The 243,793-nt window shown below is 45.2% G+C and overlaps 1 protein-coding gene across 3 annotated transcripts; it reads right to left on the bottom strand.

Moving 5' to 3' along the window:
* Positions 1 to 539: 539 nt before the first annotated feature.
* Positions 540 to 236,395, bottom strand: SHISA6 (shisa family member 6). Of its 3 annotated transcripts, none has more exons than XM_069872335.1 (6): positions 235,737 to 236,395; positions 220,952 to 221,112; positions 178,676 to 178,771; positions 23,777 to 23,839; positions 11,172 to 11,297; positions 540 to 2,739 (listed from the first exon to the last, which is right to left on the bottom strand). In XM_069872335.1, exons 1-6 carry the CDS (start codon positions 236,366 to 236,368, stop codon positions 2,189 to 2,191), a joined length of 1,629 nt encoding a protein of 542 aa, XP_069728436.1. In that variant the 5' UTR covers positions 236,369 to 236,395; the 3' UTR covers positions 540 to 2,188. The 3 variants fall into 3 exon arrangements, with proteins under 3 accessions (XP_069728436.1, XP_069728435.1, XP_069728437.1); XM_069872334.1 differs by having other exon boundaries at positions 11,145 to 11,297; positions 235,737 to 236,394; XM_069872336.1 differs by lacking the exon at positions 23,777 to 23,839 and having other exon boundaries at positions 11,145 to 11,297; positions 235,737 to 236,394.
* Positions 236,396 to 243,793: the final 7,398 nt, after the last annotated feature.

Below are 243,793 nucleotides of genomic sequence, written 5' to 3'. Positions count from 1 at the left end.
AACCATGGAAACTCTTTATTTATCCTTCCCAGCTCAGTTTCCGTCAAACAAAGCCGTAGTACTTCTCACAGATGGAGTCCTTTCTGAACACAGTCTCCATCAGATGGGGAAGAAGAAAGCTCATGAGTTAGGACCAGCAGCCCCAGGACAGTCTGGGAAAGAGAAAGGCCACATGGCCACCCTACTGGGGCCTAGCTCTAAATCCCACTGTGGGAAGGCAGAATGTTCCTCCTGGGTACTCTGCACCAGAAAACCCTAGTATTGCACTGTAAGCCTTCACACAAGACTCAAGCTTGCAACGAGCCTACAATCATTGTGTGCTACAGGACTGACGCGTTGAGCTGGGAACACCCTTAAGGCCAGGAGGTGGGAGGTATTTGAGGGCAGTAAGAAGGGCAGAGCTAATTCAAATGTGTTTTAATGAAGAGCCATGAAGGAAAATAGTGCAGGAATGCAAGACAGGGAGAGAGGGGCACTGTATGAGAATGTCTGCAACCTGAATTCAGGTATCACGAAGGAGGAGGGAGCATGCCTGCCATTCGGATTAGTGTGGGAATGTGGAGGGGCTTGGAGTGCACACCATGGAGGGTGAGTGGTGGAGAGTGTCCAGTAGTAACTGTTACAGCACTGGGTCTGGCTGGCCTTCAAAACCTTCTGAGACCCCTTCTTGGCCACAGAAGGATGTTCTAGTGTGAGTTAGTTCTACAGAATTTGATAAGAACACAAATGCAAGCTAAAAAATATCCTAAACAAAACCAAAACAAACAAAAAATAAAGCAAAGCACACTCTGGCTACAAAGCCAAAGATAAAACCCTCACAAATTCTGGACCCATGAGTCTACATTTCAAAGATTTTACAAATATACAGTATCTAATTAGCATTATATCAGATATACAACATGCCCATTTAGTATAATTATGCTGGATATATAATTTATATGCATGAAATGTAACTGTCTTCATGGTTAGGATTGGTACTCAATGGAGCTGGAATTTGGAAGGTTTTCCTGGGGGGGCCACTACATGGAGAGAGAATCATGGAAAATTACCGACCTGCTTTTCGGCAGACAGACACCCTCAGCTCTGCTCTTCTGCTGAGGGCTAGAAAAAGATTTGCTACATACAGAGTTCTCTCATAGGTTGTAACTGAGAGGAGGAAATATGTTCAGAAATGGGGGAACTGGGCCAGTGGAAAATGCTGTCAGGAAAATAAACTTCTGGGGAGAAATACAGGCTTGGTGAGATGTGTTGTAGCCTTGCCTTGCCTTGCAGGGGTCTCAGTGGAGTTAGGACTTCCCCCAGCACAGGTCAGCAGTGTAAAGCTGAACGCATTGTGGTGCTTGAGGTTCAGCAGTGGCAAGAAGCTGGAGGAAGAAAAACCCTATTCCTCCTTCCTATTTACAGACACCAAGATACTAGAATGAGTGGAGAAAAGGGTCTAACAAGCATTTCAGTATATTTGTGCTTATTGAACACATCAACCCCACTACTTCCTACACTGAGAGAGCAGGCGATTTGTAGGCACTAGTATATTTTTATCTTATGAGTATATTTAATATAAACTAAAACTTGATTTCTCAGCGAGGCTATTCCTGTCCCTAGATCTGCCAGTCCCCTAGGAAAGTCTGCCCCTGAATTTGCTCCAAGGGTGAGGAAGAACAGGTAGATGGGTGCTGGCTGATATCAAGCAGTCTGGAGGTGACCCCCAGCAGCCAGAAGCTTACCTACTTGCTACAGAGAGACCAAACATAAGAGCTGGCATGAGGACCAAGAACAGGGCCCCTTCCTACCAGGACGGGGTGCCGCATTTCCTCCTCCCTGTCTTGGCCTGCATGAGAACGCTTCTACTTGTAGCAACTGAAAAGTCCTAAACTCATAAAAACAATGAGACAATGTTGATGAGCCCTTGGAAGGAGCCATCTACTACTATGGCTTTCTTTGACAGAAACTGATGCACATCAGGAAATTTCCTCTATTATCCCTCACTATCAGCTGTTTGCTTGCTTGGGTTCTTCTTATGTCACCAATGAAGGGGTGGATTTAAAAACAACAACATGGATGGGACTGTCAGAGAAGTCTTTTCAGACACTGAGTTATTAGAGGTTACCTTGGCCGATAAGGCCACTGCAGTATGGGGTGCTGCGGCCACCCCAGTCCTCAATGAGTATCTACAATGCACGAGGTCATATCAAACAGTCACCTCTGTTTTGCTCGCTGTGCGGTAGTGATGGTGGTGTCCTGGAATATAATGCAGTTGTTCTACCGTGTTGTGCCGTCGGGAGGCGAACGCTTGGCGCTTGGCGGAGGTTGGGTTCATACCTAAGGTATTGTACAAGTTATTTGAGGCACTAGGATGGGAGTGCATTTTTGTCATCCTGTAGCGATCCAAGACGGGTGTCGATACAAAGACATCTGTGTGTGACAATGCCCGTGACATAGACTGCTCGGGGTACCCCGACCGCTCCGGGGAGAGCAGGGGGTCTTGGGAGTGGAGGCGCTCTGCGGACAGAAGCTGCTCGTCTGAGAGGATCCGTTCATAGGACATGCTAAACTCCTCGGGCATGATCCTCTCAGGAGACAGCACTCTGTCCTGGGACATGGCCCTGATGGGACGGCGGGGCCTGTCCCTGTGGTTGGTTTGTTGAGACATTTTGATGACGTTGATAGGGAGTGTGCCCCGGGCTGCCAGGTCAGGCAGGTGCCTCCTCCTCATGTAGTATTCATCAGCCTCTTTGTCAGCTGTGGGAAAGGAAAGGGAGCAGTTAGAAACGTCAGAGAATTGTCCCATGGGGTGAAAAGAGGCTGTGTAGGGCGCAGAGCCTTGGAGCAGCCTCCTTGTGGGACCATCTCCTAGCAGCTTGACCTGGGCATGGACATCCATCTCAGGGTGCTGTCCACCAGAGACACCAGCCCTGTGTGGGTTGCGGCACCGTGGGCTAACAGCAGACAAAGAGATTTCTAATTGCATGCAGACAGGTCTAAGTCCCTGTGCGATGCATCACACCTTCTCACACCAGACACAACAGACTCCATACACGGTCGAGTCCAGACTGTGGCATTGCATGATTTACACAAATGACAAGAGAAATTATCAAATGTCACCCTCACAGCACACAGAACAGGGGAGGTGAGCCGAGGCAGGCAAGCTCCTCACTTGAGGAAACTCATACTGTGTTTCTGGCCTTAGACGTGGATGTGCTCTGAAATCCACCATTGACCATATCACGTTTTTAATTACTATTTCTGAATATTTCTTGAGACGATCACAAAGCAGGTTTAGTGAGCATGGGATGCTCTCTCTGAGACACTGAACCATCTGCCTAACATATCATTTTGCATTTTTTTTGGACACTTTGGTTAATATAATAGAATTTATCCCATGGAATTTTCTTGCTCGATTTGTTTCTTCTGTGTCTTAACTCATCCCCTTTTCACTCAAAACTCAGTGCACACACATGCACACACACACACACCCCCCACCCCTCTTTCGGCTTTCAGACAAATGCCTCAGACTCAGAGAAGATGTTGGCTATTGCAAATGTATCCTGATAGATCACCAGAACTCTCCAGCAGCTGGAATAACCAGATTCAACCAACTTGTAATTTGAAGAAATAGTTCCACAATTATTTCTGATTTAAAAAAAAAAAAAAACAACAGAAACACCAAAAGTTTCTGATAAACCCATTTGATATTCATATGCCTTAAACTGGAAGTACTGGGATTACCTACCTGTAAGGAGGATTAGCAGTCCTTGAGCTTCAAGCCCCATGCAATTTGTGAACTATCATAGACTGTCTGTGGCTGCGGAGGTATATAGTGTGGTGTATTGGTCCCTTACCAGAAGTTTACTGTCATAAGTGGAAGAACACAACACTGGCCTCTGTGGGTCAGCGGGTGGAGGCATGTTTGATGCTTAACACTGCTCATCTGTAGGAGCTTTCTTCCTCACTTATTTCCCTGATGTGTTTTCTTGACGCGTCTGAAAGCATCTCCCATCCTTTCTGTCTCATCAGTGACTGCAGAATGTTGAGTGAGACTCAACCCAGACACCTGGCAAGCAGCTATCCTCTCCTTGGAGAAGACACTACAATACCCACTGGTGTGCAGGAAGATGATTCCTCATGCAAAGGTAGAGCGAATTTCTCTACTTTACAGAAAAAACAGGTTTCTTGCAAAGAAACCTTATGGAAGCGACCTGGCATAGACACTACAGAGCTGAGAAGATGCACTTTCCCTACCAGTCTTGAGCAAAGTGTTGATGAGCAAAGACATCATCTCTATACGTCCTGGCTAGAACCTGGGACCCATCAAAAAATTTCTTTGGAAAGCCTTTTGCTTATAAGACAAGTATGTTAGAGATTTATGATAATGATAACCAAGAGGAACCACATTGATGTTCTCAGCTCCCGTATTTCATTCAGTAGTAGATGATGTAAGATGGGAAAGTACCAGGTGGTGGAAGAGGAAAATTTCACATGCCTGGAGTTTCTGAGGATGTTTGAGTGATAAAAAGAGCAAAGATCTGCTGCGGGACAGTCTGGATAATCATGAGGCAGGTGAGGTAGATGATCTCACTTCCAGTGCTCTGAGTCCCTTTAGGCTTTCAACAGACCTAGTAGTTAGATATGGTGTAGAAACTACCTATTTGCCCTGACATAGCCATAAATCTACAGATTTTATGCACCACATTGGCTGAGAAATGAAGACAATTGGCTGGCTGTGTCATGAGGCAAAGTGCTTTTGCAGGAAATGTCAATGCCTTATGATGTGTGATTGGTGCTGACAATACCCCAGAAGCTTACTCACAAGAAAACAGTTACACATCGGTGCCTTCAGGTCTTCAGCCAAACCCCAGAGTGCCGTAAGCATCCTGTGCTGGATCATCTCACTAACAGATTTCCTTATCTCCTCTCCCACACATTCAGCACTCTCCTAAACACACCTGGACCCTGTTCCTCATGGTTCTACAAACAGTCCACAAAACCCAGAGGATCTGTGAGGAGGATGATTGATCCCTCATCTCAGCATCCAGGAGTACAAGCTGAGAACGTGTGTGCTGATGTGTATGGCCTGTTGGCACTGCCGTTGCTGCCTCTTCTTTACAGCCTACACACCACCAAGGTGTGAGGATCACCCAGAGCTCTCCTGTACTGGTGTGCTTGCTGCTGATGGAATTTCCCAACTATATATTGGAGGAGCGAGTCTTATTTTGCAGTCAGAAACTTCTTGGAAGAATATCTCATTGAAAATGTCAGACAGCAGCTCCCTTGGCCTCAAGCTCTTGTGTCTAAAATCACCTTCTAGGGAGCCTGAGAAGGACTGGGGAAATTCCATATGGCCACAGTAATTTTAGACATTTTTATTCTATAATGTGGCCATAGATAGACTTACAGAGGCTCAGCATGCACAGACTCAATAATGATGCTTGAGGCTGAGTGCAGAGCAGGAGCTAAGCAATTAGCACTCAGGCACTTGGCCTCTGCTCTGGATGAGAGAAGTTCCACTGGATTTGCCCAAGTGACTCTAAATAGATGTAATTAAAGCAGAAAACATCCCAAATGGAGATGTGCTTGGATGCTCACACCTGGCTGTGGTAATTGCCAGCAGGAGCTAAACCAGCTTATGTGAGTTTTCAGTGGTCTGAATTTGTTAGTGAGGCAGCAGAATCAGCTGATTAGAAGTGGTTTGAAGTTGTCCCTTGCTAATTTAGATAAAAAATGCAGCATGTTCTACCCTTTAAAACGTTTTGTCAATTTGGATCATTAAAATTATCCTTTCCTTCCCTCTTCCTTCCCTGTAAACAGCATCAAATTCTGCATGGCCTTTTGATGGCCATGGCTAAACCATTCAGGGAACAAATTTAATTTTGAAGGTATTTCTAAGCTCATACAAGCTTTTGTGCTTCCGTGATGCTGAGGGACACGTAATGTTGGCACAGCTCTTCTAGGAACATTTTCAGGTGTAAACAAACTTCACATCTCTGTCTCAAAGGAATCAAAGCTGCAACTGCAGTTTTGCATGAACAACAAGCTGGTTTAAGCAGGCACCAGACAGACATTTAACAGGCTGTTGCCTCTGAAAGGCGGTGACAGTTCACGAGTGTTGCTGAACTACTCATGGAGAATGTAGCTCGACAAGAAGGTATCACACGTGGCCCTTTGTGCTGAGGGAGAAGCTCAGCACAGCTCTGTAACCACAGCGTTTCTGCACCCAAAGAAGGCAATGAAACAAATACAGCTCCAGGCTTTGGAGATCGGAGGCACCAGGTGCTTTCCAGTTGCATAATTTGCTAAAAGCAAAGCACCTCCAGGACCTGAAACCATCCAATCTAATTCATTGCACCAGTCAGCGCACTGGGATAGTGGGGCTCTAATGCCTCTGCTCCTTGTCTTCCCATTGAGGCTCATATGAAAAGTGACATTTGTCATTTTAGCCAAAATAAAACTGCAATCAAATAGGTTTCTCCCTCATGGATGTGCTTAAAAATGAAAACTGTGTCCTAAGTGGATTCCAAAAGACCGTAACTGAAGAGCAGACAGAAAGAAATCACTGGTCTATTGATTGGCAGAAATGTCTCTTTATTTTTAAGCCAGTCTCATACTTCTGGGACTTCCCTAACCTTTTTCAAGCATATGGAAGTGGAATTCCTGGAAACCACATCTTCTGCATTTTACTCTGCTGTTTTTATGTTTATTTTCCCCTTCTTTTTCCTCCTTTGGCAGTTTCTGGTCAGGGCTGATCTCATCAAACTTCAGCACATCTTTCATCTGTCCTGGCTTTAGGACAAGCTGACAAGTTTAGGATAAGTCCTCCAGCAGCATTATTCCCCTTCTCATTTGAAGGGAGAACCCCAAATGAGACTCACACTCATCACCTCAACATGTCTAAGATGCCACCTCAGAAAGGCTGAGTGTGGCTCTTCTGACACTGAAATTAAATAAACAAGGTACATTCGTGCCATTCTCGGAAGAGAGTGTAGAAAAGCCAAGAGTATTTTTTCTTCCCATGATTGTATGTTAACATGGTCAAAATATATGCATATGTGTATGTATGTAAGGCCACCACAGTAGTGTCTTTGCTTTTCTTAAAGGTTTGCAGTACCAATGTATTTCCTCTTTGGGCTTGTCTCTCCTGTTTTAATTGTCTTTAACATTTTCAAGTTGCCTACTCATTTGTGATGATTCTTTAGCCCACACCAAGTGGTTTAATATGCCTGAAAATATTAGCTTCCTTCCTGACTGACCTTTCTCACTTTGCTGCAGACAGCAATTCCCTGGAGCTCTGGGCAGGACAGAATTAATACACCTGCTCTTGCTCAGCCACATGTTCCCACATCCACCCACTCTTCCCCCACGCCAGCCTGAGAGGGCTGCCAGGGCAAAGCTGGCATAGGGCTTCTCACCGTGGTGATACCCTGCCCCTCAGAGATCTTCCTACCTGCCCTCACAAGCAGCAACCCCAGATGGGTTTCCTGGGGAGGTAAGCAGCCATGGAAGAAGAAAGCTCACTGCTTGCGTGGGACCTCATTCTGGTTGGCTTCTATGCAGCCAGTAACCTGTTACCTGATGCTCCATAAAAGTCCTGGACATCTTCAAGCCCTCACTCCAGAAGGAGAAGAAGCCATGGCGATGCTTTCTCAGTCAAATGCCATGAAAGGTGAGTGCCTACTCTGCAAAGCCCACAGTGAGGATCTCCCCTCCCCAAGCCAGGCACATACCCCAGGGATGTAAAAGTGCAGGCAGTAAGTATAGCTCATCTCTTCCTTGTTGCATGAATCACTTAAGCGAGTCTCCTAAAGCAAGATGTAGTTCTTTAAGCTCTAGGCATCAAAAATTAGGCTTGTTATCCAGCAAAGAGCTAGGTAACTTGCCAGAACAACTCTGGTGTCAATGAGAGACTGGGACCTTCAGAGGGCTTCTCATAATACGGAAATGACTGCCCTTCTTCACTAATCGTAGAGGTGTCTGCATCAGTCAAAGAGACAAGAAGCCTGATTGCTGGGTGACTAAAGCAGGGCGAGGTGGATCTGACCATACCCTTGCTGAGCTCTGTCTCCTCATCTCTGGCAAAAAGATGCTAAATATTCTTTCTTCCCAGATGTGCCTTGATTATTCAATTTAGATGTTCCTGGGCAGAAGCTGTCTTTCACTATTGGTCTCTGCTAACTGTGAAAATAAGTGACCTTTAGCTGTCTGGCAACCCTGGAGAAACCCAGACAAATAGCTGAAATGCAGATTAAAAAACTAACTAATGCCTTTTGTTTTACCCACATAGAAATATTATGTTTGCTAATGAGCTCTTCACAACGTTCTTTTTTTTTTTTTTAATCATGGCAGGGAGTTCATGGGAAACAAGTGGTTTTAAATATGAAAAATAAATGCCCAATAATTCATTTGCAAAGCCTAGCATTTAGATATTACTCTTTTCCAGATTTTGTGTTGCCTTTAGCTCCTTCCTATGTCATAAGAAAATGATATTGCTGGCATTTTACAAGGGAAGGTCTGGGAGCTGTGTGCCTATTTTCCTTTGGCTGTGGAAAAGACCAGACCTAAGAAAGTGATTCAGTGATTCTAGAGGTGCTGAGCATAGGCAAGCCCAGTGGGAGCATGAATTTCTTAGCACTTTTAGAGCTGAAGCTGTCTGTTTAGTTACTCAAACAGATAGTGAGGCAGTTGGCTTGGCATTTGTCAGGTGCTTTGCAAAAGGATGGGTTGGTGCTTTGCAAAAATGACTGAACTCTATCTGGATCCACCATTGATGGGTAAATTACATGTATTCCCATTGCAATGTGCAGGGATTCCCTTCTGGGGCTGTTGTAGCAGAAAAGTTAAGGGGGTGAACGAACCCCACTGTAGCCAGGGGTCTAAGATTAACTCTCATGTTCTTAGATGCAGGTTAACCACCAGGTATCCTCTGAATGCAAACAGGGACAGTAACTGTCCAGATGGTCAGGAAAACCTCAAGAGAGGAAGACTGACGATGCTTAGCACATTCTTGAGGATATTGAAGCTTGGGACCTTAACACAAGCCTATCTTTTTTTAGGCAAGTATCTAGGAAATGCAGTGCTAGAGTTCAATCCTTACTCCCTCCTGCTGCCATCAGCTGAGGGGCAGGCTGCACAGAGAGGAGCCTGCCCTTTCGTCAACTGCTGAGCCAAATTTTCTGCACCCAATGGGTCAGACTGCTAAGCCACACTTAGTAAGGTTTGGCTCAATGCATGGATGGCATTGCTTGGCGTGAGTGAATTTATCCTCAGTGTGAATCAGGTATGCATTGTAGGAGTAGGTAGAGGATGGTGTTCACATCTGAGATACTGTGGCTGTGGAAAGGGTAGGAGTTTTGGTTAGTATTCCTTTTATGGTTTTATAATGTTTCAGTGAGAAACATCAATAACTTTAACACAGAGCTTAAGCAGATTTCACTGAGCATCTATGCACAATGTTGTAAAGCAATAAATGAACCAACAGGCTAGAAGAGATCTTGGCCGTTCCCTGCATCATGACAGGAGCAACCATTGCTGCTGTTCCTGGTGAACAATTCGCTAACCTCTTCTCAATGAGGCCAGGACAGACATCTCTCAGACTGAATAGGAAGAATAATGTGTATCCCAGGTAATCCCAGGCATTGTAAAGCAACTACATATGAAATACCAGTTTGGCGGGGGGGGGGGCGTTTGTGCTGAGAATTTTTCATTTCAGCTGAATTTTGAAAACAAAACATCACCTCAAAATAGGGATGTTTTAAAGCAGTGAAGCACAATACCGTGAGTTCAAGGGTTTTCCAGTATCAGATAGAACCATCAAAGCTGCTCAAGAACATAGACATCTCATTAGTGGAATGGAGCGAGGGAAAAATACTTCTGGTTAGGAGAATGAGATCCAAATGTTACCAGGGAACAAAGCTCGTGGCAGAAGCAGAGCTCTGTGTGTGGCACAGCAAATAGGGAAAACAGCAGGCTCCAGTCACAAAATACCTCAGCTCTGTTCTCCAATGCAGTTAAGTGCATTCTTGCTTTTAAGCACATCAAATACCTTTGCCTTAATGTTAAGCATGTACACAAGTCCCACATGGAAGCGCCAAGGAGTTGGCTGAGATTTTATGTGCTAAATTTCCATTCCATTTTCTCTGCTCGAAAATCTTCTACACAGAGATTTGCTACAGACAGTTCAAAGGCTTTCCTGCCACTTAATTTAGTGTGTCTCACTGAGCTGGCTAAAGTGGGAATGTTGATGAATGATGACTAAGGAAGCAGGAGCTGCTCCTCATCCTCACCTACCTCCAATGAAGCTATTGCAAGTATAAACACCTAAGTTATTTTTCTAAGTTAGGCAGTGAGACTTCATAGCTGCCTCCAGCAAAGGTTCATGGAAACATACTACAAACCTGGTGTCTGAGTCTGGAGAGAGCATTTACCTGCACAAATATCAGTGATTTCATAATCCCACCAAGGCTGAAGAGTTTGCCATCAGTAAAGGCTAGAGCACTACAGGAAAGTCAGCAGAACAATGCAATACATTGAACAGCAAGAAAGAACAGATAATAACTGGTGTGAACAGGGCAGAGACACATGCTGTAATATCAGAGATGCACCATGATAGGTGTACAGCACAGATCAGGACCAAATCCAGACACACACATCATGAAACACGGCAGATCACAGCACTGCTCAAGGCAGGCAGATGGTCTCCTACTGAAATAGATGCTCCCAACCATTTCAGCAGCTTTCTGTTGGCCTGAGTTTGTCATGTGGCTCCAACTACCCCCACAGAGGGTGAGATATCTGCCCTGGGTACACCGAGGTGAGTTCAGCTGATCTGTGGCAGCCAGCTTTGCTCATCTCGACTCCAGCAGGAGGAAAAATAATTCTCAGATGACTCTATAAGGAGCAGATATGAGGCAGAGTAGTGGGAGACCGCACAGCAAGGAGGTCAGTAAGCAAATAACCACTTGTGCTCTCACAGTAATGAAGTGACTCTTTCTCTGTGCCCTTCCTTGATGGGAAGCGACAGCCAAAAGAATCATTACTGAAGATGCCAACTTGGGCAGTACAATGACAGAGGGAAGATTATTGCCTTAGCGTTGTGCTCACTCTGGCTTGTAACCCAATGAGATACAAAGGAAATGAAATGAGCTGACACCTACTTAGTCTCTTCAGAGAAGAATATTTACTTGGGTTTGTCTTGACGGCAGACTCGTAGGATGGTGGGAGATGAGAGAGGTTCTGGAATGACCGGGAGAAGGACAGATCATAGGGTTCGGTGGCAGAAGTAAGGATGTTGTTCATTCGTGGCTTGTCTGTAAAAAAATAAACAATAGAGAAAGGCATGTCCACAGTGAGAACCAAACCAAGTCGAGGGAGGCAAGCCATTCCTACAAACTCTGGCAAGGATGAGAGCTGTATCTGAGCCAGCCTCAGTGACCGGCTGTTGGACATAATTCAAACTGGCACCAGCAGACGGGTGAAAAACGGATCCCGTGGTGTTGTTTTCTTGCCCACAGCGATTAGGGAGAGAAGCAAACTGCTGCTGCCTCAAAAGCATGTGGACCGACCCACCCTTCTCACAGAGGGACAGAGGGTCTGGTGAACTGTGAGTCACCTCACTTACCGTGAAGGGCTGTGTCATGGTGCTGTGGACTGACCCCACTGTAGCCTGCAGGAGTTCAGGCAGCATCACCTACCTTGACCCCAGTAAGGTGCTTTCCCCACCCTCAGAGCCATGGGAACGTGTCTGCAGGGCTGAGAATTGAATTCTTTTCACATAGTGCCAGACTTCTGATTAAAGCTCTGAAACTGGAAGGTCCTCAGAAAAGCTGTTCCATGCCCCCAGGAGTTCTGGTGGGCTCTAGAGACAATCATGCTTCCCCTAAACACAAGAAAGTGTGAAGAAGAGCTGTGTAGGGCAATTGGGGTGCAGAGAGAAGATAAGGCAAGGTTTGGAGAGGTTCCTGAAGCAGGAAAGGAGGTGCCATCCCTGATGAATGGAGGATGCTCTTCTACTTATTTTCATGTTGTTGGTCACTGAGGGAGTCCCTAGCCAGTATCAAAATGCCCACTGTCAGGATGCTAATGATAGGGGCACCATCAATAAAATATTAGCACTGAGCCCAAAAGTTAAAAGTGAAGTCAAACAATATGCAGAGTTTGTCTAGTATTAAAATCACAGCTCTTTGCTACAAGCTGGATTGAAAATGGTCTTTCAGCAGCTCAGCCAAGGGAAGGGGACCCATTGAACTGTATATATAACTTCTGGGCATTCAGACATTAAAATAGACAGATCTAAGGGTACTAAACATAGCAGAAGCTTCAATTATTGGAAGCAAAGCTAGAACAGACTACAGTGGGTTCTGTAGGAGCTCTCAGTGATTATGGGATTGTATTAGCTGGGTCAAAAGGCCAGGTAGCCAATCCAAGTATGGTTTGAAAATTAAATATGAGAGCTAAGTTCTCTGATACAGCTGAGGAGCAGCACAATGCCCAAGTCTTGGGTTCACCCATTCCTGTTGTGCACCCCTCTAAAGTATTCTCGTGAAGAGCAATGCAACACGTGCTCAATATGCACTCACATGCCTCAAGACCCACCTGCCTCCTGTGGACCATGAACTGGTTGAGATTAAAGCACAGCTTCTGCCCAGAATAAACTTTATAGCAGCCTTCCAGTGCTTAAATGGGCCTACAGGAAAGCTGGGGAGGGGTTCTTGATCAGGGAGTGCAGGGATAGGACAAGGGGGAATGGTTTTAAGCTGAAGGAGGGGAGACTGAGATGAGATCTTAGGAAGAAATATTTTCATGTGAGGGTGGGGAGGCCCTGGCCCAGGTTGGGAAGTCATGGCTGCCCCATCCCTGGAGGTGTTCAAGGCCAGGTTGGTTGGGGCTTGGAGCCCCTGATCCAGTGGGAGGTGTCCCTGCCCATGGCAGGGGGTTGGGACTGGATGATCTTTAAGGTCTCTTCTGACCTATTCTATAATTCTACAAAAAGTACCCAAGTGGCAGGGGAACATCACCTTGATAAATGTGTTGGCTTTGTGCAGTATCCACATATTTGCTGACTTGCCTTATCTCCTATAAAAATCTTAACCATAATCCACCTAAGTAAAGCACAAACATCTCAGAAGACGTTTCTAGAGTAACAAATTAAACTGTTTCCTGAAAAAAAAAAAAATTGCAGGAGTCAGCCCATCTCCTCCACTGCTGCTTTTCTCCAGCATGGAGTGAGACAGCAGCACACCTTCCTCCTTTCTGAGTGCTCACAATTCACTGCATCCTTGGTGTTCTCTGTTGCCTAGAAATGAACTCAGCAGTTCCCACACATGTCTGCACGTGGGGATGCAGAGCTGCCTCCACAGCTTTTCTCCCACTGTGACTTCCCCTAGATATTTTAAACATTCTGTCACCTACCCTTCACGCTGCACACATGCTTCTCAGACAAAGACAGGTTGAGACGGTCTTGTCTTCCACCACAAACCTGCTCGTGATTTCCCAAACTCAGTGTGACCAGAGCACTCCTCTTCAGCTCTCAGGAGAGTTATGTGCCCAGTGCTCAATTAAGAGACACCAGAACCATTTGGGGTATCTTAGGTTATGTTAGAGACCCACAAAGGGCTGAAAAGATTGATGTGGGACCTATCAGAGATTCAATGCTACCCATGTTCAGGGACTTGAATTACAACTACCATGTCAACAAACTCCATGAGTTTCCTTACAATGAACGTTCCTGCAGAACAGATCACAACAGCGCACTTTTTCCTAGCTACGTCCAGGATATGACCATGAGTGGAGGAATAGCTTTTCCTCTCCTTGAATGCTAGTCTGGCATCAGTATGGGATATCCCATTGTGTGCAATCCCTACTTGCTGCTAGCACGGCAAGGTAAGAGGGAAGAAAACTGCACTGTCACAGGGGCTTGGCAGGTTTCAGCAAGCACCTGCACACTGTCCTCTGGGCTCAAAACCTGACAGCCAGTGTCAGTCACCCCACAGAAAAGGAACAGCCCAACTCTCTGCCAGAGCATCATTTTGTTCCCAGCTCTGAGAAATTACGAGGCAGTTTCTTAAGGAATTTAGTAATGGAGAAAATTCCCTCTTAGCAATGCAATAACCATCTTGGTTAATAAAGTCCTTTTGCCTATTGCTTATGTATGGCTCTACACTTCTGGAATAGGGTTATTGTCTGGCAAAAAGAACATAGCCTGAAGTGAGCATATAGCTAATGTGTCATCTCTTTGAGAACATTATTTTCTTGATGATGACTCCAATCCATGTCTAATAGACTGACTGCAGGATTAGGAAGTGCATCATATTCATCAGGGGACTGGAAACAATTGATTAGATATTACCCAGTAAACAGAGACTATATCAGCACTGAAACTATGTCCCTGCTCCTATTTGTGCTTGTGTTGCAAGGACCCGGGGGTGACATCTCTTTGCAAATTTCTCAGCCAGAACCTGTATCGAATCACCATTTTGCATGGAGGTTTGGACATGCTGAAATAAGCCCAGTTAGATGTATGGAATTTGTGTTCAGTGCCAAAGCAGGATTATTAATTGACTGCTTGCATGAGGTGTGTGAAATTAAGTGCCACACATTTATCTGAAGGGCTTGTGCAGAATCAGTACATCTTCTTACTGCTTTTTCCATCCAGTCAGTCAGGAACAGACTGTAATGATTTTGGCAAATGAGAAGTCACCTTGTAATCCACTACCTATCATTCAGCAAAATAAGGGATAAACTGAAATGACCAAAGATAATTTCAGACGTCTTTTGCATAATGTAATTTGAGGGCAAGATCAGAGAACTGAGAGACTCTAGTAAGGAGAAATATCTTCTGTAATTTATATTCTGGGACCAGTTCAGCACAAGTTTCTTAATAGTTGTTTCGCTAGTCTCTCTCCTTTTTTTTGGTTTTGGTGTTTGTTGGCTCCTGTGGAAGATGCAGGACAGAATGAATTAACAGCTTGTAAATAAAAAGGTCTCCCCGTTTCCTGCAAAGCAGCTGAGATTGTACACTGTCCTGTTTCCCAGCATTCCCACTCATTCCAGTCCAGCTCTACATCCTGGGGAATGGGAGATGACCACTGAAAAATGGACAATGTCCCATCGGTACTGGGATTGACTTTGAAAGTCAGTATTAGTTCACATTTTCCTCTCTACCATCCTGTAGCCACATGCCATTTTATGCCTCTCTGATACATCACGGGCACAATTTGCGATGTTGTTTGGAGAGGAAGAGGGAAGAAATGAAGCCCAGACAGGGTGTAGCACATAAACCAGAGATAGGTCCAGAGGAGGCCACGAAACTGATCCAAGAGCAAGAACACCTCTGCGACAAGGATAGGCTGAGAGAGCTGGGGTTGTTCAGCCTGGAGAAGAGAAGGCTCTGGGGAGACCTCATAGCGCCCTTCCAGTACCTGAATAGGAAAGCTGGGGAGGGAATTTCTACAAGGGCTTGTAGAGATACGATGAGAAGGAATGGCTTTAAATTGGATGGAGGAAGACCTAGACATTAGGAAGAAATGCTTCATGATGAAAGAGGCAAGACACTGGCCCAGGTTGGATGGGGCTTGGAGCAACCGGATCCAGTGGGAGGTGTCCCTGCCCAGGGCCAGGGGGTCAGAACTGTCACTTCCAACCCAAACCAATCTATGGTTCTATGATCATCCAGCAGTGTCATTCCTCTTGAATTCTAATTTCTCTTTACTACAGCCTCAAAGCAACCATACCTTTTTACAGCCAATGCAATAGCTTAAAATTCTGCTAGTGACTCTCTGATTAATTCAACAGAAGAGGGCTCAGCTCTGCAGCATTTCCTCACCAACTGAGCACTGGTGGTCTCACAGCGCTCTGAGCAGAGTGCTGGGCTGCTGGCAGGGCTGATAGCACGGCCACAGTGCTGCCAAAAACTCACTCACAATGTGGCATGATAAGCTGAGGAAGGGAGAAGATATCTCTGCGGTGAAAGACTCTTCCTTTACAGGTCTAATCTCTCTTCTTGGGCACCTACTGTACAAGACTGTTGATTTGTTCTGCTTCATGAGCCAGTCCAAACCCCACTGTATTTCCATCAGAACAAGTGGACTCATGGGCCAGGCTCAGAAAGGCTCTCCTGCTCCAATCAGACCAGCTTCTTGTGTAAAAACTTGAGGTGCTGCCCTGGAGCAGACTGGCAGAGAGCTTCGCCCCTGTGGAACCAGGAGCACTGCCTGCACCAATGGAACAAGTTTCCTGCTACGTCCTGTATCCAGAAAAGGATATACAGCCTGCGTTTGGCAAGTCACCCCCATGGGTGCTGAGAGGCTGCAGTGCCTACTCTGCACCGTGCTCTGCAATGACAGCTGGCCTCTGGTTGGATATATGGATTCACTCTACTGCTTTGTAATCTAAGAAGGAAAGAAAGTCACTCAAAGCTGAGGAAGAGACTAATTTCACCGCCAGTGCTTCACAAACCTTCTGCAAGCACAAGCGCTCAGAAGCAGTTTTAGGATTTCTAAAGCTGGAGATTTATGGAGATGAGACCTGAAGCCTTGAAGTGTCTTGCTCTGTCCTTGTTCTTGGAAGACTCTGTTTCAAAGTGTGTTTACAATGAGGTACAGAAACTTTCATGTACAAGGACAGGAGCAGACGATACCCAAGACAAAAAAAGGGGATTTATGGCAAAGTTTTAAACAAAGCTCAAGTGGCAAAAGGGTTGTGCTCCATATTTGCATATGAGTCTGCACATATGTTGTGTGAATTCTGCAAGACATTTCAACAGATGCCTTTTAAAACATTCACCCAGAGAAAGCAAACAATGTCACCTAGGAGAAGCTGATACAACCAAGCCTTCTGCTGCTCAGCTGCAGCCCAGCATAGCTTCAGTCCTCTGTCAAATCACACACTGCTCCCCAGAACTGCCTTCTGCTCAGCCATTTGAAGGCTCAGACACAAAGTCTTCTCCTATTTTGACGCAAGCTCCTACAAAGGAGCTCAAGAAAATCTGGTAGGAGCTCATGACGTTCGGTAGCCTTCTGTGCCAAGACTTAGCACCTTCTGAGCCATCCTGGAAGTGCCATACTGTTGGAGCAGGGAAAGAAATGACGTTCACAGACTCAAATTAAAATTTATAACATATATATCTTCAATGTTTGTGAGGGGAACTATCTGTGTTTTCACACGTCTTTTTGTGTGTGTGTGTGTGTATTACAAACACTGTTATTAATAGTATATTGCAACTCTCACAAAGAATCTCAAAGAGGCATATACATTTCCAGGTCAGATCCTTCGTGGTGTAAATTAGCAGCTCTCCAGTGAATAGCTGTCCTCATTTATATGAGCTGGAGACGTGGGCTTTTAAATTCAGTAAGTGATAAAAAAATCTCAGGATGGTGCTAGGATGAAGTCTATCAGGGCTCATGGCTGAGAGCTGAGCAGCATTCAGAAGGGGTAGGATGCAAAGAGGATGAGGAACACCAGCACATTGCAAGATCATGCCCTTAAACGCTACATTATATACATGCAGCATAACAATATACCTGAATCATATCACCCAGGGGCTATAAACGTGAAGATCCTTCACAAAGTGCTTAACTGAACAGAGCCTAGTTTCATACTACAACGCTGGGTGAGAGGAATAATGTTGCCTATTAAAATGGAAGGAAAAGCTACAGAAAGTAGAATTGCACTTAGCAATCCCAGAAAAAGATACACTCACTTCACCTTGAGCTCCCTGCCTTTTCATGGGGATGCAGAAAACAACACATGGCTTTGGCACCAGAGAAGCCAGCGTGCAGAACTGCATAGAACTGGGACTAGGACTGATTCTTGATTAATTTGAGACTGTGCAATTGAAAAATGTCAGCCTGTTAACTTCCAACCCGAACTACTCTGTGATCCTATAGTCTGTTCTCAACCCCAGGGCTGTTCCCTGCCCTCTACCTACCTCGCTGACTGAAGGAAGGTCAGCACATATGTCCTCAGAGGCTGGTCACAATCCTCAAGTTCAACCATGGCCCCAACAAACAGGTACCCCCCCTGCGGAGAGATTGGCTCTGCACTGTAGGACATCGTTAGCAGATTCTCGGGTCAACGGAGGTAAATGGTGATCCTGATTCACTACCAACTTTGCTCCAATCTGCTTTCTAATTGAGTAACTGGAACTGTATCGCAACACAATAATCTGTGTACTTTGCTTTGTACAGTCATTGGGCAAAGCAGCCGAACCGTCAGCTGTGTCCCCACCACAAACTCGTATGCATCAAAATGCTGGCACTGTGCTGTCTGGTCCTGTCATTACCTGGTTCATCTCTCTTCCCACTTCCGTTAAAGCCCGGCTGCTTTGGAGAAAGAGCAGTGTACATAATGTGACTATTTGTTCTGTAGCTTGTATTCCAGAGATCTGATTATCTTCTAATTTCCTCACATATATTTCTACTGGGGATAAATCTAATTTAAACAGTCCTTAATTGTTATGATTTTGTAAACAGTGTCTTAAACACAATAGACACAAAATTCTTAACAAATTGCTGGAGGAGATGTGACAGTATAGGGAATCATTTTCATGTCTTCTGGGATTGTCCCAAATTGAAGCTTCTGGTCTGATGTTAGAAAATTGATGCAAGAATTATTTCTGCAATATATCCCCTAAAGCCCTATTACTGTGTGGGAAGGGAGATGCCCTGGATTTTTGAAACGAAGAAAAGAGAAAGAAGAAAAGAAGGAAAGAAAAGAGAGAAAATGGAAAGAAAGGAGGAAGGAAGGTAAGGAAGAAGGCAGGGAGAGAATATAAAAAAGACACAGGCATGCCTGTGTATGTATATAAGAATTTGTTTCATGTTCACATGCGTACAGCTGTAAAAGGAAATTTGCCTCCATCAGAGCAAGCCCAGATATCATCTGTGGAAAAATACTCGGCCAAATTAAAAACTTGAAGTGGAGCCATTTGTTGCTTATGGTGGTTTACCAAGTCTTTTTCGAGGTGATTATCAAATGTGATGAACTGACATAAAAATTATATGAACTTCCTCCTAACCATAATATTCAGCAATGTGCTTGTTATTTATATAGATGTAAAAAATGTTTATACAAGACTCTCTTGGTTAGCGTAATTAAATACACACTAAATATGATGAAATTAAACTTCAGTAGCTGTAAAAAATAAAGTAATAAACTACAGAAACTGAGCTCAGACAGTCAACATCTATTTCTGCTACACCGACTCAGTTCTGTTTTGTGCCCCTAGCTTCTTTTTTTCCCCATATTTTAATCCTTTTATAGGAAAATAACTTTATGTGCTTCTTTTGCATAAAGATCGAATAGCTAAGCAAGATAAAATAATCTCTCAAAAGATCTACCTGCACTTCTTATGAAAAACTTAGCTGTGCTTAGAACCAATATTTGAGCACTAACATTCACCTTTTACATATAAAATCACTACATTTCCAAAACCTGCTGTAGAGCTCTTCATTTGCAGGTCAAATCTGCAGTGATGTAAAACTAAAGCCTAGAGATAAGGAAACCCACAACAAACTTCTGATTCCAGTTGAATTTGGGTCTGATGTCCATACAGAATGCAGAATATAGGCTGAGATTTCTAAGGACTGGAGGTTCCTCTGCAATTCAGTGTCCTAGAAGTGAATTAGGTGCATGAATAGAGCGACACTAGGAGAAAATCAACAGGGATTCCCAGTCACACTGGCTAATTCGAAGCCCTTAACAACAGCAGAAAATAGATCCTGGTACTGCAGACCACAGGCTGACAGACTTACTTGCCTGTGGTCATTTCTCTTGATCTCCACTGGGATTTGCCTTCCCCAACATATCACATTTTCCAAAACCAAGACAGACTTGTGCTTAACCCCTCTGCGAACCCACTGTGCCAGCCGGGCAGGGATAAAAGGGAGACTTGCTTCTCGCCCTGTATTAACTGTGCTGCAAACAGCACTGTGTTAATTAAATGATAGCAGCCTGACAGAACAGATTAGATGCAATCCCACCATTAATTAGTGGTTATTCCTCCCTGCACTGTAAGAGTTCAGTGCAATCACATCAGTGACCTCAGGGCCACACAACCCACTGGGATGGGTGATACTTTTTGTGTTGAGAAGCTGTGTGCCAAGAGCGGCAACACCCCAAACCAGCTTAAAACAGAGGCAACTTGGGATTTTAACCCTGGGAACTTGAAGTTGAAGCTAAACCCCTCAGAGAGCTAAGGTCAAACCTGCTTTTCTCCTTTTTTCTGGTTCCTTATGAGCATAGGTTGTCCTTTTCCCGTTTAATTTGTTTATTTTGCAGGTAAAAACTGCCACAGTACTACAAGGGTGTGTTTGCACAAGGTGCTGAGAGATGCTGACGTGCATTCATAGAGGTCCAACCCCAATGGCACCTGCAGGGAGCAGGACATGGGCCTCTGGGTAGCATGAGCCCATGGAAACAGATGTTTAACATCCTCTGCCTTTCTCAGCTGAACAAAGACAGTATTGCTGACAGCGTTGCTCCCAGAATGCTGTTTGGTGGAATGGCTGACCCACTGCACATCTGGATCATTCCAACACACTACGATCCTGTTACGATTCCCAAGACCTTTGGAGAAATGAATGGGTTGGTGCCATTTGCTCTATTTTTGCAAAGGACTGGCCAGTACGGGAAGGAGATAGGGGAGCATAGGGAACTTGGCTTTCATCCCTCTTCCATGAGGAGGTCTCCTGCAGAGCCCTGGGACCCATGTCTGCCACCACTGCCTGTGGAAAGCCTCCACTGCTCGGTCCCAGGGCTGTATGAGTTTGAAGACTCATTGTAATAGGAATTAGAGATGAAAGAAAGAAACCTGTGAACTTCTTAAGATGGTAGGAGATGGGAGAGAGATCGCCAGCCCACAGCAGCTGAGTTCTCGTCCTGGCAGATACTCTAGTTTGCAACAAATCATGCTTCCCTTCACATACACCAGGTGCACCATTGCTGGGTAAGGCAGCCCTTGGGGAGGCTGTGGGGACCTCCTCCAGGCAAGGGATTAAGCTGTTCAGGCTGAAGTGTTGTTTGTTTGGTGACACCGCTGCCCTGCTTGCTTTATGCTGGCAGCCCAAGAAACTTTCTCTGCGTGTTTTACTTCAGTTAAGAGCGGCATGCGTGGTAGGCGCAAGAGCCAGGCTAAGGGACAGACCTCATGAACACAATGCTCAGAAGGTCAGCTCACATTCACCTACAAGTCTGCATAATCCCACAGAAAATGTAGATGATGTCCTACCCAGGAAAGGAATTAAATTAAACCTGCAGCTTTGCTGAGCTATCTCAGAATTTCAGCAGGAATTATGAATACTGCAAGCTCTTTTGATGCCTTAAAGGTCAAAATATGTTTCTAGACTCACCAAGCAACACCAGCAACAACACACATGAATATCATGAAGACAGCATCTGTCATCGTAAAGATAATTTAGGAACAAAATACAACTTTGAATGGTACAGGTATTTGTAGTTGGATCATTTAAGTCGCTTTGTAAAACCAAACTATTAAGATATGGCAAAGAGATGAAATGAGTAAAGGAAAAAAGTGAAACTTTGTAATCCAAGATCACGAGCACACCTGCTTTGACTTTTGTCTCTCAAGCACATAAAAAAGAAAAGCATCTGTTAGGTCCAGGGGGAAGTTTAACTGTTTTTCCACATGTTGTTACCTTATTGAATGCAACAGGGACCTGACGATGGAGATACATTAAAACTTCTGAGCAGAGACACAGACAATAAAAAGGACTCATCTGACTCTGCTGGGGCTGATCTCGAAACCCAGCATGTGCTAGATTTGAAGAACAAGCAGTAGGACCAGATCTTTTCTTCTTCTCAGCAACATAAAATGAAAGCAGAATAAGTAGTCTGAAGAGTGCTTGAGGCTGTCAATTCCAGTTCAATAAATGCTCCTGCGCGACTGGTGGGTTTAAAGGACTTGGAGACTGAGGAGGTGCCTGACCCACCCTCATAGGAAAGAAAAACAGCAAAGGTTTGAGGCGACCTTTTCAAGGACAAATGTTATCCCACACTTTTTTCCCAGCACAGCAGCAAGGAAATTTCTATACAAGAACACACAACTGCCACAATAAATTAATTCTACAATAGTTATCAAGGTGAAATTTCAGAATTAAAAACAAATGTCAGGAAAAAAAAAGAGTAATAAACACAGAGATTCAGAGCTGCAAGAAGAGAAAACCGGTGTATATTAAGATGAGACTTACCCATCATTTATTGGTTCCCCAGTAGAAGGAATGTTCCAGCTGTGAATGCTGGAGGGATCTCTCACATTCAAAGGGTAAAGGATGCAGGGAAAAACAAGGACAAGACCAAGACAAAACAGCAGCAGAAGAGGGAATAAAGCAGAGAGGATCTGAGGGTTCATTCAGAGGTTGGACAGATTGCACAGAGACAGGAGGAACCACTGATTTGGGTGGTGGTGATTGGCCTGGATTTGGATGGAGCCAGGAAACTGCAGGTGATTTGACTGGGTGGTCTATGATTGCTACGATGCAGGGAGGGACGTGCTGCTCACACTCAACTGCTAATCACAGGCCAAGGAAATCAAAATGAGGAGGGAGCCAAGGCAGAGGAGGCAGAAGGGCTGGAGGAACAGGGCTGAGCAGAGAGGGGTAAAGTTTCTGGCATTGGAGGACACAAAGACACATCTCCAGGCTGGGATGAGATGGTGGAAACAAAGGGGAAAACAAGGAGTATCTCGAAATAGCAGCTGAACTCTTGAAACTCATTAAAGACATGGAGCACCCCCAAGTTTAGCAGGTCAAGAGGGCTGGATAGAGATAAATGTGCTGAACCATGTGCAGAGGTAAGACAAAACTGTGGTCTTTTGGAGCTCAGCAAGAGCACTGTCAGAAGGGGTATTAACATCTGTGATGATGTATGAAGACCAGACTGAGGGAATCTTTGGCTGCTCTCACCCTTTAGAAGGATGACCAGAGAGGTTCTATGGGTGTGATAGGCTGTCCCAAACACCTCCTGAGGTGTCAATTCTGAGGTTACAGGCACAGGTCAGTGCTGGTCCACATTGTGGTACGTATAGGGACATGAAAGGTGCTCTGGGTTTCATAAGTTCCTAGGATCAGAGAAATGTCATGTTTCCACAATAAAATAAAGAGGATTTGGAAGGGTGTGAGAGCAACCATGGGAACTGGTTTAGAAGGAGGCAGTACTGTTTATGAAAGTGGGCAGTCCTGAAACTCTTCATGGGCTTTACCTATCTTACATACTAGAAACTAGAGAGACATTGTGCAGTGAATCAGGGGTTCAGTAGGTTATTCCAACTGGGCCCACGCAAATACGGGCTGGACAGCTTGGATTCAGCTATGAACCCAAACTCTGCCCACATACTGTGATACCAACATTACGTCAGCTTTGGAGCCCTTGCCCTTGTTCGCTATCCTTCTAATCTACCTTGGAAACACGCACAAGCAGCACTGTAAGTTGAGTGCCTTGGCTGACAAGATGCACTGTTCTTTGATTATCATTTTTCCTGCTTTGGCAGGTTAAATCTGACAGCACCTTGCTGATGTGGAAGGGAGCAAGCAGCAACCAGACATAGGGAAACACAAATTTGATAGGTAAAGTTATAAGAGACTGGGCCATATCTCATTGTAAGCACTGTTTAAAAATATGATCCAATGTTTAATGTTAATGGAAATCATCATTCATGCATCGTTGCCATACGAACCTTTCTATTAACATTAAACATACTTTGGTACCAGTAAATGTTATTGGCTGGCAGAGGAAAGTTACAACATGTGTAATTTTGCTCTTTGTTTTCTCTTACCATGTGTAGGTGTCTGGGTGGCACTGTTTAGTATCAGGTGATTATAATTTTGTTCTTGGTCATCTGAAATTCACAGAAAAAAAGAAATCCCTTTAAGAAACAGCTTAGCAAACCCACTGATCTGCAGATGATAATTACAGCTCACAGTATTCACAGGAAATCTCAGCATGATTAAAGAAAGGAGAAGAAACTGCTTAAGGAAGCAGAAGATTCTTTATGTAGTTCACTTAAAATTCCAGATGCAAGAAGAACATCATAATGGGAAGCTGCCCCCCCTTCTGCTGAGCCTGCGATCTAGAGTTATCTGCAAAGGTAAGGAGCACGTCCAGACAGAAACAAACCACAACTGCTGTACCACACCAATAGTGCATTCCTGGGAACTGCTGGAACCTCGCAGCCCCTCCTCTACTGCTCCACCTCCATCCAGTCTGGGAGTTTCAGGACATTAACCCCAACTACCTGAAAGAGAGACTCTTCCTCTGTGACCACAATCACAGCAGCAACATCATGCGTGAGTACAGGGAAGGATCAAAGAAGTGGCCTCATAAATGCAGGAGGTCGAGTCAAACAGCTGCAGGTGGACTGTAGATCTCCCTCCCCTGAGAAGTGATAATCCTGTAAGACCTGGTGCATTCAGTGTTAAATGCACTGTGCTGCAAAGTAGGAGGATGCTCAATGGCAGAAAGACTGCTACCATTGTGCTTAGTAATCACCGTTCGGGTTGGAAAACAACTTTCTCCATTTTTCACTGTAATAAAAGCCATTAGATAAGTGACTGCTGACAAACTTCTATCATCTTTAGTTTCCAGACGAGCCTTCAATAGGGAATGAACTCTTTGTCTGGATCTTTATGACCCTTCATGGAACTGTGGTAAAGCGAGAAGAGATTTCAAGAAATCTTCTGGCATCTCACGTTCTCTCAATGCAGGATGGGCTAGTCTGATGTCCAGTCTGCTGTTCTTAAAACCTTCTCACTGATATTTCACTTTCTCCCCAGTCTGTTTCATCAGGTTTTTCTTACTGCTTTTAAGCCAATTGCTTCTTTCTTTCTACCAGGGACATGGAGAAAACCCTCCTTATTTTTGCAGTAGTTCTTGAAGACAAAGCTGTGACTACATGCTCCCTTAACTTTATTCTTCAAGCTAAACAATGCCGTTTCCTTTATGTTTCCCTATATAACGTGCCTTGCCTTTGATTATTCTCATTCTATCACTCTGTGCTCTCCCCAGTTGATCTAGATTGTTCCTAACTCTGGAATACATCCCGAGACATGTTTCTGAGCAGAGACCTTACCAGTAAAGTGGGGTGGCTGGATTTCTCTGTCATCGACTCCTGCTCACACAAACTGACATGATATATTTCTTTTCGTGGTTCGCGTAAACTTTGTGATCCTTTATGATCTCTTATTGCTTTTCTGAAGAACTGCCACCCGTTCAATTGTTCTTCAACATATACAATGCTTTTTAGTATTCCCGTTTCAGTCCAATATGTAGTGTTTTTCTCCATTTAATCAATTTATTTTCAGTTTATTTCTCCAATTTGTCAAGAACACTTTAAATTCTAATCTCATCCTTTAATAGATTTATGGTCATCCAAGCTTCGTACCATCTGCAAATTTAATAAGCAAATTCTTTTTCCACCAGCAACAAAAATCTAAGCCTGGAAACGTATCACTTTACCTGCAGATATTTACTCACCTTTTATGGTTAACCAGCTATTAGGGAATCTACTTTATAGAAGTTCATTAAGAACATGCTTCTCAAATTAGTATTGTATTACTTCCTCGGAAACTGCTGAAAACCTTATGGAATCACAGAACATCCTGAGTTGAAAGGGACCCACAAGGATCATTGAGTCCAACTCTTTCCCTGCATAGGACAACTCCAGCATTCATACCATGAGTCTGAGGGTGTTGTCTAAATGCTTCTGGAACACTTTTTCTAATTTTTAAGTGGAATTTTCTGTACAACATTTGTGCTCATTGCCTCTTGTCCTGTCTATCATTGGGTAGTACTGGAAAGAGACTGGAAAGAGCCTAAAGAGTTCTTTATTTGCATACACTGATGAGATAACCCTAAGCTGTCTCTTCCTCTGGCTGAAAAGACCCAGCTCTCAGCCTCTCCCATTACAGTAGATGTTTCATTCCCTTAAACATCTCCTTGACCTGTCTCTGGACCCACTGTAGCTGGTCCATGCCTTTCCTATACTGGAGAGCCCTTGACTGGTCCCAGCACCCCAGATGTTTCTCACCAGTGCTGAGCAGAGGGGAAGAATCATCTCCCTTGATCTGCTGGCAACACTCCTCCAAATGCAGTCCAGGATGCTGCTGGCCTTCTCTGCCACAAGGGTGCATTGCTAGCTCATGTTCAACTTGGTATCCATCAAGTATTTTATAGGCTATTTTACCCGCCATTTATTACCTCATTTATAAGTTGTTAGATCTATTTTTGAAAGTTGTAGGCTAGGTAGTGAGTAACGAGCCTGCTTTAATTTTTGATGACCTCTTCTTGACATTTGCAGCTGATAAGTTCATTGAGCATGACTGAATGCTACACAACAGCTTCTGTCCTGAAAGCCTTAGATTATTTCCCCAGGAGGTCTCCATCCTTCCCCACGCTTTGTGTAGAAGCTAGTGGTTCCTACACTGATACCTCTGGGTTTCAGCCCGATGTAGGGCTGCAATCATGCAGGATAGCAAAGGACAGCAAGGACTTCCAGCCTGGCTACAGCAAAGCTAATTCACAAATCAAATCATAGAAAACATCCAAACACTTTATCCTCTTCTCTACTGGTGTTGCTTACACACTACAGAAGCCGACAGATACAAGATTGCACAGAGACAGACTCACGTGTGTGAAATGCAAGTGTTTAAAATGGCAGGAGACATAACTTTAACACATTGATTGTTCCAGAAGGGAAACAACAAAGGTTTCTCTCTCCTGAAAACACAGAGTACTACAACATAGTCACTCTCACAACCTCACTTCTTGGTTGAAATTGTGTCTTCACTGAGGACAATTACACTTGCATGAACTCTTGTCTTCTGATTCGGATCAGCTTTACTTTTTCACCCCAAATACATGCTCCTTCTCCTCCCCTCTCCTTTTCTCCCTTTCCTTCCCTTTCCTCTAAAAAACTCATGTAGTGCTTAAGAAATGGCATCCAAAATAGCCAGCCCCTGAATTATTGGCATTTTCATGTGGGGGAGCTAATCAGGCATCTGAATGCAGCACTGGGCTTCATTTAACACTTCTGTAGCCTATTGTAAACACTTTCTAAGCAATAAAATGCTTTAAAAATGACAGCTGAGCCTTCCTGCACCTCTCCAGGTTTAACAAGATAATGCTGTTAATTGTGAAGCGTCAGTTAGGTGGAAGCATTGTAGCATCTATTGTACAGACAAGGATCTGAGTTCAAAGCTATTTACTAGGAAATTCCATTAGGGAAATAAAGGATTCACAATGCTCTGAATTGCCAGACCATAATGCAAAATTTCTGAGCACAACTGGAGGAGTGATCAGATACAATAACCACCAGAAAGAATGAGAGATTTTACTGGCAGAAGGGAAAACAGTGCTCCCAGCCCCTTTGCAATCCAGGAGAATACACGTGGACAGGCTTTAAGGACTTCAGGGTTCTTTCCAAAGGAAATAGGTTCATACAGTAAGAACAGAAGCAAATGCTGCATCTCATACGATCACATCTATTGTTTATGCGTGAATCCAGTAACGGCTGCTCTGGGAAATGCAACTTTTCACCTGTGCCAGGAAGGCGAGTCTGGGATGGGATGCATTTATGAAAGGACAAGGGAAGATGCTGTTAGGGAGGAGGAGACACTGCAAGGAGAGAGAGAAGCCTGTAGATACTAGGAAACAATAAGAGACAAGTTTCTGCCTGGAGAGACTTGCTGCTGGGCTGAGGTGACCCTTCTGCTGCAGCTACCAACCCATCTAACCACTTCAGAAGCTCTCAGTGTTACTGAGTAGGCTCAACCAGCATTAGCTTACAGTGAAACCAGCCCAAACGTAGACACCGCTGACAGAAGCTTGGCAGCTCCATCACCTGCCCTGATCAAGAAAGCTTGTACAGCAGCCTTGCAAGCCCTGGGGAACGTGGCACAGCTGAATATCCAACACACATAGCACATTCAGCCAGAGCAATCCCCAGTCAGGCTCCTCACCCTGAACCCCACTGCCAGCACCCATGGGCTCTAGCACCCTCCTGCTGCTGGTAGCAGTGATAGCTTGGACCCCGAAAAGGAGGAATCTTCTTCAAGTTCAGCATTTAGGGAAGCGAAAGCTTTTGCAACACACCTGAGTCCTCACTGTCTCTCTTCTCCCTGTTGTTTCCTCACATCTCTCCATGTCTCTCCACGGAGGTGATGCTCGGATGGGCCAGCAGCCCAACATGGCCAGAGCATGCGTCTCCTGCAGGAAACGGTGGTTCCCACTGTGCCTGGAGCCAGGGCTCAGGCAGCTGTGTGAGGGGGGATCAGGTGGTCTCCCATGCTTCCCCAAGAGCCTGTGTTTGAAGATGGAGAGGAAGGATCCCTCTAGTAATTCCTGAAGTTTTGCTGAGAGCGCAGTGCATTTTTGGAAAGGCTGAGTCTAGTGTCAGCTGTGGCATCTAATGATTGATTTCAAGATGCCTAAGCATCTTTTCCACAGAGGAGGATAAAACATGAAGCTATAATTTTCCCAGTGAACACAGAGAATGCTTATGGATCTGCAGGAGGTGAGTGACTGGCGTTGGGGCAACATGAACTCCCTTGGACATCTCTGGGCAATGGACACTACGAGTGTCCAGAGCAGGTCAGGATCTGGCCCTGGGAACCTGAGAGCACCCAAGAGCTTCAAAAGAAGCATGGCTAAGAGCTTGAGGGAGGTGATTCTGCCCCTCTATTCCTCTCTTGTGAGACCTCATCTGGAGTATTATGTCCAGTTCTGGAATCCTCAACAAAAGAAAGAGATGGAGCTGTTGGAACGGGTCCAGAGGAGGCTACAAGGATAATCTGAGGGCTGGAGCACCTTCCATATGAGGACAGGCTGAGAGAGTTGGGGTTGTTCAGCCTGAAGAAGAGAAGGCTCCAAGGAGCTCTTATTGCAACCTTCCAGTACCTGAAGGGGCTACAAGAAAGCTGGGGAGGGCCTGTTCACAAAGGCTTGGAGTGATAAGATGAGGGACAATGGGTATAAACTGGAGAGGGGCATATTTAGACTAGACATAAGGAGGAACTTCTTCACTGTGAGGGTGGGGAGGCCCTGGCTCAGGTTGCCCAGAGCAGTGGTGGCTGCCCCATCCCTGGAGATGTTCAAGGCCACGTTGGATGGGGCTTGGAGTGACCTGATCTAGTGGGAGGTGTCCCTGCCCATGGCAGAGGTTTTGGAACTAGATGACCTCTAAGGTCCCTACCAACCCAAACTATTCTATGATTCTATGATAATGAGCAACTGAAATTAAAGCACTGGGTGAGCTCCAGGATGAGTGCTGGACAGCCCTTCATTCCCTTCTTGGCAGAAGCAGGCCTCCTCATCTGCCAAGGTATCGATCTCAGCACTGAAAGAAGCTCTTCTTCCTGCGGTCAGGACTGACAGCTCTGATTTGCAGCAGAAATCACTAACTAAACTGTCTGCCTCAAGGTGTGAAACCCCACGTAACTGATGAAGAAAGCTTTAAATAGTCCCCAAAAAAGCTCCCTTGTACTTCTTATCCAGCAGATTCTCTTAAGAAACAATCTTTTTGCATAAGGATTTAACTCTTCCTAAGGTATCTGGGTTTAGTCTTCTCTAGGGTACATTTTCTCAGTCTCAGGGATTTCATATGTGTTTATTTTTAATAAAAACTAGATTTATTGTGTTCCATAATGAAAAAAGTAGCAACTGTCAGAATATGAAAAGAAAACACTGTATTTTCCAGCCTGCCTTTCCAAATAATGTTCCTTATAAAAGCTGCAAAGCAAGGATATTTTTAATATATGCCAACTACATTATAGATATATGATATTTCCAACTGCCATGAAATATCTTGCATTAGTTTTACAGTGTTTATTAAAGCCCTGGGAACTGCTCTGAAATCTACAGTTGACAAGGCAAAAGAAACGGACTAAACAGGAGCAATCAGCCTATGAAATACAATTCCTTGCCTTCTGCCCCTCTGGTCTTTCCAGCAACCTCAGCATTTGCTTACCTTCAATCTTATTCCCCAGCTGAGATATGTAGAGAAGGATGTAACAAGCATTTATTTTTGTGATGCCAAGATAACTGTTTGGCACCTGCACTAATGAAGAAAAAACACTTTTCAAGGGCTGATCTTCCAGAGTACTTAAATACGACAAAAGCTTTTAGGATTCAGGAACTTGAAGAAATGCAGACCCCACAGGCAAGGAGAAAAGCAGACCAAAAAGTGATGGTGAGAATCTAAATACTTACAGAATAAAGCTACCCGTTTATCATCTGTCAGCCCCTCACTAGCATTTTCTATCCACAATTTGTCGACCAGAGGGGAACCCCTTGAGCAAACTTCCTTTAACTGCTGCTGTGCTGGTCAGGCAAAGCTGAGCAGGGTGTCTGGGCAAATGGAACAGCCTTTTACCCCTCAGTTTAGATTAGACAGATGGGACAGACAGCTTCTCCCAGTACTAGGGACCACCCCAGAGAACTTGGGAATGGTTTCCTCCTCAGGGAGATCTGCCCAGCCAGCCAAGACTCTGCTGGGCCATATCAAAGGTGATGAGCATGTGAATACTTATCTAATAGATCATTAAATCCCAGCTGTCTTTCATGTACATTAGCCAATAACTAATTATTTATACTTTTAGGCTGTGAATATCCTGCTTGTGGAGTGGTTCTGCATCTGGCAAACGATACCCAAAGAACCTGACCTAAAAAAAAAATTGTAGCAAGGGGCACGCAAGACCACAACCCACAAAATAAGCTACTAGTAAAGTCAGCATGTCAGTCATTAAAAGGGTTGGAAATGCCAGATTAAAGGCTGTCCCCAAACCCTCAATTTGATATTCATTATGTCAGGTTTTTGTTCTACCATTTCAGCCTATTTTTTAACTGTAATCCTGTGAGTCATTCATTGAACAGGATGCTCAGGGAATAAGGCAGCTATTCAAGAGTTATTTTAATCCTCATTAAGCGGTGAATGGCCCTGTTCTTTAGTATCCCACGCCATCCAAATCCTGCACTGATTATGAAACTGTTATTTTCCATGCAGGCTTTCCTCTAGCACTCCTCTAAGCATTACAGCTTCCAGACTCCCATCACAGGTAGGGTGGGGTCTGTCAGCCCCAGATTCCAGCTGAGCCAGAGAGCAATTGTACTTGCAGCTGCAAGGTTTTATTACTTTTGAGGAACAGCTGGGGAACACTCAGGTCCAGTTCCTTCAGATAACACATGGGATTTTTAATAGGATTGTGCAAGCATAAATTAGATGATAATTAATCATCCCACACTTGTGGGGAAAATGATGAAAACAGGCAGAATCTCTTCCCTATGTCCACAGAGTAAGTTGAGGAGGACTGGAAATCCTCCCCCAGCCCAGTTCAACCCCAGGCTCAGTACTCTCCATCCTAATGGTCGAGCCACAGCAGTGAGAGCACACCCTGCCTGACCATGGCTGTGGCAGCTTGCTGCAGCTCAACAATTCTGAACATCATGTTGCATGTGTTTGAAAGTTAAGGAACAAGACACCAAAGTGGCTTTGAACGGCTCTCATTAACCAAGCAGCTTAGCTACCTCCAAGCTTTACCCATGAGACAGATCCTGCTGTTCTGCCCACATCAGCAGAGCCTCCCAGGAGCACCCCAGTACCCTCAGATAGAAGCTCCCCTCCTGACCATCCCATTGCGTGCCCTCCTGAGCAGGATCACTGAGGGCAGCCTAAGCTGTTGCTTGGATGCTCCGTGCTTTGCAGGCAGGAGGCAAGTATTTCTCACCCCTGGAGCTGCTGCAGACTTGCCAGCAGGATTTTCACTGTGGACTTGGCTGCAGGAACTCCCTGGCATTAGCAAGAGAGAATCCTGGTTCAGCTGGACACCAGTCAAGTGCTTACCCTGCCCGCCTCCAGGAGCTGGCATTGGTGCCTCATGCTTCTCACATCTTGGGACTGCTACAAGCCTCCTTCACTGTACACCAGTGACTCCTGTTCAGAGCAACTCTGTCCAGGTAGTGCTCAAGGCAGATATTTTATTTGGAAAATATTCATCAATTAACTAAAAACTGTATGACTGAACATTCCAAAGGAAACTTCAACTCAGTCATCTGCTACTTTTTGATCTCTTGTTTTTACAGTGTAAACAGAAGTCCTTCAAAGTACTTTGGGGAGGGACTGTTCACAAAGGCTTGGAGTGATAAATTGAGGACCAGTGGGTATAAACTGGAGAGGGGCAGATTTAGACTAGACATAAGGAAAAATTTCTTCACTATGAGAGTGGGGAGGCCCTGGCCCAGGTTGCCCAGGGAGGTTGTGGCTGCCCCATCCCTGGAGGTGTTCAAGGCCAGGTTGAATGGGGCTTGGGCAGCCTGGTCCGGTGGGAGGTTTCCCTGCCCATGGCAGGGGGGTTGGAACTGGATGGGCTTTAAGGTCCCAAACCAAACAATTCTATGATTCTATGATACTTATGCATAGTTAAAGGCAGAGTTAATTCTACCCAGAAAAGGAAGGAAATAAGAGAACCATTGCTCTGGTTCAAGTACTTGCTCTACCTGAGCAAGTTCCTGATTGAAAGCTATGATTTTGCTGTTGAGCTTGCTACAAAGTGTTTCTTATCAGTAGGCTTTTCCATGTAAGTGTACACATTTATCCACAGGCAGTATTGTAGGAGCACATGTGCTATATGCACGTAGATGCTGACACATATGTGTATGTACCACCTGGTCCTCATGACAGAAAAGCAGAGCACATGGAGGGACAGGGGTCATTGTTTTAAGACTATAGGAGATGGAGGCTTAAATGAATTGTGAGCAATGATGGAAGAGGTGAATGCACAGGCGCAGGTGGAAAATACTCTGCTGCAACAGGCACTCAAGAGGTTATGCCTGACCACTCCCAAACACCAACACAGCCCACTGAGCTATGCCAGAAAACAGGAGAAAATAATCCTTCTGCCTAAACATCCAAGTAAAAATGGGTAGCATGAGGACTATCTTGTACAATAGGGCGTCAAGTTCACCCACAAAACCATGTCTCCTCTGTTGAAAGCTTGCACAAACTCAGACGCTCGTTCACAGAGGGGTATCTTCCTCCCACACAAACCTTACATCCAGTGATGGAAGAAATACGATGGAAACTGTGCCCACTCACAGACTCCCTGCACACAGGCGTGTTTCTCCTTCACAGTGCATTGATGTAGACATTCACTGACTCTCAAAAACATTGAAGTGCCAAACTGCAGGAGCAAGCTGTCTGGAAGAGCTTGGTATGATGAAAAGACAGCTCTTGGTTTTGAGCAACTACAGCTAAAAAGTCCACCTACAGAATAACAAAACCACCAGAAGAATATATGCTAGTATTGGCTAAAATATTATAGTAAAAAACAGCAACGCCACGGTGAAGAAAAAGGTTACACAAAGGTCTCTCTCCAAGGAAACTGATACCTTTTGAAGCATGTTTGGAAAGTCTGTTTTCTTGATGAAGAAATGTTTTTTTCCTCCATGTAGACAACAGAGAATGAGGTCTATCAAAAAAAGCAGCTTTTTCCATTACCAACGGAGCCTTCTGAGAACAACCAGGGGTGGCTCTGGAAAAGCAACCTATCCTGCATGGGAATTTCTCAACGGCAATGCCTCTGCTTTTAGAGAGCAATAACCACAATGATTCCCACCCCTGCAAATGGGAATGTTTGAACATTAAGGGTGGTGAAACCCTGGCCCAGGTTGCCTAGAGAGGTGGTGGATGCTTTATCCCTGGGAACACTCAAGGCCAAGCTGGATGGGGCTCTGAGCAACCCGATTGAGTCGAAGATGTCCCTGCTCACTGCAGGAGGGTTGGAATGGATGGTCTTCATGGTCCCTTCCAACCCAACCCATTCTATGATTCTATGAACTCATTTTTGACCTGGAGTTTAAAATCTCTTTATAGCATTTCATATTTTATTTGCTCTGGTTTTCTTTGGTTTTAATTTACTTAGCGCTGCCCTCCCTCGCATGTTCCAGCATGAATCAGGAAAAAGAAGTGGTGAAATGAATAGAAGAAATCCAGATGAAAACTACTTGCTTTCTGAGAGAGAAAGCTCCGCATGACTGGTGGCAAACCCCACAGGACAAACTTAGCTGGTGTTGACAGTCAGTGGCTGGAATCCCCTCTGTGTTTGAGAACTTCATGCTGACTTTCCAAACACAAAGTAATTAGATAAATACGGACTGGTTTTCTCAAAAATCAAACAGCTGAGTAGGCTGCATGACTAACGTTAGACAGTGATGCACAAGCAGCATCTGGAGGAGCAGTCCTGGATGCTAACCTTTGGAAACACATTGAAAATGCGCAGATTACAGGGAACACATATGGTCAGAATAGAATAAAATGTGTCCTTTAAAGGGCATTTCTGAAGATGAAGTTGATTTTAGAAGATATAAATAGTGTGGATTTCTAAAGCAGGATTAGTTAAATACAATCTTTGGTGGAACCCAGCCAAGTATTGCACATTCAGAGGGGAGAGATAATTATGCTAATACCTTGGGAAGAAGCATATGGTTGGTTTTAACCCCATGGTATTGGCAGGAAGGAGAAGGAAATGTAACACAAAGTCCATCCCGTTGTTTTTCCTCTTTTGTGAAGTATAAAGAGAAACAAAAAGTGAGGATGAGATCGCCACAGGAAAGGCTCTCCAGTGAGTTCTGTGGGGCTAAACTGCGTTTCCACTTCAAGAGCATAAGTCAGAGACTCTGTTCACTGCTGTCCCTTACGAAACAGCCAGGGGTACCTGCCTGTCCCATCTACTCTCTCTTTATGCTGAGAAGACACAGGACTTCACAGACAGCTACAAGCAAAAGCCTTCTTGCTTGTTACACTCCAAACATGATTCAGAGGAAAAAGAAAAGGTCTTATTAGATTCCCATGAAACCAAATGGCTCAGAACAGGTGCTTCTCCTGTCACCCAGGGCAGTACAAGAGGATGCTCAGAGACCACAGAGAGGAGGGTGGGCAGCCACCTTCCATGAAGCAAACCAGAGTCTAGGGGGGCTTTTCAAGCCTCTGTTCTGGCTTGGGATTGATAAATGTATCACCTTAGAACCAACAGGATGATCAAGATAAGCAGACTCTTAACTGTCAGCTGATTTTAGCTCATGCTGAAGGCACTCACTCGATCTGCCAGCAGGACACAGCTGGCCTCAAGGTGTCTGGGTAGAGAAACAGGGGCTTTCTCTTTATTACACAGAGCTCTGCTAGGGGCCAGCAACAAGAACCCCCGTGCCACAATTGTTAGTAGCTTATTTCATCCCTTTGCTTATTTCTGTCATTTTCTATTCCTAGATGCAGACCTTGTTTGCATGCTTTTTAACTGCTAAACATGGCTTTGGGCCAGTACTTTATAGACAATTAAGATCTAGATACAACCTAACACTGATCATATTCTTAACTTTAAGCATATAAGTGAAGTCACTAGCACTAAACAAGTGCTTAAAATGAACCATGAGCAAAAGTGCTTTATTAAGGCAAAAAGAAAGTGGCACTATTTTAAGAAAGACCTAAAAGCTCTATTTAAATCCATCCCTAAACCAAGCAGCAGTTAAGCAGATGGTTAACTTCAAGCATCTGCTTAAGTCTAAGCGAAGTCACATTAAGCAGTGGATGTAAAAATGGCTCTTCTGTAGAAATATCTGTATACGACAGTGTCAAAATCTAGCTTTTTACTATTAATTACCTTTTGTGTCCTTTCGGTGTTTCATTCCATCAGAGTTGATGTGGGAGAAGGTGACTCATTCTCTTTGAAGGAGCTGAGGACAGATGTGCTAAGTGACCAGCAGCAGTACTTTGATCCTCATATGAAACACAGATCCTTGCTTATTTTATGCACACTTATTATTGCAATTTTTTAAAAAATAAATATTTAATGAAAAAGCCCTTCTCCGTATGTTGCAATAAGAAATTTTCTGCTTGGTCAATTCAAAAACAGCTGAACTGGCAAACTCTTATTTTTTAAAGAATATTCTTTATATATGTTTGTAAGTCTCAGAGCAACTTAGATGTCAGAGAAATGGGATTACTCTTAATGTGGGGGCGGGGAAGTAATTTTAAATGAGAAAACTTGGATGTGCTTAGCAGAACTTTCTTTTTTGGAAAACAGGGTGGAGGTCTGAGTGGTATGGTTTAGTGATTGATAGGAATGGTTGGACTCAATGATCCAGTGGGTTCTTTCCAACCTAGTGATTCTATGATTCTATGGTTCAAGCAAGAGCTGAGTACCATCTCCCTCTATGTCTGGTATCAGCCTTACACAGACTTTAAAGTGCAGCTGGTCCAGGAAACCTGCCTTAATTTCAGTGTACCAAATTACCTGGCACGTTGAATGGTCACTAAATACTTAAACTGTCTACACTGACAATGAGTGACAGTATTTATCGTATATTTAGGTTGGCTCAAACGGGTCTTATTTTGGGAAAACCTATGACAACTACTGATGTAGCAGCTTTAAAATGAGCGCTGAGAGTTGTGGTATCTTGGTACCTCTTTCTGTAAAAATTGAGAATCAGTGAAACAACTGCTTGTGTGTCCAAGCATTCCAGCGTTATAGAACCATGGAATGTTTTGGGTTGGAAGGGCCCTCAAGGCTCACCCAGCTCCACCCCCTGCCATGGACAGGGACACGTCCCAGGTTGCTCCAAGCCCCATCCAACCTGGCCTTGAACACCTCCAGGGATGGAGCAGCCACCACTGCTCAGAGCAACCTGGGCCAGGGCCTCCCCACCCTCACATTTCTTCCCAAGATCTCATCTCAATCTCCCCTCTTTCAGCTCAAAAACATTCCCCCTCATCCTGTTAGCAGAAGTGTAGCATTTTATCATAAATCTTTAAAGCCCCATTTTTTAAAATCATTTGATTAGGCAGGATTTTCATCTGTCTTTTCATTAGAGGGAGATCACTGCCTCCTTTCTTGTAAAGAAGAGGCAGCACTTTGCACCTTGAAGGCCCTGAAGGCAAAAGGCAAACAAAAGACGTCCATGTGTATTTATTTTGAACCTGTGCTTTTAAATTCAACCTCAGATTTGTTTTCAGATCTCATCTGTGGTTTCTTTAACATGTGTGATTGGCAATGCTGAAACTCCCCTGATAATTTATGCAATATTTACTAGCTTTCTGTATTGAAACCTGGCAATACGGCAAAGTATAATATTTATAGCAGGATGAACTGCTCTCCTGTAGGTAAAGCAATATCTATTTGTTTACCTACTCACTGCCTTCCATGGGAATACTTATGTTAGCAAATTGATGCTCAGCTATGCTAGCTGCAATGTAGCATTCTTATTGGGTTCTCTATTTTATCTCTGCACCAAGCTCAACAGGGCCAAGCAAAGCACTTCTGTGATCATAATAATTGGATGTAAGTGAGTGATGCTACTGAAGGAGGTGGTCTTGCTCCCTAATCAGCCGTCAGCCATGACTCTCCTGTCTCTCTCGTGCCTGTGTTAGTTATACATGATCTTGCAGAAAATTATCTCTAGTAATTTTTTTTTTAGTTGGTTGGTTTTTTTTCTCATCCAGGTTAGTTTTCAGCCAGATCATTTTCCCAATCCCACTTTCTGTACAAAGGTGGGAGACAGGATGAGCAGATGGAGATGGAAGTGAGGATGCAGCTGCCCCTTTCAGAGGTGAATGGTGCTTGCATTCAATTGAAGGGATTGGGGTGATAAGCTGAGTGACTTCAGGAACTCTGGTCCACATATGAAGCTGCTACAGGAACAAATCTTCCATAAGCACATGGCCTGTATCTTCAGAGTAAAGATTACAACTACATTTCAAGAAGAAAAATGATGTTTGTCCAAGCCAAACAGTTCTCTCAAGCCTTACAACCGTATTCTCTGAAAGTCTGCAAACCCCTTTAGTTTAATAAACCCTCAAGGATCACCCTGTATCTGGAGGAAAATCCAAGCCCAGCTGGAACAAAGCATTTCAGATGAAGCAAAGGATTCTAACTGCATCCTTGAAGATGGCAAGTAGTCCCGTCTACAGCCTGTGAGTCAAATATCCCCAATACAGCTTCCCTAACAACTATATTGGTTATTGCAAGGGCTGTCCCTAGAGAGGGAAACAGTAAAGATAGGAAACAGAAAACAAAGCAATGTGAACTACAGATGAAGGCAAGCAAGGTGTGCTGGGATGGTAGGACTTCAAAAGGCTGATTGCAAAACCACACTGATCGCTGTCTCCATCTTGTGCGGTGCCTTTCTTTATAGCACTCACCTAAAAACTGAGCATGCAGCAAGGGTTGAATTTAAGTGAAAGCACATTTGTCTGGTGTAATCTCATGGGCAGACATCTGGAGTAGTATTTACACAACAGATGTGGCTGTCTCCCCTGTCCTGGTTTGGACTCATTTCAAGGTCCACAGAGACCCTTTGAGACCATCTGAGATCCAAAAGAGATCACGAAGCCAAGATGTAGATACATGGATATTCCTATTTCTCCCTGTTGACTCTAAAAGAGCTTGGGGAAAATCCCTTACCTGATTTTTAGGATGGAGAAACTGGGAGAAGGAAGGAGAGAAGTCTCTTGAACAGCAAAGTGGTTCTTGAAGGATACAATAATAGGGTGCAGGACATTTTCCCAATGCAGAGAAGGCTTTTTGACTCTCCCTGTTCCCTGTTTTATTCTCCATCTGCTTCCCCCCTTCAATGCTGTGTGAAGTTGTTGTCCAGATGGTGCTGACACACTGCAGTGTATGTAGACCAGATGTAATGCAAGTCCCTTGAGGAAGGTGACTCCCTCCGCACTGAAAGATGAGCTCTGCAAAACTTACTGGGAAGGCACTTCTAAAAGAGGAGACCTGGCTCCTGGGCAGCCAAGAAGGAGCAGCCTGAGCTGCTGAAGTTATCCAAACCTGGTGAAGTTATCCAAAATCCCTGTGCAGAACCTACAATCACTCAAAGAACCTGGAACCCAATACCTCGTGGTCACTCCACCTCTTTGTCAAAGACCAAACAACTGCAGGTCATGAAAGCCATACGTGTGCAACCTATTCCTGGTGGAAAACATGAGGTGCCCAGTGTAAGCAGTATGAGGAGAGGGACATCTCTTTGGCACTGATCACACTCAACATGCCATATAAAACTTGTGGATGTGCTCCAGTACAGCCAGGATGACTCTATCCTCTCCTTAGCACTGCTGTCCAGAATATGCGCACTATCCTCTTAATGAGGCAGATCTCACCAATGTACTGATGTACAACTGATAACAGAACCACAGGTCCACCAAACCTAGTGTCCAGTCACTTTGAAACCCCCCACCCATCCCCTAGTTCACATGGTCCACCACTATCTCAGAGCTTCAAAAGCTCGTGCTCTCTGAGTCAGTAATTCCAGCTGCTTTCCTAGTGCATAACTTTTGAAAATCAGGGCGCTGCTGTCCACTATCACTTCACCTGGCACCTTCAGGAGACACCTGACTTGACCTCGTGTTTTATGACACCAATTTGATGCTGTCAAAAAGTGTTTTGTGCGTGAAGCTAGCAATGTGCTGAGTGCCTGCCAGCCAAGCCCTCTTAACAGCTCTGTTAGACACAACTTCCTTCTTTGCAGTTTCCTTTCCCAGGCCATCTTCTGGAGAATTTCCCTTTGAAGGAAGAGATACATTTCTCCAAAATCAGGCTGGGAAAGTTCTATCAAATACAAGGACAGCCTCATTTCACGTGACCATTCACAATGGGCTCTCCTCCCTTGAACACTACTTTTGTTTAGCACCAAAAATATTTACGCTGGTTTCTTTTATCTACATCACCTCTAGTGCAGGTTTAGATGTAGGAAAACCAATTCCACTGGAGAAATGCAGTTCCTTGGAAAAATACATATAAAATGTGTGCTTGCAGCCCAGAAAGCCAACCGTATCCTGGGCTGCATCAGAAGAAATGTAACCAGCAGGTCAGGGAAGGTGGTTCTGTCCATCTACTCTGCTCCTGTGAGACCTCACCTGGAGTCTTGCAAGTCTTGCATTCAGTCTGGGAGTCCTCAGCACAGCACAGGAAGGACATGGATCTGTTAGAGTCAGTCCAGAGGAGACTATGAAGATGATATGAGGGCTGGAGAACCTTCCACATGAGGACAGACTGAGAGAGTTGCATTTGTTCAGCCTGGAGAAGAGAAGGCTCCAGGGAGACATTAAAGCAGCTTCCAGTACTGAAAGGGGCTCCAGGAAAGCAGGGGAGGGGCTCTTGATCAGGGAGTGCGGGGTAGGATGAGGGACAACAGTTTTCAGTTGGAAGAGAGAGATTGAGATGAGAACTTAGGGAGAAATGTTTTGCCATGAGGGTGGGGAGACACTGGCCCAGGTTGCCCAGAGAAGTTGTGGCTGCCCCATCCCTGGAGGTGTTCAAGGCCAGGCTGGATGTGGTTTGAGCAACCTGATCCAGTGGGAAGTGTCCCTGCCCATGGCAGGGGGCTTCAAAGTAGATGATATTTAAGGTTCCTTTCAATCCAAACTGTTCTATGATCCTATGTGTTATTTCCACAAAGTGCTCCTGGGTCCCCTTGACTTGCTCTACCAAGGTGCAGGTTAACCCTGGGGACCTGCACACTCCACAAACTGGCTGTGCTACTCAGGCTGGAAAAAAACACTTGTCTAAGAGTACCTGGGATCGCAGCCCACCCTCTGCATCCACAGACTTCGCAGCTTCTAGCTCTTCTTGCTTAAAATGTCCTGGAGTTTTCTTGCAGCTTAATATTTTGATTAGGCTTGTTTCCTCTGAAAGACTGTGACAGTGATTCATTGTGATTTGGGAATCTCTTTTGCCAGTCCCCACCTGCACACCCGCAGTTAATAAGGTTCACTATTTTCATTACACTCTGCTCTTTCTGCTGTTCTCAGCTTTGCCAGCAGCCTGACAGCTGCCAGTGTTTCCCTTCAGAGACACCTGATCCCTGCCCAGCACCGGTGGCAGAAGCGAGAAGGTAAGGACAGGGGGAACTTTCCTCTGCAAACTTCCTCTTGGTCAGGCAGAACAACCATTATCAGAAAGTCAGTTCTGGTGGCAATTATGAATTTTTTAATTTAGTGAGTTATTACCACATATTAATGGCAACACCTCGTGATTCTTGTTGTTGGTATAATTTTATTTTATTTGTTTTTAAACTCACCTAACTTTTGGCCTCAAAATTTCTGGATTTTATATGGGCTTGGGTCCAAAGAACTAAAGATTTAATCTTTTCCCTTTTAATGCTAATCAAAGCCTTTTGTGCTAAGGAATAATGAGGGTGGAGCAGATGGAAGATCAATGGAACTGATCTGCTCATAGAATCACGGACTGGTTTGGATTGGAAGGGACCTTAAAGCCCATCCAATTCCACCCCCTGCCATGGGCAGGGACACCTCCCACTGGATCAGGGGCTCCAAGCCCCATCCAACCTGGCCTTGAACCCCTCCAGGGATGGGGCAGCCACCAGTGCTCTGGGCAACCTGTGCCACGGCCTCCCCACTCTCACAGGAAAATATTTCTCCCTCAGATCTCATCTCAGTCTCCCCTCTTTCAGCTGAAAACCATTCCCCCTTGTCTTATCCCTGCAATCCCTGACCAAGAGCCCCTCCCCAGCTTTGTTGTAGGCAATAAATATATTTGGGCTGGAAATTAGGAGAAAGACTTGAACAAGCCACTGAGTGAGGTTCTGAAATCCACAAGGTAAGAGCAAAAGAGCTGAGAATATTGATGCTTTTAAAGTGGGAGACGGCAGGAAGATGAGAAACAGTCACCTGTGATGGCAGCCTGGAATGGCCCCAGTGACCACAGCCCCCAACAATCCTTTTAAGCCTGAGGACCCTGGGACAGAGAAGTGACAGAGAGGAATCATCCCACGGCTCATAACTTGGTTACAGCGTGAACACTGTCCCCTCTCGGTGTTGGAGGCAGGCTGAGAACAGACCCTTGAGCAAGGCTTGGATTTTTCCTCTTTCTTCTCTCCTGGATATTTTGCATTCTGCAAGTGAAGCAATGAATCGTGATTCGTTAGCTCCTGACCAGAATGCAAAGGCTGGGTCTGGCCATAATAAAAACTAGTGATGAAAGCACCATAATTCCACTGAGAGCCTCCCTCCCTCCCGTACTGTAGCTGAGCAGTGCTGGGGCCACGACATCGCACTGCTTCCCAGGAGCACAGCGCGGCTCAGCAGGGCGCCACGGCCAGCGGTTTAGACACGTTAGCATGGTGGGAGCTGACAAACGGTGAACGAACATGGCACCTTACAAAGAATTTTTGCACACATGAAAAAAATATTGCTTTAAATCTTTAACACCCATCACTGAAACCCAGCTGTTCTGGGGTGAAACACTGCAGCCCTTCAACAATTCATGACAGTGCTAAAAAGGGATGAGTGAGATCACAGTAACGTGAGTACGATTTGCTCCAGGACACAACTGCTGAGGTGTCTATGTAGGCAGCAACTCCTGAGAGACTCTTGAGAGATGGGAGCATGATATGGATTAAGAGTATCGTTTGCAAGTCATGCTATGGATGACGCTTGAGATACGACTTATGCAGGGACATAACCTGGGTGCATAAGAAGGTCTAGAAGATTTCATCTAGCCTTCCTCTCTTCTCTCTCCCCTCCCCCTGCTCTCATCTCTCTCCCATTTTGCAAAAGACCTATTTCTCCAGCAGAACATGGATTGCATGCAATGGGGAGAAAAGCAGAGAAGCAAGGCTGCAGGGTAATGAGGACCATTTGGGCTGAGATAGGATGTTGCCCGTGGCAGTAGCTGTCAGGACTAGTCCTCTCCTCCCCATCATCTCCACATCCCTGTGCAATAAGAAGCAGAGAGGCGGCAGGGCAGATTATGATACAGAGCTGCATCAATGCTTAGGGCAAAATCTTCATTTTCTGGCTTGGGCAAGTCTGGTTGGGCTCAGCTGTAAGGAGCTGAGCTGCAGGGTGGAGTAGAGAGAGATGATGCACCCAGGAGGGGGACACAAAGGCTGGGTTACACAGGGAACCCCTGGATACTCATCAGGTGTTGGAGGGGAAAGTGGATTTTTTCTGATAAAGAGGGTATGATAGCTGCTTTAAAGAGGGAACTTGGAGGTAAATATTCTCCTGAGAAGGGGTCTGGGAACTGAAAGTCAAGATGCTGGGAAGATGGGAGAAGAGCCTGTGGAAAAGGTAAGACAAAGTACTCCTCCTTGGACAAGGCTCTGTGGTGCTCAGTTCATCAGAGCCAGCAAGTCTCTAGCTGCCTGGGGAAGCATTGCAGCAACAGCACTTATCTTTGAGGTTGCTTTAGATGGCACAAGTCTAGCCTGCTGCCTTGTAGGCAATGTGCAGTCTATGAACACAGCATAAAGCCAGATCAAGAACTACAAAAAAGTAGTATGCCCTCAACCATCCACCCCAGACCTCTGCCAGAAGCATCTGCCTAGTGGAGAAGCCAGGGTAAAGGGATGTGCAGCCAGGTCATCACAGGAGAACCTCTTGTGCTCAGAAAGCTTTGGGTTTTGCTACCTCTTGACTGCCATGGGTAGCTGCTGAAGCATGCACAGTGCCCAGCTTAAGGCTGCCAGATTAAACTATTCATGTTCACAGATATTCCCTGGGGCTGGGCAGAGAACAACAATATTTGAGTTTTTCAAAACTGGCTTTTGTTCCCTTACAGGGGAAGAAAGTTACCTACTGACAGACCCCTCAACAGATGCCTGCAGTAACTGGATAGGAAACAGGACAGTGGCTGAAAGCAAGCTCTCCTCCAGCTCCCAGCTGTACCCAGCAACCTGTCAAGGCTGTCCCACTTTGCAGTGGGAAATCAGCTGAAATCGTGAGCTTTCCAGCTCACAGCAATGCCAGTGGGTCACATGAGCTGTGCCTCCCTCCTCAAGGATCTCTTTGCTCAGAGCCTCAGTTTCTCTCCATCTGGTGAGGCTGAGACCCCAGGTGGCCTCTCAGTGCCCATGTGTCCTGGTTAGTCCACAGCTGCACATCATGGGGACAGTTAAATGTGGGAAATCCTTGAACCAGCTTCAGCAGTGGAGGGGGAATGAACTGTCGAGAGCACATTGCTCTCCCTTTAACCCAGACCTCCCCTTCCTCACACTACTTAGAATCCCACAGGCTCCCGGCACCCCTGGTACTCCTATTTAGATGTTCTACCATGCTGCCTTCCTGCTCCAGCTCTGCCAACTGCGTGTTGGAGATGGATCAGCCTCTGGGATGATTCATTTCCATGTGCAACCTTGTGGGCTTCCTAGGTATGGCCTCCATCCAGTGCCATCAGCTGTCTCGGAAACATTGACTGCCCTTGGGGCCAGGGACGAGGTAACTGTGCTGCTGTACCGCGATGTCCTCCAAAGAGCTGTTACTCACTTGATGTTGATGGGCCTGAGGACTCTGCAGCTGCCATGTCCCATCTGCCATTCCAGAGATGCCAGCAGGTAGAAAAATGGGTTCTGGGGAGCAGAAAGGCTTTGGCAGTCTCTACTGTTGAGGGCAGATGTGACAATTTGGAGCAGATGGCATCTCTTTGGGGAATCTTGAATGAAGCCTAGTCCTGGGAGCACTCTGGGAGATTCAGTGGAGATGAAGCCACCAGCCCAGGGAAGCTCTGCCACAGACTTGGGCTTCGAGGGTCAAAGCAAGCACTGTGACATCCTGTTCCCCCTGTAGTGTCATGACTACATGACACATGATGACTGAGCTGCACCTCTGCAACATCAGCATTGCTGGGGGAGCAGAGATGAGGAGTCAGCCTGCAAGCTCCATCAACTGCACACTTTATCGACATAAAATGAGTGCAGGTAGTCTCCACTTGCCCAAAGGGAACTGTAAATGTTTTTTTGGCAATGCTTGTTTCCTCCCCATCCTCCTGAAAGATGACTCACCCTCCTGTTAGGAGTACAGGGACTGCCCAGGAAGCTCGGTCGTGGCACTCGGCATGTGGCTGCGCACAGGGGACTTCATTCAGCAATGCCACCTCCGTGGATGGCCTGAGGGCACAGGCGGGGGGCACTGATGGGGCACGGTTATGGAAGAGCCATCTCGAGTGCCAGCAGCTTCCAAAAAAATTAAAATTCCGAACTCACAGGGAGTCCTGAATACTTCCCTGCTTACTCTTTTCCTGCAACAACAGTGCCAGGGAGCTGTGTCTGCTCAAAAGCCTCTGCGGAATCCTTACTCTACAGCAGCAGTTCTGGTTTGCAGACAAGGTCACAATGAATGGCTTTCTGGAGAGCTTCATCAGAGATTGCTCTTGTGAGGACATGGTCCAAAGCCATGAGGGCCCATTGCAGCAAATGCTGAGCATCCAGGCCAGGATCTTTCGACCTGATCCAGAGTCTGAGATGCAGGAGAAAGTTCCCACCACTTCCTGAAGGGGATCATAAAGCAGCGACCCGACTGAGTATCTGCTTTGGTCTGAAGCCTCTGTGATCCTGAGATGACATGCAGTTCCTAACAGAGCTCACTCTCACTCACTTTCTGAACTAGAGCTGGATGAGTGTTTGGAAGACAAAACAGCTGATTGGTGAGGCTGCTTCTTGCATCAAAACAAAGGCAGTTCTGTCCCAAGGGTGTGGATGAAGGCACTATTTCAGAGTATGCCATGCAGTAACAAAGCAGTCCCATGTCTGGCTCTTCTAACATTACATGAATTTCATGGGGCTTAGAACAACCTTTTTGTACCAAGATTAACTCTTAGCAGGCTCAGGGGAGACTTCACCATGGAAGACAGTTTCCATGCATGAGCATCTTCCCAAGGATCACACTCCATTAGAGCTCATACAACTGTCACAGCACAGACCCACACCCCTGCTTGAACGGAGAAGCATCTTTAGGCACCTCTTATCTGTTTTCTCTTGTCATTGTAAACATGAGCTTCTTGCTGCATATGCAAAGCCATGCTGCTTAACCACCAGCCCTGCACAACACACCCCACATGAGCACGTCCCCTCATTGCAGTGACAGGGTAGCTCTGGGAAAACCCAAACCTTGTTCCTATCTGCAGTGCAAAGCAGTGCTGTGCCACCAGGGACTGTGTTGTGTGGCTCAATGTGGGACTCGCTGCCCAGGCCAGCAGCCCCCACCTGAATTGCATGGTCTCTTCTTGCCCTCTTTGTGCTGGTGCTTTCAGCAGACCAGGGTTGGAGAAGCAGGTTCCTGATGAGCTCTGCATTTCAGAGTCCCGTGGCAATTCCCGTCTGTCAGCCACAGCGTTGTCCTGCTTCTGTCTGTCTCTCTCTAGTCACTCATGATTTAAAAGCCCTTTCCACACTTTGCACACTGCAGCCTGGAGAGTTGCTTCTCCTGATTGCCAGTGCTGAGGCGGGTTCTGCTCACAAAGAACTTCCTCCTGGGTCACCCTTCCCTGCTTTGGGAGATGGAGGAGGGACAGTTTACACAGAGCATAGAGACATCAATATTTCAAAGCGCCTAATGCAGTCTCTCCATGAACTCTCTCTGCTGCTCTCCTGTACATCCCTCTTGCTTGATGAATCATTAGCAAGGAAACCAGACAAGACTCTGCAGTGTTCAGGCTGACAGCAGAGACCAGCGGCATTGCTTGGTCCCTATTAGAATGTCAGTATTATTACAAACTGTCATTGTTTAACAAAATCTGCCCTGTGGTGTTTAACAAAATCTGTACTGTGGACTTCCCAGAGCCTTGGAACCAATGTTACCCCTGTTCCCCGGGTACCAGATCCCTTTTAGTGTGCAGCACTGTACCCAAAGCTACGCAGTCCCACAAACACTCTTTGTCATCTGTTCACATAGGTTCCACACTACGGTGTCCAAGATATTCATAGAATCATAGAATCATAGAGTCACTTGGTTGGAAAAGACCTCCAGGATCATTGAGTCCAACCACTCCTATCAACCACTAAGCCATGTCCCTGAACACCTCATCTGCTCATCTTTGAAACACCTCCAGGGATGGGGACTCAACCACCTCCCTGGGCAGCCTCCGCCAATGTCCAGTGACCCTTTCTGTGAAAAATTTTTTCCTGATGTCCAGTCTGAACCTCTCCTGGTGCAGCTTGAGGCCATTCCCCCTTGTCCTATCACCTGTCACTTGGGAGAAGAGGCCAGCACCCACCTCTCTCTTCCTTTCAGGTAGTTGTAGAAAGCAATAAGGTCTCCTCATCATTCATATACCTTCCCGTACAAGACATACAAGGCTGGTGTCCTTGATGCACCTATTGTGCATACATTTGTGACACATAGCTCTTATCACTGTCCACTGTATCTCTTTGGCCTTTGATGCCTCTTTAGACATGTCCTGTTCAGATCCCTATATCACTAGATGTCTTCTTGCTCCCCTTCCACACTATTTTTTCCACTGAATGTGCTTAGGAAGATCTCTCGGCCTTTGAGCAAGTTGAAGATGGTCAAAGCCAAGATATAAAGAACTATGTTTCTAGCCAAGATACCTCCAGGACAAAACACCCTTATGGTTCTGTCACATGTAAATTATAAGTCTGGACCTTCCTAGCTGGCAGCAGATAATAGTGTGGATGACGGGTAACTTGTTCTGTGAGTACTGGAGACAGGGCACTTGAACTGCTCAGCTACGCATGGCCTAAGTCCACCTTCAGGATTTTGAAAGTGACCAAGACCTGCATGTGCAAAAGGTTCTGCCCAGCATAGACAAGGAGGTCCAGGCTGGACCTAACTCCTGGGAACAAACATGCAGGAACCAGGCAGCCCTTCACCGAGTGCTTCCCCTTGTACTCAAGGGGCACAGTTTTGTCCCTATTACAATGTCAACTTTGTCATGCTTTTTGTCATCTTTTTTTTTTTTTCTCCTGGATATCCCATGTTCTAGAAACTAAAGGAAGCCACCAGCTGCATCCCAGGTCTCCGTAGCCCAACCCTGCTTATATTTCTTTAGAGGAATCATTACCTGGAGACTGCTGATTTCCAAGCCACACAGTCAATGTGGCAAACCGCAGCCAGCTATGATTTCTGTGCACAGAACTGAGCTGTTGCTTAGCCTGAGTTGCACTCAGGCCTGAGTACAATGTTCTCCCTCCCTCCTTGCCCTCTTATTTACTTGGACCTCTTGAACATAGCCTTCAAAGAAGAGACCGATTTGCCCCACTAAACCTCCCTGCAGTCTCAATATTGCCTGGGAAACGCAGGGAATGTATTGTGAGGGCAATCCCAGCACTCCTACCAATCTAGTTAGGTTTGTAATCAGCACCAGCGATCAGGGCCCCTTTCCCTGAGGACAACAAGCCTCAGAGACATAATTTCATGCTCTTGCTGGCAGCTGCCTTGCACAATTTATCTTCTCATTACCACTTTAACAGCATTGCTAGTAACTGACTGATCGAGGAAAATAACTCTTGTGATGGAGACATTGGCTTTGGAAATAATGCAGTAAGTAATATTACTTTGAAGCAATATATATGCTAAGCTTCTGTAGCCAGTGCCCAGAAGAGACTGGGAAGGTGAAGGGCAACTGGTTCCCATTGTCCACTGACCTGCTGGTATCTGGTATGGAGGGAGATTGTTGTTTTGCCCTCTCGTAGATTCTGCCACTATCAAAGCCCCTGCTCAGCCTCCTAGTTTCTTCTCTGTGTAAATCCCCAGCTTTCCTGGAACTCACGGGAAGCTCCTGCAAAGTTCAGTACTGAACAGTGTTGTAGCTTGTCAGGGTAGCTGCAGCTTTTCGGCTTGGTCTTCTCCAGCAGTGCACTGCTTTCTCCCTCCTATTGAGCAAGAATGCGTATCACAAGAGTCCACGGCTATGTGATTTGGCAAGGAACCAGAAATGCTTTATTCTGGAGGCACTCTGTTAGTAGAAAAAGCCTCAGCATTTTCCCCAGACAACCTGCACTTTTTAAGGCAAATTTCACTTTGCAGTGAATTCAGCTTCCAGTGAAAATAGTTTTACAAACTATTGGAATGGCTCAGGGCACATCCAACTAAAGGCACAAGGACACACCTGATTCCAGGTGTGGGGAGTAGGCCACCAGCTCACTGGGTTGCTAACTTCCCTCACAATCTCCCTCAGCATATCTTCCCTAAGCTACTTGCAAGGAACAAAACAAAGGAAAATAGCCTGCATCCTATCTTTGAGCTTCCAGCTGAGTAACCGCTGCTTTGTTTAGAATATTTAATGTTGAAATAAAAGTCCTCCCACTTTACTGTCCTGGAAGACTTGTCAGGAACTAGCAGACGTATCTGAGAAACACCTTTGCATTATGCCAATGCAAAGAACAGCCAGCCAGTGAGATCCAGCATGCTAAGGACTGTGCAATAATGACCTTCTGCTCTATAAACAGATGAGACAGATGATGGGTAGTGTAGCAATGAGCATGTGAACAGCCCAGAAATTTTTCATGAGTCCTGTGTCCAGCAGGTGCTTTGCTAGGTCAACTTCTAGGCTACAGCATGGAGAGCTTAAGAAGGGCTCTTGCCAGCAGGGAGAAGCCCAGCTGTTTCATTGCCATGTCTCTGAAAAGGGCATTGTCTCAGTCCCTCCAGCTTCCATTTAGAAGAAAAAAACATACTGACTAAAATACAGACACATCAGCAGAGATGCTGCTGGCATAGGAGTTCCCCTAGCTCTGTTTGGTCCCAGCTCTCTGAGCTTGTTTTGCTGTATTTGCTTCTACATGTTCCCCACACACTGGTGTATTTCACTCCCTGAAGTAAGAGGGGAGCTGTCACAAATCATTACAGCATGCGCATCTCCGTACCTCCCTGCATCCCTCGCGGGGCTGTTGGCACTGCCTGTCACTATGCAGGAGTTTACCCACGCGGACCCTTTGGATTTCCCTGTGCTGTGCTGCTATACAGCTGCTGAAGGCACTGGGTGGTGTGGAGATGTTCACCGCGGATGTTCACTGAAGTGGAAGAGTTTGGTGCAGTGAAAAATGTCTCCAGCTCTTCAGATGGCTATGACAACGGCTAAGGGCTGATCCAAACATATTCGCTGTCCCTGTTGGTTTCACTCTCCCTGTCTAGTCCTTACAGAGCAGCTTGCCACCTTGGCACGGTCTCAGCCTCCGTTAAGACTGAACATGGTCCTGGGCAAAAGCCTCCTCTATCCACTCTGTCAGCTGTTATCTCAAATTTGGTTCCTTTCAAGTGTATCATAGCTGCTTTCACCCCATCTGAGTGGTGAGCTGCACCCAGTAAGGTGGGCAGGTGATGCCCCCACGCACTTCACAGCAAGGGCAGAGCCTCCAGATCTGGCTCAGGAGCAGCCTCTGAAACAAGGAGGCCACGCGTGGTCACCCTCCCCGAGCTGAACTGCTGTTCCTTGAGTTGGAACCGTTGCCACTCTACTCTTTGCTTCAATGATCTTGAAAACAAAGTCTGCAGGGTTCAGATGTAGCTTGTTCTGAAGGGTCTGGGAAGGCCTCCCAAGCCTGGTGACCCAGTTCAGCATGGTGCCAAAGCACTGGTGCAGGCACTAGGTCTGAATCCTCGGCCAGCACCTCCAGCATGATCTTGCCCATTAACTCTGCATAAACAAACAATCACTTATAACATCAAGGAAAATAATCTCACCCATATCACTGATTAGAAATGTTTGCTTATGGCTGGATATTTATAGCCTACAAGAGGTAAATGTCACCCTCATTGCCTGCATTGCATGGGAGATATTGTTTAATTAGCAATCACAGCCTTTGGGCTGCTGCTGTTTGGAATGGGAGATGAACGCTGCTGTGCTTCCTTCTTCTTCTTCTGTTCTTGGTCAGGAGTGGGATGTGGCCTTTCTTATCTCCAGGTGCTCTCAGACCCACAGAGCAAGCTGGGCACTGCTCTGAGATGCCCTCCTCCAGGATCTTTCTCACACATCTTGCCATCTTGCTTAGTCTACAGCTGTGATTTATGCTGCATTTTGTGACCACTGTGCTGAAGCCCTCACGTTGCTCAGTCACGGCACTCAAGCATTGTTGTCCTTTCTAAGGACATCTTGGCAAGAGGGTGGAAGAGATAAGAACAGAAAGTTCTAACAAGAGTTACCTCACATTAGAGGAGCGAGGAGTAAACCAAGGTTCTGGAGGAAGGTTAGAGCTGGCATTGCACTAGTCAGGCAGGAAGTATTTGAATCATAGAATCACAGAATCATCAGGATGGAAAAGACCCATCGGATCATCAAGTCCAACCATTCCTATCAATCACTAAACCATGTCCCTCAGCACCTCGTCCACCCTTGCCTTAAACACCTCCAGGGAAGGTGACTCAACTCCCTCCCTGGGCAGCCTCTGCCAGTGCCCAATGACCCTTTCTGTGAAAAACTTTTTCCTAATGTTCAGCCTAAACCTCCCCTGGCAGAGCTTGAGGCCATTCCCTCTTGTCCTGTCCCCTGTCACTTGGGAGAAAAGCCCAGCTCCCTCCTCTCCACAACCTCCTTTCAGGTAGTTGGAGAGAGCAATGAGGTCTCCCCTCAGCCTCCTCTTCTCCAGGCTAAACACCCCCAGCTCTCTCAGCCGCTCCTCATAAGGTCTGTTCTCCAGCCCCCTCACCAGCTTCGTTGCTCTTCTCTGGACTCGCTCCAGAGCCTCAACATCCTTCTTGTGGTGAGGGGCCCAGAACTGAACACAGGATCCGAGGAGCGGTCTCACCAGTGTCAAGTCCAGAGGGAGAAGAACCTCCCTGGACCTGCTGGTCACGCTGTTTCTGATCCAAGCCAAGATGCCATTGGCCTTCTTGGCCACCTGGGCCACTTCTGGCTCATGTTCAGTCGCTGTCAACCAACACCCCCAGGTCCCTCTCCTCCAGGCAGCTTTCTAGACAGGCTTCTCCTAGTCTGTAGCTGCTCAGGGTTGTTGTGCCCCAAGTGCAGGACCCGGCATTTGGCCTTGTGAAACCTCCTGCCATTGGTCTCAGCCCAGCGGTCATGGGCTTGACAGACCCTAAGCTGGCTTCACTGCTAGTGATTCAACATCTGAGAAGGAAAGAAGCCCACAGAGAGATGAGCTGAGCCACTCAGCAGCAACACTTGGGGAAGGGGTAGCATTCAAGCATCTTATGAGTGGGTCAACAGCAAAGATAAAGACAAACATATATAATCTTCTCCAGGTGGGTTGAGGGCTGTGCTTACCCTGCCAGGCTGTCAGCTGGGAAACGACTCACTTCTTTTTTTGATACAGACAATTAATTACAACCTATCAGAACAATGCAAATCAAGACACCTGCATCCTGCATCAGTGTGTGTCAAACGTGCCTGCTACAGCACAGTGCTGCAGGTGAATTTGGGTGTAACTGGCAGCTGCGTGTCCAGATGTGCTTTCAGTAGACTTCAGGGTAAGAAGCAGCACATAACCTTGCAACAGATGCCCCAAAAGGCGGAGCACCAGAGAGGTTAGAGCTAAAAGCCACGCGGAGCTTTTGAGTGATACAGCCCTGAGCACCAGAATGCCACTTCTATTTACTAATGCATTTGGGTGTCTCTTGGTAGACAACAGTTGCCTTGTGTCTCTTAAACATGCTCTGTTAACTGCCATCACATTTTATCACTCCTCTGGCAATATCCAGCAACACCTCTATAATTTATTGTCATTAGTTTTATTCACGACCATCACAGAGGTCACAGCATGGGGGTAGAAGAGCACTTCATCCATTTCACCACTAAACATGCTGGAATAACAGCTTTTCAAACAGCTGATGTTAAATAGATATGAAAAGATAATGCATAATGAGGAATAAGGGAACTGACCTTTTTTCAAACAAGAGGCACTTTCAGCATCATGAGATTGGAAGACAGGTGAAATGATCCCTGACTTCCAGGGCTGTGCTTTCTGACACCTCTGACGCAGACACCTCCCTCTGAGCTGGTCCACTCAGCCTCCCTTTACAGGCAGGAGGAGAAATGGCAAGCATTGCTTTCATGTGCGTTGGTCGCTATCTTAGAAACTCTTGCTTCTTTCTGGCTACTCTGAAGAGAGCCTGAAGGGATTGTCTTCTATAAAGATATCTCTGTGTGGCCAGATACTTCCTATCCAGACAACCTGTACGTAGTGGCTCATAAGCTGAGATGAATGGAAATGGTCTTTGAGCTCTCTCCCATTTGGTTTGCTGCTCCGGATGACTCTAATCTGCAAATGGGCCCTGCAGAGCTCACTTTCTGACACACAGACTGTGGAGTTTACTGTAGACATCTTTCCTGACCATGGGCTGTATCTTTTTGAACAGAAAACAAAGCACAAGATGGGGATTCATGCTCACATTTAACAGTCAAGCAGCACATTCAGGACCCATCACTGAAATTATTCCCATGTGGCCCAGGTGCTTCATGTGAGAAAAAACCCCTAGAATTTCCATCACATGCAAAATTCCAGATAATGGCTTTCTGTGTTCCCCTCTATAAAGGCCTGTAGAACAGAGGAAGATAGAAGACACTCAGTTGCATAGACTTCAAGAGATATTTAGTATTAAATACTTGAAACAAATATGTGGATTTTTCCATGAGGCACAGTGAAAGGGGGAATGGAGAGGAGGAAAAGCAAGTTGTTCCTGCAGAGAGCAGACAGTATTTGAAGAGAAAAGAAGAACCTCAGATAATTCCTGCTGTGTCTGCCACCCCTAAATCTTTCATATCTGTGGGCCAGGGCAGGAGAGAAGTACGACACAAAGCTTGGCACTTTGGCAAATGAAGAATCTGTTAGTTTGGGTACAGCTTCAGCAATATTATGATTTTTCCTTCCTAAAACTCTGCTTGTCTGTCTCTGTAGGTAGTGAGACAGAAATTATAATGGACTAAAGAGGAGACTGAGGGGAGCCCTCATTGCCCTCTACAGCTCCCTGAAAGGAGGTTGTAGTGAGGTGGGTGTTGGTCTCTTCTCCCAAGTAACAAGTGACAGGATGAGGAAATGGCCTCAGGTTGCACAAGGGGATTTTAAGATTGTATATTAGGAAATACTGCTTCACAGATAGGGTTGTTGAGCATTGGAGGAGGCTGTCCAGAGCAGCGGCAGAGTCACCTTCTCTGGAGGTGTTCAAAAACCATGAGGCCGTAGCACTTTGGGACATGGTTGAGTAGGCATGGTGCTGTTGGGCCGATGGTTGGACTGGATGATCTTTTCCAGCCGTAACGATTCTATGATTCTGAGGTGGTTTGGTTTTGACCAGTTCCAAGAGTTGCAGAAATTTGGACCAATAAGATTTTTTTTCTGTAAAACGTAAGAAAAAGTGAAGAAAGCATTTCTGATACTCTCAATCATGCAATAGATATTTCTGAGGTTTGTACAACTCCATGCAACTTTCTCCTTCCAAAATTTGATGGTGCTTCAGCCAAAGGGCTGTATCAGAGCCATTCAGACCCATGGGCCATAGCCATCCATGGCAAGAAGCTTCAACATCTGCCTTCCCCCTCCACACTTGCATCCCGAGCTTGTTGTGTGTTAAAACTGAGGTCATGCTTGTCAATCCTGAATGAATGTCCAGCAGATTGAGAGTCAAAGTGTTTCCTGCATGGAAATGAAAACTTCAGGGTATCCTGACTTACAAAACTAAAAAACTTGCCTATATCTTTTAAAATATATACAGGAAGCTCATCAAGGGGAAAAAAAAAAACCTCAAGAATGGCATAGTTCACAAAGCTCAACCCCGAGCTGAGAAAGGATGGGTGTTCCAGCAAACCAAACTAAATAATGCAATGGAAAACTCCAAAGCAGTAACAAGCAGTTACATCCAATGAAGGACCTCGACACAGAGAGACTCCAGGGTGACAAAGGCACCTCCACAACCAGATTCTGCTCCAATATTCTTTGGAAGAATGCTTCTTCCAATTTTGATTTCTCTAGTCCTCAAGATTGTCTGATTCTTGCCACAATATCCACATTTTGGCTGTACTTGAAGTGCTCCCCAACCATTTGTTACTGGCACTTCACATATGTTTATTGGGACTTTGAATAAAAGTATCAAATAGCACTGGCCTTAAGCCTAGCCCTGTAGGAGCTCTGGTAACCTCCTTCCTGCCTGGCTCTTCCCTTTAACACAAGCCTTTTGCTGTCTTGTCTTTATGCAGTTCCTCCTTTCCCTTTTAATTCTCCTGTAATCCTCAGTTTTCTCTGGCATCACTAGTCAGTTCTTCATGTGACACCATATCGAATGCTTTCTTAAAATCCACAAAGATGGTATCTAGCATGTTTCCTTTGTCTGAAAACTCCATTACCTTATCAGAGAAAGATATCGGATTAGCCTGCCACAATCTCCTTTGGATAAAGCCATGCTTCATTTCCCACTTGTTTCCATGCCTTTAATTACTTCTGCCTTCAAAATCTATTTCAAAGCTTGCATCAAGCCAAGTTCATCTTTCAGGCTTTGATTCACATTGTTTGCCCTTCCATATCAAGACCCTATGACCACGGTGGCTGGGATCTGTTTTGTCACTGGTACATCCGAGTGTGGTGTGTTCTCCTCTGGGCTGTGGGACTTTGGTTCAGGAGTGGAGACCAAGCCTCCCAGAGGAAAATTGGAGAGCTGAGAGGAGTTGTTGGCAGGCTGGATATCACTGACTGCTGGAAAAAGGCTCACAGAGTGAGCTCAGGTGTGACACCAAGACACAAGCCTCAGAGGTTCCCTTAGAGGGTCCCTAAGAAAGACTGTATAACGTTTGCCACTTCTTCTGGGCAACTGGACTTACACAATGGCCCTTCTTGTCCTATCTACTGCTCAAATAAAACCTAGTTTAGTTGGTTTGAAAGCTGTTTGCTTGATCTGGCCATCATCCTTTAAGGAAAACTAAGGAGATCCATCTCAGAGCTTTGGATGCTAGGAGACCCAACAACAAAATGCCATTGTCTAAGCCTGTAGCAATTGGCTTAACTGCCTGATGTGGGAAATTCATAACCCATGAAATAGGCAGTGCTGCTGCTTGTTTCAGAACCTATGGTGAACTCCCTGGTGCCTGTTGGGGTTGTGCATTAGCTCCTGGAATATCACCTCTGCTTGGTTAATCTTGTTGCGTCCCTGCCCTTGTGCTCCTACTGTCCCTCCTCTTTCTGATACCCTGGCCAACATCCACATTATTAAAAATGGAAGACAAGTCCTCCTTTTATCTTGCAGTCCTACTCTGTATGGTTTTAACTCATCATCCTTCTTATTTTGCAGTGGCCTCACTGATTCTTTCTCATCCTCAGCTCATTTACATAACGAAAGAGGTTTAATGTGTAAGTCGCTGTGACACTTGACAGCTCTTCTTCCATCACTATGCTTCTTGACCTCTAAGATGTACTAGTTTGCTGATCAATCTCTTTTAGCTTGGTTTCCCATGGAAAAAAAAAAAATCATTCCTCCCCCCTCCACTCCCTTCCTCTCCTGCAACAACTTTCAAGCCCAATGGCCAATTCCAACTCCACCTGAAAGGATGGCAGAAGCACCTGTGCTAATTAAGATTCTGTAGGTTTTTTTCAAGAACTGGCAGCCGAGTAGATGAGAGAGATTCAAATTAGTGTCTCCACTGAGGGAAAAGGAAGCATCTCTCAGCCATTATATATTCCGTTTGGCAGCTGCCTTCTTGCCAGTCAGCGTGCGCCTCCCAGCCAGCCTGCGAAAGAGCACACGCGCACCTTCAGGCTGACCCCAGCGTGCGCGGAGTCCTGCTGGGTGGACATGATAGAAGTGGGATGGGAGAGTTTGTTGAAGGCTTGAGGCTGGGGTTTCTGTGACTGTTTTGGTTTCAGGAGAGACATCTGTGTTTTGGGCCACGGTGCAGCCTTTTTCACTGCATTCACTGCAGTGGGTGACCCATCCCTGGAGGTGTTCAAGGCCAGGTTGGATGAGGTTTTCAGCAATGTGACCTAGTAGGAGGTGTCCCTGCCCACAGCAGGGAGGTTGGACCTGCATGAGCTTTAAGGTCTCTTCCAACCCAAACCATTCCATGGTTCTATGATTCTGTACAGACCAAGGTCTATAAATTGAAGGCAATGCATTGATGTGACAACAAAAGGTCTATCTTAACCTTAGCTTTGCCACACACCGCAAGCTACAGAACAAAAAGCTGGAAAAACAGCTTCTAGTAAAAGGTGTTGTCAAACACCACTAGTTGTCAAACTAACCAGATTAGTCTCATTCTGGGAAAGTGATTGGACTTGATTATACTGAATTATTATACTTGTATATTTTATATATATATTATACTGAATTATTATACAATTATACTGAAGTCCATTTCTACACCATATGGCAAATGACTTCGGTCTTTCTTCAGTCAACAGACAAAGACATTTTTCCATTGCTTATAGTTTTATGGAGGACAATTCTCTCCAAACACTGCTCCAGAAATGTAAAGCCTGGACCTAAAAGAGTGTAACTTGTGCATCAGTTAGAAATGGAATTTGTAGTGCAATGTTTCTCCCTTCTGCAGCCATTCTCTATGAATGGCTTTCAGCCTCCCTGGCAATCTAGGCTTGCTAACATAGGGACAGGAATAAGAAAAGCACAGTGCACTCAGGAGAGTTAAAAGCCTCACTGTACAAGCAACTGTCAGATATTTGCACCATTAACTGTGGGCTAATGAAGTCCTTAGCCTGTGAACAGAGAGAAAATCTGAGTCTGGCCTCGCTAATCATTCTATTATCAGTGCACAGATCAGGAGCTGCTCTCTCCACCTCCCTTTTGATATACAGCTATTAGGCAAGCTCTGACACAATGAAATAGGCTCTGTTGTGCTGTGGGATGAGCTGAATGCCCCACAAGAGGTGCCTCAAATGACTGTGGTTCTGCGTGGCTGGAGCATCAGCTGAATGCCCCAGTGCTCACAGCAGCACCACGCAGGCTGGCAGGGAGGCAGCACAGCTTGCACCATTTGCTGCCAGGTTGGGAGGAGAGTGAGGCAAGGAAAAAGAAAAGCAAAGGCCAGTTTTAATATATACTGGCTTTATTTACACCCAGGGACAAGTGGGCTGATGTGCATGGATCTTTCAAACAGAGAATTCGGTGCTGTGATTAGTGTTGTGGAACTCCTGCCTAGGAGGATCTTGTTGCAAGTACCTAATTTCCTTGCTTTATTTTTTTTTTTAATAAATTAATAAATAAAGCTAAAATTCTTCAGAGTGGCAAACAGAAGTTGGGCTTGTACTACCCTGCCTTCCCTCACAGCTACAAATCCTTGCTTAAGGGGCAAGTAACATCAAATGTTTATGAAATGCTTCTGGCTGATACAAGACAAGCCCTCAAAGAATGGTTCTACCTACTCCTTCAACAAACACTTTAGAATCATAGACTAGTTTGGGTTGGAGAGGACCTTAAAGATCATCTAGTTCCAGTCGCCCATCCCACTAGATCAGGCTGATGTTTGGTGCATTTCAGCAACGACAGAAAAAGGGTTAGAGATGTGTCAGCACCGCAGTTCGTGAAGATTTGGGAAGTTATGCAGATTCAAGTGGGAAGCTAAGGCCCTTGTGATGGAGACTTGTCGGCTGTAATTATTTCCCAATTGGTAATTCGGATGTGTTGCCTTGGAAAGCAGCAGATGGTAATTACATTGCATTAGATGTTTGTATTTACTGTGGAGCTGTTTCAATCCTTTCAGGATGGGGTGGAGCTGGAGCCCTGCAGAATGGGCTGGCTGACATGCTCCCCAGACGTCAGAGCCATGCAGCGGCTGGTACTTGTCACAGAAGTGCATGAATGCTTCTACCAAGCAAGACAGGCAAAGATAGGAGCAAAGATAGGAGCTGCCCTGCTGGTCAGGGTTCAGTCTTTGGGAAGAAAAGCAGAAAATTGTAGTCATTGAGTTAAAACTGCTGCAGAGTTTCTGTTATGAAAGCATAAAGGAAGTCCTTAATGCTTATTTTCAGAGGTCTTCTCACAGCCAGAGGTCTAATGTGGCAGAGGAGCTTCTCGGGTATCTTCTCATGCTGCAGAGGCCATCCAAAAAAGCTTTCCTCAGTGTGAAGGTCTCTGCTTCAGACAACCTGTCAAATTCTGAAACTCTGTGAAAGGTTCAGCAGAACTTTCCTACCTTTCACACCCTATCTTCTTGACCTTAGCCAGGGAAATTCACCCAAGATGGTATCACAACTCCTAACTTCTTCTGTAAGATGCACCACATCTCAGAGAGAATACGAAACAGCAAGGGGGAATAAGCTCAGGAAAATACTTCAAGAACTCCAAAGAAAACAGCACAGATCACAAGTAATTGTCATGAAAGAATCACCCTATAGATTTGTAGGTGACAGAGACAGAAGGAGTCCTTCATATCCATGGGAGTGCAGCAGGAGATACGGGTATGTTGCCACCACAAGGTCATTGAGAAAGCAGAGGGCATTCAGAACAGCCACAAAAATGATTGAAGGACAAGCTAAATATGAAAGATTAAAGGAACTAAATTATGTATAGCTTGGCCAAACATTGATTAAATGGCCAGTCAAGGAGCAAAACTGTTTAGCGTAGTCTGATGAGAGACAGCCTGAAGTTAAAAGGTGAGACTGATAGTGGAAAATAGGGACTGCACAACAGGAAAAGTGTTCTAAGGAAAGCTCTAATACCACTTAATACTATATTTCTGAAGAGTCGTGGAAATCCAATTATTTAAAGCTAGTTTTGACAAAATGTTGGAGAAAATGCACAGGGACAAATGTGCTCTGCCCCAGGCACCATACCTATCAGAGCCAGCGGTGCCAATTCCAATGCAGCTCTCTGTGCTCACCCTGTTATTGCTGATCCAGTTAGTAAAGGCATCCTTGTGACAGGCTGTATGCAGCAAAAGGAAGGTCTTAAACATGCACTTCAGACTCGGACTGAAATGTCTTGTTATTATTCAAACACAGAAAAAAACAGCCCTGGTGGAGATCAGGAGAGTTGTGGCTTGGTCTGACCAGATCTTGAACGCCTCCACAGATGGAGAATTCTTTGTGAAATAGATATATATGAGTACAATTTTATGATGACTCACAGTGACAGCTGTGTTCTTAAAAAAATCTTCTAGAATGGCAATAAAAGGTCCTTTTCCTAGGGAGATCTTTTGAGGGTCACTGGTCAGCGGCAAAGTGTCCTAAGGTCCATTATCTCAGACCAACACACATGGACTGAGTCATAGGTCTTTTCAGGACATAATCTAGAAATGAAGAGGATTGGAAGGCCTATGGGATCTTTTAAGAATAAGATTTACTTCTAAGTGTAAAATATTACTCACATCCATGATAATTATTAGAACAATAAAGATCTCATTACAGAAGCAGCATGACTATTCTGAGGTATTACATTGAGTCCTCCTTGGGAAATGCATCAGTATAAGTTATGCTGATGTTGCCTTCTAGCAGATACATTTGAACATCTTGTACTAATTAACATTAATAAATATATACTAAAAGCATAACTGAAAACGAGGCTACAGCACACAATTTTGGCTACTGATTGAAAATTGTACCACCAGGTAAAATGTTCTGCTCATTTTCATAACAGATTTTCAAGGGACTTTCACTATTTATGTCTGCAATCAGCATAAGATTTGGCTTCTGCCATGGGCTATGTCACCAGCAACCAGTTGTTGGTACCCATTAATGCAGTATTAAGATGCCTCACAAGCTGGTGTGTATTTAAGCATATAACAGACCTATGAACTCTTTTCCTGATGGACACAAAAGCCGAAATTTGCCAGTATGTTTAGGTATTCCTTCCTCACTGGAGATAAAGGTTGTATAAGAGAGAGACATTGGTCATACAATACTAATATTGAACATTGTTTGGTTTCTGCCTCTGCTGTTACATTAGATGAGATATTAGGAAGAAATATTTTCCCTCTGAGAGTGGGGAGGCCCTGGCCCAGGTCGCCCAGAGAAGTTGTGGCTGCCCCATCCCTGGAGGTGTTCAAGACCAGGTTGGATGGGCTTGGAGCCCCTGATCCAGTGGGAAGTGTCCCTGCCCATGGCAGGGGTTGGAACTGGATAAGCTTTAGGATCCCTTCTGACCCAAACCGTGTTATGATTCTCTGATTACACATCACAGGTAATGGATGTAGCAGACCTAACCTGTGCCAAAGCCACCCAGGCCTCTTAGCCACTCTTAGCATCTCCCTCCAGGAGAGATTTTCATGGCTAAGGCTCCTGTATGGATCAAAACTCACATCTGTCCCAAGGGGTAGGTGTTCATTTCTAACCAGATGGGTGTGAACATTTCAACAACATCCCCTTCTCAACACTTTCCCTTTGTGTTTCAGCTGAAGATGCCTGCTCAGTTTATGAGGATCAACTCTGTAGCGTCAGTGGGGCACATCTCCTGGGCTGTGGTACTGTCAGACTGGCAATGTCCAAATTGGGGTTGCCCACATGACCTAAGAAATGGGAATAATTGCTTTCCCAGCACCAAAGCAAGGGTATTCTTCTTTACTGAACTTACATAGTCGCTAATGATGGAGAAAAGGCATGACCCACTGTCACACAAATGGGGAGAAAGAGACTGCCTAAGTAAGTCAGTAAACCCAAACCAAGAAAGAGTTAATTTCAAAGACAGGATGCATCTGAAAGCTCTGGTTGTCATAAAAATACTAGTTCTCCACTACAGAGTGATGATCCCCCTTAAGACCAACTACATTTAACAGGCTGAGTGTGAAGGTCACCTTTATCCCAGACTGTGTGCTGCTTCTGAGTGTCAGACCAGCACCAACTGTCCTGCATCAGCTACAGCCCAGCTGCTCCAGCTTGCAGGGTGCTCCTAAACTGCGTGGTGCTGGGCAGGCACAGATCCCCCTTACATCATGAACACAAGGAGTGTGTTTCCTATTTGAGCCAAAAATATCGCATTAGGCTTTTGGGCAGTCTCAGCTCCTCAAGGAAGCGTCAGAATTTCTCTGTACAGCATTTTGCAAAACTACTTTGGGAAATGATATTTTAGTAATTTGAAAAACAACCCAGCTACTCCTCCATGTAGCCCCGTAAATTAGGAATTAAACCATCTTTTTCTCTCTAGCTGCTTCACCTGTTGCTGTGTTTTGGCAAAGGGGCAGGGTGCAGAGCAATAAGCCACCCCTTTTCCACAGACCTCTACATTCCAGCTGACTCCCACCAGCTCTACTGCTCTGGGATGCTTAGCTCTGACATCACACCCACCTTGTGTCCTAACCAGTGGAATGAACATGGACGGACATGACATCATACTCCCATTGTGTCATCTTAGGTGGAATGAACGTGCACAACCTCCGATGTATTTACATCAAACCTTATCCCCCTGCAGTGTGGCTGCCACCCCCATATACAGAGATGGAGGCACAGGGAAAGATGCTGAGGATTGCCTAGAATGAGTGTGCTGAGAGAGAATCCAGCCCTGAGACCAGAGCTGGCACCTGGATCCCCTCCCCAGGACCACTGAGTGATGCTCACCCATACAGCTGTGTGGAAGGGGATTCCTGGCTGAGATGTCCAGCACCAGTAAACCCAGACTGACCAAGCTGTAAGTGAGCCTTGATACTCCCAGTATTTGCTTGGGCCAAGATCAATGGCCATTTGCAGAAGGAATTCATTGTTCTCCTGAAAGCATCAATTTCCTTTCACTGTCTAAAGAGGGAGCCTATGTGCCTTACATACAACATGCTCCTCAAGTGAGGCGAAGAAAAAGCTTGAAATTAGTTTTGGTGAACCTTGGTCTCTCTGTGCGATGTGTTTTGTTGAATAAAGACCCAAATGGTGAAACAGGAGAGGAGAGCATATGCTGGGGGCAATAATAGGTGACAGGCTGAGTGTCAGCACTGTAGAAGAGCACCCAATGACAATATTTAACTGAGAGCCTCTAGCTCAGCCACTTGAAAGGTCAACCAGGCAATGACCAGCGTTCAATTCTGACCAAGCTTTGCTGCTGCTTGTTATAGACCTGATATAATGATGGGGAGGGAGGATATTCAAACTGTCACAGCCCCCAATAAGGTTTCAGTGGTGACTTGCAAGAAAGCAGAAGGTTAGACCCATCTTCCTGCCACAAGAGTGCAACAGGTTATTCTCCGCAGTGCTGCCAAGCCTGCTAGTCAGCTCACTTTTCCTTGTGTCTGCTGAGCAAGGCAAACATCTTCATGCAATGGAGTGCTCAGGATTATCTTAATTCATAAATATCATGACAAATAAATTATAATTCCTGTTAGAATAAAATACATTTTTGATATATTAATACCTTTTGGCATTGATACTAAATGAGATATGCATGCTCAATAACAAACACAACAATAATTTTCTCTGCAACTACTCTTTCTGTCTTATTTTGGTTAAGAAATGAGAGGCAACTGTGTTTGGGGAACAGTATGTCTCCTTCCTGATAGTGCATCTCGCTAAGGAAGCTGCTTTGAAGCAGTTTGGTATCAAACACAGAGAAAGGAAAATGGAAATCTCACTGTGGAAACTAATGATGAACTAATTTAAAGCAAAAGACTGAAAACAATTCTAAGCAGTTTAATGACAAAATAATCTAATCCAATGCTGCTGTTGGAGTTTCATTCATGGCATCTTTTAGTACAGAAAATGTACCCCTGGGAGTATGGATGTGAATAAAACATTTCATTTTATGGCCACAGAAAGAGGGAAAAAAAAAATCTTCGAGGATTTTAAGAGCTTTTTCATCATTATGCAATTTTCTGCAGAGCTTGGGAAATCCTCTAGATTTAGAACAATTTTTGAATCGTATATCATATATATGCAGGTCTCTCTGGAAATGCCAACAAGGAGTGTCAGCGAGGTTTGGTGCAGCAACTCAGCAAGTCATCTTGATTTCAGTGCCCTGGGAAACATCCTGTGGAGAGGAAGCAGCTTCATGCATCCCATACGAGACCAGGCTGAGAGAGCTGGGATTGTTCAACCTGGAGAAGGGAGGGCTCCCTAGAGACCTTAAAGCCACTTCCAGTAGTGCAAGGGGCTCCAGGAAAGCTGGGGAGGGACTCCTGATCAGAGAGTACAGGAACAGGATGAGGGGGAACTGTTTTCAGCTGAAAGAGCTGAAAGATTTATATGAGATCTTAGGAACAAATGCTTTCCTCTGAGGGTAGAGAGGCCCTGCCCAGGTTCTCCAGAGAAGTGGTGGCTGCCCCATCCCTGGAGGTGTTGAAAGCCAGGCTGGATGGGGCCCTGGGCAGCCTGGTCTGGCGGGAGGTCTCCCTGCCCATGGCAAGGGGTGGGAATCAGATGATCTTTAAGGTCCCTTCCAATCCAAACCATTCCATGATTTTATGATCCTATGATCAGGATCCTACAAAATTAAGCTTAGCAATTAATTTTCCGATGAACGTATGAAATAAAACTGTTAAGGAACCTCAGAGTTGTCCTGCAGAGTTACACATCGCCTAAACACCGCTGGCTCTTATTGCCCTCAGGCCTTTCGTGGTTGTGCCCCAACAACTGAGAGCACAGGTACGGGACAGGCAGCTAAAGCCCTCCTTGGATTTGACATCTGCTATGGTAAATGAGCAATGAGTGGTCTCTTGGAAAAAACAAAGCCCATCGACCTATTTGTGATATGTAGCTGACACGTGGTTCTGAATCCAGGGAATTTCACAAGGTAAGCAGATATGGTTACAAGTCAATTGCCTTCCTGAGACAAAAAAGGTGAACAGTAATGAGGAGTCAACACTCCCCAAAACCTTTTAAACATCAAAAGACAATCATCTCAGAAATGCTTATGGGTTCTCCATCTGCAGTCTCAGACACCAAGAATTCACAACAAGCTGAAGTCCAGACAGACTTTTTCAAAGAGAAGAGCAGCAGGGAGGAGAGTGGCAGCTCTTCTGATGCACTTCGAAACTTCATTTACATTCAACAGCAACAACAAAACTGTGCAGGGAAGATACCAGCTTTCAGAGCTGGCCTCATCACCTACAACTCTGATTTGATTTCCCAAAACCCAGGAAGAGCAGAGAGGCAGCTGGGGGGAAGGGAGAAATGCTCTAAGATTGTACTTTCTCATATTACTTTCCTCTTTTGTAACTGTACTTCCAGTTTTGTGCCTGGGAACTTAGCCTACATCCTAAAACAGATAAACACATGCAAGATTTCAGTTGCTTGCTGTTATAAACAAGTACAGCTGGAGGCCAGAGGAAGCACAGAGTGAGGAAGAAGAGGGGCTACAACTTCTCAAACTTCCTCAAACCTTGACTTAAGGAGTTCCTTGGGTGTGAAGGGCTGTGATGAATCCCTGAGATGCCAGGCAGGAAGAACTTTTGGCCCAGGATTAACTTTTTCCCCATTTCCTCTGTTTCAAGAGCAGTTACTGACTTCCCATATTGTAAGATAAACTTGTTTACCAAGGCCTATGCTTCAAACTGCTGTGCCTTTATTTTAGCAGTGCATTGCATGTTCTCTTATGGAGGATTCAGAAGGCAAGGCTGTCTAAACACTGCTCCTGTTTCAACAGCACCATGTGGTGGTATTTTCCATCCATCCATCAGGGTAAAGATTAATGCCTGCCTGCTCCAGTGCCACAGGACTAAGAGCAAAGCTGCACTGATCTGCTCACCGTGGTCCAGCTGTAGCCTCAAGCAGCAAGTCTGGGATCCTCCAATGCATTGTGCCCAAAGGCAGTGGGGGATTCACAATCGTGCAGCTGGAGATGTAAATTGATACCACATGCAGTGTCATCACTGGGTAGATTTTGCTCCACCTGCCTGACACAAAGCCAGCTCTGAGACAGATCTAGAGGATTATTCACATGGCATGGATCTGCTGTGTATTGGTCACATTGATGCGGCCATACCAGTTTGGTCAGTGCAGGATGGAGTCATTATGTGCCAGCTCTGGAATGCTCAGCATAAGAAGGATATTGAACTGCTGGAATGGGTCAGAGGAGGCTACCAGGATGATCAGAGGGCTGGAGCACCTCCCATACGAGGACAGGCTGAGAGAGTTGGGGTTGTTCAGCCTGAAGAAGAGAAGGCTCCAAGGAGATCTTATAGTGACCTTCCAGTACCTGAAGGGGCTGCAAGAAATTTGGGGAGGGACTGTTTACAAAGGCTTGTGGTGATGGGACTGGGGGCAATGGGGATAAACTGGAGAGGGGCAGATTTAGTCTAGACATAAGGAGGAACTTCTTCATGATGAGAGTGGTGAGGCTGTGGCCCAGGTTGCCCAGAGCAGTGGTGGCTGCCCCATCCCTGGAGGTGTTCAAGGCCAGATTGGATGGGGCTTGGAGCTCCTGATCCAGTGGGAGGTGTCCCTGCCCATGGCAGGGGATTGGAACTGGATGATCTTTAAAGTCCCTCCCAACTCAAACTATGATTCTATGATGGAGTTCATTCTATAACAGACCTCCATGAAACTGGTTTAGAACAAGGCAATAATACTGCAGATTCTGCAGGCCCTGTATGCTTTGGTGCTCCCAGAGGGTCACTCTACATTTCACCCCTCATATAATTGGGAGAAGAATGCAGCTGGTTGCTCAGCAGCCTGGAAACATCTGCTTTTAGATCAGGCTTAAACTGCAGCCCGTCTTCTGTGAGCTGGAACATACAAGTGAGCTCAGGTCAGAAAGTGCCCCTGAAGTAGGCATCTCCATGCTGAACCATTCATTTTACTCTGTGGAAGACAGTGGAAGGGCTGTTTGGAAAACTAGCGGGAGGCTAAAAAAAGAGGTTTTCTTTGAAGTTACTCCCCACTGTGCACAAGACTCACTCTGAGTATGAGAAGGCAGTGAGCAGGGACCTTGCTATAGCTGCGAAGAAACAGCTTCCCTGAAGAGAAAAAGAGATTGATGGTAAGTGACTCCATGGAAAGAGATGCTGGGCTGCAAGGCAGGGAGGTACCAAGCCCTCCTTCCTCTAGAGGTGGGCATCAGCCCCATGTGGTCGAGCTCCCTCTCTCCCTGAACACTTGTCCCAGACATACTGTGACATCTCATGCCTTTCAGAGGAAGCACCTGTGAGTTTGACACAGATTTCAGAAAGGCTGGTCAGTCCATTTCCACCTGAAAAATTCAAAGCGAGCATCTTTTCTTTCAGGTACGAGAAAGAAATCTCAGCTCTCGTCTTTTGAGTGAACGGGTATCATTTGAATTGGACAGAGACGGACAGATGCACAGACCAAACTGAGTGCAAAGCACAGAGCTGATGTGCAGAAATTCTTGATCACAACAAAATGTTTAGATATCTGGTCTATAAAATGTTAGGAAGAGCAGCCACAAACCCATGATTTACACTTCATGGGAAGAGCTGGTTTTTGAAATTCAGTTTCTGACTGAATTAACATCTTGCAAACCAGAAATTTCACTTCGGCAACAATCATATGCAGTGCTAACAAAACAGTATCTGTCCCAGTAGCTGCTCAATGTAATTGATAGAAGCTGCAGTGAAGCAGACAGAAATGTCTGTTCTTCCCTTGGACTGCAGTATCTCCAGCTAAATTCAGGCTCTTTTAAGGACTTTCATACCCTTACTTGCACAGGCGATCTTGCAACTCCTACATTGCTGGCTATCCTGAAGACAGGGGCTCAGAGTTACAGTCCTCAGGGAGTCACTACTGCAGAGTTCAATAGACACATAGTGTGAAATAAAGTCTTCCAGCACGGTTTCCTTGTGGGTCTACCCAGACTCATGGCATCTGGGATGATCACTAAGGAAGGAAACATCTGAATTCTCCCTACCAAATACACCCTTCTTTGGTTTTCTTTTAAGTCCCAGGGTTGCTGGTGGGGGGCTACCATTTGACCTCTCTTCCTCCAGGAAACCTGTGCCAGTGGAAAGTATGAATCAGACAAACTTCCTAATACATTACACTGCCAACAGAGACAGCTGGAAGACTTGAGCAATGGAAAATGCCAAGAGTCGATGGCACAATGATGTGCAGCAGATGTGGGATTCCATAGCAGATCTCTTTCGCTGGCAAAGTATTTTGGTATGGGGAGCCTCAGAAGACAATCCTAGAATCATAAAATAGTTTGGGTTGGAAGGGACCTTAAAGGTCACCTGGTTCCAACCCCCTGCCATGAGCAGGGACACCTCCCACTAGATCAGGTTGCTCCAAGCCCCATCCAACCTGGCCTTGAACACCTCCAGGGATGAGGCAGCTACAGCTTCCCTGGGCAACCCACCTCAGCACTCTCATGGTGAAGAAATTCTTCCTTATATCTAGTCTAAATCTGCCCCTCTTCAGTTTATACCCATTCCCCCTCATCCTGTCACTACAAGCTTTCGTAAACAGCCCCTCCTCAGCTTTCTTGTACCTCTTCAGGTACTGGAAGGTCACTATAAGATCTCTTTGGAGCCTTCTCTTCTCTAGGCTGAACAACCCCAACTCTCTCAGCCTGTCAACAACAATGACAGTTTCTGGCACTGGTAAATCACGTCTTCTTTGTGTAGATCTGTATTAAACTGCTTGATAGTGACACAGTGTCCTTGGTACATGGGTGTCTCATATGGGGAAAGCAGTCATGAGTGAAGTGGAAAAGTAGCTGGCTTTTAGAGCAATATCTAAGTTGATCAAGGAGGAGCAAAGTTACTCCACGAACTCTCCTCGTGGACCGGGACAACTTGGTGAAAGAGGGCTTAGGGATACAGCTTTCTCCGATGCTGGAGTTCGCATGCTGAGATCAACATGATCAGACTGGCAAGAATTCAGGGAAGACCAGTCTCTGTGGTGGTTCCTGGGAAGATTGCCCTGAGGGGGACAGCCAGAGGAGTCACTTCTGCTAATGAGACTCCTTGGCAAGGTCAGGAGGCAGCACTGATACTGGAAATAAAGTTAAACACTGCCTTTTGGAGAGGTGTAGGGGCAGGTGCCATGGAAACAATGAAAGAGTTTGGGCCAATCACAGTAACTGTCAGAGCACAGTGTGCCTCAAGAAAAGCATTCAAGTAAAATTGAGGAACAAATGATTATGAATGAATTATGGTTGTAGCATTGCCTACATGATATCTGACCTGGATAGACTCTAGGAGACACTTTCAGTGCCTGGACAGACAGGTCATCAAGCCTGCAAGGGCTGGAGAGGAGGCTGCAGGGTGCTTGTCGATGCCGAGCTGCTGAGCTGCTGTGTCTGGGACAGATGGATGGCTGCAAGGCAGCTTCTGCTATTGTAGCAGGGCATGAAGAGATATCTGATCTACAGAAAGCAGTCTCCAGAGACCCAAAGCATAGCAAACCGTGGATAGTATGGGCGTCTTGAGTGTTTACCATGCATACATGCTGAGGAGTTATTGAGCACTCAGACCTCTCTATTAATAGATCTATTTTGTTCAGTGTTAATGGCATCTTGATGCACCATGCTGTTATACAAATTGAAAGCACTGGAAGGCAACTTATTCATCAGAGGGCTGCTTGGATGCAAGCAGATAAACAATCCTACAATAGCAAACAGCAGTCATCTTCAATGACAGCCATTCTGGGAAAGTGATCCTCAGCTGAGCTTACTTAATAAATGGGGTAAAAGACATTATAGCTCCTCTATACTAAGAAAAAAATAATAATCTACTTAGATTAACAATAAAGGATTTTCCTTAATTCTTGGTAACTGCTAAATAATTTCCCACCATTTTTTGACTTCATTTCAATTCCTGGCGCAAGAAAAAAAAAATCAATTCCAGCTTAAGGCTTATTAAAGTATTATTCTATCTGAAGATGTGATTAGACTGAAATGCACAAGGCTAGGTTTAATGGCCTTGCTCTAGTAATGTCACCAGTTAATTAGAATCCCTCGTGGTGTTGTGGATGTGCTGTCCTTCATTCCCACCAGGAAATACCTCTGCAGCAGGCTCCAGTAAGCAGTCTACCTGTCAGTGATGCTTCACACTTCATACAGACACCTGACTCCACTCATTCATGCATATTCTCCCCTTAGTTTCTTCCAAAAGATGTATTTCAGACTGAACAGCGCAAGAGTTGTCACTCAGAAGCATATTGTTATAAATTTATTTGAGTTTTCAGTGTTACGGTCCTTGTTCTTCACGGGACACAGAACACAGAAAAAAGGTGAGGTGTTCTCAACAGAGTTGTCTTAGAAATCCTGAGCCATCTATTTGTGAGGGAAACAGGAGGCAGGTTGTAGCCTCTGGGTACGATCAGCAGAAGGCAGAGCCTGTGCAGCCACTGATCATTCTGCAGGGAGAGAACAGGTGGGCAGAGCCCTGCAGGATGGTCTCCAGCTTCACCTCTTTGGTGGTTTCTGTCAGGCTCAGCTCTGCTCTCGGTGCAGGACACTGCTAGGATAAACCTACTGGATTCTCCGCTCCGGCTAACTGTGTCTGTACCTGTGCCCTCAGCTCCCCTCCTGAGAGGCTCTGAGGGCATATGCTCTCACTGGTGTTTTCCCACATCCCTTTCGGGAGGAGGGATAGTTCTGTCCTTTCTGCTAAGAGGGGGAAGTGTCAGGAGGGGGTACACAAGATCAGATTTTGGTAGTATCTAAATATATCTTGTGGAGTTCAACTGGATCTTTAAGCACACCTTGCTCGTAGTTACTTGGACTGCTCTTACTAAGGTCTCTCAGGTTATTTTTCCAAGGACCACTCAGATGAAAGCAGTTTCCTTACTTTGCAGGAGAAATAGGCTCACATGCATACTTCAGACTGGTATCTGATACCCTGCCTGCCCAGGGTGAAATGCCAGGCTTTCAGCACAAAATTGAGAAAAAAATCAGCACATCAAGACAAGATGCAGAGAAACCAATGCACAGGGCAGGGACTTCCCCAGGAGAGTCAGTAAGAAATGCTGAAGAGGGAGACCTAAGCCTGGCTTCTCCTTCCACTCAGGTTTCTCTCGTGACATCCTACTTGGTTTTCCTCTGACTTGTTATATATAACACCCTTGTCCTCATCTTGCAGTATGCCATATAGAACACCAGCCCTTCAAGAAATGGTCAGCTGAAAGCTGCTAAGACATTGATAACTGGATGACTGCAACATCATGAGTGGTATGGACAAGCCCTTGGTCAGTGAAAGCAGTTTCCTGAGAGAAAGTTATACCCATAAGACATAGATGATGACTCAACTTAGAATCATAGAATCACAGAATCATAGAATAGTTTGAGTTGGAAGCGACCTTAAAGATCATCCAGTTCCAACCCCCCTGCCATGGGCAGGGACACACCTCCCACTGGATCAGGCTGCCCAAGGCCCATCCAACCTGGCCTTGAACACCTCCAGGGATGGGGCAGCCAAAACTTCCCTGGGCAACCTGGGCCACGATCTCACCACTCTCATAGTGAAGAAATTCTTCCTTATATCTAGATAGTCCAACCACAGCAGCCTAAATCAAGACAAGTGCTCATGCTGGCCTTATTCTACAATGTCAATGTTAAGATGCCTTTTCCCCAATTGACTGCACTCAATATCACACCAAAAAAGAGAAAGGCAAAGGCTGAGGACACCTATGCTACAGAGAAAACATCTCATCATTCTGTAAGCTGGAACATGAGGTTGAAAATCAGGTTGCTCCTTGGGTCTTACCCCTTGTCTGAGTTCAGAAAGCGCCTTTTCTCAATACAGCACTAGCAGCAGCATTTAAAGAGGCCCGACTGCTCACATATCAGGTTTTTTCTGATTTTGGTAAAATTACGTAGTCAAGGGAACTAACACCTCAATCAGTCATATCATTATGGACCAAAATAAGGTTTTACTCAAGTCCTCCTCCTGCTTCTAAACACTATAGTCAAGTTCATCTGAAGTTTCTATGTGTTCCTCATAAGAAATGTTAAGCCGGTTAAACTTCAATAAAATCTACATCTAAATAACAGTCTCCTCTGAAGTAAGAAGACTTATGCTGATGCATGGAACTGCAAAAAGATTGACATTTGGAGGACGTGAAATCTTTTGGGAAGCCCTAAAATATCCCCTAAGTAGGTCAGCTCAGTGACCTGGATCTGTACTTTTAATACAGGAGTAGCCTATATTTTCTCAAACTGTTTGCTGAGGAACAAATGTTTTTTGGGCTATGGAGTTATTTTTAGTAGTTAAATGTGACCTTTGTAAGAGATCCTATAATAAGATCAACAATGAAGCTGGCCAGGGTCAGACGTGTCACATGCTTTGCTTTAGAGATGATGAACACATATCACTTAACCCCTGATCATTTCTGGACAAAAATGTCTTACATGCAATTTTCACTTCAGGAAGCAAGTCAGTACTTCTAAAAAGGAGGAATTTCTTGATGGCACCAAATACTCCCTGTCTTACAGGGTAACTCATAAACATCACTGAAAAAACAGATTTCTTTAGGAATACAAAATGGAAGTGAAAACCTGGGCAAGGCCAGAGGTTCCCCTCTGCCTTGCCAAGTCTAGCTCAGATTTCAACAGCCACCACCTAGGAGTTCTTCGAATCAATCCCAAAATAAGCTCCCATATTTCTTACCTTTCCCTTTTCTAAAATGGAGCCTAGCCACCTAAGTATAGGAAGAGCTGATATTTCCTCCTCCTTTGGGATACTTCTTACCCTGAACTAAAATCCGTGGGTAAGAACTCGGATTCGCACCACCAACTATGGTAGAAGCTGCAGCATAGATTGAAAAGAGAAAGTGCTTAGCCCTGTCTTAACCAAATCAATAGAATATTCACCCAGTCTTCTCTGAGACTAAATCTGGGTTACCATATGCATCACTTTGTTGGTCCAAATTCATACAGGGATCACAGAAAATGAATACACATTTCAACACTCATCAGACAAGGGATGAATTTAGTCACAAGATGCTAAATAAAAGTTTTGTCTAATGATAAACGGAATGGCTTCCCAAAGGATGTGGAGGAGGCTGAGGGGAGACCTCATTGCTCTCTACAACTACCTGAAAGGAGGTTGTGAAGAGGAGGGTGCTGGCCTCTTCTCCCAAGTGACAGGGGACAGGACAAGAGGGAATGGCCTCAAGCTCTGCCAGGGGAGGTTTAGGCTGAACATTAGGAAAAAAATTTTCACAGGAAGGGTCATTGGGCACTGGCAGAGGCTGCCCAGGGACGGGCTTGAGTCCCCTTCCCTGGAGGTGTTTAAGGCACGGGTGGACGAGGTGCTGAGGAACATGGTTTAGTGTTTGATAGGAATGGTTGGACTCGATGATCCGGTGGGTCTCTTCCAACCTGGTGATTCTATGATTCTTTTCCCTTCAGGCCTGACTGTCTCTTATTAAACCAAATGTTCTACCTTCACTAGCACAGACTTGTCTTGGAAGGGCAATTCAGATTTTGGGTGAGATGAGTCTCAACCAAGTGATGGGAGACATGGGTTTGGTAAAAGAGCATCAGACAGAGCAAGCCCTCTTGTGCCTCTGGCTGCATCTTCAGATTGGATCCACAATGCTTATAACCTTGTAGTGTTCCAGCATGGCTCCACTTTGTCATCTTCTTCATAATGACTTTTAAAAGGTCCATCAATTATCTGGAAGATTTCACCCTTTCAAGCTTTAACGTAGAGGAAAAATGCTGATGTGTTAATATTTGTTAATAAAATATAATTATAAAAGTAAATCAGTCTGCAAAAGTGATATTAATGGGAGAATTGTTTCCGTAACATTTCTAATGAACAGAAGATTCTGTGTCTCTTTAAATGTCAATAACATTATGCAACCATCTGTGTAGTTGACTTGAAAAACAAATTTATTTGTGTATTTGATATAAATCCATCTTAAGATAACACAACCAAGAAATGTGATGGCATCTTGGTTCTCTTTTTGATTTATCTATGGGAAGACTGACAAAATAGGACCCAAAAGGGGTGATAAGGAGTTTCTTCTTTCCTCTCCCCGCCATCCTTTTTTTAAGTTTTGCCCTCAGACTGCTTTTATCTTCAAAGTGTTCTAGAAATCCAGTGCAACGTCAGAATACAGACTAGGTCCCAGGTAAACAAATGCAGCCAGAAGCCTGTCTTTCACTTATTTATGGCTAGAAAGTGCAATTCTTGTATTCTTGTTGGCAAGTCCTAACTAGAACGGTCTTTCTGATTCCAATGGCAGTAAGCACTCAGGGAATCTCAGTATAAATTGTACAACTGAAGCTTTAATAATAGCATAAGTTAGTACGTTATATTCATTATCCATTAGCATTAGGCATGTCTCTATGTGTAATTATGCTATTCTATTGTATCTATATGCTTGAATGTGAAAAAATTTGCTCCAACAAACACCTTTTTCCAAGACAGATGGTTACAGGTAGCACATATAAGTAATAGATAATAAGTAACTGAGGGGAGACCTCATCACCCTCTACAGCTCCCTGAAAGGAGGTTGTAGTATGAATCATGTCAGCTTTTCTCTCACAAGTAACAAGAGATTCAAGAGGAAATTACCTCAACTTAAGCCAGGGGAGGTTTAGATTGGATATTAGGGAAAAAATTCTTTACTGAAAGAGTGGTGAAGCATTGGAAGAGATGTGGCAGAGACATCATCCCTGGAGGGGTTCAAAAAACCTGGAAAAGTGGCACATTAGGACATGGTTTATTAGGCCCAACATGGGCTGATAGTTGGGTTGGATGATCTTAGAGGCCTTTTCCAACCTTAATAATACCATGATTCTATAATCTGAAGATGCAACTTAATTTCAGGTCCTTCCTTAATATGTGAATTTTATCCTTTGGTATGCCTCAACGTCTTTATGCATTGAAGAAACACTGAATAACACTGCAGCTTTGAGTTGAGAGCCATGTGAAGCGTGATCTCCAACATGAGAAACAGGCTTTCCCATAGCATGCTTCTCGTTCTCGAGTCTTCCTAAATCGGTCACCTTGTGAGAACAGAGTGCATGCATTGACATATCTGTTGAACACAGCATGAGGTTCATCCCACTGTCTTTAACTGACTAAAAGTTAGATGACTTCAGTTTTCTGGATCCCTCCCACCATACAAAGAGAAAGAAAGGGGTTTCCAGAGGACAGGAGATAAAGCCTTAGGATGCAATATATCACCTTCTGGAGGTGCTCATCTCCTGATTATGGCAGAAGTCAGGAGGTGTCTGAATTCTTGGATCCTGTCTATTGGAAAGATCCTTGGCTTGTGTAGGGGGGTCCCTGAGTTTAAGCCAGTATTTCATTTCTTATGTGGGAAATTCTCTCATTTCTTAGCTAATTTCTTAATGAAATTCTGTCATCACCAGGTAGGTGACATGAAGTCAGTATGGACATTTATTTCATACCGCAGAAGAGGCATAACAGAGTCATGACGGTTGTTAAAGATCTAAATGCAGCAGGTATCCACGTTTCTGGGGCTCATAACGCAAAATTGTGTGTGGAAATTAAGAGACAAATTATGTCTCTCTGCTGAATCACCATAAGCAACAGATTTTATGTACTGATTGCACTTTAAATTAGTTTGAATTCGAGAGTTTCAGGTAAATGGGATATATATGTTTAAGTACATGATAAATCTTTGGGAATGAGCTCAGTTTAAAGGGGTATCTAAATTTAGCTGCAGCAGTAAACAGTTCTGATAATGCCCCAACAGCAATGCTTTTCTTACATATTTCACAAACTCAAGGTTAAATGCTTCAGAAGCTCTTTGGATGGACAATTTCTCCCAAGCTAACATTGTGACTGCCGCATAACTGTATTGATAGTCTTCACAATTCCTTATTAGTCTTGAAAGTGTGAGCAATTCTAGCAGTAAGCAGCAAATCTCTCACAATAATCTGCTGACTATTATCCTGCTGAAAGAGTTGGGCAAGTTCCCTTGAAAACTAATGCTGAATTCCGAAGCCACACTGTTCACTTATGGCAAATGTGACTTTCAGCTGGGTGGACTCAGCCTTTGGAGCTGCTGATAGGGAAGGAATCTAATTAATGGGAAGTTAAAAAGAGAATGATAACGGCTGAAGTGCGAATAGTCATGTGAGCTTTTGCCCTTATTTCTCTATGGTCATCCAAGAGAAATAATCTATTATTGGAGCAAAAAAACATGATACAGGCATTCCAAATATTTCATTTGAACGATATTTGAACCTTCTCCCAAGTGACAGGGGACAGGACAAGAGGGAATGGCCTCAAGCTCCGACAGGGGAGGTTTAGGCTAGACGTTAGGAAAAAATTCTTTACAGAAAGGGTCATTGGGCACTGGAACAGGCTGCCCAGGGAGGTGGTTGAGTCACCTTCCCTGGAGGTGTTTAAGGCACGGGTGGACGAGGTGCTGAGGGATATGGTTTAGTGTTTGGTAGGAACGGTTGGACTCGGTGATCCGGTGGGTCTCTTCCAACCTGGTTATTCTGTGATTCTGTGATTCTGTGATTCTGTGATTCTGTGATATGATTTTGAGTTTGCTACAAGGAAACACCTGATGGAACAGCTGCCAAAAGTGCCTGGGAAATGACTCCCCAATGACTTAAGCATCCCAAGAGCTCTAAGCATTCAGGACATTCACAGCTTCCAAATGGCAAGGTGTTTCCTTCCACAGAGGTGACTGGGAATCTTCTAATTAAAATGAGAAGCAGAGGATTAAAAGCCTTATGGAGTGATAAACCTTGCAGCTACAGATGTAACAGCTGGTACGCAGAGTAGAGAGACACCAGGCACCCAATTTTACATTCCTCAATGTCCTACGGTGTTCAGAACCCGATCAGATGATGAGGGGACATGAGGTATCATCCTGCCAGTTACAGCCCTTGAAAGAAGCCTGCAGTTACAGAGTGCATTTCAACTCCACTCCTGTCCAGGGTGGTCAGACTGATCACTGGTCTGCGTGCTACCATGACTATTTTTACAGGTGCTGCCTTTAGAGAAAGATCTTAAATACTCACCAGCCCTTCAAAACCAAGGTCTTGCCATTCTTGAGCACCTTGATACTAAAATTCCCCCAGAGAACAACAGAAATGGCTGTCCATCCCCCACCTTCTTCTGAAGCACGTCCACTATGTCAAAATATTGTGACCCCCTCTAGCAATCTGGCAATTGGCAGTCCTGACTGTCAGAGCTGTCACCACCTCCAGGGCACAATGAACGAGTTGTTACCATCCTTCACTGTATGCACTGGGGAAAGCAGTGGGACCTGGTCCTGAATTTTGAAAAAGCCAAGCTCACAGGTGTCTCCAGGGCTCTTTCAGAGACTGCAACACGCTGCCTCTCCCAGCGAGCCTGACGAGACACCCTGCCATGACACTTTCTAACCACAGGTTTCAGTTCCTTGTGGAAATGCCCTTTCTCATTTTCCTCAATGTACTTGTTTCCAGTGAACAGCACTGCCAGGAGACCCCTTCTGACCTGCACAGTTGGGGCTATGCTGGGTGTCCAAAGCCCCCTCATGTCCTCTTTCTCTACCTGACATCCAGAAACTCCCCATCACTTTGTCAAATAGCTCTCCCCATTTGCCATTTCTGAGCAAATAGTTCAGGTCTGGGCTCTGAGACACAGGCTTGGCGTTGCCACCCAGATCCTTTTTCAGCTGCAGCATCAATACGCGAAGCTATAGGTGCCCTGATAAATAAATTGCCTGATGCCATTGCCTTCCCTGGCTGGTTTCATATTACTTTTCAAGATTTTGAACATCATGAGTTCATGCTTCTTACCCAAGCAGTGTGAGACACTTTTGCCAAATGCCTGTGAGATAATCTCTTTCTTCCAGATACAACCCTCCAATCTTTCTTGTCCAGCCACAGGAATGACCGGTGAGGTAGATTTTGTTTTCAAACTAGTGCAAATCTCATGGAAATACAATGGAGAAAATGACATTGCGACAGAATTATACCCACTTGCTAGAAATTAAATACTTGCCCAACAGGACGGACACATCACACCACCCAGCAGTATTTGAGGGAGTAACTGCAATTTGCATAACACTATAAACTTACAGCACTATAGAAAATAAATAATAACAACATTCCTTTGCCTGCATTGTTATATCTCAGCTATTATATATATAAATGAGGATTTTCAGTGATATAAATGTAATGTTTTCTACTAAGTATACTCTTTGTAGATTCTCAAATAAATCAATACTTTACGCAAGCAAAAACCTTAAAGTTAGTGTTAGAAAAAAGTGCCTTATCATCCCCAGCAGCTCCCAGAACTCTGCAATGCAGGCTTTTATTATTTCTGTAAAAGAAAACAAGGAAATCAATAGAGATTCCTTGTGTGTAATCCTCAGCAAGATTAGCACTTTGTCAACCTCTGTCATAATCTCATGAAAAGCAAAAAAAAAAGGGGGAGGATGAGAGGTGGAGAAAAAGAACAGAAGTCACAGGGAAGCCAAGAAGTGGGGATTTGTTGGGGTGTTCACTGTGCTTCTGCTGAGGAAAAATATTTCAAAGAAGACTGTGGTCTTCCCAGCTTGATGCTCAGAAATTACAGAGATCTTTCTCCTAGAAGTTGTTGAAATCCCAATATATGTAATTAAAAAAAAAATAAAAAGAAACCTTCCAAAATTACCAACAGTTAAGTTTCCTGTTTTAAAAGGCAATTTGAGGACTAGATCCAAAACTAGTCGAGGCCCCGCAATGCTGAGTGTTGCAGAGGTTGAGCTTGGGGAGTCTTGCCCCAGGGAGCAAGGGTGGGAGGGTCTCAAGGAGCAGGGTGGGAGCCAGACCCACCGTGCTTGGAGAGCCTGGGAATGGACTGGAGCAGCACTGAGGGCGTTCGAGGTAACACCTCAAACATCTGCCACAGAAAAATTCACTAGCAATGTATCAAACTGTGAATAATGGATCAAGGGCTATGAGGGAAGGAAAGGAAGGAACAGTAATGGATAAAACTGTGTGTATGCAAGACAGAATCTGTTATGTCACGTTGTATCTATTATTTCCCATAGCACTGCAATCACCCATTAATTAAATTCACAGATGAGCTGCATGGAGAGGTAATTCCAACATAAGAACGGATGAGAAATAATATTAAAAGATCAAGAGAGGCCAGAAACATAGGCAGAAATTCATCAAAGAAGGCTGGAATCATAACAAACAATTCATTGGGAATAATCACATTTCAGTTCAGGCCAAAATTAAAGTATACTGCAAAATCATAGCAGGACAGAAGGGTGGGTGGCTACACTCCACAGAAAGAGCTGTAATCAGGGAACAGAGTGAGGTACAGCATATACAGAGGGCAGACCGATATAGCCGTTGCATCTTCTACTAGCACATCCCTACTAGCTTCTTGTTTGCAGGCACCCAGAAAGCTGGCTTTGCTGCCAGGGAAGTAATTCCTAGAAAGTAAAGAAAGTGCAATAGGAGACTATGAACCCGGAGTTTAAACAAACAATTCAGCAGCTGCTTTCTATTTAGGCAACTGAGATCCTACTGGGTTGAGACGTGTCATTTCCTTCCAGTCCTGTCTACCTAATGAAATCATCCTTGGCTCTTACTCAGCTCCACTTGACAGCAAAAAGTCCAGTGTTTTAATACAATGACTGATTTTGATGCATAATTTATTGAGAAAAACGGAAATAAATCTTCAGGTTTTCCTTGCAGTCCTGCTCCCTTGAGCTTCCTTTTACTTGCAGCTACAGAATTCGCCTTCCAATAAACCCAAGAAATCTGTGAAAAAGAACTCTACATTTGTAGCAACTTCCAAATCCCTGAAGCTGCGGGAATACACAGTTCCCGTTTCACTTGAAAGATGTAAGGATCAATGAAATGCAGTCAGAGAAAAATGAAGCTACTTCATGAAGAATTTGCATTCTTACGATCTTTATGAGTTGCCCATTAGTTAGAGTTAGCAGGTGACACGTACTTTCAGGTAATCATATATCCAAGCCTACAAATTCCTTCCACGTGTAGCATTATGGGGCTTACAGCTGTTTAATAGTATTTAATAAAAATGACTTTTATTGTTATAGGGAACTAATTTGTTCTATATAATAATGGTATTCTGGAAAAATGTGCATATTGGCTTTTCTTCCAATGCCTGTGCTATAACGATGGAGCTCAAGGCTTAATATACTATAAGAATTGCTGAAGCAGCAGAAAAAAGGCACCATTTAAGATCTGAATTGCCAAAATAATAAAGGAGCTTCTTTCCCTTCACTGGCTGTAAAGAAGAATAAATTCCTGATTATTAGACAGTCCAATGTATGCGTAAATTCTCTTGTAATTTTTGCTCCTCATTTGTAGAATTCTCCAGAACAAACACAGGGATTCTGGACTCCTAACATAAAACTAGCAATAAATCTAAAATCTTCTAAAACGAAAAGATTAGCTTCCTATCGCGAGCAGCTGGGACATCGCAAAGGAGTCTGCTGAGCTCCTAATGTGAGAAGGCAGAGTAAAACCCGGGCAAAACTCTTCTTTCAGCACATTCCTTCAATAAATACTGTACATCTAGGATGGGACTCAGCAGGGATACGTACCACAAAATATTAGCTATCTAAGAACCAGAAGCCTATGTTCTCTCTACAACTCCTGCCAGGGGGCAATTCTGACCTCTGATAAGAGGAATTGGACTTAGAAAGGTCCCGTTTTTATCTGCTGCCTGCAGAAGGCCTCTTGGCTCCTGACTGAGACCAGACTGGGACCCTGGGCACACTGAGCAAATTCCTGAAGTCCAGTTGGGATCGGGCAAATCCTGCTCACGGTTGGTTCCTGCACAGCTGTGGCCACATCAGATGAACTTTGTCTCTGTTCCAGCCTTGTCTTGAAAGCACCCAGGAACGGAGGACCGCCAGGCTTTATTTGCCATATTGCTTTCCTGAGATGAGCTGTCTCTGTCTGCCTGCGATCATCTATTAAAGAAACGATTTATTAGATCTGTCAGCTCACCTCAGTTTACCCGATATGTGTGTGCAGGCTTTATAGTTAGAATATTCAGCACTGTCTGAATCCCTGATTTCTTTGTGGAACACAGGTCGATTTTCTCAAATCAAGAAATTATTCAACTCTAATATTCACAATTTTCACTTGCTTCATGGTTGATTGGTTTAAATTCAGAGGAAGAGCTGTGCTATTTCCTTGTGATTGTTTGCACACATCTCTTGATGCACAGGAACCAAGTTTTTGTAAGTATTGTGGTACCTCAAGTTCAGCAATCACAGAATCATAGAATCACAGAATTGTTTGTTTGGAAAAGACCTTCGAGGTCATCAAGTCCAACGGTACCTGTCCACTACTAAACCATATCCCTGAGCACTTTTTATGCCTTTACAAACACTGGACCTTTCATTGTCTACTTTCCTGTGTCGATACTTAAAAATAAAGTTTTAAAACTATCTTCCTGTAACTTCACCTGATCAAAGGCCGGTGACAAGAACACCCGGAAATCCAAGAAAATGTGTTGTCATAAGTACAACCAAAGAAATTTAATTCAATAGTTCAAATAAATGTCTGCAGGCATTTTCTTGTCATCTGTCATTGCTTCCAGAGCTACGTGGCAGCATGCCCTTCATCTGTTTGAGCTGAAAAGGACTGGACTTCCCCTTGGGAGATGCGGTCACACTTTCCGAACATTTAAAGTTTTCCATCAAGTTAAAGTTAGCTTGGACAGCTTTTGAAGCTTATGTAAGAAAATAAATGTGTTGTGTTTTTCTTACTCTTAGCTATTTCTGTACATATATTGTATTAACAGCAGAATCCCAGCACCATACATAGTATTATCTTCTCCTTGGTAGGATAAACCACTGTATTGCTGTTAAGAAATCTTAGGAGAGACTGAGATTGTTGGGGTTGTTCAGCCTGGAGAAGAGAAGACTCTGGGAAGATGTTACAGCAGCTTCCAGTACTGAAAGGGGCTCCAGGAAAGCTGGGGAAGGGCTCTTGGCCAGGGAGTGTAGGGATAGGAGAGGGGGCAATGGTTTTGAGCTGAAAGAGGGGAGATTGAGATGAGATCTCAGGATGAAATGTTTTGCTGTGAGGATGGTGAGGCGCTGGGCCACCTTAACCCTAACCCCAAACCTAACCCCAGATAAGTCATAGATGCCCCATCCCTGGAGGGGTTCAAGGCCACGTTGGATGAGGCTTTGAGCAACCTGATCCACTGGGAGGTGTCCCTGCCCATGGCAAGGGGTTGAAACTGGATGATCCTTAAGGTCCTGCTAACTCTAACAATTCTATGATAATCCACAAACCCTTCAGATGTTACAACAAGACTCATCCAGATACTAGCATTAGCCATTGCCATATGTCCCATTTTTTGACTGGATCATGACAAAGTTGCTAAGAGTCTTCTCAGTGAGGTTGCAGGAGGACAGGGGAGGAATCAGAGGAACTCCCATGCCAGGCTGCTGCTTCAAGTGGGTTGGAAAGGACCTTAAAGATAATCCAGTTCCAAACCCTCTGCCATGGGCAGGGGCACTTTCCTCTAGAACCTTCAATGATTTTGGATCACATAATCAATTTAACTTGCATTCAGATCTGGGCTAGACCTTGAAAGGTCAAAGAAAGCAGCTACTTAAGTGACTGAACATCTGGCTCAGGTCCCTAATTTTCCAATTAACTCCCTCAGCAAATTCAAAGTTGAGCTGGCAGCATACAAAGACATCTCTTCCCTTACCGTTATCTCCATCGCTATGACCATCAAGGCCAAAGGCACATTTTTTTCCTCCTGAAGCTTGCTATAGTTGGATCCTATGAAGACTCATGAATTGCATCTGCAAATTTCCCCTATCACAGCCTCTGCATGGCCCTTTGGAATGCGGATATACCTGCTGTCACTAACAGTAACATTAGCCGCTAATCTGAGAGGTGTGAGCTGATGAGCCAGGACTCTAAACCAGCAACTATGCTCCCCCAAAGGAAGGAGCTCATCTTTTGCCCTACCACACTTCTGCCCCTTCAAATGAATGACTTAAAGCCCTTTATTCCTGCACACTCAGCAGTGGGCTGATGCCTGCCTAAAGATTCCTGTGATTCTGCAGACTGGCTGATAGAAAATGTCTTGGGAGATAAAGGACCTGCCAGTCGCTGGGAAATGACAGCTACTAGGTTGTTTGCTGTGTTAGAAAAGTAAAGATGAGAGAGCAAAAAGAGAGAAGTGTATGAGACTAGGAGGGGAATAGAGAATTTTAATTATTTTCACGTCCTCATTCTTTGCAGTCTCAATAACATCACCCTCCGTTTCTTTCCCTCTGCAGAAATTCCTTCACTTTCCATCAGTCGCATGCTTTTATGGGCCTCTGTGATGGGGGTGAGCTCTGTGAGACATGGAGAGGTGCAGCATGACATTGTCCTGTAAAGAATTCAGGCAAGTACAAGCAGGCTGGTACAACCTACCCCATGAACTGGTGTGGAAAGGAAAGTGCATGTCCTTCCTCTGGTGGTCCTGGCTCCTTTGGGACATGGTGCGCCTGAGGATTAGCCACCGTGTTCCTGCAGCCCCCAACTTCAGGAGGAAGAGCTCTTTGCATGATGTAGGGAAGTGTGTAGTGGTCATGATTCCCCAGACCGGGCTTTGGGATCATTTTGCTAAATGGTCTAAATTTACTGATCCAGTGTCCATCTATGATCTATTCCACCTCCCACTGCCTTTGTTCTTCTCTCAACCCTTCCAAAGAAAGTTCAGTGTAGTACTTGACCTGCTTCTGCACTTGCCAGTTTGTAACTAGTACCATGGAGCTGTTTTGGTAGCCTCCTCCTGATATGCACAGGTACTGGAACAAGCCAGAAGCAGCAAGAACAGAGTTGGAGGTTTCCTTGATCCTGGCTTTGGAGAAGCTGGGTGGCCAAAAACGAAACTGAGAGAACAGATTTGTCCTGCTAAACTGGTGGAATGTTTTAGTATGAGCAATCTTACACTAAAAAAAAAAAGCTAATTTCATTGATAGCTGCATTTTAAAAAACATCAGAGATTGACTACGAATAAACATCCCTAATGTGGATGAGAGGGATTATTTTGGTGCGTCAAGTTTCTGCGAAAAGGAAAGATTGACCCTTTGTGCAGCCGAAAGATCTACTTCAAACAATCTGGACATAAGGAAGAGGAAACCTATTGCTGATGAGAAGGGGAATACAAACCCCAAAGCAGTGGAAGGGTAAGGCTGAAAGCTGGATTCACTGATCAGCTCAGGAGGGAACAGAGACATGAGAACCAGATATGAGACAAAGTAAAGACAAAGAGAAGACTTTAGGAAATACCAGGCCACTGCTTTTAGTTTGGGAGCTTTGCTACTTGGTGAGAGAAATGAAATCAAGTCCATCACTAACACCTAGAGAAAACAACTTGGTGAACAATAATGTAGGTAACAATTCTGTCAAACATGGAGCAATGTCACTCAAAAACGGTTTCTTGAGGTGGATAATAAGCCAGTGGTACTGTCTGTGTGGGTTTAGTAGGGAGGAACACACTGAATCATTGGTTTAAATGACGCTAGAGAAATGGAAAAACATCTCTCAGAGATGTAAAGGGGCAGTCAGCACAGTAATAACAGCCCTCACTGTCCATGACATCAAAACCTGTTTTGCATCACTCCCTGCTACACCGAGGCAGAACAAATGTCCCCACATAGTCCCATGTTAATGCTTAGATCACCAAATCATCACCGGCTTGACCACATCACACACATGATCCTGCAGAAAAGAGCCCTGCCCAACTCCCACAGCCTGCCAAGGCCTGAGCACCTGGCCAAATTCCTTTCTTTGAAAGGATTACTTTTGGGACGGAGAATCATAACCGGTAACTCAGATTTTGTCCTTGATTCTGGAAGATGTCAAAACCTTCCTGAGTTCATGGAAAATGCCTGTCAGACATATGCAAAATAATCAATTTTAGAGCTTCCAGTAACCTGTTATATTGCTTTCATCCTTGAAAGACAGGGAAGTTGACCTGATAATGCTGCCCTCATGTCTTCCACCAAAGAAAGTCTGAGGGTTCATGGTATCCCGTTGTCACAGCAGTGAATTTTTCCTTGTAACTTGCTACTTCTTGAGCAAGGACATATTCCTCCCCATGCTCAAAACACAAAGGACTTCTCTTTGAGTCTTTTCGTTAGTGGTTCACTACCTACCTCTCGGCTACATTAATTGCAGTGGAAGGGACTTCAAATACAAAAACCTACACTCTGGTGCCTTCTGATGCTCCCTGATGGAGAATCACAGATCCTGTGAACTGCATGAGTTTTTGCCTCTTTCTTTCTCTTCCATATCATAATCACCTTGCACGTTTGGACAGAGCATCTGGCAGTGCTTTTTCCAGCCTTGGTGTAACCTGCCTCTGCATCTCTGAAGAGTTAGGAAGGAAAATGACTTATGCAGAAATCGGCTATCTGAAAACTATTGCTTGACATTGAAATAGCAGGAAATACGTCCTCAAAATGACAGCATTGACTTAAAAATTATGACTAACACTTAGAGTGTTGGTGTATACACTGGCAGGGTGAGGCTGGGCAAATGCCTGTCTGGCAATAGAATCATAGAATCATAGAATAACCAGGTTGGAAGAGACCCACTGGATCATCAAGTCCAACCATTCCTATCAAACACTAAACCATGTCCCTTAGCACCTCGTCCACCTGTGCCTTAAACGCCTCTGTTTCCTCTGAATGAAGTATTCACTGAACCCAGGAAGCCTGGACTCTTAGCTTAGGTGCCTAGACTTTACCAGAAGCATGCTGTGATTTGCCTGCAATCATGAGACAGCAAAACCTGCACAATCTTGATGTCTCCACTACACCAAGAGCCTGGACCATACTGCACCTTGCCAAGTCCTAAAGATGGTTCTCCAGATCAGCCTGAACAAATGAGACTTGAATCAGCCTTAACTTGTTTGAACATGTGAAACACATCTGTTTGAATTAACAACGTTGCAGCACATTGTGGATTAACTTAACTTGCTGCACCTCTGCGGTGTGTTCAGAGCAGAAGTGTGATTTCTTCCTCTCAACCTCTTTCTGCGTTAAGTTATTACATGTTTGAATCTTTCAGCCTGTCCAGCTGAAGCCAGATTGGCTTCTTCTTGGTTCTCACTCTTCCTTTCTGTCCTGCTGGTGGAACTGAAGGAGGGTTTTGCTTCACTGACTGTGCTGCTGAGGAAGGTTGTCTTGTGCAAAGTGCTTAGGGGTCATCTTTTTAAGCTCTTAATAGCAAGATACTGCAAGACTCAAGCAGGGTACAGCCTGTCAGGGGGCAGTTTGGACACTGGCAGAGGGTTTTGGGGTTTTTTTCCTATTCTGGTGTTTGGGGGTTTATTTATTTATTTATTTATTGTGAAGTTTTTAACTGTTTTCTGTCCTATTACAAGAGACAAAAGGTGATCTCCAGTTCTCAGCAACTCTTATCGCCTTCAGACAGTTGTGCTGGGGTTCTAATTGTAACAGCATTTATATTTGCTCTAGGATGTTGAGTTCAAAAACTCATCCCTGTGGAAAAGAAAAGGGAATCTATTTGCATTTTTGCAGATCCCTACAAGTCCTCAGCAGGAATTTGAAGTGAATGTAAAATGATCTCGTAGCCTGTGCAAATGTACCGGACAGATCACAATTCTGTTCTCATTTCCCTAATATAGGCAAATCACATGTTGCCTTATTAATGAATCTATGTACATAGAGAGTTAGCAGTGAGACCGTGGAAGATCAATTAAATAAAAGCCTTGATCCAACAGGGACTGGTCACACGCCACCTTATGTCTTGCTGCATGCCCTGACAAGGGAGCACAACCACTTGCATCACCTCGCAGATGTGGAAAACATCCTCTGGCCAGAGATGGGTGTGGGGACCACGTGTGGAGGAAGAGGTAAGTGGAGGAGAGAACTGGTGCTGACCTAGCGTGTGGGAAGAAATGTCACCCAGATGGCTCACAGAACAGTGCAGGATCACAGCAGGGAAGTGAGCCTTCCCAGAAGCAGCTTTTCCTCAAAAACCGTAGATGTCTTCAAACTAATGCTACTCGTGGGAATGTACCAGTGTCAACACATTCTTAATTAGGAAACATGTCTTGGCACCTAGATGGAGTTTCTAGTCAAAAATCAGAGGGAAGGAGAGAGCTGAGATATGAGCAGAGACCATTTTTCAAGCTTTGTGGTGAAGGCATTCATTTTCAGTAGAGAACATGGAGGTTCAGCTTTGTAGGTTCAAGCACAGCTACTCCAACCAAGGAGGAAGGCTGCTAGTCAGCACTGATGGAAGCATTTAAGATGTTTTTGTACCAGCCGCTTGCTGATGTGTGGCCACATCTCCTAGATACAACAGGAGCCCTGGCTGGTACCAGCCACACCTTTACCATGTTCACCACTTGAAGTTCTTGGTTCTGTCCTGCCACAAAAGTATTTTTGGACCAGTTTAGAGAAGAATAGAATCTAGTCAGACTGGGTCTCATAGAAATGTGCAAAGAAATCCTGGCTCTGCAGGGATGGATAAACTTATTTTATACTAATAATTAGACAAACTGGATGCAGAGGCACCAGTTTATAGCAGGAGCCCTAGCTCCATGGTTTCAGCTAATACCTAAACACTGGTGTCTGTGTGTTCAAGATGATTATTTTGGTTCCTTTATCAATATCCTTAATAAAAAGGAGCCTAATTTCTGAAGCAGAACACAGATTGTTAAAAAAATGTGGGTTTTTTTATTATGTACAAGTTAATGACTTGGCTTTGCTTGGGGCATTTTTAGCTTCAAAGAGGTATTCAAAATAGTATTGTGAAGTGATTTGACAGGTAAATCATCAGTGCTACATCTGGGAATAATAATACAGGATCTTTTTGCTTGTAACCTCCTGCTCAGCTCCATGACTTCTCTATTATCTACTTGAAATATCAATCTAAGAGAGCTCTTGAGTTAATTATTTGCTTTTGAGTCTTGTGGAGACGACACTATTGTTATCTTCTATGGTCAGAAATGGATGTAGAACAGAGTTAGACCATGCTGGTGAGTTCATACCCTTTCTAAAGACCTATGAAGCCCAGCACTGAGGATATAATAGGAAGCTGTTTTTATTGGGCCAGGGTATTTGTCCTTGCATGAGATTAGGTTTATCCTACTGGAAACACAAAGCTTTAGATACAATGAGAACCTTTAACATCAGCCACTGTTCCACAAAACAGCAGTCTAAAGAACAATGTTAGAAGCATCATAGAACCACAGAATCACAGAACTGCTGAGGCTGGAGTCACCTCTGGAGACCTTCCTGTTCCAACCTCCTTCTCAAAGCAGAGTCACCTGGAGCAGGTGACCCAGGACCATGGCATGGCCAGATGTATTTACTGTATCTTCAAGGATGGGGACTCTGTAACATTTCTGGGCAACCTGTTGCTGCCTTTGATCATATTCACAGTAAAAAAAAAAAAAATCTTATTTTTTAAATGGAATTTCCCATATTTCATTTCTTTTGCCCTGCCATTGGATAACAGAGAGAATAATCTGGCTATGTCTTCTTTACACCCTCTCATTGGGCACGGATACACATTAATAAGATGCCCCTGAGACTTCTTCAGGCTGAACACTCCCAGGTCTTTCAGTTTCTCTCCATACCATAGATACTCTAGTCCCTTAATTATCTTTGTTGCCTTGCTCTGGACCCACTCCAGGACATCCCTGTCTATTTTCTACCGGGGAGTCCATCTCTGGTCCTGGCACTGCAGGTGTTTATCACCCATGCTGAGCAGACAGCTCTCTTTACTGCAAGAGCACAGCGTTGCTTCTTGTTCAACTTGCTGCCCACAAGGACCCCCACATCCCTTTCTGCAAATCCACTTTCTGGTCAGTCAGTCTCCAGCTTCAGCAAACACCATTGTCTTGCTGGCAGGAGGAAGCAAAGCTCATCTCAAGCACCTCATGCAGGTCACCAGACCCAGGACCCCTGGCTGCAGCTGAGGGCAGTGTCACACGTGTGTGGTCTTTTAACTCACACAGCATCATAGCACTAACCACTCCTGCCTGGGCTGGCTGCTGGCTTGACCTGCAATCAGGGTCTGTATGTATTTATTTCACCTGCTACAATAAATAGTTTGGAGGATTTAGGATAACAGTTAATGTGCTAAGTGACAAGTCAGCCCCATGGGCTCTGTGCAATGGGGTCGCCTTCTCCACGAGAACATCCAGTGTGTTAATGAATAACTCGGGCTTAGCAGGGGCCAAACAGCAGTCTGGAACCCCAGCAAGCAGGAATCTCGCAGCCCAGCTCTAACACCACCCCACCACTGCCTCTCCTTTGTGTCACAAGTGAGAACAGCCCTTGCCAGCCTGTTCAGGGGCTCAGGTTGGCAAGTGTGAGATGGGTCCATTAGGGGACATTGTTCGATGCTTCTCATTTACATATCCCTCCATTCGCACTGTTGCCTTCGTTTTATTCCACTTTAGCATTCCAGAAATATTATGATTTATGCAACCAAATTTCTTTGATCTTAACCAGCTCACAAAAGCTTTCAAGATGCTTTGCCTTTGCAGTCTGTGAGTGGGAGTTGCAGCAGACAAGTTCAGGGTATGGACGTGCATCTTTTAGCAAGCTGTGACAGCAGGGTTCTTTGCTGCAGTTACTGCTGGGTAGGTTACTTGATTCCTCTGAATAAGAACACTTAAACATAGGGCTTTCTCTCACTGGAAATATGTGGCCCCTGGGAGGGACCATAAACTGCTTAAACAGACCTTCAGCATTTGAGTATTGCTCACCGTAGGAAAAGCAATTTTTCAAGGAGGAGCCATGTGTGTTTAATGAAAGCCCCTGAAGAGATCTGGGGTCATTCCACAGAATAAGTAAGTCCAAATCTGAGAATAAAAGGATTAATTCATTGAGAAGAAAGCCATAACCTTTCACAGCAAGAGAGGAACCCTGCATTTACCCCTAGAATGTTAATTTATCTCTTATAACTAACTTGTCAAAATAGCAGTGTTAGAGACTTTCAAACCCAAGAGTGGGCCAAGGTCAAACATCATAAGCCAGCTATTCTGTACTTTGTTTGCACAGAAGCTACGGTGCAGCAGGACCTGGCCCTGCACTAGTGGTATCACACGTGCCGAGTGGCAGAGCTGGAACGAACCAGGACAATTCTGATGGAAGTAAATGGAAATTCAGCACCAGGTCAATGCATTAATTCCATACATGAAATCTAGTTTGGTGACATTTAAGAAAAAGAGAACTACACAAGGAGGTTCACCTGACTGATTAACACTTCTTTTCTTCGATGGCATGTTCATCTGTCCTCAGTGGTTGTCAGCCAGCACTGAGGTGGGATCACAGACCTAACGGGTTGAGTTTAACATGGTGTTGGAGGAAGATGACAGCTGATGTCTGCTTCCTTCAAGGTGTGTACAGTTCAACAGAAGCTTTAATGCACAACCCGTGTCTCACTTATGCTGCATTACACGGTCCATGGGAGTTATAAATGCACCGGCCTGTGTCTTAGCATCCCAAAATTACAAGACAGGAATCCACTGAACTATCGTAATGTGTTTCCCTTAAATCCTTTCAGTTCAAGGACATATCCTACTGGGTCCTTGCAGTGAACTTAGAGCTATACTTCAGAGTAGCTGCAGGGCAAATGTGAACGTCCAAAAAAATTATAGCAAGAGCAAGGAAAAAAAATGAATATTTTATTACTTTCTGTGAGCTGAACAACTGCAATGGCAAACTGGACCTCTAGACTTCTGGGATGACTAAAGGGCAAAGCAACTTCTGCATGCAAAGTCACCGATGTACTTAGGAAAGGCATGATCTACTGTGATGCAGAGTTTCTATTCTCTAAAAGTTTATTAATATTGGCTAAAGAGGAAATTTCAACAGAAGAGGCCTGAATCTGTCCTGACTACAGGATCCGTCCTAGACATTACATAATTGGTAATGGAAAGTTTTCCTGTCTGACTTGAGAACAAGTGTGGGGAATAGTAATAATTCATGTGGGGAAGGATAACAAAGTAAATAAATAAAATATTGATGTTAATGTTAGTAACAATAGCAATAGCAAAGTACACCAGAAGTCTTGAATCTGAGATTGTCTTTGAGTTCAATATGAGCTGATGTTCAGACCTAGCAGGAAGGAACATTGTGACTCAGGCCCATTTAACTTAATGCTAATGAGGATTTCCTGGTTGCCTCCTTTTGGGGTCCTTTTTCAGCCTGATACTTAAACATGTGCTTAAATAGCATATTTTCCTGACTCAAACCCTACTTTTAAGAGAGAGCTGTTATGCTGTCCTACTAGTCTCCCTAGAATTTTGTGTCAAGCCCAGTTATTTGCAAAATTAGTGTCTGTGGCACCTGAACAGAAAAATAATAATGCAGACAGTGATCAAAACTAAATTCAAAACATTCTAAAACCTAATAATCAAGTAATTCCAGGCAGTACTTCGCTGCAATATAACAGTTTATCTGTGAAGATATGTTTTAGGAATAATGAGATTTTTTTCTGCCACCTCCTATACGAGTCTCATAATTTATTTCAAATTCAGACTACTTACTCTGGACAGCAGAGAGTCAGGATATTACACAGCTCGGTAAGAATTTGAATCCTAGGAATAAGAGATGCTAAATATTCATTCATTTCTATCTAACTACTGCTGACTACGGTCTCTGTTCAAATCCTTGAAGTCTAATTTTAATTAATAGGAGTTATTGCTTAATATTCCACTTGAAATTTCATTGTGTTTCCCTCTTTCCTTTCTGGAGGTTGTTGAATATTCATTGCCCTCCCTGAATCTGCATTAATCCAGGAGAAGTTTTTCTCTTGAAATGAGGATGGATGTATCAGTAAGACAGTGGAGCTGCCTAAGGAAGCCAGGCTTGTAAGTGTCCTCTATCGCCTTCCTTTAGCAGCCCCAGAGCTCCTAGGCCATCTTCTTGATGTATAGGTAAATAGATAGTGACAATCTATAATAGAAGGTGAAGGAAGAAGGCTGGGAGGGCTTCCACAGTGACTAGTCCATCACCAGAGTCCGTGGGTGGAAATGAAATATCTGACATCGTGTGAGTTTCTACCACTAGGAATCTCTACAGTTATGCATGTGTTCAGGTAGCTCCAATATTGCGTGACAGAGGGAAGATCGCTGTGAAAATTACGAGACCTTGTTTGCTGTATCTCCTCATATTTGAGTTCCTTTTCCCCTCTGTAGAAAGAAAAGATTGCCGGTGAAACAAGAAACTCTTAGAAGACTGATAGTTTGATGTGCAGGAAATGCATCTGAATGGATAAGGGATGCGGGAGGCTTTGAGGCACGGTCCGAGATAACTGCCTGTTAGAACAGGAAAAGCCAATTCAGGACTGACTGGAAAGAGTCATGGTGACAACCAAGAACATCTGTTTAAAATCTCCTCAGAAGACGAAAGGCTTCAGGAAAGGTAATCATGCAGACCCTACAATAACTGAAATCACCAGACCTGATCGCAACAGGATTCCCTCCAGCTTGGCTTCTTGTCCAAACAGGGGCCAATAACAGATGCGGAACCCCATGGTGGATAATTATCAAAGGAAGTGCCCGGGGAAAATGTTCTTTTTGAACTGCACCAGTTATTGGTAGTTGGCTCGTGCTCTGAAAGATAACAGATTCTGACCCAGAAATATTTCCCATGCGTATGCACAAGCAAAGTGTGAAGGGGAGCTTACTTAAGCTTCTCGAACAAGTGTATAGGAATGGACACAGAGAATCACAGAATGAGTTGGGTTGAAGGGACCTAAATGATCATCTAGTTCCACCTCCTTGCTATAGGCAGGGCCACCCAGTATAGTTGAAAACCATACGTACATGATGGATATGTATGTAATGGGCTGCTGGGCTAACAAATGTTGCTCAGGTTTTCCTAATTGCCATTTTAATCTTAGCGTGCACATATGCAGGAGTTTGAATGTGCCTGACTTCTCCTTCTTCAGTCCTGAGTCTTTACGGCTCCCTGCACCAGGTGGTTTGCACGGAAATTGCACGGATAAGAATTTCCTTGGAAAGTCTTTTATCTTTGCTATCCTAATAGAAATGCATCATCTGCAAGTGTCATCAGGAGTCAGCAAGGGGGAATGGGCTCAGCCAGGGTCAGGGTAGCTCCACCCAGGAGCGCTCTGTCCCAGAAGGAGGGATGAGCTTTCTCCACCTGAAACCTCAGGGCACACATTTCCAGGTAGGAAAGGTGATAAAGGTCTGTATTGACAGCCTGCCTCGTGAAACATGATTTGCTATTCCTTCTAATTCTGTGAGCCTGCATAGCTACTGTACCTTGGTCAATAAACCTTGATGTTTACCTCAATGATTGTCAATATTTATGCCATTATAGCATGATTCAGAGGTCAATAATCCCAGCTTCTTCTACAGCAGGAAGCTTTAGGTCTAAAATCAAGCAGGCCTTTCATGACAGATTTGTGCTGTGCTATACTCTGCAGGAGTCTCAGTAATGCAATATAGATAACGGCACACTATGGCTTGCAAATTCTCTTTTTTTGCACTGGTTGTGAAAGTATTGTGCTTTGGTTTACTTTATTTTATTGCCTTTAATGCTAAGTTCACATCTTATCTGAACATAGAATTTGTATTCTTTCAGGGAGAGATAGGCACATAATTTTCAAGCATTCTTCTCAGAAGCAAGTAATAAGATTTCTTTGCTTGAAAAATCCTTAAGGGAAACTGTGCATGCATCAGTCCCTTGCACAGTCAGATGAGAGAGATGGACCATCATACCTCCCTCCTAGTTAACTCTGTCTGGCAGTGGCAGCCTGGAGAGAACAACATCCCCATTACCTACAAGCAGGTCCCTGTACTTCCTTTGACCTGGGCAACACAGGGGGAACTGAATAAAGCAGCGAACGGGTAGGTAATGGCACGTCAAATGGTTCCAGTCATCATCCCTTCATTGCTCACGGTGACTGAAGAGACAGAACACCAGACCCTGCTCTCGGCACCCTGCAGGAAGGGTCAGCATGCTGGGACTCAGTCCTTTGGCCCTTGTGAAAAAGTGTAAGCTAAGAAGCAAGTTGGGTCCCTGAACAGGGATTATAAATTTTCCTCTTTGAAGTGTTTTCTTATTGCCAGTTTCAATTTTCTGACAAAAAGGGATATTTACCTTTTTTTTTTTGCTAGAAAATGGCTTTCAAACAAAAGTCTCATTTCTAGCTCTTCAACAGGAATCCACATTACCTAATAGCTGCCTCTCTTGCTTCCCCCATTCCTGAGCAGTTCGGCGTACAGCAGGCCAGCCACAGTGAGCTGGATCCAGTGCAGAGCATACAGACCCACCACCACAGCAGTGACAGGGTATTCTTCTGTGGGCCAGGAGAGGTGGGAGTTCTGCATTGTTCTCGGGACCATTCATGCAGCTACTTGCTGAGGCATGACATCCTACATAGAGATGTGAAGGATCCTTGACATACTGCTTCTTCCTCCTGTCCCTGTGGGTGTGACACAGCGTATCACCTTTAAGATAACTTTTTCCCCTCATCTTTGGAAATAGACTGATTTTAAAAGACAATCAGGAGGGCAATAGAGGCTTTCCTCAGCATGCTTTGGTCTGCTATGCCTTTAGCAGCCCTGAAAATATCATATGATCATAAAATCATGGAGTGATTTGCATTGGAAAGGACCTTAAAGCACATCCAGATCCAACCCCTGCCATGGGCACAGACACCTTCCACTAGATTAGGTTGCTCCAAGCCCCATCGAACCGGGCCTTCAACACCTCCAGGGATGGGGCAGCCACCAGTTCTCTGGGCAATCTGGGCCAGAGCTTCACCACCCTCACAGGAAAACATCTCTTCCTAATACCTCATCTCAATCTCCTCTCTTTCCGCTTAGAACCATTGCCCCTTGTCCTGTCCCTCCACTCCCCGAGCAAGATCCCCTCCTCAGCTTTCTTGGAGCCCCTTCCAGTACTGGAAGCTGCTTTAAGGTCTCCCTGGAGCTTTCTCTTCTCCAGGCTGAACAACCCCAACTGTCAAAACCTGCTGAGAGACCAAAGCCCAATCCTCCCACTATCTGTCCCTTTCTGGTGATCGCTTGAAATTTTTCAGGTTTTTTTTTTCTATATTCTTTTTTTGTTTCTTTGTTTAATGTGTTTTCTTTCATCTCCTGCCTAATGAGACCACGTTAAACAGCAGGTAAGGTCACTCTCACAAGACTTTACAAGGATCTTTAAGCTAACATGCAGGATGCCATTGTAGCTCAGTTTTGCCGTGCAGTCTTCTAGGACACTGCCTAGATGATAAGGTCACATAGCATAAGCCCTGCCCGTGGGTAGCCAAGCATGGAACTTCAGATTTCAGGGATGTAACCTGTTTATTCCCTATCTCTTGTTATTCTCCTCTTGCTTCTTTGTTTTAACCCAAGCAGTCACAGGAAAGAGCTTTAACTAAACTTCAAGTCACTCTTAAATGTGCTTGTCTGAGGCTTTCTTTTTCAGATCTTTGGTTGGGGAGGAGGGGAGAAAAAAAAAGCAGAGAAGCATTTCATTTTTCATTGACCCAAAAACCCTGTTTTTCAGTTCAGCCAGGAAACTAGATCATCAATTATTCAGCCTGTTTCACATCAGCATGAGGGAGCCAGTGCTGTGTTGGCTTTGGGGAGGGATGTGGGAGGCCAGCAAGGTAACTGGGGTGAGAAGATGACACTGAGAGGTGTGAACCTGCCCTGCACTGAAGCCTCGCGCAGCTTTTGCAATGGGACTGTTTTCAACCCCTCCTTTCCAAAGCCGGGCCAGGTAGCAAGTGAATGAGGTGAGGCGGGTGTGAGGTTCACAGTGCTTCTGTTTGCATTGTGACACTGGCTTGTTGCTCAAGGAGAAATTAATCTTACAGCTGGCCTCAATGGAGGAACAGGTTGAATTCTCCATCTGCTATACTGACTAGTGGGTTACAGAGACAGGGAGGCACTTTATATGCTTGGTTGGTGTTGGGTCTCTCACTTTTGGTTCAAGAGGAAATCACTAAGGAGGGGCTCATGAGCAGATGCTTTAGGACAGAAGATGGGGAGTACTGAAGCTAAGAAAAGGTGCTGCACTCATCTATGCTGCTTCTTGGAGGCTGGCCTGGCTCCAGCAAGTCCTCTCCAAGCAGGAGCCTTCAGATCAGCATCTGAGCAGCCTCCAGTCATCAAATCATGAGTTGCAGCTGAAATCCTCTTCATGCCACATGGCTGGCTACTGTTTCTGTGTTACTGTAGACTGTTTATGAAGAGCCCTGTGCCAAATACCCTACTGCTCTCCTAACATGTCCTGGAGTTCCAGAGATGTGGAGCACCCACATTGTCATCTGTTTCCAGGTATGGGAGGAATCAACAGGTATCTCTCCACGGAGTTGATTTGACCCTCTCATTCCACATTTCACACTGTGTAGGCATATCTTAGTTACACTCCCATCTTCACCACATCATCCTGACAGGTCTACAAACTAAAACCAACTCTCTATACCATGACTCCATTGTGGCCAATGAGCCACAATTCCTGAAGTTGCTGCCAAAGAGGCAGAAAGTTGTCCAGGAGGCCACTTGCTCCGTGTGTTGTTGAAGCAGGTTAATCTGCCTGTGATTTCTAAGACTTTCTTGGTTCTCCAAGACCTTCAAGACTGGAAATGTTACCATGAGTGGGAGATACTTCACGTGCCATTTCTGCATCTTGAGCCACTGCGACACTCCTGCACCAAGATATCTCACATCTGGCTCAAATAAAACTGGTAAGATCCAGAACTCACTGGGCACGACGCACAAACATCAAACGTCTCTCAATTCTGCTTCTGCTGAGAAGCAGGATCAAGCAAAACTATAGCCATTATGATCCCTCCTTCCAAAAGATTTTGCCATCCTTTCCCTCTGATTCTACTTTAATTCCCACTAAGTGCTGCAATTTCCTTTGGGAAATGGTAGAATGGGAACAGATTTCATCTGTGCTCAATATTAGCCCTAGAATTAATATAAAGCATCAGACAATCCAGGAACAAGGAGCAGGTTGTTGCCTGTACAGTTAATAATCACAGATCTTAGAATAACAGAACAGTTTGGATTGGAAGGGACCTTAAAGCCCATCCAGTTCCAGCCCCCTTCCAAAGGCAGAGACACCTCCTGCTGGATCAGGTTGCTCAAAGCCTCATCCAAGAAATGAACTTATCTGTCTTTTTGTACTACATCAAATGAACACTTTCTTGAAAATATGAAGTTGGGGGGGGCAAATTTAATGTCAAATTTTAACTTGACAGAATTATCTAGGTGGGATTGGCCAAGGAGTCCAAGCTAGGATACTGTATTACAGTGAAAGCAGGGTAGAAGAGATTGTTTGTTTGTTTAATAATTGCAGAAGCTGAGTTTTCCTTCAAGAAATATCAGGAGGGGAGGGAAGACAAAATCCAAATAATTTTCAATGATATTTTTTCCACTTTCTGAAAACCTGTTGGTTGAAAAATTAAATTTTCCCTCCACATAAAGCTATTCTGGAAATGTATCGATCATCTGCCACTGTGACACCTCTATATGTCACCATCCAGCCTCTACATTTCAGCTCTGCAATCTGGAAATTAAATCAGAGGCTCTGAGCACAACATTCTAATCCCTTCTCACTCCAAACCAATGGGTGCTTTGGGGGTCCACATCCAAACTCAAGAATAATTCATGTGTTTTTCTCAGATGGCTTCAAGTATTCCAGGGGAACAAAAATACAGTTATTGGTAAAAAAAAATGTAGCTATCCTTGACTGAAAAAAATGACAGTTCCAGTCATTACTTGTGGAAGTTTTTACTATTAAGTATGCATCAAGAAGCCAAGGCAGGGGGAGATACTCTACTGTTACTTGTTCAGTGTGTGACACTATAAATCTCATGGCGAGAGCTCCAATAATGGGAGTTGTTGCATTTTTAGAATAGCCTGGCATAGGAATAAAGAAAGCTTCTATGTGCAGAAGAGTCAAAGCTGTTCCAACAAACATATCATTAACAAGCTTGTGGTCTCAGTTCTGGAATTCAGTTCTGGAGTCCTCAACATAAGAAGGAGATGGAACTGTTGGAACGGGTCCAGAGGTGGCTACAAGGATGATCAGAGGGCTGGAGCACCTCACATACGAGGCCAGGCTGAGAGAGTTGGGGTTGTTCAGCCTGCAGAAGGCTCCAAGGAGATCTTATAGTGACCTTCTAGTACGTGAAGGGGCTACAGGAAAGCTGAGGAGGGACTGTTCACAAAGGCTTGTAGTGATAGGACGAGGGGCAATGGGTATAAACTGGAGAGGAGCAGATTTAGACTAGACATAAGGAAGAATTTCTTCACCATGAGAGTGAGATGTGTGCCCTACCTTCACCCAGGTGGTGTGTGCGAAAATTATCAGTTCCAGGACCGTGAATACAACTGTTGTTTTCAGATTTCCAAAAAGAAATGTCTCTTGTCTGGGGCAGTTTTCCTCCGCTGTCACCACTAATCCTGTTAATAGAAATTGCATCAATAAACCCAGCTCCTTTTGATGTCTTCCTCCCTAATCTTCATGGTGGATTACTGCAGTAGGTCACCTTGTATCCTTCCTTATCCCTGTTAGAACATCCTCCTTTGAAATCTGTAATTATCTCTGTAAGATAATTGCCAAAATCATTTGCAGTCCTGGAGACATCTTCAAACCCTTCTTGTTTATGAAAGCAAATAATTCAGGTTAATCAAATATTGTGAGATTTCCACTCTGCCTGTCTAGGTATCAGTACATTTATATCTGCACCTTGGCTGTTACACAACTGATCTTAAAGGCAACTTTCACTGCAAGAATCTTAAAATTATGGAATGGTTTCTGTTGGAAGGGACCTTAAAGCCCATCCAGTTGCACCCCCCACAGCTGCCATAGAAACCTTCCACTAGACTGTGTTGCTCCAAGCCCCATCCAACCTGGCCTTGAACACCTCCAGGGGTGGGGTAGCCACGCGTTCCCTGAACAACCTGTGCCAGGAAGAGAAAGACAGTTGTTTCAGGAGGGCAACTCAACCAGAAAGCAAATTTCAGCTTCAGGAAAAGGGTCTTACCCCTACTGAATGGCTCCCAGTGAATGGAGAGGTGTTGCTAGAAGAGGAATTGAAAGAGACTGGGAAAGGGGCGCAGAGCGTTGCCAGTGCTCATGGAAACCAACAAGTACTGCAGGTGCAGGAGTAGCACTGGGTAGTCTGTGGCTGTTTTCACCATAAATTGACACTGAGAGGCTGAAGGAGTATGTTGGCAATCAGGTCTGCCTCAAATGATAGAGAAGCAGCTGATACGGGGGAAGAAACTACAGACATGTCCAGGCTGCCCCCTTGCAGGGAAACAATTCTCACCCACCAGGAGAAGTCCCTGCTACAGCCTCAGAGCAGCTAAGCTGCAGGTGGGTCAGGGGAAGACAGACTTACAAAAAGGCCACAAGTTCTGCTAGATACCTGTCACAGCACAGCTACGACTAGCACAGGGGTTTAGGAGAGACTTGGGGAAGTGTCTGATCCCAGTGGTGCTCTGTCAGCGATTACAGAGCTGCTGCACACTGCTGGCTTGTCCCAGTCCTTGTCTGGACTACCCTGTTTCTTGTATCCCCTCTCTTAAGCGGTCCAAGCAAGCCATCCTCTCTGAGGCTTCTAAGGACAGCACACTTTGTCTGCAAGGGAATTCTCTTGTAATGGTATCAAAGAGCCACCAATTTGTGCTCAGCATCCGTTGCCCAAGCCTTCAGCATCAGGGCAAGTGAAGAAGTGGGCTGGGACCCCACAAAAGAACTTCTCCGAATAAAATAAAAATTAATTTCATAACAAAATGGGCTGAACTGAGTAAACCTGATCGCTGCCCAGCTCCAAATTCTGGAATAGACTTGACAGTTCTGAGACAATTGGCACACAGAGGAAAGACCAGGACTCTTCACCACCAGATTGTCAGTCCTGCCATATCTTTGATCTATCCTGGATTGTGCCCGTTCACCTGTTTGTCTCCTGGGGAAAAAAAATCCAGTCTGACCTCCGCAAACCAGGAGTAGCAGGTGTGAATTGTTCTGCAAATGCCTGAGCCGGCAGGGGAAGAGAAATTGCTGATGCTCAGGAAAATTACCTAGTTCCCAGAGTTCTCTCCCAATTTCCTTTTCTTTTCAAATTTAGTGAATAATCGTAGCTTGCTGCCTGCAGTTAAAATATTTATTCTGGACAAACATTCAAACTATCTGCCTTCCCTGGGACAGCCAGAAAAGCAACCCCACCACTAAAACAAATGTTTTCTATTAACGTGGCACAGACATCTCCTCATTCTATCCCACACACCACTACCTTCCACTATGACACAACATTATCGATGTGCAGTTGTAGGGCTAGAACTAGAAATACAGAATCACAGAATCGGGGAATAGCTTGGGTTAGAAGGGACTTTAAAGCCCAACCAGTTCCAACCCCTGCCACAGACAGGGTCACCTCCCACTGGATCAGGGGCTCCAAGCCTCATCCAACCTGGCCTTGATCACCTCCAGGGATGGGGCAGCCACCCCTGCTCTGGGCAACCTGGGCCAGGGCCTCCCCACCCTCACAGCAAAACATTTCTTCCTAAGATCTCATCTCAATTTCCCCTCTTCCAGCTGAAAACCACCACACCTCATCCTATCCCTGCATTTCCTGATCAAGAGCCCCTCCTCAGCTTTCCTGGAGCCCCTTTCAGCACTGGAAGCTTTTCTGAGGTCTCTTCTCCAGTCTGCTCTCTCATGGAGGCTCTCCAGCCCTCCAATCTTCTTTGTGGTCTCCTCTCACTTGCTCCAACAGCTCCATGCCCTTCCTGTGCTGAGGACTCCAGAACTGTACGCAGGACGCCAGGTGGGTCTCACAAGAGCAGAGCAGAGGGGCAGAATCCCCTCCCTCCCTGCCGGTCCCACAGCTGTGGATGGATATTGTTTTTTAAGGAAAGTAATTCCTAAAAAAACCCAATTCATTTCCAGCAGACTTTACAGAGTTCTCCAAGAATCTATTAAGTTTTAGTTCCAACCACAGATAAACTATTCCGTATACACTTATTGCATCTTGTTAATTTTTAACACTTTGCTGATTCTGTTCAGTGATCTCCTAATTCCTCTCTCATCATTTGCTAGAGGTGGCAAATGATGGTTTCTATTTGTGACAAAATATAAATTGGACAAATCTGAATCACACATTCAAAGGCAATCATAAATTCTTTAAGTGTCTCTTTAGATTTTGAAAAAGATCTGTGGGGGATTTTTTCATTCTAAATGAGATTTCTTTGAAGTTTTCACTTACAGTCATACTACAAGAGACACAAACATCCTCAAAGATTGAAAGTGAAATAGAAATGTTGCAAGATCTGTCCCGAATCTCTGTTATCAGTTAGAATGAATATTTTAAAATCTCTTTTCTGTTTTCAGGAAGGAAAAAAAAACCACAACAAATAAATCTCAGCATTTCACATCTAATCTTCATTCCCAGCTTCTCCTCCTGTTTTGTCTTCCTCAAAGGAGCCAAAATTGTAAGAAAACAACTCTCTGTAGCTATAGTGAATACCAGTATAAGCAGCGATTGCAGCCTGGTTGTCCCACCTACAGAAACCACCAATTTACATGCATACACAGCAGCGCTGGAAGCAAAGCTCTAACTAAGATGCCATAATATAAACTCTGTTTTTATAGAGCCTATAAAATTCATTCTGGGAGTGGACTTGGCATCAGCATGGGACCAATCTGCTGCCGTTTGTTTAGGTTTTTTATTGATTTGTCAAGAAAGTAATAGCCATCGTGTACTAATTCTGCAATACCAGCGCTGCTTAATTGAAGGAGGCACTTCTGCTCTAAGTCCCTGTTTGCAAGCAATTATATGTTGCTTTAAAAAATATGCCTTGTGAAATTGATTTTTCATGTCTCTCGTGAGTGATGAAATATAAGTTTCAATAAAAAAAAAAAAAAGGGGGTTATGGCCAGTTCTGAGACTACCTAGTAAAAATGTTTTCTTCCTCTTTTAAGTAACACCAGTTTGTCAGTGCCAGGTACGGGGAGGGGGGCACTGCTTATTGCAGTCAAAAAGCTCAGTAGTTCAATATAAAAAAAAATTAATGGTATCGAACCCAATGATTCTACCCAGTGGAATGCAGCAGTATTTCCTGCTGCTTTTTAATACTCTATCGTCTCAACTCTACTACTTGGGTAACCCAGCTTTATTAACAAATAAAAGTTTACAGTTCTGCTGGCTAGAGAGAAGATTAACACACTGTCTGCACAAATTCAGCAGATTTACACAGTAAAAAAAAAAATCTTTTAAAATTTCATGAGTTTTATAGAAGAACTTTTTGATGTTTTAATGCTGAGATAGGCAAAACCAGAAAGATGCAATCCCTTCTTTCCTGCTCTTTGCATATCTCCTGGTCTGGCATTCTACCTTGCACAACCCTACAGACCAGGCTACCTCACCCAGGGAGTTTTAATCACTATCTGCACAGCAGCCTGTTACAGAGGCCAGAATGAATCTTGTCATTACACATTAGAAAAGAAGGAACAGAAATGACCTAACTTTTCCTGTATCAGTCAGGACATCTCGTGGGACAACTGAAACTAAGCCCACCCAGCATTGTGTCCATCCAATACCATTCCATTTGCTGTTGGGGTAAGTCAGGATTATGTTGGAACAGGTCCAGAGGAGGCTACAAACATGATGAGGGGGCTGGAGCACCTCCCATATGAGGACAGGCTGAGAGAGCTGGGGTTGTTCAGCCTGGAGAAGAGAAGGCTCCAAGCAGACCTTATAGTGACCTTCCGGTACCTGAAAGGGCTACAAGAAAACTGGGGAGGGGCTGTTCATGAAGGCTTGGAGTGATAGGACTAGAGGGAATGGGTATAAACTGGAGAGGGGCAGATTTAGACTAGACATAAGGAAGAATTTCTTCACCATGAGAATGGTGAGACACTGGCCCAGGTTGCCCAGGGAGGTTGTGGCTGCCCCATCCCTGGAGGTGTTCAAGGCCAGGTTGGATGGGCCTTGGGCAGCCTGAACTGGTGGGAGGTGTCTCTGCCCATGGCAGGGGGGTTGGAAGCAGATGATCTTTAAGGTTCCTTCCAACCCAAACTATTCCTCCAGGGATGGGGCAGCCACAGCTTCCCTGGGCAGCCTGGGCCAGGGCCTCCCCACCCTCATTGTGAAGAATTTCTTCCTGATGTCTAGTCGAAATCTTCCCCACTCCAATTTATACCCATTCACCCTTGTCCTGTCACTCCATGCCTTTGTAAAAAGTCCCTCCCCAACTTTCTTGTAGACCTCCTTCAGGTACTGGAAGGTTGCTATAACTTAATCACAGAGCCTTCTCTTCTCCAGGCTGAACAACCCCAACTCTCTCAACCTGTCCTCATATGGGAGGTGCTCCAGCCTTATGATCATCTTTGAAGCCTCCTCTGGACCTGTTCTAACAGTTCTATATCCTTTTTATGCTGACTCACACATGTTAGTCTAAATCATAGAATCATAGAATAGTTTGGGTTGGAAGGGGCCTTAAAGATATCCAGTTCCAACCCTGCCATGGGCAGGGACACCTCCCACTGGATCAGGCTGCCCAAGCCCCATCCAACCTGACCTTGAACCCCTCCAGGGATGGGGCAGCCACAACTTCCCTGGGCAACCTGTTCCAGTGCCTCACCACCCTCATACTGAAGAAACTCCTCCTTATGTCAAGCCTAAATCTGCCCCTCTCCAGATTTAAATCCCCCTGCTGTCACTTATGCTCAGCATGTAAGCTGCTCCCAGAAAAGTCCCTTCACCCAAGAAGAGCCCTGAGGAAGCCTGTTCCTACCACCTCTATCTCAATGCCCTGTTGTGTCTCCATGGGTACCAGCACCTAGTGCAATACAGACAATAAATAACATAAGACTCTGCCTTCCTGTTGCTTAGTGCAACTATTCAGCTTCAGACTGTTTTATCTGGTACATAAAGACAGAGCAACACGCAATCTATAAACTCAGAGTCAGAGTGGCTGATGTTTGACATCCCTGGGGGAGAGTTATTTATAAGGGCTCCTCAGCACAGGGCTACCGTATTTGCTTGATATCAATCTCTTCTCTATTGTGCCTTAGCTCTGTGACTTGCTTCCTTCCCCTCAAACTCTGGGGAAGTCAAAAAGCTCAGTAGCTTTCTCCATGAAGCTCTGTTTCATTGCTGCACACACCAACTCTGCAACAGCAAGTATTTGTTCCCAGCTCTAGAAAGCTCTTCTGAGGCATCACGTCTTGAATATACTATATAGATAACAAGAATCAAACCATTGCTAATTCCATCAACCTGACACTTCTTTTTTTACTCACAGTACAGAAGCAGATTTACTTCCAGGTAAAGAATCCAAATGCATCACAGACAACAAGGTCTTAATATTACACAGTCCAGATCCATTTCTGCTGGATATTGCTATAGCCTCTGACAAGATCCTGGCCTTTGTGCCAATGACAGAAAATAGCAAGAAAATGAAAAGGAAGGGTTCTTTTCTGAAATGCATAAAACTAAGCATTCATGGAACATGAAATGACCTGTTCAGCTGCAACATGAAACATTAGCTCCAAAGGGCCTCCAGATTTCTGACTATGCTTTAAAAAACCGAGTACTGAGCCAGAGTTAATCCTGATGTGAATCCAGACCTTCCTTGAAGAAATCGGATTGCTGTCCTTCCTTGGATGCAGAGTTGCAGGAGGCCACTCAGGCACAGACCTCCATCAGCAGGGGCTCACCTGGGACAGCTTGTATCTTTGTAAGAAGATCAGCTCACTTGGATTTTCTTTTTTCCCTGCCCTGTTTGCTTCCTTGGCAGATGTGTACACCCCAATATTTCTCCAATGCTTCAGTGAAAAGGTCCAGAGTAAGCCTTCCCTGTGAAGACACTGGGGTTTTCCACACATGCTACCCCGACACGGTCCCCTCTGCTCACTGCTCCCCATCACACCTATGAAGAGCATTTTTGTGCCATTTTTTACAGACTGGTGGTTTGTATCTCAATCACTGGGCACCTTCAGAGTCCAAGAGGAACACACCCCTTTGCTCAGAGGGAGGTATCTTCCAGGCACTGTAATTTAGTGGATTTTCTGCAATTTTAGCAATATCTCCACAGTTCTATGTAATAGTAGAGCTGCCCTTTCTTCAGACAAGTTTAAGCCAAAGGATTGTTTTCAATCTCAATGAACATGGTTTCCCTTCCTCTCTCCGCAATGCCCTTTACCTTGTGGGTTTCCTGCCCTGTCCCAGTGCTCCCAGCACCACAGATGCCTCCTGCTGCCAGGGGAGGAAAAATTAGAGTTTGGCCTGTCTCATATGTCAGTGATAACTGTCAGGGGAATCCTTGTTCCCATTGCAAGGAAGGCCATATGTTTGGCTCCCAAGCCAGAACAGCAGCAAAATGCTGCTGATAGAAGTAATGTTTGACTGACTGCATTTAATTCCTTAAGCCCTGGGAATAGGTGCCCCTGGATAGTCCTTTGTGGCTGGGCTACGGGCACTCACAGCCCTTACAGTCTTAAAGAACTTCCAGATCAAAGAGGGCAAAGACGGGTTGCGGGGGGAACTGCAAATTAACATTTAGAGAGGAGCAAACTCAGTTGTACGTTAAATACAGGGTGGCCCTGCAGGGCTAAGGCTCAGTGTTTGATTAACAACAGTGAAGAGGCTCCTCAGTGCAGTCGTGAGCAGCGTGAGTGCCGCTCCCAACGAGGTAGCTTAGCTCCCTCTGCACGGAATCGCACCGACCCCTGCTTCCAGTTCAGTATCACATCTGCAGGACTGTCCTACTTGAGATGCATATGCAGTACCACACATCACAATTGTCAACTTTCTCAGTCTTATTTCATTTTATCTTTCCCCTGCTTCCCTTAACCAATCCGCATGTGGGAACCTTTGCCGCTCCCAGAAGCTCTCCTTGACGAACATCATCACGGCCTGGTTTGAATGGCGCAGAGTTAAGACGTTATGGATATATAATTTAAAGGCACAGCATTAGCAAACTGCCCTGCTACTGCCACTGAATGTGCTTTTTGGTTTGTAACAACAGTCAGAAGCAAAATATGAGCTGAATATCTGTAACTGAAGCTGAGTGAACCCATTCCAGGGCAGCAAAGGTGGTTAAAATGAGTAAAGGTCAGTACAGGAGTGCATGATAGAGCACTTCAGAAAGGGAAACAGCCGCTACAGATAGAAGGGAGGATTTGTATAGTAGGATTTAGGTTTAACATCTGCTTTATACAAGTTTTTTACTAACACTAAATCGAGTTAGCAGGATGGCATGTATAATACGACAGAGCATGCAAAATCAGGAGGCTTGCAGCAACCGCATATAAGGAAGCATGTTTTTTTCCCTGTCTCTAATGAAGCGTTAGTCTTGGCACGGCAATGAGCAGTAAATGAATTAGCAATGCTACAATCGTTTGTGAACACGCCTATCAAACTCAGCAAATTGCCTAACATTTGGAGAATTAGATAGATGTGCCTGTTCCACGTTGTGCTAGAGAGATTTGAAGACCTTGGGAACGCCGTGGGGAGAACACCGCAGCTAAGCGGTCCCTACGGGACAGTACAATCCTGCCTGGTTCTTCTTTCAGCTTAGGAGGGAACAGCCTGCACACTGCTAAATGAGCCAGCCCCCCATCTCCTGACTTAAAGGCAAGGGTATCTGACCCTCCAAGAAACCTAAGACTTAAATGTCCACCCACTGAGAGATTTTTTTCCCCTTGATCAGCAGGAGTAGGATTATGCCCTACAGAGTGCTGTACCTGTAGGAACAGCTTAATCAATCATCCCAAGGGCATAAAAGAAGCAACCTTATCCCAGAGGAGTCGAGATGATGGAGCCTTTGAGAGTTTGCTGGGGGTGAGGGAAGATTGGCCAGCAGAGCTCAGTGCCAGTCAGGAGGGTCTGGGCATTTAAAGTGCAGGCAGGAGAGGGAGGGGGGGTTAGGACAGAACTGAAGTGAGTGGTAAGCAAAGAAAAGGAAATAACAGTTTTTGTTAGCCACCGAGGCAAGACCAGACTGACTACATCCATCCTCACAGCGAATTTATTCAGTTTATTCTATATCTGAGATAAATAAAAAATAAAATGCTGTGGGGTTGGGTTTTTTTTCATTTCAGAACAATCAGAGCATTTTCCCTTGACATCCTCAGAATTAAGTGCTTTGATTCTTAACATTTACTTAGTTTGGTTGTTTTGGTGTAAACAAAACTGAAACAAAAATCCATGAAACTAATGCAAGTTATTTTGTTTGTCATCAATTTTACATTCCTTTCCAGTTTGACCAGTGAACTGAAATGACATTTCTCTACCTCATGCCTCAGTTAGGCTGGAAGGACCATGACCGACCACAGCCATTGTATTGTGCCTTAAAGCTGGTACTGCTCACCCTGGCCTTTGCAGAGCTCTTCTACAGCTGTCCTATAGCTTAGAGACAGTCTGAGTATGTCTTTTCTTTTCGTCCTAGTATGGGAGGCAACTAAAAAAAGGCCAGGCTTACCCTCAATTCACGGCTTATTTTCCAGCACCATCTGAGTAGGAAAAATTCTTTCTAAGTCCCTTGCAGAATATCCTATGACCACCAATGCTCCTTTCTTCTTGGTTTCATCCCAAACTGACTTTCTCATAGTTCTGTAACACTTTCAACATTTGGCTCCATTTTTTTTTTTCCTAATGAGGAAATCTACATATCAACTTTTTAGCTCTTTTTAACTGAAAGGCAAGATCAGCAGTAAAAGCTATCATCATTACCTTCTACAAACTGAGATTAAAAGCACACCAGGCATAGGGAGCCCCTCAATCGCATCACAAGAAGGCAGAGAAAGCAGAGGGCAGAGAGCAGGACAGGAAGGGTCTGGGGGGTTTCAGGGCTTTCCCTCACTGCAGTCTGCATCTGCACCTTCTCCTGTCGGCGGGGTGTACGCTGGCTGGGAGCGCTGCCTGTGCCTGTGTGGGAAGGAACTCTACACCCACTGCAGATACTGGGATTCAAGAGCATTGTCGTTAAGGATCAGCATGAAAAAGCTTTAAGTGGCATTCACAGCAGAGAAGTGCAGCTTGCTACACGACTGGTAACCATATGGTGACTTCATAAATCCAGTACAAGTATGTTTGCCTTGTGGAGCAAGGTATGCTTGTCTTTTCTACACAAATGAACCAATTTACTAAGCATTTGCTTGAATTCTGCTGGGCTGGAGTTATTTGCCTCCTAATATGGGATATCTGTGAGTGATGAAAATGGGTATAACCACTCAGATGTCCAGAAGAAGTAAAAAGAAAGGTTCACAGTGGCATTGCTGGACCATTATGGTCTTTGCAATGACAAGAGCTTCCTATAACATGTTGTCTTTCTTAATGTCTCTTTCTTAAATGATTTGACTGTCTAAAAACGTTATGCATCAAATAACAGAGTAATGAAAGAGAAATACCAAGCCCGCCTTTCTTACTGCAAACTCCAGTGGCTTTGAAGCCAGCACTGCTCTCCCTTTGATTTTGTACAAAGTCTCCATATGGCAGTTAACAGCTCTCCCGTGGTGCTAGGCAGCTGGATATACCTGACAGCATCAAAATACCTCAAGACTGCCTTTCTTCATAAGAACACGTCTTGGTTTTCATGTCTAACAAAATGAATGAGTGATGGGATGTGTCCTTCTAAGGGACCAGTGGGGCAGGAATCCATGGAGTGAGTGGCAGCTGCTGGACACAGCTGTTCAGGGCTGAGAAGGATCATCAGTGCCTCCACTGCCATACCATGACAAATGCCTTTGATTTCTTTCTTCAATTTGGAAAGAAGATATTCACTGCAGGACACAGCTGCTGTGTTCACATGTACCTGTGGGGTTTGGTGGGCTCAGTTTCCCTGGTAGCAACAGCAAATGGAACATCTGTCTTTCTCACATGCAAATCAGAATGGGATAGGACAGTATGGCAACAGGACTGCAGCAACTCAGGGAGCAAGAATGAACCCTGATGCCAGCAGCCTTCAGGTCTTTCACATTGCCAAAAGAAGAGTACCTCTGTTCTCCATCCTACATCAAGGTACCTTGTGCTGGCTGCAGCGCAGTCTCTTCTCACGCTGGTACAGTCTATTAGACTACACAAAACAAGGCATCCCAAACCCTCTGTCCTACTTTCGGGACTAAGAGGACTGGGATAAGCAGACCAGAACTGGCACTGGACCAGACAGATTCAGAACAGAGCTGGGATCAGGGCGATCCAGGCCTGCTGGCACAAGGACTGGAGACAAGAGTGAGTAGCAGAGGCAGAGGAGCTATGAAACCTGCAGTTTGTCCATACAAAGAGGTTTGTAACTCTGAGTGTATGTTCTGAAAACAAGAACCTTCCTTCTCTTCCTTCTGACCTGTTCCATGGCAACGTGGACCTTGCAACGGGAAAGCAATCAGCCGAGTAGGTGTGGACCTCATCTTTGCTGTGACACGTTACATGCATGAATGAAATGAGTTCTGGGAGAAAGCTCCTTATTAACAACACAGCAGTAATTTTTCTCTTTCTGCAGTCTCATCCCACCATAAATCTGGTTTCCAGAAAACAGCTGTTACCTAAGAATTCAAATGAGAGATGGTGGTGCTCTCACAACCCTCACACAATCCCCATTTCTAGAGTCACGTCCTCTATAATAATTCCTTCATGTTCCACAGTGCGTCTTTCCAAGACCAAAGTTGTACATATTCTTTATGCAAAAGAGCTGGAAACCTATCAAACACTTGCGGATGCCCCTTTCACTGTATCACCTCATTAACATGCACATCCACATCACAGCAAATCAACAGGATGGTTTCCTGAGTTCTGGAGATTCTGGACCAGACTTTTCCTCAGCAAATGAAGCAAACACTCCTCTGCTCCAAAACGCACTCCAAAAAATCACTGCCTTCCTAATGTTAAATTGTGATGCTCAGGCCACTGTTTATGGCTGGGATTCTTCCTATATATAATCATACTTTATTGTTTCCTAATGAAATGGATGATCTAGTTAAATGAACATGAATGGAAGCAACAGTGCTGTAGACAAGAAAGCAGGAGGAATATATAATTAATGTGATCATCGGAAAAAAGCTGTGTGATATCATTCCATCAATTATCATCCTCTAATAATTCTGTCACCAAGTAAATGGAAGCATTTTATCAATTAGTGCCAATTGTTTCCCCATAGAGAGCACTGAATACAGCTGAAAACCAAATCATAACTGCAGCAATATAGAAAGAAAGGGAGAGAAACACAGGACAAGTCAAGTCTGAAGACAGCTACTCTGTATTGCAATGATAGTCACTCCACTGAAGGCAGTGAAGAGATCTGCAGGATGAAGTCCTCTACCAATAAAGGAATTTTGGGGAAGTAATCCAATGATTTGGGTTCAGGAGACCAAATTTCATTTCCTCACTGGCAGAAGTGAAGAGGTTGGCCATACGCTGGTCTAGCCTGGACCATCCAGCTTCGTTAAGCCTCACTCCTTGGTTGGAGGGGCAGGACATGCAGGACATGGCACTAGACATGCAAGCTATTCTCTGTCTTCGTGAGGCCAGTGACCTCTTTAAAACCAATCACATAAACAGCATTTCAGGTGTGTGAAAACCTACTTATACTGACAGTGAGGGAAGGATTTTTCTCTTTGTAAATGAACGGCACTGGTATTTGACTTCTCCATCCAGGCTTCTCCTGAGCAAGCGGAAACAAACATTTCCCTGAAGCAGATTAGCTGCCCTATAAATAATGGTCTTTGCTTCCTCTCTTGTCCACAAAGAGCTTGGCACAATGTCTGAATTACAAGGTCTGATTTTGAATAGATGTCCACCATGGTGAAATCCACACTTGCAAGGAGAAGTCCTTGGGACCTCTTGCTCCGACTACTCTAGCCCTGCAGCAAGGCTATAGAGGGCAGGGTCAGCTTGGCCACAGAGGGCTGTGCACCTCATGAGAAAAGAAAACTTTCTAGGGGTAGAGAGAGGTACTGACTGGAAGTAAGATTTGGGAATTCTTGATTGCATATCCAATGGATGTCACATCTCAAAGCAGGCACAGAGGGTTTGCAGCTGCTATTCCCTGATATAACCTGGTGTCATGGTTAAAGAAAGCCTGCAGTGATGTCTTAACCTGCTGGTGTGCCTGGTGCTCCTGCAGAGGTTTTAGGCACTTCATGGAGAGGTTTGTGAGCACTCAGCAAGAAGCTGTCTATTCAGAGGGATTTTCTTTCCTCCTCTGAGGATGGGAGGCTGATATTTGACTTCATTATCTCCTAACTTAAAGTTCAGGCCATCTGGCATCCCAGTGTGCAAACAATCTTGTAAATTAAAAGGAAAAATATGGTCATGATTCCCTTATGACTACAGACATGCAAGCTATTAAATAACTGGTGATGTGCAGAATGCACTTGGAAAGAAACAAAGTTCATTCTCAGCATCCTGTCCCCAGCAGGTAAAGCAGCCTGTTATGAACCAAGGTGACTTGAAATACAGCTGACCTTCTTACTTTTTGGTGTGTTTTCCTTCACAGACTTATTGACTGGACTACTAATCCTCCTCCAGCTGGATTCAGCACTGGTGACTCAGAGTCAAACATTGTAGATTTGTAGAACTGTAGGATTTTACACCAGCCTTTTGAAATCATTTCCAACCAGCTCACTCTTCACCTTAGTCCAGGAGATAATTTTGCTCTCTACTGAGCTCAAAAAACTTTTTCCCCTTCATTTTCTTTAACTAATCGGGAAAACTTTCTTCATAAAAGCTTTTAAATTACCACCCTCTTCGTTCCTTTCTTCGAAGCCCTACCTAATACATTTGGTCCCACACTGCATTTTTCACGAGACTCTTATTTTATTTAAGGGCATTAGCAATTTCAAAAGATATATAAAGATGAAAGATCCTTGCATGTTTTAATGAACCTCCAAATGAGCTTTAGAACAATTTGATTAGAAAGCTCTCAAAACCTCAAGCGTTCCCTCGGGAATGAGCCATAATGAAGGTAATAATTAGCGAGATCAAATTTTAAAAATTACTTATTCCATAAATATATATTTTACTCTTGGTACTTGGAGCCAAAGCCAAATAAGTAAAGGTCTAGAAAAGTGGAACAAGGCTAAGAACATACAAAGAAATGAAAGCACAGAAGCCTTGCCTCCACAGGAAAAGTGAAATAAGGTGGTAAGAAAGAAAGGAATAGCTTTGTGCCTGCTAGTAAAATCAAAGCCGAGACTGGGAGAAGTGAAGCATCCCACCCTGACCACATGCTGAGGATACAAACGTAGGTTGTGACTTGGCATCCCTAAGTCTTGGGAGAAGCAGGAGTTTTTTAGTGCTTTCCTTCTCATTCTGACTCATCAGGAAGAAGAGATGCAGCATCCACAACAGTACAATATTCCATGGGTTTGTGCTTTCCTGTTCCATAGCATCTTACTCATTGAATACCATTTACATTATTGTGATCCATCTCACTAGGTGATCACTTAGATAACACAAGTATTTACAGTATGATTCCACTGTGATTCAGCATTAGCTTGCCAACAGAGCATGCTCTGCTGGGGCAAATTACCTGGTGAGGTCCTTTCAGCAAGACTTCGCGAAGCTGGAGCTGGTTGTCCTTAAGGCTGGAGCAGCTCAAAAGTGGATCCAGCGATCCACTGGACCACTCAATAAACTTCCAGCACATGCTTCAGACTTCAGTGTGCCTGGAGGGGCTCCTCTCTCTGCCTCATGGATGGCCTCAGAGCTCTGTACTCAGCCTGGCTATATTCACCTTTTTTACCTGCCCATACCATCCTTTCGCATGCCCAACATCCAGACAATATGGAGATCTGAGGCCTGTCCTACTCAGGAGAACCCTAACACTGCCTGGCTCAAGGACTCTGGAGACTTGTAGGCAGCTAAGATTCAGGCAGAGCCCAGGCTTTGTCCATTAGTGTCCTTAAATGACAGAAGAACATGGATGCTTACAGATAGTGGAAGGAAAGCAGCATGGGAAGAGGTCCTAGAAGCTCTGTTTACACAGCTAGAGCAGGCTGAATGTGGGAATTTCACTCACTTTCCATGAGATTAACTGTTCCTCTAAGTATTAAAATGTTTCTTTCTGCTATGCTATTGAATGTGTCACCAGTGACAGCAGATACCAGGATTCCGATAAAGAGCTGCCTTAGGGGAGCTGCACTTCCCCCTGTGTTTCCCATTGAAACCTCTGGTGCTTTAGAAATTCAGACCTGCAGCCATCAGGCTGAGATGCACTGGCTCTGGCATTGCCAAGCAGCACAAAGCCATCAAAGATCTCCATCCCCTGGGCCTGAGACTGCATCTCCATTCCTGGTCTGCAGTATCACCCTTCCAAAGTGCTTTGCATGGATTGCTAACAGTCCCACTACCCTGACTGCATACAAACCACCCCCCTGATACACAGCATCCAAACCTGACACTTCTGCTGGTTGCTTGGGAGATAAAGCCCACCAGAGTGTGTGTTTCATAGTCTCTTGACGCTTTGATAAAGATTAATCAATCAATCCAACTCTTCGGCTTGCTCTGCAGTTTAACCACTTGCATTGTTCTGTGCTACTGCTATCTGTTTTATGCCTGATTAAATGATCTTCTGCAGTCCAGGTCACCTATAGCTTAATACACTGCCTGAGCTTTGTGGCACCAATTATAAATACTTTTAACTAACTTTTCAATGGTTTCCTGCCTTAGCATCCAGCTGATACCTCTGCACGTCCTTTTAACGACTTGCATGTCTCTATACTGGAATGACCAGTCTGCGTTTCCAGCTCTTCTGCGTAGCTCCAAGCTGGAGCTCCATCCTGTGTCAGCACCAAGGTTGTTCTGATACAGGAGCTCCTGAGTGTTGTGAGCCCTCAGCTATGGGAGGGAGGGAGACAGCAGGATGCACAGAAATCAGTCTCACTCATCAGCTTTGCTCCACAGCAAGTGCAGCTCTGTCCTGCAGTGTAAGCCCTGCTCATAGCCCGGCTGCAAAGCATGCTCCTCTATGGAGCTCCAATGTACACATGAAGCAATTTCCAGCTGAAAGTATTTGTTATTCAGCCCCTAGAGTCAGGTGAACTGATCCCCCTGGATCCTGGATGGGTCCTGAACACAGCTTTCAAGGGAGAGTATACTCCTTGGAGGCAACTATAGAACCGTAGCCCCTTGTTTGATTCTACTTCTACAATTTTCTCTATCTTTGTAAACTCTTAGAATCATAGAATCATTGAGGTTGGAAAAGACCTCTAAGCTCATCCAGTCTAACTGTCAGCCAAACATCATTGTGTCCAGAACTGACTGAAAATATAGGTCTGGCTATCACTGCTCCTAGCACATCACAAATGACCTTCTTAAAGCCTTCCAGCTGGAGCTATGACATTTGCCTCTTCCTAGTGACTGACTTCAACAAAGAATGACTTCTGCTTCCTGGGGCCAATAGGAATTACTTTTTATTAGCACTGGCTTGTGCTTTCTGCACCAAATTCTCTATTTCTTGCCCTGTTGATTACATTGGCACCTGCATGCACATGGCATGGGTTTGTGAGAAACATGTGAAAGAGAACAGTTCAGCTACAGTCCTCCCTCACTGGGACTGCTTCACGTAGACCAAAAAAAAAAGAAAAGGCATCCTTTCAAAAATAGGATGATCAATTTTTTGACATAAAAGGGTACCCAGCTCCATCTTGAGTTGTGCATAAAATTATCTTTTTCTTTTTGTTACCCCTCCTTCTCCTCAGAAAAATCTCACCCCAGGCTATTTTGACGCTCCAATGTGTTACTTTTCATTCATATTTTTCAATGTACTACTGAAACGTGTACGCTTCTGAAATTTCATATCTGAAATGTGTGAACCACTCTCTACTGAGAGAAAAGCCTAAATTTCTGTGGACCATTTCCATTTGTCATGGGCAACTTGTTCCAGTGCCTCGCCACTCTCATCATGAAGAAATTCTTCCTTATGTCCAGCCTAAATCTGCCTCTCTCCAGTGTATACCTGTTCCCCCTCGTCCTATCACTCCAAGGCTTTCTAAACAGTCCCTCCCCAGCTTTCTTGTAGCCCCCTTCAAGTATTGGAAAGTTGCTATAAGATCTCCTCGGTGCCTTCTCTTCTTCAGGCTGAACAACCCCAACTCTCAGCCTGGCCTTGTATGGGAGGTGCTCCAGCACTCGGATCATCCTTGTAGCCTCCTCTGGCCCTACAGCATCTCCAGGCTCAGCATGCTTGGAGGGCACTCACATGGGATTTCTTCTGATCTCCACTTGTTTAATGAGGCAGTCCAGTTTCATAGCTGGTTTTCTTTTGCTGAGGCCACAACAATATGAGGAGGAACACGATGCCTTTGTTAGCAGGGGAGGAAATTCCACCCTGCTGCTCTCCAGGTCTCAGAAACATTTGGTGAACAGCATGCAAAGCAGCCAGGTATGTGCTGGTTCCTGGCACCGATCCATTTCCTTAAATCACATCATTCTCTGCCTAGTGCATTAAAAATACTTTTCTTAGAGATTTCAAAGGAATGGTCTAAAACACAGGGCTCTTTATGTTACAGTAACCATCGTCTAGAACGAGCAGTGTTGCAAAGAGATTGCATAGATTACAAGGCATGTAATCATCTTTAACCTTTCCTGCCTGTTAAATTGGTTCATTTCCTTTCATTCATATATCTGAATTACTTTTATGTAAATATATACTTTTCTCAGCTTCTTTTCATTCTTATTATTTGTTAAAGACAAAAGCAGCAATTAAATAATGATAAAGACATTACTAAGTAGACCATATGATGGTTTCCCTTTAGGAAGGAAAGCGTTATCACTCTGTGATTCAAGGGACTTCAACTACAATATCTCAGAGAGTGAATTAAATGTTTTGTAAGCTACTCGTATTAAATTTCCTGAATCTCCTATTAAATCCCAAACATTTCAGCTTCAGGAATGGGAAGGTTGTGAATATTGCACAAGACAAGAGAAAACAAGTTCACCTCAGGGCTGTGCTATCATACGTGTGTTTGGAGCAGGCAGAGCCCCTGGGAGGGACAAAGCAAGAATGTGGGGACCCTCCAGATTTGCAGTGGCAGCCCTCAGGGGATGGAGCAATTTAAAACATGGTTTTACTCAGGAAGGCTAACCCAGAGCAGGAAAGCATTTGGAAAAGCAGTCCCTCGGTTCAGACAATGGGAGAGTGTGAGGCTGCTAACAATACCTGTTGGCGTGGTCAGAAATAAGCATTGGAGGGGACGTTGTGTCCATATCCAGTACATGGAAATAGTGCAAACAACAGTTTGCACAGAAGGGACAGGAGGGGACAAGGAACTGGGATGCCACCCCCCCTCCTCCCTTGGGATCCCATAATGCTCTTTGGTTGAAGCCAGCTCTTCAAGTTTAACAGTGCTGTTTGAAAAAAAGCCCCAAAATACATTTCCTCAGCTTTCTCACTCTACAAGCAGCCTCCAGGACCTGTTGCCTGGCACCAGCTCTGGCTGTGACCTCTGATGGCCGCAGCAGCCAGCACCTGCAGTGGGTGCGCTGGTTGCATGCTAAAGTGGATGCTCTGGTCACCTCCGCTGCAGCTAGAAATTGCAGCCAGGGCTGCTTTCACCTTCCTCCCAGAGACAACCCAGGTCCCTTTTTACCACCACTGGTGACCTTCAGATGACCGAGATTTCCCCAGAAAATCCTGCTTATGCTACTATTTTTCTTTGCTTCAAAGAGGAACCATTTCCAAACATGAATGCAAATGCCTTCTCCTTATAACTTTGAGGACTCAGGACCAGGTGAGTAAATGCAGACAAATTCCTTGCCTCTCCCTCTGGCTGTCATCAGAGTTCTCGGCAGCTGTTACCCCTGTGAGTGGACCCTGGGATTTCTTGAAGAGCTTTGCTGCATAGGGCTTGCCGAGAGAAAGCTCGGTGGATGTGCCATTTAGGGCTCTGTGCGCTTGTGTCAGCAGTGCCATATGTACAGTGAGAGCTGCAGCTGCTGCTTTGTGTCCTCCTTTTCCCCACCCATGTCTTCAGCACCTCATGGGCTAAGAGAATCCCCTGGAAGACCCCTAACAGTGTGATCAGAGATGCTCAGCTCCCTTCATTGCTTTCTTTTTTGGTGTTGGAATGACTCAACCCACTGAGGCAGGAAGACTCCTATTGAAAAACAGCTGTATGTTACTGCCGTGGGTACCAGGACACATAATCAGCGTCTCCTTCCCCCTGAGGCAGAAACATTTTGCCTTGCCCGAGCTTTTGGGAATGTTCAGATATTCCTCTTGTGAATGCAGACCCTGTTCCCTAAGCAACTGGAACCTGTTGGGATGCTGCTCTGCCAAGCAATCTGCTAAGGTACCCTAAGTGCTAGACATAGAGTAAGGAGGAAATTGTGAAAAGGAAGGAACAGAGATTTTCCACAGGCTGGCCAGAGAGGTGGTGTTTGCAGAGACAGCAGCTGGGCACTGCTAACTGTTCACCTGACTTCTTCAAGCAATGTTCCCTACGGACATAATGGAAAGGCTCCTAAGGATGAGACACAGAAACAAACAAAGGCTTTACCCTGTTCTCCAAATCTACCTCCCTACCGAACACTCCTTTATCACCAGCATTAGTGTCCAGGCTGCTTATCAGGATGAACCTTATGAAGCCAGTGTTGGCCCCACTCTGGATACAGTGGGGACAGGGAATGGTGTTGACTCTGAAATTTCAGATGTATCTCAGGAAGTATCTCCCACATTCCTAATACCTTCCAAACTCCTCCACAGCTGGGACTGATCTAGCACTTTCCCTCCTTTGGATTGCAAGAGGATCTGGAAGTGTCGCCTCAGCCACAGCTACCAGTTCTCAACACCAGCAGCGTTGTCAGGTCCTGGGGTCTGCAGCATCCTTTAAAGACTTCCATGGGCAGACAAATGGTCACCAGTGTGGGCAGGGCAGAACTATTTAGACCCCTCGTTGAAGACCCTGTTTATGCCCAGTGGCTGTACCGAGCCTCTTCTGTGCAGACTACTAGAAATTATTAGAATTAGAAATTATTAGAAATGCTTGCATCCTGACAGCAGGTCCTGGCACTCGTTTCCTGAAAGTATCAGGAAGGGTTTGGTGAAAGTATCAGATCAGATCAGATCTGATCCCCAGACCAGCAGGACCAGCCCTGATTACATGCTGTTATGATAAGGAGGGCTTGTGTTAAACAACTGAAGATGCTCAGATGGGAACCTGGCGATCAGTCCTAGTTTACTAAATTACAAGGATATATTAATCTCTTCACAAATTTAGAGCTGGAGGTACCAGGCTACATAGCATGGCTCTAGAGTGGGTTTGATAACATTTCAGCTGTGTTTCAGCTCCTCATTATTTTAAGGTACAGCTCCTTTCCATCTCTAGTTCACACAGCTCTGTTTTCTGACTCACTGTGGGCATTAGCAGATCATAGACGTTCTTTGGCTCCCACGTTACATCAATGCTGACTTATGGGTTCGATCAGGAAGCTACATTGCAAGAAGTTCTCTGCATGGGCTCACCCTGGGGAAGCAGGAATGCAGGGTCTCTAAAATCGTGAGTGACAAAGGAGGAAGTGAAGACAGATGATTCACGCTTTGTCAAACTCAGGCGTGAGAGGCCACGTGAGGAAATGATCATTTCAGCAAGTTTCAAGAACACAGAAGGAAGCATTTTTTGATGCAGTGCCTAATTAAACTGTGGAACTCACTGCCATGGGAAGGGGGAAAAAGGGGTAAAAAGCAGGAAATTCAAAAGCACATTAGACAGGCAAATAACATGACAGTCCAGGTACAACATCATGTGTAGAAATCTCTGAGTGTCTTGTTATTGCGAGTGGTAAGAGGAGTGTGGAGACAGGGGTAAGATAATTCCCTGCTTTCATAAAGAAGGCTGCTTCTTTTGCTCTCTTACACTTTTCCCCTCTCCTGTCAAAGAGGAGATACAGGGCTATAGTAGATCTCTGACCAAGGAGAACCACTCCTGTGCTACTAGGAAGCAGGGTACACGGTGAGTTTACAAAAAGGGAAATGCTTTGTGTAATACCTCGGGAAAACCCAGGTCTCTGGGTGGGTGGTTTGCACTGACAGCATCAGATCTAAATTTGAGGAAAATTTCTATTTAGAAATCACAGATCTGAAATCACCTTCTGCTCGCATCATGGCATGCACACGATCCACATTACAGTCAGAATACAGTCACCTACAGCCAGCTTGTAGAAATAGGAATGTGATGATTTTGTCTTGACATCCACTTGCAGGTTGAAGTGGAGAGTTCTGGAGCTAAAGGAAGGCGGTGTGAGGAGGGCTGATGATAGTGTCAGGGACTGGAGACACTGGTGGGAGCCAGGAGCCCCACAACAGCAGTCCCTCCCTCATCAGTTCTCATTCACCCCACTGATACCAGCACAAGCAGGTGGACAAAGTGCCACTTAGACAATGTTATCTGACTGGTGTTTTGTTTTTGTCTCTAAATCACCTCATCCAGGCACTGCTTAAACAACAGTGCTCTTCTGGGTGCTCAGGTCTCCTGATCAGATTGCAATACAGAAAGACAAAATCTCACTCAACTATAGCACAGGAAAGTCTGATACTGTTCCATAAACTGTAATGTGGAAATGGTTGACGAGGCCATTGACTAGTGGTGCCTCTTCTCTACAAAAGCTCTTCCTCTGCCTTTGGCTTACAATGTTCACTCACCTCCCCTGAAGCCCTTGTCATGTGGCAACCTACCCTCCAGCCACACATGGTCCCCATGTCCCCTGTGGTTGGCTTTCACACACTCAGGATAGAGGAAAATGAGAGAGAGAACTCTGCTTTTCACATGACAGTTGGCTGTACAATATGAATTATCTCTGTCACTGCATAGGATATTAGCAATAAACCATTTTTGCTGCTCTTCAATAGCTAAGCCACGACCACCTAATCAATATCTCTGGCTAGGACTTGCTTAATAGCTCATCAGGCCATGTATCATTATTGTTGAGCAACCCAATGTGGACAGTGTCATTTTGATAACAATAACCATAGAATATGTATGAATTCTAGTGAAGCACCCTACTAATGAACGTCACCAGGTCGGAAAATAAATCACAGAGCAGAGATACAGACAAGTGGATATAGTCCCAAAATTACTTAACATCCTCTGAGCACAGAAACAGGCATTAAATGGATGCTTATGAAAGAAAAAGAAGCAACTAATTAGGGGCTGTCATAATGGGCAGGAGAAACAGGAGCAGGTTCCAGTGGCTGGCCTGTCCTGCACTGGACACAGGCAGATTTTAATTGATTTTGCACATGTTGGTACAGATTCACTTTTCCGATCTCTGAGATGATTCCAGTAGCAGCCAGTTTGGGACTCGTGCCTATCAATACCCACACAGACACTGGTTTGGCTGCGTGCTGAGAAGCCAGTTATACTTTGAAGCTGGACTTCATTTATCCAAACACCAAACTCCTGCCAGCAGCTTGCACAGTGAAAGAGCTGCTTTCTGTTCCATTTGTCATTGTCCATCTGTGTTTCTGCTGGTTGATGTTAGGCAAGTAAGGGGTATGGAACTGAAAGGGAGAGGAGAGGAGAGGAGGGGAGGGGAGAGGAGGGGAGGGGAGGGGAGGGGAGGGGAGGGGAGGGGAGGGGAGGGGAGGGGAGGGGAGGGGAGGGGAGGGGAGGGGAGGGGAGGGGAGGGGAGAGGAGAGGAGAGGAGAGGAGAGGAGAGGAGAGGAGAGGAGAGGAGAGGAGAGGAGAGGAGAGGAGAGGAGAGGAGAGGAGAGGAGAGGAGAGGAGAGGAGAGGAGAGGAGAGGAGAGGAGAGGAGAGGAGAGGAGAGGAGAGGAGAGGAGAGGAGAGGAGAGGAGAGGAGAGGAGAGGAGAGGAGAGGAGAGGAGAGGAGAGGAGAGGAGAGGAGAGGAGAGGAGAGGAGAGGAGAGGAGAGGAGAGGAGAGGAGAGGAGAGGAGAGGAGAGGAGAGGAGAGGAGAGGAGAGGAGAGGAGAGGAGAGGAGAGGAGAGGAGAGGAGAGGAGAGGAGAGGAGAGGAGAGGAGAGGATATAAAACCAAAATACCATTTCAATTCCATTTCAAAACAATAAAAACTCTTTTTCTTGTCATATCCCAAACAAAGCCAGACACAGTTCTGGGAAATCCGTGCTGGTGACCCTGCACTGAGCAATGGGGTGGGACTAGGTGGTCTCTGGGGGTTATACTGTGATGCTGTGATGCTGTGGCTGGCAAGAGGCAGATAGCTATTAATAAATAACAGTTATCCTGGGGTGATGCTGAGTTTATCTTGAGTTTCTGCCATGTTCTCCCCTCCCATTACATGTAACAGAGAGACACTTGCATTCATTACTGGAGCTGGACTAGGATTGAACTCTCCCTTCCCTCTTATCTCCCATTTCCTTAAGATCAGTTGCTCCATTTATCACCTGAAAGCGGAGATTCAGGATTTCTGAGTGCAATATGTCACAGCAGTGATGTCAGATAACAGAGCTGTGGAATTTTACTAGCAGTCTGAAGCCCTACTTGGCAGCCCCTGGGGAGTCAATCCAGACAAACTCCCCATGCTCTGAGTTCCTCTGTGCCTGGGTTCTGTGCTGGCTAAGTAATAAAAGAAGAAAAAAAACAAAGAAAAGGGGGAAAAAAAGCCCAGAAGGAGATGGAGGTGGGGTTATGGAAAGCTTCACATGCTTACCAAACTCAGCCCTTGCTTAGATGCAGACTCTAACCTAAATTAATAGATCCTCTGGGGTCTGCAAAACTGGGCTAATATTTTGCAAGAATAGCTCTCCCCTGCTTCTTGCCCTCCAGTATGATGAAGACAAAATGCCTTCATTATTGCAGCATTTAACAGTGTGCAGTGTTTATGAAGAGGCTGGAGGATGTGAAGGAATCCAAACCAATTACATTAATCTCAGAGCAAATAAAGCTGCAAATATTTACCTTCACTATACTGCTTTATCTTATTGGACAAGCTCTTGAATTAATCTAAATCCAGTCCTTTAACCTTGCTAGATGGATTGTTCTCTCTGACATCAGGAGGTCACCTAGACTTTACAGCTGGTCTCCACAGACCGGCACCAGCTCATCCATAAATTGCACTTTGGGCATAGGAGCCCCACTTAAATCTCCTTCATCTATTGTAGTCCTCGGAAGAGAAACTCTCCCTATCTCCATCTATTGCTTGAGAAAATACACACTCACTTGCTCATGGAACTAGTGACATGTGGTATCACCAGCCATGACACACTTCGTGTGTCTTCCCATGGACTGCTGAGGTCTTCCCAAGCTGACCGGCTTCTCTTGGTGCACGTGGATTGAACTGGGATTTAAGTAGGCAGGATGTAGATACCCGAGTACACAGTGTGAGATGTGCACGGAGGTCTCCACAAGAAACAAAGGAAGAATTGTGTCTCCAGAAGAACGTGCAGATTGAACTCAGCCTTCCTTCATTAGCTTATGTTGGGGAGAGGGCATCTGGTCTCAGCAGCCACCCAGATATGAACTCAGCTCTTCCACAAGTCCTAAGTGTTTAAAATGTGCTATATAACACCTCCTTCCTTTCCATTCAGGCAAATTATAGTGAAACTAGATGGTTTTAAGGAAACAAGTCCATTCTCTTGACATTTTACATCCCATACCTGTTTATTCCTTTCATAAATTAGAATTAAATACCAGAAACCACCTAAATTCTCTGTGTATCCTGTGAGTTTCATTGATGACAGGAGAGTCATATGACTGCGACAGAAAAAAATACTTAAAGGACCAAGAAGCTCCACATGGAAAATGAGCTGGAAGAAAACCAGTTATGTCGTGCTCTACAGTCATCCTGCTCTATTCCTTCCTTGGCACAGGGTGCTGGGTGCAGTCTCTTGGCATGGAGGGTACTGTATGAGACTGGGCCAGCATGCATTGCGATGTCAACCATGGCGAACCATGGTCTGAAGGACACTCGTCTAGTGAGAAACGTGAGCTAAAGCACTGAATTTATCAAAATGGAAGATTTGCTTTGAGTCAAATACAGTCTGAAGACAACTGCACAGGGAGGAGAGCTTGGTAGCAGGGATGGGTCTTTGTCAAGTAGAAAAAAGGTTGCATAGAAGCCAGCAGTTGGATCCTGAAACCAGACGTGTCTCTACAAGCATGCTGCAAACATACAGGAGGGAAGGAGACTCACTGCTGGAATAAATAATCTGGGCATATTGATGAAGCCTTTAAATCAAACCCAGATATTCTAGCAAAACAGCTGCCCTCGCTCCAGCATCATTGCAGATATTGTAAGGAGCATTCTCTGGTTTGAGTGAGGGTTTCAGTCAGTGGTTAATGTGGTCCCTCCGGCATTTGGGCAGGCAGTGCCAGGAAATGCTGACCAAGTGCAATTCCAGCTGAAGTCGAAGAGGGTCACGAAGAGTCAGTTCCCAGTACAGCTCACCCAGCCCTGGTTGCTCGAGGACAACCTGGCAACACGGCATTGCTGAGATCTCTAGGAGCACAGGGAGCTTTGAAGTATTTGGTTTAATATTTTATTTACTTCCCTGAGGCACTGGGTGCAGATTTTGAGCGAAACAGCTCCTGGATCTGCTCTCTCAGAAATTCTAATGAAAGGTGAGCAACTTATGCTACCGTGATATTCCTCCAATTATTCCTCCATCCAAAGGTGACTGGGACTACTATCTTGCCCAAAGACCCAGGGATTGCAGACATCCCAGATTACAGCATGTCTCACAAGGTATTGCAACATGCCTTTTTTAGTAGGCAGTTTCCCCTGGTCTACAAGTAACCATCAAATACTGGGGGGTGTAATCGCCGACATAGCAAGATGCTAAACAGATTTCTACTACAACTGGAGAGTTTTTCTTCATGTTTTACTCTTGAGTATCTGCCAGAAAGCCTTTGCCTCTTGTGTGGTTGCCTGGATAGCTGTCCCTCCACTGCATCATCTCAAGAAGAAGCTGTTAGGGCTGCAGGCAGAAGCTGGGGCTATCGATTGGGGCTGCGGTTACTGTGCTAACAGAACAGGATTTGGAAACCAGATGGACATGGATTACTGTGTGAGACGTGATAAAATTTACAGACAGCCCTGTGAAGGATGGTTAGATTTCATGGATGGTTAAGAGGGGAATGATATGTGGAATGGCCAGACTTCACAAGTAACCTGAGGGGAGTCCTCGGGAGCTTTTGGACAGTACAGCTATGCAAGGCCAACAGCATCTGCATAATCACATTGGCAAGAGCACCTAAGGCCAAGATTGCCAGAAATACTGGATTTCAGTGTGTATGTAGCACAACTAGTACAAATGGGGAAACAGCAGCTGGGGCAAGGCTTTTAATTTGGGAGGACATTGGTGTGGAGGTACAGAGGTACAAAGGTGCCAAAACGGAGAATTGGGAAATGATAAAAGTGATAATGATGTGTGATTTGGTGTGATTGATTCTATCGGTAACCCTGCACTTGATCACAACTGGAGCAGAGCAGGACACCACCCCTCCTTGCTCTGCCCGTATCATGATGGTCAAGCCTGTTTCTGTGGTCAAGGAGTGGGGTAGGAACAGGGAGGGGTGCTTCACTTGGATGTCAAGCAAGTACCTGGATGGATGGATTGAACATCTTGGTAGCATCCTGTTGGTGACTGTTCCCAGCTTGATGACACTGGCAGTTACCTACCACTTCATAACACAGGTGAGATGAGATACTGCACGAGCAAAATTTCTTTAATGTACTTGATTCTACACACACACGCTTATCAGAACTGCTCTTGTACTTAATTTCCTCACTCTTGCAGATGGTCGAAGAATATGAAGAAGAAGAAATAGCTTTTCAATAATCGCTTCCTGGATTTGTTTCCAGTCTCACTGACTTTAAGGATTACAGAAGTGTAAAACCATCACTGTTAAGGAGATAGTCATGATTTATACTACTACGAGAATGATCCCCTTCCCTCTGCTAGGGAAATGCATAGCCAGTGAGGGAAACCATTGGTCACATCTCCCACATCTCCTGTATCTCATAAATTCTCTGCTGAACTACAATGTGGATAGAGCTCAAAAGGAAAGGGCACTCTTGTCCTGCACCCATGCAGCTGGCATACCCACTTCTCCCTACACTCCAGCAGATCTGAAACCTCACCCCTGCGACTCTAACAACTCACCAAGAAGGAGTTCTGACAGGCAGCAAAGGAACTGGAGTTATATAGCTGAGAAGCAGAAAGGATGAAATGCATTGGGGGCTTAAAAAACCCCAGGAAGTCTCTTTGTTAAAGGCAGTGGAGCTGGCAGGGTGCTGGATATTTGCAGTGTTTTGCAAGTCCTTGAATTTTTTTGTGAAATATGACAGAATCAGAAATATTTTATTAACTCATCTTAGTTTTGCTGAACTATCTTTGTAAGGAAAAGAAAAGCAAACAAGCAATTCCCTTCACTCCGGATGAAATGTTTCATTTTGACATCTTTCAAGGGAGATCATTTATATTTTCATTCAGAGCAAGCTCATTATCAAACATCTTTCAATTGACATTTAAAGGAAAATCTTGAATTGGAAACGAAACACATTGTTAAACGCAAAACAATAGACTTCCAACAGAAAGTGAGTAGCTGATTGCTTGCCACAAGCAGGAACCCCACCCCTGCACACTGCTCCCCTCTTTTGCAACCCCATCCAGGGAAATGCTGATTCAGAGGCAGCACCTGCAGCCTGGCAGCCCAAAGAAGAACCACAAAGCACACTCTGTTTAAACATGCAGACTTAAAGGATGCGTCAGTATGCAAGAAGAGATTAAATACAACATGGAAATTGCACAGAGCAATAACAAAGGAGGGACACTGTAATAAGTCTGCATTCCGGGTCATTAGTTCCTTGTTAATCTGGCTTCATTCAAATGCTCTGCAGATACACTCCGCTGCCCTTTATTTTACTGAACCAAAACTGTACCTTAAGGTTCCCTTTCGCTGTTCACTTCAAAAGGCATTTTAGTGCCGCATGCCCAGTGAGCTCCACGTTTGGTGGGATTCCTTGATGTTATGTATCTTTTATGTGAACGGCACATGAGATCAGCTATACTCCCATGCCCAGCACCATGCAGGGGGCTGCAAAGGGGCTGCAACACGGGCAGGATCCCAAGACCAGGAGTTATACTAACAGCTCGGTAGCAACAAACTGGAATATTTGTGATTGAGAGCTGCCCTGCAGAGAAGGACTTGGGGGTTCTGGTCAATAAGAAACTTGACTTGAGCTGCCTCAACGGAAGCGTGGCTAGCAGGGTGAGGGAGGGGATTCTGCCCCTCTATTCCTCTCTTGTGAGACCCTATCTGGAGTATTGTGTCCAGTTCTGGAATCCTCAACATAAGAAGGAGATGGAGCTGCCGGAATGGGTCCAGAGGAGGCTACAAGGATGATGTGAGGGCTGGAGCACCTCCTGTATGAGGACAGGCTGAGAGAGTTGGGCTTGTTCAGCCTGGAGAAGAGAAGGCTCTGAGAAGACCTTAGAGCAACGTTCCAGTACCTGAAAGGGGCTACAAGAAAGCTGGGGAGGGACTGTTCACGAAGGCTTGTAGTGATAGGACAAGGGGCAATGGGTATAAACTGGAGAGGGGCAGATTTAGGCTAAACATAAGGAAGAATTTCTTCATGATGAGGGTGGTGAGGCACTGGAACAGGTTGCCCAGGGAAGTTGTGGCTGCCCCATCCCTGGAGGTGTTCAAGGCCAGGTTGGATGGGGCTTGGAGCCGCTGATCCAGTGGGAGGTGTCCCTGCCCGTGGCAAGGGGGTTGGAACTAGATGATCTTTAAGGTTCTTTCCAACCCAAGCTGTTCTATGATTCTATTTCACCTTCAGGAACAAAACTATCAAGTGGGAAACTTGAATCCTGCATTATTCCACTTCAACTGCCTTGCATTTCAGAAGGTGAAAGAAGAACACGAGATATCCAGTACTGAAAGTCTGGGTAGTGTAAGACACTGTACTTTGAAGGGTGACCATGAAGCAGGATTGTAAGTTGTCCTGGGAGGGAGTCAGGAGCAAAGCGCAGTACTGATGTTGGAACTGCAGCGATTCCTACTGTTTCCTACAGCGATCCTGATCTTGAGTGGGGCTTTCAAATGCAAATTAATCACACATTCTCCAACAAGCTATGAAGATGCCTGTGCCCTTATTCCTCTCTCCATTGCTTTGCCAAAGCTGAGTGAAGTTTTTCACCACTTTCCCATTTGGAATGTTGAATGCAGCAGTTCTCTGGTCAGGCTGGAAGCGTCGCTTGGTGTGAGCCCTGCTTGTGGTACCATGCCTGTGCTGACTAATAAGCACAAATTCTGAAAGGAACTGGGAAAGAGAAATGTAGTCGCAACATTTCTGCCATTAAGGCTTAAGCAGAAACTACTAAGTGGCTGATCGTGCTGAACATCAAGAGCAGCTGCTTTCCCCACCTCTATCAGAAAAGATGCAGTTCCTTCAGTTTTAATTGTAGCATTAAAAGCTGATGGAAATTTCACCTCCTTTGCTACAGATACTGCTGCCCATTTCCCAGTATGCTGGTTGCTGCGTATAGTTTGGCCAGCTCTGGAAATTACTAAGTCATACATTAAAAATAAAAAGGAAACGAAAAGCAGCTTCTTTTTAGAATGACTTTTACTGTTCAGTTGCCCAATATCTGTATTTTATGTACTAAAAACTGCAATTCATTCAACCATAATAAATATCCAGAAGAGTCCTGAGAGACCCCATAGGTTTGGGCTTGGCCAGATGTAGACAATGAATTTCAGTTTAATATTGCAGGCTTATTTGTTTTGCTATTAATTCTAGCAAGGACAATTGATTAATTGCTTTAATTTTAATTCAGAGGGCTAATATCTGACTTGGCCTTCCCTTGTGGTCTTTCAGTTGCTGCCTCCGAGCTGCGAAGATCGCTTTTGATTATTCTATTCTGTAGTTAATTCAGCTACCCCATATGAAAAATATCAGCTCCCCTTTCCCTGTTAGATCGGGGCTGATGCAGTTTTCTTATTTTTAATTATATTAATTCCAAGAAAGACTAAAGAAAAAAGTTTAATTTTATGGTCAATGCAAAGTCTTATGACAGGCAGAATCCTGAAAAGTCTACGAGCAGGCAGGCAGAGTAGAGCCTCTGTTTCCCAGTCTGTAAGTTTTTGAGGGTTTGAGATCTTCACACAGATGCTGACATGTTCTGCCCTGTTACCACAGCATTTCTATAAGCAATGACTATTCTAGCATAGACTTTGTAATAAAGGTTGCCTAACACACTGCCTCAGTTTTCTGGTACCTCTCTCCCCTTATCATTTCCACACCTTCCTCAAATTTCTTTTGCCGGCTCTTTTGCAGTTTGGCACCTCTCCATCTCAGGGTTGTTGGAGGTTTCTCTTCCTTCTCCTCCTTTTTTTCCATCCTGATCTCTCAGAAACCATCCTTATCTACATTTAGATCCAGATTTTGCCCTCAAATTACATGTACCTTTTACTAGGTCCTTTACAGATATGAAAACGGGGTCTTGGTTGAGGGTCACCTTCTCCTTGTCCTCCACGTTTTTTGTTTCATGAGCCTCTAAATAGTCTTTTTTGGAGTAAGGATGTTCTGAAGAAATAAATTTGTGGAGCTTTGTTTGCTGTGTTCCTCTTTCAGAATCAATTATTCTTGCAATTCTCATTTGTCAGCAGATTTATTGCTTTGATTTCTTACCGCATACTGATATCTCCAATTCTGGTCTCTCCGGGCACCTAGAATGGTGGCAAATTGCATTTGTACTTTGTGGGTCAGAGGCTCCAGCTCAGATCCTTGTGGCAGCTCAGGAAAGAGGTATGTTGTGATTTCATTTTAAGTTCTGCAAATGAGCCTTCAGCCTGCCTTTTCCCTTGACACTTTTGGTTTGGTCTAATTCCAGTCCCCGCAGCTCTACTCTGTTCCTACTGAAAAGCTCATTTTGTGAGCTTAATTTAACTTGAGTTGATGCTCCATAGATCATTCTGCAGCCAGAGAACACTGTGCTCTGTGATCCTGCTTATCCTTACCAAAAAAACCAAGCCAGACTGGGTCATGGCACTCAAGACCATCAGGAAGCGAGTGTTGCTGTAATCAGTGATCTCAACGCCATGATCTGTGCTGCAACAGGTTCAGACATGGGGGCTGACTCATAGAAAAATGGAGTGGCTCTCAAGAGGTCATCTAGTCCATCCTCCTGCTAGGAGGTACTGACCCTCCCCATGTGAATCCTGACACATCTGTTTAGCCTGAATTTAACATCTCAGAAGGCTGAGGAATCTGTTAAACTGTGGGCTTGATTGCTTGTGGACATATTTATTTCCCCTGCTGCCTGTGCTAAATGAAGGGTGACAGCTATTGTGTTATGGGAGGGTGCTGTGATTGCCATTAAAAAGGTCATTTTGCCATTCTGAAATTTGATTTAATTCCAGTTTGGAATAAAAATGAAAATATATATTTTGAAATTTCCCTCACATCTTTTTTTCCCTGGTTTTGGGTGGCAAAACCATAGATTGGAGGTAGCCCACAACTAAATTTAATAAAACCTTGCAAAAACCTTATCAGTCAAAACTTGTTGTTCCCATGCTTGAAAGGTTTCTTTCGTAAACAAACTAATGAAAAGACATTTGTTGGAATTAATTCTTGTGGGAGAAGAAGCAAACACAACTTTGACAGAATTGTTCTGTTCACTGGGTAAGCAGCTCCAAGTGACACAACCTCTACAGATCCTTCTTTGGAAGGCAAGGACCTATATCCAGTCCTCAGGCTGAATTATTAGCACATGCCCGTGCAAGTGCCTGAGCACAACAATTCATGTTTGCTCCCTCTGGGAACACAATGGAAAGAGCCATGAGGGATTTGAAAAGACGTAGATTAAGTTGTGCTTGACCTGCCTGGGGGATGTGGATTGCACCCCAGTCTAACAAGACTGGAAGAGACATCTGACTTTGTAAATACCTGAATTAAGAATCAGGCACATCTGGCAAACGCACGTCTCACTCTCATGCCATTGCTGTCACAATCCTTGCTCCAGCTCATGCCAATCACTGTTGTCCTGCTTGGAAAGCTGAGATAGGATCTGAAATCTTAAAAGGAGGAGTAAAGGAAAGATCTTGTTATCGAACAGATTGCAGGATAAAGACAAGCTAATCACACCCACCTTGCTACTGGAATACCAGTGAATACCTGGTGCAAATGGAAGGTGATTAGGACACGGTACAGCAGGCTCCTGCCGTGCTGCAAGTTCTGAACAGAATAGAGATGATGTTGAGGATGACAGCTGCTTTCCCCTGGCCTCAGAACTGAAAGCTTTTTACAGAATTGTGTATTTATCATAACCCTGGTAAGACACAGAGAAAGAGAAAAGGGGCCTGGGGCAGGAGTTTGAGTATTTGGTTTGCTCTCCACCACACTGTCCTGCAGGCAGGCGGGCAGACTGAAAGGTAGAAGAGATTAGATAGAGAAGAGATGTATTGTCTTCTGAGCTCTCACTTTCTCTCTCATTAATCAGCTTGTCTTTTTAGATAATTTGTATACAGCATAACTTAAAGCAAAGCAAAGCTTGTGGAATGATTTGTGCCCTTATGAATTCTTAATTCAAACAGGACAGCAGATAATGTCTCTCAAAATGTTGCTACTGTGCTTTACAGCAGTAGCCAATTAATTACTGCAGGGATGGTGTTTCAGAGCTACCTCATCTCTTAAATAAATCTGCTGTGTCCAGTGACAGAGAGAGTTCTTATTCCACAGACATAACACAGAGGGACAGCTCTGCATCAGGAAAACAGCATTGTCTGCCGAAGGAGAGGTATTCTGATGCCAGGAATGACCTAGCCATATACTGCAGAGAAGACTTTCTGCTCATTAAATCTGTGTTGTGTGTTGCATATTGCACTCCCAGCCTTATCCAGCAACCCTGCTCCACGTGCTCCGGGTACGCAGTGAATGGGGTTCAGTAACCGGCACCACCTGAACCATTCACTGCTTTGTCCTGATGGCTGGACTCCCTGCTGGTGGGAAGAGTGGGTAATCCTGTATCTAAAGACAGGCTCCCAGCAGATCAAACAAAGCACATATGCTGGTAGCAGGTCTTCAGGAAAACCCAGCTCCAACTGAGGCATCAAAATATTGAGCATGTTTCCCAGTGTCCTACAAAAGGCCTGTCCACAGCTATCGATGTGCAATAGTAACTCCATTAGTATCAACCTGGGGTCAATAAACTTCCATCATTATCTCAACAGAAATTAATATGTCTGGCTAGTTTTACATCTGTTTATTTAATATCAACACATGAACAATATTCTGCCCTTGGCAATCAAAGAAACAAAGTATGCAGTGAGGTTTGGGCTGGTTTCTGACCTCTGAAGTGAACACAGGTACAGAAATCTGTCCGCAGTGTCCTCTGCAACAGTTTATTCTAGGGAAAAAATAAGTTTGAATGTTATGCTCTGATTCTAATACAGAATTCTCTCTAAACCCTTACTGCTGAAAGAAGTGCTCTGCTCGGGGATTTTATAGGTTTTTCTTTAAGATACAAATGGGGATTAATGAAAAACCTCTCGCTGCCCTCAATGGCATCCAAGTGCCCAACCGTATGTGGTGCCTTTGAAATTGTTCAAAAGAACTAAGGCCGACTGCAGTCAGTGGGAGTTGTTCCACTGAACACAGAGGATTTGGGATCGGAGCTGCAAGAAGAAAGATGACCATGAATAACAATATGTACCTGCTGAAAAACTCACAGCCTTTTGCTAGCCTATCTCATCTCCAGGTCTTTATGCTCTTAGATGAATGATGTCAACCTCGTGAAGTTCTTAAGGGGGTTATCTCTGCACCCACTTTGCAACCCAGTAAAATGCAAAACAGAGGTCAAACCCATACATCTTCTCCAGAGCAGCGTGCAGATTACTGGGAAGAACAAGAAAAGCTCCTAGGGGTCCTGACTCACTTCCAAATAAGGAGAACAAAATAATGAATGGAAAGAAACAAGATCATAATAAATCTTGTTCTGAAGTCTTTAATAATGAAGCTTTATTGTAAATCCATCACAGAGAAACATTAGTATGGAGCCACCAAATAGGTCAGGTTAATTACATCATCTGAAAATGGTGTGATACCTCCAGCCTTCATATAAAAAGTAATCAAATCCCCCGGGAGCACGAGAGATGACTTTTTTAATTAGTTGAGCATTAAGATCTCTGTGCTAACACCTAATGGTATTCCTTTAGCTTAGCTAGGATGATACATTTCGCATCCTGTTTGACAAAATATGACATTTACAAGGTAAGTAGCAATTAGGGCTGCTTATCTGTGTGCCAATTTGCATCCTATATGGTTAGTCCATCATAACATTATGGAAAGCTTCTCCACTTGCTATACAAGCCTTGCTGCAAAAAAGACATGTAAGGGACTTGCAGTGAACACCTTTCCTCATCTTGCTCTCTCTGTGCAGCCTGGGACCTCTGTTGCATGCCTCATACTCAAGCAGGTATGTTGAACAGCATAAGCACCTTTAATAGAAGCCTGTGTTGGCTGTGTTAAAGGGGAATAGAGAGCTGGGATGTTTTTTCAGCCCTTCCTGTGACTCCCAGGGCAACACTTGGGAGGGCACTGAATTCTTCTTCACCTCACTCCCTTGCTCCCATGCTGGCCCTCCTACGTTCGTAGCTCAGGTTCTGTTTGGCTCTCAAACTCTTCCCTCTGGCTCTCAAACTCTTCCCTCTAGCTCTCAAACTCTCCCCAACCTTGCATTTCTAGCAAAATCCCAAGACTTGCAAGGCTCTTGTGCTTCACAGATCCAGGAGAAAATAGTTCATGTCCCAGGGGTGCCAAGCTGAGAGCACAAGGCACACAGCCAGGGATGCACCAGAGATGTAGCTCCATTTGTGCTCCTCCGATGCGGTTTTAACGTTTAACACCATTGGGAACGTATCCACAGCTTGCTTTAAACAGAAACACTCCTAGCTCCTATAGATTGTGCTCTGCCTGGGATCAGGCACAGTTCCTTGTTCTAAGCCTCCTTTGTTTCTTCTTTCAGACACAACCATCTGAACAGGGTTGGCCAAAAACAGTCTTTGAAGGGAAATGGTCCTTTCAAAAGGAACAAACATTTCCATTGAACAATTGAATCCTTTCGAAATATCCTCCTGGCAGGTTTTATGCTTTGAAAACTTAAAACATATTTCAATTCTCAAGATAGGTTTTTTCTCACTTTTCGTCCAAAAATACACTTTTCCCAGGAACTGTTATTATATTATTACAATATATTATCCATCCTTGTCTGTAAAATATCAGTGAAGTTATGTGTTGTTGAGTTATATTAAAATATCTATTTATACTTTTCCCACTCCAAGCAAAGGGTATTTTTACCAGCCCTACTGTGCATTCCCCAGCAGTGATTCCAGCAGACTTGCACTCACTGGCAAGATGCTAATAGCATCACTGAGGTTCCTGCACCCAGAAAGGGTTTGTTAAAGGCTTTACTAATTGCTTTGAGCTGCACAGCCTAATAATTGCCAGGCAGGAGTGCTGTGAGTCACCAAGGCACTCTAATCCTGTGACCTGCAAAACTACCTGGTGGAGGCAAAGGTGATTTAAGAAAGATGCATTTGCCCTTTCTGATTCAATCTGATTTCTTTGTGTTGCTTTGCCAGTCAATGTGCAGTTGACTAAGGAACGTAGAGTGTGAAATATAAAAGTGATAGGTGTTATTACTAAGCATATTAAATTGACAAGAAAAACACAGGGCTCCAAGGCAGCTGAAAGGCACTTACAAGTCTCACCAAGAAAAACAAGCTTGTGACATACTCCCTCTTCAATCAGGGTTGTACAAATGAACCTGAGGTCCAAGGAGAGATGAGGAGCCCAAGTCTAAAAGACAGCTAGACAGGATGGTTAGACAACTGTCCAAAAGTTGGGTTGTGGAAAAGTAAGTAAGAATTTAAAGAGTTCTGCGACAAAATGAAAAAGAAAGAAAGAAAAAGAAAAAAAAAAAAAGAGATTGCTTTCTATAAATAAATGTGGGCAGGGAAATTGCTGGGGAGGGAGAAGATCTAACAGACAAATTTGGCACTAGAACAAAAAGTATACGCTAGCCATGAATAAATTCAGACTGGAAAATTGAAGGAAGTTTTCAGCCATCAAAGGTACAAAATCCTGGAACAGGCTTGCACAAGGAGCAGCAAGAGGAGGAAAAGCAACTGGATCTAAGTTGAAGGGCAAGGGAAAGTCATGAACAGGGAAAACAGCTTCCTAGGTCACACAGTGAGTCTGTGGCACTGGTCCTGCAGAGCAAACATGTCCCAAAGGGCTGAGACCTTTTGGTGATGCCACAGCACCACTCCACGACCCATGGGACCTTGGTATTAGGGGAGATGGATGTGTACTTGGAGTGATGTGCCCACAGATCCTCTCCATCCCTCTTGAATCACCTCCCTCAAAGACCGATGTGCCATTTCCTCCCTAACATTTCATATTCTTTAACTCCTGGGTCAAAGAACACTTAGTCAAGGTCACAGCAATTCTGGTTTCTGCCTTTTTGAGCTCATTTTAATGACAACAGTGTGAAATAGTATTGAGTCTGACAGTGAACTCCAGGCTTAGGGATCAACAGGTTTTGCCAGAAAAGAGGTTTGTCAGAAATACCCTGGTCCCTGGTTTGTAGTGTGTCTATAGTGTTTTTTTTAATCATGGGAGAAAGTCCAGGGAGAAAAAAACTCCAACCAAACAAAAAAAAAAATAAACCAAAAAAGTTCTTTTGCAATCATTTGATTTCTTTTTTAATCAAGAATGAACAAAACACCCCACAAAAATATCTAGGGTCAAATGAAACATTTATGGATTTTTCTGTTTTAAAGTTTGAAATTAACTTGGGATTGAAGCATTTCAAATGGGAACATAATTCAAATGGAAAAATTGAAATATTTGCATTCAAATCTGGAAAATTAAAAGAAACATTTTGACCTATTTTTTTAGCACTTCTCTTCCTCCTGCCCCACTCTACCAGACTGTTTTATCTGACCAATGCCATTTTTCTCCATTAAAAAATGTTCGCGTGAAGAAATTTTGCTAGCTCTTCAAAATAAGTTTGGACAACTTTGAGACAGGTCTTCCATTTGGTAGGAGAACCACAAGCACAGAAAAACCCTAAGTTCACTTTTTTATCCTTTCCCATCACATTTAAATATCCACTGCATGTGTTTGGGGAGAGTGCCCAGCACATGGGCAACCTCCCCTGCCAAAGCCCATAGAGGCAGCTACTAAAAAAGCACAACAGAAGAGCCAAGAGCTAACAGCCAAGATGTGAGATCAAGCTGATCTATCTGGGGGATCTGTTTGGGGTGACAGATGGAGGAACGTGGCTATGGGCACTGCAGAAGTATTGAGTGAAGCAGGACTTGAAGAAGACTAGTCATGGTGGGTCTGGAGAACAAATCTTAGGAGGAGCAGCTGAAGGAACTGGGGTGGTTTAGCCTGGAGAAAAGGAGGCTGAGGGGAGACCTCATCGCTCCATACAGCTCCCTGGAAGAAGGTTGTAGCAAGGTGGGTGTTAGTCTCTCCTCCCAAGTAACAAGTGATGTGACGAAAGGAAATGGCCTCAAGTTGCACCAAGGGAGGTGTAGATTGGATATTAGGAAAAATGTCTTCACTGAAAGGGTGGCGAAGCATTGGAAGAGCTGCCCATGGAAGTGGTGGAGTCACCACCCCTGGAAGTGTTCAAAAAACTTGTAGTTGTGGCACTCTGGGACATGGTTTAGCAGACACAGTCATCTTGGTCTGACAGTTGGACTGGATGGTCTTCTCCAACCTTAATGATTCTATGATTCTAATTCTATGATTCTATGATTCTGAGTTGGGCCAGCTAGTTTCCCACAGCTGGTAAATGATGTTTCAGCGACTTCTTGACTCCTTCCATAAGCCAGGTGGCCGGCTCTCCTTTTTTATATTCCTTGGCCAAGATGACTCATGAAATTACACTTACTGTTATTTCGGGGGGTGAGGTGGTGCTTATACAGATGATCTAGCTGATGTTTATAACAACAACACGCCAATCTTGGAGACAAAAGATTTGTATGAGATCCTGTAAGTGGGGTTCCAAAGAGAGTTTGTGCAGCCTTTTTTTAAAAATGTGGCTGTTCAGGATTTATTAGAAGAAGACAGATATAACTAAATCTATCCATGCAGAGCTTAGATAGGCATGGAATATCACTGGGTCAGTCTTCTATAGCTGAAGATCAGATTTCCATGGACCTGCAGATTAAGGATGCCATGGAATGGCCCTCTTAGATATATAAGCAACAGAGCAAAACCAAACTCAGTATGAATAAAATGTTCGCAGAAAGAAAACTAAGCTCACTACCGACTGAGTAAGCAGGTGGCTGACTCGCTCAGTTTTAAATGACACAGAATTCATGCCTGATGCCTGAACACTCACCGCTATTCCAAGCAGGTTCTGCTTCGAGACTGAAAATGAAATTGAAAGCAAAATATTTGGAAGGAGAATTGCAGAGAACATTTCAAAAAAAAAAAAAACTGAACAAACTGTTTGTGTAACAGTCAGTGAGAGACACCGCTTGGCTTTTTGCTGGGTCACACTGCTAAGACTCATGCAGAGCCCGATATTAGAGACTAGGTTAAATAAACCCAAGAAATAATGCTCAATGTTCACCATGGGACTGGCAAAATGTGCTGCTGTTCTGCATAAGAAAAGACTCCTCTTTAAATGCACAGGCAGTCTTCAGCTCAATTTACTGATACAAATAGGGCAGCTCAGAGTCAGAGCGAATACAGAAAATGTTTTCTTATATGCAAATGAGGGATCACATTATTTCATAGAAGTAACTATAATAGTTGGAAATTAGCAAATGTTTCCAGATCCTTGTTAAAGGCAAAAAGAGAAAACAGCTCATCTAATGTTCCCAGATAAAAATGAAATTAATTGAAAGTGTGATTCTATTCCCTAATGATTTTTCCTGTTGCACTGTAATTAATAACTACTTACATCTAAGAGAACTCGGTATCCCTTCAAATTAGGGCATTACTTATAAATATGTTAATGTCACAAGACTAGTTCTTAAGAATGCCATATATCGCCCGTATAATGGTTGTCAGGGTGAGGAGCATTAAGAAACCCTTAATGGATGTTATAGCAACTGCTGTGCAGTTGGGAGCCTGTGGAAAGCCTGAAGCCCTTCTCTACCAGGAGCCTTCTAAAACCAAAGACCTTGTTGCATGTATTCACAGGGATTCCAATACACCAGCTCTTACAGTCACCACTGCGAGGGGACCCTTCAGAACCACGGTGAGATAAGGGGTTTGTCTGACGCCGGCCAGATTTTATCAGTTCAAGGTGAGGCAGGGTGGATGGAGGCGACTGTGCAAATGACTTGGGTCAGTCCACATGCAATCTGGATCGCCTCGAAGAGAAAAGCAACAAAGCTGGTGAAGGGGCTGGAGAAAAAGTCTTAGGAGGAGCGGCTGAAGGAGCTGGGGTTGTTTAGCCTTGAGAAGTAGAGGCTGAGGGGAGACCTTAATGCGCTCTATAACTACTTGAAAGGAAGTTATAGAGAGGAGGGAGCTGGGCTCTTCTCCCAAGTGACAGGGGACAGGACGAGAGGGAATGGCCTCAAGTTGCACCAGCGGCTGGACATCAGGAAAGATTTTTCACAGAAAGGGCTGTCGGGCACCGGCAGAGGGTGTCCAGGGAGGTGGTGGAGTCACCATCCCTGGAGGTGTTTAAAAGATGGGTAGATGAGGTGCTGAGGGACATGGTTTAGTGGCAGATAAGCATGTTTAGACTCCATGATCTAAGAGGTCTTTTCCAACCTAGTGGTTCTATGATTCTAAGTCACCTCAGAACTACTCCAGAGGGCAACAAGGGGGAGGGTCTTTGGCTGAACTTGACCTCTAAACTTGTCCTTGAGGCTGCTCTTACAATACAGCAGATGCATCGCTTGGATGCTGCCTGAGACTCTTCTAAAAGGGCCTCAAGGATATTTTTTTAGCTTATTCCTGGTAAAGAAAGGCAGGCAAGGGAATGAAAACATTGCAAGAAACAAGAAGACACGTGAATGTGCCTTCCTGCACAGTGTCTCTGTCACTGTTCCTGCTAATGCAACACACACCCACGGCCAGGCTGTGGCTGGTGCTTACAGCATGGAGCCTCAACGAGTGCTGCAGGATCCAGGCCAGTTCCCATCAAAGTCAAGATAATTATTTTAATTAGCTTTGTTTCCTCCCAGCCCCCTGACTCTTTACTCCACTTATTATGGTAACTGATTTGAATGTTAAGTTGTTAACCTCAATGATAACCCAATTAAAAAGTCCACTTTAAAATACTGTGGGTTTGCCATCTTTAAAGAATTAAGGTGAGCAGTAGAAATATAACTACCGCTCCCACTTGTCATGCCTGTCTGAGGAACGTGGCACAGAAGCAGGAACCTCTTGCCATTTTGGAATTGTCACCTACTAATGGCACTGAATCTTTCTGCACCCAGAACAGGCAGGGTGGTGGGTACCTGGGGAGCCCTGAAGAGCAAAGGAGAGAGGAGGGGTGGAGGAGTGCTTCCAGAATGCTCGTAATGCTTCCAAAGGGAAAAGAGGTTTCTGATGGGGAATCTTTGAAAGGGACACACTAGCAAGCATGGAGACAGTGGTCAGTGGCTGGCTGGAGGCTAAAGTGTTGATAGTGTCAGTGCCCAAGACTGCTGGCTCTGGAAAAGGCCTGGAGTCAGATCCTTCATGAAATTGTGGTTTTTTCCTTTTCTTTTTCTTTTTCTTAGTACTTATTTTAGAATTATATGCTAAAAAATTATTATGGTCATCTTTTCCCTAGTCTCATTGGTACAAAAGGCTTACAGGAAAAAAAAATAGTTTGAATTGGCCACTCCCCTAACCCAAGGAACAAACGTCTTTTCCAAAGCATCACTTGCTGTGAGCCTTGGGCTACATTGAGAACTGATCCTGTCCATCTGTACCTCGGGATCAGCCTTTCTCTCCTTCCACTATCCAGAAACCTCCACAGTTTTCCCTTCTCAGAAATACTTCTCTAACATCAGCTTTCTTCCCCATAATAGCTCAGAAACCTATAAAAGAGCTTTTTTTACAGTGTAGCTTGGACTGAAATCCCTTATCCACCACCAGCAATATACACACTCACTCTTGTATTTACAGATTACAAATTCTCTTTGCAGGCACAAGCTGCATACACGCACAGACAAATCTCAGCACAGCAGGGTCCTGAGTGCTGTTGCTGGAGCAGCACGAAATGCTGCTGGTAACCATCGGTGCCTTGATAGCTTGGGCAAAACCATATCTTGTTCTCTAGGCAGCGAAGCCTGGGAAGCAATATATAAAAAGCTGGGTATGGATGTGTGCCAAGAGGTAGTAAACAAACTGGGAGCTCTGTTTTTCCTCTGGCTTTCACTCCGGAGCGCTGTCTGTCTGTGGAGGAGAGTGCCCAGCTGTGCTGGGTAGATTATTCGGATACTAAAACTGGTGGGGTTTTGGGGGGAGATGAAGAGGGGTTGAGATTGACCCTGCTTTCTAGTGCCAGGTGAGCAGCAGGGAGCTGCATGGACTCTGGATTCAGGCCAAAGACAGTCAATGACATGAGAGCAAAGTTCCGAGCTCCCTTCAAATCTCATTCACATAATGAAAGCATGAAAGCAGATTCACACGATGGATGAACATGAAAAGCCAAACATATCGATCACTCGGTGCATCGCTGGCAACCAGCTGCTCTGGCAGCAGTCTTACAAGGACTTTGCTGCAGTCAGACACAAGATAATGAGGAGGAAACGGAGCAGCCCAGACCGGGTGGGTTTTATTCCTAGGGACAAACTGTGCTTTGTCCCAGTGTCACCTATTTCAGTCTGATGTTGCTCACGGTGCCTGTGTTTTCTAAATGGTGGACCCTGTCCAAGCAGACGTATTGCTGTCTGCCTGCAACCTGCTGCACAGAGGCAGTGAAGCAGTGTCAGTGCTGCAGGAAGCATCAGGACTCCAGAGCTGCCCTGGCCGAAGGGCCCAAACAAACAGAGCCTCTGCTTCGCTTGGGCTCGGCTCCACGATTCACAAAGCATTTGGCGCGCAAGGTAAGACAACATTTCCCATTAATTCTTGTCGGTGCAATTAGGCAGAATGAGGTGGCTGCTGCGCCAGAGACAGCGGAGGCCCCTGCACACTCAGGACAGGCTGCAGCAGGCAGGGGAAGCAGCAGCACGGGGCTGTCTGCGGCTTGTAGGCACCGAGCGATGTTGATGTGGGCAGGGATGCTTTAAGGAGCGTGGGGGATGCCAGACAATTTAACCTTCACTGCTTTGTCAGCCTCTTCATGCTATTCTCTGTCTCAGGCCAAACTCCTTTGGGTTAGGACGTTGCACGCTCCCTCCCAGCCCCCCGGCTCCCTTCAATCAGTCCCCAAATCCGGATGCCCTCAAACCTCTGCCCCACCTGTCTGCCCGAATCAGGAAACCAAAGCCCCTGGCAGAAGGAGATGGTGCACCTCAAATTGCCCCTGGACATCATCCTCTGGGAACGCATCCACGAGTCCCAGCGGCACCAGGAGCAGGGGAGGGGGCAGCAGGACACGTCTGTTCAGAGACCCACTGGTAAGGAGGTCCAAGGCCAGGTTGGATGGGACCTCGGCCAGCCTGATCTAGTGGGATGTCCCTGCCCACGGCAGGGGGGTTGGAACTAAATGATCTTTATGGTCCATTCCAGCCCAAACTATTGTATGATTCTATGATTCTACAGTTGCCACAGGCACTGACCCTCCCTCACCCTACGCTGCAGTCCTGCAGGTGGAGGGCAGTGCCGGGAAAGCCAACTCCTGGAGGCTGCCCACCAGCTTTTCCTATGGGAAACTTCTTCCCAGTGTCCCCTTTTGCTTGGTCATCTGGGAAACTGTACGGGGAAGGGAAAGAGGAAGCAAATCGTGGTTCCTGTGATAGCAACACTGTTCCTGTCTGGGTATCAGAGCCTTCCTTTAGACACACCAAAATACAAGACAATGCAGAGTATCTCCTTGTCCATGTCTGAGGCTGTGGCTAAGCCCTTGTCCCCTGCACTCTCCCCAGAGCCCTTTTTTAGGGCTTCACAGGCTCCTCCAGCTACCGCCTTGACCTTCCATTAGCAGATGTAGACATTTCCTTCAGGATCCATCCTTGTCCTTTTAATCTGGTTTCCTACCCACAAGGATGGCTTGTAGCTTGTTATCCATGTCCTGCCGGCCTCCACAGCCTCACCAGAGTTTCCACTCCTCTCTATCACCCAAGAAAGGGTTAAACAGCTTCCTGGCTCTGAATCAACCTTCTGTTATTCTCATATGGTTTCATATAGTTTCTTCCAGGGGAAAGAAGTGACCTGGGTGTCCACGTCCTGAGGACTCAATGCAGCTGCTGGAGAAAGCAGGTTTTGATTCCACAGGCATAGAACACCCTTTTCTGTCCTCATGGTGCTTGGGGTTAGCTGGGGCTAGGAGATGTCTTTTTTATTTGCGATGAAATTCGGAAGGAGGATAATAACAGATGCAGAGATTGTAGGGAGAGAAGGACTGTTTAGTGTTAAAGGAGCTGCTTTGAAGACCTGGAGCTTGTCACTGTGCCAGTGTTTCTACGTGATGTCAGGTGAATCCTCACCCTGTCACCACATGGTCACTTCTTTTCCCTTTTTTTCAGCTTTTGGCACCTACAGATTAATTTGCAAAGTCCTTAGTGATCACAGCTCTATCTCCATTGTGAGAGGTTGTGTTTTCACCCTACCTGTTCTAGATGGGATGGAGTTTTTTTTCTTAGAGATCATTTTTTTGCTCATTTTTTTTCCTCTTAACCATATAGGCTGCCTCCCCAAGCCAAAGAACTACAGCAGCAAGAAGAATCCTACCTAGTATGTCAGTTTAGGGTTGGAGATTTTTTACTTTCTATGTTTTTGCAACCTTATTGTCCTTTCCTGTCATTAAATGATTATCCCTTCAACACCAGGGTTTTCTCTCTCACAGAGTGCAGCTCATTGAACAACAAAGAGCTGGAAAAAAGCCTACAAAAAAACAACAGGGGAAAAACAAAATTAAAAAACCCCAAACAAACAGAAAACCCCCACAAACCTGAACCAAAAGGATGTTCAGCATTCAGGTCCAGAGCTGGAAGATTTTAAAGGCAACAGAACTGCAGCTCATGTGAACGGAATGTTCTGTGAGCAGAGCTCATGTTTGATTTGTTATTTATCAGCGGCTGGTCTCAGCGCTGCAGAGCTGTTATGCAGTAACCCCCAGGGATTCAAGGAGCACAGGGAAGTGAGGAGAGGCAGCAGACACGAAGGGCAGTTCTGTATTTTGCTAGTGTCTCCCACACCCGACTTCGCATTACAAAAGTCTCTGCTCTTTATAACTCCTTACGGCACTATCGCTGTGCACAGAATCAGGATACCTACTGAGTGATTGCCCCATGATCAAGCTGCGGGCCACAGGGAATTATTATTGTAAGAGAATTCTCTTCTTTTGGTTACCTTTGTCATATGTGTTTCATCTATGGAATCCGGCATTAATTATTAGCATTGATTAATTTGCCAGAGCATCGCACATTTCTACAGTTGTCCAATTATGCTTTTCATCTATAGAAGTGCAGAAAGAAGAGTACATGGAGATAAAAATTAGAGGCAGAATGGATCGTGGTGTAAATGCCACATAAAGTTTTGGAAATCATGCTTTTAAAAATAAGAAATAGGATTGACACTGTGCCTTAGCTCCACCTCCTGATGCCTTAAAGGATGGTGTCTCACTATTCTGATACATTTGTGTGTTGATTGAAAGTGCTGTGCAACTCAAGTTCCTTTATTCATACCAGCTAATGTACGGTAAATTACAGCACCCTGCTTTGGATTTGGTTGGATTTCCACTACTAAAGGAGCCCAAGAGCATAGGTCGTGCTGGAAGAAAAGAATCGTAGAATCACTGGGTTGGAAAAGACCTTTGAGATCATAGAATCATAAAATAGTTAGGGTTGGAAGGGACCTTAAAGATCATCTAGTTCCAACCTCTCTGCCATGGGCAGGGACATCCCACTGGCCCCAAGGCCCCAGCCTTGTTACCCAAGGCCCCAGCCAACCTGGCCTTGAACACCTCCAGGGATGGGGCAGCCACAGCTTCCCTGGGCAACCTGGGCCAGTGTCTCACCACTCTCATGGTAAAGAAGTTCTTCCTGATGTCATCAAGCCCAACTGTACCTGTCCACTACTAAATCACATCCCCAAGCACTTCATCTACCTGTCTTCTAGACACCTCCAGTGATGGTGACTCCATCATCTCCCTGGGCAGCCTCCGCCAGTGCCCGAGAACCCTTTTGGTGAAGAAGTTTTTCCTAATGTCCAATCTGAACCTCCCCTGGCGCAGCTTGAGGCCATTCCCTCTCGTCCTACCAAGACATTCTTGAAGACTTTTAAAGCCTCTAATTAGTGAATCAAAAGCTATTTTTACTGTAAGGAAGACTTGTGTATTTGATATCCTTTTGTAGACTCAGTTGCCTACATGAGCATGGAAAGTAACAAACTGATCGCCCATTCTAAGATCTCAGGAGCTATGCTTCCCCGAGCAATAGATCTTATTTTATTATCAGGATTCAGGAGTCTGGCAATAATCACAAATTATAAAATTCTGAAACGTACATATTACACTAGAAACAAGACTTGCATAAGTCAAGGAAAACTATGCCTCTAGTCCACTAACAGGTTTGGAAATACCTTCATTGACAATAATTTGGACTTGTAGCACTATGAGGTAATGGGATGACTTTGAACACCTGACGTTGGAACATCTGGAAAAGCTGCCTCTGGCACACAACTGTGTCAGCGTTAGATAAAAGGACAAAGGAAGGATGAAAGGTTCATGAGGGAACAAATCAGTGGCTGTCTTTCGATCTCATGAGTGTGAGACTCCTTACAGGCCTAGACAGTTAAAATTATGTGTGTGTGAGATGCAAAGAACAGAGGTGAGGATCACAAAGGCATGTGATAAACTTTATCACATGAGGATGTATCATACAGCCATACCTTATCACCGTAACTTGTGCAGATGCTGTATGGAACACTGGAGGAGTGAACAGAAGAAGCCATAAGCTTCATTCTTTTTCATGCTTGTCCCCAGTAAAAAAAAGCTCAGTAAATAAGTAGCCAGTCATTTCCTCTCCCCAAAGAAGTCTGTATAAGAGAAAGAGTTAAAAAATAACTACGCCATATGAGCTAATAGATTATGTCTTTTCCAGCAGAGACTTCTGAGCAGCTTCTGAGGTCACGTGGGAACCTCATTGGCTTTTTAAACTAGAAGGGGCTTTGCTCAAGTTCCTTTCCAAAGGAAACTGCCTCAGTTCATTATTTGCAGACAGCATCTGTCACTTTTCTATGCCAGTGGATGCTGATCATTCTCAAAGAACACTGTACAAATGTGCAGACTGCTGTGTGTGGAGAAAGGACTGCTATTATATCAATTTTCCACTTGAAAGCAGCAATAACAGCAAATAAAGCCTGAGTCACGTGGGTCTGTTGGATCTGGGGCACTTTGGCTGAGACATTAACCCCACATGAAAGATGAGAAACTCAAAGGGAAGGTGTGGACAAATGCTATGCTGCCAGTGTATTACTGAATACTCCCTGATAACCCTGCTCAGTACAGAAACTGGCTACTCCTGGCTGTACTGCTGGACGAAGCAGATCCAAGAAGATGTCAGCTGTATCCTCTTGTGGACCTACTCAAGGAGCTTCTACAGGGCTTAAAACCCACGTCATCTGGCTGCATCTACCCGCTCCTGGAGCAAAACCTGCCACAGAGCACCGTTTCTGTGAGAATATATGATGTAAACAAAAGGATTATACCTTGACCAACAGGGCATTTGAGGTACCCGCTCCTGTGAAATCAGGAGAAGCTGAATACATCAACTCCTTTTCTAGGTTTGGATGAGGGTTATTTAATGTGAACTGCATTCCCATCAGCAAGGGCAGCAGATACCCGGAAAGTGCAGGGAGAAAGGCTGCTGGTGACACCTCCCTGGCTCCCTCCTCATATCCTGACAAATGCCACTTTGTTAGCTGGCTGCTGATGCTGTACAAGTCCATCTACCATTTTGATGGTGGATAATGTGTTAGATTCCAGAACTCTTCCTATCAGGGACTGCTTTCCCAATCAGTCTCATTCCTTCACCTAGCTTGTCAACTGGGCAATGCACTGATCTGCAGTGAGATTGTCATAGAATCATGGAATGGTTTGGGCTGGAAGGGACCTTAAAGATCATCCAGTTCCATCCCCACTGCCATGGGCAGGGACACTTCCCATTGCATCAGGTTGCTCAAAGTCCCATCCAACCTGGCCTTGAACACCTCCAGGGATGGGGCATTCACGACCTACCTCCCTCAAGTGCTAAAGTGAAGGGAGAAATAAGGGGGGAAAATCAAGCAGCAAGTATTTCTTGGGTGTGCCCTGACTTATATTACTAAGCACACTTCCCTGTGTGGTCTAAATTCTCTAAAAGCTCTCCAGGAGAGTCTGGTAGACTACTTGGAAGACTTAGCTGAAGTAATGTCATATTTCCCTCTAATTTGGGTGGAAGATTTCACTTTTGGTAATTTGATTCATCACATCTGCATGTGTGCCACCTCAAGTCAATCCTCAATCTTCACTAACACTAAGGGTTTGAAGAAGCTGTAGGCAATTATCATCATCCTGGCTGTGGAGGAGGCAATGATCATCATCTTGGCAGCTCCCTCTTTCCAGGCCTTGGTGAGGAGGCAATTGCAGAAATACTGGGGAGGAGGTTGAACAGCATCACCCACCAACAAGCTCCACAGTCTTCTCTTTATGCTTGTTTCCAAGAACCTGTTTGTTTCCACATAGGACAGAAAAGACAGGCGTACTGGGAGGGCAGCTGCCTACATTTAAAGGAAGTACAGAATTAAATAATCTGCTCCTCTGGAAAGGATACTCAATGGAAGGTCGAAGAAAAGCTGTGTAAATTCTGACTCAGTTGACCTGCAGTCCTTGTGTGGCACGTGAAAAATCCCCACATTCCCCAGAGCATTCCAGATTTCTCAGTAAAATCTCTGCAATTCAGACATATATTTTGTCTATAGAAGAAAAATCGACACTTTCACATAGAAGAGCTGTTTCGATTTGCATCAGTTAAAATTTGGATTGTTGGAATAATGGTCCTGCAGCAGGAGGAATGAACCTTCTTCCTCTGACTGCAAAGTGAAAACAAGTGACGGTTTGTCTCTTGCCTTCTGATCAGGGTTCCCAAATTATTTTTTGCCTTGAAATATAGGAAAATGAATTTTGAAGAGCTGTTGATAAGATTACATGAAATGCCCTCTTTGCAAGAAGCTTAGAAATGAGCAAGATGTAACATCTCACAAACCCCAGATGAAGAATATTCACTGTTACCCCAGCAACTGCTTAGAGGAGAAATGACCTCCCACAGCAAGGGGAGAGGCGTGAACGTATGCAGGAACATCTCTTGGAAGCTAGTTATGATTGCTCATCTACACTCACCCCAGGAGCAACTGATCCGCATCGTGCTCTGAGAAGGAAAGGAAACCAGACTGAAAGGACATGGCCAGAGTCCTCCCAAGGTCTTACCAACAACATCTATAAGCAGACATCCTGGAGTGCGAACCTGGCAGCCGTTCTCAGGGTAGTGCCATCCGCCTTTGGAGCTAAACAATGCTTTTCAAATTTTGATTTTGAAGGAGCATGTTTCAGATAGAGTGGATTTACATTTTTTTAAATGCTTGTACCATATTTTGAAAAGGTGACTTTGCTCACGATTTTAAAAGTGTATTTCAGTTTTCACACACCAAATGTATTTCACAAAACATTTCAAGTTCATTCATTTGGCTTTTAAAACAAAAAAAACTCTGTTTCAGTTTTGCCGAAGCTGGTATTTCACACTCATTTTTTTTTTTTGCTTAACCTTTTGGATAAAAAGGTCATCATTCTTCAAGGGCTTCTGCAGCATTCTAATAGGAAGTGGCAGAGAGAATATATATGGATTTCAGGGAACAATAATTCCTTCTATGTTTTATTAGAATGCAAACAGCCATTCATCTGCTGGATCTCCTCCAAAAGGGGTCTGATTGAGAATTAGATGGATTGAAAAAAACGGTCTAATTCTGCCCTCGCTAAAACCAGTAGCAAATGTATTGCTAACTTAAGCAGGAAAAAAATTAGGGCTAGTATTAACAGGATCTCACACCAGTGATGTGCTGGAACACCAGCGTTACCAGATCAGAATCTTTTGTCCTAAAAGGAAAGGACATCATATCCGAAGAACACCGTTTTTGCAGCTCTCCATCAGATATTGCCTTTGCAAAGCCATGCAGTGGGTATCTACGTGTGATGCTTTCAGGAGGGAATTACAGCTCTCCTCGTCATTGTTTAAGCAGCCTTATTGTACTTTAGAATTTAATATTGAGGTGAAATAAATTCTTTTCTGGAACTTCACTCCTCAGAGCCGAGTGTCAGGCAGCAGCAGGCTGAGCAGTCACTGCTTGCAGTCAATATACTTGAGCAAGGGTTTGAAATAACTTTGTGACAACCTCTTAATGAAACTGGGGACAGGGCTGGTCGGAGGAATCTTATCGATTGCAAATGTCCACTGTTTTCTAGTCACGGAGAAAGCTTTGCAAGAGCCATAAATGAGCACTGTACCTCACGACTCATACATCATTTTAAACATTCACCTTTTGGAAAGGATGGGAAACGGCAAAAGAAATGCAGGTTCCAATTCCAGTGCTTTAACCACGATTGAATTATTAAACGAACACGCAGAGAAATCAAATAGGGAGCTTGGGCTCTGCCCGTGCAAAACAGCCCATCGGTGATAAACTTTAAAGCTCTGGATGAGTGTGGCTGTGGTTTAGGAGGAATTAGGAAAGCGAGGCTGAAATAAGGATGCTTCTAGAGTTGTGCAGGAGCTGGTGTTGGCACAGGCATCCAGAATACTGGGAGCTCTACCAGTTCTTCAAGAAGTCTACTAAAGTGACCTTGAATCTCCCGAAGAGCAGAGGTTTGCTAGAGAAGCTTCTGATAGACGAAGATAATGCTGGTATGTCTTCTCTAATTAGATTTTTAAGTGCTTCAGGGTGAGGACTGACTTTTCACAGGGGACACTACACCATCCAGCACAAAGAAGCTCTGAAGCAAGTCAGAGCATCTGGCTTTATTGTCTGAACGATGACCAAAACATAAATAGCATAATAATAAGATGAAGATTATATGATGGAACAAGAATTAATATTAGTAATATGATAATAGCAATAATTATAGCCATGATATTAGTTATAAGTATCTAATGGCGTTCAGCAGACATGATCAGAGGGCTGAGTTCAGAAGGGGAACACACAATACAGGGCTCCAGGTGAGATCTCATGAGAGTAGAGCAGAGGGACAAGACCCCCTCCCTTGACCTGCTGGTCACACTTTGCCTGATGCAGCCCAAGACACCATTGGCTTTCCAGGCTGTGAGCACACATCGCCAGCTCATGTTGAGCTTCTCATCCCCCAGCATCCCAAGTCTTTATTCTCAGGGCTGCTCTCCATCCATTCATCAATGTATTTTTTATATTTTTATACACTTTCAATGAAAAATTTGAGGTTTTTTATTCTAAATTTGTTGTATTTCAGTGTTTCCCTTTCCCATGTTTTCTGGCTTTGTATTTTTATTCAGAAAACAGCACTTGTTTTGTGGTTTTGTGTGCACATGTATATGTGTGAATAATAGATGTTTGCTAAGTGAGATTGTTTATTACTGTCAACCTGCTTTGCAACCCTATAATTTTGGCATAGATATGTTTTTCCTCAATGCTAACTTGGGTTGACCCCATATTACCATGGAGCAAGGGTAACTTTGGGACTAAATGGAAGATGTCTCTGGAAATGGAGAATGTATCAGTTATGTCAATAGACAGATTCCCTGACAGGAGCTTAAACCCAGCACTTATGAACAGTCTTTAGAATCTTATTGTCTCTGATGAGATCATGACTCCGACTACTTGAGCAGTTATCTCAAGTATGCAAATCCCCAGGGAGAAGAACTGGTTCCAAGGACAGCATTTTGATGCATTGGTTAGAAAATAATTCAGGTTTAATTAGCTTGCCTCTGCCAACCTAAAGATCACAAATGGAGGATAAAGACAGCCATACTCAGGTATATTACTCAAGCCATAGTGACCACACAAAAAACCCCAGATGCGGCTGTTGGATGTAGCCAAGTCACAGAGCTGCAAATCGATTCACCCAGTCAACCCTCCCTTCCTTCTCCCAGTCCTTCACCATTCAAACATGCACCCACCAGGGAGAATCATGCTTGACACAGAATGTTGTCACGGCCACGCTGCATCTACTGCTTCTGATAGATTTGTCAAGCTGTACCACAGGTCATATTTTGTTTTTCAGGCTTCGCATCCTTGTATCCTACAGCCCTGCTCTGGTCTTGGGTTCCAGTTGGTGTCTGAAGGTCACTGATAATTCTCAGGTTCTCCTTCCAGCCCACATGTGGCTGGTGTCCACATTCAGTATTTTGTTTCGGTTTTCAAGTCATGGTTTGAAGTGGACTTGGGTGATTGTAACCTCAAGAGAATGAACCATCCAGAGCTAGGTAGAGTTTACAAAGCTTACAAGCACTGCCAAGTTACAGGTGCTTCAGAAATCCCTGCAATTTTCAAGAAATCCATGCAACTAGTAAGTGTTTACACAGATATGAGCTAGATCTGGAAAAGCAGAATGCCAGTGCCATTTACAGCAACTACCGCAAGGGACTGAGCAAAACTACAGTCCAGAATTCAACCTACGGCACAAAATACTTGCAAGAAAACATTGCATAGAGCCCAGTGCTTCCCCACGTGCTGGGTGGGAATACATTAAGGTTATATTAAATGGCAAGGCTTAAATATAAGTTTGTCTACCATCTTCTATTGTGAAAACATGCAATAATGATTTGAAAAATTAAATTAATTGGGCTGAACCCTTCCATGCCACATATATGTATTAGAGTTGGGTTTCTTCTTTTCTTTTTCTTATTTAATTTTCAGGGGGAAAAAAGTTTTATCCTTTTCCAAGTAAGAAATAGCAAGGAAAGGATTTTCCTGTATTTTAATAACTTTAATTACTTGTTTTTAAGCAGGTTTTTGAGGGCTGGTAGGCACTTAGGGTGGCAAGTTGTCTCATTTACTGCCACTTTTTAGTCTTATCCCAAACTGAAAAAGTTGTGAACATCCAAAACTTATAACTCAGACTTGCTTAATAAAATTCCCCAAGAAATAGCATAGCAGCTAGGCTCCCTAAGGCTGTAATCTGTCCTGAGGATGTTCTGTCTCCCTGCAGCTCCTACCTGCTGACCAGGCTGTCACCTGCTGGATCCTTCACACAGCCTGAGCCTGCTCTGTTACAGGGATGCAGACACTGAGTCTGTGTCCTCTGCAACCAGAGGGTCCATCTGTCCTGGACTCTCCATGGTCAGTAACCACCTTTCTTGTAACTAACAGGCGAAGATGAAAAAACAGAGGTTGGAAACAAAAGAAGATAGAAAAGGTACCTAGGAAGGGACAAATTGAAAGGATAGACCAAAGATAGGAGGAAAAGGAGATAAAGGAGTGGAAAAGGGCTGAGAGCAGAAGATGGAAGTCACTGGCACAAGAGACAGGATAGCAAAAATAGAATTCAGGCAGAGTGAAGCAAGAAAGAAATGTAAGATCCTCCAGCTTATTCCATGAAGAGTGGTATATACAAAGAGTCCAGAGACAAAAACATTCTGCTACAGCTGAAGGAAATGAGGATCCAACTCCGAACACAACAAGTGCCATAAAGAACTATAAGCAGAATTCTGTGCATGAACTGAAATATTTGACAACATAAAGAAAGGCCTTGGTGCCAGGAGCTTACTTGATGAAAGAGGCATGAGAGAATACTAAGAATGAAACCTTGTAATCCAGCATTAGTAAATTGGCTATATTGATAGCTTTGGTTTTAATCCGAGCATAGAAACCTTGTTCCAATAAAAATAGAATCATAGAATCAATAAAATATCCTCAGCTGTAAGAGACTCACAAGGATCATCGAGTCCAACTCCTGTCTCTGCATAGGACAAGTCCAAAATTCACACCTTCTCCTAAAAACATTATGAAAGAAATTTAAAAATATTATGAGAGAATTAATAAACTCTGATCATCATAGAAAAGACCACAAGGAAACTGATATTGCTGTGTCCAGCCAGCACACAGTAAAGCCTCCTAAAGATCCACATGTGTGGTTCTTAATAAAATCCCAAGCAGGTATCCAATCAGAAACAGCACCTGTCTCATGCCCAGGATGAGACCAGAGCTGTGTGTGCAATCATGTAAAACCTCAATCAGTATATGTACATATAAATGAGCCCAACTTTGAGTTATCTCAGTTCTGTCACCCTCAGTTGGAATCATGACCTTGATGTTTTTTTAATGCAATGACTTGATGTTGAAAACATGACATGCTCAAGCCACTGTGCACCTTTACCTGGTTTCACGATGGAGCCTGCATGTGTCTGATGCTGGCTGCTTTTATAAGCTGAATATCATAAAATAACAGAATCATTTAGATTGGAAAAGACCCTTAAGATCAATAAGTCCAACTGTAAACCTAACACTACCAAACCCACCACTAAACCATGTCCTCAGTTACATATCTTTTATATACCTCCAGGGATGGTGACTCAACCACTGCCCCGGGGAGACCATTCTGGCACTTTCTCCAGGTAGAAAGGAAAGCACGTGTCTGGGTTTCCTCACCCTGACCCAGCAGTGCCCTCCGAGCATCTTGGCTTTCAGACTAACCTGGCTGTCATCTTATTGCTTGTTCTGAATGATGATATTAGCAGAAGTAATGTTAATTTAGACATCAAATGCAATTGCAGTCAAATTTTGACAGCTCCCAAGTAACTAAAAAGCACCTAGTGAAATTTTCAACAGTGCTATAAAAATACAGTCATATGCTATTTGCACTTCCAGCTACCTAATGTCTTAAAAATTGGAGTGCTTTAAATCAACTATATTTATTGCCTTTAAGCCCAGGTATTTGACATTTCTGAAGCTGAGATAAGGGAGAAGACATTCCCACACTGCCTGTGAGCCAATGGCTGACTCCAGGAACATGCTGATTACCTCAACAGTGCTGTGATTCTCTTTTCTCTGGTCCCCTAGGTTGTGTTGCACCTGCCAATCCAAAATAAAGGCCACCAATGTGTTATGTGCCACTAATGGGTTTCATGCAGGGTTTACCAAACCTATGTGGACTTTCACATCTATAGCTTCCAAAGCTGTCTCAGGTGAGTTGAACTACTGGGCGCTGCTGCTAGATTCATGTGGCTCAGACACTGGAGCGCACCTTCCGACAGGTAAGTGGATATGGGTAAGGGTTTTCTTGTGTTCTTTCTTTTTTTTTTTTCATACAAGGTGCACAGAAGCAGGTTTTCTAGCGTTGTGGCACTGGTCACAGAAAGGGGTGGAAGACCTTTGAATGCTCATCTCACCTAAAGGACACTGCTCAGTGCACAGCAGCCCTTCCTCCTCCGAAGTACTGCCTGACCACAAGGTCCTTCTACTGGCTGCACACTCAGCTACACATAACTACAGAGTCTGCTCATGTTTCACTAACACTTGGCTACTTCCAGCATGTTCTGGTGGAAGCCTAATGCACAGCATTACAACTCCTGGATGGCTCAGGTTTGATTTTCATCCGTACAGCTTTGTAGGTAGTCACGTAGCTAAGTGACATTGAGCTGAGAAATCTATAAAGTGGAATGTCTTTGTTATCCATCTCGTGGAAGTGTTAATGTCATCTTTAGCTCTTATTCGTGCCAATTAGCCACAGCCCCGTGGAGGAGGACTAGATACATAATTCCAGCTGGAGGTGGTGCGTCATGTGTGGTTGGTGCTGCAAGTCCTCAGCTCAGACTCATCGCTCATCTGGCTAGTCACAGAAGCGCTCATGCAATCCCATCCGGATGATGTTTACCCTTTGGTCTGCTGAAACTGGTAATAAATCAACTCCATAATGAGGTGAAGCTACTGCTGGAACATGCTATAACCATATAGCCAGTCCAATAGGTTTTATTATCTAAAACAGCTGCTCAGTGTTTGGTAATTTCATTGGGAGCTTTTCTAACTGATTTGTTTAATGGATGACCTCACATGATTTACATATACAGAAGGTCTGTTGATCTGAGACAATGGATTCAAGACATTGATAAGAGCATTAGGAGAAAAGGCCATGGCAGTGCCCAGGAAAGATTGTCTTTGTTCTGCTGCCATAAGTGGTATTTCATAAAAGGGATTTTGCACTCACACAATATTTATTCTTGAAAGCACATCCCAAAGTTACAACATCACTACTGGACAATCCCTTTCCCCTCCAGTTAAATACGGCAGCCCAAATAATATGGGTGGTATCAATTTAGCTTCAAGGCTGCTGATTCCAGTGTCATCTGGGGTATTTAAACACCTTGACTGCCAGTGATACCACCAGGATCCAACTAACAGAAATCTTTCTAAATGTTTCCACATTGCTTTTGCCTACCACATGCACCAGCAACTCTTTATTTTCCTGTTTCTCAACCCAAATTTTTCTTTCCTACTGTAATGTATTTCCCAGCTACATTTGCTTGTATCGTCCTATATGTTATGTAAATATGACATTTATTGTTAAATAAGCCCTACTCATATACACAGTCATCGCTCAACCATACTAATGAGAGGCTAACTACAGTTTGTAAGCTGCTGCTGTTCTTTTAGCTTTGTAATTATATCAGTGATATTCAACCATTTGTTAACCCTGTGAGCCACAGACCTATATTGTGTTCTTTAAAGAGCCACATGCCTTCTCTGGGAGTACTTCTGAGCAGGGATCAAACAGATGGAAGGCAGATGATCTGAGCCCTATTGACATTTCCTTTGCCCCTCAATGGCCCTGACTACTTCTCCAGGCATTCTGGAGGCCGTATTTGTCCCATACGCTTTTCAGAACTCAACTTGAGCTCTTGAGATCTCCTGCAAAGACATATAAGATGAAGAGGGGTCACCGATTTCTACCAATGCAGCTGAACAGTGGCTTTCTACCACTCTCTTTGGGCAAGACGCACAGGGTGTTTTCTCATAAGGCCCTTTCCTGGTCTCCATTTCCCCAATACTGCCACTAAGAACATCCTAGATTGTCTCACTTGGGATCAGATGAGGGTTTTATAGACTCGCCTTGAGTGCAGTTTCCACAAATCTTTCCCCTGTTGTACAGAAGCGAGCACGGCTTTGTTGGTGGCATTTGCAGAAGCCCTGCTGACAGAGCAGCTAGTGCAATCTGTTTTTCCAGCTCCTGCCCACATGACAATCTAGTTCTCTGCCTCTACAGAGACCAAAAAAATTGCAGTTTCCTGAACTCTGCCCAGGCTCCTGGGAACTGCCGCACTTACTAACTCGAAGATGCTTGGCAAAGTTTCAAAGCTGCAGCCTTCTCCGTACCAATACTACTAAATCCACATTTGACTCCGGGGCCACCAGTGGTAGGCAGTTGCCCGGTTCATGCCTCACTAGAGGGCATGAAGGCAGAGATGGTTTAGCAGCATTAGCATCTGAATCAAATCACTTTGGCCTCCAGTTGCACATGGGGAGGTTTAGATTGGATATCAGGAAACATTTCTTTACTGAAATAGTCGTAAAGCACTGGAAGAGGCTGCCCAGGGAAGTGGTGGAGTCCCCATCCCTGGAGAGGTTCAAAAAAATGTGTATACATGGCACTTTGGGACAAGGTTTAGTGGATGCAGTGGTGTTGGACTGCATGAGCTTAGAGGTCTTTTCCAACCTTAATGATACTATGTTCTGTGAATGTTTGAGGCATCTTCAGGGTTGTGAGAACTGTTGCTCCAAAGCTAAGCTCTGTCTACGGCAGTGCCCATGGCATGACTGGCCTCTCTCTGTCCCTGGCAAAACAACTTATCCAGCCACTAGAGACAGCTCCTCAAGGAAAGACAAATCAAGATTTGACTGGATCCTTCAAAGCACGATGAGAAGAGGCTTGTTGATTCTTTACCCCAGGCATAAAGCCAAAGCCAAATTTTTTGCAGCCTGCTTTTGGTGTGGCCTGCTCTCCATGGAATGGTTAATGGGAGAGTGAGAAGACACCAGCACAAAAGCCTGCCTTTTTCAGCACCCTCTTACAGCTCTGTCCGTTAGTTGAAATGCTGCAGTGTATCATTATCTGTTGATCACAATCCTTTGCCCAGTTTTTGCTCTTACCCAGTCAGCACTTGTTACCAGGAAAACTAAAATTAATTGTGTGAAGGGTTTCACAAGACTGGAATATTCAGAAACAACCAACCGGAATCAAGACAGAGTGGGTCTGATTCTCATCCCACACAGTTTGATGTGGGCAGAGCCACAAAGGGCTGATGTTCTTTTGCGGTTGCTCTTTGCCCCAAGAGAGGTAAAAGCCTGAATCTGCATCTCTTTATGCCACAGACCTAGTGGTTTATCAGCAGAGCATATCTCTGATGGGTGCAATTTGTTCTCTGAAGCTCGCTCTTTGTCCTCTAAGGATGTTCTGTACTTTCTTTACAAATATCAAATTTCCACCAGTTTTACTGTACATTCTGGTTTCATGCTTACTGTTGTTTACACTTCGTGCTTATAAGAATGAGGTATGTACTGAAGATTAAACCAAACTTACCAGACGACCACTGCCAGGACAACTGTTCATCCCTTTCTCAAATACTGGTACAACATGTGACTGCTTCCTTGCTGTTCTCCATGCCTTTTCAATAGAGTTGGCAGAAGTGTGGAATACTTATTAGCTAACTCTGTTGACACATTAAGTGGACGTTATCCAGATCTACTCACTAAATACAAGTATGACTATTCATTGTTTCTTTCCCCAAGGAACACAGTCTTGTCAAACCAAATGTCACTTCCTTAACTAACTTCTCGCCACCTACCCTAACCAGAAGTCTCCTTATCTGACAGGTTAAGTGAGTTCAGCCTGGAGAAGACCTCATAGCAGCCTTCTAGTACTTAAAGGGGAGGTAAAGATGGGGAGAGGCTTTTGATGCAGGAGTGCAGGATAGGACAAGGGGGAACATTTTTCAGCTGAAAGAAGGGATCAGCTGAAAGAAGATTGACCTGAGATCTTGGGAAGAAATGTGAGAGTGGGGAGGCCTTGGTCCAGGTTGTCCAGAGAAGTGGTGGCTGCCCCATCCCTGGAGGTGTTCAAGGCCAGGTTGGATAAGGCTTTGAGGAGAGTGGTCCAGTGGTAGGTGTCCCTGCCCATGACAGGGAGGTGGAACTGGATGATCTTTAAGGTCCCTTCCAACCCAAACCATTCCATGATTCTATGATCTTTTCAACAACAGTGGTAAAAATGTCAATAATGATAATAACAATGATGATAGTAATAACCATAACAAAAAGAACAGTGAATAGTACCTTTGGATATGGTCATAAGTAAAAATTAATGCAGCTTGGTGGAAAACTTGATTTGGCAAACTGAACGATGAAACCAAAGGTAAGAGTGCTGCACTTGCACTGTACTGGCAGCCTTATACATCAGTCAGTTTTTGCCTCTACTCCACAATAATCGCGGTGTTCAGACTTATCCAGTATCAGCCCAGGAATGTCAAGCAGGTTCTCAGTCTCAGCCCTACTCACGAGTTGTACAACTGTGTGTAAATATCCTAGCTTCTCCACGTCTATCTCCCTACCTATAAAGGGCCATCAAACCAGCTTTTGCACAGCTATAAGAAATATCCAGACATCAAAGCACAGGGAAGTCAGATGCCAGTGTGGCATATAAATTCTTAGTAGTATCAGCTTGTCTTCTCCTCCTCCTTCCCTCCTCCGTCTTGGTGTCCTCAAAGTTCACATGCTTGAAGACAAACAAACCCACAAAGTAAGAGATTTTTCCACCCAGTGTCAGCATAGACCAGAGGCTACAGTAACATCTTTAGCATGGGCAGATAATAAATGCAGTCCAAAAGTTCAAGTAGTTAATATTTGGCATTTAAAAATGTACCAAACTAAATCTCAATTGTGAAGGAAAAGATTGGAGAAAAAAATTCAAACTATTAAAACAGAGCAAATCTTTATTAATAATGAGATTTGAGTTTTTGTTTTTAATTAAAATCAATTTCCTTGACTATAATTTTTTATTGCACAGCAGATTTGGATTTTATTTTTATTTAATTTTTCTTAGTATTCTCCTGTGAAGAACTTCCATTTCAACCCACCAGGAGCACAGAGCAGCGAAGTCTGCTTGCATTTGATTTAAAATCTTTACACTGAGCCACACTTTGTGGATTGCACGATGTTTTTCCAGATGTTTCCAGAAGCAAGCCTGGATTGAGCTTCCTCTATGAGCTGCTCCCTCTCTAGCCACTCCCTTGGAGAGCAGGTTAAAATGAAGCAATGATGCAGGGAGATGTTTTCCCAGGCATTCATCAATTGTTGTAGCTCTGTATCCACCATGGAGGCTTATTGAAGCCTTTCAGATTAGGGCATCGCAAAATGCAGACTCCCTGTACTCTTGCTGTGCGAGGAAAGAAACAAATTCAGATTCCCTTTTTTACTTCCCTAGATAATAAGTCTTTTGTTTTAACTAATCTTTCACTTTCAGGGGCGGTTTGATGTTTTAGCCGAATGGATCCTGTTATTTAAAGCCTTTCCTGCCTACTTCTCAGTGTGCATTCTGACTCACATACCTATTTTCATGTGGAGATTATTGAGAGAAGGTAATATTTCCCCTTTAAAAATAGCAGCAAGCAGGTATTTGGACTAAGCTTTATCTGTGTGTTTGGCCAGTCATTGGTGCCCAGCTTAGAGGAAAGAACGGATGCTAAAACACCGTTGCTAATGCTTGCTGATGATGTTTGATTACTGCGTAAGAGGCTGCAATGGAAATACAGATCCTAGCTATGATATTTTCAGGTGTTTAAGTATCAGAAGATACGCACTAAACCAAAAAAGATACAGCGAAAACGTAGCAGTGCATTCCCTCATGTTCAAGTCTGAGCTCACTCAACTCTACAGGACATGAGCATCCAGCTGAAGCCCAATGGGAAGGAAGCAGACCTGAGCGATCGCTGGTGACTGCCGTGGTGGAGCAGGATGCAGCCATGGGGCCACCCCAATCGCAGCCAGGTCCACGCCGCGGGAATACGGTGTGCTGGCCAGAGTGGGAAAGAAAAACAAACTCTTTCCTTCCTCCAGCTCCAGGGAAATAAATGCTGGCATTGAATTGGTTAGATCATGGCAAGGGAAGAGGCTAGAGTCACAGTTAAGCCAGGAGCAGTGTGCCATGTTCTTTAATATAAATAATACCACTAATGTATGTGCATAGGATGGATTTTCATTGAGTTCCCCATGTACTCTACACCCACACACTCCATGTGAAGCCATTACCTCCGCCTGATTCTCCCATCCCAGCCTACACTCCTATTTAACTTGGTGCTCCCTGGCCAAGATAGATAATTTTTAAATTCCTTTTTCTCCTAGCAAGCTAATGATCTCCTAGAACATGATCGAGTATCTTCTTGACATATATTTCTTGAACCCAGAATCGTTTGAGACTCAGCTGCAAAAATCACCAAATGAACCTGGACTGAACATCCATAAAGATCTATTGAAGAAGGGGCTGGATACAAAGCGAATGAGGAGGGAGAAGGAACAGGAGCTAGTCATTTGCATTCCCCCAGCTGAGGGGATTTATCTGCATTTCTAGTTAATAAAAGACATTAATTGATGCACAATTTTTATGGCTGCACACAGAGCTATTCCTGGCTGGAAGGAGACACTCTTAAATGGAATGAGTCAGACTAGACTTGTTATGTCACCCTGGGACCCTGAAAGATTTGTTAATAGCTCTGAAGAAATCAAGTTTCTTTACAGGGCTATTTTCTCTTCAGACATCAAAAGCAGAGGGAAAGTATCGTAATTCTGAAGGCTGAAAATGATTTTTTTTTTTTACATGGTCCTTTGCATTTGACAAATAGCAACAGGATATTCAAAGAGCTTTGCTCTCCATGAGACACACGCAAAGAAATCTCAGCAGGATTTATTGGTCCAGCTAAACATAATCTCTAGAGACATGGCTCTTAGCTAAGGCAAGTCCTAGCAGGTCAGAGCTCTTCAATTCACTTGCTATGATTTCTTCCAGATTAACCTCACAAATCAAAAGATTGTATTGAGAGAGTTTTACAGGAAGGGAATTCTGTATTTTTTCTCTTAAAAATATATAGAAAAAACATATTCTTTCACCAAACCCTTTTTCCCCCATAAAGGCATCTGCTTCCTAGCCAGGAATAAGGCTTTTTGTAATAAAATGAAATTGGACCAGAGACAAAATTGTTTAAAACTCATTTGTCTATAGTGTAGATTTGAGTTGCAGCCCAGGGGTTTCATGTTCCCTTTCTGAGTCACAGTACCCTGCCAGATGACACCTCCAGGAGGCAAAGCCTCCTGTGACACATCTTAGTGTCTCCGCCCCAGGAGAGGCAATGTTCAGTTTTTGGGTTCCTCCGTACAAGAAAAATACTGAGGGGCTGGAGTGTGTCCAGAGGGCAACGGAGCTGGGGAAAGGTCAGGGGCACAGGGGTTCAGGGAGCAGCTGAGATACCTTGGGCTGTTTAGTCTGGAGAAGAAGAGACTGAGGGGAGACCTCATGGCTCTCTGCAGGTCCCTCAAAAGAGGTTGTGGTAAGGTGGGCGATGGTTTCTTCTCACAAGTAACAAGTGATTGGATGAGAGTAAATGGCCTCAAGTTGTGCCAGGGGATGTTTAGATTGGATATTATGAAAAATTTCTTTACTGAAAGGGTGGTGAAACATAAAAAGAGGCTGCCTAGGGGAGTAGTGGAGTCACTATCCCTGGAGGTGTTAAAAAAGCTTGTAGCTGTGGCACTTTGGGGTATTGCAGAATCACAGAATCACCAGGTTGGAAAAGACCCACAGGATCATCAAGTCCAACCATTCCCATCAATCACTAAACAAAGCACCTCAGCACCCTCATATGGTTTAGTAGGTACAGTGGTGTTGGGGTGGTGGTTAGACATATTAATCCTAGAGGTCTTTTCCAACCTTAACAATTCTATGATTCTATGATAAATCACGGGATAGAGCAAGGAGCCAAGGGAAGACAGTGGTCCAAAGTGATAAGGGACATCTAAGGAACCCCACTCATCCTTTCAGTCTTCTAACAGGATTTCCACATTCAATTTGGAAAGAGAATTAGATAGTTTTCAGCTAAGAAATACGTATGCTTTGTTTTTCATGAGAAGACAAAAAATATCTGTGGAAAATGTTGACAAATTGAAAATATTTGTCATTTCAGTTTCGGTTTCCCTGGTGACAGAAGAAAGAAGTTAAAAAAAAAGAAAGTATTTCCAACTAAGACAAAGCCTGTATCTCATAGACTTGTCCAGCTTGTCCTCGCTCTCACCCCTATGGTTCAAAGTAACAGAACAGTGGCAGGGGGCTGTAAAACAAGCCTCCCCCTCATCTACAAAGCTTGATCTTGTTTGTCCTTTTTACTACCTGGCCAGGGCTGTTCCCAACAGGATAGATATCTTTGCTGGCCTCATCCCATCTAGGAAGTGATAGTTAAGCTCTGTAGTCATGCCAGCCTTCACCAGGGAAAGATGATGGAACATATTTTCTGTTGTTTTCTCCAATTTTTTTTTTTTTTTTTTGGTATTGATGTCTCGTATATTTGCAGCTCCTGGACATCAGAGGAGCCCATCAAAGGGCTGAGCTCGCTGTTATAGATATGCAAAGCAGAAGCCTGGGTTTCTTCTGAACTTTCCTTGCACTGGGTGGTGAGACTAATTTAGCAGCATACGGTTTGTAAATCTGTGCACAGCCCCAGCATGATATCAGTAGCTGGCTCGAGGTTTGGGGGGGTGTAGAAGTACGGGCGTGTTAAAATCCTTACAGTTTAGACAAATCTGCCCCCAGTCATATTCACACAGTCATCTTCCTTAAGGAAAAAGCATGCTAGAGAAAAACCAAGATGCTATCTAGGCACTTCCAAAGCCTCTGCTGCCGTGGAGCCTGCTGGGAGCACGGCTTTGTGAACCCTCTTCACAGGACAAACTGCTGGACTGCAGTGTTTTAGTTCTCTCTGTATCAGAGAGTGAGCTTGTGTTTGGAGAAAGCCACCCTTTTTTGTCTCACGTCGATGTATGCAGACAAAGCAATCTCAGCCTCTGCTCAGTGCCATCCTAAGTCCCATTCTCTGGGTGGCTGTAGCCTTCTGGTTCCCCAGCACAAATTCTCCTGCTTGCACATAGCAACCACTGATTTTGCTGTCTTTTTTTCTCAGTCAGTGAAGACTTACATTAAGACACCAGAGAATCCTTAAAGACAAGAACTTACTGTGGCAGAGCAAGGATCAATACAAGCAAGATAAACGCAGCTTGTGCTAGCTGGAGCTCTTGCACTTCATAACACAAATCTCAAAATGTGATACCAGCTACAAATCCAGGGCAGCCTTTCTCTAATGTCATGCTTTTTAACAGTGATGCATTGTGTGGAGACACTACAGAGTGGGCTTCAACTCACGCTGGAGTTTCATGCATGTTTTAAGGAGCAATGCTGCTGAAACAGCCACATCACTCCTTCCCTGCCCTTTGCAGTTTGCTCCCTGCCATGCCTGTCCACAAGCCAGCACAACATCCATGAGGACACACAGTGAAATTATTTGGGTTCAAAGCAGTCTGGGTTTGCTTTCAGCCAGCTGGAGTTCTCTAATCTGGCTGGTTGGGTGGTCACATCGGTGCTTGTGCTGGAGCAAAGGGAGATGCATTGAGAGGGAAGGGAGGGGACAGATAAGGAAAAATGCCTCTCCCAGCCATATTTTTAGGGGATGGCATTTTAAATTACAGTCTAACATTCTTGTTTTAACTTGTAAAGCTTGTAAATAAGTTCTAGTTGCTCATCTAGGCTCTTTGCAGATAAAGAAACTCACCTGTCTGAGGATGAACTGAACTCCTGCAAAGACGTCCTCCTCTCACCCTTGACCCTAGAGAGCCCACATGACCAGCATAGACTAAAAGCCCCATTTTTAGATGCTGTAAGATGAAATGAACCCCATCTACCTGACTGATGTATAAGCCTCCAAAGTTATTGTGAGTATTGGAAGGCCTGAGAAAGGAGGGTGGATTGCAGTGGAACATGGGGCAGAGGTAGTCATAGAACCACAGAATTGTTTAGGTTGGAAAAGGAGCTTTAAGATCATCGAGTCCAACCATAAACCTCACACTGCCAAGTCCTAAGTATAGGCTAGAGGGCTTCCCCTTCCTGTCCACTGGACCTGATTCTCTCCCTTCTCTGGACAGGTCTGGAGACTTGACATTTGAGGCATGCGATCTATCTTAGCAAGAAAACCAGTGGGCATACAAGAGAGGAAAGTAATAGCCCAATCTGCTTTATTTGTCATGCATTCAATTCCTGCAGAACGAGGCTGTGAATAGACACAGCTCTCACGAAAGTCTGAGCAGCTGGAAGCTGATGTACTTAGAGGTACAGTGGCTCTTTCTTGAGGGATATTATTTGTCCTTTCAGAACAGAACTACAAAGACTCAAACAATCCACCCTTCTCTGGGAAATTGTCCTTTATTACAGAAATATTGTCCCTGCTGGGCTCCAAATCTCCTCCCAGTGCTCTGAAATGAGAAAAAGGGAACCATCCTCCAAGTCTTGTACCATGAATGCTGATACAGCATCCCTTTGAGAGCTGATCAAGCTCCATGCTGCAGAGCCAGTGGCTCATCCCAGTGCACACCAATACACTGACTGGGTAACTGCCAGAGAACTTCACAGCTCTGACCTTTAAGCCTCCTGCACTAAATCTATCCATGACCAATCTTTGCCCTCTTATCTTTGTGCTGGTGTTGTTCTTTAGCTTACACATATTTTTCCCTTCCAGCTATTAAGCCACTGCTGTGACGTAAGGATGATCCAATGTCTCTCAGTCTTCCGTTTCTGGGCTAAACAAGCTAAACTCCAGTCTCTTCTTGCTTAGCAGGACAATCCATTCCCAGAAAACCCTCTTTGCAGTCCAGTTTTGTGCCTGCTCCAGTATGAAATAATCTTACTCAAACAGAATACACAAAGAGAAGATGCTCAGTGGCTCCTGCACATTCCGTGGGTGTTTTTTAGCTGGAGAGGAACAGATAACAACTTAAAGGCACCATATTTTTGTGACTACATTCTGTTCCCTAGTGGATGGCCCATATCCATCTTGAGGGCTGGAGGCTTCTGTTGCAGGTTACCTGATCAACACAAGGACTATGCATTTATTAGAAAGCGGGGACCCTCCAATTGGATCTATTAGAGAGGTCTCTTTTTGAGTCAGCCACCCTGGTAGCCAATGGAGAATCAGTCACAGTTAAGATGAAGCTCCTATGGCTCTGGATGTATGATATGGGATGTGCTCCACAGCAGAAGCTCTTTCTCCCTAGGCAGCACCGGTTAAGACTGAGTAGCAAAGCTAGATGGAGATACTGACTCTGTTTTGTCTTTTCTACCTGTTTCAGAAAGAAGAGAGGAATGTCTACTGTAACTCATAGATGGCTGGGAAACTCATGTGAGCAAACATAAGCACAAATGTGGGCTTCTCTCCTAGGCAGCAATGCAACCTGGCAGGTAGTCCAAATCCCACTCCAGCTGACAGACCAAAAGGAGAGCAGAAGTCATGGCTCCATCACAAGGATCTTGGTGCATTGCAAACTATGAAGACGATACAGATACTGCTATATTTCTGCTGACATGTGTGTCTGAATTTGTGCAGACATGGGGCTTCTGCTGAGAATCGCCTCTTAGCCTGCAGCCAGTCCTAACACTGCAGGATGATGAGGGAACCTGAAGAGGATAAGTTAATCCTGCTTACCCTTTCTCATGCCGCCTCAAAAGCTGCTCAAGATTTGCTGTAGAATCCATGGAAATAAAGTTCCCTATTGCTAAATCTCAGCTTCACCAGTACCAGTACTGTTCGCAGATTCCACAGATCTGGAACAGAAAGATTTCTGATGAGACTGTCCTAAAGTGTGAACAACACCTCAGCACGGGTACCTCATCATCTTTCTTAAGAAAAGATGTTTATTCCTTTCTGCACGAGCAAGCCAGATGCCATCAAGTCATGAGGATAATCCAGAGCCTTTTGTTAAGGTGCGAGGACAGACCAAACAAGCCTCATTTTGCATCCACACTGCCTGGGTTATCCTGAGGATGCTACAGATCTGAACCCCTTCTCCAGTATCCTCTCAAAGCCACCTCACCTGTGTGCAGGGCCACAACTAGTGCCACAGTCCAAAGTAGATACAGTCACTGTATCTCCTTTTGACACTCAGTAACCAGATTATTTCCATGAAACTACCTTCCTCATCTCACATTTGATGCATGTTCCAGTCTCCCTCTCCACCTTCAAAATTAAGATACTAATCCACATTTGGTGGCTTTCATGGGAAATACTGGTGCAGGAAAAGGCTCTGAAAATTATAAATATTCTCTTTTATGACTGCCACTCCCAGTTCAGTGTCCTTCGTGCTGTTCTGCCGAAATATTTCAAGGTACTTCCGTCTTATCTCCATATGAAAAAGAAGGCAGCAGCTCTGAAAGGCTTGTTTAGAAAAATCCCACAGCAGCTATCTATTTTGTTTTCACTTGCTCTACACAAATCGTTATTCGCATCTAAGGGGTGAAAGCTCCGTAATGAGCATGATCATGACAGCGTACAGTACTGTTGACAACAGGAGGAAAAGCAGGTTGGAGGGAGATGTGTGATGGAGACGGCAGACGTGCTGTCCCAGTGGCTTTCTGCCGCGTGCTGGCTGGGGCTGGCTGCATCCCTCACACGCTCTTCGGCTCTGTGTCACTGCTGCTTGCACGTGAAGAATTTCAAAGGACTGCCAGCCACTTTAGGGATCTTGAGAAATAAGACCTGAAGCTCAAGATCTTCCAGAAGACTTGTTTTGTAGCTGAAGGAATGGCAGGAAAAAAGGAAACTAAAATCTCAAAGCAGTGCTCTTGAACATGCAGTTCTGTGAATGGATGACACCAAGTGTTCCCACGCATCTGCCTGTACTGCACATCAGAGAGGCTTCAAGGGAGCCCAGAGACCTCATCAGCGGCAGGAAAAGCCACTGGAACATGGGGCATGATCATGTTGTGCAACCTCTTCTTATCACTCACCAAAAGACAAGGCAGAACTGACAGTACTTGACATCGGGTGTTGCCTTGATGAGCCAAGGGAGGACGCTTCAGCATCAGCGAGATGTGGAATCTCTACGTGTGTGTTCACATGGCAGAGTCTGTGTCAGAACCAAAGGACAGAGAAGGGAGCTGGAAACTGCCAAGCTGCTGACAAGACTGTCTCATTGTCTCTTTTGCTTTTGGAAGGCGTGAACGGGAAGGGAGCAGCCCGGCACGCTGTAGGTACTGTGTACTGTGCCCCCCATAAGATATATCATTTGAAGTAGGAAAGCATCAGAGCCTACACAGGGTTGAAACATTTGAGAGAAATAAACAGCATGTGTGATGTAAGACAAAGTGCTGTGGCTTTGGGCGTTCAAAAGCATGCACCCCTTTGGGCTGCACTCTTGTGTGGCCCTGGAGGGTGGGCCACACATTTATCTTCTCCTGCTCATCTTTTCTCTGCTTTAGGCTTATTTACCTGCCGACTCGTGCCAGCCCAGTAGTTGCCTAGACACAGTTGAAGCTGGTGAACCCACTTTCCATTATCTGGAGGCTGCAGGAAGCAAAATATCTCCCTGACAAGACACTGGGGCTATCAGCAACCCACTGAGAGCTTAGCTTGGGGTCAGCTCAACAACCACTTGAGTTCTGTGTTTTGCTTGCTCTCAGGTTCCATGTAGCAGCTAGAAGCCCAAGCTCCAGCCTCAGCTAGGGAGGAGGACCCTCCAGGTTGGATGAGCCTTGGCAAGGACCCTGAGCTGCAAGCAGATTGAGGGACCCTGAGAAGAAGGAGTGATGTGTCATCAAGCACAGCATCAAAGCTGCATCCTTGAGCCAGAATCAAGGCCACAATGAAGAAACGAGGGTCAGCCGTGATCGGCAACCTCCTGTCACCTGCAAACATATCACAGTGAGTTGGCTTTTCAATTGTGACCCAACCTCCCATGCAGTTGTCGATGAGCTATTGCTCCCCTTAATGGGACTGTCCTATTTTTCACTCAGGTCTTACCAAACCTGAATAAATTGAGGGCATTTTTGGTGGTCTCTGTGTACACAGCACTGACTGTTTTACAACATGAACCCCTTCTCTGGACATTTATGGGACAGTACGAACTCCAGGAGGTTTCCTCCGGTCCCAACAGTATGGGGCATGTAAGCCTCAGACCTGAATGGTCAAATTACTTCCCTAACTCCTCTCTTAACACTGACAGTAACTCTGTCTCACGATAGTGAGACAAAAAAGTACCACGATCCAAGTTCAGTGTCCCACACACCTTTGATCACAACAGCACCTTGTGACAGTGAGATCTACAGGGTAATATTCACACTGAGTGAAAAAGCTTTCCTTGCTCTCTGTTCTGAATTCAGCATTTTTAATTCAATGTCTTTCAGTCATCACACAGACAGGATGTAGAGTACTCACCAAACAACCTTATCTGTCCCAAATCCACTTTAAAAATTTTATCTGCGGCTCCCTCCAAGCACACATACTTTGCCAGGCATTTCTAAAGTCTTTATTCATATAACAACTAACACAAACCTCAGGTTATTCTTCACCTGTATTTGAATTGGCTTTATTTTTAGCTTCCTGGTGGAAAATGAGTATAAGGACATGCCTTTTATAGACTGTATGCTCTTGGTATCTGAACATATCTTACATTAACAACAGTAACAGATACTCTGGAATAAAACTTGTGTTACATTTTAAACAATTGAGGCAGGGAGATGACATAAAAAGAATAGATAAGAGTAGAGTATCTTAATAAAATGTTGAAGGGCTATGTTTCCAAAGAGAAATCTGTGAGTTGTGTGCACAGATACGGCCTCACACAAAGAGCAGATCTGCTCAGAAGTATGATTGTGTAGCAGGAGGGTTTTTACTCAGCAGATCTACATCTCGCTGCCTGCACTAACATTTTTCTTCTCGTGGCTGGGAAGGCGAGCCCCCGCGCTCAGTCTGGCTCATGCATTGATCTCAGATTTTGAACAAACTAAATCTGTTTTGACTCCTAGAGTGAGGGATCGGCTTTCGGCCTGACTACTAAATCTCTTCTGGTCACATTAGAAGCACATTTCTTCCAGGAATATCTGCTACATTAAAAAAAAAAAAAAAAAATAAGTTCTCTAATGTGCTTTAATTCATTCCTTGCTCAGAGGGGGAAATGCACACTAGGAAAGCAAACCCATCATTTTCCTAAGGGGCAGGTGTGCAACAGCGGCATGGTAAGGTCTGCATTGGCAAATGTGAGTATACGCTCTGCTGCAGATCCAAGCCAGCACCGTTGAAATCAATTAGAAAATACCAGTCATTGGCAGAAAGTGGACTTGGAATCAGCTCTTTAGTTGAGGAACTAGGCTGTCATCCAGAAACTATATGTCAGCTATATGAATTACTGGCCAGAATCCAGGTTCTTTCTTCATTCACTTGGTGCTAGGACCATCCAAGAGTCAGAAAACCTGTCATGAAGAGATGTGTCCCTGCTCAGAGGCTTTCTGCTCCATGCATCCTCTTTCTATGGGCACTGTCTCATTGTTTGCCTACCACTGAAACTGTACTTTCTGTTCTGCAGCCACTAATTTAGAAGAAGAGTCAGTGAAAAAGAAGTGCTTCTTGCTTTTCACATGTCAAATGAAAATCACAGGTTCAATCTAACCACCAGTCTCAGAAATTGCAACAGACTCGGGTTCTGATTGCTTTACTCCATGAGAGCACCAGCAGCAGCCTCAAGGCACTGCATGGAAATGATGCCCTCATCTAGGAATATCCTCATTGTTTTTATATAAGGAAACAAGGCACACTGCTACAATAAGGGATTGTGGGCAGTTCCTTTCAGGAGTGTGATGACCACCACATGAGGGGCTCCAGGATCCTAGGGAGTTTTAAAGCCTCTGAAGGATGTAGATTACAGAAAGCACCTACTCCAGTTCTGAGGAGACATGAGGACGCTGTCAGAAAAGAAACATCCATCCTAGCAACAGTCAGAACCCGAGCAGCGGGAAAGGGCTTAGCACTTTCAAAGGGTTTTTTTCTGGCACAGCTGCTGAGGGACTCAGTTCAACTGTTTCTCTCCAATCCCATGTCTCTGATTAGCAGTCCGAGTGTATTCTTCCCAATGGATGATAACTTTTGGAGCACTTTCTGGTGCCCTAAAGGAGAGGCAGGAGGAAAACTGTAGGGCTTGCTTTGGAAAGTCCAAGCAAGGAGAAAATGCTCTCCTCATCCACCAGACCTAGCCCTCCCCACTTCCCATCATAATCTTCCCTACTTTTAGGGTTTCTTGAAGAACCTGCTGGCCCTACCACCTCCTGAGAACCTCCAGAGAGCAAGTCATACCACCATTAGGAAAATGATTAAAGGCTACTCATTAAGGGCTACTCACTCCTTCTTCTCAAGTCCTGAGAAGACTGTGGCTCTTTGGTTCACCTGCCTACCCTCTGCTGTGGCAGCAGAAGCAATATCTGCTTCAGGGGACTGTAAATTCATTTCAGCCTCAAAGCAGTTACAAGGAACAATACAGTGAATTTGTTACCCTTATCTCCTCCCTGCTCCTTGGAAGCCTTGCACTTTTTGTTCACGGAGAACAGTAGCAAATTTTGCACCGCACAGACTTCCCTCAGCTATAAAGAGGTTTGCTACAAACCTGATCTCATAACCTAAACTCAATCATAGCAATGTCACTCTGGCAGGTGGGAAATTCCTGAGCTCTGTCTCTTCCTGAGTGTTAGACAAAAGTTAGAAATACCTCCTGGCTAAAGCAAGACCTTTCACATACATGCCAGAGAGAAACCGCTCCTTCTTTGGGGAAAAAAAAAAAAAAAAAGGCATTTGGTTTCTCAGACCTGGACTTGACTGTGCAAACTTCTTAGCACTTCGTCCACCATCTGCTGTGCCAGCTTATGAAAGCAGAGGCCATACACTTGTGAGAACTGTGTCTCACACAACCCCAAGGCTACCAGCAGCTCACATTGCTTCCTGGCACTCAGTGAAGAACACAAGCAGAGCAACAATCATCCTGCTCCTGCTGGTGGGCTCGGCCTGTGGCATCAGGACTGATGAAGTGCCCAGGCTCCCTCCACTGAGTAGACAAAGGTTTTGGTGTCTAGCTGAAAGCACAAGCCTGACTTTAAGCCTGAGAGGGTAGGAATCATCTGGCTTCGCTTCAGACCTCTAGTGTCCTTGCAGTCCCATGAATGGAAGATTAATGGCTCACTGACAAATGTCACCAGCATTAGTCACTATGAGACAATCGAAAAGGAAGGACGATCTCAGCCTACGGGATTTGCTCTGTCCTGGAAGAGTAAACTAGCCCTGCTTGGATGCAACTGCAACTGAACGGACAAGAGGAAGATGAAAACATCTACATTTGCTGTCCCTGAACCAGCAGAGCAATATGCAGCAGGCCTTACACAACGGCAGATTACAGTTCAGCTCCTGTTATTTCATGTGCTGCTAGATTAAGGCCCAACATGCTAAAAATCACAGATTTTGTGCTAGGGAAACAATACTTTATTATCCTTTGACGGCAAAACAACTGCAGTAGGACAGCCCTCCCTCAGCCGTTCTACTATACCTCTCTTGGAGCAGGGATGCTACACCTGTAGCAAAGTAATGACAATATTAAACAAAACTGACTTTGGAATAACATGAAAAATTCTTCCAGCTTAGGAACAAAACAGAAACTACTGTAAAAGTAGGTCTGGGACAACAAAGTGATGTTGCAAACTGTGAAACTTAGCAATCCTACTTCAACAGATACTCAGCTTTTGTACACCTGTAAAGCCAATACAAAAGGGAAAAAGATATCTGGGGCACATCTCCCTCTGTTCTTCTCATCTAGGAATCATGGTTCCCATGTTCTACCTGTGGCAATATAAACTAGTCACAGCCAGGGACCTGCACACCGTCAACAAATGGAGATCAATCCATTTCAAAGAGTAGAAAAAATCAATCAGTAAGTTCAAGTCTGTCTCTCAAGGCAATTACTTTTGTCTCATTCGTTGTATAAACCCCTGCAATTGTCCACGGTTTCATACTGTTGAAGGATAAATCTCCTAAAACCACATCATTTCCCTAAGAGCGAGCACTGTATCTGTGAAGTAAATCTGGAAAACAAACCTGGGACCTGTGTGGGTGGGAGGCTGTGGCCCAGGCTGCCCAGAGAAGCTGTGGATGCCCGATCTCTAGAGGTGTTCAAGGCCAGGTTGGATGGGGCTCTGAGCAACCTGATCCAGTGGGAGGGAGCTTGGAACTGGATGATCTGTAAGGTCCCTTCCAACCTAAACCGTTCTCTGATTCTCGTCTATATACTGGTTCCGCTATAGCAGTAGATCCTTGGGCATGCTCTTAATCTGCTGGACTCTGATCATGGGATTTGGTTGTTCAGGTGAAATCACAGGTGCTTCAGAATTACAGATCCTTCTGCAGTCCCTTATCTGTACTCAGGAATCACAATTTTTTTCACGGTATTTGAATTTCTTATTTATAATCTGCAAACACAATTAAGACTGAATGTTGCCCTGCAAAACAAACAGTATGGAAACTCCAAGGGTGATTCGTAATTTCAGTTAAAACCCCTGTTTGGGGAGATAACCAGTCTGAGGTGCTCAGTGACACTGTAGAAGGAAAGAAGGGGTTTTTTTTTATTCATCAGTTCTTGATAATAAATATAGAAAATGACATTCTTCAAAGAGAAGTTTGTGGCATGCAGCTGAAGCTTCCTGCTTCATAGACGGCTAGGCTGTAGCTGCCAGCTTTTCACCAGCCTTCAGCTCAGTTTTCAAAGGTATCTGCCAAAACATCATGGAGAGCTGACAAATCCTGTGCAAAAGGACATTCGATAATAGGCAGGGCCTTTTTCTTCTTCTCTCAGCTATTGTAATTTATTTTGATATACTGTTAACACACAGCAGAAAGAAGAGAAATCCACTATCGAGTACTAGATTATTGAAAACCATCCATGGGAACTCAGCAGAGTGCTGGATGCAATGGAATCTGTAGGGCAAGGAAATGGGCAGCAGAATAATGCACTGACCGCAAAAGGAAAACAAGTTGAATGATGACTTCTCTGATTTACATTGACATGGAAACATAAGGACCTCAGCAGTGGCAGTGATGAAGGCTAATTCCAAACTCCTGCATGTGCCTGAGTCCATAAAGAGGACACACTGAAGTCAAAAGCCAGAGGTGCCTCATGAACTGTTGCAAAGCACCAGGTGCAAGTTTTGCTCAAATATTGTATGATTCAGCTTGCAGCTGAAAGAAGGGAGTTTGAGATGAGATCTAAGGAAGAAATATGTTACCGTGAGGGTGGTGAGGCACCAGAACAGGTTGCCCAGAGAGGTGGTTTCTGTCCCATCCCTGGAGGTGTTCAAGGCCAGGTTGGATGGGGCTCTGAACAATCTGATGCAGTGGGAGGTGTCCCTGCCCATCACAGGGGGTGGAACTGGATGATCTTTAAGGTCCCTTCCAACCCAAACTATACTATGATTCCATGATTCTGCTCATTGCTCATAGTGTGGAACACACTAGCACGGCAAGTCACATTCCAAAACAGTCTCTCCAGGTTGATCTTTAAGCTAGGTTTGGGGCTAGTTTGTCTGCAGACAGAAGAATGTGAACCCATAAGGCACTTTGCAGGTGACCCAGGTTTGATGTGGGTTTGCTTATGCTCAGCCCACTCCTTGCCCACAGCAGTAGCATGCTGGACAACTGCTGTCGGCATCGATATGGGTTCCATGAGCTCCCACTCTCCTCCTAACCAGCTATTCAGAGGGTTATAAAAAAAAAAGAGAGCTGTCCAGACTCTGCTGAGAAATGGATGGTCGTGTCTGAAGTCAATTAAATAATTCAGAGCGGATTGAAATGCCTTATTGCGTAATGGAATCTTTCTGCAAAGCTGCGAAGCATTTTCCACATCCCAATGATCCTATTTTCAAGTCAATACAATTAAGTGTCAGAATATGCAGTAGGTGAAATTAATCTGGAATCAGAATGCAAACGATCTTTAGCACACACGCTGCAAGACACCATCAAAATCATTAGGTATTATTCAGGATGAACATAAAATGATTCATTGGGATGCAGCAAGCTCTGGCTTGACATCTCTTCATTGATGTGAAATGTCTAATGAGTGTTTAATGAGAGAAAGGATTCAACATACCTAACCTTCAATCTTTGCATAATCTATTCATGGTGTGTTACAGATGCAGGTATGAAAAAAATGACCATTAAACTTCTCTCTTTCCCTATATTAATGAGTCTACGCCAAGTGTGGATTTCTAATCATGGGGAAAGGCAGTAAATTCCATCTTAGAGCTGATTCACTGCATGTAGCATAGTTGCGCTGGGCCGATGCTGTTTGTGACAGATGTAACCTAAGACCCCAAAATAGCAAATTAAGGGTATGGACCAACACTTTGGGAAAGAAACTGGAATAGAAGGCTGCCAGCCAAGCAATGGGGAATAAGCCACAACAGCCGGGAGCCAAGGCAGTGTTGAAGAGAGGAATCAGAATCTTCAAACTGCTAATGACAATTAAATTAATAAATCTCTCTCCTCTCATTCATCTCCAAATCATATGTACGTGCCAGCAGGATAGGAGAACTCCTGGTTCCTTACTTCATGCTTGTAAAAGGGGCTCAGGTCAGGGTCTCCAAAAGGAATAGAGATGTGTGTACAAGAAGACGAAGTGGTGTCAGCTAGTATGAATACCCCACCCTGTTTCACCGCATTGTAGCACACCTGTATGCAAAGCTTGCAGCACGCTGAATGTTATAAATCCACTGAGGCGTCTGCATAAAGATTAGTTTGCATACAGATAATCATTTATGAAACACAGAGCCTGTCACAGATAGTCTTCAGCTTGCAGAAAAAAAACAATGAAGGTGGGAAAAATATGCAAATGAGGGAACACAATGGATGGGCAGATCAATACATTCAAGGAAGAAAATGACCTGAATCATGAAATGAAGAGGTTCTGGGGACAGATTCTTTTCAATGGTGCCCAGTGACAGGACAAAGGGCAATGGGTACAAACTGGAGTGCAGGAAGTTCCACCTCAACTTCAGGGAAAATTTATTTTCTCTGTGGGTGACAAAACACTGAACAGGCTGCCGAGGGAGGGCATGGAGTCTCCTTGTCTGGAGATACTCAAAGCCACTCCTCTGTAACCTGCTCGAGGCGACCCTGCTCTAGCACAGGGGTTGGACTGGATGAGCTCCAGAGGGCCCTTCCAACCCCACCACGCTGTGATTCTGTGATCCTCACATTGGCACGGGTTGTTTCACACCCCTACCATCATCAACAAGCTTTTCTAGGAGTCACACAAACACAAATTGACAACACTGTCTTGGGGAAATGTAGACCTAGCCATGGGTCATTCACTCTGTGCACCCTCTCTCCATACAAAGGGAAGACATCACTTTCCAGTGGGACCAGCATAGACACGGTGCTGGGAAATCTCTGGGGCTTCCAGGAGAGAAAAAGATGAGGAAGCTGAGCTTCCACCCACCTCAGTTGGCTGAGACACTGAAGCAGCTCAGGAAAATCTTGGTTGCTAAGTACGACCTAGAGCTGCATTTGTCCTCTGTAATGTTTGCCTTTGTAGGAGATTCCCCTATAAACAAACACAAATGTTAAAATGTCAGATAAAGCAAACTGTTGCTTTATTCTTGAAACTTTTCTTGCAATAAGCTTAAGTGACCCTATTGACATCAGGCTCTTCATCTCTCAGAACTGACCCATGGAGCGACGGGGAGCACAGTATGTGAATCTCCAGGAGGATGCAGGGCTCTGCCCAACAAGATGAAGGTCTGGCCGTGGACTGGCAGCACAGGTGACAGGGTAAGGATTAGGTAGCTCCCTTGACTTGTCAAAGCCCACTGAGAGACAAGCGAGTAGGGACAAGCCATGAGACTCAGCTGCTCCCTCAAGCCTGTCAGCTCTCCCTCCCATCCTGATACCACCTCGACTCCTCTCACTTTAACTCTCACAAACCCCTTGAAGCTTCCAGAACTCAAACCCATGCTGTAGCCATCTTCCACTGCTCTGGCACCACAGGATATATGGTCTATCCTCAAAACAACTCATGCACATGGCATGGGAGGGAAAGAACAATTTGCTCCTTTTTTTTTAAAAGCACAAGAAAAGCTGATTTGAGGGATATACTGCCAACTGTGAAAAAGCAAGAAGCAGGTAACAGGCGACTTCTCACTTTTCCCTCTGCCTGTATGTGGATGCTCTGCATCATTTCCCTGGATGTGTTCAAGGCCAGGTTGGATGGGGCCTTGGGCAGCCTGGTCTACTGGGACCTGTCCCTGCCCATGGCAGGGGTGTTGAAACTTGATGATCTTTAAGGTCCCTTCAAACACAAACTATTCTACGATTCTATGATTTTATTTCAGGTAAAAGGGAATTGGGATATTTATCAGCAGGTGGCAAAGGGTGAGCCTGTATCTGGAGAGTATGATGCCTTGTAGGGTGGAAGGACCTGCTAATGGACATATACCATGTTCCCACACATCAGGCACATGTGTTCAACCAAAACCAGCTCAGGCTGAAGAGCTGTAGCTCACGTGAAAGGCTGTACCATAGAAAAGTGCCCTGACCTGCTTTATGCGTGACTGAGGTACAGCCATGCTGCAGGACAGTGAGAAAAGAGGACTATAATTCAAATCCCACATTCAGGCTCTAAATCTTGCCTTATCTGCACCAGATATCAGAAGATAAAATGTGACCATGGGTAGCTTTTCCTCCTTAGTCACCAGTCACCAACATCATTTTCACATTGCCCACACTTGGTGCAGCTCCATGGAGATGCCAACAGCAATGTAGTCAGGTGTTAACAGCCACATCATACTGACTTGTACACATGGTTCTTTTTCTCCTGCCCACTGGCACTGCTGGAGAACATCCTAGGTGCAAATTTTAGTGGGATACTTGAAGAAAAGAGACTGCAAATGCACTGACTCAGAGCACATCTCCAGGGAATTCAGGAGGAGTAAAGATTTGCAGCCTTGAACCAAAAGGGAGAGGTTCCATTTTTAAGCGTTATCGGACAGGCTGTGAGAATGCTTGGCTTTTCCTGAGTTTTCCATACAGGCTTTTCAAGTTTGCAGCCCTACTTCTGCAGCTTCTCAAGGATCTGGCATAAACTTATAAAGAAACTAGCGGATTGTAGGAAAAGTCCTGTTTTTCTCTACTACCTGACCCTGCAGTAGAGGAGCCTAAAATCCCATATTCCTCCTGTCTCCCTGTTTCCTAACCCCCAGCACTCAGTTGAACTGGGAAATTATGCTTTTCCAGAAAAAAAAATCACTATTTTTAATACTGTTACAGAGTTACCAGGAAAACAAAGAAGATATTGAAAGGATGTCCCATCCTTGGAGGTGTTCAAAGCCAAGTTAGATGAGGCTCTGAGCAACCTGATCCAGTGGGAGGTGTCCCTGCCCATGGCAGTGAGTTGGAACTGGACGATCTTTAAGGTCTCTTCCACTCCAAACCATTCTATGATTCTATTCTATGATGAAGTTAGCTTGTCATTTGTTCTACAGAACCTATAGTGCTGTCATGGACTGGTTAAAACGAGGAGCCCAGTTCCATTCGGAAACTATTTTCAATGCCTGAGCCTGGTAGTAAAAACGCAAATTAAAAAGCACATTTTTATCCAAAACCTCAATAATCATGACCTGGAGTAGTTAATCTAGGGTGAATTCACTGCTCTTCAAGACTTGTTTACTCACTGTGGTTGAATATCGTGTGGGTGCTCATTCCATGTTGTGTTGCAACTGAGTAGGTTCTACACCACCCTAGACAAGGCTCTGCAGAGCCCTGGCAGGACAGCAAGTATGGTCCATGTTAGGATCGTATCAGACTGGAACATGTGGCAGTAGCAAGATGCTCAGATAGAGAACAGATTGAAGAAGCTGTTTTTTAAATCAGGTTATCACACAGAGGGAGGTGATAGCTCCTGTCTTCAGTGCTCCTACTTGTTTCGCTGGAGCACTGAACTCTCATAGCAACTACCACAGAAACTGGAGTAGTAGGTACTCCTACACACACAAGTGCAGGTGGGATTCATCTGCCTTCCCCTGAACACTCATTTACAGGTGCTCTGGTGTCTCCCAAGTGTTTCCGCATGAAGTTGAAGGCTACTCCTTCTGAATAAAATGTCTAACTTATAGCTGTCCAACGCTAGATGAAGTTAGCCCTGCCGTGTGGCTCACCATGGGGATTTTCGACAGTCTAAAGACTTTGGATTCATTCCTAGATCATCATGACAGACTGACAGTGAAGTCCTTTACCATGATTTGAAGAACACACTATGTAGTGATTTTATAGACTTAAATGCCAGGCAGTGATGCATCGCCCAATGGAGTGTCATAGAAGAATCATAAATCACAATCTTGCGGGAGCTTGTGGATGTCAGACATGTGAATATGCTTATTTGGTATCCATGGTAGTTTGGCATGTCTCACATCTTTGTCTTCTGCCCAAAAGAGATTAGCTCTTAAATATTACTCAGCACTTGGAGTCCTGCCACAGCACATAACACAGTTGAGAAAACACCAAAAATGTGTCTCCCGGTGCAAAGAAATATTGAGATAAACCTCATTGGCTTTGTTCAGACTAAAAGCAGATCCCTCTTCCAAGGTGGTGTAACAACAAGGCAGGGTGATGTTATTTGGCTAATTGTAGTTGAAGTGGAGATTTTAACCCATGCACTGGAATTGAAATAGGACAATATCTGAGCATGAAGCTGCTCAGCTAAATCTCAGGACTGTAACCCTTGCTGTAGCGCTCACCTCTCCTGTCTACATGTACAAGTGAATTGTGAGTTCAAACTAAACAAAGGAAATCCATCATGTAATATTTCCAGAATCAATCCAATTATACAGGGCAAAATCCTAACGACAGAGTCCCTAAGTCATTTTGTTACATCCAAAGTCCCTGCTTTCACAGCACAAACAGGCAATCAAATCACGTCAAGGAACAGACAGAGCTACACATTTGAGCAAACAAACAAGGCAGTTTGCCTGCAGAATGTGTGGAGATGTTAACCACTTGCACCAGTCAAGAGTGGGTGTGTGAATTTACCGTTAAGAAGTTAGAAGTTAACATTATGGTACTGCTCAAATAGAATGTGAATTTACAGGTAGCTGAAAAGTAAATTCAAAAGCCAATTCTTTTATGCCCATAAACAATCAAGATAGATAGGCTAATTGCTTCAGATAATAAAAGTTTTTTATTCACTTTGGAAAGCAGAACCCTATCTGATGGCTGTTGGAAGAGGTGGTATATCAACGGTCTAGACTCCCATTGACCATTCTCCCGCCTTCCCAGGCATATGAAATATGTTCTGTGAGGATTCCAGCAAAGCAAGTGGAAAAGATGTGAAAACCACTGGTCCATCTACAGAAGAACAGAGCCCCCACGACTTTTCAGTTAAAGAAGGAAAGCAGTTTTTATTCTTAGCTGGGAAGGAACTGGGAAAAGCATATTGCACAGAAAGCTGCTTGAAGATGATTCCAATGTCTGAGCCAAAGAGGCTGGTTCTATGGCCTGCTCAGGGTTATCCATGTGCTTGATGAAGGCTAGCAGGAGACTCCACCCTGTAGACCATACCTGTCCTGATGTACACTTGCTATCTCACCCTAAAATATATCCTCAGGCCTGATGTGATTTGACATGACTGTAAAACTTCTCTTGGATGGGGAGGAGAAAGGGAAACCTTGTGTGAAATCCCATCCACGAGTCCTTCCTTGAACCATTCCAGTTCCCAGCCCACCTGAAAGTTCACAGTGTTTTTTTCCGCTTCCCTCCACCAGTGCAGTGCCAGGAATTGCAGGGTATTGTATTACAAGTCCCACGGGTGCTGCCTCAGCCTCAGTAAACTTTATTTAAGCACAGACAGACATACACAGACAATATACATATATTTGTTTCTTCTCTGACAGTTCTACAGGACCAACACTGCTTTGGATGACACTCGTGGAGACTTTGAAAAAGTGCAGGAAATGTATGAAAAAAATAAAGGTCTTTTAATAATTTATGAGTCACGGTCATCCACAGAAACAACACAAGTGCAGTCAACCAGGCGAGCACATGGACACATCTCCACATACAGTACATTGGGTCTATATAGGTATCTCCACATACATTGTGTCTATATAAAGGTACAACAGTCTCAGAAGTCAGCAGGACACAAAACCAGACGAGTACTGGCACGGCACATGCTTGCACTCCCAGTGTTGCAACACACTGCCAGTGCACCAGTGTGACCCGGTCGGGGTGTGGGTGTGAACAGAAAGGTGCTCCAAACATGGTCTCACCGTACACTATAAAAACTCACCAAATATGCAACAACATCATAAAACAAACATTCATCTGGGGTTCTGGTGACCAGCTCCTTTGAGTCAGATCTCACAGCTTTTGTGTCACCACAACTCCTGTGATGGATGGTTACTTATCTAATAGAGCTACAACTGTCTCTCAACATATATTTTATATACAGTACATGTACACAGAACATACACAGAGCAGTATATATATATTTTTGTGTTTTCATGTTTGTACATTATATCACAGATTATATGAACACATAAAATGTATGTTTTAGGACCTAAAAAGAAATAATTTTATAAAATATTCATAATACCCCTCCCCACAAAAACAAAAACAAAACCAAAAAAACCCTGAAGTTAAACAAAACAAATTCAGAAATGCACCCTTGCAGTGTTAACTGCCTGCCCCTGGGCAGCATTTCACTCCTTCCCCTTCTTTTTAGAAGTACAACAGCACAATGGTAGTTTGCAACCATGCACCCAGAAAAACACAAAGCAGTATAAATCATTGAACTGCAAAGTCAGAGCGGAGTCTGGAGTCTGGCTGTCCGACTCTACACTCTCCCACTGTCTCCCTTGCTAAGATTTAAAAGGTTCTGCCATGAGCACAGTATTTTTACCTGCAGCAATATTTGCAGACTAAATCTACTGACTGCAGTCCAATACTGTTACCTCATAGCACTTAGAACCCAGCTTCTGAGTTATAGCCTTTTTTATTTATAACAATTTTTTTATTTAGCAAAAAATTGTTTCCACTGTACCCTTCGTGTGTCCTCTTCCTAATGTGACAAACCCGGAGGAGATGAAATTATGGAGATCTGGCCCTCCGCTTCGATAAATATCCTTTCCATAGGGACCTGCCAAAGGGAAGAAAACAAAGAAATCTTTATTCAGTGTATGTTTGTGTGTGTAGATGTATGTGCTATACAGCCCCACTGTCACCTTCAGATATGAGTACCAAGACCCCACCACATTTTTAATTGGCATACAGAGGGTATAACAGAACATAACACCGAAAGCAACGTCAAAGTCATATTGCTTTACTGGCAAAGATTTACGAAGAAGAACAATTATGTATTTTGATAACTGCCAAGGAATGGACAGAATTCTGATAGAGGAACCACTAATGTGCCAAACCAAACACCCGATTTCCATGAAATACAATCATCACTGGCTCAGACTCAGGCATGCAAGGAGTGACACTCCCTAAGAACTGGTGTCACTCAAACCTCTGAGTCTAAGGAGCTAAAGAAGAGATGTGGCTTTGATTTTTCCTGATTCCAGCCAGACTCCTGACAGCATTCCTGTCCTGTTGGCATTTCAGCACAAAAGCAAAGGTGCAATATCACTTTTGCCTAGGTTGGACCCACGTCTCCATTAACAGTATGATAGCAAGCTTTGCCTCTTAGCTTTGTTGTCCTCTGGTTACTTCTCAAGTGCAAGAACAAGTCCTAAGACCTTTCTCCATCCATGACAACAGAATAGGTTCAGGAGATACCCAGCTTTTTAATACTTTAATATACTAATAAAGGAAAAGGCCTTCTGCCTCCCTGTTACCATGCAAAGCTCTGAAATGAGGACACAGATAATTTTTCAGATACTCTTTATCATCTCCTCCCTTTTTCATGTTGTTAATTTTTCTATCCCTTTTATTCTACAAAAAGACAAAGATAAGATAGGTGCGGGCGGAGGGAAGGAAGGCAGCCTCAGGGATCTGGAATGCAGCTCCCTCTCTGTTAAGTCTCCATCTTCTCCGTGCCTTTCTGCACAAGCCTGTGCTATCATCCCTGCTCTTCTGAGCCACAGTGGCTGCAAGTCCAGTGTGGCAGATGGTCCAGCACACAGCACTCGAGCAGGAGAGCTGAGTCAGGAACCTATGGGGAGGGCCAAATAGCCATCAGGGATCCAGGTGGAAATGCAGCCTGGGGCTATGTTCTAGCTGGCTCACATTGCTCTGACAGATGCTACAGCCCTTTATTGTTTTTCAAACACGAAGACCAAATGCTGTTTGCTCTCATGCACTTTCAGGCTCTCTGGCAACACTGTGAAAAGTAATAGGAACAAAGACTCTGAATTCTCATCATTCTGAAAAGTTTTCCTCTTTCCTTTTCAGCCAGTCATTCTCATCCCAGTATCCCAGCAGCTACTATTGATTTTGCGGGTCATTGCTACTGTCACCAGAGTCCACTTTATACAGGAGTGGGCTGAGTGAAGCACTCCTCCCAAAGTCTAAACTCTGCCCAAATGTCCCACAGTTCTGCCCAGCAATGGATCTGAGCAGGCTCCAAACCCCACTACCCAGTCAGGGAGGAAAGCAGCAACTGTCTGGCCAGAAAAGCCTAGCAGAGACTGCCACGGCATGAGCACGTAGAAGATAAAAGAATTATAGAATCATAGAATGGTTTGCATTGGAAGAGACCTCAAAGCCCATCCAGTTCCAGCCCCTGCCATGGGCAGGGACACCTCCCACTAGATAAGGTTGCTCAAAGCCTCATCCAACCTGGCCTTGAACATCTCCACCCCTTCTCTGGACAACCAGGATCCTCAGTGGAGGCTCACATATCCAGGCAGAAGATGCTGAGACTTCTAATAGACGTTTGGTCCTATCTAATAAAAAAACATCCCACTCCCTCCCCTCACATATTTTTTTCTGGTCAAGGTCAGTCAAGTGCTCCCTCTAAATTTGTCAAAATACATTTAAAGTGTTCCTACAGGTTTGGAAAGTGTTGTTAGCAGCAAGACAGTTACAGTAATGCAAGGTGGTAGTAAAAACCTTCAAATGTGGAGGCATCCACCCATAAATTGGCAGAGAAGAGAGCTTCCACAAAAAAATGAAAAGGATTTTCTGCTTCCTCAGGAAAGATCATATGCCTTTGCTCTCTTATTCCAACCTAGCTCTTGCAAACTCTGGCTGCCGTGTTCCTAGAAAAACGTGGCAGACCTTCGCCTTAGTCCCTGGAAGCTGTTCTGACTTCATGAGGCATTTGTTCTTGTCCTGAGAAGACTGCAGAGATGCTTTGCGGCTCAAATGCCCAATTCACTTTCTTTCTCTACCACTTTTCTAACACGTGCTGCATTTTTTTCTTTCCAGTAAGCCAATTTTTGCTCATATACCATCAATTTTTGTGCTCTCAGGGCCATCTACTCTGCTGACTGACACTCCATCAGTGCCATAAATTTGCCATTTTAAACAAGGATAAAAGAAACACACAAATATGCGCTATTACCTCTAGCTGAAATCAGCTGCCTTTTATATGTCCCTTTGGAGGATCTGTTCAAGACAGAGATCAAGAAGAGGAAGTATATAAAAAAAAAGCAAACATTTACTGGCAGATTGAAGATCGTTCATCAGCCATTTGCTCTCTGAACCTTGCTCTGCCCCTTCTTATAGAACACACTAGTTAAATTAAAACATTCCTGTGATAACAACCCATTAGCATTTTAACAGGAGTTAGGTTTTCCCATGAGAAACTTGAATTTGTAGACTTCAAGTAGCATGAGTTTTCCTTTATTACAGATACATTATAGGATGCTACATTTGTTTTATATGTTTTGGGGTTTTTTTTATTCCTGCTCACTTGTGATCATTTCCTTTGGCTTTGCAGTGTAAAAATGCTGGTATATGGCCTTTACTTTTCTAAGCACCTTGGGGACTGCTGATGGGACAAGTTCAGGTATTGTTATTCAAACATATTTTCATAATCATAGAATCATAGAATCATAGAATCATAGAATCATAGAATCATAGAATCATGGAATGGTTTGGGATGGAAGGGACCTTAAAGATTATTCAGTTCCAACCCCCTGCCCTGGGTAGGGACAGCTCCTGATGGATCCAGTTGCTCCAAGCCCCATCCAGCCTGGCCTTGAACACCTCCAGGGATGGGGCAGCCACCACTTCTGTGGACAACCTGTTCCATCACTCCTTAACTGACGTTTCACACTGAAGGAGAATGCACCCTTGTGCCTTACCAAGATGCACGTGCCCTGTAGCAATAGTAGAGTTAAAGAAGCTTAAGTGTAAATAGACAAGACTCCAGAGCAGTGGAAGCATCGACATCTCTACATTAGACCAGAAAACATCCCTGTTTCATTCTCCGTTGGGGCTGTTTGCCTCCTTCCTAACTTCAGCTGCGTGTACTCTCACCTAGCTGCTGGGAGTCCTTATGGAATGGAGAGGGATTGGCTCTGCCGAAGAGGTTTCAGTCACAAGCTCAATTGAGCTGAGCTCCTGATGGAGAAGCCTGTCCCATGGGCTAAGAAGGAGCCTTAGTTCAGATCAAGCGAGAGCAGTACATCAGTGTCATAAGCAAGGCAAAGCAGCACAGCCCAGCATTCTCGTGTCCTCAGGCTCCTAGAACCCACTTCCCTCTTTCACAGATTTCACTTCAGGTAAAATTAGCTGCTGACTTCCAGGTTTCCATATCCAGGTGTCCTGTCCAGCTAGTAAGTGTTAACCCTCTCTAGGGCTTGCTGGCAGCTTGGGGCTGTTTAGCCTGGAGAAGAGGAGGCTGAGGGGAGACCTCATTGCCCTCTACAGCTCCCTTTAAGGAGGTTGTAGTGAGGTGGGTGCCAGGCTCTTCTCCCCAGTGACAAGTGACAGGATGGGAAGAAACGGCCTCAAGCTGTGCCAGGGGAGGTTTAGATTGGATATCAGGAAAAACTTCTTCATCAAAAAGGTTGTCGAGCACTAAACCAGGCTGCCCAGGGAAGTGGTAGAGTCCCCATCCCTAGAGTCCCCACAAGGACTTAAAAACCTTGTGGCTAGCACTTATGGACATGGTTTAGTAGTGGAGTTGGCAGTGTTAGGTTTACAGCTGGACTCAATGGTCTTAAAGGCCTTTTCCAACATATACAATTCTATGATTCTGTGGCCTCTAGACCAGCCCCTGAGCAGGCCAGCAGGGCGCCTGTGTCCCCTCCACGCGCCTCTGCATCCCTGTTCCTCAAGGGAGCTCCTCTGCCGGCAGAGCACAGGGGCGGGCTGTGAATGAAAAGCGCTGCACAGAAGCCAGATTGGATTACGTTGGAGTCTCACAACACGCACTACTTCCAAAGCAAAGCAACCACCCACCTACCTGATCTCATGGCATGGAACATGCTATCTGTTATTACAGCATTTGTCTTGAGATTTTGCATCTCTAAGGGCTGTTTCTCATGGTTACTATACAATTTAACATGCTGCTTCAGAGCAGCGTGCCTTACTCCCTGGAAGAGGTTTATTCCTGCTCTCTTGCTCCCTGTTCTCGCTTACACTCGTATCTGTGTGCTCTAATTCATGTAAAGCCTCAGATGCACACATGCTTGCAGGGTTTTTCATTAAAAGAAGTAAGCAGGACTCCAGCAAGGCTGGGTGTTACCAGAGCAAATAAAGACTAACACACAACTTAAAATTTCCCGGAGAAATCGAAACAAGACGAAACACGACTTTGGTTCTAAGGCACAGCAGAGGCAGAGGGCAGCTGAACATTTCTCCTGCCACAGAATAAAGGCAAATTCTTTAGGGCATACAGCTCAAAGAGGGAGCATTTCATTACAATGGCATCCTGCATAACACACATATGGAACAAACTCAGTCACAAACAGCAGTTACAACTCCAGCTCTGATTTAACAGAATTATTAGAGCTGAACTAAAATGCTGTTATCCACCTCTCAGAAATGTTATTACTGAGGACGGATTACATCACCCTGAGAAGGGCAGACAGGGACTGTCGTGGACAGCCTTTTGCATGGCACACTCTGGGATTCTGACCTCATCCTTGTCACGGATTCCCTTGGAAAAAAACCCGCACCCAGAGGGAAGTCACCACATCCAAAATCCTCAGCACAAACATTACTCTCCAAGAGATCTCTGTTGGGGGAAAAAAGACCCATAGCCCCACCTGCCTCTGATGCTGCTCATTTCTGCTGGAGTGATTCTTTTGGAACGATTTTACACATATCAGTAGACCAAGACAGAGGGCATGAGCTGCCGAAACAGCTGTGACGTGTTTGCTGACCACAGGGCAGACTGCTCTACATTGCTCTGTCTATCCTGTCGATCAAATACAATCTTTGAATGCAAGGGGAGACACAGGTCCAGACCCAAACCAAGGAATTTTTCAGGCCAGAATGGCACAAGGCAGCCAGCAAGCACATAAAGCATCCCAATTTCAGGAACATCTAATTGCAGAAACTGGTGAGTGTTAGACATGGCTATGGGCTACACCACTGAAACGGCCTCAAGTTGTGCCAGGGGAGATTCAGACTGGACATCTGGAAAACTTTCTTCACCAAAAGGGTTCTCAGGCACTGGAACAGCTGCCCAGGGAAGTGGTTGAGTCCCCATCCCTGAAGGTATTTAAAACATGGGCAGGTGAGGTGCTCACAGATATGATTTAGTAGTGGACAGGTACAGTTGGACTCAATAATCTCAAAGGTCTTTTCCAGCCAAGTGATTCTATGATTCTGTGAAGGACGCGTTCATAGGCAAGTTGGGCATCTTGGTTTCTTACCAGGCATGGGGTGCAGATTAACAGAGGCTATAATAAGAAGGGTCCCCCAAGGGGTGGCATTGAAACATTATCATTTTCTTTCTTAAAAAAAAACCTTAAACAAACAGAAGACAGCTGACACTTCTAACGCGTGACACACAGTAAGGGCCACCGCTGTGTGGTTTTTCAGGTTTGACACCGTAGTTCTGCGATCACCATCTACCCTGAACATGTAAATGTACAAAAAAAAAGCAGCCGGAAAGAGCTCAGTGGTGCTTAGGGTGAGCTGTCAGCACTGCACAGCCAGACATGGACAAGACATAGCCCAAATCAGTGCAGGGAATGACAGTATTTTCCTTAGCTTAAGTCACTGGTGGGCTAAGGAGAGCAGAGTTCCACTCACCCCGTCCTAAGAATGTGACAACCTACCCATAATTTCACTCACGTTCAAAATAACTGCCTATTCTTTCTTTATCTCCCTTTTCCTTAAGCTAAGCCTTTGTCACATACTTCCCTGCTTTATCCCTCTTGTCCTCCATCACATCTGACTGCTGACCAGAGATCCTGCTTCCATCAGCCCTTATGGGGCCATCTGGGCACAGACTGTGCTAAACAGATTACAGGGGATGGCCCTGACCATCAGTGCAGTAGGAACCATTTTCTAGGTCAGGGTCTCTGAGATCCCTACAGGTGTCCAAGGGTTTGGCAATGTTTTTGAAAGAGAGCAGGCACCTCACCTGAGCAGCCAGAGCCAAGTCTTGCCCACCAGAAGCCAGGAGGTTCTGCATCACCAGGGTCGGCTTGACCAGCTGGTGTAGGCTCCAGCAAGCATACAGCTCTTGTGTATCTCACATCCCAGTGCATCAGAAAACACAGCAAAAATTCAGGCTGGGATCACTCCCAAGCCAAGGCGGTCCTTTGGGTTCAAACCAGAACAAGAAGATGGTTCCAACTTTAAAATCGTGAGACTTTTATTTTTCCTTTTGATTTATTTCAGTAAGAGTTCTCTCTTTTCATCTTTGAGACTGCATTTGCTTCACATCCCCCAGCCTTCTTTAGAAGGAGGAAGGGTAAAAGCTTACTATTTACAAGTGAATACTGGAGCCCTCAAGTCAAATTATTGGCCAGAATCTGGGCTTCATTGGAAATGAGCATACTGGAAGACTTCCCACAACATCACAAGAATGGGGAACATTTGCCTGGCACGGGATTTGTGTCAGTCCAAACTAGCTACTCTGCCAAAAATATGCCCATTTTCTGCACAGCAGACCAAGCCAAATCCAGTGCAGGGAGTTGCATTAGTCCAGGTCGTGCTCATGTATCTGCCCGGCATTTGGATAAGATGTAGAAGGTGAAGCTAAAAGCTGTGCTGGCTTTCCTTTTCTTAATTATTTACTCTGTCAACTACAGCAATTGTCCTTGATTTTGCAATCGCCCTGCAAACTGTAACAAGCTGTAAGAGGCTTCAGGAAACATCATTTTTAGGTTCTGTTAACTTAAGAAAATGACTATGTGAATGAAAAGTACTGGACTGCAGAGCTAGAGGGTCTCACCAGGAACGTGCATCAGGGATGACAGAAATACGGTGATGAGTTGATTTCTGCTGAGATGTCTCAATAAAAACACTTTCAAAGAGAGAGGGGATTAAATTGATGGGAAAATTAAATACAGCATCTCTCCAGGATTCCAAATGCACATGCTTCTTAGCAGAAAAACCTACTGAAGCACCTGGTTTGTGCAAGAAAAAGCTCTGCTCCGTGGTCTGCTTCTCATCAACCCGCAGCTAGACCAAGTTATATGTCTAGAGGTCCACAAAGAGCAAACATCTAAGCCCCCAAAGGAAAAGAAGGAACAGACCTTTCCTTTATAGTCTAGCAGGGGGAAGAGTTCATTTCCCTTTATGCAATCAGGGGTGGGAGGCTTACATGAAAAACAGGCTTCCTGGATTACTCTACTCACCATTCCCTGTATTGAAGCTATTCTCATTTACATTGAAGAAAAAATGACTTTGATTCTTCTCCTTGAGGATTTAAGGACCCCTTTCCATCACATATGCAATTTACAGCATTGTGACAGCACAAGCAAATCAAGACTGGCCAATATGTCTCTAGAAAACTCACTCACTTACAGTCCTTGCCCAGTGAGTACAAGAAAGCCACTACCAAACCTATAAGCAACTAAAAAGACTTGGGGCTCCTGTTCAGAGGAGTCTCAGATACTTAAAAGCCTGGTGTGACTGAAAGTCAGTTGTTCATATTAGGGACAGCTGTTTGCACCTCTACACTTGCAGCAGTCACATTATAGCTCCAGCACTGCACAGGGTTAATATTAAATCAGACTTGAGCAGAGAAGGAGGAACGACCCGGTTCCCAAAGAGGTGCTCAAAGAGGTGCTCTAGGGCAGCCGCCTATCAAGGGGATCCTTGCAGATTAGGCTATTAAAAAATAATGCCCAATCTACCTTTAGTCTTTTTTCTGTGACCTTAAGCACGCCGTGTGGTTGTCCAGCTAGTGGTACAGAAGGAGCTCAGGGTTTGTATGACTCAGGAGAGGGAGGAAAAGTATGCTTCTGTTTCTTTATGCTGGGCCATGAATCAGTTCACTCATTCCTGGTACTCACACATTCACATTTACTGCATTACACCCTCTCAGGGAAACATAACAGAGACTGAGGACTGTTTTATCATCTTGCTGAATTCCGTAGCAAGGAAACAACTAACTGAGGGTTGATTTAAACTATCCTATAAAGAGAGTATCAATCATGATTAAACGCTGTACGTTTTCACAGTAATGTGCATACAGCTTCAGACAGTTCAGTGGTTACCCAGCTCAGCCAGCCCCCAAAAGATCACAGAATCATAGAATGGTTTTGGCTGGAGGGAACATTAAAGGCCATTCAGTTCCATCCCCTGCAGGGACACCTCCTACTGGATCAGGTTGCTCCAAGCCCCATCCAACCTGGCCTTGAACCCCTCCAGGGATGGGGCAGCCACCACTGCTCTGGGCAACCTGTGTCAGGACCTCTCCACCCTCACAGCAAAACATTTCTCATCCTCCCCTGTTTGAACTTAAAACCGTTCCCCCTCATCCTATCCCTCCACTCCCTGATCAAGAGCCCCTCCCCAGCTTTCCTGGAGCCCCTTTCAGCACTGGAAGCTGCTCTAAGGTCTCCTTGCAGCCTTCCTGTCTCCAGGCTGAACAACCTCAACTGTCTCAGCCTGTCCTCGCATGGGAGATGCTCCAGCCTCATCTCCGTGGCCTCTTCTGGACTTGGTCTAACAGATCGATGTCCATTCTGTGCTGAGGGTTCCAAAACTGAAAGAAGCAGATTTAATTTCTTTCCCTGCCAACAGACACTCGAGACCATAACTCTTCCTTACTAGCAAGCACCTAAACACCAAGCTACAGCTTTTCTGATCCCTGTCAGGTGGGACAATAAGAAAAGATTAAAAAGCAGCACTTCCCTGGTAGAAATCTCCAGGGATTAGTTGCAGGGGTGTGACAGAACAGACGGTGGGAGATGCATCATCAAAGCAGCCACTGTCTCCACGGCGTTTCTTTAGCTCATGGACCTGGTGCTGGCTGGCGTAAATATCATGGCTGTGCTGGCTGTCAGGCATTTACCCTCCCGTGTCTAAGTGGAATTGTTGCTGCAGCCCAGAGGCTCTGACTTTTGCTTTTACCAGTGAAAGTTCCAGAAGCCTGTACTGACCTGACAGCGTAGGGTCTCACAACCAGGATGGGCTTGCCTGGACCTGAGCTGTTTTTGGCTTGTTTGAGCTGTGACAGCACCACAGTGTCTGTCACCAGCCCCGGGCTGGCTCTGCTCTGGGACCAGAACGTGGCAACAGCCTGACAAATGGATGAACCAACTAGAGAGACATGGGAAGAGTGACCAAACCACCAAAGCAAGTATTACTAAGTTTTATACATCTATCTTAACAGTAGAATACATTAGTCTTCCTGTATTCATTTGAATCATAAGCACTAGTACTGTTGTGACTATTTATTGTTTACCATCTTAAAACATTAAGCAACTAATAATACACTTCCAGCTTCACATGTGAGATAAACTCCCTTTGGCTATGTCTGATTTTGAGTGCAACGCTGTATCTATGAAGCACAGTCCTAAATCTGTTTTCCTTCTCCCAGCACTAATTCCCTGATCAGTACGGGAGGAATTCAACAATTTCCAGCCAGAGAAAATACCAGCTTAGTTACACATACAGCCTTTTGGTTGATGCATTTAAAGAAACCATCTTAATGAATTATCTCGTAAATATCTTCACTGCTTTCTTTGTAAGAATGTTAAAATTCATGGCATGTGAGTTTTCCCTAGCGGTGTGGAGCGGGCAGAGACTAGTTCCATCACCTTCGGTCCCCAGAAGGTCCTGCTGGCAGCACACCACCGTGCTTCACTGTCTGCTTGCACTTTGCTGTTCGTTCCCCTCTTGTTGCTGAAGTGCCAGAGGCAACGCAGCACAGGAGCAAAGGAGCTCCCTCTCTTACACACAGCTGGATTTCTTGCTGTCAGAGTAAAAAGATTCACACCTCTTCCTCCTCTGCACAGGAGACCGGCTGACTCTTGCTCCATTCCTGGTTGAAGCTATGTTAGATTTCAGTTTGTGTTGACGCAGCACCAAGCACCGAAGCTGATGTACCTCCAAGTTTCTCACAGTAAATTGGTGCTACTAAGAAGTCATAGCTTCAAAGAATGCACCCTGTGCTCTACTTTTAATGGAGGTGACCAACAGAGGCCAGGGAGCTGCTACAGTCAGCCCCAGGTGACCTTGAGTAACTCCAGGTAACCCAGGGTACCTCAAGTGACCTGGACTGCTGGAGGTACTCCTGACTCAGACATTTTGGTGTTAGGAGAAAGGGAGGAATCTGTGCTTCCTGAGGACAACTCACATGCAATTCACGTAGCAATTAGAAATAATGGAGGACAACACCTGCAGTGGTGAATAAGCAAGGGATCAAAGAAGAGCTTGTAGGTAGGTGTCCTCCTGATTCAGGGTCCTATTCTGACCTGGGACTACTGCTCCTGCTTCATTATTATATAATCTCTATAATTATTTACATAATTTGCTTCTCACAATCATTCTCTAGAGGGTTTTGGCTTGCTTTCAGTGGCTAGGGTACAAACAAGATAGAGCTGGACATTTACTGCACAATGTGAATGTTTTTCACACATTTTAGCTCGGAGCTTATAGCAGGCACCTCCACCTCCAGTCACAGTTATGTAGTCAAGGCTTCTTGCGTTTGATGTATTTCCTAGAGCCCTTCTTTCTTGAATCACACTTTTCCAGCCTTTCTATGGGAACAGGAGCAAGTATCTCCATGGAAAATTAACCTGAGGGAAGTGTCAAGTGCTCTTCCAATTTTCTGTAATCTGATTTAGCAACTGGAAGCAGCAGGAAAAGTTTTTGTTCAGAAAATTATGTCAAGAACCTACACACTAGAGAAACCCACTTCTGCAAAGGAGATGAAGAAATCACACTGAATATGGATAGTTTCCAGAGGATGAGAGGTAGTATGATCTTTGAATCAAAGAGAAAGATTTTTTAGTCTTGCACTGAGATTTTGTGTTGCATGGACTTCTGCAATCTGAGCCCTTAATTTGTCTTGAGAAAACTAAGTGAAACTGGTTTACACTTTCATACTTAACTGACTTTTAAAAAGCAGTTTTAATTTGATATGAAGATATTAATTTCAGAAATGTTTAAAATGACTGTATTTGCAATAATTTTCTTGAATAAAGAAGCTACAAAACTGCAGATACAGCCCTCAGGTGCATTTGGCTTATGAAGTTACTTCTCAACAAACAGAATTTTTATCAATACATGGTCCACATGTATATTAACCCTGCAGGCTGCACATAGTGCAATGACTTTCAGGGGAAAAGGGTAACGATGACTAATTTTTCCTTCTGGGTAAGGCAGTAAAAGGGAATGTACCTGCTGCTGCCTTAATTAACTCTGAAGAGCTCAGTCCTTAAAGCACAAGATCTCAGGAAATTTCGGGGAGGCCGGGGACAAAAGGAGAGGAAATAACTATGCATTTTAGCCTTGGTAACCTCTTGAAGGGCCAGGTCCTATCACTGAGAACACAGACTGATAGAATCAATTGGGTTGGAAGGGACCTTAAAGATCTTCCAGTTCCAAACCCCCTGCCACAGGCAGGGACACCTCTCACTGGATCAGGTTGCTCAAAGCCCCATCCAGCCTGGCCTTGAACTCCTCCAGAGAGGAGGCGGCCACAATTTCCCTCGGCAACCTGGGCCAGGGCCTCATCACCCTCATTGTGAAGAATTTCTTCCTAAATGTCTGATCTAAATCTTGCCCCTTCCAAATTAAAGCCATCCTCCCTCATCCTATCACTACATGCCCTTGTAAAAAGTCCCTCCCCAGCTTTCTTTCAGGTCCTCTTCAGGTACTATAAGGTCTCCCCAAAACCACAGCTTTATCATTAGAGAATAAGAATTTATTTCTAAAGTTTGGCTTTGTTTCTGGTTAAGACGTGGGAAAAGCCTTCATATGAAAGATGCAAGAGAATACAACTATACAACTTACTAAGGAACCTTACTGGAGGAGAATTTATGATGAGAAACAAAGCAGTTGACCAAGCGGTGCGAGTGATGAAGCACTGCACTTTTCCCAGGTATATGAGAAAAGGAAAATGGTTTCAGGCACTCTCTACCCATGTGCTGAGCCTGTGGATTCACGGCAGGCTGTGAATGTTCCCAGTCTCAAGTGCTAAGGGATATGTCTGCCCCAATTGTCAACACGCATGTAGACTATCCCTTGAAGATGTTTTGCTCTCTAAGCCCCATCCTCTCTACTTACATGGAGCCTCAGAACTGATATTCTCACTGATATGAAGCAGTCCTCACTAATGTAAGAATCATCCTTAATCTACTCTTGTCCATTCAGGGTACGGCTAAAAAGAGATCAATGCTTTATTTGTCCTGGATCTTTTCTACATCCAATCACATTTTTAAAGCTATCGAGAAAAACAGTGTGGGTAAGAGGAGAATGGCAAATGGTACAGTACATCACACGCAACGAGGACAGCAAGTTCCTACAGACTCCTGGTCTGACACGGTTCTGTCATGAAACTCTTCTGTTGCTGCTTTCTTTTCTTTATAACAGAAGGCGAGTGAGTCAGAGGAATCAATACGGGAATCATTAGTAGTTGCCTGTTTATTAATCTCGCCACTGCTGGCTCTCACCCTTCCTGCTGTGCTCCTGTCATCACTGATTTTGCACTGAAACCACAGCACCACAACTACATCCAGCTGCACAGGAGGGGGGCACCTGGACATGTCTCGAACACTCGGCAGCGCATCCAGGGCTTTTCAGTGCAGATGCACGTAGAAAGCTCATCAGCTCAGCTGGTGCCTTGCAGCAGGGAAATGGGGAGAAGAGAATGTTTGGTAGAGCTGCAGGTGCAGTAACAACAAGGCATTGCCACAGAGAGTGATGGCGGGACACGTAAGACTGGTTTGTTTTTAAAACCTCCTCTTCATACTGAATTAACAAGAATAGTTTCAGCAGTCTGTATCCACTCCCACCTCCTCTTCCCTTCCCCAAGCTCCTCATCTCTGTTGGGGTTTTGTTTCCTCTCCTTGGTCCCGCACCACATGGTGAGAACAGTGTGTTACTTGGGGATGGAGGCTCTGTTTGTGCTGGTGCTCTCCACACTGGAAGAGAAGCCTGGGACACGCACAGCTATCTGTGTGCAGTGCCTTTCCCTAGCTCCTAGTACAATCTGCATGCTCATTTCATAGTGGAACATGAGGCCGTGTTCACATTTCCCCAAGACTGTGTATTCCTAGAGGTATCTGTAGGTTGCACTGATGCCATCTGTTTACTTGTTTAAATGCTTACAAAGAGAGGGTTCTGGGTATTTGATCTGGTTTTATATGACAATTTCAGCACTTACACGTAAAGCTCTCCAGAGCTAGGAGGAATGTCAATAAATACAACTATACAGAGCTCTACACTCAATTAACATCCATTTTTATTTGGATTAGATATGCAAGAGTAAGACAGGGAGACATTCCTAAAATACAGTGAAGCAATCTAATGGTACAACTTGTACTGTCATTAATGAGAGACACAAGGCCACCAATTCCCTGTGCTGTATTTGGAAATTGTGTTCTGGAGTGACTTTTAGGACCATAGAATCACAAAAACATAGAATGGTTTGGGTTGGAAGGGACCTCAAAGCCCATCCAGTTCCACTCCCATGGCAGGGACACCTCCCACTTTGGGCAACACTAGGTTGCCCAAAGCCCTTGTCCTATCCTTGTGCTCCCCTGATCAAGAGCCCCTCCACAGCTTCCCTGGAGCCCCTTTCAGTACTGGAAGCTACTCTAAAGTCTCCCTGGAGCCTTCTCGTCTCCAGGCAGAACAACCCCAACCGTCTCAGCATGTTCTCATACAGGAGGTTGTCCAGCCCTCTGAAACACTTCCCATTAGCCTGGGTTGCTCCAAACCTCATCTACCTTCCAGCAATGCTGTGTTTTTGAAAGCTGTATGCAACCTCTGGCTCTAAGCAGTGAAGAGCACCATAGCCAGTCAAGCTATGCTTCTTCTGCTGGAGCTTTGCTGATCTAATTTAGAGAGGGCCTAATATTCCCCTTCTAATTAATTTGTTCTGTTAGTCTGTGACTGAACGGGCTTTTGTTCTTTGGGAGCTCCTCAAAAATTAGATGCAATACCTGATGGAATTTAATTATATAGGCTGAGAGAAAGCGATTAAGGGCAAAGGGAGGTCTGATCACACTGTATACAAGCTTCAAGGGTATTAGCAGAAGGGAAGGTAGAGGCTGCTTTTTCTTGGCTGGAGGGAGAATACTAAGGAGTGATTGTCTTCAGTAGGAACTTAAACGTCAGAGATAAACATTCTTTGATATCCGAACCCCTTTTCAAGGGTCAGATGTGTATTACTAGAGCTGTTCAGATTTGTCTCAGATGCCATTCCAGTGAAATTAGGTCTGCGCTTCACCCTTGGCCTTGTGCAGCAGATCTGGAGTCTGATGCTCTTTAATCCCCTTGGGAGCTGTGTGCTTCCATAACAGGGACAACAGGCTGCAAGCGAAGGATCTGCCAGGGAGCTGGACACAAAGGTGTTTGCTCCTGATCTGTGCCAGGGCTTGCTTGACCCAAGGCCTGCGAGGCCCTACACTATGTATCCCAGTTCTCAGGGGGAGAACTGAGTTATCCAAGATGCTGAATGTGCAAGGGACTCTGAAATGGGGTCTCTTAGGTCAAACTTCAACCAAAATTCTGCAAAACTTCACAATTCCACCAGTGTCTGGCCACCACAACCATACCAGTCTCTCCTCTGTGGCAAAGGAGCAACTCTTCTTCAGAGAAAAGTAGTGGAATTGCATAAAAGGGTGGCTAAGGAAATAAAAAGCGAAGTGAAAAAGGGAGAGGGAGAAGGGAGAAGAAGAACTGAGGAAAATAAGAATGCCTGATGACAAGAAACCATTCAGTTAGACTCCTGGAAACTGCTCACAATTGCATAACTGAAGGTATTCAATGACGAGTAACCACCAGGCTGTAAAAAACACAAAGGGCAGACCTTTCTCAAGAACATCCTACATTTTAAGTACTTGAATAGCATTGATGTTCAGGCACCATGTGCCAGCACATCCGATGTGGAGCTGGGTTCTGAAAAGGTGGCGGGAGAGGTGTTCTGGGATCCAAGTTGCACAGAAAGCCAGAGGCATCCAAGTCTCGTCAGCAAAGAACAGTTTCCTGGGGCAAGGGGGACTGCAGGCTCCTGGGGCACTGCACTGATCCAGGGCCAGGGTGAGTGGGCATCTTCAAAGGAAAGTTGGTGGCAGGAAGGTGCCAGAGAACGTGTGTCTGCTCCCAGACTGGCAGGATCCTCTTGTGAAGGCACATTAGGGATGTGGGAAGGGGTGTATATGCAAGGATCTCCTGGAGGGGATGTTCTAGGCTGTACATTCTTAACCTAACATCCAGGTAAGTCCAAAAATAACTGGAAATGGAAGAAAATTGTGTCAAATTATTTTGCCTTAAACAAGATGATTAAAGTACTAGTACTTAGCAGACTGCCACATACTAGGAAAGATCTTTTCAGGCTCAATACACAAGCCTTGTTCTACTTAGGAAACAACGCATCCTCTCTTGAGAATTCAGCAGCACGGGGTCAAGGGAAGCAGTGCAGAAGCTGGCTTTATTCCCAGCTCTTGTTCTGGTGCCATCGGAGACACCAGCTCCCGTGACAATGAAAAGAAAGCTCAGGAGGCTACGCTTAACACTTTGAGACCATATCTGCCATGGTTGAGCATTCTGTCCCTGTCCTATTCAATTATCATTAGCAATAGCTGGTTGAGAAGAGTCTCTGTGATAATGAGCACCTTAGTGCAATGGCAGAGAAAAAGGGCTTCCCTGCTGAGTGAGGACCCCTGAGCAGAACATCAGCGCTTCTGTAGCGTGCAGCAAACAGGTTCCTGCTTGGGTAATTTTTCTCACAAGTATCAGTCCTGTCAGACTGCCTCTGACTGTCACTGATAGCGTTTGTCTGATTTAGGAGCTGATGGGGGTTGCTCAGAGTCCATGCTGCTACAAAATCATCAAATCACAGAATCACAGAATGGTTTGGGTTGGAGGGGATCATGAAGGTCATCCAGTCCAACCCACCTGCAGTGAACAGGGACATCTTCAACTAGATCAGGTTGCTCAGAGGCCTGTCTCCCAAACCACCTTTCATTTATCAATAAAATGTCTCTCTCTACTCCCACAAGGAGTCGAGAGAGCTTCATGCTTCAGGAGCTTTATGCTGCTGCAGCTACTCTGCTGCTCTTATCCCAACCAGCTGGACACAGGAAGAGGGGTTGTCATCCTGCTTCTAAGCTGAAAAGTTGGCAAACCCAGGCATAGCCAGTATGTTCCTACACACATACCATCTTTTAGCCAACAGAGAGGTCAAAGCTACCTTGCCTGCTGAGCTAATTAAGCACAGCGGCATGGTTCAGGAGAGCCTGTGGTAAACGCTCCCAGGTTTGTATGAGAGAAGATTAGAAGCTGCTTTGAAAACAGCACAAATATGAGGTGTTTCACAACTCGCCCATTATCTCTGTCTGCAGCCAGCTGGTGGCTCCCAGACAGTCTGCACGGGTGGATGTGCCTGGGATTATCCTGCCTCCTCATGCACCGAGCTGCTGGTGTTTGGGTTTAAGTGACATTCTGCCGCTAAATGTCTGTGAGACTTTCCTTACTGTGCCTGACCCACAAGGAAAAAGGAACCAGAAGACATCAAGAAGACCTAGCGTTTATTTCAGCACAGACTTCCAGCTTTGGAGATCTCAGGTAAAGCTGGCTGGAAACTAGGGCTGAAATAGCACAAAAATTAATTGCTTGATGATTAGAAAGAGAATAAGAGTGCATCAGCCCAATCAAACACTTCACTGTCAGCTTCTATTATTTTTAAATTATTTTTAGGTGAAAGCTTGTTAAAGTGACAACTTGTTTTAAGCAGGAAACCTTGTCTTTTTCATTTAGAGAGAGTTAATACTAAAAGCATCAGTGTGCTGAGAAAGAAGCTCAAGGAAGAACACACACCGAGAAATAGAACAAATCTGTCCGCTGCTCTTAGAGAAAGTGTTGTCTTCTAGTCTAACTCTAAGGGCAGAGACCGCCTAGACATGTCAAAATGCTTCACAACTCAGCTTCGGAGAGTGCAACAAGCCTGAAACACGAAGGAAAAATTGTCCTTCAGGTCCCAGTATCCTAATAATACTGGGTGTTATCCAAAGGTTTTAGAAGTACAGAAGACTTGTGTTTTATAAACTTTAACTGTGGGATAGGGGGGTGATCTTCCTAGGTGAGCAGATTATCATGCATCTGCTGCTGGTTGGCTTTACCTCTTCCTGTCAAGGAGAAGCTGGGCATCACCAGAATCAAACATGAGACTGGAGAACAGATTTGAGCAGGCTGGAGGTGCCAATGGTCCTGTTGTGCTTTAGGAACACTGACAGGAAAGCCCAACTTGATCTGTAGCTCTGTTGTAGACTCCTCCCAAGAATTTTATGACTGTACAGGTGGCTCAAGAGGAAGATCACCAGATGTGCCAGTAGCTCAGCCCCTGGCAGTTCATGTTTGAAGGGAAAGTCAGCTGTGCTCTAACTGCTGTCCAGGTAGTGGTAATCATGTTGTGAGCTGTACTCCTGGAAAATGTACCTGCCCATATCCATGACATGGGAGGGTGGAGGATGACTGCCTCTCGTGCTGTCTCTAAAAGGCTGCCTGGTCTGGTGGGAGGTGTCCCTGCCCAAGGCAGGGGGGTTGGAACTGAATGATCTTTAAGGTCCCTTCCAACCCAAACCATTCTGTGGTTCTATGTTTTAAATCCAAGGCAACAGCTAATGGGGATCACAAGCTGCACACTGCAGGAGATCCTCTATCCCCCACACTTCCTGGTGGGAGTTTTTGTGTTGCTGAACTGCTTAAATTTGAGTCTCTTGATATGTTACTCTAATAAGAGGAAAGACATGGAAGTGGGTAATCCAAGCCTTAATATGCAAATGCTGCTGAGCTGTAAATGATGAGAGACTAGGCATGGGGCCTGGCTTACACACATCACACAGCTTTGTACGATCAGACCCTGAGATATTGATACTTAGTTGGTGCAAGCCACACGTTAGCCCCCAAACCATGAAATAATCAGTGCTGTAGATGTCGCATCATCATCACAACAACTGTGTCTTAAGACCAAAGAATCAGCTGAGAACTGTGGGCAGCTCCCTTCCCTGCATTGCTGCAGCCACTGCAACATGCTGTGCAGCGATTACTCCACCCCAGCACGTTCTCCACCCCTGCTACTGCGGGAGGAAGTATATGAGTCCTTGGGGAGCGTTAGTCCTTTAATGAACATCAGCCAGTAACAAAGTGTGCTGTTCGGATACACTAATGAAAAAATGTTCCCTTCCTGGGGACAAGGTTTCTCAGCTCTGCTTCCAGGAATCAGTGAATTTCAAGTTAGGCAATGAACCCCAAACGACACAGACCCAGTGAGAAAAATTAAATACAGTTGGAGAAATTAATTACTGGTGTGAGTGAAGTTTCTCCAACATCGCAGAATCACAGAATCATAGAATGGTTTGGTTGGAAGAGACCATGAAGGTCATCCAGTCCAAGCCCCTGCAGTGAGCAGGGACATCTTCAACTCAATCAGGTTGCTCAAAGCCCCATCCAACCTGACCTTGAGTGCTTCCAAGGGTGGGACATCCACCATATCTGGGCAACCTGGACCAGTGTCTCACCACCCTCAGCGTAAAAAAAACCCATCCCACTGCAACCTATTTTCAGGGAGCTGCAGAGAATGATGAGGGCTCCTTTCAGCTTCTTCTTCACCAGAATAAACAGCTCCAGCTCCCTTATCTGCTCCAACAGCCCCTGTGCTCCAGACCCTTTACCAGCCTCGTTGCCCTTCTCTGGACATGCTCCAGCCCCAAAATGTCTTTCCTGGACCATGGGTCCCAAAACTGAACACAGGATTCAACACCAGCATTGAGTACAGGGGACGATCCCTTCCCTACTCCTGCTAGCCACCCCACGGCAGATCCAAGCCAGGATGCTGTTGGTCTTCTTGGCTACCTGGGCCACTGCTGGCTCATGTTCAGCTGACTGTCATCATGAAGGAAGGCTCACCGTTTCCACTGCATTTCTGATTAGATGTTTACACTGAAGACCAAGCATTAAGAAAGGGCAAACTATAACACCTTGCTCAGGTCTTACTTCTGCAGTCTAACATCACCTGCTGTGATGACTGATCTAATCCAGCTCTGAAGGGACTATAAATGAGGCAAGTGAGCCCTCTGACCGGCCACCTCTATGCTGAAGATCTAGCACTCAAGGAAAGCAGGAATGGTTTATCATTTCCAAATGAATGCCATAGCTTGACAGATGCCAGCTGCTGTGAGAGCCGCTGGTAAAATGAATTTACTATTAGAAACTCCAGATGTGTCTGGGTGGAAAGGACTCCTTGCACACCCTGCTGTGCCTTGTGAGAGAAGCCTCACTGCATTGCCTGACCCCCTGACCATGCTTGGGACGTCTGAGCTCAGGGATTTTCTCTGCTGCTGCATGTTACAGCAACGCCTGCACTGCTGAGCACCAGAGGTGAACTGGGGGAAGGTACCAAGTGGGGGTACCTAGTGAGTAAAGCCCTTTGATCTTCTGAGCTGGAGACAAGGTTCTGGTTGAGTACAACAGGAACAGTTGGATGGCAAGAAGATGGGATAGGGCATAGCTCCACTTCTGAAAGAGTGGTGCAAAAGCAATTACGCCATCCAACCTGCAGCCTCTTATAGGCTAAGTTATGCACAGGAACAAGCAAGGAAGTGTTCAGCTCAGCACTCTTAGCTGAAAAATTAAACCTCCCCTTATATTTACTGTTTAAATAAATAAGGTTCAGTCTGGTATAAAGGAATTCATTTGTCTCCATTCCTCCACTTCATCAGAAGCCCCCATGACCTCTTCAGACTTAGAGCTCTGATTCTGGCTGTCAGAGGAGGTTCTTGGACATACAAGTCTCTGGAGGTGAGAGAGGTAGGTCTTACCCTCTGTCTGATGACCGAGCACCACAGAGCTTTAATGGCTGTCACTTACTCCAAGATCTGGTTAGGAGAACTTGACTCATTCAACTCTCCTCAGCTGGCTAGAATAAACAGAACTGACACGCTCCCCACCTTGATTTGTCATCAAATCCAGGATACTTCAAACTTTTCCTACAAGGGGGGAGTTTAAAGTCAGTGCTATGAAGGAAGCACCTGACTGTTTACTCGCGTGAGCACGGTGGGCACTGCTAAATGTGGGAGTATGATGGAAGGGGATGAAGCAGCACTGGTTATGATGGAAGGAAAGCTGACAGCCTGGGCTTGGGTGTGATGTCAGCCTGCTTGGTCTCTTTGGACAAGTCACGTCTCCATGCTTCAGTTTGACAACTGGTAAATGGTGATAATGCTTATTTTCTCAGCTGGGCTTTGGGAGCTTCTTTATAAATATTTATGAAGTGCTCTTTTTATAATTGCAAGTAAATAAATGGGAATATGGAATTGACAGTTTAAGGATGCAAGTTGTTCTGTTTCACACACTTAAACGTGGTTATTTACTGTTTCTGCTTTCATTTGGAAGCAAAGAAGTTAGAACAACAACTTCAAAAAGTCCATCTCAAACAGAGCCTCAATTAAGAAAGAAAAGTCAGTACTTAAGAGGCAAATCCTGCTGACATTAGAAAAGACTGGGAAGAGTTCTTGTGGGTACTTCATGTGCCTAAAGATGTAGATAGGTGCCTGTTGAAGTTTATATAAGTGTTGAAGTGTCTAGATCCTTTATTAAATCAATTTGAGATAGGACATCATGCTCAGATAATCAAAAGCATTTGGGACCTTATCACCCACTCATTTTCCTGTGATATGTCTAGTAGGTTACTTTCGGGGAACTTCTGGGAATTCCCCAGTTGTCTTTTTGTATCTTCCTATTCCCCTTTGCCCTGACCAGCAGTTATCCATATTCTTGTTTCCAACTCACCAGGCAACTGCACATTTCTCATAATCCCATTGCTCATGTAATAGTGGAGGTCCCTGAGCATCAAGTGCCTCCTATCATTGCCTGAATTCTGAGTCCAGCAACGGTCCTTCCACAGCATCCCTCGCTACTTCCTCTACTGAATCTGTTTCACTCTTCTTTGAAAAAAGCTGACCGGAGCAGTGTGTTCGGTATCCTGTTCACCCCATCTGCAATAACCAATACATAACACAAGCCCCAGATCCAAACAGAGTTAAGCATGGTGATTCTGAATGCTGTCTCCTAGGAGAAAGAGATCCACACCAGGCCTCAGAAGACCTATCTACCATTTCTGGCTTGTCTCCATGATCTAGCTGACTTTGGGGAAATGTTTCATACCTCCTTCTGACTCAGTTTCCCCAGTAATTGTGGATGTTGATTCTGTCCATCGTTAAGTACTTGGAAACACACTAAAAATATCACCTAGAAGCACAGGAGGGCTATTCTGGAGGGGAAGTCAATACTGCTTTAAAAATGGATTTGGAATAATGGGGATGCTAGTCCTGCGTGATGATCAGAGATTCTTTTATTGATCATTAACTCATCATATTTTCATGCTTCCCTGAATTCCTGGACCTGGACTGCTCTGCAGCTGACCCTCGAAGGCGGCTCCATCTTTTACCTTTAATGGGTGACGATGACATAGCTGTGCATTGATAAACACTGTGCAGACTGCAGCAGCCAAGATGCTTCCTAGCAGTGGGAGGATCCTACCAGGATCCCAAAGCTGAGATCCCTAAAGAATGATCCCCTACTCCACAAGCGTGGGAGGTGGTTTTCACAAAGCAATTTGCTTCCAGGCCTGCTGTGTATTTTAATTGCTAATGGGAATGTGCAGTGTGTATCCCAATGGGGAGCTGGTAAAGCATGTGAGATCTTGAGTTTAATTGCCCGATTGTAACATTAATGCCTCATACACATTTCATACTTGACATTAGATGCCTGAACTGGGTTTAGAGGTCTAAATGGAGTGGTTCAGACTGCGCTGGAAATGGCTGACAGATACAAAGGGAACAAAGGTCTACAACCAAGCTTACAATCAAGCCTACAACCAAGCCTAAAAGACAAAGGTGATGTTATAAATAAAATTTTAGTGAATAAGAAAGAGGAAAATAAGTGCTAAAAGGCTTCATAGAAGAAGAGAAAGGACTGGGAATGCTTCCTGGAGGTATTTATTGTATGCCAGTGTTGAATGAAGAGACTGGAGACAACTCACAGATAAGCGTCTTCTACTAAAATAACAAACTACTAGTAAAGCAGTATGTGGAGACAATTGGAGGAGTCTAGCACTTCAGACATGTTTAAAGAAGGCAAAGCCTGGGAGGTGTCCCACCTGGCTGTGAAGGATCAATATGCTGAGCCAAGAATGGGTATTAACATGTGTAAGTTACTGGAGGGCAGGCACCGTACAGCTCCTGGGTTTTCTCATAGGTGCTCATAATCCAATGATCTAGGAGTTCTTTTAGGAGGAGTGACGTGACATAGTTATGCCTCTCTATAGTCCTTCCTGAGCTACAGGCCGAGACTATGGACACAGAAGGGCTCCCACCCACTAAGTTAGGTGGGAACATGTGATTTCAACACTGTTCTCAGACACTTTTCAGTATCTGCTCTAAGATCCTGGCAGGTTTCAGAGGAGTTATTGCTCTATAAAGACCAAGTTCATGAGTTGCTGTGAGAAGGAGCACAGCTTTGCCTTTGCTTCAAGCAAGTAAACTTTTCAGTGTAACTTCTCTCTCCATACAGTGGAGTCCCTTTCGCTCTGGCCTGTTCAGATCCTGCAGCAGGATGTGCCAGTCTGCCCCAAGTACTATCAAACTCAATAAGAGAGGTATCACAATTTAAAAACACTTAGTGCGATGTTAAATGAATCTTCTGCAGGATTTTCTTGAGGAGAACACATGGCGCAGATGTACAGTATAAGCCAAGCTCCATTTTTATGACCTACCATTTTCGGGACCACTGTGCCCAGTCATCAGGCCATGCTGGCCAGAGCCATGCACACCCTACAGCTCTTCATGTACTGTGCCTTTCACTGTTTGCACGTCTGGGCACACACAATCAGCTGCAGCAGCGACTACACCAGGTAACTCCTGCATTCTTGATGGCCAAGCTCCACACACCCACACAGTCCCACCACTCCTGCATCCTTCTATGCAGCTTAATGGACAGCTGAAAAAAATGACCCAGCACCTGCCTTTTTTATATTAGTATGGGAATGCTTTACTGCCCATGCTGTCAGGAGATGTCATGGAGCTAAATTGCACAAGACAGCCACTGATGGATTATGGCACCCAAAATTAACAAGAGGGTTATTTATATTTTCAGTGCTGAAGCCTTGGAATTAGTTCCTTTTTGTTTGGCAGCTCTCCTCCAGAACTGCATTAGAAAGCTGCTGAAGGCTAAGGCAGATGCTTACAGTAAGCAAGTGCTGGCTTTGTTTACTAGGTAGTTACTCTCACAGAGAGGAATGCAGCCAGTCACTTTGATCTTAAAGGTGACACCGTTATTTTTCTGCCTTTCTTGAGTGAAACTGAGCTCAGCTTTGGCCCCCTTTTTAAGCAGTTTTATTTTGGCACAACAATTTTCTTAGGCTGAGTCACTCTGAACCTGTCTTTTTCTAGTCCTGGGACAGATTTGCATATAATTTTGCTCGTCTCCTGTCAGGAAAAACTCTGTCAGAGTTCCTTGGTGGCAAAATCTTAACTGAAAGTATGCAGTGGCCCAGTAAAATCATCACAATGTCATATATGGAAGGATGCCAAGGTCAGCTTGTAAAGTGTGGGCTGCTTTAGCAGCTCTCCGAGCCAGTCTGTGTTCAACAGCTCGGTCTATGCGATGCACCAGCCCTGGGCAGGGTGCATATGCAAGGATGTGACACACGTGAGTCTGTCCCTTGTGAACCAGGCTAGGACATGTGACTGCCATCACTGAACCAGCCTGTTCTTTGTAAGGGATGTTATTATCTTTCTCTCCCACTGCTTGAAACAAGAACTCAGCAGGCGTTTTAATTTTAGCAAGCAACCGGAAGCAAGAGTGGTTTTAACCTGTGAATCCGCAGCTGGTGTCAGAACCTCTCCTGAACTTCAGAGGAGCTCAATGATGAGCAGCAGAAGCCACACACGGACCTGGTACACGACCCAGAGGACCCTGGTGGGCAGGACAAAGCTTTGTCCAACTGCCCGCAGTGCTGGCATTCACTCTCACCCTCTGAGTCTGTAAGGCAGTCAGCAAGCTGGCCTTCAGGGCAGACACCATGACAAGTTGCTTTTTGGATTATTTTCTGTTTGGCTGAATTGCTAATGCCATAGTAATTACTTAGGAAAATTCCTTAATCAAAATCACATTTGTGGAGGTAATGAGCAAATAGGTCAAGGAAAGCAATGTGCCTGATAAGCAGGAGCCACTTCCCTGAGCATCTGCAGAGCTGGCTGCCTTGATGGACCATTGATGAGGCCCTGGGGTGACAGGGATGTGGTCCAAGGTGTAAACAGTCTCACCAAGACCACCCTTTTTTTGGGTGCTGTATCCACTCAGGATACTGCAACACACACCTCTGAGGAAGACTCTGCCCAGCACAGCCCTGATTCACACAGCATTACTTGCAGCTCAGTCTTAGAATCATAGAATCATAGAATCGTAGAATCATAGAATCGTAGAATCATAGAACGGTTTGGGTTGGAAGGGACCTTAAAGATCATCCAGTTCCAACTCCCCTGCCACGGGCAAGGACACCTCCTGCTGGATCAGGTTGCTCCAAGCCCCATCCAACCTGGCCTTGAACACCTCCAGGGATGGGACATCCACAACTTCTCTGGGCAACCTGGGCCAAGGCTTCCCCATCCTCGCAGGAAAACATTTCTGCCTAAGACTTCATCTCAACCTCCCCTCTTTCAACTGAAAACTATTCCCCTTCATCCTGTCCCTGCACTCCCTGATAAAAAGCCCCTCTCCAGCTCTCCTGCAGGCTCTGAGGAGCACATCACTTTTAAGGAGACGCCCTTAGTCTCTGAATGAATCTGACCATCAGCTTCAGTACCCAGAGGTCTTAGAAGAAACCTAAAAGCTAGTCCCAGATTCTTGGAAGAGTGAGGTCAGAGGCTCCAATAGTCCGAAACACTGCAAGCACACTATAGGTTTTCTCCAAGACTTCATATCTTAAGCAACCAAATACAAAGACTAGACATAAAACTCCAGGTGTTCAGTATCCTGGACTCGGTCCCTGTCCAATGGACAGGTTGCTGGCCTCCCTCTCTTTGATGTTGGAAATCTTTTCACTACATTGTCATCTTCATACACTGAAGTCCCTGCTGTATGCCTCTGATTTGAGAGTTCAGAATAATTACGCATCATATACAACCTTTTGTCACCTTACTGCACATCTTTTCCAGATCGTTCAAAAACACACTGAGCAGCAACTGTCCCAAAGCAGAACTTCTAGGATTCAAATCATTCACACAGTGCAAAACCTGACTGTTTGTTCTCATCCATCACTTCCTGTCAACTAATTCATTATTAATTCTTGAGAAGACCTTTCCTCTAATCCCATGGTATTCTCAAGCACTGTTGATGAAAGATCTCATTGACAATTTCCTAAGAAAAATGACTAGAGTGCCTTGACAGAACCACTTCCAGGCACATGTCAGTTGATTCCTTCACGGAGCGCTGGCAGACTCATAATGTGTGCCCTCCTTTCACAAAAGCCATCTTGAGTCTCCTGCTTCATTTTGTTGTAATCCCTTGCAGTGCACCTGCTTTACCAGCTCATCTTTCACATTTCCAGCATCATCTCTACAGCCTTTCTAAAGACGAGCACCGCCATCTTTCACTCACCCATCACAAAAGCTGATTACATGGTTAGACAGAACTTGGGGTAACTCAGCAGCTTAAGTGAATCCCTTGAGTGAATATTGTCTGGTCCAGATTACTTAGTTTGTACCATTTCATTGATAATATTTTATACAAAACTTCACTGATTCCTCAGTTTTAGGGAGATTCTCAGAAAGCTGAAAGAGGGGAAATTGAGATGAGATCTTAGGAAGAAACATTCTCCTGTGAGGGTGGGGAGGCCCTGGCCCAGGTTGCCCAGAGCAGTGGTGGCTGCCCCATCCCTGGAGGTGTTCAAGGCCAGGTTGGATGGGGCTTGGAGCAACCTGATCCAGTGGGAGGTGTCCCTGCCCATGGCAGGAGGTGGAACTGGAAGATCTTTATGGTCCATTCCAACCCAAACCACTCTAGGATTCTATGATTTTATGAAACAGCCCCTACACTTCATGGGGAATTCTCCTGTCCTCCCCCACTACAGAGATTAACAGTGCAAAGATTAAAATGACTGTGGTTTTGTCTTCCTCATACCCTCATATTTTGAAAATACGCATTGCCATATTTTTTATCAATCTCTGCTAAAAATGTTCCCTCCTTTAGATCAAGTCACCAGATTACACAAGGGAAAAAAAAACCATTTTTCTGTTGCAAAATTTGCTTTAATCTAGCACAGCATTGTCACAAAAGCTACAGGCAACTCCAGATTTGAGCCTCTGCAGCTCTAATAGTAAGAAAGAATTTGGTTTGGTTTTTCTTCCAGATCTATTTTCTTTGACATAATTCAGCAATAGAAAAAGAAAAGCAAAAGCAAGAAGAACCCCTGAACCTATCAAAGCCACACATTTCATTGCACATGCTTCCTCCTGGGAGAGCAGTAAAATACTTCCAAGCCCAAACTGAAGTTAGTTGTGGTCTTTAACGCACTGCTGGAAAGCACACAGACACTCTCTTGAGAGGAAGACTCATCCTCCCTTCCCACTTTACCCTCGTCTTTGGGAGGATTCACCTTCTCCAAAAGCACAGTAATGCCCGGACTTTGCCCTGTGTCTCCTGCCTACCCTTGAGCTAACCCAAAATCCCTCGAACAGACACCTACATGCGAATACCAAAGGTGCCGAGACATCAGTGCTAGTATGAAAGTAGTCACCTTTTGAATGCAAGCAGTGTCTCCAAGCTGCATGGAGAGCCCAGAGGCTGGGAGTTTGGCCATAGCATCATGCCAGTGCCATGCAGGGTGTCATTAGACACCCCAGTACTCACTGCGGGGACGGGGATGGGGGTGGAACGTAGGAGGACTCATGGGAGGTTAGTGCTTGTGCCAGCCTGCATCTCCTGGTTTCTTGAAATGTATGCCCTCACCAGCAGGGCAGCGGAGTTTTTGCTAATTGAAAGTGCCCCAGAAAAGCCTGAGCCTCTGATTTATGAAGGGCAGTGCAATTAGCCTCATAAACAATTCAAGAATGTAAATCAGGAAAGGGCTGTCTGGCAGCAGAGAGTGAAACATTAATGACCTTACAGCTGCTAAAAGGTAAATATTTCATTAGCTCCACCAAGTATCATTCTGACAATTATGTTAAACTGATGTCCACAGGTGTCACCCCACAACTTAATACAACGCTGGGACCACGTCTGTGCAAGCAGAACCAAATCCCCACCCAAGTGACTGGGCACCTGGGGTCTGTCGGCTCCTAAAGAAGTGCATACACTTGCTAACCTGGACAAACCTCGACATGTGTGCATGTTATGACAGCAGAAAGGTGAGGAGAAGTCATTGCATCACTTCAGTGTCTGGTGCTGGCAGAGCCACACAGCACAGAGTCAGCTGATGTCCACTCTCCTCTGAAGCTCCTTGCTCTGTGTGGGGTTCACCCTCCTTGATGGCTATTTTAAAGGTGCAGGAATGACCCCAGAGGACTTGAGGCATGACATGGCTGGAGGAGCTAAGCTGGGAGAGGAGCCTTCCTGTCACACCTACCTTACCGTCCTTTCTTTTTTATCCTTCTGCTGTGGCTGAAGGCAGCACTAGGGAGCTGGACGAATGGCTCCCTGTCCATTTGTCTCTACTCTCCACTGGCCTAACGTGGTCTAACCCCTCACTACAACTCTCCCACCAATAAGCATTGATCGGAACCCATACTTATCTACCTGAATCTTTCGATGGACAAGCCCACTCAGAACCATGTTAGGCAAATTGATCCACGAAGGAAAGATGCAAAATGAAGGGAAGTGCCACAGAAGCTGCAATACCGCAGCCTGGAGACTGTGTAGAAAGCCACAGCTCTGAGAATTAATATTTATTTTACTGCCTTTTCAGAGGGGTCATTCTGAGCATTGGGGCACCACTCTGTGACTGGCAGAAACTGAATGCCTCGTGTGGGGTTTGTTTTAGAGAGCAACAGTTATCTGCAGACGTGATTTAACACCAGAAGATAGAGGTGTTCGTACAGCTGACAAACCAGGCACAGATTCGGGGAAAGAGCTGCAAAAGGCCATCCCCATACATTAGAATTATTTTCCTGAGAAGGATTTGATGAGATATGAACTCCACTATTTGCCAATGTTGCGGTACAGAGCCTTGTCCAAAGCCCAAGAGAGACAGAAGGTATCTTTCCATTAACTTCTCTGATTCTAAGTGAGATTGTGACAGATGTACTCCCTTTTCCTTCCTCCTCAAATATTTTAAATCAAACAGAAAGATTAGTTAGATTTGTCCTTTTATAGGGGAGGACATCATTCCTTCTTAGGTATGCTTGTATAAGTCGCCACAGTGGAGTCTTTTCAGGTACCTACAACAAGTAAGATGGTCTCAGAGTAAAAAAGCTGCAGAGAAGCTTTATTGTGGGCAAGACCCACTAAATTCCCAAGCTACACTCACACAGCTGACATGCCAGAAGGAACAGGGACTCCAGTAATGATAAAAGCTCTTTGCAGCCAACAAGAAAAGCTGTCTTCAGATCTTCAACATGAGCTAAACCTCACTGATATCTTTCAATCTAGAAAAATCCTCCTGCCGAAAGCCACCAGAGAACACCCTGGCATATCCCAGGAAGTGGAAATACCCTGGAAATATGAGTGTTGTGAGGGAGAAACCAAGCTGCCTCATGCAGAAAAACACTGCTGAGACAAATGGGAAGGAGGTCCTGCAGACTCTTCCTCAACTCTTTGCTCTGGACGAGCAGAGCTTGTGACAAGACAAAGACAACTGGCTGAGCCTTTTACGATTCAGATACTTAGAACAGTAAATCAGCTAGGTTTTCAGAGACTTGAACAACATCTGCTGAAAAATGTTCTCGCTTCCCCTAGTCAGGGTCTTGCAAGGTCTCAAAAAGTGACACATCTGGATGCCAGGTGAACTACTCCATCCAGAGGAGGCCACAGAGATGATACGAGGAGCACCTCCCATATGAGGACAGGCTGAGAGAGTTGGGATAGTTCAGCCTGAAGAAGAGAAGGCTCTGGGGAGATTTTAGAGCAGCTTCCAGTGCTGAAAGGAGCTACAGGAAAGCTGGGGAGGGGCTCTTGATCATAGAATCATCAGGTTGGAAAAGACCCACCGGATCATCAAGTCCAACCATTCCTATCAAACGCTAAACCATGCCCCTCAGCACCTCATAAACCCATGCCTTAAACACCTCCAGGGAAGGTGACTCAACCCCCTCCCTGGGCAGCCTCTGCCAGTGCCCAATGACCCTTTCTGTGAAAAATTTTTTCCTAATGTTCAGCCTAAACCTCCCCTGGCAGAGCTTGAGGCCATTCCCTCTTGTCCTGTCCCCTGTCACTTGGGAGAAGAGGCCAGCACCCTCCTCTCCACAACCTCCTTTCAGGTAGTTGTAGAGAGCAATGAGGTCTCCCCTCAGCCTCCTCTTCTCCAGACTAAACACCCCCAGCTCTCTCAGCCGCTCCTCATAAGGCCTGTTCTCCAGCCCCTTCACCACCTTCGTTGCTCTTCTCTGGACTCGCTCCAGAGCCTCAACATCCTTCTTGTGGTGAGGGGCCCAGAACTAAACACAGGATTCGAGGAGCGGTCTCACCAGTGCCGAGTCCAGAGGGAGAAGAACCTCCCTGGACCTGCTGGTCACACCGTGTCTGATCCAAGCCAAGATGCCATTGGCCTTCTTGGCCACCTGGGCCACTGTTGGCTCATGTTCAGTCGCTGTCAACCAACACCCCCAGGTCCCTCTCCTCCAGGCAGCTCTCCAGCCAGACTTCTCCTAGTCTGTAGCTGCACAGGGTTGTTGTGCCCCAAGTGCAGGACCCGGCACTTGGCCTTGTTAAACCTCATGCCATTGGACTCAGCCCAGCAATCCAGCCTGTTCAGATCCCTTTGCAGAGCCTCCCTACCCTCCAGCAGATCGACACTTCCACCCAGCTTAGTGTCGTCTGCAAACTTGCTAAGGGTGCACTCGATGCCTTCCTCCAGGTCATTGATAAAGACATTGAACAGGGCTGGACCCAGCACTGAGCCCTGGGGACACCACTTTTAACTGGAAGCAGAAGGACTGGACAAGGGACTATATTTTTAAGATGAAAGGGAGGAGATTGAGATGAGATCTTGGGAAGAAATATTTTTCTATGAGGGTGGGGAGGCCCTGGCCCAGGTTGCCCAGAGCAGTGGTGGCTGCCCCATCCCTGGAGGGGTTCAAGGCCAGGTTGGATGGGGCTTTGGGCAACCTGTGAGGTGTGAGGCGTCCCTGCCCATGGCGGGGGGGTGGAATTAGGTGATCTTTAAGGCCCCTTCCAGCCCAAACCATTCTATGATTCTACGACTGATTCATAAGAAGTTAACCACAACTTCCCTGGTATCACCTTTATTTTCAAACACCTGTAAGCTGAGATGGTCGTTTTCCATGACAAGGTCACTGGAGTTCCCTATAGCTTTGCAAAGCCCATGTCCCACTGTTCTTCACAGAGGCTGTGGCCAGTGGTCAGCTCTGGAGTTTACTGTTCCTGGCGATGCTGCCAGGACTAAAGCAGTGAACCTTTGTTTTAGTACATCCTGTGTAATTCTAAAGTCAGCAAAGTCACTGGGAAGCAAAGAAAAGAAGCTGATAGTGATGAAAGCAGAGCATAGATTGAAGCACAATCTTTGGGCAGGGCTCCAACAAGAGGGGAAGGAAAGTTTACTGATTATGGCACATTCTTAACAGAGAATTGCTTCCAGCTCCTCACCTCTGTTTACACTTCTACAGAGTGTGATAGGATCAGCAATCATGAAATAGGAGAAGCTCAGCCCATAGAATGTCATTATAAAGATTTCATTCTTCAGTGTCAAAAGCAACTAGTTGCATTACTTTCTGGAGACCAATTTAATTGTTGTCAATACCAGTTGCAAATTGGCTTTAACATTTTAAATTGATGTTTTCTGTAAACTACTCTGATTAATGGAAGAAAACATTGTGTTTCTGCCTTTCATCTGAAGATCTAATGCATTTTAGGAACAATAATTGATCTAGCAAGACACATGCGAGGCAAACAGGGAGAAGGAAACCTGCTACAGAAATCATTTTATCCTTCCACAGTACCCAGTAGAGCTGCAGAATGGTACAGTACAGAAGAGCTGGTTAGACGGCGAACTTGGCTGTTTCTATCCCCAAGAAAATTCCTGAGCAGCTTAAAACCTAAAACATTTTAACTGCAGGCAGAATTGTTTTGATTGTACATTGCCACTATGGTGTCAGATTTGAGTTCTGGAAAATCCCAGCCCTGCTGGCCTGGACCTCAGTCAACTTCATCTCAAAGTGCATATAGCCTTGAAGGTTGGACAATCGCAGCTGGACACCAAGTTTCCAGAGCATCCAAGCACAGGCTCTCCTGCATGCCTGCTCCCAGGCAACTTCTGAAAATCCTACTCAAGCCTACGGTTACGTGGGACACAAACTCAGTGGTTTCAAATTCAGCACTGCCTAAACTCTGCCTAAATCCCTCTCAGCTCTGCTCTTGATTGCACTCCTACATTTCATTATATGACCTCTTCCTGAGCTGAATTTGCTGCGTTACTGAGTTAAACCAGCTGACAGAGGAATGAAACAGCAACAGAGTCAGCACAGAAGGCAGTGGCCATGGCAGAGGATATGAGAAGAAGAGGACGGAGACCTTTGGTTAAATGCCTTTGGTTAAAGGAGAGCCATTCACTGCTCGTGAAACCAGAGCTTAAAAGGAAGAATGGGCAAGCTTGTAGATCTAAATCAAGACTGTTCTGGTCAAATCAGGCCTTGTCTAAGTAACTTCATTTTCTGAAAGTTAGAATCATAGAATCATAGAATCACCAGGTCCAACCATTCCCACCAATCTCTAAACCATGCCCCTCAGCACCTCATCCACCCGCACCTTAAACACCTCCAGGGAAGGTAAGTCAACCACCTCCCTGGGCAGACCACTCCATTGCCTAATGACACTTTCAGCGAAGAATTTTTTCCTTATGTCAAGCCTGAACCTCCCCTGGCGGAGCTTGAGGCCATTCCCTCTTGTCCTGTCCCCTGACACTTGGGAGAAGAGCCCAGCTCCCTCCTCTCCACAACCTCCCTTCAGGTAGTTGTAGAGAGCAATAAGGTCTCCCCTCAGCCTCCTCTTCTCCAGGCTAAACAACCCCAGCTCTCTCAGTCGCTCCTGGTAAGACTTGTTCTCCAGCCCCCTCACCAGCTTTGTCATTCTTCTCTGGACATGCTAGAAATATTCAGACAGTATCTGTCTCAAGAGGCGATAATGCTCAAAATTTATGACTATCACCAAAGTAACAGGGCACTGACATGCAGAAAGACCACTGCTTACATCTACCCCTATGGAGACCAAGGTTACCCTTGAACTGAGTCTGGCTCCCTCCTGCTGCTGAGTCCAGTCTGGGACTTTTTCCCCATGCCTGCTCTGCAGCATCAGTGGTAACTGCACTGGGGGGTGCAGTTTCATACATGCATACATATTTTATGATTTTCTTATCAATATAATTTTCCTTTTACTGCTATTGTTCTATTAAAGCTGGGCTAGTTTTTATTTCCAGCCCACAAGCCTCTCTCTCATTTCCTTTTCCCCCTTCCCTGATGGGACAAGGATTGGAATCACAATTGCCAGCGTTTAGCTGCCTATCAAGCCAGGCCAGGACTAAACTGTGACAAGGGATTAAATCAAAACCTAGCCAGGAGCACAAATTCCTTTGCCTACTCTGGCCTCCTAGTGCTGGGGCTGAGCTTTGTGTTGCCCCCCAGCTCCCAGCCTTGTTTCCCGGGTGCTCCAGAGGATCTGAACCAGCAGCTGGTGAGTGCAGAGATGGCATGGCAACAGCTTCAGCTCACCTAGTGCTCTCCAGGGAAAGCCTGCCTTTTCCCACAGCACTTCAAATTCACGAGAATACCTATGCCAGATACCTGCTTTAATGTTCCTCTGCTCCCAGTGCTTTCCCAGACCTGGAGGAGGAGGACCAAACACAGGGTGAGGGGAATCACCTGGCTTAAACATCATTCGTTTCTGTCACCCACAATGCAGACTTTGCAGCGTGAGCAATGTGGGACAAGCACAGTGGCCTCCCACTTACGTGTTACACTCCAAAACTGTTTCCATCTCTGCTTTTGTATGTTTTGAGAACAGTACTTCTCTGCCATTCCCAATCCAGCTGTACAGATTCAGGAGCTGGGAAAGCATCCAAATGTGTTAGGTTGGACCTCACACACACACAGCCTCCATCCTCTGTAAACTCCCCACTGCTGCTGGTCAGTGTTACTGTGACAATCCTGCATCTCACAGCATTAATTCCCAGGATCCCACAATCCCATCAGCCCTGGGATTTGCTCTTAAACCCAACAACTGTTACAAATCTTGGAGCCTGGTCATGGGATGAAGGCACATATGCTCCCACTTCTTTGTGTGTGCAGCGAGCAGGCAGCACAGGGAGCTGATCCTGCTGCATGGTGTGATCCAGAGCATCAGTCAGTGTTGCAGCACATGTCCACAGCCACTGCCCCTTGTAACGTGCAGGTCCCTCGCTGTTTACATGCCTGCATTAGACTCCTAGACTTTTTTCCACATTAATGCCTCTTCTCCACTGGAGCACAGAGCCAGAAAAGCCCGCTTCAATTAATTTTCACATTCTCCATCTGTTTTGTTGTATTGTTTTCAGCAGGTTGGTTCTCACTGCGAAGCTTTCTTTCAAAGTAAATCTATATGCTTAATCCTCTCTCCTGCTCACAACTTGCATTAGTCCTTCTTAAAAAAAAAAATGCTGTTACCATAGTAACCTAGAGTTTCTAGATATCGCGGTGGATGATAAGTGCTGCCATGCCTGGCCTTGTGGCTTCGGGACTGCACTCTGTCGAATGAATGCTAAATTCCACCAAAAACACTTTTAGCAGGCACCTGATATTTATCCCGAAGCTCTGGATGTTGCTACTCTGTCATGGTTATGTGATTCATGGGAGTATCAAGACTTACACATCTCTATATAAACACACTCTCCACCCACCCATTTCTTCCCTGCAAGAGTCAGACTTTTTCTCTTGTTTTTTTTTTTAAATTATTTTTTTCAAATTTGTCACTTCTTTGCTGTTTTGATGCATGAAACCCTGACATCAGTCATGGGCAATATTTGGAAGCGAGACACAGGAAACTGTTGCAAATGTTGTTGCTTTTTATTCTCCAGCAAATTCATGGGTAAGTATATTTCCAGCGGGGATGTTTCGTTGTCTCGTGTGCCTTGTTAATGGGGCAGAGTTTTCCCAAAAGTTCTTTTTCACCGATTACCCTAAAATTCTACAGTTCAGTAAAGCACTCAGGAGACTAGAATAAATCAATAACTGCAGGCAGAAATAGGTGCAGCCCCAGTCTCACCGAAAGAAGGAGGAGGCTGTGTGGCTCAGGAGAGCCGGGGGGATCACAGGCTCTGCTCATACTAGTAGGAAGCCTGGGTTAAACCCTTATGGCTGCTCACAATTGAATTTCTCCACAGAAGCAGGTCCTAACCTCTGTCAGCAATACAAGAGGGAGGTTGGATGTCCAAAATAATGAGATTAAGAAAGGATAAGAAATATCTAACTGTTAAAAAGATCTGTGAAGATCTTGCCATAAAGGCCAACAGCATCCTGGTTTGAATCAGCCGTGGTGTGGCCAGCAGCAGTAGGGAAGGGATCGTCCCCGTGTACACGGCATTGGTGAGGCCACACCTCAAATCCTGTGTTCAGTTTCAGGCCCCTCAGCCCTAAATACATGAGGAACCTAAGTCCTTCACACCAAAGAAGATAGCAGCTAGTGTCCTATCTTAGCTACCCTGCACCAATTCCAGTAACATGCACCTCTCCCCACTCTCTGCTGGAATGATCCTCCCTTTTGGCAATGGTATTTCGGATGCCAGGACACCAAGTAACTCTCAGCCTTGAAATGTTCTGAGACAGAAAAATCTGACATTTCCTGGTGCCTCAGAAAACCTATTAAGCCATTTGGGATTTTCCTGGGAGGAAAAGCCATGGGAAGCATTGGGTCTTAACGTCACAAGGGTGTGCTTGGAGGAAAAAAGGACATGGAGTGGCGTTGAATTGCCTTATCTTCTACAGTTCCTAGAGGTTTCAAAGCTGATCCTCTTTCTTTCTCCCAAAATGTCAGTGAATGGCAATAGGAGTATGGAGAAAAGAAAAACCCTGTTCCTGGAACACTCTGGGTATTTTCCAAGCGGTTTCCCTAATTCTTCACCCGCCTGCACCTTAACTAGTTTCTTACAATAGAGCACAGGGGCTGTAAAATGCTACTGCAGGGACTGGGGTATCATTTTACACCTGCTTTGTATTCCCCTGAACAGCTGTAAATGACAACACAAACTGTGAAGCAGCAGGGAATTTGAATGCCTTCAACATACATTTCTACACTGATCCTCAGTAAATTAACTCAAATAGTTGCTGGGGATTTGAGGGAGAAGCTACAAAATTCAGTGAATGAATAAAGGAAGTCATTTGAAACAGAGACCATCTGGAGATGTGGGGGAGAGGAGAAAGGGGAAAGGGAAAAGGATGGACAGGGAGAAAGCATGCATAACTTGGAGGAAATCTGAGAAGCTGACCACCCTGGTCTTTAGAAAAGCGCTAGAGCTTGTGCTGAGCCCAGAGGCCAGGGAGAGCAGGGCAAAGTGCAGTGATCTCCTCCCCTGTGCAATGATTAGGATGGAAGTACTCTCCGTGCTGCTCTGCCTATATTTGACTAGAGACGTTAGCTACAATTTCTATAAAGATTAAAGGCCTCTCCTGCATTCGTTCATATTCAGAACAAGCTCAGAATATGCCTCTGGGTGGAAGGCACTGCTGAAAACAGCACTTTGAATACGTACATCTCTGGAACATCCTGACTCAAATGGCTTATTAAAAGCCTTCCCCAGATATATCAGGCTAATCAGAGCACTAGCCGGTGTTGTTTGCTGCATTCAAAGTGGCAATCCTGTCAATAAGCTGTTCTTCACACCTGCAGGTGCCTTCATCCCCAGTGCAGGTGAATAGCAGAACATTTTTCACACTGGAAAATTATCTCAATTTATCCCTGTGGTCAGCTCTTTGCTGGCACATCTGGAGCTCGTTCCAGACCAGCATATTCTGTTGGCGAGGCATTTTGATATTTTGAATTAGAAGGCTAAAAGAATATAAAACTAGGCCAGAGTCTTTTCTCCAGCAAGTACCAAAGAAGTCTTTTGTCACTGCTCTTACAGCCTCCCTGATCCTAGATGAAGTTAGAAGCAGCGTGATTCCAGGCACAGATTTCATCTACCTGCCTCATGCTCAGGTAGGTGACATCTGGGAACCCTTCACTGCTGAAATATTGCACCATGGCAGCAAATACAGCCTTATTCTGAACATATTTGGAAAGATTCTCTGCCTACGCAGCTTCCCACATCAGTCTAATGGTCCCTCTCTCACAGACTGGCAATACTATCAAAGCCAACTGCATGAAAAAGAGCCGGTGTGGAAAAGCCAGAATGAGTCTGAGAGACTAAAGGATCCATTCAGACCATGTGCTGTCCTGAAGCATCTTAAGATTTGTATCAGCTGTAAGTCCGGGACATAAGCCTCCCTGACCCATAAGGACTTACCTAAACTAAGCCCGGGTCCCATCGCTGTGATGGTAAAACACTGATTTTACACCACAGATCTGATTTGAAATCTTACTTGGGAGGTTTTTTTGTGGTTTGGTCTCAGCTTGAAAATCAGTACTGAGAAAGCTTCCCGCAGAACTGTTAGTTCTGAGCTAGCCACCCCTCTATCACCAGGGCAAGAAAACTCCCATCTGACAACTCCTGCAGGGATTGTATCTTGCAGGTGCTTTGCTTAGCCGCAGTTTGGGAGAAGCAAACCAACCCTTTGCATCTATCTGACTTTCAGAAGGCCTTCAAATATCCAAGGATGATGCTTGAAGATAGTAATCTGAACCGATAATCTAGTCTTAATTGTTCTGCTAATGCCAAGGTCCATCAGGATCACTGTCAGAGGAACTGCCCTCATCTTTTCTGACGCATCACTTGATTGTGGATGTTGCAGGAGGATTGCCTCTGGCTCAAACTTCCTCTTGTGCCAAACGCAGCACCTTCCTCTCTGGGAGCATATTGCTGCTTATGTATGATGTTTTCCAAGCCTGCAGGAACTACTGACCTTTCCCGCATCTATCTTCATTGTTCTCTATGGTTGCTGGCCACCCACTGAACAAATGAGTGGCACTGACCTTCACAGCAGATGTCAGGAGAGATAACAAGGCCAAGGAGAAAAGATGGGGGAAATGTTGCTCAGGCTTTCCTTCCAACACCCCTAAAAGTGCTGCTCTGATGGAGACATCAGAAATACCAATAGGCAGCTAGATGAGATAGATTTCCTGTAATCTCACATACATCATATTGTACCTGTTACTCACAATGAACAAGCAGCAAACAGTGAACTAACAAGAGGTCTGTGCAGGCTGCAAGTGCATTCCTGTCTACAGAGAGTGCTGCAGCTCATACTAATTATGTGGTGCACAGCTGGAGAGGTGTGCTCTGACCCAAGAAACCTGTAGGCACCGCTTTCAGCTTTTCTTATCTGCAAAGTGAAGACCAACAAGAAGGGCTTCTACAGGTACATCAATCAGAAGAAGAAGGTTAAAGAGAACGCGCCCCTATTGATGGTTGAAAATGGTGACCTCATTTCAACAGACGAGGAGAAGGCTGAGGTACTTAACAACTTTTTTGCCTCAGTCTTCACTGACAACTGCTGGTAGGTGCCTGGGCAAAGACACTGAGGACTTTGCCTTGTTCTTCAACTCTCCTTTGAGCATCCTTGACAGCTGGAGACAGCGCTCATGTCTTGGTGGACCACCAGAGGAAGTTGTACATTCCAGTCCAGTGATCTCCTACTGTGACCCCTTGGGGGCTGTCAGAGTGCTTGCAGGAAGAGCAGCATCTGGCCTGTGGGAGATAGGCTTCTCCATACTGCATGGGGAAACAAGTTAAGCGCCGCAGGCATGCCCTCGGCAGCACCTGCGCACTCTGCTTTGTTTGGACTCTACTGGCTCAGACACAGACCACCTCAATTTGTCACTGTCACCCACAATCACTTTGTTCACTGACACCAAACAAGCCTAATAGAAAAACAAAGCCATAGTTTATTTAGCAAGTCTTAAGGGCACTCTTCTAGTTATAAGTTTGGAAACAAAATTTCCAAGTAACACAAACATAAAAATCTCAGTCTGCATGTAACAACAATAGTCCTTCTCATTTCTTAACCTCTAATACTCTGGAGCCCTGAGACAAACTACAGCCAGCCAATCTGATAGGTCAGGTCCTGCTGCAAAACCCTACAGCTGTAAAACCATAGAATCACAGAATCATTAAGGCTGGAAAAGACTTCTAAGGTCACCAAGTCCAACTGTTAGTCCAACACCACCGTGCCTACTAAACCATGTCCCAAAGTGCCATGGCTACACTTCTTCTTAACCCAGAGACGGAGACTCCACTAGCGTCCTGCGCAGCCTCTTCCAGTGCTTCACCACTCCTGCAGTCTAAATCTCACCTGGTGGAACTTGAGGCCATTTCCTCTTGTCCTGTTGTTACTTGGGAAAAAGAGATCAGCACCCACCTCACTACAACCTCACTTCCGGAGTGTGATGACATCTCTCCTCAGCCTCTTCTCCAGACTAAACAGCCCTAGATGCTTCAGCCTCTCCTCGTAAAACTTGTGCTCCAGGCCCTTCACCAGCTTCATTGCTCTTCTCTGGACAATCACTTGGTCTTCTCAGGCCAATCTGCAGCACCAGTGAGCAATGCTCTTCCTGGATCCTGCTCTTACACGTTATCACCTCTATTCCCTCCTTCACCCCTCTCAGCTGTCCCTCATTCTCCTCTTTTTATTTCTTTTTTTACTTCTCTACCCACCCCAAAAGCAAGTATGGTTGGTGACCCTTCTGCTCACATACTGGGGCTTACTAGCCTTATTCTAGTTTAACGTGCTATAACCCATTCTTATTCTCCAACTTTTACCTTCCTCCCAACCTAAAAGATTTTAGCGGTCATTTATACAATTTCCTGATCGCCACAGTAATCTGGGAATTAGCTGAGTAACAGAGTGTAGCTATGACAGAGAATTGTCCTGTCCTGCAAATGGAACTGTATAAAACCCATTCACTGTATACCTCGTTTATGAGCTCATGATCTTTTGTAAGTGATTTGCTTTCTGTCTCATCTGATATATGGGGACAGGTTAATAACGGATAAAATTAAGCCAGGAACAAGTTCTTTCGGGCAAGCTACAAAAGCAAGTTGTCCTTTCCCAGCTTTGGCAAGGGCTTGGTATGACATTCAGTCCAACTGGCTGCCCTGAGGCAGAAATGATCAATGACTTCTACAGGCGTGGAAGGCTGTGCTGGAAGCAAAGTCCCTCTCCTTTGGAGCTGGCTTTGTGGGCATGTCCTCTCATTGGGCTCCTGTAACCTGCGGCCTGCCTGTTTCAGTCCTGATTGAACTGCAATGGTGTTTCTTCTTCACACAATATGGACAAACATACAGACAGGCAGAGGCTAAATGAACAGACTGTCATTTTTAACAGCATGCCTTTTCCTTCCCAGCCATTCTGCCTTGCTCATTTCATGACTCAATCTTCAGCAAGGACCAAGTAGACTCCTTCCTGGGTGCTGTCACTTTGTAGTGTGACCATTTGTACTAGCACCCCACTCCTGATATCTCTGCTCTGGTCCTTGCATCCTTGTGTGCCTCCATTAATGCACTAGTAAGCCTTAAAAATGTTCACGGGAGCCATCAGCTACACACAGATGCCAGAGAAGAATACTGCAATCAGCAATTCCCCTGGCAAACTTTCCCATTTGCCTTTTCTCAGGCTTGACACTGCCTGGACATGACACCTAATTCAGACTTCCAGTACCCAGCTGGTGACTTCTGCTGCAAGCTAAGAATTTCTTTTGCATCTCCACTAAGGATTTGCCTGCCATAACTGATCAACAGGAGCCAACAGGAAGAGACAGGGTGTCTTCAGGAAGGGATTTATCTTATCATAAATCTCTCATAGAATCATAGAATCACAGAATCATTAAGGCTGAAAAAAAACTGGAAGATCAAGTCCAACTATCAGCCCAACACCACCGTGCTCACTAAACTGTGTCCCAAAGTGCCACATCTACACACTTCTTGAACACCTCCAGGGATGGTGACTCTACCACTTCCATGGGCAGCCTCTTCCAATGTTTCACCACTTTTTTCTATATCCAATCTAAACTTCCTGCAGTGCAAGAGTTATGTCAGAGTTGTTCTCTGATGATGCCTATACACGTTTACGAGCCATAAACCCTTGTTTTGTGTGTTTCTATCCTGAGGCAGAATAACTCATCCTCTCAAGAGCTAGTTCCAAGCCATAGATATGAAAAGCACCTTTCTGTTCCAGAAAACTCACCTCATGTACTGTTCTCCAGCCCAACATTTTATTTTATATATATATATTTATATATATAACTCCCTAGCATACAAAATTAGAGGGTTCACTGGCCTTTGAGTGAAAATTGGAGAACAGTGAAATCCTTCTTAGTTCGCAGAGAAATTATTTTGTTCTCAGCAGCAGGAGAGTCTTCCAGAGAACACGGTCACCTCGTCCTGTCTCCATAGGGTGATGCACATTGCAAAACCCTTATAACAGTCACCACAGTGCAGCAACGGGAACCAGTCGCTGCCCTCAGTCACAAGCCCTATCCACAAAGAGCAGAGCGTACCAGCCCCTCTGAGCTTCTGTTAGCTTCTTTCAGAAGCTTTCCCAGCAGGGACCGTAGGTAAAACCTCTTCTGACCATGGGGTGACCCAGGTCAAGAAATGCCACCCAGAAACTTCCATGTGAAGCTGAATAGCTTGTGACTGAATGAGGGCACATCTTTGAGGCACAGATCCAGTTGAAACTACGAGACAGCAAGTGATGGCAAGTATACCACATCCCACTTAACAAAGGTGGTCAGCAACCACTGAAACATTGCTTTGACCATCAACATATCGATATATGAAGCATTAAAGAAATCCAAACACTCTCTTTAGCTAAGAGGCTGGCGTCCTTGTGCCACTGGGGAAATCAGACAAAAAGCAGTCAAATGATTTGACCAAATTCACCCAGCCAGCAGAAGCTGGAAAAAAAAACATGCATCCCAATTCCCAAGCCAATAACTCCAGCAGGACCTCAGGCCACTGTCTTTAAGCTCCTGGAATACCTCCCAGGCCACCTTCCACAATTTCCTCTCAGAACATGCCTGTGGTTCACCAGAATGAATAAGGTGGCCCCAATTAGGTGGGCTTCTTTTTTTCTCAGCTGCTGTGTGCAGAGAGCCCAATTATGCTTTACAGCATATGTGTTTTGTTGGAAATACAGAACGTTCTAAGCCTAATACATGCATTTTGGTTTAAGCTGAATTTATATCTCACTGATCCTGAATTTTTAAAATGTCTAGAGAGAACAGCAAAACTCTATTCAGCAAAAACTTTAAAGAATCATCACTGCTGATCCTTGTGCTCCCCTGCTCTATCTGATTGCCTTTTAAAGCCATTTATTACCCTAATTCTTTGTTTACAGAATCTGCTATTGTCAAGTGTGATGTTCTACTGATTTCTAACACACCACATGTACAATCACCTCTGCAGAGAGAACAGCAAAGCAGCACTTACCTGGGTTGCTTTTCGAGGTGCGCACAGGGGTGTAATGGTTTTTGGAAGATGTCCTGACTGGGGTGTTTTCTTTGGGGGAGGTATCTATGGCCGAGATAGTCTCTCTTTCACAGTGTGCTATTGGAATTGGTCCCTGCTGCCTTAAGATGTCAGCCAGAGCCCTGAGGAGAGAGAAATAGGAAAAAAATATTTTCACACAGTAGCTAGAATGGTATTTTCACTTTTTTTTCAGTATTTGCACTTTCACAGACACTGTGTGAATCCAGCAGTAGTCAGATTTCTATAAACAGAAAAAAGCAACAATAACGAGAAGAATACATGCTTAAAAGCTCAGTTTCTTTTTATGTGCCTGCTGCATGTATTTACAAGCTTGTCTGGCTATTGTTTAGTTTTTCTTATGCTTCCACTAATTCACTTCACCCCAGCGTTATGTTACCTCTCCATCATTCTCCCTGCTGTTTGTGACAAGACGAACTCTTCTCCAGGCACAGAGCGCTGTCCTCATGAAGAGTCACCGTCTAACATGCCTGAGCCCTAAAACTCAGGCACTGTGATCGGCTCAAGATTACACCAAAACTACCCTGCCCAAGCTAAACTTCTTTAAATCTGAATCAGATTAAGAGTTTGGTCTCCACACTCCTTAAATCCTTGGGGTTTTTCTGCAAGAAGCTCAATCCACGGCAGTGGTGGAAGTGGCTTTTCTAAAAGAGAACAAGCAGTTCAGAAGAAAAGGATTAAACAATTTTCATGACTTAATGTCAAGACAGCTATTAGCCTACCTTTAGCTTTTTGTCCATTAGGGACTTCTTTAAAGATACTGAGGTCTCTCTGCTGTTCCCCAAGAAAAACAAATGTCACACAGTTCAGTTGCATCAAATGTTTTCCCTTTGGATGAGTGGATACTCGAAGTTTTTTTTCCTCTGTGAATACCATGGACACAGTGGAACAATTATAGCATGAAACGCACTGATTTTCTTAGTGCAGCCACAAGCTATCTCTTGAGACAACTTGAAAAGGAGGAAGGGATTGGCTTTGCGTGGATTATAAGGGACAGTGGCATTTTAAAGATGATAGAGTTTGAAAGGTTCTTTTCTCTTGGCAAAAGGAATATGCCTAATGTCACCTCGGGTACCAAGAAAGATGAAGGGAGGAGAAATTTCTTCATTGCATATTCATGAGAATGATGCTGATGTTGCTCATATCCACTAGCATTCCTTAAATGCCATATTTCTGGTCTTTCATATGAGAAATAGTTTGGGACCTGAGTCTGTCCCATTTTCCAAATCATTTCCTCTACAGCCCGCTATCCTTGTGCATAATGAATTGCAACACTAATGAGCACTACAAAAGAAACTCTTGGAAGATCTCAGAGGCTCCAGAAGAAGATTACATTAGTTCATAACCACCCTTTCAGAATATTTTTAACCTTACTTGATTATTTATTGTTTGTAGAGAGAGCAGGCATAAAGACTATAACCAACCACATGTGCACATATACCGATACATGAATCACAGAACTGTTAAGGGTGGAAAAGACCTTTAAAATCACTGAGTCCAACCATAAATCTAACACCACCAAATCCACTGCTAAACCATGTCCCTGAACACCACACCTCCACATCTCTGAAATCCCTCCAGGGATGGGGACTCCAAGACCGCCCTCGGCAGTCTCTTCCAGTGCTTCACCACTCTTTCATTAAAGAAAATTTTCCTAACATCCAGTCTATACCTTCCCTGGCACAACTTGAGGCCATTTCCTCTCATCCTATCATTTGTCACCTGGGAGAAGAGACCAGCACTCACCTCACCACAATCTCCTTTCCAGGAGCTGCAGAGAGTGATGACGCTTCCACTCAGCCTCCTCTTCTCCAGAACAAACAGAGAGTGACCTTGCCAGCCCCTGGATCCCCGCACAGATAAACAAACCACCTTCTTTGACCGAGCAGGTAAAAGAAGGTCTGGACATGAGTGTGTACCTCATGGATCAGGACATGACAACCCTCGTCATCACAGTTTTTTGGGCCAGGCTATCCCTGGCCCAAAGAGTGTACCTGGTCTAAGCCACAAGCAGCCTGTTACTCCAGGAGAATCATCATTTTTTATAATCAGATCTAAGGTTTGTCACACTGGTTGTCAATTTACAGGACATTTGAAATTTTGGCCCCTTGCCCAGGGTTGCACAGAACTTGAGTAGCAGAACAAGGACCCGAAGCTGAGGCCTGAGGTCCCCACCCTATGAAACACTGCACGGTTCCCTCCTAAGGAGAGAATTCATTCAGTTACCAGCAAACCTGACAGCTTTCCTAAGCAAATACCTCCCCACCGCATTTCAGATCTTGCTGATTGGGGAGGATGTGGGAAGCTAATGAGGTCTGTCTACTTGGCATCAGCATCCAGTACATCCCATTGGAGAAAACACATTTTCTAAAGACAGCAGGTTGGCAGAACCGAGCCCTTAATACATATCTCCAAGATATATTAAGCATCAGATGACCATTTAATGGCATCTGCAGTACAGAAATGCTAAGAGTCATTTTTCAATTACAGAGATTGTATTAGGACCATTATTTACTAGCCCATAGTGGCTCTGGCTCATTTTCAACACTTGTCGAAGACACTCTCAGTGTCAAGAGTGCAATCACTCAGAATACTGAGGAAGATGACGGCGTGGATAACGCTAAAATACTGTATACCACTTAGCTTAATATAACAGAGCCATCTGAGCAGGAAAGGTCAGGTCAGGGACTGGTAGTACACTTAGAAAGAGCTGTGTGGGATGAGTTGCGTAGAGACAGTACAAGAAACTCAAAGACAAGGAAGAAGAGCTGGAGGTACTGGTGTGATGAAAATGGAAGTTTTCAGTTCTCCTTGGTTTGTTTAACCTGACATAAGAGAGGCTAAGAGAGGGCCTACAGCTCACTAATGGGGAGCTGCAAAGGAGACAGAGGAAGGCTGTTCTGTAGGGTGTAAGGCAAAGAAGACAACAGGCAATTAGCACATGCTACAATAAGGGCAAATTCATTTGGTTATAAAAGAAAAAAAAAGTCACAGTGGGGTGGCAAAACACTGAAACAGGGACCCAGAGAGGCTAAGGGATCTCTGTCAATGAAAGTCTTCAAATTCAGTTGGATACAGGCCCAGATAACTTCCTCTAGCATTGAAGTTGTCCTTGCCTTAAGAAGATGGCAGGGTGAGAGACCTCCAGAGGTCCCTTCCAACCCAAATTCTCCTACAATTCTGAGTCTAGGACCACCTGACCCTGCAGGTCACCTTATTTCTTCAGATACTGTTGTTCTTTCTCCTACTATTATTACTCTTTGAATTATCAGTTGTAAGAACACAGCTTTCCTGCCTCATGGACAGACAGTTTACCTCCACTTGCTAAAAATAATTGAGGCAATAAAGCAAATATACTCTGGAACAATTTGAGCCAGTTAGAAATGCCTCATCCTCTCAATCATTACCCACCTGAGAGCCGAACCCCGAGCCTGCTGCCCTCCATGGTGACAAAATCATGTGTCCACACCAATCCTTCAGTTTAGGAACACGTTCTCATAAGACTATGCTTAACTGTTCCTTGGTTATAGCCAGGACCTGAACTCATTGGTCCTTATCACAAACAAAAAAATCAACTCGGATGATAAGAACGAATTTAATTCCTTCTTTGTTTCTCACCCTAAAGGAACAGGAATAAGAGTTACTCTCTGGGTTAATATTGGTCACAACATAACAAGAAAATTATTTCTAGTTGGGTACCAACCACATGGAAGGGAGGAGACTTAGTTTCAAATGAACTGAAGAAATCACAGGCGTAGGAAAGCAATGTCTGCATATATATATCAGATAAATCAAACGTAGCCATCAAAAGCAGACCAAGCTCATAAGTGTATGGTAATAAATTAAGGTGACTTCAGCAACGCTCGAACTAAAATCCTGCTATGCCCTAAGCACACCAAACTGTGTGTCCTGAGTGCTAGCTCTTTGACCACTTCTTTAATGTCTACAGAGAGAAAAAAAAAAAAAACCAAACTGTTCAGCATCAGCAGAACGAAAGGAAGAGTACGTCAAACTTGGATCAAACTGGTTAGTTCCTTGCCAATTCAATCACATCGCTGCATGTGATCCAGTTTATTTCCATAAAGCACAGAGGGCTGAACCCCATGCTGGTGGAAGGTCAGTCATACTTAACTGAGGAAGGATTCTGCTGCTATGTCTCCCAGGTACAGCTGTGTAACGGTCCACTGTAAAAGCTTCAAGCAGAGTAAGAGTCATGTGAACTATCTGGATCTTGTATGTGCAGCCATTTGGGTACAATTAGTCCTTGTGATGTCAACAGCACCCTAATCACCTGCACAAGCCTGTGAGACACTTCAGAAATCTTTCTATGATGGCACACCTCTTATCTCAGGAAAACAAACCTCACTCACAGGAATGTGTTACCTGCGGCAGCAGATGGAGTAGTCAGAGTTGCAGAACTGAACAATCATATCCTGATACACTGATTTATGACAGCTCTTTCATTAACATCATTTATGTGAGAACACTAAAGCTTCTTCCACATAAATCCAGGATAGACATAGTGAGGCATGGCTGGGACCAGAGCCCACAGTTTCCGTGTCTAGGGCCTCTTCCACTGGCCAAGGAAGCTCCATCTGAATAAAGACATCCCAGGTATCCTTGGCTGTTTGTCAGCTCCTATCTGTGGAAATGCAGAACTCGGGTCACTGCCCCAGGGCTGGCAAGGACCTTCTGGACTGTATTTGGTGGAGGTATCACCAGTCCACACATGATCCTGAAAACCACACAGATCCTGGGGAGACAGGGACAAGTAGAGAGCTGAAACAGGGAGGAATGTCTGCTTTAAGAAGTGGGTTTGCTACACATCAGCATTTGCCTTTGCTGTGAGCTCTGAGACACACCAGACAGTGTGATAGGAAGGAGCATGGTGCAGAAGTAACATTCACCTGCAGAGGCTGAAGGGACCCCATAGCCAGAGAGAACATGAAGTTGCAAGGGCTGGGAAGGATCAGCCTCTTCAAGACACCCTTCCTGCTCACCAGAAACTTATGCTGCTGTCTTAATTACTGGCAAGGTAACCACAGGCTGGAGGAGCACTGTTCCTCATCACAGTCTTTTGTGGAAAGTAGTGCTTGGTTTTCCCAATATCTACAGATTTTCAACACTTAATTCATAGCATGAATGTAGGTACAAGTAGCCCTTCTACTGAAAATAAAAGGAGCTTTGCCGACAGCTCCAACAAGCCAGGATGTGGCCTAAGGGAAATACATTTGGAGTAAAATGGTCTGTGAACCCTGGATCGGAAAAGGCAATGCGAAGAGCTGGCTATTTCTAGCAGTGCAGGTTGTACACATACAAAACTTGATTCAGTTGCCTTCTGCAAACCCCTTCTGCAGACCTCACGTAAGGGTTATTTGGGAACAGAATTGGGGAACAATGGAGAAAGAATGACCAAATAGGTCTGGCAGAGCATCTGGCAGAGCTAAAAGCCTACTAAAAGCTTAACTGTGATGGAGTTTGTGGCAGAACTCCAGTTGACTTCAGCCAAGACTTCACTATAAGTTCCTAAAAACAGAGTGAGGTTAACTCCCCTACACTGTCTTACCAACCCAGAAAGAAAGAGGCAGAGAGTCTGAGAGGTGATTTATCCAGCTGTGGAGCCACTTCACCCAGAAAGGACTCTCCAAAGGAGAGGGATTTCAGGCACCAGCACGTCACGCAGAACATGGTCAAGCATTATTCACGGTTTGCTTTTCCACTTGTCCCCAGATCTTGCTGCGCGCTCTGACCACACACAGCCACGCGCTGCTCCTTGACCATGCTGGGTCTGTGCTCTCCTGTGAGATGGGCTCCTACACGGCAAATTCCGCTACCCGAGTGCTGTTTGCCCATATTATTGCCCATTCTAGCTGTGAAACAGCAGACAGAAAGGCAAGTATACGCCTCCTTTAATCGCCTCTCCCCACCTCTGCTGCCTCCAGGGCACATGTCGGACCACACTACGATAGTGCTTTGATCTTACCTACCAGAAGGATGGGGCATTAATTGGTTACCCAAACACCACCGCAAACTGATACGCGGAGGTAAAAATGTGATGTTGCCGCCAGCAAACCGCTCTGGGAAGCAGCCTCCTTTGTGTGGAAGCGGTTCTGCCAAAGTAGATCTTGTTTCTGAACGTGCAGGCACTCGGCAGTGTACTAGGGATGCACCAGTCCCAGGTTAGCGAAAGAGATACCTGGTCTGTGCAGCTGCCAGAAGCAATTGGTGTTTCAGAGCAGGGTTTCTGGGGAGGAACATTAGAAATGGGTTTTCTCAATAACCTGAGCAGGAACATGGTGGATGCCTGTATATCATAGAATTATGAAATGGTTTGGACTGGAAGGGACCTTAAGTATCATCCAGTTCCAATACCCTTACCATGCACAAGGACATCTCTCACTGCATCGGGTTGCTCAAAGTCCCATCCAACCTGGTCTTGGACACCTCTGGGGATGCGGCATCCACGACATCTCTGGGCAACCTGTGCCAGGGCCTCACCACCCTCAAAGAAAATGTTCCTTCCTAAGATCTCATCTCCATCTCCCCTCTTCCAGCTTAAAACCCTTCCCTCTAGTCCTATCCCTGCACTTCCTGATAAAGAGTATATGTGTGTGTGTCTGTGTGTACAAGAATATGTGAATGCATCCATGGAGTTACAAAAGGGAAAGAAGACTAGACATCAGGACACCCTTCCAAGAGCATTTGTGCAGCTGCACCCAATGTAAGCTCAGAGCTATTCTTTTCTTAAAAATGAATACTACAAGGAAGAGTCTGACGTCTTCCAAAAAATCTTTCTGCTAAATACAAAAATCATTTGTGAAAGCTCCTGGAATTTAATCGAGGTTTAATGACAAATTTCACTGACAGCTTAATCACGATGTACCAAAGACCATATCCTTACCCCAGACTATGACAGCAGACTGAGGCTGGCAGTTTGCCCAACTCACTCATCTTGGTGAACTTAAAACTAACACACAGGTGACATAATTGCATTATAGATACACACCCATTGTATGAATGCATGCATGTGGAAAATACATTTCAGCTGAAATAGAAGTAGTATAAGGCATCAGATTGACAAATCAACATGAAAGCCACTGTCACTACAAGCCCATCGTCTCTCGTCTGTCTCTGTAACGCGAGGTAGAATCAGCAACTGGAAAGAAAGCTCTTTTCTCTGGGACAGGTTATTAAGACTGCTTATCAGGAGCAGTAAATACCAGCAGTGCTTAGACTACACATTGTACATAAGTACTTTACATATCTGATACTACTATACAAACCGAATACATCTCCTACTATTGCTTTGGTGTGGGCAGGGATTATACTCCAATCGCTAAACTCACAACAGGTAATACTAGTTCCTTCGATCAGTGACACAGGTTCAAAGAGAAAGAAACTGGTAACGTACAGACTTTGTAATTAAAAAGTTAAAATAAACCTTTCCAATTGATGTTTCTTCACAGAGAGCTGTTAGACTGGGCAGAAAGCAGCCAGGGCAGCAAGGGTCAAGATCTACCTCTAAACCGCTATTAGGCTATTTAGGGACAGCAAGTGGCAGGGAGAAGCTGGTGCCTCCAGGACTGGTGTCCCCCAGCATCACGGAGGGTGCAGCGCTCACTGCAAGCCAGAGAGCAGGCTGCCACCTGCTGTACTGCCAGCACTGTTCCTCGAAGCATCTACCTTCCGTCGCTATCGACCCGGCTGCACCCAGCCTTGCACGGCAGAGCGAAAGGGAGACTCCGGACAAGAGATGCACCCAGAAAAGAAAGAACAGGTGCTGGGAAGAACTAGAAGCAGGGTTGGTGCATACAAAAGGAACTCAGCAAAGGTCTTCATTGTGGAAAGAAGGTAAAATAAAAATAGCAGGTCTTGCTAGGCATTTCACATGCACGAAAGCCTGCAGGAATGATGCTAAGCGCTCAGATGGTACAGGTTTTTAGGCTGTTATTGTTTACCCTTGTGTATCTCCATGCACAAAGTTGGTAACAGCACTTGGTGGATAAGCAATGCTTTGAAAACCACTCGAGCTCATAAAGAACTGGTTTCATGCATAAGGTATCTATTTTGCATCAAATCCTACACTATAAGCACAATTAGCACGTGTTTAGTGGCAGATAGGAATAGTCAGACTCGATGATCCAAGAGGTCTTTTCCAACTTGGTGATTCTATGATTCTACGATTAGGGGGCTTTAAGCATTGCAGAAACCCATCCTTTCACTGAAAAGCCCTATCACCATAACAAAAGAGGTTGGGGCAAGAGCTGAACTACAGTAAAATACTTACTGTGAAAGAATTCCAGGCTTATCAGTCTGGGAAATGAGGCATTTGAGAGCTCTATGCAATACAGCGGCACAGATCTAAGGGAATACAGATTGCCCATGTGAGTAGGGGCAAGGCAAGCAAAAAAGCACCATGATCTCATTTTCCTGATAAGGTTCAGATCTTCTTATGCGAAACAGAAGTTTTAAAAGGCGTCTGATCTCCAAAGACACACAGATCAACTGTCAGTTAAGAGATTACAAAACTAAAAGAAACAGAAGTTCAGAGCTAGACTGGATTCCCTTGACACCTTATGATGGAGGGTTACTAATAGGAAAAGTTAATTAGACAGCAGAAAAATATCAAATAAATGGGAATTAGAGACACTGTAATGATTCAGTGAAGGCAGCATGGTTTCTGAGAGTAGCCTCTCTTACTGGGAGAAGTTCAAACGGAAAGGAGAAGCCTCAGAAGCAGCCAGTGGGAGTCGGAGACAGGCACTCTGTGCTGTTAGCAAAGGCAGTCTCTTCATAAAACAGACTTAGACAGGAAAGTATGGCCAAAAAAAAAAAAAAAAACAGTCAGTAAACTATGACCAGACCTTCAGACTGATGCTTCCGCCGTACGTATAAGTAAAGCACAAGAAAAATCAGGTACGTGCATACCAATAAACATCCTGCCTTGATCTGGCTGGCTGGGAATGGGAACGCAAACAGGACAAGATTCAGGTCTTCTCCCTGCGTGGCAGTTACCCCAACTACGCTAAGGTGCAATATTGCTTTGAAACAGAAGAGCTAGTCTTGAGTAACATCTCTGAGGTCACAAGGGTTTTCTGCCTTTTTCTGTTTTACCTTAATCAAGTCCGACACGCGCGTGTGGACTTTTATTCTGTGCCTATGGGAGGGACAGGGCACAGTAGAGAAGAGACTCGGAAACCATCAGGAAACAACAATATGAAGCAGGGGCAAAAAGCAGAGGAAAGGCATGCAGGTGAGCCTGAGGAATGAGACAGAGTAGAATTAAAAAAAAAAAAATCAAAACATAAAAAACCAGAGCATAATAACAAATCAGTGTAAAGGGAAAGAAGAAAGAAAGTAGTGACAGCATCCAAGAAAGAAAATCTGTCCAGTCCTTATGGCCAGGTGCGTGTTAATAGTGCTCTCTCCCAGCCCTGGGGAGGTATGAAGTTTGATTGTTTGGCTCAAGCATCACTCAGCAGCAGGGAGCAGAACTGAATGAGCCAGCTGTGACCACAATTCGCAGAACTAGTCTATAAACAGGTCATTATCACAAGCCCCCATGTTAGCAAAGAGGGCTGGAACTAGCATCCTCCAGAGACCCCAAGTCCAGGATATGTGGGGAGATGCAGCCTGCAGGAAGGTTAAAACCTCCAGTATTTTAACTTAGCATCGCGTAAAACAGTGTGTGCAGCCTTCCCAGGTCTGTGGACAAACAGATCCACTGCCTGCGATTCCTGTTGAAATTCAGAGCTGCAGACTAAACGTGGCAAGAAGCAGATCATTTTATCTCTGGCCTCTATTGGGGAAAGGATGTGTATTTATAAAGGCACTGATAATATCCACAGAGCAGAGGGTGCAAACGCAGAGGCCAAAGAAAAGAGTAGCACAAATATCATTGTAGCAACAAAGAGCAGGGTAAGGAGCAGGGTAATGAGAAGCACTCTGAGCAGAAGATGCTTCTTTCCCTTCTCCCTTTCAAAAGCCCAAACACTAATCAGACATCCTCCACACAAGGAAGACAGTCTTCTCACAGGATACAGAGCTACTTTGCTGAGAAAAATCCCAGCGCTGCTTCTCAGCGGTGACACGAGAGCAGCTGGTCTCCCACCACCGCCCCAGGGCCATCGCTGCCACCAACTCCCTCTGGCTCGTGAGGGCTTCAGCTGCCCATGCAGCCAGCACCCGGTAACATTTCAAACCCTAACTGCAAACCAGAAACAGCATCCAATTTGTGCATCCCTAACTCAGCAGCAGACGTGATGGTTGCGGTTGCTGAGGGCTAAACAGGGGTCATGGAGTGATACTATTAGCAGTGAATTATTTATGTACTGTAGCGTGGGGATTTAGGGTCACGGCCATAGAAGAGAATATTCTGGGTCACCCCTCCTCGCTACAGAAAAGCTTTGAAAACAAACAGCTGATATTCCTTCAAGATTCCCTAACTCATCCCCGTACTGGAAGTAAAGAAATTACTCTGCCCACTTAAGAAATGCTTGAGAAAAAAAACAAAACCTGACAAACTGATGAAAACAAACCATCCTCACAAATGCAGTCAAAGAGCAACAGCAGACAGAACATTGCTGGGCATAACTGAACTCAGACCCAGTTTCTGTCTGGAGCCCAGCAGGCATTAGTTCTGGCTGGGTAACTCCAAAGCAAGATCCAGGCAAGGGGTAGTCATAGACAGTCAGGCTGAACAATCCTATAATCACTACAAAATCAGCTGGGTTTAAAGCATTACAAATGTTTCTGTTAAAATATGAGTATTTCGGCTCCTGGTTTTCAAAGCACTTCCAGTTACTGCTCTTAGGAATGAACTTCAGCATCAGTTGCCGTCACTGCTCAGCCCCGCATCACAGCAGTGCCTCTGCTTTAAAGGTGCATGGCAATGCCTGAAAACAAGACGGGATTTTCAGCTCCGAAAAGCACATGCATATCTTAGTGCACAGGCAGCCTTTCGTTTCACATGAGAGTGACAGCTCTCCTGGAAATTTGTAAACCCTCCTTTCTATCAAAAGACATAAAATAAGCCCTGCCTCCATCAAAATGTTCTTCCTAACTGAGTTAATAAGGATTTTCTGTAAAAGCTGGATGAGAACTTAGCAGAGAAATAACATCTATGCACAGTTCTGCTAACCAACGGTTTACAATGAAATAAAATTTAGAGCATCATCTTGCTTATGAAAAAGTGCAGGGAAGTCTTGCTTAATCCTGCCTGGGTGTGGGAATTGCTCACGATGGGCTATTTTAGTCCACTGTAATAATTTCTGTTTATACTGTTGTTTTCCTCATCCTGGAGGTTTTGATGGGATGCACACTGAGATTTAATGCACTACAGCGAATTATTCTGGATGTTGCACTTAACTCCAATTGACACAACCTCAAACAGACAGAAATATCTGACTACATGCTGATTCGTGCCTTCCCTGTTACTCAGCAGCAGTTCTCGAGACAAAGGAAGACCAAGCATTCCCCTCCTCATATTTACATTCTGCTTAGAGCACTGACAGCATTTTTCCTGAGACCGACGAAGACCCTGCCTGCTGGAGATGCACTTCATAATATTTAAACCATCGTGCAATGTTGATCAAGTTCAGGTACCACAGCTCTGAAAGGTATAATCTTTTACCAGCTACCATATTATACAAGTCAATCAATTCCCTAAAATGCTCTGAAAGTCAGGCTTCCCAAGCACTCAATCTGCCATTCACACTGCTACACACAGGTGAATCATATCACCAGAATTTAGCTAAATAAAGAAAAGCCAGCATCAAAGAAACGAAAACCTCAGGAATAATTCAGACAAGTCTGGCAACACTGTCTCTGATTTCAAAGGGCGTAGGATCCAACCCCGGGGCATACTGGAGCTAGAGCAAAAGTAACATATGGGCATTCGAGGCAGATTACCAAATTCAGCACGAAGATACAGCCCAGACAAAGTTGCCTTGAAGCCAAAAGAGCTGGGCAGTTGGGGAACTAGCTCTTATGTCTATTTTCTGACTAAGCTACTTTCAGGACCCTTTACTATCCAGACACAAGTGACCTAAAAGATAATACAATGTTTTTAATGCCCTGAAGTAATTTTTTTTTTTTTTTGCAAAGGCAGAGCCCAGAGGCAAGTGGGGTTTGTGGTGGGATACACAGGCTAGACACTCAGCAAGTGTAACCCAGCATCACTCTGAGCTCCTTGAAGGCAATAATTCACACCAGCCAGCACCCTTGTGTGTGTAGCCCTAAAAACCGAGGAGTCTAAATAAAGCACAGCTATCCACATAAATAAAAACTGCATCACTCATCACTTTTTCTTTGTAAAAAGGTAATTTTTTTCCCCTACGCACTCTCGACTCCATTTGAAACTCAGCCTTAAAACTACGGTCAATGGTTTCATTTGTTTTGATTACTATTTCTTAAGTAAAATAATTGTTACGAAGTACTGCCTGCCAGAGATAAGGGCTTTCCCCACTCATGCTCACGACTGTTCTTGTAAAGAAGCTCTCACCAATTTTTATGTTCAAACTCAGGAACCTCTTGGGTTCGTAGCAGACAAGATGTACACATCTTCTGGAAGGACTCTTCCTCCAAAAGATAAATACAAATTGAGAGAGTACACGTATTTATCCAAAAGGAGAATTTTTACAGAAGCCTGAGCACTGGCTTTTAAACAGGATTTTCTCTGACATGTCAAGAGTGTTTTCTCTTATTAAAGCTTTTAAAACTGCAATGTGTAAAGCCACTGAGAGAAGGATATCAAACTACTTCCCCAGCAGCCAGCCAAGAAGGGCAGGCTACTGGCCTGAGTTATCTGGGTTTAGAGGGGGAAAGAAAGGAAAAAGCAAAGGAAAAGAATGCTCCCCGATACCACTGCTTTCCCAACTACCCTTTGCAACCACAGGGCAAAGACACCAGCCAAAAGGACACGGCGATATCCTCTGCACTTTTCAAACTTCTCCCCAGCAGGGCCAGGCAGGACAGGACTCTTGGGGTCCACGGCATCTCTGCTGCCCCTGGGGCAGACAGGGGGGCAGGTGGGGAGCAGGCGGCTCTGCGTGGAGAGCAGGACGGGCGCCCCACCGCACGGGACCCCACACACCGTGAAAGGGAAGGAGAGGGGTCTAGCAGTGCTGCTGTGCTAAGTGGGGCACCAAGGTGGGTCTCTGGGTGGGAAGTGGCAAGGGGTCGGGGAGGAATGGTCCAAGGGGTGAGGTTGTCCCTGGACAGACTGTGGAGAGTTACTCTTGGATAGCTAGTGGAAAGGGAAAACCCTGTGACAGGTGGTACAAGGAGGGAACTCCTGGACAACCCTCATGAAGGAGAAAACCCTTGGGTGAGTGGTTAAAGGGGAGACCCTCGAAGCAGTAGCACAACAGAAGATCATTTGGACAGGCGATGCAAAAGGGGAGCACTTAGCCAGCCAGTGCAAAGGGGAGATCCTGGGAAGGGCCGTGCAAATGGGAAACTCATGGCCAGCCAGTGCAGAGGATAAAGAATTGAAAAGGTATTTCACAGGGGGACTCCTTGGATAGTGGTGTAGTGGTGTAAAAGGCCAGTTCAAAGGTGATATTCTAGGAGGGATCATGCAATGGGGAAACTCCTGGACAGGCTGAGCAAACAGGAAGCCTTTAGATGGATGGTTGAAAGGAGGAACCCTTGGATGGATAGTGGAACTGGGAAACCCTTGGACAGAGGGAGCAAAGAGGAAACTTTTGATGGCCAGTTCAAAGGTGGAATTCTTGCACGGGTCATGCAGTAGGGAAACTCTTGGACAGGATGAACAAACAGGGAGCCTTTGGGTGGGGGGTGGACAGGAGGAAGCCTCGGATGGGGGGCTGACAGGAGGGAGCCTCGGATGGGGGGCTGACAGGAGGGAGCCTCGGATGGGGGGCTGACAGGAGGGAGCCTCGGATGGGGGGCTGACAGGAGGAAGCCTCGGATGGGGGGCTGACAGGAGGAAGCCTCGGATGGGGGGCTGACAGGAGGGAGCCTCGGATGGGGGGCTGACAGGAGGAAACCTCGGATGGGGGGCTGACAGGAGGGAGCCTCGGATGGGGGGCTGACAGGAGGGAGCCTCGGATGGGGGGCTGACAGGAGGAAACCTCGGATGGGGGGCTGACAGGAGGAAACCTCGGATGGGGGGCTGACAGGAGGAAACCTCGGATGGGGGGCTGACAGGAGGAAACCTCGGATGGGGGGCTGACAGGAGGAAACCTCGGATGGGGGGCTGACAGGAGGAAACCTCGGATGGGGGGCTGACAGGAGGAAACCTCGGATGGGGGGCTGACAGGAGGAAACCTCGGATGGGGGGCTGACAGGAGGAAACCTCGGATGGGGGGCTGACAGGAGGAAGCCTCGGATGGGGGGTGAAAGGAGGAAGTCTGGAATGAGGGACTGAATGGAGGAAGCCTGGAAGAAGGGACTGAGTGGAGGAAGCCTGGAATGAGGGACTGGCAGGAGGAAACCTCAGACTGGGGGCTGACAGGAGGAAACCTCAGACTGGGGGCTGACAGGAGGAAACCTCAGACTGGGGGCTGACAGGAGGAAACCTCAGACTGGGGGCTGACAGGAGGAAACCTCAGACTGGGGGCTGACAGGAGGAAACCTCGGATGGGTGATGCACCTGGGAAACCCTCAGAGAGCCAGTGTAACGGGGAAACACTCGGAGAGGCGCTGGCGAGGGAGGCACCGAGGGAGAGGAGGGCGTCCCTGGGCAGGAGGGGGAGCATCGCACCTGTGTATGTTCATCTCCCGGGGCGGCCGCCTCGCCTTGTCGTAGGCCACCTTGGCGAAGACCCCGGCGATGAGCACGAAGGCGATGGCCCCGCACGAGATGTAGACGGTGGCGTTGGTGCTGTCCTTGTCCGGGTCGTACTTGTCGGCGTCCCCGTCGCCGCCGTCGCCGCCGTCGGCGGGCAGCGCCCCGCCGGCCGTCGTGGGGTGCGCCCACTCGGGGCTCTGGTAGTTGCGGCACAGGCTCTGGTCGAGCTTCTCGGCTCGCTTGTTGCAGCAGAAGCGGTAGAAGCAGGTGCCGCAGCAGTAGCGGAAGCCCGTCAGGCTGTTGTTGCACTCGAACTCCTTGTCCCACTGGCCGCTCACGTCGTAGTACCCCCAGCAGGTCTCGTACGCCGGGGCCGAGCCGCCCCCCGCCGCCTTCCCCCGCCCGGGCGGCGCCGAGGGCGGCGCGGCCGCCGCCGCCGTCTGGTTGAGCGGCTCCCTGCCCGGCCGCGGGGGCCGCCGCGCCGCCGCCCCCTGCGTGCGGTTGCCCCGGTGTCGGGGCGGCGCGGCGGGCAGCGCGGGCGGCGGCCGCGGGGCGAGCAGCAGCAGCAGCAGCGGCGGCAGCAGCAGCAGGTGCCGCGGCCCCATGGCGGGGCGGGGGGGGGGGGGGTGGGGGGGGCGGCAGAGCCGGGGGGGTTGGGGGGGGGGGGGGGGGGCTCAGCGCCCCATGGAGCGCGGCGGGGTCCTCAGCGGAGGGAGCGCGGCGCGCCGCGGGGCTCCGGCGGAGAGGGGCTGCGAGAGACGGAGAGAGGAGCGTGAGAGCGCGGCGCGGCGGGCGCCCCCCCGCCCCGCAGCCTTACCATGCCGGAGCGGGACTGCGGCGGCGGCGGGCGGGCGGCCCGCGCTCCTGGCGGGGGCGGCGCCGAGCGCGGAGCCCCGGCAGAGCCCGCCCCCCGCCCCGGCCCCGCGCCGCCCGCCGCCCCCGGGAAACGGGAACGGGCTGCCCGGCCGCCTCCGGGCCCGGCCGCTTCCACCGCGAGGCACCCGCACCCCGCACCGCCCCGCGCTGCCCCAGCGCCGCCCTACCCGGCCTCGGGCACCGCCAGGGATGGGGCAGCCGCCGCTCCTCAGGGCCACCTGGGCTTCCCCGCCCTCATCGTGAAGAAATTCTTCCGTATGGCCAGTCTATCTCTGCCCCTCTACAGTTTATACCCCTCGTCCTATCACCACTTTGTGAACAGTCCCTCTCCAGCTTTCTTTTAGCCCCTTCAGGTACTGGAAGCTGCTTTAAGATCTCCTCAGAGCCTTCTCCAGGCTGAACAGCCCCAACTCTCTGAGCCTGTCCTCGTACAGGAGGTGCTCCAGCCCTCGGATCATCCTTGTAGCCTCCTCTGGACCCGTTCCAGCAGCTCCATCTCCTTCTTATGTTGAGGATTAGGACATTAGGGAAAAAAAATTCACGGAAAGGGTCATTGGGCACTGGCAGAGGCTGCCCAGGGAGGGGGTTGAGTCACCTTCCCTGGAGGGGTTTGAGGGACGGGTGGATGAGGTGCTGAGGGACATGGTTTAGTGGTTGATGGGAACGGTTGGACTTGATGATTCAGTGGGTGCTTTCCAACCTAGTGATTCTATGGAGGCATCACCAGGCCCAGCATCACCAGACAGGGCATCAGCACGGGCATCCTCCCGTCTTTTAAACCCCTCCAGGGAAGGTGACTCAACCTCCTCCCTGGGCAGCCTCTGCCAGTGCCCAATGACCCTTTCCGTGAATTTTTTTTTCCTGATGTCCAGCCTGAAGCTCCCCTGGAGGAGCTTGAGGCCATTTCCTGTATGGGAATGGTCCCTGTCTGTATGGTCCCTATAAGTGTGTGTGCTCGATATTGTTCCTGTAAGTGTTGTTACACCCCGAGCTACACATGGACCTGCTCAGTCAAAGAAGGTGATTTGTTTATCTGTGCAGGGATCCAGGGGCCAACAATGTCGCTCCCAGGGTGAAATAAAAAAATGAAAGTTTATTTGAGCTTCAATCAAAATAAAAAGACCAAAAAACTTGGATGCACAGTCAAGTTGGAGGAGGCAACTTCCCAAAGTTCTGGAAAACAGATTTCAATCTCGTTAGATTACACTCTGACCCCTTGTCACAGCCAGGGTCACTTGGATTTGACCTGACACACACCAGTACCAGTCAAGAAGAGACAGTAAGATAAGGGGGGGGGGGTGTGAGAGAGAGAGAGAGAGATCAGGGAAAAGGAGAGAGAGAGAAGGGAAGAGGAAGGGGTCACCACTCTCATGGGCAGCAGCAGCTCCTTGGGAACACGTGGTCTCTCCGACAGCAGCTGCTTCCAGGCAGTGTGGTCCAGGGATCCGATTGGAGTGATGGGAGCACACCCCACATGGCTTCTTGCAAGTTCTTTTATAAAGGCAGTCCGTGTCCCCTCAGCACGTGAGGGGGGATCTTGCCATGCGTGTGCAGAAGCTTCTTCTAGGGCAGTCAGGTGAGTGTGTGTGGAGGAAGGGGAGGCAGCACCTACCATTGTACCTCCTCCCCCGCACAGCAGCCGGCTCAGGACTGCTCTTCATTGCTGCCACAATCCAGATGTTCAGGACAGACAAAACAGTAAAGTCGGTCTTTACAAGTTTGGATGAGTTTATGGATTGATGTGTGCAGGGAATATGGTCCCCATGGATGTTTGAAGGCTACCTAGACCCTATAGTTGTGTATGAGTGTTAGGGACCCGCTGAATATATGCAGTGACGTGTTCCCTATCATGGTAGTGGGGGGAGATAAGATTCTCACAGATGTGTGTGAGCAGGCCTTATAAATCTGCACAAGTTGGGTTGGAGACCCTATAGACATGTGCACGCCTGTGGGGTTAACGGAGCCAGGGTGTCCAAGCAGGTTTGCCTGTGATAGCTCAGGGACCTCCTTACCTCCTCCAGGAGGTTCCTGTCCCAACAGCACAACCTGTTGCTGGGCAGATGCGGCCCTCAAGGCTCTCAGGCAGTGCTGCCCGTCCCCACTGCCCTGCCACCCTCTGCACAGGGACATGCCTCCCAGGCTTCATGGGACATGCTACACCAGCCTAAGGCTGTTGGCATCTGCCCTGGAGGATGCACTGAGTCTATCTAAGTCCCAGTTCCCTGCTGCAAGGGCTCAGCTGTTGTACCCGGGATGGAGAAGGCACCATCCCCCACCCCAGTCTCTCTGATACACCACTTCTCCAAACTAGCTCCCCTCCAGGGTGGCTCTGAGGGTGCTGTAGGGATGTGCTAGCGAAGCCCTGGGCTAGCGATGCCCTGGGCTAGCAATGCCTTGGTCTACCATCCCCAGTGACTCAAGCACAGCCACCATGGTGTGGTTTGAGGTAGTTTTGAGCAAGCTTCCTGCAGGTGCAGAAGGTTTCACTGCTGTGAGCCACTGGGCTCCCATGCCAGAATTTCCTCAAAGTCCTGGTGCTTCCCCTGTGTCCCTTTGCAAACTGAACTAAAGCCTTTACCAACATTTCCTGAAGACATACAAGGCATTGCCAGCTTTAAGGACACACAGAGGACAAAGAGGAGTCACAACTGAGGAGCACATACAGTCAGGAACTGAAGCGATTCCCTGTAGCTCTAGGCAACAGGTTTTCAGGAGAGTTGGAAGGGTGGTGTTGGGAGGAGAGAGAACAGTGGAGAAACAGGGGAAACCACTGCTGAAAATGCTTTTCCCTCTTGCCATGTGAATCATTTCCTCAAGCTACCTAGATATGACAGGTGGCAGTTTGAGCTGGTTTAATGCATGTACCTTCTGAACCCAGAATACTCTGAACCCAGCTCATCTGTCCTCCCTTTGGGGATGATGTCTCCATTATAGGTGTCCTCCAAAGACTTACATCAGGGGTTGTAAAGCAGATTTGGCTGATGTTGGAAGGCCACCTCCAGACACTGCAGATCTTCCAGCCCCCCTGCATGCTATCATCAAAATCACCATGACAAGCATCTTCAGCCCTGTGCTGCCTTGAAACTCTGCCTCTGCTTCTCCAAGGTAGGTACTTTGCAAAGTGTAGGAGGCATAAGGATGTAACAATCTGCGTCTTCCCCTCATCTGGTTGTTCCCTGAACATTTAAACAGGAACTGAGGTCTCCGCAGAGTCACTGCTCTGTGGACAGGAGCTATCACTCTAGACAAAAGCCAGCATCCTCTCCCACATGGGCAAGGCTACCTGCTGAAGGCAACGCTCAAGGACAAGATCTGTAGTTCTTGAGAAACAAACTATTGACTCTGCTGTGTCCTTAGGCAAAATGTTATGAGGGCACAGAAAATATCTAGGAAAGTAATATCTCCCTGGAGAACAGCACTAAGCGTTAAGTATTCTTCCATACTGAATCTTTGGGATCTGAGACTTTTCTTAGTGTATCTGCACAGCCTCCAGAACCGGCTGAGACTTGGACCCCACATGTTGCTGTGGTACTGCTATGGTTGTGTCAGACCAAGGTAATCAAGAAACATCCAGATGACCTTGCTTCCTCCTGCTCAATATATGAACACCAATAAGCATCATAAAGAAGGACAAATTCTCCATGTATAGTCCCAGAGCCAAAATAATGGGATGGAAAGAGATAAAGCAAATGTGGAAAGAGGGAAGGAGTCACTGAGGAGCAGTGTCAGATTTCTGGGACTTTCCTGGGGCTTGCAGCTGTGGTGCTAGCTGCAGAAAGAGAGGACAATGTCCAAAATGCTTGCAGGAGAGAAATACTCTTTTCCACACCTAACCATAGTCAGGAAAGATCACTCTGACAACAGCTCCATTCCCTAACTTCACCCCCACCTGGAAGTCACTGTGAGATCTCCAGCACTTTCTCTTTTATCTCAAGTCCCATCCTTCCCAGGTTGTTTTTATCAACATGCCTGTTTCAGATCTGTTTTCTTGTTTATCTTCTTTGTTGGATGCTTTCATGTCTCTCCTGGAAATGCCACGGCTCCTGGCAGTGAAGGGAAGTGCAGGTTCAGTACCTTGTGTTTTGTCTAATCCGTACACAGAACCATTCACCTTTAGACCATTTTCCCTGCCATCACTTGTCAGACTCTGATGACTTTGTGAGGAGTTTGTAATGAGTCTGATGTGCTCAAAAGCTGATTCTTCCTCATCAAGGGATTAAATGGTGACCGTGAATCTTTATTAAAATGAGCCCGGCACTTTGGACCTAATTTTTCTTCTAAAATTAATGTAGCTACAAAAAGCTAATAATAGGAGGTTTGGGGATTATTTCTGCAAAGCTGATGTCTTTCTTGCTTGACTAGATCTGGACCTGCTTTATGAATGTAGCAGAGGTAAAGTGTGCATCACAAGTTTGTCATAAGCAGAAGGCTGCTTACTCCCAGATAGAAGACAGTGAATGGAAACCAGGCAGGGAAACGTGAGGGAACAAGTGTAGTGATAACAGACACTGAGCTGGCAGGGGTCTCACAGTATGGACAGTGGCAGATGTGATCAGATTCTTCTGCAGTTTCCTGAGCAGCTGGGGACAAGAAACTAGCTCAGTAAAGGGAAATTTCATCAGCTTTTAGTGATTGGTTTATTCTCTGGCAGCTGAGAGAATTCTGTGTTTTATATGGGTTTGTATAGTTTGAGGAACTGTGATTATCTTTACTCATGGGAACATCTTGTTTCTTTCTCATCCTTCCTATCCAGCCAGCCGCTGTGGCAGTGAATGTTACAGGCTCATGATGTCCTAAGGCAGTGACGTATGTGTCTGTCTTTGGGGCATTCTCAGCACTTAAGCCTCTGTCTTCTGTCTCAGTAAAAGGGAGAGGAAATTGCCAGGGCCGCTGACAGATGTACACGCAGTTTTCCAGGCAACTTATCCACCTATGCAACTCGGGGGATCAAGATGCTGATACCTGCAGCAGTGCCAGCAAAAGTAGGTGCCACTGGACAAGACAGCCAAGCACTCCTGAGAGGGGTTCAGGGAGTTCACTGACATCTCACTGAGTTCAGCTTTGGCCCACAGTTCATCACTGCACTCACTTGAAGTGTTCGTGTGGGCCACCTGTAAACAGAAGACAAAGAAACTTCTTCAGCAAACGATTGATTCCTCATTATTTATCCAGGTCTGCTTACAGGGAAGGTCAGAAAGTACTTTTACCACTGCACCTCTGCAAATCCCCAAGGTCCTGTGGTCAGGTGGATGGAAGCAGGAACAGTGTTTCCTCCAGGTCTAAGAGTCTCTGGAACAAAGCTGACTGGCCAGACCCACACAGTTCCTCCAATAATGCTCCATGATGTGGAGGGAGAAAGTCCTGATGCCTGTACAGCTCACACATTTGTTTTCTGCTACTTTTACTTTTCCTCCTTGTTTGAACTCTAAAATACATTTACATGGCAAATACTGGTGTGAGGGTACCAGAAGTATTTTGCTTCTTCCTCCATGCGTGGAAGCAGATCCACATGCAGAGTTCCAAGGCCACTCCTGCAGTCCCTTCTTAGCTGATAGAGCTTTGTTTAACCTAAAGGGAATTCACCTGTTAGCGTCCCTGTGCTTTGAGAAGTCTTGTGATGCCTTCTTGATAGTAACAGAAAGTCTAGCACAAGGGAGACCCTCCAACTATTCCCTGCAATATGTGGCATCCCCTGGAGATCCAGGCAGAGAGAAGGGAATACAGAGACATGAGTTTCTTCTTCTTCTTTGCTGGTATCTACTGTGCAATGGTTCCTCCAGGCCTGCTTACCAGTTTCAGCAAGACATTTTAAGCTGCTTTGACTTTCTACCTTTGTCACTGCAAACTGGGAGTTTATGATAGGCTGGATCTTTCTCAGCCTGTGAAGGGCAATATGCTGGTTAAATGTAGCACATGACTGATGCCAATATCTTGCCCCATACTGGATATTGGTGGTTAGTTTCCTTCATCTCGGTGTATGTGCACAGAAGAGATGGCAATGGCAGGTTTTATTTTATATTTCATTACCGTCACTGTTGTTTCCATTACCAATATGGCCCCGATCTGTCTCACTAACACAAGGGCAGACTTCTCTTCCCAGCACCTAGTCAGGCACTGCTCCATGAGTGTCCAACGGATGTGACTTTCCCATGGGATCTGCCAATCCCAGCAGTCACTCTTCCACTCAGATTGTCCTGCAGCTCAAGGCATTTCGTCACGAACTAGTCTGAGCCAGGAGAAACTATCCAAGTTAGCAGACAAGCAGATGGAAGGAACCAGATTGTATGCACCCAACACCTTGCACAGTCATTACCTAACCACGGGCTGGATGCAGATGATGACACAAAATAAGAGATATTAACATCAGTGTTGATGATCACAGGCTCATCTCCAAGCCCAGCAACATGATGAGGCTCTTGGATAGCTTCCTGTCTTGAGGTGGCCTGCTAGGTCTATAGCTCAGCAAGCCCCATGTCCATATTCACTTTACCCAGGATACAGAGAACATAGGCTCAGACAACCTTGTGGTGAAGTGAACAGGGGGTTTTCTTTTCTCCAAAAATCACATGCAAGAGTGGTTTTTCAGCTGTAACACATTTGTCAGGAAATATTAATTCAATGCTAGAAACCTGGGACTGAAGTGCCACAGAAGGGCATGTTTGCAACCTGTCACAGCTGGGAAGATGTGTGATTCCAGACCTCATCTTCTCACAGACCACCCAGCACTGTAAGAGTTCATCATTACCTTTCCCACAGATCTGTCTCATCCTTGCAGGAAGGCTTCAGCCCCTCTCTTAAGGCTGGGACCAACCCAAACTGTCAGCTTCTCAATAAAGCTGTGGTTATAGTACTTCAAGCTGCTATCACATAAACAACCTCCCCTTCTTTTATCGCAAACCTGAAGACTCTTGATCTCCGGCAAATCCAGCCTGGTCTTACAACCACAGAACCACGAGTCATCAACTGGAGTGATTAGGTTCAAGTGCTTGTCCTCGGGACTAGCATGCATCAATATCTCTGGTTTTCCGATATCTTCATGTTGAAAGAGCAAAGAGAATGGAAGCCAGAGCATGAGGGTCATACAGTATCGGTTGGGACACACAAGCTGAACATAACAAACCACTCACAGCTTCTTTGTGGCAATGCTGCAGACC

The sequence above is a fragment of the Phaenicophaeus curvirostris genome, chromosome 19 (genome assembly GCF_032191515.1).
Source record: "Phaenicophaeus curvirostris isolate KB17595 chromosome 19, BPBGC_Pcur_1.0, whole genome shotgun sequence".
Lineage (NCBI taxonomy): Eukaryota > Metazoa > Chordata > Aves > Cuculiformes > Cuculidae > Phaenicophaeus > Phaenicophaeus curvirostris.
This window is presented reverse-complemented; position numbering and strand designations above follow the sequence as displayed.

Bases quoted from the DNA above. Each gene is read 5' to 3' on its own strand.
- SHISA6 (XM_069872334.1), bottom strand. From the start codon at position 236,368: ATGGGGCCGCGGCACCTGCTGCTGCTGCCGCCGCTGCTGCTGCTGCTG. The intron at 221,113-235,736 runs GTGCGATGCTCC...CTCTCTCCTCAG, and splicing joins CGGGAGATGAACATACACAG to GGCTCTGGCTGACATCTTAA. The intron at 23,840-178,675 runs GTACAGTGGAAA...TGTGAATTTCAG, and splicing joins AGGAAGAGGACACACGAAGG to ATGACCAAGAACAAAATTAT.